The sequence below is a fragment of the Anolis sagrei genome, chromosome 1, assembly GCF_037176765.1.
Source record: "Anolis sagrei isolate rAnoSag1 chromosome 1, rAnoSag1.mat, whole genome shotgun sequence".
Taxonomy (NCBI): domain Eukaryota; kingdom Metazoa; phylum Chordata; class Lepidosauria; order Squamata; family Dactyloidae; genus Anolis; species Anolis sagrei.
In genome coordinates, this window is record NC_090021.1 from 92,787,150 (window position 1) to 93,075,507 (window position 288,358).

The following is a 288,358-nucleotide window of genomic DNA, read 5'->3' on the forward strand; positions in this document are numbered from 1 at the left end:
GGAAAAGGGGGTCTCTTGCTCTCTAGCTTACTGTTTCTTAAACTGTGGACCCTTACCCCAAATGGGGTCCCATTAACTTAATGTTGGGGTTCCAAAATGTTGGGAACTGTAAAAGGTGTCTGAATGCTGTTTCAGATTTACACAAATCCTCTAGTAACAATGTGCAATGTTTACAATTAACTCTGCAGAAAATGCTTCAGCTGTACTCCACAAAAAGGGAAACTAGCCTTGCAAATGCTAATGTATTTATTTTCAGAATATGTCTGATTTTTAATACCTATTTTATGTACCTATATACCTGGGTCATGTCAACATTTTCCAGACAGAAGGGGTTTAAGAAGTTTAAGAAGCCCTGCTCTAGATGATATTGAGCTCCATTTCCACACATGTCAGTCTGTGTTATCTATAGTACAGAGATCATGAAAAATATATTTCAGTATTTGGCAATCCAGAGCATCCCTTCTCCTATGGCTAGATGTATTCTGTGTGATGATGATAGATCATTCTGACATGGGATAATCTAAACCAGAAGTGGACAAAATGCCATGGGTTAACCTGGCAATCATCTATCCATTTTGTATAGGGTACTCCTAAGCCATCATATCTCAGCAAAGCGGACACAGAAAACCCTCTTGCAGTTTTGTTGGAAAACAAGGCATGTACAGAGCACAGGTGCTGTCTTAATTGAATACAAAGTCCACGTTAATTGTGCACCTTGTATTTAAAAGGAAATGCTAGCCTTTTAGTGCTTGCTTTACCACTGAAAGCTACTGGAAGACCAGGATGAAAGTCCGGTACTCTTTGCCTCAAGGAAGAAGTTGCAGACTCCTGTCCTCAGCAAAATGGCTAACAATATAGTCCCAACAGGTTTTCAGAGGAAGTAACAAGATAGATGGTCTGCATGTCTTGCACCAGCAGGAAATATTTATAAAACAGAAGCAAGCATGAAAAATATGCATGTGAAGGGTGACTGCTGTACCCTACAATTACTCAAGTAATTATTTAGAAAGTCCCTCAAGTGGTTTTCCAGCAAACATGTTTATAAAGCAATATGCACAGACCACATTCAGTATGGCTGAAAACTGTTTTTCTTTTTTAGATCAAGTTAAACAATGAGGAGAGATTGTTTTGTAATGATAGAGGTCTCACAGGTCCCTCAGAAATTCTTGGTTTCACAATTCTGGGTAACTGGCCAATATAGGAACGTTTTTATTGATATCACACCATACATCACTGGTTCTGAACCAGTGGGTCCCCAGGTGTTTTGGCCTACAACTCCCAGAAATCCCAGCCAGTTTACCAGCTGTTAGGATTGTTGGGAGTTGAAGGCCAAAACATCTAGGAACCCACAGCTTGAGAACCACTGCCATATATCAAGGATGGCCAACGTGTGACTCTTGAAATGAAACAACCATTATAGCTTACCATTTCTTATGCTGGCTAAGCCTGATAGAATTTGTGGTCCTTCAGTTCAGTTGCTATAAGCTGCCTGATGCCAATGGAAGTTTAAATTCACCAGTGCCATGAGATGACATGTTTCACTGGAAAAAACAATGCTTGGTAAAGTGGAAGGTAGTAGGAAAAGAGGGAGACTGTGCTCTTGATGGATTGATTGATTTAATTCGACCAATCAAGCTGAATAGGCAGTTGTTTTAGGGGGTTTGTGTGTGTGTGTGTGTGTGTCAGGAGCGACTTGAGAAACTGCAAGTTGCTTCTGGTGTGAGAGAATTGGTCGTCTGGAAGGTCGTTGCCCAGAGGACACCCAAATGTTTTACCATCCTGTGGGAGGTTTCTCTCATGTCTTCACATTAAAAGTTGGAGCTGACAGACGGGAGCTCATCCCGCTCCCCGGATTCGAACCACAACCTTTCGGTCAGCAGTTCTGCCGGCACAAGGGTTTAACCCATTGCACCACTGGGAGCTCCTAGGCAGTTGATAATCGGGGTTCTTGGAAGTCAACATAAGTCAAAGTCAACTTGACAGCAAATACTAACAAATACCTGGTGTATCAGACACTGACTACCATTAAATAGATCATTGTAATAGAAAAAGAGATTCTCTTTCCCTATAATAAAAAGAATAATGGAGTCCTCATATTGAGTATTACAACCCTATTTCCAGAGAGAAGAGTCCTGCAACTTCTTCCAGAAGTAATTACCTCTGGCGAAGTCATTTTATCCCTGAGTATTCATGTGAATACCAATGAATTGTTCTCAAGGAGGAAATTCTCAGAGGTTGGCATTGTTTATTAATACCGTAATCCTTCAGTGGTGGAAAGAAAGCTCATTTTAGAAAGCAGAGATGAAATAACTAGGAAATGCTTTTCAGCAGCCAATTCTGAAAATTCTTTGTTTGTAAAAAGCCTATAGACATGAATGGGTAGTTTGATGACCGTGCTGAAATGCAATCTTTTGAAACTGTTTGATGCTGTGTTTATATTGCTTCTACAAAGCCGTGATAGTAACACTATATTGCTAAAACCAGACTGTTCTGATTTTCACAAGAGACAATACGCTTCCATGACACTGTGCCCTAAGGACATTTGCCAAGTTAAAGCAGGTCACTGTCTAGCAGGGTGCCTTGAAATCCAATCATGTCATACAAGTGACTTAAAGGTTACCAGACCAGTTGAGCTCAGGCACATCTCTGTGCCTGAACCTTTGCCAAGGATTCGAGTTAATCAGATTTGCTACCAAGGGATCAGAGCTCCTGATCTCTCCCTGCCAGAATTCAAAAGCTTCCATTGGAGAACAATATCTGTAATCTGCTTAAACTGGACAGTGAGAATAGCAGGTGTTGAAACAAGCTACAGTGCTCTGCTCTATTCAGTACCCCCTCCAAGTGGTCATGCAGACCTATAGGACAGAAGGGAGAGACAAAAAAATCTTGGTTTTTCTAGGAGTGGAGAGCTGAAAGAAAGCACACTCAGACCTTCCAAAGAACTATATTATGGTAAGAGGAAGGCCAGCCAAGTGAAGGAGCACAATGGGACACTTGCTTCTTCCATCCTTGGGTGGATAGTATTAAGCCTCAGCTCCCCATTGGTCTGTGACTATTAATGGGCTAAAAAAAAATAAGAATTGAGGAGTTGTGTTTAAAGGAGTCCTTACAAGGAAGAAAAAATATTTATTTATTTATTTATTTATTTATTTGGAGCTTTTATAACCCGGTCTTCTCGACCTCTGAAGAGGGACTCAGGCTGGCTAACAGCAGAAAATTCAACACAAATATAGTAAACATAATAGCCTCATAATACATTAATACAAAATACATTAAAATACAGATCATACAATATCATACAATTACAAAAAGCCACAAGACCATGGAAGCCAGAGTTATTTCTCCTAGGGATGCATGATCTGAAAATAGAAAAGAATATAGATAAGTTTCTGTTCTTGATAACAACAGCAGCAAGAATAACTTATGCCAGAAGATGGAAGCATGAAGACACGCCAGATGAAAACGAGAGGTTGACAAAAATCTTGGAAGTAAGAAACATGGACCGGCTCACATACCTAATAACAAGAAGTAAAGGGATACAAATGAAAGAAACAAACTGGAGAATAGTGATGGATTACTTTAAACAAAGGAACAAAAAGATCCTGACGTAATTGAGGAAGAGTTGGAGGGAAGGAAGAAGGAAAGAAAGAATACGAGGAGAGAGGAAGAGGAAGGAGAGGGGAAGGAGTCTAGAGGAACGATAGAGAAGACCCTGTGAAAACCCCGGGAAGTCGAAAGCAAGAAACTATCTTTTTTTTTTTTACTCCGGGCTGTGGGGCTATAAATCTATCCTTTTTCTCTCTTTTTTTTTTTAATTATTATATCTCTTTACATTTTCTTTTCTCTCTATAATGTTCTATGCACTACATCACTTCATGTTTCGGAGATAAGGCATGCACACATCCTATAGCTCTTCTTGGTAGCCTCGGCTACAAAGCTATATTTTAAATGTATTTTGAAAAACTGAATAAAGATGATTAAAAAAAAAAGCCACCAGACCAGAGGATTCTACCATAATTCCAAGACTTAAGCTTCAATCAGTTTGTTTTTCCATTTCTTTCCTTCCCACCCCCCTTATATCATTGCTATTACACTGCGAACTTGTTGGCACAGGCAATATTTTATATAGTTGACTCTCCATATTTATTGTGATTAAAGCTGCAGAACTCCCATGAGAGGGGGAGAGGAACCAGCCAGGCTTTGAAGCTGCAAGGCCATTAAATGCTAATCGAGATGGCCAATTGCAACATTCACACTTGCCTCAAGCAGACAAGAGTTCTTTCTCCCACCCTGGACATTTCGCAGATATATAAACCTCACTTGCCTGGTTTCCAACGAACCCCTCAACCTCTGAGGATGCCTGCCTTAGATGTGGGTGAAACATCAGGAGAGAATGCTTCTGGAATATGGCCATACAGCCCGGAAAACTGCAGTGATTCTGGCCATGAAAGCCTTCGACAACACATTTTCTAGGAATAATCTAGGGCTTCCAGCAGAAGTTGACAATATGTATTTTACTTTTTAACTATTGTCTCAAACACCAGGGTTGGCGGATCCAGATGTTTTTGGCCTAGAACTCCCATCAGCCGCAGACAGCATGCCAGAATGAGGGATATGGGGAACTGCTATCCAAAAACATCTGGACGGCCACAGTTGTCACTCTTGCTATACAGTACATGTTTATCTGGTAAGTCTGCACCACTGACCCTAATTGGATTTTCTTCTAATTAGAGAAGTATTGGTTACTGTAAATATCAATTAAACCAAAGTATCCATAGAAAAGGTGCATTTTAATTTGCGGGGAGAAAGATGGCACAATGAAAGTATTCTGGAGGGGATTCCAGATATCGTGGCATCAGGGAAAATGTAGACGTTTCACACAGCAATGAATGATGCAGGAGTAAGCTTAAGCTAAGCATTTGTAATTTTATTCATATATTCAGGACACTCTTTGAAGATAAATGCATCTATTGTTTGTTGTTGTTCATTCATTCAGTCGTTTCCAACTCTTCATGACCTCATGGACCAGCCCACGCCAGAGCTCCCTGTCGGCTGTCACCACCTCCAGCTCCTTCAAGGTCAATCCAGTCACTTCAAGGATGCAATCCATCCATCTCACCCTTGGTTGTCCCCTCTTCCTTTTTCCTTCCATTTTCCCCAGCATCACTGCCTTCTCCGAGCTTTCTTGTCTTCTCATGATGTGGCCAAAGTATTTCATCTTGGCTTCTACTATCCTTCCCTCCAATGAGCAGTCAGGCTTTATTTCCTGAAGTATGGACTGGTTGGATCTTCTGGCGGTCCAAGGCACTCCCAGAACTGGCATATGAACTAGCTCTATGGGAGGCTTAAATATTAACCAGTAGCTTTGTACATGACCATTGGAGAAAAATTTCCTTCTGTTTTGACTAACAGCAATTATTTTAAGATTCGACATATTGAAAATGTGGTAAGATTGTTCTGTCTTCAAATGATATTTATATTCCATATGTTTTAAGTTAAGCTTCACAGTTTGCTCTTGTTGCTCCAATAATAGCTTACAGCTTTAAGTTTCCTTGTAAGAGCAAGAGCAGCAGTTGTTGTAGCTAGAGAACGCCTGTGTTTTTCCACATACCACTCCTGGGATGATAAAACATGAACATGAGGTAAGAGACAGAAAAGTAAAGATGAGATCCAGCAGCTCTTTGGGTGAAGGGTTGGACCTGCTGAGCTTCTTTTGCACAAAATCTTTTCCAGAGATAAGAGATAGAATTAGCTATGTGAAACTAAGTCAGGTATGGGCAAACTGGATGCGGCCCCTTGGGCTCTTTTCTCAGGCCCTCCTCTTTCGCACCATCCTATCCTTCCTTCCTTCTCCCTTTCCTTCCCTCCCTCCTTCCCTCCTTCTTTCTCCATTCCTCCTTCCTTCCCTTTGACCTAATTATCTTTCCTTCCCTCTTTCCTCCCTCCTTCCCACTCTTTCTCCTTCCTTCCTCCCTCCCTCCTTCCCTTCTCTCTTTCCTCCTTCCTTCCTTCCTTCCCTCCATTCCCTTCCACCAATCCTTTCTTCCATCCTTCCCTTCATTCTTCCTTCCTTCCTTCTCTTTTTCCTTCTCCCTTTCCTCCTGGGGGATGTTTGGCTGGAAGAAGAGAAGGTGGAAAGGGAACATGAGAACCTTTTTTCAAGATTTCAAAAGGCGTCCCATTGAGGGGCGGGGGACTGACTTTCTGCTGCTCTAAAGACCAGGGCACAAGGAAGCAATGAGCTCAAATGGCAGGGAAAGACTCAACTGAAATGAACTTCCTGAGAGTAAGAGCTATTGGAAAGTGGCATAGGCTGCCTAGGAGTATGGTGCAATCTCCTTCTCTGGAGGCTTTTCTGCAGAGGCTCTCTATTGGGAATGCTTTGATTGTGCCTTCTTGAATGGTAGGGGGTTGGACTGGATGGCCCTTGGGGGGTCTCCTCCAGTTCTAGGATTCTTTATCAGGTGCAGGCAATACAGAGTCTCGTGGATACACTTTTTCTCTCCTGTCCACTATCTCATCCTGACAAAGGCCAACCCGTTTGGGATCCAAGCGTTTCCTGTCTTTCCTTCACTTTCTGCCTCCAAAAGAGAAGAGGAAGGGGAGAAAAGGGTCGAGGGGGGACTTGAGAAGAACCCCTCCCTCCGGCCCACCCACCCTTCTCCAGTCCGCAATTTGGCTCCCAAATTAAAAAGTTTGCTCGTGCCTGAAGTAAGTATTCACCATATCAGTTCGTTAGTTAAGCTCTTTTCCTCCAGGAATGTCCATGCAGGACTCTTCCAACATGGCTTATTTGTATCTTCAGTCTTTACTAGTACACAAAGAAAAGTGCGGAGAGGTATTTTTATGAGGGAAATCCTTGGTGACTAATCAGATCCAGGCTGTCCTAATCATTAAGATAATCTTTCAAGTGTTTTCTCCACATACCACATTGACGTAAAGGTCTCTTGGTGTGTTCTTTATTTAGATCAGTGGTTCCCAACCTTTTTTTTTTTTAACCAGGGACCACTTTGACTAGGTACTGCTCTCCAACGTAAGTACCAAAAGGGTTACGAATCAGTTTTTGGTCAACTTTAGATTCAATTTTGTTATTTGGGGTGCTGATTCAGAAAATTGCATTGGATAGACCACATCAGCTCTAGTTTCTGATATAGAACATATGCCATCCGGTAGTCACTATCTGCTCGCCCACAAAAAACAATATTTAATAATATAGAGCTGATGTGTCCATAGTAATCTTTTGTGGGTAGTCAGCCTCTCCCCTCCCAACAACCCCATTGCCTCGGCACTATAAGAGCGTTTCGCAAGCCCAGTCACTCTCGTTACCGCGTGGTTTCAAAGCAATGGTGTAGTAATGGGGAGGCTGCGAACCATATTTTTGTTATTGTGGACCACTGGTGGTCCACGGACCGCAGGTTGGGAACCACTGATTTAGACACATTGCAGTGAGGAGTAAGTGCAAGTTAGATTGCACAGATTGTCAAGCTCAAGCTTTTGTGGAGGTGTGTTAACTAGCTATTAGGAGTTGTGGGAACTGAACTCCAAAACACCCGGAGGGCTGAAGTTTGCCCATATCTGTGCTAGTGAATGTTTGCTGTAACAGTCTAAATGACTATGCTTATAACGGGGATTTTTATTGGAAATAATGGATTCAAATTGTACCAATGGCTTATGACAGCAGACTCACTAATGTACAGACCTTTCATGCCATTGATGCAACTGCCAAAAAGGAAAGTCGCAGATTTATATTTTTTTGGTATGGAAAGTAGGCTGACACTCTACACTAGACTGCCCGCCTAATGTCATTCTATTAAGAAGGCCTTGTGCACTTTTGTTCCCTGAACATTGTAAGAGAATTAAAAGAGAAGTAGCTCTGATTGTCACTGGCATGTTGATTCTCATTAGCCTGCAAAAGAACTGGAAGCTGTCCAGGAAATAATCCTCAACACAGAGGGCAGGCTTATCAAATTTGTAGATGTCACCAAATTAGGAGGGATAGCTAACACAACAGAAGGCAGGATAAGAATCCAAAAGGACCTTATCAGATTAAAGAGCTAGGTAAAACAAAACGAATTTCAACAAGAAGAAATGTAAGGCTCTAAATTTAAACAGAAAAAAATGCACAGACATAGGATGGGTGATACCTGGCTTCACAATAGTACAAGCGAAAGAAGCCTTAGTAGACCACAAGCGGAACATGAGTCAACTGTGTTGCAAAAGCTAAAAAATCATAGAATCATAGAGTTGGAAGAGACCTTGTGGGCCATCCAGTCCAACCCCCTGCCAAGAAGCAGGAAAATTGCATTCAAAGCACCCCCAACAGATGGCCATCCAGCAGATTGAACGCAAGGAAAGCGAGTTGAGCTCCCTCTGTCAGCTCCAGCTCCCCATGCGGGGACATAAGAGAAGCTTCCCATAGGATGGTAAAACATCATACATCCAGGCATCCCCTGGGCAACATCCTTGCAGACGGCCAATACTCTCACACCAGAAGTGACTTGCAGTTTCTCAAGTCGCTCCTGACACGAAAAAAGAACTAAAAATATTTCAGCCTTTCCTATTCACCCCATATATAATTCTTGCCCTATCAGTCAACTATTTAACTGTGATGTCTCATCTTGCAATGGACGCTCCTATAGCTTTTCTTAATGTTGCCTGCAGTTCAATTATATGGGTGCTTTTTCTCGGTGATCCATTCTGGCCCTGCCTCTTGGCTGCATATTTCCATGCTCCTGAAGTATAATTTCCAAGGAAACTGTCCTATTGTTTATTCTTGTTCTGTTAATCGCCGTGTGTCTACTGGGTAATGATCAATGAGCTGCTAATTGAAAGCAAGAGGGAATAAAGAGAGATTAGTTTGTTGCTGATCTTAATTAAAGAGATATATATTGCTATGGGGAAAACTTTAATAAATAGCAAGAGAGGTTTTTATCATTAAGAGAGAGTTAATTGGAAGCTACGTGTAAATTAATGTACAGGCATTGTGTTCACCAGTCCTTTGTTTGGTTCTCAACAGGATATAACAAAGCCTTGGGTATAACACCCTAAAAATATGAATATTTGACGGTTCTAGAAACTCATACAGTTCTAAGGGAGAGGGGCTGTAATTTCTTCATTAGTAGAAGTGACATTATATTATGAGGAGGAGCAAACTATAATAAAATCTCATGTAGTAGAAAATATTTTAGATCTCTCATATATCTCTTGTTAGTCTACCATCCAGATCTTTAAAGTATTTACTTGGGCATTAGAGACTTGCTGTAATTAATGGACGTTATTTCCAAATGCATTGCTTCAGATTTATTAGCATCTCTCGCCTGATTCAGATGCAACACCAAGCTCCAGGTTAGTTCATGCAAATGAATCATTGTGACGTTCAAGACTCATGAGCTCCCTTTTCTTCCCTTCTTCATACACAAAAAAATTCAAATCAAAATCTTCTGATCATGGCTTCAAAGAAACCATATTTCATCAAAGTACTGGAATGGGTGGTTTGAAAAATAATATACTTTGCCCTTTTCTTTCTCCATGCTGACAACCATCTCTTTCTGCTTTACCCTCTCTTTACTCCAAATGTGGGCCACCCAAGAGCCAGTTTTCTATCCCATTTGCAATTCACCACAGACTGCACCTCCACAAAAAACGTACAGAAGGGAAGGCATAAAAATTGCAGTTTCCAGAAGTCCATTTCCACTTTTCTTTTGTAGTTCCTATACATTTTGTGGGCAAACCAAGATGAAGGATGTCCAGTGCCCTGCTTAATGCAAACTCTCAATCCTGGCAAGCTTCCCGGAGTAAAAAATACTGACATTTTTCCAACAGACCTCACAACCTCTGAGGATGCCTACCACAGATGCAGGTGAAACATCAGGAGAGAATGCTTCTGGAACATGGCCATACAGCCAGAAAACTCACAACAACCCAGTGATTTTGGCCATGAAAGCCTTCGACAATATATTATCTGACAGTGGGGGCACCGAGGCATTGGTGTTCTATTCTGCTTTGATACCCTTATCTTAAATTTCAGTCACTTAATACTTTGTTTTTAGTTTTCCTTGTACACGTTTTATATTCCATTTGGGATCTAGAGGGTAAGACTTGTGCAAAAGAAGAAAGATCTTGCTCTGAAGCTCTGCAGTTTGTGAAAATCCAGACGGTTCATTGTACCACTGGGATTTTAAATCAGAGCATGCTGTCAGACTTGGCTACACTGGAGCACGTTTTCTACTACATTCATCACTGTCAGGGTCTTATGAACAAGGATATGCCACCGATGCAGAGCCCTACAGTCAAGGAACAGAGGTGGAAGATCCTTCTTTGGAGGCTTTTAAACAGAGGCTGGATGGCCATCTGTTGGGAATACTTTGATTGTGCTTTTCCTGCATGGCAGGGGGTTGGACTAGAGAACTAATGTGGTCTCTTCCAACTCTATGGTTCTATCATTCTAACAGGACACTTCTCTTGCTGGGGTTAACAGCCACGATAAATAACCAGGTAGTTATTTATTTTAGAAATAACCATCTAGTTATTTTTAAAATAAAGCCAGCTAAGGGACTAGATTACTGCTCATGCTTTCCCCAGCAAGGTTCCCGGGATCCTAATGACTGTGCTGTCGCACGCTGGGCCTGTGCATTAGACTGTACACAGGACATAAATTCTCTGTGCCCAACGGGACGCCGGGGCTGCCTCAGAATAAAGGCCCTTAGATTCCCCCAAACAGAGTCCTTAGAATGCTTAAAGTAAGTCCAACAAAGTTCTTTTATTAAGGAACAAACAGGTATTGTAGAGCTTTAAAGTATCAGTTCTCTCAAACTTGTCCGCAGGGAACAGGCACTATCTTCTTAACTATAATTAACTAAAGGGGAAATCCTAGCTTCTAATCTGGGCAGTCTGTACTTGCCTCTGTTGACGTGGAGCCCCTGCACCCGGTACCAACTGCATCTGGCTTCCGTGAGTGACCCTTGCCTCAACAGAGCTTTGTAGACCTCCAGGGAAAAAGAAGGAGTTCAGGTTGCTGTGATGGCCGGCTGGAGTCCCTCAGCCAAGCTGTGGCTGTATGTCTCCTGGCCAAGCCGTAGGGCTGTATAACCCCGGCCAAGCTGTAAAAGACGAAGCTTTTCTACAGGAGCCACTTCGTTCTGTGTCCTGTGCGAAAGGCTTCTCTGTGAGAACTAACTCAAAATGGCTACCAGTATTAAAAAAACTCAAAAATTACAACAGCAAAACAACAGAGGGGAAACAATCAGGCACATCTAATCACCTCTCAACAAAAGATTGCCCCAGGCACTGCTAGGCCATCAAATGCTAATCAAGGTGGTCAGTTGACACATTCACACCTAGCTCCAGCAGACAAGAGTTCTTTGTCCCACCCTGGTCTTTCCACAGATATATAAACCCACTTTCCTAGTTCCAATAGATCTCACTACCTCTGAGAATGCTTGCCATAGATGCAGGCGAAACGTCAGGAAAAAATGCCTCTAGAACATGGCCGTATAGCCCAAAAAAACCTACAACAACCCAGTGATTCCGGCCATGAAAGTCTTTGACAATACATCAAATTAATGTAGTTTGGCACCACTTGTAGGTTTACACAGTCTTTAGCATTTCTTTCTTTCTTTCTTTCTTTCTTGCCAGAGTGCTGGCGCCCCACCTAACTACAACTCCTGACAGCAGCATGGGGGGGGGGGGGGATCGCCGGGGTTATGTCAGAGAGGTTGTCAAAGACCATCAGAAAAATAAGTATTTTCTGTTGGTCATGGGGGTTCTGTGTGGGAAGTCTGGCCCAATTCTATTGTTGGTGGGGTTCAGAAAGCTCTTTGATTGTAAGTGACCTATAAATCCCAGCAACTACAACTCCAAAATGACAAAATCAATACCCCCCCCCCAACCCCACCAGAATTCAAATTTGGGCGTATCAGGTATTTGTGCCAAATTTGGTCCAGTGAATGAAAATACATCCTGCAGATCTGATATTTACATGACGATTCATAACAGTAGCAAAATTACAGTTGTAAAGTAACAACAAAAATAATTTAATCCAGCTTTAATCCAGTTTAAAGCAGAAAACCTGGGATCAGATCCTGGGATATAGGGCCTGTCTGGAAGAACCCAAAGTCATCCATGAGTTTCAAATTCATCAACCCTACAAGGGGAGAATTGCTATTAATGATCAGAACACCATTGATTCACACACACCTTATTTCTGCAATGCAATCTTGTAAATACAAATGAAAAAAACCCAAGGCAAATGAAATAACACTGCTTCCAAAGTGGGTAGCACTTTAGTTAAGGACTGTGGTGAGTAGGGATAAACTTAAGCCTTTACTTTCATTACAGCACCATACTCTCGCTTTGTGGTTTATAGTTTGCGGAGTTGTTACTTCTGGGATTTGTAGTTCGGGGAAGTGGTGGTAAATGCTTGTTCTTCTACAAATTACTATTTCAGTGGGAGAGGCAGTCAGGGGTACTGTGTCTCTTATCTTACAAAATAAGTTGGATTTCAGAGCTATGCATGCTTTCCTCTCTTTTTTTGGAAACCTGGCACCTTTTTCTCTGGCACTTTCTCTAACAGCCAAAGTGAATATTACACCAGGCAAAGGTCTCCAAGTGAGCTGACAGCTGTCTGCTTGGTTCCCTGATCGCTCCCAGACGTTTTCCAGATCATGTTTCTAGGAATTTGGCAGCCGACAGAAGAAAACCATTTCCAGTTGTTGGCCTTGTTTTTCTTTCATGAATCCTTGGACTTGTTAATGGAGGCCCCTATGGACTGGCAGAACAGAAGGTATGCATCCTGTCCTTGTAGAACTCAGAACTCAGCTTGAAGAGCTAATCTTTTGTATTTTTTTGCAGGGAGTTCAATATTTCTAAACCCACTGAACCCAAACCCCAACTCTGCCTCTTAGGAAGGGATATAGTTAAAATAGTGGCAGTACCCAAGTTACAAACAAGACAGGTTCTGTAGGTTTGTTCTTAAGTTGAATTTGTATATAAGTTGGAACAGGTACCACAGTACTTAACAAGGGGTTTTCTCTGCTTGCCTTGAAGTCACATTCCCTGTTTTCTCTCACAGGAGGGCCTCCTGCTATTTTATCATATAATCATGGAGTTGGGCTATCCAGTCCAACCCTCTGTCAAGAAGCAAGAAAATTGCATTCAAAGCACCCCTGACAGATGGCCACTCAGCCTCTGCTTAAAAGCCTCCAAAGAAGGAGCCTCCACCACATTCTGGGGCAGAGAGTTCCACTGCTGAACGGCTCTCATAGTCAGGAAGTTCTTCCTAATGTTCAGATGGAATCCCCTTTCTTGTAGTTTGAAACCATTGTTTGGTGTCCTAGTCTCCAGGGCAGCAGAAAACAAGCTTGCTCCATCCTCCCTATGACTTCTCCTCACATATTTATACATAACCATCATGTCTCTTCTCAGCCTTCTCTTCTGAATGTTAAAAATGCCTAGTTCTTTAAGCTGCTCCACATAGGGCTTGTTCTCAAGACCTTTGTTCGTTTTAGTTGTCCTCCTCTGAACACATTCCAGCTTGTCAATATCTCTCTTCAATTGTGGTGCCCAGAATTGGACACAGTATTCCAGGTGTGGTCTGACCAAGGCAGAATAGCCTTCTTCACTTGACTCAACTCGTCTGTCCGTGTGTCCATCCCTGTGCCACCCCCTTGAGCGCAGAAGTGAAGGGAACCTCTGAGAGAATGCATAGTTCCCCCTTCAACAGTAACACTTTAAAGGGCTTTAACAACAGGTAAAGGTAAAGGTTTTCTCCTGACATTAAGTCTAGTCATGTCTGACTCTGGGAGTTGGTGTTCATCTCCATTTCTAAGCCAAAGAGCTGGCGTTGTCTATAAACACCTCCAAGGTCATATAGCAGGCATGACTGCATGGAGCGCCGTTACCTTCCCGCCAAAGTGGTACCTATAGATTTACTCACATTTACATGCTTTCGAACTGTTAGATTGGCAGAAGCTGGGGCTAGCAGCAGGAACTCATCCCACTCCCCAGATTCGAACCGCCAACCTTTCAGTCAGCAAGTTCAGCAGCTCAGCAGTTTAACCTGCTGCGCCACCAGCGGGCCCTTGAACTGCCTGTAGTTTCCTTTATTCAATGGAAAAGTTGTTATTATTATTATTATTATTATTATTATTACATAACAACACTCTTTGCTCTTTATTTCATGAGAAATAGGCCTCAGGTTTCTGACAGTTAAGCTTCCTACTTCTGTAAAAGTTGAGAATAGCATGTCAGTGATGTCAGTTAAGAATAATGTCTTCATAAATACGAACGTACATATTGTGCGTTTATATAAGGGAAGGATTCCAATCTTCAATCACTGTATTCAACTACTTACCAATATATGTATATGTAGCCTTTGGTGGACTGAGCAGGAGAGAGGAGGCACTCAGGTTCATTTATCGTGTCAGAAGTGAACCGAGGGTACAGTTGCAATGTATTTAAGAAGCACAAAGTTTAAAAACTTGGCATTATATTAAATGTCCTTTGACCAGTAGCTGGTCACTTGGAGTGTCTCTGGTGTTGCTATAAGAAGGCCCTCCATTGTGCATGTGGTAGGGCATTAACTGCATTGTAGTTGGTGGTCTGTGGTTTGCGCTTCTCCACACTTACATGTCGTGGACTCCACTTTGTGGCCCCATTTCTTAAGGTTGGCTCTGCATCTCATGATGCCAGAGCACAGTCTGTTCCAAGTTGCCCAGTCTTCGGTGTGCCCAGGAGGGAATCTCTCATTTGGTATCAGCCATGGGTTGAGGTTCCAGATTTTTGCACTGCCAATTTTGGACTCTTGCTTGCTTCCTGCAGGTATCTCTGTAGATCATAGAAAACTATTTCTTGATTTAAGGCGTTGGCGTGCTGGCTGATATCCGAACAGGGGATGGGCTGGAGATGTCACTGCCATGGTCCTTTCATTATGGGCTGCCCCTTCCCGGAGGATGTCAGGTGGTGCAGAAGCAACCAGAGGCACTCAGGTAAAAGCTGCCTTGAAGGTGAAGAGAGGTTAGGGTGCGTCTTTACTGTAGAATTAATCCAGTCTGAGACATCTTTAACTATGCTATAGTGAGGAATATAGTTAGGCTGTTAGGAATGATGGGAGTTGCAGTCCAAAACTGCTGGAGGAGGGCCGAAGTTTGCCCAGGCGCGGCCTAGGCCTTCCTTCCTTCCTGCCCCGCCGCCTGAGATTTGCATAGACGAAGCGGGCGACTTCCTGGAACGAGAGGCGCTGCCTCGGCCTCTTACCTGGCTGGAGGAGGAGGAGGAAAGAAAGAAAGGCCGGAAGTAGGCCGGGTGGCAGCCCCGCAAGGAGAGGCTGCTGTTGCCCCTTCTCCTCCTCCTTGGAGGCCCTCTTCTTCCTACCTTCCTTCCTTCCCGAGGGGTGAGTGTGTCCCAGGCCTTCCCCCCTCTGCCCCACTTCCTTCCCCTCGCCTTCCTTCTCACAGTCGTTTCTCCCCTCAGCATGGCCCTTCCCCTCTTCTCTCCCACAACACAAAACGGGCGTTGAGTGTATCTGTGGGATTCACAGAGGGTGTTTCACCACTTTCCCTGACTCAGCTCAGTGCTATGGGATCAGGGGAACTATAGTTTTTGCAGGCCCTCACTGCCCCCCAGGATCTGGGAGGCAGTGAGACATGGAGGTTCAATGGGGTGTCCCAAATGCATTCATTCTCTCTAGGCATGGCCAAACCTGGGCCTTCCAGGTGTTTTGGACTTCAACTCCCACCATTCCTAACAGCCTTAGGCCCCTTCCTTTTACCCCTCAGCAAAGCTGGGCCTTCCAGATGTTTTGGACTTCAGCTCCCACCATTCCTAACAGCTTCAGGACCCTTCCTTTTCCTCCTCAGCCATAGCAAGCCTAGGGTTTCCAGGTGTTTTAAACTTCAACTCCCACCATTCCTAATCAGGCCCCTTCTTTTCTCCCTCAGCTGCAGCAAACATGGCCTTCCTCCAGATATCTTGGACTTCAACTCCCACCATTCCTAAAAGCCTCAGGCCCCTTCCTTTCCCCCCTCAGCCGCGGCAAACCTGGGCCAGGTGTTTTGGACTTAAGCGGCTGAGGGGGAAAAGGAAAGGGCCTGAGGTAGTTAGAAACGGTGGAAGTTGAAGTCCAAATCACCTGGAAGGTTCAGGTTTGCCAGTGCCTGTTGTAGAATGATGCACCCCAGTTAGCATAGTCAGGAATTGAAGTTGCAGCCTCTGGAGTACCAAAGTTTGCAGATTGTTGTTTTTGATTTACCTTGACTAGAATTCCTGGGCTGCTTCTTATAACCCGATGTTAGGAATTGTGGGAGTTGAAGTCCAAAACACCTGGAAGGCCAAGGTTTGCCCATGCGTGAGGTAGGGCATGCATCTGCACTGAAGAATTATTGCAGTTTGTCAACATCTTAACTGCCATGGCTCAATGCTATGGAATCCTGGGAGTTGTAGCACTACAGTGTCCACTGTCCACCAAAGGGCGATGGTGCCCAAACTACCACTCCCATGATTCCATAGCCACGGCAGCTAAAGTGGTGCCAAACTGCATTCATTCTACATTGTGGAACAAGCATGAGAAAACTTTGGCCCTCCAGGTGTTTGGGACTTCAACTCTCACTGGGCTGGAGTTTGCCCATGTTTGGTGTAGAATGATGTAGCCCAGTTAGCATAGTCAGGAATTGAAGTTGCAACCTCTGGAGTACAAAAGTTTGCACATGGTTGTTTTGGATTGCTAAAGGGCCTTGTCTAGGATTCCAGGGCTGCTTCTTATAACCCTTGTGCTTGTTTTGGTGTCATAAACCCTCCATAACCAATGCTGAGGCTGCAATTCTCTGCACACTTATTAGAGGCATGCAGCAGGGCTTATTTCAGGGTAATTGCAGATAGGATGCCCTGCAGATGGGTTTAGTGAAATAAATTTTAATAAAAAATGCATATACATATATTTAGGCATTATCAGAGTGTGGACACAGATAACCCAGTTCAAAGCAGATATTACGGAATTTTCTGCCTTATATTCTGGGATATAGGGCTGTGTGGAAGGGCCCCTAGTCTCTGGCTGTTTACAGTGGATGTTTAATTTCTTGGGGTCAATGATAGGGGCAATCACAATTGTTGTTATAGATATCTCTGCATGTTACAGAGTCAATGATAGGGGGCCATCTCTGTGGAGTAGCTCATCATGGGCTTTCTTTTCATCCTTCCTTTCCCAATATTCCTGAAGACTTTTTTAATTCCGCTGGGATTTTGTTGCTTTCTGCTGCTTCAAGAAAAGTGATGTTATGTTGATTTTATTGTGGCTATGCATTCTTACTTTTATTATGATTTTACTGTTTTGTTTTTAAATTCTCAGCCACTTCCATTTTTCTCCATAAGGAATGTTTTTAATCTTACTTCTTCACTATTGCTGTTAAATTTGGGCTCTTAATTCTGACACAGGAAGACCCAAAATATGAAATGCTGTGTTCACTGGCTTTTAATTTGCAATGAGTTCACAAGTCAGAATAGTGTTTTTAGGCAGCACAAACATGTACCCTGAGCACATTTGATATGTACCATGATATCTTGCTGCTGGATGAATGGTTAAATAATCAGTAATGCCAAAAGCGATCAGCAGGTAGATTTTAAGCATTATTCTATTCTCCTTTTCAGGGAGAAACCTGAGGTTGAAGATGAAACTAGCTGTCATTGGTTGGAACACTAGCTATTAGTGCTTTGTGCTGTCATATCTATCTGTCAGATAATCCAGAATGGAATGCAGCTAAAACCAGAATAGTTGGCTGGTTAAAATATTGTTTTGCTCTGTGAGACCTCTCTTGTGCTCTGTTTAATTTAAGAAAAATATATCTGAGGAAAATATATAAAGACAACTGAAATTTATTCTCTCAAACATATGTTCACGTCACAGAATGCTGTCTTTTTTGTTTCTCCTCCCCTGCCAGTATCTTAGCAATGGACCTGTCTCATAGCAATATTAAATGGCATGAAATTGAAGGCCTTTGAAGTGGGAATTTACCTAGCGAGCCATTCTTCGCTGCATATTCTTTCTCGCTGCTGTCAGAAGAAGGTGTAATCAAAATCAAGCTGGTTATACAGGCTCCTTTGGAGATCTCATCTGCTGACACAAGCCTTTAGAAAGGGAAACTGCACAGATTTCAAACAGGCCATGAAGAATTATATTAAGAAATGTAAAGAATGGGCTTGAGCACACAGCTATAAGCTTGCTTTAACACTGAAGCTCCTGGTGTTAGGAATCCGAACTCTCTGTCAGGACAGACTTATCCAAGATAAACTGGAACATCTGCTTCTTTTTTCTATTCCCTCCTATTTCCTTGAAAGCTTGAATGAATGTCGTTATCCATTGCCACAATCCTTTATCTGTGAACATTACTGTGCTTCACTGTTTTAGCTGAGGGAGAACATTTCCCACACCACTTCCATGCTTCCTCTTCCTTCAGCCAAACTGACAAGTTAAACAGAAGACTCTTAGTCCTGCCTCAAGATTTAGAACTTTAAAAAGTAAACATTTGGAAGTGCCAGGTCACAAGGGTATTCTACTGTGCAAGTTACTGAAGGCTTCAGAGATTATTTACCCAAGCAATATCTGTGTTATTGTTTTCTATTAAAATACAAAGTGAAGGAAAAGAAATTACAAGGATTCAAGAGTTTAAATAATATGACAGTGTTTTGTTGTCTTAGGATGCATCTACATTGAATATTTAATGCAATTTGACACCACTTTAACTGCCATGGCTCAATGCTATGGGACCATTGGAGTTGCAGCTTTATAAGGTTATAGGCCTTCTCGGCCAAAGAGTGCTTGTGCTTCACCAACACCCAGGATTCCGTAATATTGGTCCATGGCAGTTAAAGCAGTGTCAGACTGTATTAAATATTCAATGTAGATGCACCCCAACTCAGACTTCATAGTTTTAACATTTGAAGTTTCTTGTAGGTCTGGTAATTGCAAAGAATATGTAAAACAATGGCGACTGTTGTGTATTATATTGCTCTTATTTAATTCAGCAAACGTTGAAGAATTCCAAGCTGCTCCAGGAAAAAGACTGAGTAGATAAATAAGATATTATTAATGTTATAATTGTATTGAGCAGTTTACTAAGCAAGTCATATTGAAAACCCTGTCTACAAGTAATATTGCTTGCACCAAACATCAGAGCATGGCATACAGAGAGAGGACATCCCTCCTGTTGTGTCAGCTCCACTGGCTACCGTTCTGCTACCGAGCCCAATTCAAGGTGCTGGTTTTTGCCTATAAATCCCTAAACAATTCTGGTCCAACTTACCTGTTCGAAGGCATCTCCTCTTATGAGTCAACAAGAGCTTTAAGATCAGCTGGGGAGGCCCTGCTCTCAGTCCCACCCCTCTTGCAAGTGCAATTGGTGGGGACGAGAGACAGGGCCTTCTCAGTGGTGGCCCCTCAGTTGTAGAATCCCTCCCCAGTGACATCAGGCAGGCCCCATCTCTTCTGGTTTTCAGGGCAGGGGGAAAGCTAAAGATCTGACTCTGTACTACACAAGCATTTGAAGAATAAGTTATACAGGTTCTGATACAGTCTGAATAAGAATGGTGGATAAATGGAATTATGCACTTTATATGTTTTAATCTGCTTATTTTTCTATGTGTTTTATCTGCTTAATTGTTTTAGTTAATGGGATATATTTTATTGTTAGAGTTTTAAGCTGCATTGCATTTTGCCGGAGTTGTAAGCTGCGGGGTGAAAAAGGTGTGGTATAAATGAAGCAAATCAATGATAATAAATAAATAAGAATGGGCCAAAATACCCACAAAGCTCTTCTAACAGCCCACCTTCAACCAAAAAACTTTCTTTTTGATCTGACCTTCCATTCTTTCACTGCAACTTCTGTGGAGTTCAAGTTCCTGAGCTTCTGTCATTCATCTTGCTGTTTCATGGATCTGGTATGTAAGCCTCAAGGGGACCACTACTAAACAAATAACTATGTTGAACACTGGCTCAATGTGGTAAAGTGGAACCCAGTCCTCCTTATTCGTTGTTTAAATAAAAACATTCAGGCAGAGTTGTGGAAAATAAAATGTGCAAAGATTTATCATGTAACTAGTAAGTTAAACATGAAGTCCCTGTAGTCTAGCGGTTCTCAACCTGGGGGTCGCGACCCCCCGGGGGGTCGTTTGGCCATTTTCTGGGGGTCGCCATGCCGCATTGGCTAGCCACGCCCCCTCCAAAATGGCGGTCGACCCACATGCCAATGGCACTCCTGATAGGGATAGTGGCAGCCCTTTCCCAGCCCAGCAATAATCGCATGCCTTCCTGGAGCGGCGGAGGCAGCGGCGTCCTACCTCTGAACACCTCCACCGTCGAGCTGCTGCTGCAGGCCTAGAGGAGCAGCTGCAACCCAGCAGCAGCAGCTCGACGGAGGCTGATGGAAGTCCTTCCCTGCCTGCCAATGGCTCCTGGAAAAGTGGGAGAGGAGGCCTTTCCTCCGCTCTCTCTCTCTCTCGGCAGAGCAACCCAGCTAGGGAGAGAGGAAGATAAAGGGTATGCAGGGAAAGGGAGAAGGAAAGAAAGGTGCCCACGGAGTGAGGGAGAAAAAAGGAAAAGCACGCACAAGATGAGAGAGAAGGAGAGAAAGGCACGCTGAGGGTAAGGGAGAAGGAAAAAAGGCAGGCGGGGGGGCAAGGGGGGTGGAAAGGCAGACATGGGGCGAGGGAGAAGGGAAAAAGGGTCCACGCAGGGTGAGGGAGAAGAAAGGTGAACGAGGGTCGAGGGAGGAGAAAAGGGCACGCACATGGCAAGGGAGAGGGAGAAAAAAGTGCACACAGGGCGAGGAAGAAGAAAATAAACGTGTCTGGGGCAAGGGAGAAGGAGGGAAAGGTGTGCAGGGAGAAAGAGCAGAGAAAGAAAGGGGCAAGGAAAGAGGAGGAAAAGACAGCTGGGTTGCTATGCAGAGAGTGGATGCCCTTCTTTCAGCCGCACACCTTCTTGGCATCATCCTCCGTGGAGCAGGTGCTGGGCTGCAGCCGCTCCTGTAGGACGGCCCAGGAGCGGAGGAGAGCCATCCCCAGGCCAACGGAGAAGCTGCAAACGGAGAAGCTCCGTGCTGCAAACGGCCCCTGAGTTCTTGCAGCAGCGTTTGCAGGCGCCTCCCAGGGGATAGCTGTGGCAGGAAGGAAAACACAGGCTCCCAGTCTCCAAGATCTGTTTTCCCCAGAGCCCCCAGTATTCTCTTTGTGTTCATGGGTGTTCTCTGTGCCAAGTTTAGTCCAATTCCATGGCTGTTGGGGTTTCAGAATGCCCTTTGATTGAAGAGTTCCCTTCCACACAGCTGAATGAAATCCCACATTATCTGCTTTGAACTGGATTATCTGAGTCCACACAGCCAGATAATCCACTTCAGTGTGTATTTTATGCAGCTGTATGGAAGGGGCCTCAGACAACCCAGTCCCTTTCCACACAGCTGAATGAAATCCCACATTGTCTGCTTTGAACTGGATTATCTGAGTCCACACAGCCAGATAATCCACTTCAGTGTGTATTTTATGCAGCTGTATGGAAGGGGCCTCAGATAACCCAGTCCCTTTCCACACAGCTGAATGAAATCCCACATTATATGCTTTGAACTGGATTATCCGAGTCCACACAGCCAGATAATCCACTTCAGTGTGTATTTTATGCAGCTGTATGGAAGGGGCCTCAGACAACCCAGTCCCTTTCCACACAGCTGAATGAAATCCCACATTATATGCTTTGAACTGGATTATCTGAGTCCACACAGCCAGATAATCCACTTCAGTGTGTATTTTATGCAGCTGTATGGAAGGGGCCTCAGACAACCCAGTCCCTTTCCACACAGCTGAATGAAATCCCACATTGTCTGCTTTGAACTGGATTATCTGAGTCCACACAGCCAGATAATCCACTTCAGTGTGTATTTTATGCAGCTGTATGGAAGGGGCCTCAGACAACCCAGTCCCTTTCCACACAGCTGAATGAAATCCCACATTATCTGCTTTGAACTGGATTATCTGAGTCCACACAGCCAGATAATCCACTTCAGTGTGTATTTTATGCAGCTGTATGGAAGGGGCCTCAGATAACCCAGTCCCTTTCCACACAGCTGAATGAAATCCCACATTATATGCTTTGAACTGGATTATCCGAGTCCACACAGCCAGATAATCCACTTCAGTGTGTATTTTATGCAGCTGTATGGAAGGGGCCTCAGATAACCCAGTCCCTTTCCACACAGCTGAATGAAATCCCACATTATATGCTTTGAACTGGATTATCCGAGTCCACACAGCCAGATAATCCACTTCAGTGTGTATTTTATGCAGCTGTATGGAAGGGGCCTCAGATAATTTATTTATTTATTTATTTCTTGCATTTGTTAGCCGCCGCTCTCAGCCCTAGGGCGACTCGCGGCGGCGTACAGTACAAAAAAGACATTTTACAAAAGAATCAAACAACAATTAACATCTCTAATACCTACATCAACTTATACTAAAAATCCGCTCCGTCATATTTATGGAATCATAGACAGTCTCGTCGTCGTAGTTCAATCCGGTTGTCATTGCCCGTAGCATAGCACTTAGTTGAAAGCCTGCTCAAAGAGCCAAGTCTTCAGGCCCTTACGAAAGGCCATGAGGGAGGGGGCCTGTTTGACATCAGCCGGGAGGGAGTTCCACAGCCGGGGGGCCACCACCGAGAAGGCCCTCTCTCTCGTCCCCGCCAGACGTGCCTGTGAGGCAGGCGGGATCGAGAGAAGGGCCTCCCCAGATGATCTCAAGGTCCTCGTGGGCTCGTAGGCCGAGATGCGGTTCGCAAGGTATTTTGGGCCGGAACCGTTTAGGGCTTTGTAGGTTAACACCAGCACCTTAAATTGGGCCCGGTAGCAAATCGGCAGCCAGTGGAGCTGGAACAGCAAGGGCGTTGTATGCTCCCTGCGTCCTGCTCCTGTTAACAACATGGCTGCCGCGCGCTGGACTAGCTGCAGCTTCCGGGCCGTCTTTAAGGGCAGCCCCACGTAGAGAGCGTTGCAGTAGTCAAGACGGGATGTGACCAGAGCATGTACCACCGTGGCCAAGTCAGACTTCCCAAGGTACGGGCGCAGCTGGCGCACGAGCCGAAGCTGTGCAAATGCTCCCCTGGTCACCGCTGAAACCTGGGGGTCCAGGCTCAATGATGAGTCCAGGGTTACACCCAAGCTGCGAACCTGCGCCTTCAAGGGGAGTGCGACCCCATCCAGCACAGGCTGTAACCCTATACCCTGCTCGGCCTTGCGACTGACCAGGAGTACCTCTGTCTTGTCTGGATTTAATTTCAGTTTGTTCGCCCTCATCCAGACCATTACAGCGGCCAGGCACCGGTTCAGGACTTCGACAGCCTCCTTAGTAGCAGGTGGGAAGGAGTGACAGAGCTGGACATCATCTGCGTACAGATGACACCGCACCCCGAAACTCCGGATGATCTCACCCAGCGGCTTCATGTAGATATTAAACAGCATGGGGGACAGGATAGAACCCTGAGGAACCCCACAGGTCAACGGCTGTGGAGTTGAACAGGAGTCCCCCAATAACACCTTCTGGGTACGGCCTTCCAGAAATGACTGGAGCCACTGCAGAGCAGTGCCCCCAAGACCCACTTCCGCAAGGCGCCCCAGAAGGATACCGTGGTCAACGGTATCGAAGGCCGCTGAGAGGTCCAGGAGCACCAACAGGGACACACTCCCCCTGTCTAGCTCCCGGCGCAGATCATCCACTAAGGCGACCAAGACCGTCTCGGTACCATGTCCCGGTCTGAAACCAGACTGTGCCGGATCCAGATAATCCGTGTCTCTCAAGAGTACCTGGAGTTGTGAAGCCACCACGCTTTCCATGACTTTGCCCAAAAAGGGAAGATTGGAAACAGGCCGAAAGTTGTCGAATTTAGTGGGGTCCAGTGATGGTTTCTTCAACAGCGGCTTTATAATAGCCTGTTTTAGGCTCGCTGGAATCTTGCCTTCCCGAAGGGAGGCATTAACCACCACCGTTACCCACTCAGCCAATCCCCCTCTGGCCTCCCTCAGAAGCCAGGATGGGCAGGGGTCTAGGATGGACGTGGTGGGCCTCATTCCTCCAAGTATCTTGTCCACATCCTCGGGCTTCACAAACTGAAAAGAATCCAACAAAATAGGACAAGCAGGCGCTCGTGTCACATCCACAGAGACTGCATTTAATGTGGTGTCCAGCCCAGAGCGGATCAAAGCGACTTTGTCTGCAAAGAACCGAGCAAATGCTTCACAGCGCGTGGCCGAATTGTCAGGGCTCCCACCTGAGGTGGTGGGAGTCAAAAGACCTCTGACAATCCGAAACAACTCCGCCGGACGGTTTTTTGCAGACGCAATAGTAGCCGCAAAGAAAGTCTTCTTTGCGGCTTTTATTGCCACGGCGTATGCCCTCAAAAAGGACACGAACCGTGCTCGGTTTGGCTCGCTTGGGTCTGAGCGCCACACGCTCTCTAGTTCCCTCTTCCTTCGCTTCATCGCTGCCAACTCCTCAGTGAACCAAGGAGATGGTTTAGCTCGGTTACTTGAGAGGGGACGTTCCGGAGCGATCGTGTCAATTGCCCTGGCCATCTCCCCATTCCAGAGAGCGACCAAGGCCTCGACATGATCACCTGCCGAGGTGGCGGGAAAATCCCCAAGAGCCGTCAGGAATCCATTCGGATCCATAAGCCTCCTGGGGCGGACCATCTTAATGGGTCCTCCACCTTTGCGGAGGTTGGGGGGCGCAGTGAGTCTAAATCTGATCAGGAAGTGGTCAGTCCACGGCAACGGAGAAATGGACAACTCCTCCACACCGCCACCTTGCTCCCATCCCTGACAGAAAACCAAGTCCAATGTGTGTCCAGCACAGTGGGTGGGGCCGGTTATTTGTTGGGACAGCCCCATGGTTGCCATGGCAGACATGAAGTCCTGAGCCGCTCCTGTGGGGGCCGCCTCGGCATGGATGTTGAAGTCCCCCAGCACAAGAAGCCGTTGGGACTCCAACGCCAGGCTCGAGACCACCCCCGCTAGCTCAGGCAGGGAGACTGTAGTGCAGCGAGGTGGACGGTACACTAACAGAATCCCTATTCTGTCCCGGTCACCCACCCTCAGGTGGACGCATTCAAAATTTGTGGTCTGCGGGATGGGGCTCCTGGTCAGATGGATGGAATCTCTATAGATCACTGCGACCCCGCCTCCCCGTCCTCCGGATCTAGGTTGGTGCTGTACGGAGAAGCCTGGAGGACAAAGCTGGGTCAGGTTTACCCCTCCAGCTTCATCCAACCAGGTCTCCGTAATGCACGCCAGATCTGCCCGCTCCTCCAGGATTAGGTCCTGGATCCAGGTCGTTTTTCCGTTGACAGATCTGGCGTTCAGCAGCACCACCTTCAATCCCGAGGGCCCGCTCACCTGGCTACACCAATTTACCTTAGGAGACCGGTTGGGAGTTATTAATTTAGATAGGCGGTCCGAATTAGGCCGAATTCGAGGTCTCCTTCTTCCGCATCTCCTCCTTCCCACCACGACCCAGTCCTTTTCCACACAGCTGAATGAAATCCCACATTATCTGCTTTGAACTGGATTATCTGAGTCCACACAGCCAGATAATCCACTTCAGTGTGTATTTTATGCAGCTGTATGGAAGGGGCCTCAGACAACCCAGTCCCTTTCCACACAGCTGAATGAAATCCCACATTATCTGCTTTGAACTGGATTATCTGAGTCCACACAGCCAGATAATCCACTTCAGTGTGTATTTTATGCAGCTGTATGGAAGGGGCCTCAGATAACCCAGTCCTTTTCCACACAGCTGAATGAAATCCCACATTATCTGCTTTGAACTGGATTATCTGAGTCCACACAGCCAGATAATCCACTTCCGTGTGTATTTTATGCAGCTGTATGGAAGGGGCCTCAGACAACCCAGTCCCTTTCCACACAGCTGAATGAAATCCCACATTATCTGCTTTGAACTGGATTATCTGAGTCCACACAGCCAGATAATCCACTTCAGTGTGTATTTTATGCAGCTGTATGGAAGGGGCCTCAGATAACCCAGGCCCCTTCCACACAGCTCAAGTTTGGTCCAATTTAATTGTGGTTGGATTTCAGAATGCTCTTTGATGGCTGGGGAACTAAACACCCCAACAAGTCCCAAATGCCAAGGTCTATTTTCCCCAAACTCCACCAGTCTTCAGATTTGGGCATACTGAGTATTTGTGCCATGTTCTGTCCAAATCCATAGTAATTTGGGTTCACTGTGTTCTCTGGATGTAGGTGGACTATCTCTCCCATAATTCACAGAGCTGCATCAGTTGAAGGTACTTCACATCCCATCATCCGTTGCCCACACTCCCCCAAACATATTGTTTTTGTGATTAATCACTATGCTTTAATTATGTTCAATTTTTAACATGGAAATACATCCTTCATATCAGACATTTACATTACATTTCATAACAGTAGCAAAATTACTGTTATGAAGTAGCAACGAAAATGTGGTTGGGGGTCAGCACAACATGAGGAACTTTATTTAGGGGTCACGGCATTAGAAAGGTTGAGAACCACTGCTGTAGTCTTTCCACACTTTCTGAGCTCTGCAGAACTCTGCTAAGATTTCCACCCCCCTCTTCCTAAATTGCATGAACACATGTAATCTTCTCAATATTTAATCCTTCCTGTCTGCCATGCCCCTCAATCGGGTTCTAACTGAACCTGTCTCTATTTTTTCTACATGGCTCCATGTAACCCATTAACAGAAAAGCATCTAATTTTATACTCTCCCTGCCCCAGGCTTCCCCTTCCATGGGCTGTGATGGATTGACTCTTCCCAGCTTGCCCAGCTTTTTGCTTCAGAGGGATAAATACTAAAGGTAGTTCAAAAAAAATATACCCTACCCCCAAATTAACTGTAGCTATCATAAGAAGTTCTCCGAGTTTCTGGGGTAAGATTGATTGTTTTAATGCAGGGGTGAAAATCACACAGGCTTCTAGGTGTTGGTAGACTGGAGTTCCCAGCATTCTTCACTGTTGCCTAGCCATGCAGGCATCTGAATTCCAGCAGCATCTATATGAGTCCCATCCTTGCTGTAGAAGCCAAAATGCAGAAGGGCTGTGATCCATTCTGTCTGTTTCCTATCATATATAATTTATTGGTTCTCCAGAGGCGAATATATGTTGAGGTGATTATCTCTGAACACAGAGAAATTGCTACAGATGAAATCTGTAGGATCCTTGATAGGTATGAACAGTACTCGGTATTTTTGTTTCCTCCGCAGAAACAGCCAAAATGAAATTGGACTTGTTTCAGTTTGATATTGAAGTGTTCCCTTTATGCAACTGCAAAATGAGTGAAGCTTGAAGGAACACATCAAACCAGCTCTCCTGGAACACATTATTATTCTTCCAAACTTGGCAGGAAAATTAACAATGAAGAACATGTGCTTTCTCAAATTAAATGCATGGATATATTTATTTATTTATTTATTTATTTATTTGGACCAGAGAGAGGCACAGGTCAGAATGGAGAAACAAACAATTGCTTGAAAAGAACTTCATCTTGTAGGTTTTCACCTCCTTGTCTAATGGCAGCTTTTGGGAATGGGAGCCATGATTTAGGCTAGGTTTGGTCTTTTTAGGGTTTTTTTTTAATTATCTCTTAGGTTTTGATGTGCTAAACTTTAAAGGAGAATGCAAGATTAAATATATTAAATATATAGGCAGGGGTCCCCAAACCAAGGCCTTCCAAGGTCATTTACCGAGCTCCGACCCTAAACTGTAGACTTAGGGTTGCCCTAAGTCTGAAACAACTTGAAAGCACACAACAATCCTAATTAACTTGACTATCTCATCAACCAAAAGCAGACCCCCACTTCCCATTGTAATACTGGTAAGTTTATGTTGGTTAAAATTGTTCTTCATTCTAAATATTGTATTGTTTCTTCATGGGTTTTTTGAACTACAAATAAGACATGTGCAGTGTCTTTCAAACACTTCCCAGCTTAATGTGGTGAAGTCCTTGGATAGAACACAAATGAGTGAAGGAACTGTTATTTCTGAGTAGTAATGGTTGTATGTCTGTTTTCGCAATCAGATGAAAGACTACAAAGCTTTCAAATGATAAAATATCCTGTGGCTGGGACAGGAAGAAGACAGATCGAAATCTGATGACAGATATCTGGTCATATGCAGTAGATCACTTAAAAAAAAAACAGTAGCAAAATGCAAACTAAGCACTGTTTGGGTGCCACTATTCAATGACCTCTATTCCCAAGTAATTCTGATGTCAGTTCAGTGGCTGAAAGGGGGGACAGAGATGGATTTCACTGCATCAGGATTATAAACTCAGTTCTAGTGCTAAAACAAATTCTTTGGAAGCTCTAATGTTCTTCCAGTTATCATCTCAGTTTTCCTTGCGAAAGCATGCCACGCCTTGTTGGGGTTCAGCCTGAGTTTGAACTTGAACCTGATTCTCTGTTTGTTCCTCCTGATGCTAATGAAAGTATATTTACTGATGCTAATGGAAATGTACCTTTTGATGCCAATGCTCCTGAAATTAGTGAGGAAGAAACTGCTGTAGGTTTGGAAAATGCCAATGTTCCTGAAATTAGTGAGGAAGGAACTTCTGTAGATTTGGAAAATGAAAGTACCAGTGTTCATGAGAATGTTTCAGAGGGAGACCTTGAACTTTCCCTCCCTTCTGCACCTGTTAACTGTAATGACAACAGAAGGGGCCAAATTTGGGAAGACAGAAGTAAATCACTCAGTTTACGTCGATCCTCCGGAATTCAAGAATTAAAAACATTGGCTTCAAAAAAGAAGGGCGGTTCACGGAACCAATTCCTGACTTTTAATTGCCTTACGCCGGGCTGACTGTCTCAGTTCAGGCATCGTTTCAGAATTGATGAAGACCTTGGCAGTTCTCCCGGTTCCCTGGCCATAGTTTGGGAAGATTTCTAGGATATCAAGTACGGTTAGTGGATTGCTAACAGGATCCAGCATTTCCCAGTGAGGCTTTTGGTTTTGCTTTGTCCATTTAAATTCATGTTTGCTGATTTTGCTGTGACTTTTGACTTGCATTTTTCCTTTATTTTGTAACCATTTTTCTTCAATAAAAAAGGATTGTTTTTCACAGCCAAGTGTGGTGGATAGTTATCTTAGGGCCTCGTTCCCTGCTCTGGATTGCAACATGCCTGATCAAACACCAAACATCCTATTCTGTATGAGTGAAAGATAATGCCCTCCGACCCCGTAATTGTATGCTCCTCATGTAACTTATCTGTCAGGTCAGGCCATCCAAATATATCCTCTACATTTGATTTAAAAAAAAAAAAACATTGGGATGCCTTCCTACCCCTCCCCAAAAAGATTTCCATGTGTGCTATTTAGCTTTTAAAAAAAAATCAACTACATGTATCCAGATGCAGTTAAAACAAACATGCATTAACAGGTATAAACCAGTTTTATTTATACAGGTAGTCCCCGTGTTACAAACATCTGACTTACAAACTACTCACGGTTAAGAACGGGGTGAGACAACAGGAAGTGAGAGAAATTTATCCCTAGGAAGGGAAAGCAAGAAATGCTAATAATACTTAGCAAAGACTTTACTTAAATTTTCATAACTCAAATTGCCAGTTCAAATTTTTAAAGACAATTATTTTGGACTAATTATTTTATTGTATATTTTGTCTTTGAGATATGATTGTAATTAAAAGGTTGGTTGTTTAATAGCTGACTTTTTCCCAGCACGAATCAAAGGTATTAAACTTGTGGAAGTAACATTTACAGAGATATTGAGTGGTTATTCTTTTGTCTTTGTTTTTATTTCCTCAGTTGACATTTTCTTTGGAATCTCAACATGACCTCCTTCACAGGTGAGTGTATTTGTACCACTATTGGGCAAGGTTGTTCATTCTTTAAGAGGTATGCATTCTAATGTGCTATGTTTTTAACTCTGTTGTTGGGCTTGGCTCCATGTAAGCCAGGGAGATGGAGGCGTGGTAGAAAAATAAAATTATTATTATTCAATTATTGCTGATAATATGCATTGTGATATATTCAAACGGGCCAAATTCTCAAACTTTTGTGAGTTTTATAAGCATTTAAAATGCCCAGTTCTTTCCACCACCCCTAAAATGACCCATTCCTGCTGTAACGTCTTAGGAGAGAGGAGGGACGATTTATTATTTATTACTCTTAATGGTGCCACCAATGTGTGATGTGAGGTATTATTGGGAGATATGGCACACTGGACACAGAATTAATGGAGGTGAGGCAGTCTTCAATACAAAAGTTAACAAGTTTATTGAGCACAAAGCGTGTGGTTGCAAGTGGTAACTTTTCTTATGGACTTCAGAATAATGCTTGGTTAGTTGAATGTTACACTTTTTCAGGTTATACAGTATCTTCCTGAGGTGAAGCACTTATTACAAAACAAAGTTCCAATACAGGGATGTCTCCCTTATCTGATCCTCCCTTGATCAGATACTTAATAAGCTTATTCTTTAGCCTTTCTTTAGACTAACGGAATACTGGTTATGTTTCCCTTATCAGCCTCTCTGGCTAAGAAACTTCCAGTAGCTTAATCTGGCTTTCCAAAGCCTCAAAACTTGGCTTCACAATTCACTCTTTTACAGCTATAACCTCCTAATCTTTCCTCTACCAATTCCTCACCCTCCAATCTTAACTCCTGACTGCTCACTCCTCTAACCCTAAACCCTAACTCTGACTGAACTTAAACTGTCGTTTTTCAAACTCTCCCCTCTAAGCTCCTCCCACTTCTCTACAGCATCGTCTCCATGGTAACGCACTCCTCTCAGCTAGGCCGCTCCAGCATTAGTGCAGCCAATCTAAACACAAATACAGTTAAAATCATACAATTTATAATCAACTTCTTTACACCTGCAAATTAAATATGACTTCAGTGACTAGTTGCAGAGCATAAGCTTGGGAACAAAAAAAATGGTTTTGAGGGGTGTTCTCAAAGTGGGCCTCTATCCACCCTAGTTCTACCTGCAAACATATATTTAAAAGAACAATGTAATTAATATTCTTCCTGCAAAAGTGAACTCTCTCCAAGGTCCTGCTCCAATTTGGTGGCTCATAAATCTTCACCAAGAGTGGTTCCATGCCTACTTCCTTTCCCTAGGCATGCCACCAACCTCCCTGTCCATGCATCTATCTATGGCCACTTGGTGGCCAGGGGGAGTAGAAGGGTGGCCAGGTAGTGTCCAGCTGTATTCTTCCAGATAGACAGAAAAATGATACACTGATCTCCCAAGGTTCCTCCAAGGACCCTTAAGAGATCAAGAAGATGTCGGCTTCTTTGGCTTCAGGAGCACAGCTGGATGCTACCTGATTTTTCCCTGATCATTAAATAGCTTTTTTGGACCATAGTGCCCAGCCATTACAGGAGTAGATGGGACAGGCAACAGATTATTATGGATGGAAATATAGGTTATCTGCCTCTGAGGGACCAAAGACACATGCAAGTATAACTTAATAGTTATCACCAACAGACTTCTGGCTATCAGATACCATTATATGTAGCAACAGTGAGCAATTTGCAGCCTTTGGACCACATGCAGGCCCTCAAAGTTGGTTTTGTAGACCTTTATGCCTCTAGAGTTCCCAGACAGTCATTTCTCTACTGACAAAGAAGGAAGAGATATATTGTTATTCCTTGAAGCATCCAGAAAGAGCAATTTAAGTTTCAACGAACTTGTAAGAGCCTTTGTACTCTTTAATATAAAAAATCATTTCTCCCTAAAACCAGAAGTGCACTTCTATCCACATCCAGGCTTGAGAGTTTCTTTGGGTTGCGAGTGTTTTTGGTTTTGTTTTGTTTTTGCAATTTGGGCAGTGTGTATGTGAGAGAAAGAGAGACACCCATAGAGGACTATAGGGAAAATGGCCTCTGATCTACTGTGGTTGACTATCCAGAGATTGATAAACAACCACGCACACACACACAAACACATTTCCTTCTGATGATGCTAATGTTGATGATATTTGTATCCTACACACTATCATAAGGTATTTGGGTGATGTACAATAGAATCAGTTTAAGCAATGTACATTTAAAAAAAAACAAGAATATGAACAATCTGAAAACATGTGACATCTTTGAATAATTTAAACATTGAGTAGTTTAAAATGTTAAAATAATTTAAGCCCTGTGTATATATGAACTAGGATGGAATAACTGGGCCTCAAATGCTTTAATAAAAAGACAAGTTTAACTTGATGCTGCTATGAAACCTATGAAAACCAGGGGAAGACCTGTTTTGGCCTACAACTCCCAGAAATCCCAGTCAGTTTACCAGCTGTAGGCCAAAACATCTGGGGACCCACAATACTATAATAAAACTTTATTTGTATTCCACCCTATCTCCCCGAGGGGACTCAGGGCGGATTCCAACATAACAATGGCAAACATTCAATGCCTATATAAAATATATGATACTAACATAAATCCCAGAGAACCCCCACATATAAAAGTAACATTAAATTAAGACCTAACATCAATAAATTAAACTACACGTAATCAGACAAAATTCTATAACAACATAAATCTAAACATCCACAGGTTGAGAACCACTGTTCTAAGGGAAGATCAATCAGACTTCCAAAGACCAGGCATTCCATGATAAGGTGATCACAGCAGATAAATTGTTATATTATAAGAACTGTAAAATGATCTCTTACTATATTTCCCCCCCCCCCCCCCCATATTTTTAGGCTCGGTGATGGGTCGAAGTATACCAGTTGAAGTTGATGAAACTGGAGATTTGTCTTCATTTCCAGAACATTCAGCAGAGGAGAGTTTGGACCCTTCAGATGAAAATAGTGAGAACTTGGTAGCTGTGGCATCATACGCATCTTCTCATGGAGTGGCTGGGCAGCCATGTTTTTGCAAGCATCCTAGTTGTCCAGATAGTAATAATATTATACTGGAAGCACATGATTACAATTTCCAGCAAAAATTCCAGGATTCTGGAAAGGAGTTATTTCCTTGCCCATCTGGTGAATCAGTGGTCTCATCAAAACTTAATCTTTTATCAAACCAACTGCTAAGGCTTCGACTTTCAGCTGTTTCTCCTGATACTGGGCAAAATTCTGACAGTTTGCACAGAAATTCATCCAATTTGTCCCATAGTTCACTTGGTGAAAGCCATGAGAGTGCAGAATCAAACCAGGCTAAGAGTAACAGGACATCATTAGACCTACAGACAGAAGATGTAGGATATGATTCTCAACCTCTGGACGTTATGGGTATCCGACAACTAGAACCTCCATTGCCGCTTACATCTGTCTATAACATTCAGGATCTTCCAAGGCCTTTGATGTCTGGAGAGTATCTACAGGTGGACCCTAGGCTATGTCATGTGCTCCCACAACTGCCTCGACCTCAGATTTCTCCACAAGTTCAGTGGCATCCGAGATACTGCATTCCTGATTATGCACACTATCAGAATCCGTGTAAGTTACTTAGACATTGGGCTATACGTTTGCCCTTCCTTATTGACTAAGGGGTGCCTTTCTGTAAAATGATACTGCAACTGTAACTCTTGTCATCCTTTGGCCAGTTCAAAGCCCAAGGTCGTCAAAGCTCCAAAAATATTCCTTTCATAATTAAATTTGATGGCCATGGGATCTTCATTTTAAAAAAACCAAACAAACAAGGAAGTGACATAAGGTTGTTTCTTTGGTGATTTCATGATATAAAAATGTTTCTTTTGGATCAAAACAGCCGAGAGGGGCCAAAAACATAGCAAAAATGTCCCAATATCTACAAGAGCAGGAGTGGGCAAAGTGTGGCCTGCAAGCCCCAGGTTGTCCATAAGATCCAAAAATTCAGTTTCCCATGTCTCTGGAGAATCTTGGTTTTTGGTTTTTTGCCTTTCCTTGGCAAAAACAGTTATTAGTTTGCAGTGGCAACCAACATACTTTCATAGTTTCTGTCCTCCCCTTCTTACCTCCTTGCAGCTGTTCCTTCTTACCTTCCTTGCTGCTCATCTTCCATCAATCCCCAAGGGTCTCTCCAAATGCCTTTTGATCTCTTCTTAATTGAATCCATACTGTAAATCAGTGGTTTTCAACCTGTGGGTTCCCAGGTGTTTTGGCCTACAACTCCCAGAAATCCCAGCCAGTGTACCAGCTGTTAGGATTTCTGGGAGTTAAAGGCCAAAATATCTGGGGACCCACAGGTTGAGAACCACTGCTGTAAATACTCTTTGTTCAACCCACTTCAACAGAAATCATGTTGGTTACCTCCAAATGCTTCAGCCCCTCTCTCAAAAACATAATAGTCAGATTTTTTAAAAAGTGTGACCTTTGAGTAGTACATTTCCTGCCACAGTTGCCCACCCCTATCTTCGAGAGTATTCAGGTGCCAAGCCTCCACGCCTCACCTTGCCTGGCTTCTCATGCCTTGTGTATCCATTTCAGGTTGGAAACTTCCATACTTTTGCTATGCAACAAACAGTGGGGGTGTTGTTGTGTGTTTGTTTATATACCAAAACTCTTGCATATTTTCTCTTAGCCTTCATAAGGGTTGCTAAATAGCTCATGGTGATAAAACTATAATCCTGAAATTATAAAAGTAGAAAATTGTGAAATAAATAAATCTGTTTTAAAAAAAACCCCAAAAATTGCTAACAGTTTGAGTGCCTCCCTAAAATCCATCAAGAAGCCAATTGCACTACAGCTCTAATGGTGCCACTAAAAATGCCCTATCTCATGTTACTGCCTACAGCATATTTCTTGGCATCTGACAAGGCAACCAAATATTAGTATATATGAAGCATAGCTTTATGTGAGAGGAAACAGTCCTCCAAGTATCCTGATCCAAATCCAGTTAGCAGTTACATAGGTAATATTCAGCTCATTGAATTAGATTGCCCATGTGTGTTCTAAATTTTCCCCAAGGGATATCACATTCTTACTGCTTCTTTTGTTCCACCTCTACTTTTTCACTTTCTGTTTCCTTTGATTCCTTGAGGTCTGTCTTCTCTGGCTAGAAACAACCCCACTATGTATGTTCTCTATTTCACAAAGCTACAGATATGCTAAATGACGCTTTATGAGCACCAGAACTTGAAGAAACGTTTTTTTTATTTTAATGACAACTCCAAAAATTCCCCAGCCAATATTGACATTGATCTAAATTCTGGAAAGCTAGCAGAAGATTTATTTGATACAATTGTAATGGGAAAACTGTGAATTCAGTTCAGGAGTGTGTGCAAAAAAGATATATACTGTACTTAGGAGTAGAATGGAAAACATGTCTATGAATTCCTGGACCAGGGAAGAGGTAGTCTTGGGTATGTGGACAGAATGGTTTTTCTCTGGGAATACTGTAAGTGTGAGCCAATATCATTCCAGATTTGAATCCTCCACAAACCCATTTCTTAGTTTTGTCTAGGAAAAAGCAAAAACAAAAGGTACTTGACACATTATATCTAAATCCGTGTACCCTGGTTCCTTGCTAATCTCCACTCCTCCTAATACATAACAGCATCCCCTCAAACAAAGCTTTCTTTAAAGCAGGAATCATTATGTAATTTTAACAATATTTCAAAAGGCTTACCCCCACCCTCGAAAATACCCAGACCCGCTGACTTACTCAGACCTGGGGATAGTATTTTGCTCGCTAACGTCCCACTTTTTATAAGGCATAAAATTGACTCCTGACAGCTTTTCGTATTTCCAGTGATTACTGGGCAATCATCACTCACAATAGGGTTTTATGCTTAAGTGTGTTTTAATGTATACCTTCCAGACAGAAACAATCTAGTTGTTCTCAGGCAGTCATCTAGCCATGGGCAGCAGCTTGCCAGTGTTTATAATAGGCTCACAGTTGCATTTCAAAGACATTATCTGAATAATCCTTCTCTAAAGATGAATGCTGAATCTTGGCTTCCTGGTAGCAAAAGCACAAATATGGGATTACCAAATAGGGGAGAAAACATCAATTACATCTTCTAAAAGTAAATGCAAAGTGTAGGAGTAGTGCCATTCTAAGCTCTTGTTTTTCTTACAAGAGTCCTGCAACATTTTAGGGCAGTAGTTCTCAACCTGTGAGTCCCCAGATGTTTTGGCCTTCAACTCCCAGAAATCCTAACAGCTGGTAAACTGCCTGAGATTTCTGGGAGTTGTAGGCCAAAACATCTGTGGACCCACAGATTGGGAACCACTGTTTTAGGGCATAATTCTGCCAAAGATGAGTGCACTGGGACTTATTCTTGTCTGTGTATTACCAGCAGAATTAAACACACCCTTTAAGGCAGGAGTGCAAACTGTGTGACTCTCTAGGTGTTGTTGAAAATGAGCTCATTAATCCATCTATATTTACTTTCCTTAATTTGACTGGGATACATCCTAAAATTTGAAAAGATAGAAACTGTAGGACACAATCTAGGTTAAAGTTTGGTCATCTTGTGGCCCCCCAGTAACTCCTACCATTACCAATGACTGTTGTCTAGGACAGTTGAACTTGTAGTTTAACAACATTTGGAAAACAACAAGATTCCCATCCCTAAGCTCAAAATGAAACATTTTGTAAAGTAAATTGAGCCCTTAAGCATGCTTAAATCTCTACCATTTAAATTAGTTGACTATATCTGGATTGTATTCATAGTCTCCTTTTTAAAAAAAAAACCCAAAAAACCGAAATGTGTTATAAAGCTATTATTCTTATGATGTCGTCTACCCTTGCCCTCATACTATCTGTCCATCTTCAAAATGTGGAAGAGGATGCGGTCCCCTTTCTTAAGTTTATGTAAAATTTGACTGTTACCTTGACCAACATTTGTATATGAAATGGGAAACGTGTTGTTTCTTTCTCTACTTGAGGAGGCTGTGGGAATGATGAAAGAAAGTGAGGCATTCTCCAATCCAAAGTTCCATGTTTAAGGCAGCTAATCCCATGTATAAAGTTTAATTGTCTTTGATAATAGCCATCACATAGCCTGCTGAAAAGTCATACAAAGTGTGACTTCACTTTTCATTTTTTTTATTCCTAGATGGGCAACCACCTCAACAACATTTTGCAAACTCACGTAAACGACAGCAACGACCAGTAGCGGGCCCCTGCGTAAGAGCAGTCCAACCTGCTCGTCAGATAATCCCAAATTTCTCCAGTCCTTATTCCCTCAAGTGCAATGAAGAAAAACTTGCACAAAGAGAGATTCCTTCTGCGGAACATCTAAGAATCCAGTAGGTTTCTGCTAGGCTTGAAATTTGTTCCAAATATGGAGATCCAGGTGTGAAGATGGAAATAAATCACTTTGTTGTTTTAAAGACTGTGAAGGCCTGCCTTGGTTTTTCACCTCTCCATTTCTGGGCTCCAGCATTTCACAGATGAAGGTAGAACATATGTAGCCACGGACCACAAGAGTTATTAATAACAAAGAATACACAGTTAGCAGAGAGTAAAGCAGTTTGTTTTTGCCTGAGCCTACTGTTAGGAATATTTTATGCTCAATCTGTGAGTTATGGAAATACCTGATTAGAACAGCAAACAGGCAAGGACAGCAGAGGTTTCTTTCCACAGGCTTTTATCTTGCAGTTTTGGCAATACGTACATGCAAAGCCCTGTGCAAAAACAGAAGTTCTCTCACTCTATCCTCCTCTCATCAATCTTCACAGCAATTCTCCCACGTAGATCTCTCTTCTTCATTGTCTATAACAATCAGCAACACCAGCATAAACACCTATCCTCAGTCATTATGATAGCTGTCCCACTTTTATCCTAGATCTGACCAATCACATATTGTATTGCATCAAACATGGTGCCCCAACATTGTACCATGGTCGCATCAGACATCAGGCATTGCACTCTAGTTCAGTAGTTTTCGAACTTGTGGGTCCCCAGATGTTTTAGCCTTCAACTCCCAGAAATCCCAACAGCTGGCAAACTGGCTGGGATTTCTGGGAGTTCTAGGCCAAAAAACATGGGGACCCACAGGTTGGGAACCACTGCTCTAGTTTAATCATCCTCTGCAACTTGCCTTATCATTCTGACTCTGCAGTTAGTACCTGAATATGATGGTATACTTTTGTCATCCTCCTTTCCTCTGCTCTCCCCGGCTGTGTTAACTGAGTTCAAACTACTTTTGCACTCAATTTGTAAAAATTAAAACAAGAGATAAAGGTGGGGATTGGAAAAATTAAAGTAAACTAGGGGTAATTACAGTAAGATAGGGATGAAGGAGGGAAATTGGAAGAGGAGAGAGAACCTGAGGCATTTTATAAACAGTTGGAAAAGGGTGATGACAAATGATTAATCGGGACTGTCCCTATCAAGTCAGGTCAGTTTAAGAATATATTATTAATTAGTATTAATTCTGCTGTTTGCTACACTTTTAGTGTAGGTTTCTTGAAATTTACCATTTGGCTTGGAGGAACTGGTTTAATTGTTTCAGTTGCAGAATAGTAGACTTTTTTTCAATCATAAGATCTGTGTTTATGGCAGAGCTCGAAAAGTTAGGTTTCAAAATTAATTATGTAACATTAAATGTCAGAAATTGGAAAGTTAATCCATTAGCATGAGCATTAATAATGCAAATTATTTAAATCATTACATTGTCACTAGTTAACTAGTTGATAGAAATATTAAGTGTTGGGCAAAGCTTTGATATTTGTAGAAAAGGGCATGGAGTCTATTCCAGTTGAATTTGGGGGAGTACATTTTGTTAATGGCTCTGCAACTTCTCCTTTCATACTTTTTTCTCGGGAAGAAACTACTCTCACCTTTATGCCCCTTTGCTTTAAAAATTACATCCTGGCTATGTACATGTTTAGAGCAAGGCTGGGTTTAAACAAATGTGTGCACACATCGAGTTTATAGTCTCCTCTGTTTTTGGTCAAGTATCAAAGCAACCTTCTGGCTTGTTTTCTACTCTCACTTTCAAGAACAAAAAGGAAAATATAATAGTTAAAAACAATACATGCCCAGTAACCATGAAATGTATATGGCTTTGGAGTCATCAGTTTTCAATATTTTACTGACCAGCACTCATCTCCTTCCTAGTGGCGAGTGTCAGGATCACCTACTTAATGGAAGACCAGCATTTCAGCCTTATGGTGCCCATGAGGATCTCTATAGGTGCCCTCCTGATTCTGCAGCTCAGCATAATATCCCACCATGCCCAGTTGCCATTCCAAAACCTCTGAGAAATTTTGAAGTCAAGGGAACACTGAAGACAAGTAATCTGCCAGAAGAACTACGTAAGTTTGTTTGAAAACTGTGGAAATTAAGTAAATATTCCCTAGATAGCCTGTTGACATCATCTGCAGAGCTTGGAAGATTATTTTTAATTTATTTATTTATTTGCTGTATTTTTATACCGCCTTTCTCAGGCGACTCAAGGCGGTTTACAGGGCAAAATTCAATGCCTACAATACCATAAATACAATTAAAAGCATAACAAATAATAAAAACTATAACAAAATGAATAAAATATAAATCCATAATTACCAGAAATGTCTCCTATGCAAATGCACCTGTGACCATCTAGGTTGCTTATGTGTCAAGTCTTGAAAATGGGTTAGAGCCTTTTTGACTTTAGCATCAAAATTATGAGAAATGTGCTTCTGAATATCTATTGTACAGAAAGGTGAAATATAAATGTGATGAATTTAATAAAATATTTGCAGTGTTAAATACCAGGGAGTAAGTACCACTGAACTCGCTGGGGCTCACTGTCAAGAAAACAAGCAAAAGATTCACAAAGAACAGGTGGTAAAGCAGGCAGCTTCCCAAAAAAGCCTTTAAACGGCAGCTTTACAAAAATGGCTTTTGGTCCAATATAAAATATGTTATTGTATGTCTACAAGTTGTTTTTGACTTATGGCAACCCTCAAGTGAATCCATCATTGGATATTTCTTGGCAAGATTGGTTAGGGGCAGGGAGGGGAGGTCGACTTTGCCTTCCTCAGAAGCTGGGAGAACGTAGCTTGAGTTTCCATGGCTGACTGGGAATCTGAATACTGGCCTGCAGAGTCCTAGTCCAGTGCTCAAACCACTTTATCCTGAACCTGCTGAAGCTGTTAGCCAAGATTTCATTTGAAGCTGCTCATTTTCCCCTCTAGAGTATTAGGTGATTGAAATGACATGAACATCAAAGCAGTGATGTAAAGACTGCAAGAGGAAGATGTTTTGTGCAAATTCCAATGTGAACTATTTGATTCTTTCCACCCAGATTTATATGTAGAATGGAATGTCATTATTTGTCAGGTTTTCCACTTCTCCAGATTTTACAATGCTAAATGTAAAAGTTGAGCCAATATATATATATTTTGATCAAATATGTTCAGAAAAGTTAATTTAATTTGAATTTAAATTTAAAGTCATTTCCAGTGTTTATTTAAATAGTACTGTGAAAATGAGGTACACTATACTTATCAATGAACACATGTGAAACCAACACAGACAACAAATAACTGACTTATCCAGTGTCATATAGCTGTTTTGGGTCCCGTTAGGGAGAAAAGTGGGATATAAATAAATAAATTATTATTATTATTATTATTATTATTATTATTATTATTATTTTAATTTAGAAATAAATAATTTGGTTTTTATGATGCAGTCTGGTTCATAGAATAACTTACCAATGTTTTTTTCCCTTCAGAGCACAATCTCTCTGATATAACCTCCCTTTCTCCAACAATAGTATCCAGGAGTAATTAATTGATCAGAAGTTTCCTTGTTTTCTCATGACTTTTGTCTGCAGCATAAAGTATTAAATTACTTCATAATCTGGAGATGTCTAGTAGAAGGTCTTTGATAATTTTGAAGCCACCAAATTAGTTCAGTTTATTTGTATAGCAGACAAAACCAGATAGAGCTACATGTCTCTTCTGCATGAAATATAGGTCTGCCTATATTTGATTACTCACATTCATCTAACATCTCTCCTAGGTAAAGTCTTTATAACCTATTCTATGGACACAGCTGTGGAGGTCATGAAATGTGTGAACTTTTTGTTTGTAAATGGATTTCACACTGCTGTAAGTACTCCATCCTCAAAGAGTGAGAGTGAATAGCAGCAAAGAAAACCAAGTGGGAATGTAGGATACTGGGCATTTGTTTGCTCAAGTTTTATTCCTTATTCTGAAACATTTGCCCAATTTTGAATATTGTATTCAGTGTTGCATATTTATTTATTTTATTCATTTATATTCTGCCTTTTCCTTGATAACTGAACTCAAGTTAGCTAACAATGTATTAAAACAATACAAGTTCAAAACAGTACAAAAGTCAATATAACTATAAATAAAAGGTTTTAAAACCCAATTAAATGTTTTAACTGAAAACATTAAATATTAAAAATATTAAAATGTAGTAAAATAAACTCTATACAAAAAGTTGAAACATTCAAAACCAGCACTGTGTGGTATCAACAGCTCAACAGATGTCAGGTGGTGCAATACCGGCTAAACAGTATAATTTCTCCAGTGGTGTAGGGTGTAGACATCCTTTGATAATGCGGCATGTCTCATTAAGAGTCACATCCACTATTTTAACGTGGTGAGATGTATTCCACTCTGGGCATGCATATTGAGCATGATGAACTTGCAGCATGATGAACGTTGTTAGTGTATTACTCATGTGTGTCTGTGTCCATACCAAAACCTCTGAACTTAAAAAAATTAAAAACTGTTGAACTGATGTAGGTTGCTGGTGCAATCAGTCAATCTATCTATATTAGTCTGTAATCAGAATGTTAAAAAATCATGTTGCAATCTTCATTTTCCTATAGATTGATATATTTGAGGACACTGTTCGAGGTATTGACATAATCCAGTGGATGGAACGTTTCCTGAGAGATGTAAGTAAAAAAAAAAAAACAAAAGTGAATCTTGCACAAGCATTTTCACACACAAAAAAATGCTTCAGATTGTCTTGTAGGCAAGAATACTTCAAGAATACTTGAATACTTAAGAAATACGTAGGATTGTCTTATAGGAAACCATGAACTAAAACAGAAACTTTTCCCAACACCCCTTGTGAATTGATTATGTTGTTCCTATCTTTACCTCCTTCATTTTGACTAATTTAAAATGAAGTAGGAAAGTTTTCTTATATTGGTAAAATACACGTATTGATTGATCACGCTCTGTTAATATGAGTAGAAGAGAACTACACATAATGGCTGGCATCCTGTTGGCTGATGTGGTGGTTGTCAACCCTTTCCTGCTTCTGCACCAACAGGAGCTCTTCCTACTGTAATCACTGCACCATTACCTCCCAAAATGTTGTGACTGGTAAGAAGAGGGGGATCAGAGAAGTATCTGGCTATGTCCCTGTGGCCAGACATGAAATAGTTATATCCTCTGATACCAGTGGCTACTAAGACGTAGTCAGGTATTTGTCCTATCCCCTAATATAGTGGTTCCCAATTTTTTTTGACCAGGGACCACTCTCCAGCATCAGTACCAAAAGGGTTACGACTCAGTTTTTGGTCAAATATATGAGAGGAAGCCACAAGGAGGAGGGAGCAAGCTTGTTTTCTGCTTCCTTGGAGACTAGGACACGGAACAATGGCTTCAAACTACAAGAGAGGAGATTTCATCTGAACACGAGAAAGAACTTCCTGACTGTAAGAGCTGTTCAGCAGTGGAACTCTCTGCCCCGGAGTGTGGTGGAGGCTCCTTCTTTGGAAGCTTTTAAACAGAGGCTGGATGGCCATCTGTCAGGGGTGATTTGAATGCAATGTTCCTGCTTCTTGGCAGGGGGTTGGACTGGATGGCCCATGAGGTCTCTTCCAACTCTTTGATTCCATGATTCTATAACTTTAGGTTCGGTTTGGTTATTTGGGGTGCTGACACAGAAAATTGCAGTGGATAGACCACATCAGCTCTATTTTCAGATACAGAACATATGCCATCTAGTAGTCACCATCTGCTTGCCCACGGAAAAACATATTTAATAAGTCTTGGCACTATAAATGGGTTTCACGAGACCACTCACTCTTGTTGCAACGGTGTAGTAATGATGAGGCCACAGATCCTATTTTAGTTCTTGCGGACCACTGGTGGAATAGAATGCAATAAGATTCTTGACTAAAATAAATATAATACAGCACAGATCGCCTCATCATTTCTACTGTCGGCCTCCCTGTTCTACAGCTGGACAACACAGCTTGATGGTGCCAGTATGAAACCCCATAACAGGGACACATCCAAGTGTCGTCCAAGTGCAGTTGGACAGCTGGGAAAAAGAAGCAACTATCCTCTTCCTAGATCACCAGCATAATGCACAAGCATAAGAGCTACCTAAATCCAGCCACACCATATCCAGACATTTCCCCACCACTTTGACCACTAATCGGCAATGAAGATGTGCCCTGTGTCAAGCTGCCATATAAGGTGGTGTTCCTGGCCTTTGTTTTTGGAAGGAAGATTTTTTTTAATCTCCTCCTATCAACTGCCTCTTGTGACTCTCCTGAACCCCTCCAACTCTCTGGGAGGCTTTTGTTTTTAGGATACAAATGGTTACAAGGCGAGGGAGTGGAGGACTACCTTCACTTCTGCAAAATTCCTGATGTTAAGCAATCTAAGCATCCAAGCCAAGAGCCTTTCAGTTAGTGCATAAAAACAAACAATGGCCATATCTTGCCACTGATAGGTGTATGCTGCGCACAATCTGTATAAATAGTTCACCTGGAATGTTCTCCTCAGTGAACACCTTAGGCTTAAAAACTACAGCATTTGGGTAATGAAGATCAGTAAAAAATAAAAACCACCAAGCAAAACAAGCTGTGTGTATTCCATATTGTAACAATAAAGAATTTAGAACTGTGGGCTGAATCCTTTGCTTGAACAAATGTAGTTGTTTAAAACTGCAGTAAGGAATGCGTGTTGATGAACTGTATTGCCAACATCCCTCATTGGCAGAAAGGCTGGCAGAGTCTACTGAGAATTTGAGTTTAACATGATCGAGAAGTGGATTCATCAGTTGTGGTTTATAACAAATCAGTGTTTCTCCAGATTCCTACATTTGAATTAATTTTAAAATGTGCATGTAAAAGGAGTCAGCTCTTAATATCACCTGCGGTTTCTTGCTAGCAAAAGTAAATTTTCAAACTGCACAATTTTACAAGTTTTGCTTTCAGAAAAAGTGTATATTTTTTAAGTTCACAGAGGCTTGGTTTACTATAGCATAGCATAGAAAACAAACTCCTTTAAAATAAAAGCATATATAATCCAAACAATAATTATTACTTTTTAGTAGAACAGCAATAGTTTTAGTTAATAGTTTCTGCACCGGTGGTGCTTTTACCCCCTCCCCCCATTTTTGAAATTGCATTGTTTTATGAAATTTGTTGAATAATCTGGTCAGCAGCAATGAAATATATTTTATCTCCCTTTGTGTTTTAAGTGTCTTAAAATGTGCTACTGGACGCGTTTCAGCAAATCTAATGTGAAGAACCCCAGTGCTGAGATTAGTATTGCATCACTGGCAAAATGAACTGGATTGTCTTACACTTTCAGGGAACATCAGATCACGTAAAATACAGAGTGGCAGGCCTCCAAGCTGCTTTGTCCAACAAGGCTGCATTTTACAGTTTCATAAAAGCTTCTCTCTCTCTCACCCCCCCCCCCCCCCCATTTTCTCCCTGACAGAAGACAGTAATGATAATCATAGCAATCAGTCCAAAATACAAACAGGATGTAGAGGGGGCTGAATCCCAGCTGGACAAGGATGAACATGGCTTACATACTAAATACATCCACAGGATGGTAAGTGAGGACACGTGCTTCCCATTTCAAAAAGAGGCCAGCAGCTTCTGCTTTCCTAAATAACTGCCCTTTGTGTGACTTCTCAGTCTGCAGTACTGCAGTTAAACACTTGCTTTGTTAATGTTCAGACTCTGCTCCCTATTAGTACTGAATGTATTTGCAATGGTTCAGAAGCTCAGCTTGCGATTGGTGTGCTTGAGCTTTCTTTATGGTTTTTACAGCCTGTTTAAATATTTTTGCACCCCCTTTCAAGCCTTGTAATGTGAGCTTATCTCATGCCTGTATTTCCTCATACTGATTCACTCCAACAACACACTCAACAGTAAATCTGACTGACAGACCTGGAAAAATAAGCACGCAGGGCAGAAAATTCATTTATGTGTATTTTCATAAATCTCCAAGCTGGAATATTCTCTTTTTTGAGAGTATTTGATCTTGTCTCCCTGTGGTTTCTCCATTGCTTCAGAAACTCAGTTTGCCAACATCATCATCAATTCTCTCTGGTGTTTCTTCTGATCACATCCAATAAGGTGGCATAACACTGGTTTCTCCTTCAGCTGGCAGATAAATAGCAAACCATACCGGTCCTAGTTGCTTCCAGCAGTTTAGGTTAATCAGGATTCTTCATGCAACACAATTGAACATTTGCAAGCAGGGAACTAGAGCCCACAGTGCTGCTGGGGAAAGGAGTGATTTCTAAGATAACTGGTCTAATTTGGAAAAAAAATATTCATACTAATAGTGACAATAACATGGCCGTGCAGCACTATAAGATGGTTTTTCATTAAGATCAAAAGGCAGAATCAAGCAAAATAAATAAAATCTTTCAGGGTGTCTGTCTCTAATTCAACCCTGTCAACATTTTAAGATAATCAGGTGGAGGTTCTTCACCTCTATATTCCCGTTACATTCCAGACACTCACCCCTTGAAAATGTGACATCTTTAACATATTTTCAGCACCACATCAAAATCTATGTGGTTGAATATTAACAATTGATGTAGTGTATTAAAGTTGTCAATCTGTCTGTCCATTTTATGTAAATTCTTCATGTGCATTAATATGTTTTATTAGGTATGTGTATTATATTTTGTAAACTGTTGCATAATTATAAGATCAAGTGTAGCAGAAATATTTTGAAACCTACCTATCTATCTATACAAAAGTCAAAGCATATATCATCATCATCATCATCATCATCATCACTTTATTTCTTAATTAGTCGCTCTCCACCAAGGTGCTCCGAGCGACTTATAATTTAAAACAGTTTATACACAATATAAAAACATTCAATATAAAAACATTCAACATAAAAACATTCAGCAGTGACTATGGCAAAATTTGATCTGGTTACTTAAATGCACAACCAAACAGCCAAGTCTTGAGCGCCTTTGCAAAAGGTTGCAACTCCGACATTGCTCTAATATATGGAGGCAATGAGTTCCACAGAATTGGAGCATAGATCGAAAAAGCTCTACGCCTTGTAGCTTCCAAATGTGCCTCCCTAGGACCGGTATGTAGAGGAGATTTTCCTGGGTGGATCGAGGTGACCACTGATGGGGAAAAGGAATGAGGCGGTCCCTAAGATATAAAGGTCCTTGGCCATTTTGAGCTCTAAATGTCAGGATCAGTATCTTGTAAGAGATCCGATGTTCTATTGGTAGCCAATGCAGTTGTTGCAGAATCGGTGTAATATGGGATCTTATAGATGATCCCGCTAGCAGCCTGGCTGCCGCATTTTGAACCATCCGAATCTTCTGGGTCGTTGACTTTGGAAGGCCAGCATATAAGGCATTGCAATAGTCCAACCTCGTGGTGACTGTTGCGTGGATTACTGTTGCCAATGCTTCTACCGAAAGGTAGGATGCCAATTTCCTTGCCTGGCGAAGATGAAAAAAGGCCTGCTTACTTATGGCAGTGATCTGGGCCTCCATCGTCAGCGATGAGTCCAACATAGCCCCAAGGCTTTTAACAGTGGCAGACAGAACCAGAGCTTCCCCATCGAAATCAGGCAGAGACTGGGTTAATTCTGGCGGCTGGCCGGGCCAGAGTATCTCAGTTTTTGCAGGATTGACTTTTAGTCTGCTTACGGGTATTGCGTGTCTGTTTGTACCACAACAGCTGTTGCTAGCTGAAGTGGCCCTCTGTGATGTCACTGGGGGGAAAACTGGGGGAATTATCATATATACTCGAGTTTAAGCCGACCCGAATATAAGCCGAGGCACCTAATTTTACCACAAAAAACTGGGAAAATGTATTGACTTGAGTATAAGCCGAGGGTGGGAAATGCAGCAGCTACTGGTAAATTTCAAAATAAAAGTAGATACCAATAAAATTATATTAATTGAGGCATCCGTAGGTTAAATGTTTTTGAATATTTACATAAAACTGTAATTCAAGATAAGACTGTCCAACTCTGATTAAACCATTATTCTAATCTTCTTCAATGTAAATATACTTACATGTACTCCAATAATAATAAATAGAGTAAAATAATAATAATAGAGTAAAATAATAAATGTAATAATAACAATAATAAATAGAGTAAAATAATGAATGTAATAATTACAACAATAAAATAATAAATGTAATAATAATAACAACAACAAAGTAAAAAAATAATATTGACTCAAGTATAAGCCGGGGGAGACTTTTTCAGTCTAAAAAAAAGGACTGAAAAACTAGGCTTATACTCGAGTATATACAGTATGTATCGGTGGCATGTTCGAAACCCTCTGATCTGGTCAAAAAAACCTAGGTTATTTTTTTCAATCAAATGCAACCCTGATTTCCCACTTGTCAACAAAACACAAGTTCCACAGTAAGCAAATGTCCTTCTGCTCTTTTAAAAAATATAGACACAAATCTTTAGAGATCCTTTTGTAGTGTACATCAGCCATACAGCAAGTGTATTAAGCCACCCAGTGTTAGGGATGTTCAGTAAGGAATCATTTAAACCGGTTCATACTAAGGGGGGGGGGGGAGTGAAAATTATGCTCAGTTCACTCAGCTCCAGGCAGGGGACTAGCCGTGATCAGGGAAGCATTTGTACCCTTTGACCCAATGCCAAGGAAGGTGAACCTCTGTGATGACTGTGATTTTGAAACCAGGAGCAGGGCAAACATGTCTGCACATGTTTGCCACTGCTGGATCAAAACAATATGGTACAGCAAACATAGAAATGTAGAAACATAGAAAAGTCTGTTGCAACGTGTGGAATTGTTTGGAACCTTAAATGTCTGCAGTATAAAATGATGGTTAAAAACTTTGTCTCGGTTTCTTAGATGCAGATTGAGTTCATACAGCAAGGAAGCATGAACTTTAGATTCATTCCTGTGCTTTTTCCCAATGCAAAAAAGGTAAAAAGTAAATGATCAAATTAATCTCACCTTATTTTAGCTGAAAACACGGGGTACAGTGTGCTTTGAGAGTCTTTTCTGCATTTTAAATAAAATTTTCTTGGTATATGAAATAATAAAATCTTAGAGGACGGCTTCACAACAATTCTTGACATACAGTTTGTGTCAAGCATATTCGTCTACTAAAAAGCATTGGTGCTCATGTGTTATGAGAATAGTTCTAAGTGTCTTGAAAAATTACAAAAATTTAGGGATTATCTATGGGACTCTTAAACTATATTGAGCAAAAATGGAGCCTTGTGAAGATTTCCCTCATTACAAATTTAGCAGAGACCAGTGAGGGCTGAATAACCTTTGAAGTATATATGAGAAAGCTGGATGGAGGCTTAGATAGTGACAGACAGTTCCATAGCAAGCATTTATTTCTAGTTAGCTATATAAATCCTCCACCAGCCTTATCCCTTGAGTATAAATAATAAAACATTATTTAATCTTCATTAATATGGTTATTTAAAAAAATAAAAGCCAGATCTGTCAGTAATGAAACATATCATGCCTAACTAAGGACTGAAGCACTTTGTAAACATGTTTGTTGTTGAAATCAGCATGATCTGGCCTCCTTAGTGCCATTATTTTCTTAGGAGTGTGTACTCAGTTTGTGTCCAATTCTTCCATTCAGCTATATGGGACTTGTAGTTGTCTATATGATGCCCATAATTTTCCCTTACACACTAGTGATTATCAACATCTGCCAATTTGAGATTTCCTTCCAAATGGGCACTTTCTTCTAGCATTCTGCCCCACATTGAGCCCAAAGTCTGTTTTCATGAGCAGCCATGCAGAGTTGCTTGCAATAAGCCATGTTCATATTGCCTGCTATCATCTGGAAGTATCTGTAGTAATAATTTCGCATCAGCATTAGAAGTGGAAAAGAGTATTTTACTCCTCACCCTTTCTTACAAACACACTGGGGGGAAATGTAAAAACAAAGCAGCAGCTCTTTCTAAATTTGCTTCTTCTCAAATTACAGTCAAGATATAGTTGTCTGGACAAATCTATGAATTAGTGAATATCCATAGCCATATAGCACCTGTCTACTCAGGGGTTGGTGACAGAGGAAAAAGAAACCACTTCTTAAAGGGTCTCCTCTTTTCTTGGAACTTTGTACCTCTTGTCCAGACACTCCATAAATATACATGAAGGTAGTGCCGCTGTGTGATATCCACTGGACATCAGTCAACTGGGAGATGCATTTTGGAAATACATCTAGTTGATGTCAATTAAGTGCATTAACACTGTAATAGTTAGTGTCACAAAGTGCTGACAAAAAGGTTTCACACAGGTGATTTCCACAATGAATTGTTTAAATTGCACATAAGCTCAGAGAAGGGAATCCAAAACATGACTAATGATCTGTCATGTTTTGGCAATGGCCCTTTAGAGAGATGGGTGGAGGGCTTTCTAGGCAAGTCTGTAACTACAAGTTTCTGTAGCACAACAGAAAAGGAATTTCTTCTCCATACATCCCTCTCAATTTTTTTCCTATTGTCCTTTATCCCCAGGAACACGTACCTACCTGGCTTCAAAACACTCACATCTACAAATGGCCCAAAAATAAAAACAACATACTGCTGCGATTGCTGAGAGAAGAGGAATATGTTGCTCCCCCAATAGGACCTTTACCCACTCTCCAAGTTGTGCCATTATGAATGTTATAAGTGCATAGGAAACAATTGTTTTATGACTGTTGGCCACTAGCCAGGATTTCCCTGGCTTTGCTTTCTAGGTGATGAAAAGCATGTGTGTATACTCACTCTCTCCTCCTGCTAATCATTGTCTTGGGATAACACATGCCCATGTGTTTTCTTTTATGCTGAATGTTTCCTTCTGCGATTGATCAGGCATACTGTTTCTCTATCATTGCTTAAACAAACTGTAAATGGAAAGAATGTCCCCCATCATTTTTTTCTTTTGTTTCTAGCAACTTGCTTTCTAAGGATGTGGCACAGCAAGTTAATAGTGTAAATGATACTGAAATAAGCCAAACATTTGCCTCCCCTGACTAGTTCAGGGTTCCTTTTGCTATTGCATTGTGAAACAGTCTCTCACAATTATTTTGTGTACATAATAAAAGAGTTGTCTTTCCTATGGACAGTCATATTTTATCACTGTAGAGGGAACGTAAATATTTAACACTTCCATTGTTGGTAAAATGTCGGCTATGGAACACCCTTCCCAGAGATATTAGATCAGCCCTTTCTCTGTTAGCATTTCATAGGAAGGTTAAGACTGGTTATTCAAGCAGGTATTCGAAAAGGCAGTGTAACAAATATTGGAACATGAAACGACTGGATGACGAGATTTGATCTTGATTTTAACTAAGAGATGCCATAAGTTATGTAGTATTGACTTTGTAATGTTTGTATATTGATGCTATGGTTTTTAATTGTTTTAATCTGTTTTATGATGTTCAAGCATTGAATTTTGCTACTGTAAACTGTTTTGAGTCACCCGAGGGCTGAGTAAAGCAGTATATAAATGGAGTAAATAAATAAATAAAAATAGACAGAAACCCCAAAGTTATTGTTTGGTTAGGCACATTGTTTGGGTTTTTTGTACTTCACATCTCACTAACAAGGCTGCTGTAAAAATAGTATCTCCCATGTATGGCTCTCCCCCAATTATATATGAGATCATTTATCCTATAAAATGATATTGACATTTTGTATATTTCTCTACTACAGTTGACCAATGATGGCATAAACCATAGGGATCTGTATTGTGCTAAACAGCAAGTGAGGTGGAGGACAGTAAAAACCTATGGCAGAGATTGGTTTGCGCTGGTGACACAACAGAGCCAAAAGATATGGCAGAAGAAAAGGGTAACTGCAGAAAGGAGATAAAGGAGAAAGTGATCAACTATATGTGCTCTGTTTCTATATCTAAGGAGGCTGCTTAAACAACTGACTGTGCTTGGGCAATGTTCAAGACATTGTTTTCCATACGAATAGATCCCACTCCCCTCAAACTCACACACCCTTGGAAACCAGACTTTCAAGAGACAAGTACAGGCAATCCTCGAATTACAGACATTCAACTTACACATGACTCTCATAGTTACAGACTGGGTGAAACAACAGGAAGTAAGAGGACATCTATCCCAGAAAGGAAATTTCACTCCTGGAAGAGTTATCACGGAGGAATAGTGTCTCCACAGTAATTTAATCTTCAATCTACTGGGGAGGGCCTTCTCTCTGTCCCACCACTCGCTTAAGCATGTTTGGTAGGAGCACTGGAGAGGACCTTTTTAGTAGCTGCTCCCCAAAAGACCAGGGTGGCCCTATCCCTGCTGGCCTGCTTCAGGCAAGTGGGGAACTTACCAGCAGGCACTTTGGGAAAGTTAAGGGGCAGGCTTCTGGGGAGGTTGCCGGGGGGGGGGGGTAGTTTTAAAGGCTATTTAAAATGTATTTATTATATTTTAAGCTGTTTCTACCACACTGTACTATTTCATTGTTTTTTAAGTTTTTGTATTGCACTTTTTAAACTTGACTAAAGCGTGGGATTGTTAGCTGCCTTGAGTCCCCACGGGGAGAAAAGGCAGGGTATAAATGAAGTTAATAATAATAATAATAATAATAATAATAATAATAATAATAATTATCACCAATCTTCATTTCCACAAGCCAAATTTTTAAAAATTCAATTATCACAGGAACAGAAGGGGAGCTGAAATCTTCTGAACACACAGCAAAGCAAACACCAGAGGGGTGTTAATCCTTGCCTATGCTACCCAAAACTTAAAAATATATTTGGCTGTTGTTACACCTAAAAACGTACCTGTTCTGACTTACATACAAGTTCAACTTAAGGATAAATCTATAGAACCTCTATTGTTTGTAACTTGGGGACTGCCTATAGTATTGAACCAGCAGCCTTCTTCTACAGCGAATACATTCTTTTTGCACAAGCACCAAGAAAGTATGAGTGATAATGTAATGGACAGTTATACCAGCAGTTTATGCTGGAAGGATCCTGGCCTCCCATTCTTGTATTAATGGGCAGCAGAGGAAAGTAGTAACATATGCAGCACAGAGCATCAATCTCTCAGGTAACTGGCCACTCATCAGTTCTTGATTCCAAGACACAAACTAATGCTGTAGAAGAACTTTTCAAGCAGGCATGTGTTCCAGACTCTTGACCACCACCTTCCAATGGTGAGGTCATCTGTCATCCAGGAAACAGGCTTCTCATATTTTGTGGCAGCCAAAAGAAAGGCGATTATTTTTTGCTTTTTGTTTTACGGTGCTTTTTTACTGTGTAAAGATAAAGCAATAGAAGAGTATGACAAAAGTGGATGATTTATTTGTCGATAAGAGAAATTTGGTTTATAACCGCAATCCAGAAGTTTTTGAATTTAGGGCATTCTATTCATATATGGAGATAGTGCCTACTTGTTTGTATTCCTTCCAAAACTCTGATGAGGTAGTTTTAGTAATTCTTGACAATTGATTGGAGAGTCAGATACCACTTTGAACTGTTTTAAGTACTCCCTCCCTCTCTTATATTTGCTGACCTAGGCTTATAGGGAAGAGAGGACAAGATAGGGAGCCAATTTGAATCAGTGATACCTAGTCTGAGATCCAACAGCCAAGTTGATCTGGGAGAAAGACCATTTCCATATGTAGTTTTTACCAGTATCTTATATGATTGCAGCTTCCCCTTTGCTTTGTAGGACATAGTTGACTCATAAGTGGGGGATAGGATCATAGAATCTCTCTGGCTTCTGCCAAAAAGTGGATGGTGTATTTAAAACCATACAGTTTTATTAATTAAGTGGAGCATGATTATTTTGTTTTACGTTGTCTATATATGAATAGGTCTTTAATGTGGTATAGACCTTGATATTGCCAGTCCAGTCTATAACATTAAATTTGCCGGCAAATAGGTTCTTATGCTTTACTTGGAGCAGAGAAGCTAAGACATAAGCAAACTGGCTGGACAAGCACTGGACCAGCACAGCTGCCCAGTGCACCAAGCTGTCTCACAGAAGCAGAAGAGTTGTTAGAGCTACTCATTGTTTCTATATGATACTTAATCAAAGATCTTCGTATACAAATGTACTTTAAATAGGGTGTGTCACCAGGGTCAGTTGTCAGTGAACTACAACCCCCAATGGTTTATAGCAGTACAGCTCGAAGTGGCAGTCAATACACTGGTGCTAGTTTGTGAGCTATTGTATTCTAGTCCATGGCAAGTTTCCAAAAAGAATCCGTTCTAGTCAATGGCTACAAATATGGTGCCAATTCCTGGCACATTGTGGGAAACATTATGTTGTTTAAGCAGCATTGATTTGCAGAATAGAATTTCAGCAATGTACAGTAGTTTATTACAGGAAGAAACCTCACAAATGTAACTGCATATCTAACTCTGTCCTTAGATGTTACATAAGGGTGCAGAGGACAGCAAAACATAGGATGGAGAGAGTAACTTCCTGTTTCAGCTTTCCCATCCTATTGAAAATTGCACTCCCAAAGCTGTTAACTTCACAGTATATTTACTGAGGCAGATTTAAAAAAATCAGTATTCAGGCTCTCACACCACTTAGACAAGAAATCCAAAACCTATGACTATCTGTGTAAGAAAAAGAACCCCCCCCCCCAAAAAAACCCCAAAATAGTTGAAAAGGACTGTTATTAAAGGACTAGCCTTCCTTATCTCAAAGTACCAGGGTGAAGGGGTAAAGCAGACATCAAGACTGCTACTAACTGCAATAAGGTTGAAAGAGGGAGATTATTGTTACGGCAACATACAAACGAGACAAGACTCTTGAAGGAGAAAGATAATTACTATAATGTATCACATGTCCACATTAATGAAGCTTGGGTGAATACCTGAGTTTCAGAAGACACAATGCTGTATATCTTTGAACTAGTTTACCATAGCAACAGGCAGAAACTAGCCTCTTGTAATCACCTGTCATTGAAAGAACAATGTAGCCTTGACTTACAATAGAAAGTAAACATTAATGAAATAAACCTAGTGGGCAGGATCACTTAAAGCAGCTGTACTCATTTTCCTTTCTCTGGCACACTATTCATGAGCCAGGGTTCGCTATTTATGAAAAGATAATTCTTTGTTGTAAACACGTATGTATATACAAGGCTGCTTTGGATTCTAATGCTATGGTATTATTAAAAGGCCTTCATTACAATAGTTGGACATCCTTATTTTGAATGTTTACCAAGTACTGCTACCTGTTGAGAAATAAGGGATTTAGACAAGGAGTGTTTAAGGCAGAAATGCAGGGTGTCCAAAATTATCCTTACAATTTCCATTTTATAGAGAGAGAATGCCTTACTGGTTCATTTGGAATATAATACCTGTCATAACAAAATCGGCACCGTCACTACCATCATATCTTCCACAAAATAACAGGTGTAATTTCGAATTAAGTTTTTCAAATACTCAAGCTTCTCTAGCCTTATCTTCAGCAGGCAAAGAGTAAGGTAGAAATGTTTGGGGTAATCCTGAGGTTGGCAGAGCTGACCTTAACTGTGAGCATACGTCCTATGAAAAAGGGCCCTGCTCATATTATGTTATGCTCATACATAACCTTGGTTCTTGGGGGAGGGGTGTAATTATTTATATTACACATTTGTACATGAAAAAATGTGTATATTGTCCCTTCTCAATGTTTGGGGCCACCATCAGGATAAAAGGACCACTGTGCCTCAGGGACAACCACCCTTTCATGCAACAGCATAAAGTAATCTACTTTATGAAGTATCATAGCTGTGGGAAAGAAAGATTGGAATAGATAACAGTAGGAATCAGATAATGAATGGTGTAGAAAATCTTTTACATTGGCTGTAGGATTGCAAGGTGGATCTGCAATGCTGCAAAATGTGTCAGGGCTTTCTGTGTCATGGAAACAAGAGGGCTAGGTAGAGATCTAGAAGGAATACATAAGATGTCCATTCCTAAAAACTGCCCAGCAGAGCATGGAGAGTATGAATAGAAGAGAAAGTCCTAATGAAATCCCCACTTGGTTTTTAGAAATGAATTATTGTTTAAGTTAATCAGTGTGGCAATCTTTAAAAGGTGAAATTGCAGAGAAGCTATTCAACCCCTCTTTTTGGGCAATAAAAGAGCACCATAGAGGAGCTTTGGGGATTGCATATGGCCAATCATTACTGAGATGGAAGTAAAACCATTTAAAATAACAAAATTATTAATTTATTTCAGATTGGAACAATGTGGAGAAAAGTGTGTAATTTAAACTACATAAGTCAGCACCCCTTTATACACATAAGGAACTATTTTGTATAATACATGGCTTCTAAGACTTCAGTTGCAAGCATACTTCTGCGTGGGAGCTACGATACTATACAGCAGTAGCAATGTTAAGACTTGGCTGACAGCTATGCATCTTTTACTTAAGCCTTAGAAAATTCTGTGAGGCTTCATTGTGATACTGTCTTTTTAATGTCCTTCCTCTCTGTGCTCTTGAATAGAAGAAAATAAACTTCCTGAATCATTCGATTTACTACAAAGGAATCCATTGTTTTCCTAACCAAGGACAAATATATATCACTAAACAGTTTGTGTGAAAGCTCTGAAGAGTCTTCTAAGAAGATAGCTTATTCTCCCAGATCCATTTGTCTAATGAAGTGGATCATGTGATAAGTGTGCATAATGAGTTACCTTGGTGCCAATGGAAATCCTGACACTAACTCTCACAGAAATCACTGGATGCATTAAAATATGCTTCCTTTTCTAACCAGAATTAACAAATGGCAACATGGTAGCATTCTCCACCACAATTCACCAAACTATCATATCCAATCTAGAACACTACCTAGAACTTGCAGAAGTTGGCAAATTGCTTTTCAGATTTTCGAAAGACAAGCAAGCGCAAGAGAAATTAACCCTTTTTTAACCCCCCCCCTCCCCAAATTCTCTCAACTTCTTTCAAAACATTGTTTTGCACTATTATGCCACAATGGAAAAACACACACTTCCAAATTAACTGCTAGGAAAATCAGATTATAGTAGGACTGCATTACAGGACTCTGTGTAATATAGCTTTTGCGTATAACCTGGCACCCTATTTTTCTTATCTGAAATAAACAATGTCTTGGCCTTCCAGCCAAAGCATACCATAGAATTGCTTTGGAAGACACAGTGATATTTAGAGAGGTGTTCTCTCTAAGCCCCACTACAATTCCATGGTCAGCTTCTGGTGGCATTGTTAACAGGGATCATAATCAAGTTGTTATTGCCAGATGTGTTTAATTTCCCCAAAGTCTTATATAACAAAATCTCATAAAATTCTCTTTTACAATTTTGTTGGCACCGATCAAAGAAGCATAGTCTTGTTTCTGAGAAGAAGAAATAGCAGGCTGTGTTTAAGGAACTTAAACTACCAAATGTTTGTTCTTTTTCATTAGGAAAGACATAAGGAAGATAGCACTGCTTCAGATTTTTAAGATAAACATTACTGTCTTTGTAACATCAGAACCTATTATATCAATCCAGACCTCTTTACAGCAAACAATATATGCTTCAGAAGATAAAAGATTGCCACAGCAGATCTGAAAACAAAGAGCCAAGAATAACCACTTGTACAGATAGTCTCTCGAAATAATGCAGACCTTTGGCAAGCTTGAACAGAGGCAAGGATATCGAACAACGAAAGAAAACTTTATTTCCTCATCATAAACAAAAGCACACTTTTTATATTATTATTATTACTATTATGTTTATTTATACCCTGCTTATAGATCAACTTGTCATGCTAAAACCCATTATGTATTCAGTTTTGTGGTAGCATATCTGGTTTATGAAATACGATCATCCCTTGGCTTTAGATTTTATGTAATGTCAGAGATGCTCAGAGAACAGAGTCATACCAAAGTTCATTTATATTGTTTATTTCACTGATATCATGAACATATATCACCAGTTTAACAAACTTATATACAAAGTGTGATATAAAGAACAGCAGGCCAAAAAGACTAGCCTGGTCTTAAAGATTAAAAAGGAAATCCTTCTGGGGATGGATATCTCTTTACTAATTACTAGCTTAAAACCCGCATCCAAGAGATGTGCCTAAATCATTGCCATTGAGAAAAGTGCTCCACAGGACATGGGTGGCTATGTACAATGAAACAAACTGATGCACCTTTACCAGTCATGACTGAAGTAAAGTGTTTTTGATGGTAAGGTAAAGGTTTTCCCCTGACATTAAGTCAAGTCGTGTCCGACTCTGGGGTTGGTGCCCATCTCCAAGAGCCAGCATTGTCCGTAGACACCTCCAAGGTCATGTGTTCTGTATGACTTCATGGAGTGCTGTTACCTTCCCGCTGGAGGTAACCTATTGATCTACTCACATTTGCATGTTTTCGAACTGCTAGATTGCCAGAAGCTGGGGCTAACAGAGGGAGCTCATGCTGCTCCCTGGATTCGAACCTGCGACCTTTCGGTCAGAGGTAATCGATTGCAAATCAGAAAGCATGATTTATGTGCAGTGGTAGCACATTGCACTTGCAGAGTTATTGCCAGTCAGAGTGAACAACACAAGAAGATAAAAGAAAAAATAGCTGAGCCTAGGGTGCATCTACACTAGAATGCAGTTTGACACCAATTTAACTGCATTAGATCAATGCAATGGAACCATGGGAGTTGTAGTTTTACAAGGCCTTTAGCTTCTCTTTTAAAGAATGCTGATGCCTCACCAAACTACAAGCCCCAGAATTGCATAGCATTTTGCTAGGGCAGTTAAAGTGGTATCAAACTGCATTAATTCTACACTATAGATACACCATAAATATTGGGCAAGAGCTCCGATGGCGCAGTGGGTTAAAGCCCTGTGCTGACAGGACTGAAGACCGACAGGTCGCAGGTTCGAATCTGGGGGGAGGCGGATGAGCTCCCTCTATCAGCTCTAGCTCCTCATGTGGGGACATGAGAGAAGCCTCCCACAAGGATGATAAAACATCAAAATCATCCGGGCGTCCCCTGGGCAACATCCTTGCAGACGGCCAATTCTCTCACAACAGGATGCTCCTGCATACAACAATATATATATATATATATATATATATATATATATATATATATGTATGTATGTATATATATATATATATATATATATATATATATATATATATATATATATATATATATATATATATGTATGTATGTATGTATATAGGGCAGTTTCTGAGGTACCTTCATGTTTTAATTGTCATCCTTAACTTGTATAACGTAACAGGAATCTTTATCAAGAATTCCAGCCACTTTTGGTTATGTTTCTGCTGTTTTGCTTTGTAAAAGTATTTAACTGGCTAAGATTTATCCTGCTCAGATTTTACAAATCATGAAATATGTGATTACAATAGCATTTCCATATTTTTTCTTCTATTGAGACTACAGCAGGTATACTTAAGGTTGTACTTTAGGCTCAGGCTGCTCTGTGCTACATTGGAGCAATGCTCTACATTTCTTCACCAACATTGGGAAAAGGAATTCTTTCTGTTGTATCAGAGCTAAATAAGGAGTCTGTTTGGTTCTAAAAATAGTAACTCATATTGCTCTAGTTATAGCAAGGCTTGCAATCCTTTATAGTTCCGTAAGGACTGCAAGTTCAAATGAGGATACACTAGCAGAGAATCAAATTTGTATTTCTTCATTTACTGACAAGCCACATTAATTCAGAAGTTTAGGCCTGCTTGTGATCAGAAGAACTGAAATTATTTGAAGGTTCTGTTTTTGTGCTAGAGTGCTAGTGTTTTTATTTTGCTGTTCCTATAGGCACTAATAGTCAATGGATAGACAACTGATATAAAACTGTTGTCAGAAGTGTGTCACATCAGAATAAACAAAAAAGTGCATTAAGGAGACACAATATCTCCAAAACTGTTTGCAACAACTTTATAAAACCTCTTCCAAAAATCAAATTTAGAGGCAGGATTTCAACTGATGGTGAACAACTTTCTCATTTTCTCTTCACAGACAATTGCGTCCTTTTTGCCAAAAATCCGGAAGATTTCCAACAACTAGTTCGATTCCCAAAATCAGTAGGACTGGAAATGAACTTGAAGAAAATGAAATGGATAAAAATGAGTGGTGCGCCCAGGGCTGCATTGTTACAAACTGAAATGAAATTGAGGAAGTGACTGAGTGAATATGTACCTCTTGGATAACAAGTATAGTTGAATAAATTGGCAAATCATGAATGGGCAAGAAGACGCAAGGCAGCCTGGGAGGCTTTTAATTGAAACCAGAAAGTGCTAACAGATACTAAACTGCCAATGAATGTGAGAGCAGATATCTTCAACACTACAGTTCTACCAGCAATGTTATACGCATCTGAAACATGGGCAACAACAAAGATGGTGGAGGAAAAACTGGTGGTAACTCAAAGATCAATGGAAAGAAGGATGTGTGGTGTGACAATCTGTATAAATAAAAATGTAATGTTCGTTTGTGGGATTAACAGAACTCAAAAACCCCTGGACGAATTGACACCAAATTTGGACACAAGACATCTAACAACCCAATGTATGTCCTTCACTCAAAAAAAAAATGATTTTGTCATTTGGGAGTTGAAGTTGCTGGGATTTATAGTTCACCTGCAATCAAAGAGCATTCTGAACCCCACCAACGATGGCATTGAACCAAATTTGGCACACAGTTCTCCCATAACCAACAGAAAATACTGAAAGGGTTTGGTGGGCAGTCTCCTTTGGTTTTGGAGTTGTAGTTCACCTAGATCCAGAGAGCACTGTGAACTCAAACAATGATGGCTCTGGACCAAACTCTACACGAATACTCCATATGCCCAAATGTGAACACTGATGGGAGTTTGGGAAAAATAGAATCTTGACATTTGGGAGTTGTAGTTACTGGGATTTATAGTTCACCTACAATCACAGAGCATTCTGAACCCCACCAACGATATAATTGGGCCACACCTCCCACACAGAACCCCCATGTGGGCCACAGCAACGCGTGGCAGGGGACAGCTAGTAAGAGATAAAATCAGCAACAAAGAGGTGCGTCAAAGAAATGGAGTATGCAACATGGTCAGTGAGATCTATGAGGCAAAAATAAGATGGGCAGGGCATATAGCATGAACAAAAGACAACCAATGGACATGGCAACTAACAAGTAGGATACCAAGAGACCACAAGTGGCCCTTGGGTAGACCTTGTACTCAGTGGGATGAACCAATAGTTAAGCTATTCGGCCAGAAATAGAAAAGAAAAGCACGGGATCATATATTTTGGAAAATGGTAGATTTGTGTGAAGCCCAAAGAAATGGATCGATGACAAATCAAACAGAATAGAATAGATGGAAACAAAGTGATTTTGATGTTGTATGGGGAAAATTTGTTGTAAATGGTTTAAAAAATAATGAAGGAAGGTTACCGCCACAAGAAGAAATGAGATTTTGGACAAATTATATGTAAAAGTTGTGGCTTGAAATGGGGGGAGGGGAGCACAGTGGTGAGAAAAAAAGGGGGGGGGAATGCTTAAGCAGAATAATAAGATTATATGTTAAAAAGGGTGATGAATAATATGTAACTGCTATAACCAATGTATAACAAATGTAATAACTATGATAAAACAATAAAAATATTTAAAAATAAAGAATAGAATAGAAACCGATGCAAAGGTAGAATTCTAGATAACAATCACACAAATCCATGAACATCAATTTTTCTTTACTACAAATAACTTCAATCTTCTTGCCATTTTGTGACCAGACACACTCCCATTACCGCATCTGTTGTGGTATATCCCTGAGGTATATTCTTAGAATTCCAGATGTTCTGAGATTAACTTCTGCTTCGATGTAGCCCACAAAAACCTTCAATTTCACTCCTGAAACTGGGAATTTCAGTAAGGCCTTCGACAAGGTCTCCCATGACCTTCTGGCAAAACTAGTCCAATGTGGGCTAGGCAAAACTACGGTGAGGTGGATCAGTAATTGGTTAAATTGACGAACCCAGAGGGTGCTCACCAATGCTTCCTCTTCATCCTGGAAAGAAGTGACAAGTGGAGTGCCGCAGGGTTCTGTCCTGTTGCCCAGTCCTGTTCAACATCTTTATTAATGACTTAGATGGAGGGCTAGAAGGCATAATCATCAAATTTGCAGACGACACCAAATTGGGAGGGATAGCCAATACTCCAGAGGACAGGAGCATAATTCAAAACGATCTTGACAAATTAGAGAGATGGGCCAAAACTAACAAAATGAAGTTCAACAGTGACAAATGCAAGATACTCCACTTTGGCAGGAAAAACAAAATACAGAATGGGGGACAATGCCTGGCTCGAGAGCAGTATGTGTGAAAAAGATCTTGGAGTCCTCGTGAACAACAAATTATACATGAGCCAACAATGTGATGTGGCGGCAAAAAAGTCAATGGGATTTTGGCCTGCATCAATAGGAGCATAGTGTCTAGATCTAGGGAAGTAATGCTACCGCTCTATTCTGCTTTGGTTAGACCACACCTGGAATATTGTGTCCAATTCTGGGCACCACAATTCAAGAGAGATATTGACAAGCTGGAATGTGTCCAGAGGAGGGCAACTAAAATGATCAAGGATCTGGAGAACAAGCCCTATGAGGAGTGGCTTAAGGAGCTGGGCATGTTTAGCCTGAAGAAGAGAAGGCTGAAAGGAGATATGATAGCCATGTATAAATATGTGAGAGGAAGCCACAGGGAGGAGGGAGCAAGCTTGTTTTCTGCTTCCCTGGAGACTAGGACGCGAAACAATGGCTTCAAATTACAAGAAAGGAGATTCCATCTGAACATGAGGAAGAACTTCCTGACTGTGAGAGCCGTTCAGCAGTGAAACTCTCTACCCCGGAGTGTGGTGGAGGCTCCTTTGGAAGCTTTTAAACAGAGGCTGGATGGCCATCTGTCAGGGGTGATTTAAATGCAATATTCCTGCTTCTTGGCAGGGGGTTGGACTGGATGAAGTCGAGCATGCCCCCCCCCTCAACAAGGGATGGTAACTTATAGTTCTGCAAAGGACAAGGGTACCAGACTGCACAATAGGGTTAAGTCTTGGTCAATTTGCCAAGACCCTAACAACAATGAGGACCCCATGAAACTTCAGGAATGGCTAGACCTTGGGGTCTCTGCTTCTCTCAAGAGATGTAGTTTTCCAAGGACCATGGGACCGGCTTCCATCCTAGCACTGCAGGGCTTTCTGCCTTGGCCCAGTGGAACTCCCTAGACTCCCTTTGGTGGTTTTTTGAATTCTGCTACATTCCTGGACTTCACTCTCTTCAAGGACTTGCTCTCTACCCATGAACTTTCTTCAAGACAACTTATGAATTCATGCTGTGTCCTGATATCATCTGCTTTTTATAATTGGTATTATTAATTTTTCTTTGGGGCCCTGGATGGGAGGATACCTGCATATGATTTCCTTGTGTATAATTTCTATATGTTTTTTATGTTTCCTTGTATTCCTGACCCTTTGCCCCTTCTCCCTCCAAAGAAATATGTATGGAACCCCCTGGCCTTCAGAAACAAAAGCCATTAGCAATTACTGAAACCTCCCGCCAAAGACACATCTGTAGGGATAAAAGAAGGAGAATCTTATCTCTAGCATTGGAAATGGCCCACTAGAGTAAAGAATTGTTTGGCAAAAGTTGTGTCACTCTTCAAGTAAGATAAGGGGAAATCTTCCCCTCTGCTTTTGTTCACTTCCCATTGATAGCATTAACCTCAGGCTGCCATCATTGTTCTGTCTCACAGCCAGGAAGGATCTGGATATTTTTACACGTTAATTCACAACACTCATGAACACAATAGATCGGCCCTGTTTGAGCTTTTTGTCTAACGCCACATGGCATTTCCTTTGTTTAAAGACTCCTTCCCAGATTCCTTTGTGCTCTCTCATCCCGCCTCCCTCTCTCCTGATTTGCTGTTGCCACCAGATGGCAGAGGTCTCCACATTGGATCCTACGGACCACTGGAGCTTCCTGATTGGCCCAGAGGCATCGGGTGTGGGAGGGCCGCCTTCCAGCTGTTCGCCCATCGCCCAATCATGGTGGGGAACAACAGGGAAGCCGGGGCGGGGAGTTTGAACTCTGCAACTTTGAATTCACTCTAAATATGACTGTATTGGTGTACTCTCCTCATGCTCTGCTGGCGAATGATTGCAGCTCGGCATCCTTTTCAGCTGAATCACAAATAAAACCTCGATGGCTTTTCTTCAACTTGGTGAGACCTTTCATTGGGAAATCAGGGAAAAATATGGGATGCTTCTCTGTCTCGCCAGGGAAAAAGAACTCTTTGATGAGTCTAATTGGTCTCTGCCTCCTGGCAAAGACCCCTAAATTTTGATTCTATGATTCTATGAAATGGCCTGTAAAAGCCTGGATCTTGCTGTGACCAACAACAGAAATGTCTTGCTTCTAAGATTCCCTGGTGGTAATAACTCTGATGTAAAATGGCTCCCTTTCCTCAGGCAGAGGGGCAGGCAAACTTACTGATACAAACCAGGAAGGGGCTTCTTAAACTCCACCCTCATAAAACTAACATAAAAATGACTACTCTAAAACTGAGGGTGAGGCAGCCTGACAAAAAGAACTGGGACTTACACAGTTCCAGCACACAATCTCTTGCACAACCAGACTACAAGCAGCTCCTAACATGTGATAGTTGCGTATTGTTTCAGAGACGAATCCATCATCCAGCAGTGAATATTTCATTCTTTATACTCTTTTTCCTCAAAACTGGATTCAAAGCTTTTCAGCAAACATGCATATTCTTCCTTTTCAGTACAATATAGAGAGGCTTGCTGGTTGCAGTGCAAAGGCTTCTCTGTTGTTTTGTGAAATGGCCTCATCACTGAGATTAGGCAAGCTTCTGGTGTCCAGTGCTTCAAACAAACGTGTTTATCTGATTACTTTCCTGAATGTTGTCACTTACTCTTGGATTTTATTGGATTGTTTAATAGATTTTGCTGTTGCATGGTTATTTTTAGCTTTTGTTCTTAACCGCACACTTTTGTCGTTAAGTGGTCTTGAGATTCTCAAAACAAGCACTATAAATGTGCAATCAGAATACAATATAGCAAAACCAGCAACTGCAGTAAGCAGGCAGTTGTTATTTTCTGGGTCTGCCAGCATTATTTTAACACATTTATGTCTACTGGTTGAAGTTGGAGCCCCCAATGGTGCAGCGGTTAAACTGTTAAGCTACTGAACTTGCTGAAAAGAACGGTCGTCTGTTTGAATCCTGGGAGTGGGGTAAGCTCCCGCTTCTGCAGTTCAAAAACCATGCAAATGTGAGTAGATCAATAGGTACCACTCCGCTGGAAAGGTAACGGTGCTCCATGCAGTTGTACCGGTCTCATGACCTTGGAGGTGTCTACAGACAATGCTGCCTCCTTGGCTTAGAAATGGAGATGAGCTATAGCCTCCAGAGTCGGACATGACTACACTTAATGTCAAGGGGAAACTTTTTTCTTTACTATGTCTACTGGTTGTCAGACAATTGTATATCTCTGAAGGCCAACCCAACACTGAGTTGGAGCAAGAGGGAAATTATATTTGGAAACCACTGCTTCAGAGTATTTAGGCTGGTTGGAGAAAAATCCAAGTCCTCAATCTGCCATAGAAACCCAGTGGGTGACACTGGAAAATCCAGGCTCTTGTAGGCTGAAAACTAATCTCTGAGGCTTGATTTACACTGCTCATACAATCCAGTTTCTGAATCCGGATTATCTGCTTGGAGCTGGATTATTTGCAGACTTAGTTGAACATGATTTTACCTTGGCGATTTGGTATATATGTATTTTATCTATTTATATTTTAATCTTGTATTGTTGTGTGATGTTTCGACTTGTATTAGTAGCATTGAATCCTTGCTGTAAGCCGGTCTGAATCCCTCTACGAAGGTGAGAAGATCAGGATATAAAAGTTTTAAATAATTAATAAATAAATATTTGAGTGTACGATGCCATATAATTCAGTTCAAAGTAGATAATCTGGTTTCAGAAACTGGATTATATGGGCAGTGTAGATGACGCCTGAAGCAGGGAACCCCTTGACAGAGCCAGATGGGAGTTGAAGGCACACATACACGGTTTTGCAAGCTCGGAAGACATTCTTCAATCAGTAGTATCTCAGCAGGCCCACTGAGGGATGATTTCAAGAGACTCGCTCGTTTCTTATGTCAAGGCAGGGATATTATTCATCCAGAGGCAAATCGGGGACTGGAAGAGCAGCCACAGGAGGAGGATGAGCCCAGGCATGTCCTTTCTGCAGCAAGTCCCTCCCACCCACAATGCGCTTCACACCCAGCTGCCCATATATAGCCTTGAGCCGGGCCTCATTCATCTTTTTCCTCTTCCTTCGCCGCTATGTGGAGGCGGGGGACAGCGCGCATGCGCAGGAACCGTCACCTCGGAAAGCCTGCTGCTGCGGCTCTTCCTCCTCCGCCTCTGCGTCTGGTGTTCTAAGACGAGACACGTCTTTCCCATCCCTCCTCCTCCCCCGCCCCTCTCCACTCACCTTTCCTTTATAGGCAGGCGGCTTTTTCCGAAATGGCGGCTAAAAATGGAGCCTAATCATCCCAGGCCGCTCCGCCCCTTCCCCCTCTCACCTGCAACTCTGCCTTCCCTCAGGCTCGGTTAGCCGAAGGTCGAACTCTCGATAGGCGGCCCTCCTTCAGCAAGAGAGCGTAACTGACCCACGCCTCCTCTTACCTTTGTAGAGCAGAGAGGAAGAGACATTCTGATATAGGAAAGGGCGGGGGGAAGGGGAGATGCCTTTTCAAAAAAACGAAGGCAACGAACACCTCGCCCTCGCGACCCTCCCCCCTTCCCCCCCTGGCGGCTTCTCTCAGGCAGAAGTGGTTGGGTCCGTGACGTCATTCTCATGGCAACAAGAGCTGCAATGAGGGAACTATAAAGTCGTACTCCAGAAAGTAAAGCAACAATTGAAATAAAAGAATGCATTCACTTTGTTTGTTTGTTTATTTATTTATTTAAATCACGAGGCGCATAAACCTTGGTGGGCCTTTCCTGGTTGCTTGTTTCTGAGAGGGAAAGAGCGTGCGGGTGCGCGCGCCGGCTAGTGAGCGCGCGCCCGCTCGACATCTTTTTTTTTCTCCCCTCCCAACGTCCGTGTGCGCGCGCGAGAGAGGGAGGGAGGGAGTTCGTGAGCGAGCGAGCGCGCGCGTGAGATAGGAGGAGGGCGGCGGAAAGAAGGCGGGGGCTTCTGCGCTCGAGCCTGGGCTTGGAGCTGCGGCGGCAAAGCAGGAGAGGAGAGAGAGAGAGGGAAGGAGGAGGAGGAGAAGGAAGGCAGCCCCGTCCTTGAGGGCGGCCCACCTGGCCTGGCTTCTACTCCGCGAACATGTTCTCCGTGCGGGTCGTGACCGCCGACTACTACCTCAGCAGCCCGCTCCCCGGCCTGGACCCGTGCCAGTCACGCTTCAGGGAGGCCCCCGCCAAGAAGGTGCCCGTGGTGAGGGTCTTCGGGGCCACCCCGTCAGGTGAGGGCCGGCCTGCACGTTGGGATGGGCCTCGGGGAGAGCGGCGCACTCATATGTGTGTGCGCGCGTATGTATATACACACACGTATATATGTATGCATTCGTGTGTTTATCTGTGTGTCTGTGGGAAAGAGGGAAGGGGGCAATTCTGTGTATACACCTGTGTGTGTATATATATATGTGTGTGTGTGTGTATATATCCCCACACGAACATATATATGTATTAGTGTATTTATATGTGTGTTGGGGGGGAGGGGGAAATTCTGTATATACACGTGTGTGTGTGTATCCACACATGTACATATATATGTATTAGTGTATTTATATGTGCGTTGGGGGGAGCAATTCTGTATATACACGTGTGTGTGTGTGTGTGTGTGTGTATCCACACATGCACATATGTATGTATTAGTGTATTTATATGTGTGTGGGGAGAGGGGGCAATTCTGTATATACACGTGTGTGTGTGTCTGTCTGTGCGTGTATATATATCCACACATGTACATATGTATGTATTAGTGTATTTATATGTGTGTTTGGGGGGGAAGAGGGGATGGGGCAATTCTGTATATACACGTATATATGTGTATGTGTATCCACAGTCGTATATATGCATTAGTGTATTTATATGTGTGTGTCTGTGAGAAAGGCGGGGGGCTCTTCATTTTTTCCTGACTGACAGGCATTGCCTCCTTCTCCCTTTCCCCATTATGCCACCTCCCATTATTATGTCTGTTTTTTGTGACTGACAGACCTTCATTGCCTCCTCCCCCCCCTCCCCCCCTCCCCAATAATACTCTACCTGCTGCCTCCACCTAGTGAGTGATTTCGCCCATGCCCTGAAGGGAACAGAGAAGGAAGGAGAAGAAGAAGAAGGCATTGCCTACCCCTTATCCCTTCAGCCTGCTGTCTTCTTATGTATTGTGTTTCTAACCAGGCAAGCTAGTATTGCCCTCCTTCCTTTCTTGCCGCTGACCTCTTGCAGATATACAAATGGGAGGGCTGTCTATGCTTGCTGCTGAAGCTGCTCGCCTCACTCACACTCCCCCCCCCCCCAATTACAAGCTATAATGCAATACAGCTGTGCAAACACTGCTTTTGTTGTAGTGGGAGCTCAGGGTCATCATTCATCCTCAGGTGATAGGAAGCTTGGGAGCTCCTGCTTGCTTTCCAAAGGATGGGTGGGCTTGACTTCTATGATAGCAAGCAGTCCTCGTTTAGTGACACAGCCTCTCAAAATTCTAAAATTACAAACTTCATAAATTCCTCAGAACTATAAGAGCTGGAAAATGTCCAGAGGAGGGTGATTAAAATGATCAAGGGTCTGGAGAACAAGCCCTAGGAGGAGTGGCTTAAAGAGCTGGGCATGTTTAGCTTTCAGAAGACAAAGGCTGAGAGGAGACATGATGAGGGCCATGTATAATAAATATGTGAGGGGAAATCATAGGGAGGAGGGAGCAGGCTTGTCTTCTGCTGCCCTGCAGAAAATGGCTTCAAACTATGGAAAAGGAGATTCCACCTGAACATTAGGAAGAACTTCCTGACTGTAAGAGCTGTTCAGCAGTGGAACTCTCTGCCCCAGACTGGTGGAGGCGCCTTCTTTGGGGGGTTTAAACAGCAGCTGGATGGCCATCTGTCAGGGGTGCTTTGAATGCAATTTTCCTGCTTCTTGGCAGGGGGTTGGGCTGGATGGCCCATGAGGTCTGTTCCAGCTCAAGGGTTCTATGATTCTGTGATACTAAGAATGACCTGCTGCATACACAGAGTGGGCCTAAGTCACAAAGGGGTCCTATATATACTGTGTATGATGATGTTAGAGTATTGATCACCATTTGCAAGAATTGATTCCTCACACATAATGTAAATATATGAACAAGATAATGATAAGAACTTTATTCTTGTGCCCTGCCTCCATCTCCTCGAAGGGACTCGGGACAGCTTACATAAGGCACAAAGTGCTTAAACCAAAGCATCAAATAAACACACAGTACAATACAATAAAGTAAAAAGGGTTTGAGCTTACATAAGGCACAAAGTGCTTAAACCAAAGCATCAAATAAACACACAGTACAATACAATAAAGTAAAAACCATAGCATACAAAAACAACAATTTAAAACTCAGAACAACACCCAGTGACCTATGGTGAACACTAGAAAGACATGGCTAAACTGTAAACAAGAGAAGGGGAACTGGATAGTTCAAATTGTAGCTAAGGAACAGGGTATGGGATGAAAGTGCAGTGCTGTGTCATTGATTGGTTCGGTATGTTTGTTCATAAGTTGAATTTGTTTCTCAGTCAGAACAGGTACATTTAAAGTGTAACACCAGCCATATCTATCTATCTTTGGATAGCAAAGGGATGGGTGAACACCCCTGTGGTGTTTGTTTTGCTGTCTGTGTCCCTGTTCAGAACATTTCACTGCACTTTCTGTCCCTGTGAGAATTGGATTTTGAAAAATTTGGCTTGTTGTGGAAACAAGGGTTTGAGATAAAGCTTACATGGAGACATCTTTTCTCCATGATAACTCTTTCAGGAGTGAATTTCCCTTCCTAGGAGTAGATTTCTCTCACTTCCTGTTGCCTCACCTCCGTTCTTAACTATTAGTTGTTTGTAAGTCAGATGTTTGTAACTCAGGGACTTCCTGTATACTCTATATGACGTTGTGCTGTTGTAAAATAAAAACAAAACCTAATGGGGTTATTAAATATTGATGTCCCCTTGTGACATTTGACCCACCCTTTACATGTTCACACAGTATTTTCAGTATTACATTCCATTCTTACTTGCCTTCTTCTGCCTCACCACATTGCTTCATTTCCATTTTTCTGAATAAGAGCGTTTTTTTATTACTGCCCACAATTGTTGCAGCAAATTGTAGCTATGGCCATACAAACCTATGATAACTATAATGTAAGATGAAAAGTACATAATCTCAGTTACAGTTGGGCATATGTACGGGTAATATTGCATACAATCATACTGATGTTGTCATGAAAGACAGAATTCTGCAGCAGTTCATAGTAAGACCAAACATAAACCAGTAAAGGGAAAGGCAGATGGACAGAAGAGGTAACCTGTTTTAAATAGTGACAGTATTTTCCACTACCTGTCACATGTGCTTGGGATTCTGGCCTTTTTTGGGAGAAAAGCCACATAACAGCAACAAATATTGTTGTGTCATATTTAGGCAGTTTTCTGACTACTACTTGTATGAAGGGAGATTATCAGAATGTTATGTAATCTTCTGTGTAATTGTTTTCATAATTCATAACCTTAAAGTCTGAAGTGTTGTGGAAAGAAGCTGGCATTTGTGTGCTCAGAAACAGCTTTTTGTCAGCCTTTATCATTGTTTCAATCAATACCAATCAATCCTTTTCAGTATTTTACATTTTCCTGCAAGTCTACCTAGCAACAATAGAAAGTGCCTCTTCCTTATCTGGTGATTGCCTATGTCCTGCACTGTCAATGCACAGAATGAAGAAAAGAGAAACGGTGTGTGTTCCGCAAAGGCTGAAAAAGAAGATGGGGGAAACTGCCTCTTTTCTTGAGTTCTTTGTAGTTCATGGATAACTCAAGGGATGGAGACAGTGTTTTCTTTCTTTTTCCCTCTGGGCTTTTACAGAAAGGGAAAAACAATGTCTCTTTGCCTTCTGGAAAAGCCTAGTGTTAAAGCAGAAAATAACATTCCTTTTCCTCTGCAGTTCTCAGCACATGCCAAAGGACATAATGTAAGGGGTAGAAATCAGTCTGACCATAACTAATGACTGACAAAGATGACAAGATAAATCCTTAGTCCTATTGAATTATTTTTTTAATGTATGTAGTGCCTTTCTGCTTCATGTGACTCCCAAAATGGTTTGCAGTAAATAAAACACTTGACATAATGATAAATAAAGGAATATACAGCAAAGAAAATAATTGAACAATGAAAATAAATTCCTCAATGCTTCATGGAATAAAATGTTCTTTATTATTCATCTGTCTGAACATTCTAATGTCCATTTACCGCAATGTATTCAGTCTGTCTTACTCTGAAAACAATGTGCTTGGATTTACTGTTAAAAATCTAAATGTCAGTATTGTGTCCGTATATTTCCTAGAGCAAGATTTGGATACTATTTTTGATAGGTCTTTAAAATGTAAGCTGTGTGAACTTGTTAATGAACCACTCTAAACTTAGTGTGGCTTATTTTCAAGTAAATATACTTAGGAATTTATAACAAGTCGTTCTTTTAAAATTGCCATATTGTGGTTATGCCTTTGCTGTAGTGCAGCATTTGTTTTGTTGTGATAGTATTCATCATGGAAGCTAGTCACTATGTCACATAAAGCTCACAAACGGCACTTTACTGCCAAAAATCCTGGATGAACGGGCAGATCTGGCGTGCATCACAGAGACCTGGCTGGATGAAGCTGGAGGTGTGAATTTAACCCAGCTTTGCCCGCCAGGTTTCTCTGTGCAGCACCAACCGAGATCCGGAGGGCGGGGAGGCGGGGTTGCAGTGGTCTATAGAGATTCCATCCCTCTGACCAGGGGCCCCATCCCGCAGTCAACAAATTTTGAATGCGTCCACCCGAGGGTGGGTGACCGGGACAGAATAGGGATTCTGTTAGTGTACCGTCCACCTCGCTGCACTACAGTCTCCCTGCCTGAGCTAGCGGGGGTGGTCTTGGACCTGGCATTGGAGTCTCAACGGCTGCTTGTGCTGGGGGACTTCAATGTCCATGCCGAGGCCGCTCTATCGGGAGCAGCTCAGGACTTCATGTCTACCATGGCAACCATGGGGCTGTCCCAACAGGTATATGGCCCCACCCACAGTGCAGGAAAACATTGGACTTGGTTTTCTGCCAGGGATGGGAGGAAGGTAGCGGTGTTGAGGAGTTGTCCATCTCTCCGTTGCCATGGACCGACCACCACCTGGTCAGTTTTAGACTCACTGCACCCCCCAACCTCTGCAGAGGTTGAGGACCCATTAAGCTGGTCCGCCCCAGGAGGCTTATGGATCCGGATGGATTCCTGATGGCTCTTGGGGAATTTCCCGCCACCTTGGTTGGTGATCCTGTTGATGCCCTGGTCGCTCTCTGGAATGGGGAGATGGCTAGGGCAATAGACACGATCGCTCCAGAACGTCCCCTCTCAAGTAGCCGAGCTAAACCAGCCCCTTGGTTCACTGAGGAGCTGGCAGCGTTGAAGCGAAGGAAGAGGGAACTAGAGAACGTGTGGCATTCAGATCCGAGCGAGCCAAATCGAACACAGTTTGTGTCCTTTCTAAGGGCATATGCCGCGGCAATAAAAGCCGCAAAGAAGACTTTCTTTGTGGCCACTATTGCGTCTGCAAAGAACCGTCCGGCTGAACTGTTCCGAGTTGTCAGAGGCCTTTTAAAACCCACCACGCAGGATGGGTGCCCTGATGACTCGGCAGCTCGCTGTGAAGCCTTTGCTCAGTTCTTCGCAGACAAAGTCGCTTTGATCCGCTCTGGTCTGGATACCATATTAACGGCAGTCTCTGAGGATGTAACACGAGCATCTGCTTGTCCAGTTTTGATGGATTCATTTCAATTGGTGAAACCCGAGGATGTGGACAAGGTGCTTGGAGGAATGAGGGCTACCACATGCATCCTAGACCCCTGCCCATCCTGGCTTCTGAAGGAAGCCAGAGGGGGATTGGCCGAGTGGGTGAAGGTGGTGGTTAATGCCTCCCTTCGGGAAGGCAAAATTCCAGCCAGCTTAAAGCAAGCTGTAATAAAACCGCTGTTGAAAAAACCATCACTGGACCCCACTCAATTCGTCAACTATCGGCCTGTTTCCAATCTCCCCTTCTTGGGCAAAGTCCTGGAACGTGTGGTAGCCTCACAACTCCAGGCATTCTTGGTAGACACTGATTATCTGGATCCGGCACAGTCTGGCTTTAGGCCGGGACATGGTACCGAGACAGCCTTGGTCGCCTTAGTGGATGATCTGCGCCGGGAGCTCGACAGGGGGAGTGTGTCCCTGTTGGTGCTGCTGGACCTCTCAGCGGCCTTCGATACCGTCGACCACGGTATCCTTCTGGGACGCCTCGCGGGGATGGGTCTTGGAGGTACTGTTTTACAGTGGCTCCGCTCATTCCTTGAGGGTCGGTCTCAGAAGGTGTTACTGGGAGACTCCTGTTCAACCCCACAACCTTTGTCTTGTGGGGTTCCTCAGGGTTCAATACTGTCTCCCATGTTATTTAACATATACATGAAGCCGCTGGGAGAGATCATCCGGAGTTTCGGAGTGCGATGTCATCTGTACGCGGATGATGTCCAACTCTGTCACTCCTTTCCACCTGCTACTAAGGAGGCTGTCGAGGTCCTGAACCGGTGCTTGGCCGCTGTGACGGTCTGGATGAGGGCGAACAAATTGAAATTGAATCCAGACAAGACAGAGGTACTCCTGGTTAGTCGTAAGGCCGAACAGGGTATAGGGTTACAGCCTGTGTTGGATGGGGTCGCACTCCCCCTGAAGACGCAGGTTCGCAGTTTGGGTGTGATCCTGGACTCATCGCTGAGCCTGAAACCTCAGGTTTTGGCGGTGACCAGGGGAACATTTGCACAGTTAAAACTTGTGCGCCAACTGCGCCCGTACCTTGGGAAGTCTGACTTGGCCACGGTAGTCCATGCTCTGGTTACATCCCGTCTAGACTACTGCAAGGCTCTCTACGTGGGGTTGCCTTTGAAGATGGCTCGGAAGCTCCAGCTAGTGCAACGCTCGGCAGCCATGATACTAACAGGAGCGGAGCGCAGGGAGCATACAACTCCTCTGCTGCACCAGCTCCACTGGCTGCCGATTTGCTACCGGGCTCAATTCAAAGTGCTGGCGTTGGCCTATAAAGCCCTAAACGGTTCTGGCCCAAGTTACCTATCCAAACGTATCTCTGCCTATCAGCCCGCCAGGACCTTAAGATCTTCTGGGGAGGCCCTGCTCTCTATCCCGCCTGCTTCACAGGTGCGGCTGGCGGGGACGAGAGACAGGGCCTTTTCTGTGGTGGCCCCCCGGCTGTGGAACGCCCTTCCAATGGAGGTAAGATCAGCCCCCTCGCTAATGGTTTTCTGAAGAAGATTAAAAACTTGGATGTTTGAACGGGCATTTGGTTAAACAGTGCAATGAATGTGATGATTACAGGAATGGAAATTTGGACGACGGATTGGATCACGACTCTAGTTATGAGATGCATTGTGTTGTCTATTGTTGTGTCAATATTGTATATTATGCTTTTATGGTTTTAAATTGTATATTGTTGATTGATTCTTATCCTTGTTGTAAACCGCGTTGAGTCGCCTGTTGGGCTGAGAAACTGCGTTATACAAGTTAAATAAATAAATCTATATATATAAATGTTAGGTTGGTTCAACGGGACAGCAAAACTCTACAACCCCCCAACGAAACTTAACCAAAATTCCCATGCCCATAACACAACCCACAAGGTACAAACATATCTACTCAAAATGAAAAACAACACAACAACACACTCACAAAACGGCAAAACAACAAAACTCAAAAAAACCCCAATGAAACTTAACCAAAATTCCCATGCCCATAACACAACCCACAAGGTACAAACATATCTACTCAAAATGAAAAACAACACAACAACACACTCACAAAACGGCAAAACAACAACACTAAAAAAAAACCCCAATGAAACTTCACCAAAATTCCCATGCCCATAACACACCCCACAAGGTACAAACATATCTACTCAAAATGAAAAACAACACAACAACACACTCACAAAACGGCAAAACAACAAAACTAAAAAAAAACCAGCGAAACTTAACCAAAATTCCCATGCCCATAACACAACCAACAAGGTACAAACATATCTACTCAAAATGAAAAACAACACAACAACACACTCACAATACGGCAAAACAACAAAACTAAAAAAAACCAGCGAAACTTAACCAAAATTCCCATGCCCATAACACAACCAACAAGGTACAAACATATCTACTCAAAATGAAAAACAACACAACAACACACTCACAATACGGCAAAACAACTGAGCATGCGCATTGGTGCCCAGCTGCAAGTTCCCTGGGCGCGCACACAGCCTTCCGGCCAACGTTCCCTCTGTGGAAGCCATGCCCACTCCAAGCTCCGCCATGCCGCTTCCCGCACACACACACACCCTGCCGCATGCACACACACAACCCCATGCTCCATCACTTCCCCCGCCGCTGCACACACATACACAACCCCACGCTCCATCACTCCCCCCACCGCCGCACACACACACGCAGCCCCACGCTCCATCACTCCCCCACCGCCACACACACACACACAACCCCACGCTCCATCACTCCCCTGCCCCAATCTTACCTCCTTTTACTTCACGTCACCTCCAAACCCCACCCCGCCCCTTCCAGCCCTGTCAAAATCCAGGAAAGACAGGAAGGAAGGAAAAAAGGAAGAAAGAGAAAAGGGAGGTAAAGAAAAAGGGGGAAGGAAGGAAAGTTGGAGAAAGAAGGAAGAAGAAAAGGAAAGAAAAGGAAAGATGAAAGGAAAGAAAAGAGAGAGAAAAAGAGAAAGAAAAAGGGGGAAGGAAGGAAAGGGGTAGGGAAGGAAGAAATGAGAGACAGAGGGAGGGAAAGAAAAAGGGGGAAGGAAAGAGAGAAGGAAAGAAAAAAGGGAATGAAGGAAGGAAAGAGGGAGTGAAGGAAGGGCAAAGATGTAGAGAAAGAGGGAGGGAAGGAAAGAGAGAAGGAAGAAAAGAGACCAGAAGAGAAAGAAAAAGGGGGAAGGAAGGAAAGAGATAGAGAAGGAAGAGGAGAAGGAAAGATGGGAGGGAAGGAAGGAGGGAAAGAAGGAGAGAAAGAGAGAAGGTTGGCCACAGCAACACATGGCGGGTAAAGGTTGTTATTTCTATTATTATTATGCTATTATTCCTATTAGACCCTTTTAGGGGGAATGGGAGAGGTGTCAGGTCCCAGAGGCAATACATTGCATTATTGTTATTGTTATGATGGTGGTGAAATAAAATGAAATAAAAAGTGAAATAAGGAAGCAAACAGGGAGGGAAGAAAGGCAAAGGAAGAAAGGGGGAGGGAATGAAGGAAAGAGAGAAGGATGAAACCAAGCAGTGAAAGAAGGAAAGAAAGAAAGAGGTAGAGAAGGAAGAAAGGAGAGAAAGGGGGAGGAAAAGGGGGAAGGAATAGGTAAGTACCTCTCTTTCATAATAGTCCAGATACCTACCTCAACTTTGATGAGTTTTACTATAGGCCACAGCAACGCGTGGCAGGGCACAGCTAGTAAATAAATAAAAAGGACTGGTACCTCACCAAACTACAATTCCCACGATTCTATAGCATTGAGCAATGGCAGTTAAAGTGTCAAACTTCATGAACTCTATAGTGTAGATGCACCTTTTGTCTCTGGAGCTCCAGAAAACAAGCCTGGTCTATCATCAGTATAAGATCTTTTCAAATATAGGGGCTTTTCAAATATAGAGTCATAATTGGAGAAAACAGATTCAGGTACATTTTTCTACCACCTAGATTTCTAGAACTGGGGCATGTCAAGGTTTTTTGTTGTGTATATTGGACATCCACAAGCAATAGTAATATCTGCAGACTTTAAAAAAGCTGTTTTTTAAAAGACATATTTATGAAGGATGAAGTTGTCAAGATTCAGATTCAGTCTCTGAATACCAGATGCTGGGAATGAGCAGGGGAAGACATCATATTTAAGGTATTTAAGTTCAATGCTCCAAAAAATAATAAAGATTAATGAATTTAGATACCCCTTCCCCGTTTAAAAAATACGTCAAGAACAATATTATATAGGAACATAGACAACGCATTTATAATATATGTTCCTTTATTGTCCATCTAATCAAATTAAATTCATATTTAATACAGTCTTGGGCCAAAATTCATTTGAGATCATCTTCTTTACAAGGAGAACCTTTTTCTTCTTGATCTGTTACTGCTTGAAACACCTACATTTTCCCCCATATACTGGTCTGCACATTTGCTAAACAAACCAATGTTGCTAGAATGTTCCTGAAGACTTTTATAATTTCCAGCTTTTTTTTTTTTTTTGCTTATCAAATTAGTACACTTTTTCCATTAAAATTTTTTTTTAAACCTGATGCAAAGGAGTGATTCTGTTATATAGCAGAGAATCTCACCATGCTGCTGGGCACCTTGATTGTCTTTAGACAAGGATTAGCATTTGGTGGCACCTTCAAATGACATTTGAGGGAAACTTTGTGAAGCAGAGGTGCACTTGGAGAGAGAATTATCCCCCCTTCAGATCCATAACAACTACATGTGTCAAACGCAAAGTCCGTGTGCCGAATCTGGCCCACCATGTTATTTTATGTGGCCTGCAAGGCTTTCATTGCCAGAGCAACATAGTTACATTTATACAGTCTGACAATTGCAAATGGCCCTTGGAAGACAACCATAAGACCGATGTGGCCCTCGGTGAAAATGAACTTGACACCACTGATCTAAATGGAGGGCTGGACAGACATCTGCTGGAATTCTGTAGTTTCACCTCACGTTGTTGATCCAGCTTTGAGCAGACTGCTTGGTGTTTATTTTTCGGTGTTGTTATTTGAGTGTATACACTTGCTTCAAATGGCATTGTGTTTATGGCATAAGGTACGACATACTGCCCTCCTTCCATGAATACTAGATTAAATGTCATAAATAGCAAGTTCCTTTCTTTCTGTATGATCTGGGCCCTGTATATTGGGAGGGAGAAGGAGCGATAATACACCAGTACACTACTACAGCAGAATGTCCAACAATGACCTGTTCTCTTTAACCCACCTACTGCAGTAACTGGAAACAGAAATGACTGTTTTCACTAAAAATGAGAAATGTGTCACTTTTCTGGTCTTCTAAACAGCATTTAGATCTGCTGTTCTAAATGAGCTTTGTACATTGGGACAGATGGTTAAAAGAACACACAATAATGAATTAAAGCAGTTTTTCATTAAAATGCCATGCAAAGTGTACAAAAATCTTTGAGTTTTTGGATATATAAATAAAAATAAGAAATTGTATAAATTGTCTGAGGTTTTGTTAGAAGTAAGCATTTTCTCAGTAAGATAAAATAGGACCTGCCCTTCAAAATGGACAGATTCATTTGTTTCAAACATTAATCAACTCTGAGAGTTATAATATAGACAACATTCAAATAAAATATGAAATGTTAATATATGTTAGTGTACTTTAATTCAGATATTTATTAATTGTACCATTATTTATAGAGATATCATGTTTATAAATTGGCCTAAAATACAGGCTGTGTAATTTTATTTTTATTTTTTGGGGTCCTCCCATAGAGAGGAATATTTTATTCTTCTCTCCTTGTTTCAAATAGTGGTTAATTTTGAACAAGAAAATCTAGGTTTGAAGAAACAAGCAGTTAAAAATTACTGCTATCTATGTTTGTAAATGCTGAAAGTTGAATACTCTGTACAGGTTAAACATCCCTTATCCAGAATTCTGAAATCCAAAATACTCAAAATTTCCAAAGTTGTCCATATGAGTGATTGAGGTACTGTTGCATTTGTTTGCCAATGGTTCAGTAGACACAAACTTTGTTTCATGCAAAAAATATTAAATGCGTATAAAATTACCTTCAGGGAAGGTTCATTTGTGATAGATTTTCAACATGGATCTCATCTCCAAGACTAGGCATTGCAAAACTTTAAAAATTCCAAAGTACTTCTACTTTCAAGCATTTCATATATATAACCAGAACATGTACTTATATCCCACTGGGAAGAGTGCTATAATTGATGTTTGTCAGGAAAAAAAAATCAGTCCCTTGATATTAAGAAACAGTAATTACAAGGCAAAGTATTAAAACATTTAAATTGGCATTATTTCCAATATACTGAACATGTCCTGATAAATTTTCATGGCATTAAAGGAATGCAAAATATTATTCATATCCTTAATTTGAAATTGGTATAAATTAGAGAGCACAACATATTGTCACAAATGCAGACAGTACCAGTTACAAAACTCACATTTAAAAAAAGGATAAGACAACAGAAAGTGAGAGAAATCTACATTAGGAAGGGAAATTCACCCCTGAAAGAGTTATGTGGAAAAATTATCTCCACTGAAGCTTTATCACCAATCCTTGTTTTCACAACAAGCCAAATTTTCCAAATCCAATTGTCACAGGGAAAAGGAGCTGAAATCTTATGAACAGGGACACAGACAGCAAAACAAACACCATAGGGGTGTTCACCCTTCCCCGTGCTATCCAAAGCAAAGAAATACATGTTTTTGGCTGGTGTTACACTTTAAAAATGTTCCTGTTCTAACTTACATACAAATTGAACTTAAGAACAAACATACAGACCCTATCTTGTTCATTACTTGGTGACAGCCTATAAATGTCTTTGCTTTTATTTTGTAAACTAAATACAGTGGCAAATTTGATCCCCCCCCCCCCCCCCGGAATATATGATCTTTTTTTTAAAAGATATTTTTATTATATTATATACACAGATCAGTAAGCCAAATTCCAAGTGTTACACATATAAAACCTAAATAATTCAACAAATATTAAAGATATTATACTAATTTACACTGGTGTATATTACCTTATCTCCACCTTCCCTCCCTCTCCCTCACTCCCTCCCTCCCTCCCTCTTCAACCACAGTGTATTTCTAGCTAATCTTGCAGATCCAGCCACTGGTAGAGTCTTTGTGTTTTTTCTTTGATGTGATCGTTGGCTCCTCCGTTTTTCACCCAATTGAAGTAGACCTTCCATCTATTTGTAATGATCTTTTCTTTGTCCATTCTGGTGTTTGCTTGGTCATAATTCCTGTAATGTCTAACAGTACTTGGTCGTACATATAATTATTCCAATTAGTTAACGTCCATTTCGATTTGTCTTTCCATCCTCTGGCAATCACTGCATGGGCTGCTCTTATTGTTACCTTAAATAACTCCTGGCAATTAATTATTATACTTGGATGATCCAACGCTCCCCAAAGTAGCAAATCATTATTAATTTGAGTTCTTATCTGGAATATCTCCTGAATTTTTACTTGTATGATTTGCCAGAATTTTTTTATTTCAGAACACTCCCACCACATGTGTGAATAAGTACCTTTTTCTTTATTACAATGCCAACACTTCGAATTCTTTCCTTTTAACATATAAGCCAATTGTTCAGGAGTTCTATACCATCTTAATATCATCTTTTTTTCTAATTCATTATATTTTTCTATTTTTATTTTATTCATGTTCCTAATTATTTCCTCTATTTCTCTTGTCTGTAATGATTTAACTCCATTCCATTTATTACTTATTGCTCTAATCATAAACTCTTTATCTTCTACCATTAAATTATATATTTTTGCCACTGTTCCTTTACTTGTCTTTTCTCTTGCATTTAGCAATTTATCTACCTTTAGTTCTTCAGTGGGTTTTGCACCCTCTTTTTTTACTTTTTCCCAAATCCCTCTTAATTTTAACCAATTTTCTTTCCCCCCCCTTTCCAAAAACTCTGGCCAATTAATTATCTCTCCATCTTGTTTCCACATATCTTGTACCCTCCTTAATCCCTTTTCTTCTAAGTTATTTGCTAACCTTTCGGGGAGTCCTATGCTCTTAATAGGGGTCTTTCCTGATATTTTATATGCCCATAGTTTTTGCCGTTTTTGCCAACAGTCATATGCTACCTTTCTCGGCCCAGTTAGATTTTCCTTTATTTTGTTAATATCTCTGGTGTATAACCCGTATTTTCCCCATCCTAGATTTATTTCATTCTCTACTTTTATCCATTTATCTTCTCCCTTTAAACTTATTTCTAGTAGTGCTCTTAATTGGAAAGCCTCATAATAACATAGTAGATTTGGAAACCCCCATCCAAGAATTCTCTTTGGGGTATATTGAATCTTTTTCATTATTCTGTTTCTCTTTTTCCCATATATCCATTTTCTCAAAGTGTTGTCCCATTCTTTTAATTGTTTATATTCTATTTTTATTGATAAAGTTTGGAAAAGATAAAGTAGTTTGGGAATTATGCACATTTTCAGAGCTTGTATTTTCCATGGGATACTTAATTGCTTATCCCTCCAGGCTTTTATTTTTTCCTGAATTTTTTTCCATATTGCCCCATAGTTGGCCACTTTTAACTTGGTTATTTCTTTTGTAATAGTAATGCCTAAATATTTTATTCTATTTCTTATTATTTTTATTTCTCCCATTTTTGCCTGCAGCGCCTTCTGCTCCTTTTTCCCCATATTGTATATAAGCATTTCTGATTTGCTCATGTTGACTTTCAATCCTGAGTATCTTTCAAAATCTTTTAGAATTATTTGTATTTCCCTTATTGCTTTTACTGGGTTTTCCATTATTAATAAAATGTCATCCACATAAAGATTTATCTTCAGTTCTTCGTTCTTAATCTGATAACCCTTTATCCTGCCATTGTTTCGTATTCTGTCTGCCAGAGGTTCCATTGCTAATGCAAATAACAGCGGAGATAGAGGGCAGCCTTGTTTTACTCCTCTTTCTATTTTCAAGAATTTTGTTAGTCCTTCATTTACTCTTATTCTTGCTCTCATATTACTATATAACTCTTTTATTATTTTAGTAAATGAAATGTCAAATCCGTAGTTACCCATTAATTGCAACAGATAATCATGGTTTAGTGAATCAAAAGCTTTGTATATGTCTAACTTTAAGAGTGCAAATTTTCTTTTTTTGTTATGATTAAGAATGTTTAATACATTTCTTATAGGATGTGCGATGTTTCTACCTTTTATAAATCCGTATTGATCGTCCTTTCCTATTTTACTTATAATCCCTTCTATTCTGTTGACTAATATTTTCGTGAATATTTTGTAATCCTGATTTAGGAGGCTAATGGGTCTATATGAATTAGGGTCTTCTGGATCTTTCCCGCTCTTTCTCACTGTTATTATCTCTGATTCTCTCCATGTGTCTGGGGGCTTTCCTCCTATCATTATACTATTAAATAAATCCTTCAATTCTGGGATTATTATTTCTTTCGTTTCTTTGTAAAACTCTGCAGTGTACCCATCGCATCCCGGGGATTTTGAATTTTTCAGTGTATCAATCACCTGCTCTATTTCTTGATATGTTATTTCTGCTCCTAGTTTCCTATTGTCCTCTCTATCTAATATCTTTGGTATATTTTCATTAAACCTTTCTCCATGTATTTGTTTTTTATATAAGCCTTGGTAGAAATCTTCAAATACTTCTCTTATTTTCTTATTTGAATTTACCTTTTTATTATATTTATTCTTTAACTGTGTGACTCTTCCTTTCTCTTTCGCATTTTTCAAATAGTTAGCCAATTTTTTCATTGTATTTGTATTTTGTCTTTGAAAATTATTTTTAAGAAATATCTCCTTTCTCCACAAATCCAAATTATCCATTTCTTCTAATTGTTTCTTTAATTTTTCCAACTTTACTTTCACCTGCACTTGGTATTCACTTTGCAATAGCTTTTGTGTTTCCTCTATTTCTTTAACCATTATTTTTCTTTCTTTATCTTGCCGTTTCTTCAGTGCCGCTTCTTTTGCTATGCAATAACCCCTAATAACTGCTTTTGCTGCATCCCAGACTACTTCTATACTTGCTGAGCCTCTATTTTCCTTGAAATAGTTTTTAAGCTCTTCTAATAGTTCTTTTTTAAGTTTTTCTGTCTTGATTATCAAATTTTTATATCTCCAAGTTTTTATTATCTCTGTTTCATCTGGCTCGTCTAGCTTTAACTCCACTATAATAGGCGCATGGTCTGAAATCCAGATTGGTTGTGTTTCTGTATTTAGAATTCTAGACCTGTTAGTGTTTTTTATTAATATGTAGTCTATCCATGTGAAACATTTATGACTATTTGAGAAGTATGTTGGCTTTTGATTTATAGAATTTCCTTCAAATACATCCTCCAACTTCCATTCTTTTAAAAGTTTTTTATTATTTCTAAGGTCCAAGTTAAAGTCTCCTCCAACTATTAGCTCCCCTTGATAGATTTCTTGTACTTTCTTGAACCACTTTCTAAAGTATTTCTTTTGTCCTTTATTTGGGCCATATACATTACCTATTGTATATTTCCTGCCATTTATTTTACATATCAACACTATATATCTCCCTTCTTTATCTATTGTTGTTTCTAATATTTCCAAATTTAATGAGTTTTTCATTGCTATTGCTACTCCTCTGGCTTTATTTGTACCCCTTGCTTCTGCTATCACCCTCCAACCTGGTATATTTATTAATTGTTTGCTATCTTTTTTATGTTTGTGGGTTTCCTGTAAACAGAGGATGTTGCAATGCAATTTCCTTACTAACTGTGCTATTCTTGACCGCTTCAAATCCGAAGCCATTCCGTTTGTATTAAAAAAACACATTTTCAGATTATCACCCATTATCTTTGTCTATTTGTGGCTTTTCATCTGCTATTATCCCTTTCCTTATAACTGTGGTTGCCCCTTCCCCCTTCTCAAATGTTTTTTTAAGGAAATCTATCTTTCCTTTCATTTGAGATTTCTTGGAGTACTGCGCCCCCTGTTCCATCTCCTGTTTATTTATTATTAGTATTATTATTCCAGTCCGTCCCATTACTTCACTGTTTTTTACCCTTTGTATGGCCCCGCCTTCAAACCCCTTCCCTCCATATATGCTAGTTTTCTTATACCAATATTACAGCCCATCAACCCTACAATCATCTTACGAAAAGGTTCCAAAAACAACTTCCGATAGAAATCCAGGAGAATAAAGAAAAAAGCAAAAGTTACTTTCACCCTTATTTCCCCCATACTTAGTCCCAAGGCAGAGTTAGTACTTATAATAATGTTGTAGTCCATGTTCATTTTGAAGTTCTTGTTAATCCAGTTACTAGTTATCCTTCTGTAACAGTTTGATCTTCATCTTCCTCTCCTTCTTCTGACTTGCTTACTTCTCCTTTTTTCTCTGTTTCTGGTATTGAGGGAATACCCAATTTTTCCAACATTCTCTGGGCTTGTTCTGGAGTTCTTGCAATATATTTTTCCTTATCTTTATAAACCAGAATGGCCATTGGTAACACCCAGGAAAACTTTATTCCATGAGCAAACAAACTGTCTGCATATGATTTTAGGAGAGCTTTTATCTTCAAAGATTCAGGAGACAAGTCATGTTTTGGAATTATTTTTTTTCCTTTGTATAATAAGTCTCTGTTTTTTCTAAGATGTTTAAACACTTCCTCCGTTTTTCGTTCTGAAGTAAAGGCAATTAGGATGTCTTTAACGCCTCCCCCACTTGCTTGGCGAAAAGCTCTGTTCACTCTTTTGATTTGAGTTTGCGTTATTTCCAAGTTTAATCCTTGAAACCATGATAGTAATTCCGCTTCTAGCTTTTCTGCAGGTATCTGTTCTGGGAAGCCTGACAATCTTAAATTCTTTCTTCTTTGCCTGTCTGAAAGCTCAGCCACTTTAAGTCATAAAGCTGCAATTTCTTCCTGGTTATGCTGTGATTTTTTCTCAAGTCTGTTTGAGCTTTTTTTTAATTATTTTGTTATCTTGTTGTATTGTCTTCATTTATTCCAATAGCAAGTCAATCTTTGAATTCAGAGAGTCAGATAGCTCTGTAATCGTTTGTTGAATGTTTTGCAGCTCCCGTTTGGACGCCATTTTTGGCTGTCTTCCCGGTTTTATGCTTACTTGATAAAGTCACTTTTCCCCCAATGTTTATACTATAAAGAGAAAGTCCATCACCTGCAGGGGCCTCTTATGCAGAGTTATCTTTTATCTGACTGTTAATTAGTACTTATCTCAGGCTCTGGACATTTATTTTCATTTGTTTCTCCGGAGCGTCAGGAACAGAGTTGCTTCCTCTTAGCCAGGCATGTGCAGTCCTCCCGGAATATATGATCTAATTGCTGTTGGTCTATTACTCTACTTCAAGAGGGGGTAAGCCTACAGGTGACATGTGGCCTCCCAGGGCCATTTGTAGTTCCAGAACCAGTAAGATTCATTAAAAAATTGTTTCAAAATGCCTTAGGGTGAGAAGAGTTTTCTCCTCACATTCCATGGCCCCTGGGATCAAAATCTTTTGTGAAAAATCCCCCCCCCCCTTGCCCTAATATTATATCCAGGGGAACCAATGCAGATCCTTAGCTGTACATAGTTGCCCATTTGGAGATCATGTGAAAACCAGTTCTCCTTTAAAAAAATTGATTAATGAAGTATTAAATGCAATAGATCTGCTAAATGAGCTGAAGATTGTTTTAGACAACAGTGTTCTGAAAACACAATTTATGCTATATATCCAAAACAAAAAGGATCTACAGTGTCCCAGATCTTTGGATTAGTTGAAAACAGACTGTTCTGCCAAATGTGCAGCACATTTTACAACTAGTGTATTTTCATTCCTTACTTGTTTTTCTAGAGAGGGAGAAGAGCAAAACCTTGTACGTGTACTGTGCTCTAATCCTGTCAGCCATTAATGGCCCAACACACAAGTACTCTTATCCTCACAACTTTCCCCCCCCCCTCTGTTCTTCATGGTAGAGTAGGCAAAGAACAGAAACTAGAAATTTCTTTACCCTTAGTAGGAGTAATAGTCTGATAACTGTTATTTACAAAATTGTAGACAATTTACTCCAACAGTAGAAAATTTAGCGCAAAAAGTTTACCTTGGCATGATATACAAACAATAAATGTTTGTATTCCCTGTATTAGCCCGTCTCATAGTCCAAAATTAATGTCTCTGTGCTGATCAACAGTGGTAGAAATTCCTTCCAGTTGCCTTTTGTTTTTGACATTAAAATAGTAATAATCTTCTTCTTTGTGCTCTGAGTGCTTCACACAAATAGTTTTTGCATCTGCTCAACCTCCCTCCCCCACTCAGAACCTTCTAAACTCTGTAGCTTGGTGGAACACCCAGCACCTTCCTGCATAGTCCAAGCGATCACCCCTTCATTTTATCTCCATTCACTGGCAGGATGACAGTGTTCAGTTTATTCTCAGAATAGATTCCCCTCTCTCTATTTTCTGTATTATTCCTATCGTGGTATCTATCTGTCTGTCTGTCTATCTGTTTATCTGTCGGATTTGTACCCAACTTCTCTTCCAGACTGCGATTTAAAAAGGGTCTTCAATGATCTCTCTATTCAAAGATTGCATTGCCTGCAACCGAAAGGTGTGTATGTCTCCCCCCCCCCCCCCCCGGTCTCTGTGATGGGCATTACCAGTGTTTGTTTTGTTTGGGAGGTCATATTGTGGAGAAGTAACCTATTTCTTGGGGCTCTACTTCACAAGTCTTGAAAAACCAGGCTTTTCACCATAAGGTTCTGTGTCTCCAAAAAGCCCTCAATGTGACTTCTTAGGTAGGTTCAGGTCAACCACTTATTGAGTCACAAAAGTCTAAGGTTGCTTCAGTTCCATCAGATTCCGTCTATTCCATTGTATTGGTCATTTACCACCATCACTGCCACATATAATTCTACTGTCCCCAGACCTCCTTCATCACCAATTGTTGCAGGTCCATCTAGTCACCCAGTCCAGGTTCCATTTGTCATTTAAGCAGTCTGGAGGAATTGATAACCACCTGCAGAGTCATAAGTGTCACAACTCAGGGTAGTTTTCATCTTACTCAAGACACCAGCACACACCAAGGCTGTAGTTTTGTAGTTTATTGAGAAAAAGCAAAATCAAAACAGAGAAATAAAGATGCAAAAGTTCAATAGGCAAAACAGAGTCTTAAATGCAAAGGCAAGGTTTCCAAGAACCACAAGCAAATAACATGAAGCATAACCCCTTAGCAATGGTCAAACAAGAGTCCATGGCAAACAGGTAAAATCAGGATTAGGATCCCAGTCTCCAAAAAGCCAGGAGTGTTTCGCAAAAGCCAAGGCTATTCCACAGAAGTTAACGGGTAAGAAGTAACATTGGACTGACAAGAAATGCCTGTCAGCTACATCATTAAATAACCCTCCCGAACATGAAAGCATTGTGTTGACCTTTGGCTTCCCTCTTGCTAGCAAGGCGTGTGCTTCTCCAAACCCTTAATTGCAAACAATCCTGTCTGCTCATTAATTCACTATTATCTTCAAACTCGGCCTAGCTGGGCCGGATCACTCTGGAAACCAAAAGGATTCTCCAGCTGCACTTGTGGGATTGCAGATAGATTGTCTCTATCTAAAGGCACATTCCTTTCCCCAGGGAACAGGCTTGCTGTTTCTTCTTCAGAAGGCACACTATCAGCCCTGTCTGGAGCATGTACAGGAATCTCATATACAGGAATCTGAAACCCATCAGTCAACTCGTCATCCTGCAGAAAATCATGCTCAGGCTCAGAAGACCCAGACCCAGGCCAATAAGGGCCAAACAGTTCAGTTTCAGACTCAGACTAAGCCACAACAATAAGTCCCTCCAGCCTTGTTTTCAACTGTTGAAACAGCTCTGGTTTTTAAGTGGTTATTCCTTCTGTTCTTTCACTTTTGGGCCATCTCAACAAATTCTTCCATCGGTACCGGCAGTTGCCACACCTGGGGTCACTACTCTTGTGGTTCTAGATTTGGAATTTTCTCTTGACCACCCAGATGCATTAGATGATGGTTATGAATCTGAATAAGTGGATACTACTCATAATAGATTTATTTATTTATACATACAATGTTTTTCTCTCAGGACTGAGATGCAAAGAAGCAAACAAATTTTAAAACTATACAATTTTAAAACCTACAAAACACGAGTTTTAAAGTAAAATTAAATATTACAATTATTAAAAGAAATAAAAATGGTTAAAAACAATTCCTACTACTATACAAACCCTCTCCCGGCCCGTTATTAAAAACGCCGTGCATTAGAAAAAATCCTGAATAAAAGTTTCAGTTGGTCACTGGAAGGACAATGGGGAAGGGACCATTCTGGCTTCCCTGGGAAGGGAGTTCCAAAGTTCAGGGGCAGCTACTAACAAAGATACAGGATAAAATCGCTGGCTACTGGTAACATAGGTGTCAGGGTACTGTTGTACTCATGTTGAATGTGGACACTCTGTAGGCAATGTGTTGGATACTACATTAACATAATTTTGGGCTAGATACACATTTTGGATGATATGTCATTCTTTTTATGTTCTTAATCTTGTTTTCTGTACTGTTAACTACTGACGTGCTAACATTAAAATTGGTTAATCATGAATTGTTCATCCTTTTAAGAGGAAAGTTGAAGTTGATGGCTTTCTGTGTCTTTGTAGTTTATGGTTTTGAAAGATTGGTTTCTTGTTCTCTAGGTCAAAAAACCTGTCTCCATTTACACGGCATTTTTCCTTACCTATATGTGCCATATGATGGTCTTGAACAGCTGCCAGAAAATTATCTGCGTCATTTTGCATTCAGCATTGACCGAGCACTCAATGTTGCTTTGGGAAATCCATCTTCTTCTGTTCAACATGTGTTCAAAGTGTCATTAGTCCATGGAATGTAAGTATTGTGGTAGCCATTTTTCCCCCTGGTGTGATTTTTTAAAACTGTTGAAAATATCCTAAAACAAAGTCATCATAAATGATAAAGAATTTTGAAAATACTTTGATGTTGTTTTATTTATGTCTTCGCAGTCAGAACAGTCTTTCTTCCCCCCTCCAAATCTTTCTTTCAGCATAGTTGCAATCTTGACTCCTTTATATCATGTTGAAAAATACCAGTAATATTTTATCATGTGCCAGTCAATAAACTATAATTATGATACACAGGGCAAGGCCCAGATTTAAAGTTTGGAATCAAGTTTGGAATAAAGTCTAATGTGTAGGACTCTCATTTATTTACATGTAGACATGGAAGAAAATAATAAAATTGTGTTGGATGTTTGTTTTCCAGGCCTTTCTATGGTTATCATGAAAAGGAAAGACAGTTTATGAAGATCTATCTTTACAATCCTGCTATGGTAAAAAGGTAATAATATCTATTATCTCTCCTCCTGTAAGAAGCAGTAAATAACATCTTCATTGACAAGAAAAGGAAAACGAATGGTTGCACATTTTTTAATGACTGCATTTATAAGCCGCAGTATGCCTTGGCACTTTTCTTTTAAGTTTCCTTGTCTGGCATAGCTTCAAGAAAATTTGAAACATTTGTTTCTGGTTTGGATTATGCATAATTTGTACATCAACCTGCACAAATGTGTTTAACATTAACTATGGTTTGCAGAAATAACCCAACTTTAAATATGAAATGGGCTTGATTCAACAAATCATAGTAAATATTAACCAAAATATAAGGTTCCTATAAAAATAAACCATACCTTTTAAAATGTTCAGATTTATTTAGTGGGAGCAAAGACCATGCTTCTAGTACATTTATTTATTTATTTATTTACATCACTTATATCCCGCCCATATCAGCCCGCAGGCGACTCAGGGCGGTCTACATATCGGCACAATTCGATGCCATCAATAGTACAGGCAGTCCCTGAGTTACAAATACCCAACTCACAGTTAACGAGGGTGAGACAACAGAAAGTGAGAAAACTCTACCCCTAGGAATGGAAAAGAGTTATCATGGGGAAAAGGTGTCTCCACTGAAGCTTTATCTTCAACTTTTTCACAGCTAGTCAAATTTTTCAAAATCCAGTTGCCACAGGGACAGAAAGGGAGCTGAAATTTTCTGAACAGGGGCACAGACATTAAAACAAACACCACAGGGGTGTTAACCCTTCCCTATGCTATCCAAAGTGAATATATATGTGTTTTTGGCTGGAGTTACACTTTAAAAATGTTCCTGTTCCGACTTACATACAAATTGAACTTATGAACATCTCTACAGGACCTATCTTGTTTGTAACATGGGGACTGCCTATATTAGTAAAGTAATATTTATTTATTTATTTATTTGCGATATTTCTACCCTGCCTTTCTCAAACCCGAAGGTGACTCAGGGTGGCTTTACAACATAGGCAGCTATTTCATGCCATTAAAACAACGTAAAAATTACAATAAACATTTAAAACAGAATTCTAAAACACATACATTAAAACCTTTAAAAACATATAAAACAATTACCTTCACTATTAGCCTTGTTGTCCCAAAACATTGTTTAAGCCATTCCAGTATTCAATTTCACATAGTTCTGTTTTTATCTATTGCACTAGGTTCCCAATGCCCTATGCCCTGTTCAGCCTCATCATTCAGTTGATGAATTCATTCCCCCACGCACCTGCTCCCTCTTCTTGGTGCTATGGGGCTTGACTCACCTGCCAGCAGTCAATCCCCGTGAACTAAGGATGCAAATATTATGCAGGGAGTAGTAAAAGTCCAATGTTGCCATCCCAAAAATGGGGTTGCAACTGTTATGCAATGCTGACTATTGTGTGATGAAATGCGTTAGTAACACCACATAATGTAGCTGACCATATAGAATTTAGCATTAGTACTGGAAAGCATTTCAGAGGGAAAATAGTAGGAAAATTACCATGGACATGGGGGAGGGGCAAATAGCATTGAAATATTTCAGATATTTGGCAAAGGTTTCGTTAATAATCAGTTCACCTGCTTGAAATCCGCTTCTTTTGAAATGAATATTGAAATTTTGTAAGTGCTTTTTATATGACTACGTTTTATGCGTACTCAGGTGCAGGTGGCTGTTAATGCAAATAAATTGCCCCAGTTCTTTCCAGAGTTGTATCAAATTCCACAAACTATTTGCTTTTGTTTTAATTGGTGCAAACAACCTCCTTAGATAACTGTGCAATCAAATACTTCAAAGAATTTTGCCACAAATTAAAGTCTTAACAGGTTTTTTAGTGTAAGTTTCTATGAACTCCAACTCACTTTATCAAATATTTAATGAAGTGGACATAACATTTATATCAAAAGTCAACAAAATCCAAAACACCCCCTTCCTTAATCTTTAGAAAGCCATACCTAATAAAGCTTTTTGCTGCAACAGAGTAACACGTCCACACCCCTTTGACATTCATGCATATATTTCAGAATTGCATTCTCCAGTATGCAGGATCATTCTACTATATAAGTATTTTATTGTTTCACTTTATTTTATAAATGTTGCAGTATTAAGTAATAAGGCATTATTTTGTTTTCCAAGTTTCTAATATTCCTAATTCTGTTTGATTGTAGAGTGTGTGATCTTCTACAAGGCGGAGCTATAATGAATAAAATTTACCAACCTCATGAAGCACATATTCCCTATTTGCTCCAGCTCTTCATTGATTACAACTTGTATGGGATGAATTTAATAAATCTGGCTGCTGTCAAATTTAGAAAAGCAAAGAAAAAAGGTGTGTTAAATCCAGTTTCTTATACAGTTTCAGACATACATCTAGATTACTTCGGTATAAAATATGGAGGATATCATATGTACTCGTGGGTAAATTGATCCTGTGTGTTAATTGAAAATGGTGATGATAATAATAATAATAAACTTCATTTGCAACCCACTCTACCTCCCCAGAGGGACTAAGTTTTAAGGTCATAATTATGGATTTTGATATGACCCGTGGATAAGGCAAAGGTTATTCCATGGAAAGAGGGGAAAGTGTGAGTATTGCCTCAAGAAGTCAGCTGCCATTTTCCCAGCCAGGCTTTCAGAAAGGACCTAGGAACTTCATCACACTAGGGAATGAATCCATTTTAAATCCTGTTGCTGCCTCCTGCAGAATTCTGGGGTTTGTAGTTTAGGAATGAGCCTTTAACAGCCTCACTAAATGACAAACTTCAGAATTCTGCAGGAGGCAGAAACTGGATTTAAAGTGGATTCATTCTCTAGTGTGATGAAGTAGTAAGTGGTGCCACGATGGAGAAAGCAGAGGGATCAGTGTGTTTTCTAGGTTTTCCAAAATGGACCCTTTTTTAAAAAAATAAGAGTGAAGGCACAGTTTTTACATTGACTCTTGGTTAAGTCAACCCAGGTTTTTGGGGTCAAACTTTTGGCTAAATTTTCTAGACTTATACAGTACATGAGTACATACGGTCATTCATTTTGCTTTTGTAGCAATTAATTTTATTATTATTATTATTATTATTATTTATATACTGCTTTTTCTCTCCATAAAGAGACTCAAAGCTATATTACATACTCTATCTTCTGCTAGTACATGCTATGCATTGTGCGACCGGTAGCATTTATTTCTTTGAAGCCTTTTTAACTACTCTTGGCTGGTAAAGACACTGATATTGATTCAGAAAGCAAACTTTGATTTTGTACATTTGTGCAGCTTCCTCCCATTTCATAGATCCTTGGGCTATTTCTGGCACTCCTTTGAGTTACTCGGTTTTTTGTTGTTTTTTTTTTGTCGTGTAAGGAACAATTTGAGAAACTGCAAGTCGCTTCTGGTGTGAGAGAATTGGCCGTCTGCAAGGACGTTGCCCAGGGGACACCCAGATGATTCAATGTTTTTATCATCCTTGTGGGAGGCTTCTCTCATGTCCACACATGAGGAGCTGGAGCTGCTATAGGGAGCTCATCTTCCTCTCCCTGGATTTGAACCTGCGACCTGTCGGTCTTTAGTCCTGCTGGCACAGGGGTTTAACCCACTGCTCCACTGTTATTTTATATAAGTGATACTATTTTACTATGTATCACTTGTATGTAATGGGACTTGACCATCAACATGTTGTTGGTATCCCCAGGGGCTCCGGAACCCCCAACTCCAATGGATACCAAGAGCACAGTGTAATATTAATTCCTTTGTTATGGATACTATATCTCTATTGGCAAAGCCTGTGTTTGAATTAGCTTTCTAAAATATTTTTTAAAATGTTGTTGTGTCATTGCCGTATGTCAAATTTGAAGTCTACCAAAATCCATTAACTCCTGGATTACTATAAAGTGACAGAAGTTAAGTAGATGGGACAGTTCAACTTTATCTTTGATATACATTAGCATTTCTTCATTTTCTCCATGCAACAGACCTTCCTTATTCTTCCTCTTATTCTGAACATAGCCCAAAACATTTTGTGTTATTTTTAACATCTGTTGCTAGATTGAAACAATGTTAAGATGCAGTCTGTATCACCCTTTCATTGTTCTTTCTCGTTGGATTTGTTTGCTATTTTCTCTCCAGTATTTCACCTTTAGCAAAATCACATCCACAATGAACCTCCTTCTCTTTGAATATTTTTGACTATGGGATACTGCCTAGTATTTCCTTAGGCTTTCTGAAATCGGCTTTATAAAGACCAGAGTGTATGTCTGAATACACTCATCTTTCCCTTTTCTCTGTACAATGAATCTCAAGTATTTTTTTATTATTTCATCATCATAAATCAGGCATTCCCCATTGGAGAAAATCATGTTCAAGATAGTGGTTCACCTTGTTCCTCTTTCTGTGTTCTGGAAAGTGAAATTGCAAGCAATTAAGGAATTTCTTCGGCTTGCCTTCTTGGCAGAGTGTGGCTACCAATAGATATCAGGGTAGTTTGAAGGTTTTCAATACTACTCTTCTTTTTCAGTGTTCAGTAATGAGTTTTAGGAAATCATTATTTGAATCTTTATGATTGAACATATTGATATTTTCATAGTTATATGGTATACATGGGTGTGCCTTAACCCACTTTTGGAGTTTTTTTTTTTTAAAAAAAAGATTACTTTCTGTTTTTTAAAATGCCTCTCCTGAGTCCAAAGTAGCCCAGAAAATGGGGTCCCGCACATCCCTTGGAGGGCATTTAAGGACAAATTGTGTCTCCCCCCCCCCCAAAGAAGGGGTTCTGTGGGGTGCATGAGATGTGCAGGCAATACTTTCTCCACACCCATGATATGCCATCAGGTATGCATGAGATGCCTAACATGTTAAGAATTCATGCCAAACCTGCAGAGATACTGTTTACATTATTTGCATAAGCTTTCTTCAAACTTCTCATGCCCCTTCTTCCAAAAATATATATTTTATCATCTTCCTTTATACTGTTAATGTAGTGGCAGGAGGAGAAATTTTGTCTAGCTATCGTGATTTAGACTTGTTCTGTGATACAAATGTTGGAAGAAACACAAATACATATGCAAGTAAACTAGATATGTTCAGTGAGAGCAGCTATGTAAAAGTGAAAGCTGACAAGCAAATCACTTTTAAATATTCCTGCAATTTTAAGTACCCCTGAAATTCAAGAACCAAGTGAGAAAAGAGCCAAGATGAAACTTCTAGTTTGTTGTACATCAATAGAAGTGTAACTGCAAAGTGTCTAAAAGTAAGAGGTTTTGGATAACCTGTTTATCCAATGATAAAGTATTTATTTATTATTTATTTTAATTACAATATTTATATCCCGCCTTTCTCTACCCCAAAGGGGACTCAAGGCAGCTTGCAAATAGGCAAAAATTCAATGCCTTAACCACAGCATACGAGTAACATACATTTAAATTAAAATTAAAAATCAAAATTAAATACATTAAAACATTATACAACATTACTATCACTATAAACCACACAATCCACAATCATGGTCCAGGTAATTCCCATAGTCGTTGCACATAATTCCAGCTAATCTATTGCAAATGGTTCTTCTCTGAAGGCTTGATCCCCGAGCCACGTTTTTACTCTCTTTCTGAAGGTCGGGGGGGGGGGGGCTGATCTAACATCGCAGGGAAGGGAGTTCCACAGCTGAGGGGCCACCACTGAGAAGGCTCTGTCTCTCATTCCCACCAGTCGTACCTGCGAAGCAGGTGGGACCGAGAGCAGGGCCTCCCTGAACGATCTTAAACTCCGAGATGGTTCATAGGGGGAGATCTGTTGGGACAGGTAGTATTCTGTATAAAATCTACAGTTTTTAGATGTGAAACAGAAAAATGTATTTTTCAGTATAGGAAAACTTATATGGTGTTATTTATTTGTAGATAATACATGTGAAGAAACTGGTTGTTCTAAAGACAATTTATCAGGACATTTTGTTACTAGAACCCTACATCGATGGGAAGATAATCAGATACCAAGGTTAGTATACCTTGAAGCTTTTAAAACATTTTTAAAAGTATGATAGAAAGTATAAAGCAGAGGCTGATATAAAATTAAGTGAGATTGGGGTTCTGGCTTTTAATTGTCCTGGTCTCTGTTGCCTGGAAATCTTTCTAGTGCCTGCCTTTTTGTGTCATGATTACTGTGTGAGATATCTATACGAGATGGCATTGTGGTGCCGGGTAATGATGATTAGTTTTCAAGTAGATAACTAACACATATCAGCTATCTAACTATGGCAACTTGCTATGAATCCAAAATTATTAAATTGAGGCTACAGTTTAGAATTATCCATCCAATGACCACTTCTTTCCTTTTGTTTGACCATCTCCCCATTCATCTCTAAAACCTGCTCAGGAGAGCTAAGAAACCCTTTGGAACTAATTTCCAAGCAGCATTGAGGGCTACAGGGGTACGGGAACGTCGGTGCTAGCCCTGTATTACATTTTGGCTAAACTGTTTAATTTTGTTTTCAATGAAAACTTGTAATTAGTGACAATCTTTCCTAATTTTTAAATTTAAAAGAATATACTTTTAATCAGAAATGTAGTTGGAATAATTGTTCTTTAATGTAACTGCAGTTCTTTGATACTGGAGGGTATTGAACGACAGAGTACCTGTGAATTAGAAGTGGATGCAGTTGCTGCCGATATTTTAAATAGATTGGATATTGAAGGTAAACCTCTTTTTTCTGTGTGAAATCATTCAGGACAGTGAAAGACTTTGTTTTACAGGGCTTAGACCCACAAATAATTGCATCTCTGTAAAACTGTCAGTCCTATAAGCAATATAGTTCTATAATAGGAGAGAGAAAATAATAAACAAGAAGAAGTGCGAGGGAAAAGGCCCTAATGTTATAGAACTGATAAGTTATTGTTAATGTTATTTGAATATTATCTTCTATTCAGGTAATTGAAGGTTTGGTTTTATGTGCTAGAGGTAACTATTGTATGTATTATATACCTTTAAACAAAGAAGGAATAAAATTCTTAACATGCCATTACTTAATATGAAATAAATTAAGTCTTGTGGAAAGCAGGGGATTATCCACAAGGGTTTTTGTGGTATTTGTTTTTTAGGAAGCCTGATACCCAATCAAATCTGCTGTCTCTCTTATTTTTCCAGCCCAGATTGGTCGAAACCCGGGTTTACAAGCAATATGGGAAGATGAGAAACAACGGCGTAGAGACAACAAAGAATCTTCACAGATTAGTCCTCCTAATTCACAAGGTTATTTATTTATTTCTCTGGACAAATACATGTGTAAGGTTATTATTTAATGGACTGCTTATTACTTGTGTGATCTCTAGATATATTTCAGCAACCAAGAATTGAAGACATTTTCTTATTATAATTGTAAGGCAACAATAAGCTTGAAATACATTAAGGAGTTAACTTGGTCAATTAGTTCATTTAATCTAATTAAAATAGTGACATAATAAGTCTCCTAAAATCTCCATGGCTTATATTTAAATAACAATATTTCTCATTAATTGATTGTAACTATATACGTTTATACATAACATACCATTTAAAGATATTTATCATTAATATTTGTATACATTGTGATCCATCTCTTTTCTTATACTATTTGTGTCTCTTAGTCTCCACATCTCAGTTGAAATGTTGGCATTTTCATGAAACCAAGACACTGATAAAATACATTAACTGGAGACTCATTAAGTATAATACAACAAATACATCAACAAAGGAATAGGTAGAAACAGCAACTAATAGTATTTAGTAACAGGACAAAATCTAGTCAAAATTAAGCATTTTCAAATTCTGCTAGTATCAGTGGAAATGGTTAAGGTATTTCCCACTGACAGGGATGTGTCTTAACACATTCCTGTCAGTTTTGACTCCAGATACCACAGGGATAAAGACTACTAGTTGCTGATATATTTCTTATATTAGACTTACTTTAATATTAATTTGATGTACTTTATCAATGTAATTTTAGATCCTGAGAATAGTAGGTGTTAGAAGAAGATAGATGAACCCCTGTTAAGTGAAGTCTTGATCAAAGCTAGTGAAAAACTTCCTTATCAGCTGTTGCATTTCTGACTAAGAAATGATAAGAAAAAATTAATATCTGTAATATACTGTCTATCGAAAGATTTTAAAATGTTGCAGATGATAGGTTTGTGAAAAATCTCAAACAATATTTTATGTAAAAATAAACTTATCTGGATTTGGGGTTATTTTTTCATAATGCTTTTCTGCTAAGAGGAAATAATATAATAATAATAACTTTATTCTTGTATCCCACCTCCATCTCCCCGAAGGGACGGGGTGGTTTACAAATGGCACAAGGTGCCAAAAAACAGAATATAAAATAAAACACAATATAAAATACAATTGAATAAAACAAATAGGCATAAAATCAACAACTTAAGACTTAAATTAAAACAGTGCTCATCAACAAATGGCAGTAAGCTACTGTAAATGTGGCCAGGTTGTAAACAATAGGACAAGGGAATAGGATAAATGCAGAGCTGTAAACATGGAAAGAGGGCATAGGATAAAGTACAAGACTGCATGACTATTGTGAAGAACAACTAGGGACTAGGGGCTCTCAAAAACTTGTTTGAACAGCCAAGTCTTCAGGTCCCTATGGAAGGAGGACAGTGTGGGGCCTGCCTAATCTCCCTGGAGAGGGCGTTCCAAAGCCGAAGGGGCCACCACCGAGAAGGCCCTCTTCCTCGTCCCCACCAACCGTGCTTGTGACGGTGGTGGGACCAAGAGAAGGACCTCTCCGATAGATCTTAGAGCCTGTGCTAGTTCATTGGGGAGGGGAATGTGGTCACAAAGATAGACAGGACCCAAACCATTTAGGGTTTTGTAAGTAATAACCTGCACTTTGAATTGGGACCAGAAACTTATCAGCAGCCAATGGAGCTGCTTTAGTAGGCGCATCATGTGCTCCATATAGTTAGCTCCAGTGAGTAGCCTGGCTACCAATCTTTGCACCAATTGTAGTTTCTGAGCCATCTTCAAAGGCAACCCCACATAGAGTGCATTGCAGTAATCCAGTCTAGCTGTAACTAAGGCATGGACCACAGTGGCCAAGTCAGGCTTTTCGAGGTACGGTTGCAGCTGGCGCAAAAGCTGTGCAAAGGCCCTCCTGGCCACCAACAACAACTGAGCTTCAAGCGTCAGTGCTGTGTCCAGAACAACCCCCAGACAGAAGACCTGTGTCCTCGGGGAGTGTAACCCCATCAAGCACAGGTAACCACCCTATGCCCCGACTGGCCTCACAACTGACCAGGAGGACCACTTTTTTGTCTAGATTAAGCTTCAACTTGTTAGCCCTCATTCAGTCCATCACAGCTGCCAGCCACTGGTCCATAATCTGGGGGGGATTAATTGGATTTTGGTGGAAAGGAGTAGTAGGGTCGTGTGTCATCTGCATACAGATGGCACTGAATTCCAAAACTCTGCATGACCTCACCCAGTGGGTGAGGTCATGCAGATATTGAAAAGCATGAGGGATAGAATGGAACCTTGCGAGACCCCACAGGCCAAGGGCCAGGGATCTGAGCAGGTGTGATCCTCAAGGATCTGCAGTGCAATACCTCCAGCACCCATTCTGAAGACCTGCCTCAGAAGGATACCATGGTCGAGGGTATCGAAAGCCGCTGAGATATCCAAGAGAACCAAACATCTGAGCAGAACAGATGTTCTGTTAGAGAAGCCTGTTTTGTATCCCATTAGAATGTTATTCTTTGTAATAGTATTGTTAAATATTTGTAAAAAAAATATTGCTATGTAACTTTTATATTTGTCCTTTTTTGGTAAATAAAGATCGTGGATGTGTGACCACAACAGACAGTGAAAAAATCTTTCAGAAGAGGCTGAAAGAAATTCTCAAGCAAAGTGATCTCTCAGTGTAAGCAGTTATTTAGCTATTGTTGTTGTTTCATTTGTGAGCATTATGGCGGTTTTAAAGGCATTTGTTTTATTAATTAGGACATTGTCTGGATCCGTGGACTACAGTGGTGGATTACAGGAGTTCTCTGCTGAGTTGACACTACATTCTGAGCTACATTCTCCTGTAGTTATTTCTTGTTCTCCAGCAAATATGGTTGAAGTACACAGAGATACAAGGATTAACAAAGGTTAGTATTAGTCCAATTGTTACTATGCTATCCTGTTCATATATTATGATCTCATAATATATGAACAGGATGCCAGGCAATGTATCTAGAAGGTTTGATCTGTTTATATGAAAGAAAATCATGCTAAAAACGTATTTGTAGATGTTTTAATTTTCTTTTTCTTAGTGAAATGCATGATAAAAATGAAAAGAGGGGGAAAGTTTCTTGGAGATCATTGTTTGGAAAGTGGGATGTGAATCTTATAACTAAATAAATATTTAAATCTCATCTCTTTGAATACTGCAATGGATATAAGGTCTTAAAATTCTCAAAGATCCAGTGTATCTGATTATGTATTCTGAAAAAATTGTTTGACCATTTGAATGTGCTCCTATATCTAGAAGGTTTGATCTGTTTATATGAAAGAAAATCATGCTAAAAACGTATTTGCAGATGTTTTAATTTTCTTTTTTAGAGGAGTCATGTAGCAAATATGAAGAGGAAAATGCACTTATTAATGAAGAAGCCATTTTGAATATCATGGAAAACAGTCAGCATTTTCAGCCACCATCTCAGAAATTTAACAGTACCCCAGGGCTCAGTAAGTATATTCCTGTAGTACCTTATTTTTTTTTCCTCTACTGAGAAGAGTTATGCTTCTCAGTGGTGGCTCCTTGGCTATGGAACTCCCTCCCCAACGAAATTAGATCAGCACCCTCCCTCCTGGCCTCCAGAAGAAAAGTAAAAACTTGACTACGGGATCAAGTCTTTGGGGAGTAAGCAGAACAAGGAATGATCAGGGATTATGTGCAATAGATATGATATTTGGAATTGCCTGAACTATGATTGTTGGATTGTGTGATTGTAATGTTTATATTGATATATTTTTAATTCCATGTTTTAATATCAAATTACTGGATGGCTGCGTGCAAGCAGGTTGAGGGTGAATCCAGCAAAGATGGAGATCCTATGGCTGGGTCAACCAGGCAGTGGGGATATCCAGGTGCCTACCCTGGATGGCGAGGCGCTATGCCCGTCATCATTGGTAAAGAGTCTGGGAGTCCTTTTGGACCCTCTGCTGACGATGGAGGCCCAGGTCTCCGCCGTTAGCAGAACCGCTTTTTTTCATCTGCGGCAAGCTAGACGGCTGGCCCCCTACCTGTCCAGGGACGACCTAGCTACGGTGATCCAGGCTACGGTCATCTCAAGACTGGACTACTGTAACGCCTTCCTCTGTCGGTGATCCGGAAGCTCAAGTTGGTACAAAATGCAGCTGCTTGGCTTCTTGCGGGAATTCCGATGAGATGCCACATAACTCCAATCTTACTACAGCTGCATTGGTTACCAATTGAGCACCGGATCACTTTCAAAGTGATGGTACTCACCTTTAAGGCCTTGCATAGTCTGGGGCTGATGTACCTGAGGGACCGCCTCACCCCCTACCAACCCCAGAGATCCCTCCGTTCTGAGGACCAAGATCTATTGGAAATTCCCAGTGTCAAGACCTTGCATCTAACAGCAACCAAACACAGAGCCTTCACAGCAGTGGCATCATCACTCTGGAATACTCTGCCACCTGAAGTCTGTGCCTTGCGGGACTTATTTATTTATCAGCTTTCCGCAGGGCATGCAAGACATACCTGTTTCGACAGGACTTTGATTTTTAATATTGCTGTTTTTAAATTGTTTTTAAATTGTGTTCGATTTTAGCCATTCTTGTAAGCCGCTCCGAGCCCCAGGGGAATGGCGGCATATAAGTTCGAATAATAAATAAATAGATGTTGTGTTTTATGATTTTATTGGTAATTGTATGCCATTATCAATATATTAGGTTTCTGTATGTGAGGCATTACATTTTGCCATAATTGTGTTGGAAACCACTTCGTGTCCACACCCCCCACCCCCACCCTGGGGTGAGAAAAGCAGTATATAAGCAAAGTAAATAAATAAATAAATTTAAATTTTTATCAGTAAGAAAATAAATTATAATTAATTTTTAAATTCTTAATAATCAGAAATATTGAGTTTAGTAATGTTTACTAAAATAAAAAAAATAGTGTGACTAGCAGGGCTCTCAGGGACACTTCTAAGAATTGCAATAAAATTATCAAAATTAATAGTATTTTCTGCTATTAGACTTATCCTGGAAAAGTCTCCTTGCAAACAATAAAAAATATATATTAAAAGGAAGAAAAAACTGTGGCCCTCAAGTACTTGGTTAACCTGAAAAGTGTCCCCCCTCAGCCCTGTTCACTCGTAGTACATTTTGTCTAAAAATAGATCTTTATAAAACACATTGATAAAAGTTATATATAAGTAGTATTCTAGCACTATCCCCAGATTAAGGAAACTTAATCTTAGTACTTTTAGAATTCATTTTCTAATGAAAAATTGAGAGGGAAATATACACAGTTTATATTAAAATATTTTTAACAGAATTTTTGATTAGGCATTAGGTATTCTAGGAGCAGAGAAATTTGAAAGAAAGAAAATGTTGTTCATCTGTTTTTAAAATATATTAAATCTTAAGATATGGGCCATTTAAAAACATAATTGTACCTGAGATTACAAAAATAGTCATGAGTTTCCTTTAAATACCAATAACCTACAAATTAAAAAGATATTCTGAATTGTTTGTTTTTTTTAATTTTTCCTGCAGTGGATAATAGCGTTGATCAAGCTATGGTACATCTCCTGGCCGGGTTGGAGGACGACGGGTATGAAAATGGAAGACCAAATACATTATCACATTTTTCTTCTGGAAGCTGTCAAAACCCTCAGAACAGTGATGATGAAGAAAATGAACCACAAATTGAAAAAGAGGAATTGGAGCTCAGTTTGTTAATGTCTCAACGATGGGACAATAGTCCTAATGATGTCAGTGGAAAGAGAAGGTATTGTCTGTTTTTGGAATTGTTGCTCCAAAAGAAATGTTACTAATCAGCCTGTATCAAAATACCCTAACTATACAGGGTTAGTCAAAATGCATAGGCCAATAAGCCATTCAATTGAATGGCTTATTGGCCTATGCATTTTGACTAACCCTGTATTTCCCCACCAGTGTCGAAGGATATAATAAAACAGACATGAGCCCTTTTTCAAATTGGAAATACAGACATGGTGGCTAGTTGTAGGGTTGATTTGCAGTGAGTGATGTGAAGCACCCTTTATGTTTTAGCTGATATCCCTTGTTAATCATTTGAGTTTTGATTTCTCAGCCTCTAACCCTGCCTTGGCTGCCCATCCTGCAGCCGCTCAACAAAATCCCTCCTGAAGCCACTTATCTGTAATGAATAGTTGTAGAGTTTGTAAAGTGGGATTTAGGAAAATGCAATGCACTTCACTAATCATCACTTTTATACTCAAGAAAACAAAACTCTATATATTTCAGTGTATTGTAAAATCAGTGTATTGTAAAATCAAATTTTACAACCTGGCCACTTGGTTGTCGGCCATCAAGGAGGCTCACCTGAAACATGTTTCCTATCCTATCTCCAAACAAGTGTTTGACCATTTTGATATTTTGATCACTGCTTTGTTGCGGAGATGGTATCCTCCCTGAGAAGGGATACAGCAGACAGCCTCATTTGCATGGCTTTTCTAATACACACGGAAGCATCTCAGTGAAGCTTGTGCTGCAGCTATTTTCAAGCGTACACTGCTCATTTTCCTTATTTCAGAACTCTTTAACCTTAAAATAAAGATACATCACCCATCCAACATATTCAAAGTACCTAAAGTTATCATAAAACAAGTTACCAATTTTAACCCATTCTGTCCTAACAAAATCTTCCTGTAGTAAGATGGTTAGTGTTACCTTAAGAAAAAGCCCCTGCTCATGTTTATACCAAACCTATATACAAATGTTCCCATTGCAGTGATTTTTAAATTTTGAAAGTGCCTTAGCTTTATAGTACAAGAAATAACCATGCCACACAATTTTTGGTAGGTCTTTCTTCTCTAATGTATCACACTAGTGCTTCATCACTGTCGAATTTGAATTGTGCTACAATTTGCAGTGAGTAGCACCAACTCTTAGGAGGAAGACACTATTTTATGATACATTGCATTCTTTCAGTTTTAAAAACCATGACTTCAAAGCAAATCTACAGTTTCTGTTGTCAGCCATTAGGGACATGATTCATGTCTCTCTTAAACTATGCTGTTGTATTTGATTACATTATGTGTTGTAATATGCTGGCATCCCTTTTCAAATGTTTTGTATTTCTTCCTTTCCAAGTAAACTGTCATGCACCATAATTGTATCAGGTTGCTAGCAGAAAAAGTTTTTAGATTCCTAAAATAAGTTGCACTTCCAGGTCAGTGAACAGAAGTAAGAATCAGAGCTCAAGCGAATATGACAGCTCTTCAGAAGATGATATGGACTGGAATGATAACAACTTGCTTCTGGGAAACTTATCTATACCTCAGTTAGATGGAACCGCAGATGAAAATAGTGGTAAGTAGATTTAAAACAGTATGGGATTTTAGGATTCCTCTGGAAAATCGTTTGTTTTCCTTATAACGTCTCAGTTGTTTTCTTCATAGAAAATGTATTTTTATTGAATTGCCTGTTTGGTCTGTCTGGTTAAATTTCCTGAATAGTGGAATATCTGACCATTGTCTGAAGTATTAAAAATTAACTAGGTATTTTTAATTACAAAAATGTGAGTCAAGCACTGAAAGGGTTAAATGGATGCAGTGACCCAGCAAAAGCTGCAGCTCAATGTAAGCAGGTGTGCCTGTAGCTTAGTATGCCTCAGTGTTAGTTGCCCTCAGTATGAAGAGGCTTCAGTCTGAGAGAGGCCTCAGTGTGAGATAGGCCTCAGTGTGTGAGAGACCTGGTGTGAGAAGGCTTTAATGAGCGAAGCCCCAGGTTGAAATCCTCGTGTGTAATGTTCCAGCTGCTGTGTGTAAAAGGTTATTATGTGAAGCTCCTGTGTAAGTTTCATGTGAGAAAAGGCTCTGTGAGAATGAAGCTTTTTATCTGCATGAAAAAGAAGCCCAGTGTGGAAGCAAAGACGGGAGTATAAAGAACTTTGTGTTGTGGAAACCTTGTTCTTGTAAATAGTGCAGCCATATTATTTTGCTATAAAGAAAAGCCTCCTAAGAAAGGTATAACATTGGCCTGTGTGTTTTTGTTCTTTTATCACTTTCGGCTACTGGTGCTGGGTCACGGTGCTGCTAATAAATTACTCTGATATACGTTTATGAGGAGGGTCTTTTGTTAATAAGCCCACTCGTCCAACAGTTGTCACGTAGTTTACATTGTTTAATCCATCTGATAGACAACAAGAAAATTTTGTTTCTGGATCATGTTTTCTAAGTTTCTTAACTGTTAAGTCATTTGGCATGGTGAAATTCTCAGTTTGGAGGGGGAAATTCTTTAAAATAGAGAGTGCTGATAGAGGATAGTTTTCCTTCTATTGTACAACTCCCCCTGTACTATCCTTCAACAAACTCTGTTACTTCTCCTATTTCACTTATCTCTGATTTGATACAGCACATCTTTAATACTGATAATTCACTTGCCATTTTTATTTCTTTTTCTGTGGTGTGTCTTATTTTAGACTATCAAATTAACTATTTGTCAACAGTTCTGGAAGCCTTTTGGTTAAAGATTGAAGTATATGTATAATACATAAATGAATAATGGCCAATGCTTTAAGAAATATCCTCTGAGACAGAAAAGTTGTTAACTACTGTTTCTGTTTGATTCTAGACAATCGTTTGAGCAATGAAGGTTCTCGAACACACACCTCTGTAATTGCAACAAGTAAAACATCTGTACAGACTTCAATTTTTCACAAAGATGCTGCTACTCTTGAACCTCCATCTTCTGCAAAGATTACCTTTCAGTGTAAACACACAAGTGCCCTTTCTTCTCATATTTTGAACAGTGAGGCTTTAGAAGAGCTTTCTCAGCCAATTATGGTGGACATAAGACCTGAAATGGCAGTTCACTCTATTGCAAAAGAAGGCACTTACAATGTGAAATACCCAACACCCTTCAACAATATCCTTCATTCTGAAAATTCAGTCAAGGAAAATAATAAAAGTGAAATACTCCCAGTTTTGTGTGAAGATATCTCCTCAGTAAGCAGACATTTGTCTAACCGAAAATACACTGGAATCAGGAAGATAACAAATGACGTCCCTCTACATATGAACCACCAAATTGGTGAAAGTGTTGTGGTTAAAAATGCAAACTTTGCAGATTCAGGCCACTCCAAAATATCACCCTCTGGAACAAATCAAAATACCAGTGCCACTCACATAAATAGCCTTTTCCCGGAGCCAGAAAACTGTGAATCTTTGTCTTGCTTTGAAGATCATTCAGCTGTAATTCATTCGTCTGAAAATACTACTGATGGAGATAGCCTTAAGAATCTTAAAATTAGATATGAAGAATTTCATGAACATAAAACTCAGAAAACAAATATGAATCAACAAGCACCACATTACATGTTCTTTCCTAGTGTTGTTCTTTCCAATTGTCTCAACCAACCACAGAAATTGGGTCCTGTTACATATAAACTACAACAAGGGAGAAAACAGTCTAGGTTAAAACTAAGTAAAAAGAAAGAGCTTCTTAGTAATCGACAGCCTACAAATGTGTGTGATAATCCATTCACAGAAGAGAGTTGCTACATACAAGGTAATGCTAGTAATAACATTCCTGACAAAGACAGTTCATTACCGAATGATGAGGTTCAAGTTCCTCATGGTGCTTTTGAAAACAAAATGTCTATGGGTACTAGTAATTGTGTTGATTGCCATTTTGAAGACAGCACTCAAGAATCTTATCAAGCTTTTGGGCTATGTGGAAATAAGTACACGCTTAGAGCTAAACGTAAGATAAATTATGAGACTGAAGATAGTGAATCCAACTTTGGTACACACCATTCCAAAATTAATCTACCTCATTCTGTAGAAAATGATGAATGTTTAGACGGATCAAAAAAATGTCAAAAAAGAAGAAAACTTTCTAAAAAATTGCCACCTGTTATCATAAAATACATTATTATTAATAGGTTCAGAGGGAGAAAAAATATGCTTGTTAAACTAGGAAAAATAGATTCCAGTGAAGAACAAGTTATACTTACAGAAGAAAAAATAAATATGTATAAGAAACTTGCACCTTTAAAAGAGTTTTGGCCCAAAGTTCCTGATTCACCTGCAACCAAATATCCTGTTTATCCATTAACACCAAAGAAAGGTCAAAAAAGGAAAGCAAAATGCAAGTCTACAAAGAAAAAGATTGGGAAATTGCACAATATCAACAGCAAAAACATTAAAAGAAGCCTGTATTTCAGGAGACGACCACATGCCTTTCTTTCCCTGCCTCTGCCATCTTATAATACTGAAGCTGAAGACTGTGATTTGAACTATAGCGATGTTATGTCTAAATTAGGATTTTTGTCAGAGAGAAGTGCAAGTCCAGTTAGTGTATCTCCACCTCGCTGCTGGTCTCCCACTGACCCAAATGCAGAAGAAATTATGGCTAATCTGAAGAAAGAAACTTTGGTATTTCAAAATGCTAATATGTACAGCCATAAGATTATTAGTCCCTACATGGGAAAAAATTGTCAGTCAAAAATTCAGATAAAGAGATGTAGGAAGCAACTTGTTACCTCTACTGTAAGGACTAATAAAAAGAGCAAAGGTAACCTGACTAATAAACCAGGAAGTGAGGTGAAGAAGAAGCCTAGAGCAAAACAGAAACAAAAAGAAAAAAAGTCAAAAATGGAAACAATTACAGATGAAAAAAATGCTGTTCCTTCTGCAGAAGACAAACACCTTGATGTACCTGAGGGTGTTCACAGTTTAGGAAACTCACAGCCTCTTTCTACCCAAAGAGAAATCCCTTCAGCTGGCTATTCATCAGGTCATGTACCATCAGTACAACTTGGATTGACAGCTAATTCACAAATAAATCCGCTGATTTATTTCCATTCACTGCTGGAAAATGAAAGGCCTGTAGGACAGCTGGGTTCCACCCTGACAAAAGAGGGCCTTTATTCATCTATAGCTTCTGGAAAGGAAAAAGCCAAAATTAATTTCCAAAGATCTAACAATCAAAGTGGAATGTTTAGGACAAAAGAGTCCCCCTTAATTCAAAATAGTGCATTTGAGCAGTCTCGCCATATATCTCAAATAACGCTGAATACATACGGATCTAAGGATATGCCCAAAAAGGCAGAAGAAGTTCCAAATTTACAAAGCAGATTTTTGTCCTCTTTTGGAAAAATGAATGAAAACTATGTATCTTCTGATACAGTGAAGACGGAGCAGGTCCATCCGGGTAACTATTTGCATTGTAAAGATAACCAGCAGTCAGTTGTTTATCTATCAGAAGCAACAAAACATACTGATCATATTTCTTTTTTTAAAACTTCCGAGGAAGGCAGTGATTCTTTTCAATTACCAAAAACATGTTTTGTAGCTTCTCTGAGAAGTCCAGTTAAAAAAATGGGATGGGAACAGAAGCAGAGGGGATTTATTTTGGATATGGCACATTTCAGCTCTGAAAAAATCATGAAACAAAAGGGGCTGTCAGAAACCATCTCTCAAGCCAAATCCGATTCTCATTGCAAAGGCAAGACGCTGGTAACTCCTTCCGCATTCAGTGAAGGCCATTCTGGCTTGGCTGTTCTAAAAGAATTGTTACAAAAAAGGCAACAGAGGGTGCAGGCAAACAGCATGCAAACAGTTAAAACAGTTAAAACTCAGCTGAGCAGAAGTGTTTCTTATCCTCCTGATAAAATCAAACCAATTAAAAAATCACGTTCCATTGCATCCTCCAGAAAACCTCGTTCTCCTAGGGATAAAAAATCTAAAAAAACATTCAAGTTCTTGAAAGATTCTACAAACCAGCTGAATAATAAGAGTGGTCAGGTTGCACCTGTCAGTAGTCCTGTTTTTCATTCAGATCCTGGTTTTGAAAGTTGTTACTCACTTGAAGACAGCTTGTCACCTGATCATAATTACAATTTTGATATTAATGCTATAGGGCAGGCTGGATTTTGTAGTTTATACTCTGTCAATCAGTTTGTCCCAGCAGATCAAAATCTGCCACAGAAATTTCTGAGTGATGCAGCTCAAGATCTTTTTCCAGGCCAGGCTGCAGAAAGTGAACTTTTAGGTCATAACAATAAACTGGCTAAGGAAGAAAATCATTACTCTTCAGACCCCTCAACATGGTTACGATCTGGCCCATTGAGCCCTCAGCTTTTTGATAAAAGGTACCTGGATAACAGTGACATTAATCTCCACAGTCAATGGAAAAACAAGATATTTCCATCACCATTTCAACCTAGTTCGCCACTAGATGTACAACAGGCAGAAATGTGCCAGAAGGACAGAAATGTAGTAAAGAAAGGGATTTTTCTTAATCTTTCATCGCCAACTGATGAGTGGGATCAAAGCCACTTTAAAAAAGAAACCACTTCTGACCCTAGTCACTCACTTGACTCAGCAAGTGTATCTTTCTCCTCCATTCTATCTTCACCAGATGGTGAACTTATGGATGCAGCTTCTGAAGATTTAGAGTTGTATATTTCAAGAAACAATGAAGGATTGACACCAACCCCAGATAGTTCACCAAGATCTACTAATTCCCCTTCACAGTCAAAAAATACGCCTCGTGCTGCTCGCATACTTAAACCTCTGATGTCACCTCCAAGCCGTGAAGAAATCATGTCGACTTTATTAGATCATAATCTTGCAGAAGCTATTTACCAGGAACCATTTTGCAGCAACCCTTCAGATGCACCAGAAAAACCAAGGTAATGTAATAATACAAGAAAACCATGGGACATTTTATAGCCAGATTTCTGTATTTTGTGTAGATATGTATTCTGTAGCTCTTAAAATGTCATATATGAACAAAAAAAATCTGTCTACCTTTATTTGTGGCATTTTCTTTTGATTACATAAGCAAAGATCATACCTCCATATTGTTAAAACAATTGTAATGCCTAAAAAGAAAATGTTCTACTTCATTTATCAGGTACATGGTACAGTGAACTCAACATAGCATTTTTAAACAACAAATATATTAAAGTTTTCCATGTTTCCTGTCCACTAGAAATCTTGGTATCCTAATTTTAGCATTGATGGAGATAAACATCTCAATATTTTATTAACTAAAGAAAGTATTTGGAGTTGTTCTTTTTTCTTAAGCTGCATTTCAGGTGTGCATTAGGATTCTACTAGAACAGGCATGGGTAAACTTTGGCCCTCCAGGTGTTTTGGACTTCAACTCCCACAATTCCTAATAGCTAGTAGGAAGTTGAAAGTCCAAAACGCCTGGAGGGCTGAAGTTTGCCCATGCCTGTACTAGAACCATGTATTGTAATATATTTTAAAAATGTAAACAAATTTTAAACAAAAACATTAACACCCAATGAAAGTAATAGAGTTTCTTTCACTCTCCCCTAAAGAATAACTGAAAGCTTTATATTCACAGAGAGATTGGAGGAAGACTACTTACCGTAGAAACTAGACTTCCAAATGATCTGCTTGAGTTTGAGGGAGAGTTCTCATTGGAAGGGTTGCGGCTATGGAAGACAGCATTTTTGGCCATGGCACAGAGCCCGAGACCAGGATCTCCACTGCGAAACAGCCAGTGCACTACGGACAAAAAACCAAAAAATATCAATGGGACTAGTGAAGATAAAAAGATAGTAATCATGCCATGCAAATGTGCACCAAGTTACCAAAAAGTTAAATCATGGTTTCAGGCCAAAGAAGATTATGAGCATTTAAGGAGAAGAACTTTCATGAAAACAACAGAGATAGAAAAGGCTGATGAATGTTTGAACTCTGCATCTTTGCCCAAAAATATTTATCAAATAGCCACGGCAGGTGGGGATTCCACCAAACCTGTTGTACAGTTAGAAGATCTTTGTTCATCACCGACAACTCCTACACCGCCACAGACTATAGATAAGTTTGATACAGATATCACCGAACAGGATAAGAATGTAGTCCAAAAAGGGGAAATGCCACTTGTTACTATAGCAGTAAAGATGGACAGAGATGAAGAGGACTCTGTTAACTGTAGTCCCGCTGATTCACCACTCATTCCTCCTTGGCAACAAGTTGCATCACCAGATTCAAAACATTTTAACTCAGAAGACTCGGAGAGCATAATATCTTTGGAAGAAACTGAACTTCTACCTGAGAAAGAAAAGAAATATATAAAAAATGAAAGTAAAAAACCCTTCAGTGTCTCTCCAATGGTGAACAAAGAATACAGTGAGAATTCTGAAAATATTTACCTGCATAGTACACCTATTCGGAAGATTCAGTCACAAGGAAGAATACCTGAAAGATTAGGAGGTTCTTCATTGTTACCAGGTAAGGTTAAGAAAAAGTGGTATTGTAAAGACTGGAATCAAAAATAAGGCAAAGAAAGACTGGAATGAGATGTGAAGATAGTATTAGATAATATAGGTTAGTATTTCTTAATATAAGGTAATCATGTATTGTCTATGTGCTTTTAAGTCGCTGTTGACTTATGACAACCCCATACATTTCATAGAATTTTCTTAGGTAAGGAATACTTGGAGATTGTTTTGCCAGTTCCTTCTTTTGAAATATACCCTATAGCACCTGATCACCTGTCCAATTACTAACCAGGGGCTTTGCTTCCAAAATAAGATATAGTCCAGTGCATTTAGCACATTTAGTGCCTTTCAAATTATATTTAAATACTCTAAAATATATGTTCTAAAATATATGTAATTTGCAATTAGCATAGTGACAAACTCCACATGTAAATCAGATTTAAGATCAGTAACGTAACAGCCTGTTCCATCTGTTGAGACTGACTTTGGCAATCATTAGGCATATAAGCCTTTTATCACATCAGATCCATTAATCCATGAATAATTGCACTGTTCTCTTGCACTGACCTGTAGCCATTTTTTGTGGAGTTCAGTCTTTTTCCATCCCCACCTGAAGATGCCAGGAACTCAACTGGGAACTTTTCTCCTGCAACACATGTTCACTTCCAATTAAATATAATATTCTTCTAATGCAAAAGCATTTTGGAATTTTTTGTGCATTTTCATTTTATGTGCACGCTCATTACAGTCACCTCTCCCTTCTCAACCACAGGACCAAGCATCCAGAAACTGAATTGCAGAAGAGGAAATAATGCTAATGCTCTTCGAAAAGTGCTTTTAACAACTCAAGTTAAGGTACAGTAGAGGGATAATCATTGTATTTTTCAAATTTGAGTCTGTTTTAGTTACTTTCCCCAGGTTTATTTTATTAAGATAACAAAATGTTTGAGAGAGAGAAGAGGAGAGGGAGAAAGCTAGCAGGGTGTAGTGATTTGAGTGTTGGACTAGGACTGCGGGAGGCAAATCTCTGCTTGGTCACAGAAACCCACAGGGTAACTTTGGGCAAGTCACACCTTCAGCCTTCAAGGAGATCAATGACCTTTGAATACCTCTTGACTAGAAAATCCTATATCAGGCCTCTTCAACCCGTGCCCCTCCAGCTGTTTGTGCCTCCAACTCCGCTTGTCCCGTGTTGACGGATACTTTTCAATTTGTGCAGCTTGAGAATGTGGACAAGATTCTTGGAGAAGTGATTGTCACTACAAACAGTACTAGACCCTTGCTAATTTAACAGGCCATAGAGGGGCTAGCAGAGTAGGTAAAGGGAAGTGATTCATGTCTCTTTGCAACAAGGCAGGATCCCAGTAAGAAAGCTGTAGTAAGGCCATTTCGGAATAAACTTTCCAGGATCTTGCTCTATACTATTAACTACTGTATAAGCCAGTCTCCCAACCTTAAATCTTTGGACAAGGTACTAGCTCATTTGGCAGCTTCTGAACTCCAGAGCTTCCTGGATGAGACAAATTGTCTAGCTCCATTTCACTCTGGTTTCAGACCAGATTATGGGACACAGACAGCATTTTGGTCATTTGGGGGCAAAAAAATTACCCTAAAAACAGCTGGGAAAATTGAAAAACGAGTGGGCTTTGAGGAGGATTGTAGTGAGGATTGTAGACTGTAATTTCTTTACCTTGGCATCAGGAGTTGTTTTTTTTCTTGTTGACAAAGAATTATAGATATCTGAACAATGTAGCATATTTTCCCTGTTGTTAGACATAAGACTTGAGGTTACAAAAATGTTTTTATATATTTTTACAGAATCAATTCACTGCTCAAACTACCCCAAAGAAAGAGACCTCTCAGATTGAAGGGCCATCTTTAAACAACTCATATGGTTTTAAAATAAGTATGCAAAATCTCCAGGAAGCAAAGAGTTTACATGAGGTAAAAGCATTCTTTGAAAATATTTTAACTACTTCTATGCTTTATCTTTCTCAGATCAGATTTGAATTAAAAGCTTTAGCAGGAAGAAACTGCTAATTTATTTGATGCACTTATTAACCGCCATTCTCAGCCCATAAGGGCGACTAATAAGCCCAAGGGGTTGTTCATGGCCACAATGGCAACCTACCAAAGTAATCCTTCTTATGACCTGCAGTGTCTCACTAATTCTGTATCTCCAAACTATTACAATATATTATATAATGGACCTTTATTGTCTGTTGGTTCCAAGATACCAAAACCCATGGATAAGCCACTCATATTTTATATGGTGTGTCTTATATAAGAAGACAAGATCAAGGTTCACCTTTTGGATGTTTAAAAATATTTTCAAGCCATTGATGGTAGAATCTGTGGATATGCAGAGCCAACTGTTTATACATTTTTCATTCATCTAGCAGTGTTTTTGTTTATTTAAATTAGTGACTAATATCCAGTGGGTAGTAGTCACTGCAGGCACAGCTTGTGCAAATGCAAGCTGAAGAAAGACAGTCCGCCCCACTTCTTTCAGTCTCCTACATGCCCTAAATATCCTAACCTGAAATCCATGTTAAAAGCTCATTGTATGTGTGTGTGTGCGTGCATGTGTGCATGTGTCAGGAAAGGGGCATAAGATCATTATTAAATAAACTGTAAAAGAAATGAATGGTTTTCCAGCTCTCCTTCCACTAGCTGGTTAAGACAGTCTTTTGGTTCTTGTTGCTGTGTGCTGGCGTGTGTATTAATTGAGTGCTACATTATCCTCATTTGTTGTGCTTCAAAGACTTCTTAAATTGTGGTAGTTTAGTGCTGTTTTTTAAATATGAGAACAGGTTTTAATGGTGTTAATATTGAGGAGAGGGCAGAATATTAAATGGATGTTATTGTATTCTACATTGCTTTCACTTTACTAGTTCAAATGCTTACTAGTTCAAAGGAGATAACACTGTATATTTTCCTGTGTAGGTTCAACACCTTACTCTTCTCAGTCTAGAGTTGCATGCTCGAACAAGAAGGGACTTGGAGGCAGATCCTGAATTTGATCCTATCTGTGCTTTATTCTACTACATCTCATCTGATACATCATTGCCAGATACTAACAAAACGGAAATCACTGGTGCTATAGTGATTGATAAAGACAGAACAAGAACAATCTCAGCCCAAGGTTCTTATTTTATTTTTGTTTTCTTAAGCAATTCTTTAGCATTTTGATTTTAATGTATTCAAGTAAATAATAAACAATACAATGAAATGTTATTTTTAAGGTGTTTTAATAAGAGTTTAAGTTCATATCATCTCATTGTAGACTTATGGGAAGTATAATAGTGGTTTCCAACTTATATCTTCATGTGAATATTTGCAAGGACTATAATACATAAGCATGAACTCAATATAGATTGAGTTAATATTTAATACTTTTTGACATGCTACTGCAGATATCCTGAAGATATAATGAGGAAAGAAAAATTCTGATGGCAGTCCTCAAAACTCTTGTTGTGTTTTTCTCCTGTGGCTCTATTCAATAGCTACAACTTTGTAATCTGTCAAAACTGGTTTATGTAGACATAGAAAGTTATTTGTGTTGAATGTTGCATAAGGGTTGTTATGTGGTTTTTCTCTGATCTTTGTAGGGTCTAAACAGGGCCCTTATTGTATTGTACCTTTTTGGCTTTGTTTAGACCAGTGATACTCAACCTGTGGCTCTAGAGCCGGATGCTCTTGAGGCCCTACAGGCGGCTCTCGCAGTGTAGGCATCTGATCGGCGCTCCACTCTATCAGGCAGCGCGGGGAGCACTGACCCAAGGACCAGCAGTCTGGGAGTCACTGAAGTACCTCCTCCTCCCATAGGAGGAAAGCGAAGGAGCTGCTGGGATCCCCCCCACAGGTAAGAATAGAAACCGCCTCAAACCCAGCAGCCATGGGGGAAAGGATGGGGAAACTTCCCTCTTTTTCCCAGCAGCCAATAGGAAATGATGGTCTTGGTGGAGAAAGAATGGGGTGTCATATAGTGTTTAAATATGTGATGTTTTGTTGTGGCACAGCATCATCACAAATTACTGTAACACCTTGATATGAATGTTGAGATGCTGGTACTTGATGTTCTGCTCTGCAACAACATGGTGAAGTGGCTCTCCAGCTGTTAAAGGTTGAGTACCACTGGTTTAGGCTAGTAGAAAATACCTACAACTTAAGATTTGATCTTGACAGTAAAATGTTAACGTCTAATTAAACAACTTGGTTACTTGTCATTAACAGCCTGAAAATATTTAAGAAATTTAATAGTACAGCAAAACTTACACCTTTTGTCCACTGTTATTTCTAGCTACAAAGAGATATTATTTCTTCCCTTCTTTCATTACTGTATATATTGATAGCAGTTTTCTTTTTAAAAATTCACGTAGTAGGTTGGACTTTATGGAGGCTGCCTTGATAAATCCTGAAAGAGGATGTCTGATTAGACTGTAAATTAACTTCATGGTTTAAACATTTTCTTTTTAAAAAATTAAAGGTGTGCTAACATTTAATGTTGCAGAGTTCTTTTATTAGTGTTCATTATTGGATCTATTGCTTTATTTGATGTAGTACTGAATAACAGTCTAGTTCCTATCATGTATATTGATAAGCTCTAGAAACACCTTGGCTGCTTATTATCAAAGTCATGATCAAATGAAGAGAAATTGTTGTAGATGGGAAAGATTTCATGCATTGTGTTGACTAAACTTTGATATTTAAGGATTTTGTTCTATTTCATTTGTGTGCAGCTTAAAATAATTTATTTGCAACTGATAAATTGGGTAATGTTTGTGCCAACAGTTGTTTGGATGATCAGTAGATTGCTTTTTATATATTAGCTTAGGCCACAACAGTATACTGATTACAATGAATAACTAGTCTGAGGGAGAATTTAGATGGAGAGCAATCATGTCCTTTTTTTCGTATCAGGAGTGACTTGAGAAACTGCAAGTCATTTCTGGTGTGAGAAGTGTCTGGTAATAATAATATAAAAATAAAACTTTATTTATATTCTGCCCTATTTCCCCTGGGGGACTTGGTGGATTCCCACAAACAAAAAGGCAGACATTCAATGCCACAGTAACAGTAAATACAAATATAATAACCCAAAATAACTCCACATAAAGAGCAACTTAACCAAGATCTCATGGTCAGGGAAACCTATATGAACTTAATGCTCTTTACATGGAGCCAGTAGGATTTGTACTCTTTATTTCTGACGATGCACTTTATGTAGCACTACTCTGGTAAGCTTCTTTAAAGATACCTAGTCTTGTTGTGCCTTTAAAAGGACTTCTATTATTCCTTTGATGAAATAGAGGACTGCAGGAAAAACGTTTTGACTGCAAATTGCAAAAGGTATAAATGGCTTAAGAACCACATTTTAAAATCAGGTTATATTATTGATATATAGTGAAGCCAATTGTTTCTTCCAAGATAGAGAAATAATGCTTGTAAAATTTTCTAAACTATTTGAAGGCAACATAAGTAGAATGGACTAACATTCTCTGTCATGTATTAAGCTATATCTATTTTTCAAATATGAAACTGCCATAAATTATTTTATTTTCTATGAGCAGAAGAAATGAAGAGAGGCACTTGTTTTCTTTTTGTTTTTGTGAAATGAAATAAATTGTAGGAAAATATTTTTTAAAATTTGCTTTTTCAGGTAACAGAGAACATGCCCCTTTACTTACAAGATCTGGTATCTCAGGATTGGAAGTTACATATACTACTGATGAAAGAGCACTTTTCCAGGAGATAGTGAATATTGTTAAACGGTAGGACATGTATATTTTGTTTTCCCCCTATATTTTTTGTATATGTTTTTATTGTGGTATATAAGAAAACAACAACATACAATCTTCAAAATTCAACACTCAAGAAACAAGTATTATTTCCCCTGTCCCGCCACCTCCCCATTCCCACCTATGAACCACCACCACCCATGACTTCAGACACTACACCAAATAGAACTAGTATCTAACAAAAATCTGTCCTTATCCCGACACTAATTAATCCCTTATTTGACTATTTCAAAATCTATTTTTGTCTTCTTTTTTAAATACCCAAAGGCCAGTCTCCATTTTCTAGCAGATTCGTCTTTCTTTCCTGCCTTATGCCATTAGGGGCTGCAGATGCGCAGCGGGTTAAACCCTAAGCTGCAGAACCTGCTGATTGGAAGGTCCGTGGTTCAAATCTGCGGGACAGGGTGAACTCTCATTGTTAGCTCCAGCTTCTGCCAGCCTAGCAGTTCAGAAACATGCAAATGTGAATAGATCAATAGATACCGCTCCGACAGGAAGATAATGGCGCTCCATGCAGTCATGCCGGCCACATAATCTTGGAGGCATCTATGGACAACGCTGGCTCTTCAGCTTAGAAATGGAGATAAGCACAGCACCCCAGAGTCGGACACAATTAGACTTAATGTCAAGGGGAAACCTTTACTTTTACCCATTAGAGTATACCTCTGTTCTCTATACCTTTTTTCCCCAAGCAGATTGTGTTTTTTTAATCAATGTGTTTCTATATTTATAGGAATGAAGTTCACATTTATCAGAGCTTGCTAGATTTAAGTTCAGTATTTATATTGACATCTAAAGCATTTAGTTCTATGAAAACTATATGTATTCTTTTTTAGGTATGATCCAGATATTTTATTAGGCTATGAAGTCCAAATGCATTCTTGGGGTTACCTCTTACAAAGAGCTGCTGCCCTAGATGTTGATTTGTGCCAGATGATCTCTCGCATTCCAGGTATGTTTGTGATTCTAAGATCCTTACTTACTGTGGAAACTGTTGAGTAAAAGTCATCTATCTTCTTATCCGTGCACTATTCTTGAAATCATTGTCTCTTTGTGTGTGTCCTGTCTTCTGTTTCTAGCACTAGCAAACTGATGAAAACTACATTCTTGTTTTGACATTTCCTGCCTTATGTTAATGATTATTTATCCTGTATGTGTTGGACTAAATAAAGTAGGTACATTAAAAAGAAATACAGTCGGCTCTCAATATTCACGGGGTTAAGGATGCAGGACCCTGCAAAAGTAAAAAATAAATAAATACTGCAAATACTGCTAGCACACACACCCCTCAGTATACATTACAGACTCATGCCCCAGCAGGGTGCTCCAAGATGAATTTATGAATTTAAAGCCTTCCTTCTCATTCCCCACATCCCCACTTATTGCTTCACCTTTTTCCCACTCACAGTTTCTCTCACCATTTTCTGTCCTGCCCACCCCATACTCCTGTTTTCTGTTTACCACAACAAGCCTCAGACTGAATTTAAGGTGGTGATGGTGAGCTGAAGGAATGAGTGGAAAAGACACAAATCAGCAAAGGAAGGACTTTAAATTCAGGCAAAAGCTTGTGGCATCCCGCGATTAAATGTGGGGAAGGGAAATACTGAGGAAGGGGGTTAAAATCTGGCCGTTGGTTTGATGGGAAGTTAGGGAGGGGAGCAATGGCAGAAGGAGTTTAAAAATGGAGGAGATAGGGAAGGAAGCGAGGAACTGGTGCTTTTGGTAGCAAGGTGCAGCAGCAGAAAGATTTAGGAAAGGATATTGAGCAAATTAAGTAATAATAATAATAATTTTATTTTATACCCCGCCACCATCTCCCCGCAGGGAGTCCGGGCAGTTTACATGGGGATGAAGTCTAACATAAAATAACATTTACCAGCTAAATCACTGTTAAAAACATAGTAACATATAATATAACATAAACAATCTAATTAAAACAATTTAAACATCACAGTATTAAAACATTGTAAAAGTGTTTCAAACCAACCTCAACAATCAGTAACCAGGAATATGGTGGGCAAGAAACCCATGAATGTTCGAATCCATGGATGGGCATATTTGAGCATATTAAAAACTGCTTGTACTGTATAAATATTAAAGAGACATGCTTGATATATTATCCACAGAACAAAAATCTGAAGAGGTATTAATGAAAATGGGCCAGTTTATTTAGATCAGGCCTGCACAACTTACTGCCTATTGGCCGGATGCAGAGTGGGTCTCAAGGGAACGGTGCAAGCCTGGCAAAGGAATGAAGGGGCTGAGATTCCCCTTCTCTAATTGGCCCTTTCACTGCCTGCCTACCTGGACAGGCAGGCAGGGAAGAAGGGAAAAGGAGTGGCGGCGCAGAAGTTTTTTTAAAAAAATGTTGTCCCTTTAAAATTGCCAAGTTGTGCAGGCCTGGTTTAGATGAAGCCAAATAGACTCCCATTGTTAACCTAGAACAGAGGCGTGGGAGTTAGAAAACCACTAACAAAATTGAGAAACAGTTCATTGGAGATGAATATATGTATTTGTTATACACCCACTTTGAGATAGACAAAAACGTATGTTTAGCTCCCTTAGTCTGCTTTCATCCTTTCACATTTTAACCTACTCCCCTTTTTAAGTGATTCCCTATGCACAGTTTGGGTAGCTCGCATTACTATTACCATCATTACACTCATTTTGTTTTCAGTAGTCATTCTGGGATATGTTCAATTCTTTCATTATTTTGGAATGTTCTCTTGAAACAGATTGTTTTAATTTAATTTTTATATTAATGTTTGTAATAAAGTGGAATGTGGATGTGGCTCCAGAAAATTCGCAGTTCCATAAGATACTTGGAACATTACACATTTTTAAAATGTTGCATTATTATTTTTTATTGAAAAAAAAAACACTTTTAAAACACCAATAGAAGTAATGGATGTTTCTGGTTCTTTTAACACATAATAATAATAATAATAATAATAATAATAATAATAATATATTTCTAACCCGCACTCTCCACATTAATTGTCAAATACAATCACAAAAACACAACACTCCAAAAATAAGAACAACTGAATAATAGATTAAAATGTGTATAAAAATAGACCCCATGAGGAAGATGGGAGATCAGACCTCATAAAGTGCATAAACAGTAAATACTGTTATATTTTAAATGTTATGTTTATATGTTAAGTTTTATATGAGATATAAAATATAAGATTTAAATATGAAAGTAGGTCTCAGGATGTGCATACGCTTAATAAGGACATCGGTTGGGTCGGAGAGGGATAACATTGCTCATCAACCTCTTCATAAGCTATGGAGCATAAATACATTTTTAATTATTTTTTTAAAGGAGGGGAGGGAAGGAGCTGTTCTAAGTTCAAAAGGGAGGGAGTTCCAAAGAGAAGGAGCGGCCATGGAGGAGGCACTCTCTTGTGCCCACCAAACGCACTTGGGATGGGGGTGGGACCTAGAGGAGAGCCCCTTCCAATGATTGCAGCAGCCAGGTTGGTTTTTATAGACAGGGATACAGGCTCTTAGGTAGTCTGTCCCCGAACAGTTTAGGGCTTTGTTAGATAATAACCAGCACTTTGTATTTAGCCTGGAAGCAGACCAGCAACCAATGGAGCTTCTGTAATAAGGGAGTAGTCTGCTTATGGATTATGGCTTATGGTTGCCACAAATAGAATAAGCAATGGGCTTGGGGGAATATACGTGAAAAAGAGTGAAAACACCAGGCTAAATTATTATTATTATTATGTGTTAAAAGTGGTTTTCTAACTCACTTAAGATCACCAGGAGCCCGTGGCGCAGTGGGTTAAACCGCTGTGGGTTAAACTGCTGAACTTGCTGATCAAAAGGTCGCAAGTTCAAATTTGGGGAACGGCATGAGCTCCCGCTGTTAGCCTCAACTTCTGCCAACCTAGCAGTTTGAAAACATGCAAATGTGAGTAGATCAATAGGTACCACTCCAATGGGAAGATAACAGCCCTCCATGCAGACATGCCGGCCACATGACCTTGGAGATGTCTATAGACAACACCGGCTCTTCGGCTTAGAAATGGAGATGAGCACCAACCCCCAGAGTCAGACACGACTGGACTTAATGTCAGGGGAAAATCTTTACCTTTTATGTAAGATCATATTGCTTGGGATTTTATAGTAATTTAAACACTATCTTCTAATGTTTTAGATGATAAGAAAGAGAACAGATTTGCTTCAGAACAAGATGAATATGGGTCTGATGCAATGAGCGAAATAAATATTGTTGGGCGAGTCGTACTAAATATATGGAGAATTATGAGGCATGAGGTAAAGTCTGGCTAAACTATATATTGAAGATTGGACGTGACTTGTTTTTAATAAAATTCAAATGTAGTATTGACTGCACCATTTCTTTTTTTCAACTTCAACATCAATAACATATTTAAAAATAGACTACTTCCCAATATTGTTCCGAATAAAATAACGATTGTTTTTGTACAGTTTTCCAGATTTGTGTTTCCGTTTCCCCTTGTAAAATTCAGATGTTTTTATTGGTATAAGAAATATGTCATGAATCTACTGTTTTTCTGATCATAAATTTATGGAGGTTCGTGGAAGCAAATTTCTCCCCTTTCTTCTAGTTGCAAGGTGACTCTGAAGATTGGGCAGTGGTTTCTTCTTTGAGTGGGAACCAAAATGCATTCCATTTAACCATTTTATTTATTTATTTATTTATTTATTTGCATTTTATTCGCGAAAAATCTAACCCACATTTTGCATACTAGCAAAATTGTTATTTCAGTTCTAGAAATACATTATTAGACAATTCTACGTCCTGCCGGTTTGAATATTTACTCTTTCCTTTTAGAATTTAGCTGCATTTATGTAATGCCAAATTTAAAATCCCCTTGTTCATTGTGATGTAAACAGCCATGGTCCAGATTCATTGGCATCAGAGGTGGTGTAGTGACTCTGTCAAACGGCATTCTGGCCTGTGAAGGCTACAGAACTAATATCAATTTGTTTAGTGTTTCAGGCTATGACTAAATGGGAGAGCCCCCCTCTTTCATACCAGTGTTTGATATGCCTGTCACCTTCCTAATAGGGCAAGGATAGGCCATCATAGCGATCTACATTGTGGTGCGCATGATGTTGATTTATACTGCAGAGTGAGGTGTGTGCTCAGTTGTTATTTTAGTCAGCAGCCTTGCTGTCGTAGATTTGAATCCTTGCACCATGATTTATGATAAGATGTAATCAATAAACATTGTACCTATTTTAACTATGTGTATTTTTTGGTATGATTTTTGACCTCTCTCTCTATACTGTTACAGATTTTGTAGTCAGGTTATATAAAGGTGTGGTAACACAAGTCTTCTGTTGTTTTAGGTGGCTCTAACTAACTATACCTTTGAAAATGTGGGCTTCCACATACTCCATCAACGGTTTCCACTGTTTACCCCTCGTGTTCTGTCTGATTGGTTTGATAACAAAGCAGACATTTATAGGTAACAGCTTTTTCTTATGCATATTTAAAATGTTGCTTGGTACAAAATATAGTGTTTTGTATATATTTATTTTTTTATTTTTTTATTTATTTATTTCTTGCATTTATTGACCGCCACTCTCAGCCCTAGGGCGACTCGTGGCGGTGAACAACAACAAAGAAAGGCAGTGTACAATAAATCACAACAATACAAACCAGACAAGTACAACATAACATATACTTATGCTAAAAATCCGCTTCGTCAAGTCCTGGGGTCATAGCCGAATTCGTAGTCCTAGTCCATTCCAGTGTCGTTCCAAGAAACACTCAGTTGAAGGCCTGCTCGAAGAGCCATGTTTTCAGGCCCCTACGAAAGGCCATCAAGGAAGGCGCCTAATCTGTACTCAGGACAAGGAACTACTGTTAGGACACAATACTGAGAAACTAAATTATTTCTAATTTGCAAAGGAGTCAGGCAAGGCTCGTTTGATCATTTTATCTGTTTAACTTTGTATTGCTAGCATATGATATGTAAAACAGGATTCGACTCCGAGAAGGAGGTGTGAAAAGGGGTAGGAAGGAACATCAACAATTTAAAATATGGAGATCACACCATTCTACAGACAGAAAATAGCAAAGACTTGCAAGAATGACTAAAGAAAGTCAAGGAAGGATAAAGTGCAAAGGCAGGTTTACAGTTGGATAGCTAGATCGGTTTATTAATTAGTCCACTGCCCATATCAACAACAAAAGACAAAAAGAAAAATATACAGATAAATAGACACTAATCACTATGCTAAAACTCCTGTAATAGTTAACTAAAATAAATTAAAACACGATAAAACTTGATTATTAAATAATAAATTTGGTAAAATGGGATTAAATGACAAGATGAAAGCAGGTGGAATAGAGTGACGAGTGTAAAAGAGTTCACAGTGGAACAGGTTTACAGTTGAACGTTAAGAAAACAAAAACAATGATCACAGACGACTTACATAATTTTAAAATAGATGTTGAAGACATGGAAATATATTTCCATGTCTAGGGCTGAACCTTTCATCAGAATGAACACTGCCATCGAAGTGAAATGAGTGAAAGCTTCTCAACTCCTCACAGCAGAATATTCCACAGCAGGCTGGAAGAGCAGGAACAAATTGACTACAAGGCACTCTGCACTGCATTTATTCTCATAATACTCGGCTATAATATTGTGCATGGTTTAGTATTATTGTTGTCACAGTGAGTTCAGTAGAAAGTAGTCCTGCTATTTTGGCAATAAACTGTTTACTTCTAAATTTTTTTCTTTTTTTTTCTTTTTTTTCTTTTTTTTTTTTTTTTTGCATTCATAGCTCATTGTGCATTCAGTATGTGGAGTAGTAAGTTACTCTGTTTAGAAACTTAGAAAACAATTTGCAAAACGATGTATGAATTGTCAAAGATTTTCATGGCCAGAATCACTGGGGCATTGTGTGGTTTCCAGGTTGTATGGCCATGTTCTAGCAGCATTTTCTCCTGCCATTTCACCTGCATCTGTGGCTGGCATCTTCAGAGGATCTCTACCTTTTAAACATTTCGTGAAATTGGGAATGATCCCTGAAGATGTCAGCCACAGGTATAGGCGAAACCACACAATACCCTATGTATGAATTACATGCCTCTGTATATATCATGAAGCAAATTTAGTACCTTATTTACTTGAATCTAATGCTCACCTTTTTGGATTAAACGACCATGCCAAAATTAGGGTGCACATGAGATTTACATAATACATTAATCTTAGTGCTGAGCCAAAGAAAAAGAGGAAGATGCTTCAGGAGCTGCACCTGGAGCTTCTCTTAGAGAGATGTCATCTTTTAAATTAACTGCTACATTTCAGTGCTATAGGAGCCTAGTATTTGTAATATGGTGAAGCATGAGCATTCTTTGGCAAGGAAGACTCAAGACCTTACAGCCCCATGAGTCCATAGCAAGGCAGTTAAAGTGGAGTCATTCTTCAGCATAGATGCACCCCAAGGTTTTCTTTTCCATTGCTTGAAAGCTTTGGTGTTCTCACACTTTTGTTTTTACAGAAGAAATGTCCACAGATTTGGGGCAAATTTCAAAATGAGCATTTTTTTGCTGCTGAACATTACATTTGGCAGCAAACACTTTTTTTGGTTTCAGGGTTTTGAAAATTGAGGCACGCATTAGATTTGAGTAAATACAGTATATGCATCTACAGATTATTTCTCTTTGACTTAACCAATTGCAACAATATATACAGAAAAGATCTATCTGTAAAGATTATCTCAGGGGCACTTTGAAAGGATGAACCTTCAGTACTTAACTTGGCTTTCAGCAGGAGCATGGCACTATATAATGTCCCTGTAGCTAGCCGTCTTTTCTCTTTCATGTGTTTGATGCTGAGACTGATTCTGTATCTCCGCTTGGCAGAGAATTTATGACCACTGTTTCTGCACCGATTGTGACCCTTATATGCCGTTACCAGGCACGTTTTAAATTACTCTGGAAGCTCCTCAGGGACAAAAAAAAAAGATGGATTATACGTATATAAAATAGAGATTTGTAGATATGGTGTTTCCAATCAATATTTTAATTTCCATGCATATTAACATGCTCAATATTAGCTTTAAAAGTCTGATCACAGAAGTTTCCCATGATTTCTAGCAACTTCATTATGCCTAAAGAAAATTCATGTAAAGAAAAGAATCTCCAAAGTAATTCATATTAGAACCAGATGATGTAAATCAGTGGTTCTCAACCTGGGGTCCCCAGATGTTTTTAGCCTTCAACACCCAGAAATCCTAACAGCTGGTGAATTGGCTGGGATTTCTGGAAGTTGTAGGCCAAAAACATCTGGGGACCCCAGGTTGAGAACCACTGATGTAAATAGACCTGAAACATTCTTACATCTATTTAACTAAAGAGCCATATATTTTTGTTTCAGAAAGTGACATTATATAAATCCTAACCATTTTTGTTCTTTATCTTGTTGAAAACATCACGTTGATATGTTTTTGTTTTGTTTTTAAAGGTGGAAAATGGTTGATTATTACACTAGTCGTGTTCACGGGAATATCCAGTTGTTAGAACAGTTGGATTTGATTGGAAGGACAAGTGAAATGGCAAGGCTATTTGGAATTCAGTTCTTGCATGTTTTAACAAGGGGATCACAGGTAAGCTTTCTGTAACATTTTTTATAAAACCATGTACAGGAAGTCATGTTTTATATTGTTTTGGCAGTGAATGCAGTAATTATGTCTCAAATGACCTCAAATTATCAGTGCTATAGGAGCCTAGTATTTGTAATATGGACACAGATTCGAAGTGGCAACCCTTGTGAAATGTCATCAAATCTCACTCTAGGTTTGTCCTGTTTCTCTAAGAAGGATTGAAAATTTACAGGCAGATCAAAACAGAAAATACTGTCTCCCTCCAAATCAATTTTGGTATACTTGGTATTTCTCTCTCTCTCTCTCTCTCTCTCTCTCTCTCTCTCTCTTATTCGTATTTGTTCCTTGGCAGCTACTAACCTAGATGCACTCTACTTTTCAGCCGAGAACTACTCATCTGGAATCTAACTTTCGTAATAGGAAAGTTCTCTCCATTCATTTCTGCCTTTTGAAGCCAAGGCTCATTCCATAATGCTCTTGGTCAGTGGGTACACTCTAGTTGCCACATGTTTTTGAAGATGAAGATTTCTTCATTAAAGAAGTGTAGTACTAGGGATGATTTTAGCTGTTTGTCGATATTCATGAGCAGTTGACAAGTGAGGAAAGGCCCCCATGAACTAAGAAGACAGACAGGGAGTGACTCTAGGCTTCATGCTATTTCTTCCAGATTTTGAGTCTGAAAACTCAGTGCAAACAAGGTATCAATTGTCACAACTCTTGCTGCTCATTAGGGTGGTAGTAGCCAGTGCACAATTATTCCAGAACAGTTTTAACAAGTTTTGTTTTTCATAGAATCAAAGAGTTGGAGGAGACCTCATGGGCCATCCAGTCCAACCCCCTGCCAAGAAGCAGGAATATTGCATTCAAATCACCCCTGACAAATGGCCATCCAGCCTCTGCTTAAAAGCTTCCAAAGAAGGAGCCTCCACCACACTCCGGGGCAGAGAGTTCCACTGCTGAACGGCTCTCACAGTCAGGAAGTTCTTCCTCATGTTCAGATGGAATCTCCTCTCTTGTAGTTTGAAGCCATTGTTCCGCGTCCTAGTCTCCAAGGAAGCAGAAAACAAGCTTGCTCCCTCCTCCCTGTGGCTTCCTCTCACATATTTATACATGGCTATCATATCTCCTCTCAGCCTTCTCTTCTTCAGGCTAAACATGCCCAGTTCCCTAAGCCGCTCCTCATAGGGCTTGTTCTCCAGACCCTTGATCATTTTAGTCGCCCTCCTCTGGACACATTCCAGCTTGTCAATATCTCTCTTAAATTGTGGTGTCCAGAATTGGACACAATATTCCAGATGTGGTCTAACCAAAGCAGAATAGAGGGGTAGCATTACTTCCTTAGTTCTAGACACTATGCTCCTATTGATACAGGCCAAAATCCCATTGGCTTTTTTTGCCCCCACATCACATTGTTGGCTCATGTTTAACTTGTTGTCCATGAGGACTCCAAGATCTTTTTCACACGTACTGCTCTCGAGCCAGGCGTCCCCCATTCTGTATCTTTGCATTTCATTTTTTCTGCCAAAGTGGAGTATCTTGCATTTGTCCCTGTTGAACTTCATTTTGTTAGTTTTGGCCCATCTCTCTAATCTGTCAAGATCGTTTTGAATTCTGCTCCTGTCCTCTGGACTATTGGCTATCCCTCCCAATTTGGTGTCGTCTGCAAACTTGATGATCCTGCCTTCTAGCCCTTCATCTAAGTCATTAATAAAGATGTTGAACAGGACCGGGCCCAGGACGGAACCCTGCGGCACTCCGCTCGTCACTTCTTTCCAAGATGAAGAGGAAGCATTAGTGAGCACTCTCTGTGTTCGTCCACTTAACCAATTACAGATCCACCTCACCGTAGTTTTGCCTAGCCCACATTGGACTAGTTTCCTTGCCAGAAGGTCATGGGGGACCTTGTCGAAGGCCTTACTGAAATCCAGGTACGCTATATCCACGGCATTCCCCGCATCTACCCAGCTTGTAGCTCTATCGAAGAAAGAGATCAGATTAGTCTGGCATGACTTGTTTTTGATAAATCCATGTTGACTATTAGCGATGACTGCATTTGTTTCTAAGTGTTTGCAGACCGCTTCCTTAACAATCTTTTCCAGAATCTTGCCCGGTATCGACGTGAGGCTGACCGGACGGTAGTTGTTTGGGTCATCCTTTTTTCCCTTCTTGAAGATTGGGACCACATTGGCCCTCCTCCAATCTGCTGGAACTTCTCCCGTTCTCCAAGAACTCTCAAAGATGGTTGCCAATGGTTCCGAAATGACTTCCGCTAGTTCCTTCAATACTCTGGGGTGTAGTTGATCTGGCCCTGGGGACTTGAACTCATTAAGAGCGGCCAGGTATTCCTGGACGACTTCTTTCCCAATTAGGGGTTGGATGTCCTCCAATCCCTCATCCACTCCATCTTGCTGAGGTTGAAGACTCTCTTTCTGTGAGAAGACCGAGGCAAAGAAGGCATTAAGTAGTTCTGCCTTTTCCCTATCCCCTGTCAGCATTGCCCCATCTTCTCCTCGAAGAGGTCCTATCGCCTCCTTGTTTTTCCTTTTTCTACTGACATAAGAATAGACGCCCTTTTTATTGTTTTTAATGTCCCTGGCAAGTCTAAGCTCGTTTTTTGCTTTAGATATGATGTGATCAGTGACTTCTTTTTCTTTTGTAGTACCGTGTGGAGTCAATGATGTTACGTATTGCTAAACCCATGAATTATATTGCGGTGACACCCAGCGTCCAGCAGCGAGCGCAGCAGAAGGCCCCTCAGTGCATCCCTCTAATAATGGAGCCAGAATCCCGTTTTTACAGTAATGCTGTCCTTGTACTAGATTTCCAGTCTCTATATCCATCTATAGTGATAGCATACAACTACTGCTTTTCCACATGTTTGGGACACGTTGAGAACCTGGGGAAGTAAGTATAAACTATTTAAATTGCCAGAAATGTTCCTGTTTATAAATAGCTTGAAAGGAATAAATCTGCCCACTATTTGCTAATTTACAAGATTACCATAGCTGATTATTGCAATCCCTTCAGGATTTTTGACTGCAGACAGAGAATTTAAAAACAGCATGTCTCAATTGAATACAAGTATAGAAATGCATCTGAAGGAACTTATATCACACGTTGAGTCAGTGTATGTATGGGAAGATGTGCAAATGCACAGTGAAATAGCCAAGGTTGAAGATCTGGGCTAAAAGCTGAGCTTGTAATTTCTTCAGAGTGATCAGAGGTAACTACATAATGAGATGGATTTCTCTCGTGGAGGCATTTCATTATGTTTCTCAGTAAGCAGAAGCTTTTCATATATTGAATCGTGAAGTGTTACATTTTTTGTATCGCTAAATACTCAGATAACCTGAGTCTACGTAGTTGTACAAAAACTGCAAAGAATATTGTAAACATGAAAATATTAGTTTGTCTGCATTGTTGCTGGTAGTTCATTTCCCTTTCCCTTATTTTCTAGATACGATGAATTTAAATTTGGCTGCACATCACTGAGAGTGCCTCCTGATTTACTGTACCAGCTTCGCCATGATATCACAGTATCACCCAGTGGAATTGCTTTTGTTAAGGCATGTTTTATTCATTATAAGAGGGGACATGCTGGATTAGACCACAGGTCTTTTTAGTCCAGACTTCTGTTCTCATAGTGCCAGCTGAATGCCTATGGAAACTAACAAATAGAACATGAACACAATATCAATCTCCTGTTTATGAGCAATAGAGCGAGCATGCTGCCTCTGATACTGTTGGCAATGCTGAGGCATACTCTACACATTTGTTTTGTAAGCCACACAAGTTGGTCCCCCTCCTTTTTATGACAATGAATTAAGTAGTTAAGTTTATGAAGATGTACATCATTTTTGTCTCTCTTGAATCTCTCACCCTTCAATTTCCTTAAGGGGGTGAGACGGAGTTCTTCCTTTTTCTGCAGGATGTGTAATGTCATAAAGGTAAAGGTAAAGGTTTCCCCTTGTCATTAAGTCTAGTCGTGTCCAACTCAAGCAATGTGATCTTAGGTGAAAGATTTTCCCCTGACATTAAGTCCAGTTGTGTCTGACTCTGGGGGTTGGTGCTCATCTCTATTTTTAAGGCAAAGAGCCAGCGTTTTCCGTAGACGCCTCCAAGGTCATGTGACTGGCATGACTGCATGGAGCACCATTACCTTCCCGCCAGAGCATTATTACCTATTGATCTAATCACATTTGCATGTTTTCTAACTGCTAAACTGCTAGGTTGGCAGAAGCTGGGGCTAACAGCAGGAGCTAATCCCGCTCCCCGTATTCGAACCGCCAACTCACTGCACCACCGGGGGCTCCAATATCCAATATCATATAATTTTATCATATCTTTCCAAGCTCAAAATCTTCATATGTTTTAACTATTTGCTGTGGAACCACCCCAGTCACTTCATCAGATTTTCTCCCTTTTCTGCATTTTTCTATAATCCCTTTTAAGATAGATTGACTGGAGTTTTATTGCAGTATTCCCAAATGAAGTTGAATCTGAATTTTTTTCTGAAAGTTGGACTGCTGTATTGACACGTGTTTTAAAATATTAAGCATATATAATAAAGCAGATGAGAACGTTTCAATTTAACCTAAAAACTTTCTTGAGAAAGTTTTACAGTGATAACTTGAGGGGGGGGATTACAATTGATTTTCAGTAAGGACTCTGATTCCAATCCATACATATAGTACAGATATTTTAATAATTATGTGACATGTCATAATAAATTCAAACTAGGTCTGAGCCAAAATTGAGAATAAGAAAAATTAAAAGTTAAAGCTTAACATGTAAGTTAATATTTTAAATTAACTTAAAATACCTTGAACACTAATTCTTGATATTAAAAACATCTCATTGATATCAAGCCCTAGCTTTAATGTTACGAACCCTTTTTGTTTTATGTAGCCCACAGTAAGAAAGGGCGTTTTGCCAAAAATGCTGGAAGAAATTCTGAAGACTAGAATAATGGTGAAGCAGTCAATGAAATCCTATAAGCATGACAAAGGCATCAGCCGAATGCTTGATGCTCGCCAGCTTGGCCTCAAACTTATAGCAAACGTCACATTTGGCTATACATCTGCTAATTTTTCTGGAAGGATGCCATGCATAGAGGTGAGTGGTGCAAATTACATTTTAAGATTGTAGAAGGATATGGGAATAGGAAAAGTATTTAAAGGACACTATTATTTGCCATAAGCAAATGTTGATTATTTGAGGTGAGGTATTATTCAGAACAGTGTATGATATGAAGCAAGAAAATGGAGAACTGGTGGAGATCAGTCAAGACACCCTTTTAGAATAAAATGCCAACCCTCTATTCCACCTTAGTCAGACCACACCTGGAATAATGTGTGCAATTCTGGGCAGATGCTGAAGGGAGATGTTGGCAAGCTGGAATGTGTCCAGAGGAGGATGACTAAAATGATCAAAGGTCTGGAGAACAAGCCCTATGAAGAGCGGCTTAAAGAGCTGGGCATGTTTAGCCAGCAGAAGAGAAAGCTGGGAGGAGACATGATGGTCATGTATAAATATGTGAGGGAAGTCATAGGGAGGAGGGAGCAAGCTTGTTTTCTGCTGCGCTGGAGACTAGGACACGGAACAATGGCTTCAAACTACAGGAAAGGAGATTCCACCTGAACATTAGAAAGAACTTCCTGACTATGAGAGCTGTTCAGTAGTGGAACCCTCTGCCCCGGACTGTGTCGGAGGCTTTTTCTTTGGAGGCCTTTAAGCAGAAACTGGATGGCCATCTGTCAGGGGTGCTTTGAATATGATTTTCCTGCTTCTTGCCAGAAAACGACCACCGCTGCACAGCCCCCAGTGCTATGTGTGCAGTTCAATCCATTGTATACTGTGTTGTGGCCTTTATTTAGATACTTCCGAACAATTAAAAATATTATTTTCATGAGTTTGAATTGTTGAATGCAATTAACCTAAAACATTACTTTGGATATGACCAGAGAATTAAATGCAGACAGCAGATTTTTATTTTATTTTTTAAGAATTGCCCTTTTGTATATTTTCAGAAATTGCTTTTTAAAATCCTCTTGAATTTCTAATGGAAATTGGTGGGAGGTGTGACAGGGAACAAAAATCTTTCCGCAGTTCCATAGTGGCGTGAACATTATAAAAAGTGATACATGCATGATCAATTGAAAAAAATAAAATACAGAACGAAGGGCTCTGGTTAAGAATTACATTTAGTATCTTTTTATCTTTAGGTTGGTGATAGCATTGTGCACAAAGCCAGAGAGACTTTGGAACGAGCAATAAAACTGGTGAATGATACAAAAAAATGGGGAGCACAGGTTGTATATGGGGACACAGACAGGTAATGAAAACTATTCTTTTGCTTGAGAGATTTGCAAATCAATTATGTATTTATTTTGTATTCTTTTACTGCTAATGAACATTCTCTTAATTCATTGTGTGAATATTTGAATGATTATGAAGCAGGGAAGAAGTGGGTCAGGTGCTTTAGCAACAAAGATTTCATTGCAGGAAGAGTTGTCAGGAGGTGAGAGAGTAAGGACACACAATCCCCTTTCTCTCTCCCTCTCTTTCTCTTGACTGTGTGGTGTCAGTGAAGTACAGGCCTTGAGGGTGGATTTATTCACTGGAAGAAACATTTTGTTAGCAATGAAATACTGCATGTAAATCAAGTGGTAACATCAAGATACAGAATTGTTTGACAGGAGACTGGAAAGCAGGTGTCTTCCTTCACCAGCTGCAAAAGATCAAACCGAAAAGGGATATTGTAAAGATGGAGATGCAACGTTTATTAGAGATAGGAGGAGTAAAGGAGGTCCCGATGCATCAAAGGTTCACTTGGATTTTTTGGGGGTTTTTTTTCTGTTTCAAAAAGCATTATCCTTTTTGAATCCCAGGTATCTCAGTGTCTTTGTAAGATACATGAAGTTCAAAATGAAACTAATTGATGAAACTGTTAATTTATTTATTTATTTACTCATTTGTTTTATTTTTATCCCACTTTTCTCCCCATGGGGACTCAAGGTGACTAACAATCCCACACTTTGGTCACAATTTAAAACAAAGTGAATACAAAAAAAAAGAAAGAAATAACACAGTGTGGGTTTAGATTAAGATACAATTAAAATATAATGAATACACTTAAAATAGCATTTAAATCTCAAAATTGCTGTTGACATAGAGGGGTAGAGGAAGTGGCAAGCTGGTGAGAGGCCCTCTTTCCATTTTGACTTATTAGACTGGGGCCTCAAGTAAGAAAGAGCAGGCTGTATCTGATGGGCTTTCTCCCCTCCACCACTTTTTGTGTGTGTCAGGAGCTACTTGAGAAACCACAAGTTGCTTCTGGTGTGAGAGAACTGGCCGTCTGAAAGGACGATGTCCAGGGGACACCCGGATGTTTTGCCATCCTGTGGGAGGCTTCTCTCATGTGCCCGCATGAGAAGCTGGAGCTGACAGATGGGAACTCACCCCACTCCCCGGATTCAAACCACTGACCTTTCAGTCAGTAGTCCTGCCGCACAAGGGTTTATCCCATTGTGCCACCAGGGGCTTCTCCCTCCAACAATGCAATTGCCTTATCCTTACCTGCCATATGTTATTTAAGCCTGAGGGCAGAGAACTATCAAATTAATCATTTGTTAGCCCCTTTGGGTATAAATACTCTAAAATTTAAAATAAATCTATCAGTGGATCAGGCATGGTTGATATAAGCTGAAACATTAAAACTCTCCTGCCTGCTACATTCACCTTCGTGCCCATGAGCACCACAAAATTAAAATTATGGGTTTTTTTTTTAAAAAAATGGGTAGTACAGCACCTCCAAAATAAGCTTTATAATTACTATTGGATCAACAGTCTATTTTGAATCAGACGTTTGTGACTATAACTCTGTGTGTGTATATAAAATCAGTATGTCATGGATTTTGTTTTAAATAACATCTTTTTTCATTTCCTTATCTCAGCATGTTTGTACTACTGAAAGGAGCTACCAAGGAACAATCTTTTAAGATTGGTCAAGAAATTGCAGAAGCTGTAACAGCAACAAACCCTAAACCAGTGAAACTGAAGTTTGAAAAGGTAAGAGAAAAATTGATACTTTTATACATTTATTTATTTTTCATTGACTTCTAGCAAAAAAAGGAACTCAAAACTGTTAAGAGCAGAATTACAATTTAAATATAAGAAAAAGTTTGAAGGACAACTAATAGGCAGTAATAATAGGAATAAAGGAAAAGCAGAGGTCAACCACATAAAACTTGATTACTACTCAGATTTAATGCCAAGTGCCATCTAATTCAAGAAGCAGTTGTATTTTTGCAAGGAACTAAAAACTGTTAAGAACAGAATTACAATTTAAGCACAAAAAGGATTACTTCCTGTCTTGGGAGAATCAAATTATAAGCATTGCCTAAAGATACCTTTGGATATATTAGAACTAGAACAACTTATGAAAAGAGTAGAAAAGAAAAAAACATTCAAAACACAGTTTTCCAATGCTTTTTTACATAACAGGTCTATTTACCTTGTATTCTACAAACCAAGAAGAGGTATGTTGGTTACATGTATGAAACTCTGGACCAGAAAGACCCGGTGTTTGATGCAAAAGGCATAGAAACTGTTAGACGAGATTCATGCCCTGCTGTTTCAAAGGTAAAACTGCACCAAAATTTGTTTTATTAAAAATTATATAGTAGGCAAATCAGTTGTAAGGTTGTGAATTGCTTTTTGGAAGCTGAAGGGCAAAGAATAGCAGGATTAAAAATGAAGTATTATTAGTATTTCAAATTATTTTACCTTTTGGAGGGTGATGAACAATAAGGAGCTCTTAAAAATGTTTATATCCAGAAAGCAATTTTTATGACAATGAGAACATCAGTGTTATCTCCATAAATGCCAGCAATGAGGAATTCTTGAAAATATGTTATACTTTCCAGATACTTGAACGTTCTATCAAGCTGCTGTTTGAAACACGTGACATAAGTCATATCAAGCAGTATGTGCAAAATCAGTGCATGAAGTTATTGGAAGGCAAAGCCAGCATGCAGGACTTCATATTTGCAAAAGAGTACAGAGGACTTTCTGCGTACAGACCTGGAGCCTGTGTACCAGCTCTAGAAATCACAAGGTAATGAAGATACATCATCAGAATGAAGGATTTAATTTGATACTATCACAATTTTGCAAATGCAGCAATTAAGACTCCTTCCGCATAAGTAGGCACAAGGGGCATTGTCAGAGCATTGATTCTGTCAGAAGCAAATTGGGACAGAAATGTTTGCTTTTTGATTCACTGTGGCTGCAAAGAGATCCATACCTTTTTTTCTAAAGCAGTCCACAAGTAACTGGAGCATTTCCTTTCAAATCTCACTCTGCTTGGTCAGTATTGTTGAAACTCAGCCACATCCTGCACAAGCTTACAGTCTTCATCAAGGACTTCGATAGGCAGATGAGTTAGTTGGCAAGAAAAAGCCCTTCCCCCATTGCCATCTCTGCCTTCCTGTCACTCTGTGCTCGCCTCCTATCACTTTTCTTTTTAGACTGATAGATTTCAAGGACACACCTCTTTTTCTGAGCACATGGCAAGCTCCCGAGTCCTCCATTTTGTTCTTTTGTTCTTCTCCCGTGAACATGGAGAAAGACATCTGCTATTAGACAGACAGACAGACAGACCCTGCTAAGTTTTCTATCTGATTATATATTTTTTTTGAATAAAGTGTTTTATAACTTTTAAGCTTAATTCTGCTCCTGAATTACTTAAGCTCAATCGCTCTACTGCTGCCAATAGAAGTTTCTGATCTGCTGGAACTGCTGCTGCTACCACTGTTGTTGCTGCTTTATCATTTTAAATGCCCCCTCCCCCTTTTTTTAATTACCTCTAACAAAAATCACTTTGACAATGAATCTGCACTAAGGTTTAGCTCTCTTCTTAAGTATGTTCAGTCTCTATGAAGGCAGGTGAGACGGTCCAAATTGTAAAGTTAGTGAGTTCCACCATTGCGAAAGAAGTGTGTCTCCCTTCTGGAGGGTTTCAGGGTATTGTCAGTGTAAATTAGCATTTCTTGTCCCTCTAGTAGCAGGTGAGGAAAACAGAGGGGCCAGACTGCTGGCTTTTAGCTCTAGCCAGATGATACTGTTGGATAAGGCTGGCCTTGGCCTGTCCCAAACAAAACATGGGCCACATTGGGCTCCTGAACCTCCAACGGCTGTCATTCATCATCACTTAAACCCTGTGCAAACTCAAAATGGGCATCCTTTCTTAGTAGCTGAAATGCCATCACAGAAGAGCTCTAATCATCACTGACATGGAATACTGTAACCTTCAAGTGTAACATGTTGCTATTTGGGATTACAATAGAAGGAGAAAGACCGAAGCCAAAATTTAAATGGTAAAAGATGTTCTGATAATGAGGGAGGAAGTGTAAGGAACTTTTCAGAGAATGGATCAGAAGAGTGTTATACACATCTTTACTGTACTGTAGAGAGACAGATAATGGCAGAAGGTGCAAAGACCAGTTTTTGCCCCCATGAGAGGCAGCCTTCAAAGCCAGCCAAAAATGAATTTGGAACTGGTGGTTTTCATTTATGGGTTTTGGAGGTGGGGTGGCAGTGGTTATATGTATTGTAGTTATGTATATTAAGTATACACCTCTCTTGGAGGCCTCAGGTGTGACATGTGGCACACGAATAAGAAGACTATGAGCAAAGGGCTGGTATGTGATGGATGGATCAGGACAGCATCGACCTCCAGACGGCCCGTCTCACTTCCATGCCAGTGTACTGGATGGTCCCCTCAAAATGGGGTACAAATAGATGAGTAGCATAAAAAGAAATAAAAACCGTAATTTCTATCTTGCATAAAACTATTAGTAGAAAATATAGATATGTTCTCCTTTGGGTGTTTCTTACACTCTCAAGATCACGGTTTTCATATGCAGGAAATGTTTTTCCCTACAAACAGGAAGATGCTTGCATATGACCGCCGGTCCGAACCACGAGTTGGTGAAAGAGTGCCGTATGTCATTGTGTATGGCATGCCAGGATTGCCTCTCATACAGTTGGTCAGGAGGCCGATTGAAGTTCTACAGGATCCTAACTTGCGACTGAATGCGACTTACTACATCACCAAGCAGATTCTTCCTCCGTTGGCTAGGATCTTGTCACTTATTGGCATAGATGTTTTCTGTTGGTATCATGAATTGCCAAGGGTAAGTAAGTAATAACTTTGTCCAAAATCCAGGTTAGTGGCATGTATGTATCTAAGGAATCAATGTGGCTTAGTGGTCTGCATGTTGGGCTATGTTTCTTGAGACCAGTGTTTGATTTCCTGTTCGACTATCAAACCCACTGGGTGGCCTTGGGTAAGTCATTCAGTAGCAAACCTTGCAAGAAAAACCTTGTGGAAGTTGTGATAGATGGTTGTCATGGGTTGGAAACAACAGAAGGGCACACAGCAACAGCAAAGTCTCTTTTTGAATGTTTTTTCCCCAATATTTTTGCTTTACATTTTTGACAATTAAAAAAAACAAAAAGAGTACACAGATATACAATTGCTTAACAAACATACATATAACCTATACATATACATACATACATATACATACATATAACCTATACATATAACCTATATTATATTATTAGCGTTATAGTACCTATAACGCTAAAACTATCAACCTATACAGAAATCAGCTTTAAAAGTGGGTTTTCAGCTTCTTTTGTTTTTTCCTCTATAAATTTAACATTTTTTCCACTTTATATCCAGCACATTGTGTACTCCTGCTCCTTTTAACATATACATGCCAAAATCACAACATTTTATGCCTCCAGACATGTACGTAATGCAACGTCTTCCCCTCCAATGCATATTGATAAAATGTGTCCCAATGACTTATCATTCAACAAAATTGTTAATGTGTCAATTTCTATTATTTCCCACATCTTTACTGTCCAATCACCTTCTGTCATTTTCCACTTTTGAGGATATAAAATTTGTGTCGCTATTAACATGTACTGCGCTATTCTCTCACAAAATTGTGCATGAACATACACTTGGTAAAATTACCTTTGACAAAAAGAAATGTATTGATTGTTGTCCCAATCTTGTCCTTTCCACACAGATTCAGAAAGCTGGCAGAACATCCCACGCTGAACAGGAAAGCCGAAAAGGGACAATTTCCCAGTATTTCACCACCCTACATTGCCCTGTGTGTGATGAATTGACACAACACGGGATTTGCAGTAAATGTCGGAGCCAACCACAGCGTGCGGTGGTCATTCTTAACCAAGAAATTCGAGAATTGGAGCATAAACATGATTGCTTGGTGAAGGTAAAAAGAAAACCAACAAAGAGAATAAGCTTTATAAGATGGGCTTTATATAGAAAATAGCAAGTTTTGAAATGTGGCAATTGAAAATAGTAATGGCTTATTTATTTCCTATATTTATACCCCGCCCTTCTCCCCAGAAAGAGGACTCAGGGTGGCAGTGGTTCCCAAACTTTGGTCCTTCAGGTGTTTTGTACTTCAACTCCCAGAATTCCCAGCCATCTTACCGGCTGTTAGGAATTGAGAGAGCTGAGGTCCAAAACACCTGGAGGACCCCAGGTTGGGAACCCCTGGTTTGCAGAGATGTAGTCAATGCTGTCTTTGTGCCTAATGATGCTTCCACCTGCTGAGTGTCATTTAATATACTTCTAGATATGCAAGAACTGCACAAGCTGCCTGGACCGACAGATCCCATGCGTTTCCCTGAACTGCCCGGTTCTCTTCAAGGTCTCCAGGGTGAGCAGAGAATTATCCAAGGCCCCGTATCTTCGGCAGCTACTTGACCAGTTTTAAGGGACCTGCATTGCAGGAGTCTAGGTGCTATTTTGTTTCCAGTGTTTACCACTCTGAAACCACCATGCATGGTCCTTCGATTTCATCTTGTCCAGGATTTACATTGTCGACTGACTCTGAAAAAATAATGAATGTTTGAAGTAAATTTCTTCAACTGTTAATAACTCTTTTTAAGATGTCTGTTTATTCATCCTTCTGCCTTTTTAATGCAGATATTGGAATAAAGTATATGTTAACATCCTATAAATCCATTTCAGAATAAATGTTTACTTGAGGCGCTGAAGTCCCTTGGGAAAAATGTTGTGTTTTCTTAAGCTGTCGGTATCAGGATGTTTTACTTGCAGGTATCTCATCCATTTTATAATTTTGACTGCAGAATATTTTGTAAATACACTTTTTTACTTTTCAAACAACTGAGTAAAAATAACGTGCAATGAATTTTATACTGACACTTTTAAAGTTTGTTGGGATATTTCCTCTTCAGTTTTGCTTGACTCCAAGTAGATTTGTTGTTTTTTGAACAGACTGTGCAAACAATAGTTATGTGTAGCATTTTTGAAGCATTTTCTAAAAACCACTGTCTTGCTTTAGCTATGAATTGGGGCATTGTGAGGAACTGTGCAAAGACATTTGTTATAAAACTGTGGGACTGTTGCAATACTTTAAATAAGAAATTTTATTCCATTTTTGCTTTTGTATAGACATTTCTATTGCTTCTAAATATGCTTAATATTTCATGTATTGTACAGTTAAATTTATTTGCCATCATCTTGAGAAAATGTGTATTTAGGATATTTGTATAACTGTATAAAATGAAAAGGAATTATGTGGTCATGATTCATTTTTTAGAAATTGGAAACCATTTTGATTTAAAAATTAATGGAAATCATAGACAATTGAATAAAATCAAATAAATGTGCATTTCTAAAGTTCACTGGTTCTAGTCTTTGTTTTTAACAGTACTACCTTTTTAGTGACTGTTACATCATTGTTGGGCAATCAAAAAATAACTATAGAGCTTCAGATATAGAAACAAAATACTTTTAGGGTGTTTCAGAATGATGGACCCAATTTCAAAGCAGTATATTTCATGATAACAACATATAATTAGACAAAAAGTTACAAATGGTTTATTGGGACATCAAGTTTGATCAATTGTTATAAGCCAGAAACAAATCTAAACAAAATAACCCTACAAATGGAGAATATCTAATTAGACCTTACGTTGTGGGGTCACCCACCATCTTGTGAACGACTGAGGCCAGGAGCTGTTTGTGTGCTGGGAGAGGTATTGAGCGGTAATCCCCTGAATTTCTATGTCCCGCTCTTTCAAGCGCCAAGCGTTTCATTCATGGGTGGTTTGTGGTTTATGAGAGAAAGCAATTTCAAATTGGGCCCATCTTTTTGGAAAACCCTGTATTTCTGTTTGATTACCAAAAATAAACTGAGACCTCCAGCTAAGACCTTACATCAGAAGACTATCGTGAAAGTTCTGCTGGGTATAAACATAACAGATCACAGCCTTAATAGGACTATCCTTCCTGTTGTACTCACTCCCTGAAGAGCAGGGCCAGAGCAGGATTAGGATACATGTTTAAATTACACAAAATGGTCATCATCTGAAGTTCTCCAGGTCACTACTTTTAGTTAAAGACATATCCAGATAATTCTCTGGTATTTCCCTCTCTCTTCACTAGCCACAAAACAACTGTGGAGGAAGTCCTACAGGGGAGTCTTGTGGAATCTTCTGGATATTGTGTGAGGGAGGTGCTGGATTTCTCCCTCTGCAGCAACCAGAAGAGTTCAGTACACCGCTAGATAGTTCAGTCAGTCACACTTGCTTATATCACCAACAGGGTACCAGCCAGTATTACATCTAACAACTAACCCCAACTAGAAGAGACCCCTGAAATCAACTGCTGAATAGGAGGAAAACAGTGATAATTATTGTACCCTTCTAGAATGAACAACTGGATGTAGGTTAATGTACACTGGACTCACTTCTTGCAGGACAAATTATTAGTGCAATTCATGACTTACATTTACAGACCTGATTTCCTGACAGCTTAAAAATGAAGCTCGTGGCTCTTTCGTAAAGAAATAATTTATTCAAGAAAAGAAATCACACTCCCCCCACCCCTGTAAACACTCGTTTATCTCCGTAGATGCAGTACAGAAAGACAAAGTAAACTAATGATACTAAAATCACAGAGTTAACATTTAAGGCAAACAATCACATTTGAGAGTTAAAACAAAGTGCCAAAATGTGCAAGTCAAGGTCCAGGGATGATCTGTTTCATAATGCTAGTTAAATACAAACAAACAAACACCAGAAATACCCGCACACCACCAGGAGGGACACGAGTCTTCAAGAAAATATTACATTTATAACTACAGCATTTTTTCTTTAAAATGACTTTTAAAATCCCCAAAGTTCTCTTTATATAACAAACACCAACAATCTCCAGTACAGAATTCTTGACATCTTTACCATGCTTTTAACTGCTGAAAACTCTACTAACAAATTTTGGCCATACCCAAAAAGCAAAAATGCTGGCCAAAAGAATGCTGGATTTAGAATTCTGAAAAAGCAGCTCCACCTGTCATGTGTTATACAGAGAATGTATAATGATCATAGACAAAACAGCTTTTTTTAAAAAAAAGTGCCACTGTTTTATTTTGGTTTTTTTTAAAAAAGCTGCTGAAATGTCTGTTTTGAAATATGTATTTTGAAATACCATATGAAAGGCTGTCAAAGGAGATAACTTGTCTTTGTAAGCAAATTCATGCTCTCTCTTTGGATCCTCCTGTTCTTTGCATGAACCAAACAATAGATACATCCCTGCAAGAAATATTAAAATTGAAAAAAACGATTTAACTGCATGCAGCTGATGTGGACATCAGGAACCAAATGTACATTTGGCAGATATAAATCAATGAATAATAGCCTACACATCCAGTTCTAAGTTATATGATGTAATTCTTTCTCTTAAAAATTACATTCCTGTTTTGTCAACTTTCAAAGCAGCATGCTTTATCACAGAACACAACTGTGAGGTAGTCTCAATTTCACTTCAAATTTACTAGTCTACAAATTTAATTACCTTTTAACTTAATCAAGTTTGAATGTATGTTAGTTCACTATTATGGGAGTCTTAGGATAGTGATTATTGTTTATTTGTGTACGTTTCTGTTTTTGTCTTTAATGTTGATATGGTCAGTGGACTAATCAATAAACTTCGCACTTACTAGTCTACAGGCATAGGTAATGATAGCCTTTTACTTCCAAGTTTTATTTGTTTTATTTATTCTGTTTTATATCCTGCCCTCTCTCCCTCATTGAGGGACTTAGAGCGGTTAATGTTAGTCTCTAGTGTTTCGCAATGAATAAACAAAAAATAAACAAAAAACCCCCCACATTATATTGTCGTTAAAATCTAAGGCCACTTAATAAATTCCACTGCATTAACAGCAAAATGTTAATTTTGTGCAGAGATAGTCCATACATCCCCTTTTACATTCCAATACCGTACCTGATATTTTTAGAGGGAATAGTCTAAAGTTTATGAACAAGGTAGGCCCACATTCATCTTTCTCCACATTCTACAGATCACACCTGCAGCCTTCTTTCTTCTCTTTTCCTATAGAAATCTAAACGCCTCACCTTTTGCCAGCTTGAATAAAGGTCTCTCCCAAGTTCAAACATGTTCAACTCTGTAGGAATCATTACACGCTCTTGAGCACCACAGTGGTCTTAAGTTACAAACTATATGCAAAATATGTATTTGGTAAATCCTCCATTTTGCAAAATATGCAAATAATTTTTTTGTTGAACCCCAGATTACAGCATTTCTTATCAAAAGGCAGCATGCCACCGTAACGTTTGCATTATCATTTGAATATTGCCACGTAGCAGTCTTGCTCTTCTAACAAAAGGAGAGGTTAAAGCAAACAAGTAACATTGTAAATTCATCACATGGCACAATAAAAAAAATTGCAAAGGGAATCTTATATTACTATATAACTACCCTTAGCGGAAGACTAATAATCTTTATTTTCTTACTAAGGAAAGTTCCAATTAAATAAGTACAGATAGCCTTCCACACCTGTCGGTTTGACTTTGGCAGATTTGATTGTTCACAAACTTAACTTTAAGAATTCTGTCTCGGCACCTCTAGGTCCTCTGGTATAATCCTTTAGTCAGATTCCAACAGTTGACCATAAAGCTATGCTGGACAACAAAGAAATTCCCAGAGAGGTATTCTTTCAGGTACAAAAAATAGCAATTTCATGCGTCTTCTATACCTTTACCCCTAGAGAATGTGGATTGCTACCTATTCAGTACTATCTTGATCAAGAAGAAAATTTGCAAATCACATTGGAAACAGATGTTGATTATAAAATGCAGAAAATATGGGAAAATTTAAACAAATACACAAACAGTAATGCTCCTGTTTTTCAAAGAATATACAAATGACACTTTGAAATGTGGTTTTTAAAAGATGCAACAGCATCCAAACACAAATGTTATCCAGATAGATATAGATAGATAACTGGCACTCAAGAGCAGTGGAAATTGCAGGAAAAGGGATTCCACCTGAACATTAGAAGGACTTTCGGACATTAACAGCTTCCCAAATGCCTACAGAACAATGATAACATGAACGTTAGGAAATATTCTGCCCTGCGGCATTTTTCTACCACCGTGATGTTCATGCAAGGGAGCTCTGCCACATTATTCCTCTATGGTACATTCCTCAGACATGCTTTTAAACAAAGCAACCTCAACTGGGCTTTACCAAGCTTCCCACCTCTGCATTGCCACATATGCATACACTCCTTCCTGTAGAAGAGAGCTCTAGTCATTTTTACTTGAATTCTTTCGTCTTGGGGATCCTATAGAAAGCACAGGAGAAGGATTACATATCTTTCCTGAAGGGGGATGAGCAGATGAGGCAAGTGCAGACGCCCCTTGGATGTTCGTAGTCGTTTCGATGACCGAATTCTGTCGCGTATCATTCATCTCAATTACTTCAAAGTCTGCCTCATTCCATTCCTTGCCCTCCTTGTCCTCCTCATCCTCTTCCTCAAGGTGAGAGTTGGACAACAATGCTTCTCGGAGGTTCCCATCTCCAGCACCTTTCCGATTAGGATCACTTGGGGATGTTGCTAATTTATACAGCACAGGGAACAGCACAGCTGTCATGGCTGCGGATGCCAACGCAGTATACATAAGCACCGGGATCGCAGGGTAGTGTCCTTGCAGGAAGCCAACCACAGCAGGAATACACATTTCCCCCATTGCAGCACCCATGACAAACAGTGCAGCAGACTTCCCTTGGATGGTGGTATACTGCTCAACCCAGGATATACCACTGGGGAAGATGGCAGCCATTGATGCTCCATACACCGCAGAGCCAAGCCACAGAGAGACCGGGTGCGTGTTGAACAGGGCCAAGAACAAGGATGACACAGTGGAGAATATGATACTCAAGAGGATGATCGACCCAGGATGAGAGCAGGCAGCCAGGCAGATCGCCAGTCCCCTGCACGCCGCAAAGGACCCCCAAAAGACTGAGTTCAACCCTGCCGCTTCGCTCTCCTTCATGCCCACATGGGTCTTGGCATAAGTAAAAATGTAAGACCCATAGGTGACCTCTGCTCCAACGTACCAGAAAAAGAATACAGAGAGGAGAATTATGAGGGCGTAGTGGTATTTGGCAATCTTGTATTTCTGTGCAGAAAACTTCCTTCTGTCACGAGCAGAACTCCTCCAATATAAAAGACAGAAAAACAACGCCACGAGCAAGACGTAAGTGCCTATCACAGTATAAGATGACATCACGTTCATGGTGAAATGTAGCTTCTCCAATGACACGGGAGAGTCCACAGCAGGTTGATGGTCACCTGTGCCACCCAGATGGTCCTGTGAGTCCAGAGCAGAGCCGCCCAGCGCCATCTTGGCCAAGATGGGGGCCACAAAAGCACCCAGGGCAAAACTGAAATGTAAGGCTTGCATATGCGGACCAGCCTCTGCCCCCCATGTGTCCAAAGCCACAACATTGCCACCTACAATGCAAACAAACAAAAAATATTAAAACAATCAGGTTTGGAAGGCATGGCCTCTCAGCTTTGGAAAGCATCAACAATTAAAGTACAATGAATACAACAGGTCTGGGCGTTCAGGTGTATATATATATATATATATATATATATATATATATATATATATATAAAGAGTATATATAATCTTTCCTCAAATGAAAAGCAGAATAACAGAAGAATAAAACAAGCACAGAACAGCAGCACACAACTAACTCAATGGAAGTGGTATCAAACTGTTATTTGCTCTTCTGCACAAACAAGCAGGATGCAGGTCCAAGAGTTCTGCACACATGGTAAAACGCCCTTCTCATCAAGCAATTTTCCATTTAAGGGACGCAAGATATTCCAAATTCATTAATACGACAGACATGGAGCAGTATGACAAACAGTTGCTGCTGTTGGTTTTTTACCTGTATCCAGGACTCCCATTGAAAAACCAATGACAGACATCATGGCTGTAAGCAAAATTGCTGTCTTACACCACGGGATGGCATACAAGCCCATGGCTGTAGCCAGCATAGAAAAGCCTACAAGGAAGAGATATGACAGAATTAGTGGTTTGTATAATCATTGCCTATATTTTCATATTTAATTTCAAAGCCAAGATTACATTGCGTTTTTTTTTACTGAATTACAAAAAGATCCCTACGTTTTTGTTGTTAACTGTACATGTGAATTCCCAGCAGTTGCAAGATAATAAATCCAGGTTCATAATTGCTGAACACAATGCCAGCCACTGCATCCAGAAATGAAGGAGCACAACAACTGCTCAAAGTGAAAGACTATTTTTCTGATCAGGCTTGGAAAGATTTAAGGGATCTTGTTCTAGGATACTGGAGAACTTGGTGTGGTGCACTTATTAAAACTAGTCAGCTTAATTCAGCCTGGACTAATGTGGATGACCACAACATTATCTTTCCGTGTTAGTTATCCTTCCAGCTTTCTCATGCTGTTCTTTGTACAAATATGTATAACAGGGCCATATCTGTAAATTAAATGGCATATTTTTGAGGAAAAATGCAGGCAGCTGTGTTTTGTTTGAAGCCACAGAAAATGGGATGAAAGACACTCAGCACTGAACACATGTGAAACCAGTAACAGACAGATGCATCAATCCGTAAAAAGTAATGGGAAGGAGATTGAATCTCACATCTTGATTATTTCCTCTTCTGATCTACCAACTGGGGAGTTCAACTTTGTGCATTGGGCATATCCTGGCTGCTACACCATTACATTGTAGATTGATACATGCAATAACTCATCCACACAAGGAAATACATACAAACACAGCATTGCCCAAACACAAATTGAGGAACATGAAAGGCACTGCAGACTAACTCAACCAGAGAAGTCAGCCATAGCAGAGCACCTTATGAACCAACCTGGACACAGCATATTATTTGAGAACACAGAAATGCTGGCCACTCTAACAACCACCATGTCAGACTACACAGCGATGCCACTGAAATCCACAAGCAGAAAGGAGGAAACCATGAAAATGAACAAAATCTGGCTACCAGTTTAAAAAACTCTAAAATCAGGAGAGTAAGGAAAGGACAACACGCAAAAACAGGGGAATTCCAGACAAGAAGCAATCAGGGCCAGCTAATCACCTCCCAACAAAGGATTCCCCATGCAAGAAGCAGCCAAGCCTTGAAGCTGCAAGGCTATTCAATGCTAATCAACAGCCTTCACACCTGCCTCAAACAGACAAGAGTTCTTTCTCCCACCCTGAACATTCCACAGATACTCGTATAAACCCCACTTGCCTTGTTTCCAACAAACGTCACAACCTCTGAGGATGCCTGCCATAGATGTGGGCAAAACGTCAGGAGAGGATGCTTCTGGAACACGGCCATACAGCCCAGAAAAGCCACAGCAACCCAGTGATTTTGGCCATGAAAGCCTTCGACAACACAAACACATACAACCCCAACTACAATGATATACAACAGAACTGTTCATTTCTGCATACTCACCCAAGAGAATTTGGGCATTCATGCAGTCGACGAGCAAACCGCCAATTAAAGAGCCACCAAAATACCCCGAGGAACGGCCCACAAAGATGAAAGAGATCTGACTGACATTTCTGTTCACATTTGCTGCCAAGTCTGGAAATGTGGGCCCCAGGATAGCAATGGCCATGCCCTGCAAGGCAAAAACAGCTTGTGGTTAACCGCATCTCGGTTGGCCAAGAAGACATCTGGCTGAGGTTGAGAAGGTTGGCTCCCTTCTCCACTGCAACTCAGGGAACATATATATCATCCCAACCAAAGTTGTGGAGGAAAAATAGAGAAATCAAGAAACCCTACAAGCATTTCTTCCCCTCCACGGCATGACAAAGTCATCAGCTTCTTTCGAAACTTTTAAACAGAGGCTGGATGGCCATCTGTCAGGGATGCTTTGAATGCAATATTCCTGCTTCTTGGCAGGGGGTTGGACTGGATGGCCCATGAGGTCTCTTCCAACTCTATGATTCTATGATTCTAGGACTAGTTAGACCAGCATTTCTCAAATTGGGGGTCGGGACCCTTTGGGGGTCACAAGGGGATTTCACAGGGGTCACCAAAGCCCATCAGAAAACATATATTTCTAATCGTCTTAGGAACTCCTTTGACAGAGAAGGCTGAAGATCTCTCTGCCTATCCTTTTCTTCCTTTTTGGAAACAGACAGGGAATCCTCCCACCAAAAGCCCTCTTCTGCTCTGATTGGCTGGCCTCTCTGCCACGGAGAACGCTGTTTCTGAGACTCCAAGTGGGGAGGCAAGAGCAGGTGTGCTTGGCAAAAGGCAGCATGGTCTGCATGTGCGTGCAAGGCTGGAGGGAGGCTCGTGCCAGCAAGTCCCTTCAAGGCATGGGAGCTCTGTGTGGGAAGTTTGGCCCAATTCTATTGTTGGTGTTGTTCAGTATTCTCTTTGATTGTGGATGAACTATAAATCCCAGCAACTACTATTTATTTATTTACTCCACCCCAATGGGAACTCAGGAGGGTTCACAGTGTTGGCAACAATTCAATGCAACTACAACTCGAAAATATCAAGAGTTTTCCCCAAACTCCACCAGTGTTCACATTTGGGCACATTGAGGATCTGTACCAAGTTTGGTCCAGATGCATCATTGTTTGAGTTCACAGTGTTCTCTGGATGTAAGTGAACTACAACTCCAAAACTCAAGGTCAATGCCCACCAAACCCTTCTAGTGTTTTCTCTTGGTCATGGGAGTTCTCTGTGCCAAGTTTGGTTCAGTTCCATCATTGGTGGAGTTTAGAAGACTCTTTGATTGTAGGTTAACTATAAATCCCAGCAACTACAAATCCCAAATGATAAAAACAATCCCCTCTCCCAATCCCAACAGTATTCAAATTTGGGCGTATCAGGTATTTGTGCCAAATTTGGTCCAGTGAATGAAAATACATCCTGCATATCAGATATTTGTATGACGATTCATAACAGGGCAAAAGTATGATAGCTGGGCCCCTACACTGGTTGCGCAGCGCAGGTCTGAATTAATGAGGGGAACATGTGCGCGAGTCAGAGCAGCGAGAGACGCAGCTATATCAGAGTCATGGCAAGATAGTTCACCAGAAAGGGGGAGAGGAAATATTTCTATCCCGTTTACCGTCTTGGTAAACCCTTGTCTTCTCTTAATTCTGACCCGTGTTGCGCAAGTAGTGTAGCGTAGGGTCCCGGCTATCATACTTTTGTCCATAACAGTAGCAAAATGACAATTATGAAGTAATAACGAAAATAATTTTATGGTTGGGGGTTACCAGATGAGGAACAGTAAATAACTCTAACATAACTTCACTCGCCTTAAGCACTATGCTTGTCTGTTTGTTGTGTCCCCCCCCTTTCCTATCCTGGCTGCTTGTTGTCCCCACCCCCCTTTCTGTCCCTTCCCCTTTCTGGCGAACTATCTTGCCACAACTCTGTCACACCTGTGCCCCTCCCTCGCTCCGCTGTCTCGTGCATGTCTTCTCTTAATTCTGACCCGTGTTGGGCAAGTACCATAGCGTAGAGTCCTGGCTATCATACTTTTGCCCATAACAGTAGCAAAATGAGTTATGAAGTAGCAACTGAAATAATTTAACGGTTGGGGGGGGGGGTCACCACAACATGAAGAACTGTATTAAGGGGTCACATTAGGAAGATTGAGAAACACTGAGTTAAGATAAACCTTTCCATTAACACTATGTAATGCGGTTTTTGTCCCTAGGTTACAAATGTCATTTCCTAATTGGGTCTATAGAAAAACAAGTTAATGAAACTGCAAAAAAATTTTCAATGAATAGCTGATAGAGCGGGCCTGGGCAAACTTGGGCCCTGATTCTAGGTGTTTTGGACTTCAACTCCCAGCATTCCTAACAGCCTCAGGCCCTTTCCTTTTCCCCCTCAGCCGCTTAAGCGGGCCTGGGCAAATTTGGGCCTTCCCTCCAGTGTTTTGGACTTCAACTCCCAGCATTCCTAACAGCCTCAGGCCCTTTCCTTTTCCCCCTCAGCCGCTTAAGCTGTTAGGAATGCTGGGAGTTGAAGTCCAAAACACTGGAGGGAAGGCCCAAATTTGCCCAGGCCTGCTCTGTCAGTCAAGAGGCCCAGGCCTGTGAAAGAACCATGGGGTTTTGTGCTCTCACCAGGCCCAGAAAGGCGGCGCAGAGCACCCCCGAGGTGCACCACTTCAGCGCCCTCAGAGGGGCCCGCGCCGCCGCCGCTTCCGCTTCCGCCCGGCTCCTCCGCGCGGCGCTGCCCCCGGTCACCCTCACTTCCGGTTGGAGGGGCTCCGGCGCCTCCGCCCCCTCCCCGCGGCCTTCCTCCCCTTCCTCCTCGCCGCCATCCCTCTGCGCGAAGCGGACTTGCTTCCTCGCCCCCTCCGCCATCACTGCCAGGGAGGAGGAGGGGGGGGAACTGTCACGCTCCCTGATTGGACGCTCGCCGCCCCTTGCGTCATAATGGCCCTCGGACCGCCATTGGTCGAACACGAGCGGGTTTTTTTTCTTTCTTTCTGGCGCTCTCCAGTCATTGGCCCGCTTCTGCGGAAGAGGCTCTGTCCAATCCTGGCAAGGGCTCGGGATGAGTCAGTAAACAGAGCCAGCGTGGCGAGCATCTGACTGGGAATCCTGGGGAACGTTTCATGCCTCACCAAAGAGAAGCAGTTCCAGCCATCATGGCCGGAATCACTGGGTTGCTGTGCATTTTTCGGGCTGTATGGCCATGTTCCAGAAGCATGCTCTCCTGACGTTTCGCCTGCACCTCACAACCTCTGAGAATGCCTGCCATAGATGCAGGCGAAACGTCAGGAGAGAATGCTTCTGGAACATGGCCATACAACCCGAAAAATGCACAGCAACCCTGTGCCTTCGACAACACATTTAATGAATGCACCCCTAATGCAACCTCTTGAGAAACCAGAACCACCCACATGATTGTTTTTACACAAGGTAGTGCCCCAACAGTAGTTCAGCCATTGTATTTACACGTGACGACCTAGTGTTAAAAAATCAAAGTCCACTGAAATTCAGAAACAATTAGCATAATTGTATTTATTTATTTGCTTCGCTTATACCCCGCCTTTCTCACCCCCGTAGCTGGACTCAAAGCGGCTTACAACTCTGGCAAGATTCAATGCTGTTTAAAACGTAATCGTAAAACATCCTGTCAACTAAAAACAAACAGTCAAGCAAATAAGCACACAGAATAACAGATTAAAAAGAGCTGTCAGGAATCCATCCATATTCATCAGCCTCCTGGGGCAGACCATCTTAATTGGTCCTCCACCCCTACAGAGGTTAGGAGGCAAAGACAGTCTAAACCTGAGCAGGTGATGGTTGGTCCATGGCAATGGAGCAATGTTCAGCTCCTCCACACTAGCACCATTCTCCTATCCCTGGCAGAAAACCAAGTCTAGTGTGTGCCCAGTTCTGACGGTAGGGCAGATACCATTTGGGACAACTCCATGATTGCCATGGAAGGCATGAAGTCCTGAGCCTATCCCAACAGGGTGTTCTCCGCATGGACATTGAAGTCCCCCAGCACTATGAGCCGTTGGGACTCCAACACCAGGCTCGAGATCACTCTGGCTAGCTCAGGCAGGGAGACTGTAGTGCAGTGGGGTGGTCGGGACACTAACAGAATCCCTATTCTGTCCTGGCCACCTACTCTCAAGTGGACACACTCAAATGTGGTAGGCTGTGGGATGAGGCACCTGCTCAGAAAGATGGGATCCCTATAGACTACTGCAACCCCTCCTCTCCACCCTCCAGATCTTGACTGGTGCTACACGGGGTAGCCTGGTGAGCAGAGCTGGAAAATATTGACCCCCCCCCTCCCCAAAGCCTCATCCAACCAAGTCTCCTTTATGCATGCCAGATCTGCACACTTTATTATTTATCGTGTCATCAGCAACCATTGTATTACAATTCTAACAGAGCAAAACAAACACAGAGATTAAAAAGAAAAAGAAAAAAGAAAAAAAACACACAGATTTTGTAAATTTGGTATTTGGTTAAATGTCCTTTGACCAGTATCTGGCCACTTGGAGTGCCTCTGGGGTTGCCGCAAGAAGGTCCTCCATCGTGCATGTGGCAGGGCTCAGGGTGCATTGCAGTACTCATCCAGAATAAGATCCTGGATTATTGCTGTTTTCCCATTTACAGACCTGGGCATTCAACAGCACAACCCCTAACCTTGGAGGGACCACCATCCTGGATACTCAAGTTTACCATGTCAGAAAACTGCATTAGAGCTACAAGTACTCTTTCTCTTTCCCTAGGCCTAATTAATTTAGGTCTACCTTTCCTGTATCTCCCCCTCCCCTGAATTACTCCTATAGGGGCCCCTCAGCTAGGGGAACTCCCCCTCCCTCCATATGGCCCACTTCTCCCTCCTTCAGCCTTAAGAGCTCTTTACTCTAGAATTTTGTGATTGAGCAGTCAATAGCTGAAAGCCCTGAAGTTCTGAGATAAATCAACCCCAAAACATATTCAGAATATTAAAAAAAAAAAAGAACAGGGGAATCATTTGTAGCTGCTACTCATTCTAAGGAGGACTTAGTCAGTATGCTGCAGTACACTTATTTTTCAATAGCTTTTTCTCTAGTAAATAAAGTGAAAACAGCTGTTTCAAGTTTCTCTGCCCCATTTCTTTTACTCATATAGGTTAGCTTTAGGATTGCTATAAATCAGAAAGAACATGAAGGCACATAAAAACGACAGCCCTCCGTTGCCTCAATAAAACAACTCTAAAAGAGTGATTGCTGTTTGTTTGTGCTGTTTAAGACAGGATATTCTACCTCCTGGATTCTCCAGTCAGGCCAGCATTACAGCTATCGGAGTGCTTTGTTGTTGTTCATTCATTCAGTCATCTCCGACTCTTCGTGACCTCATGGACCAGCCCACGCCAGAGCTCCCTGTCGGCCGTCACCACCCCCAGCTCCTTCAAGGTCAGTCCAGTCACTTCAAAGATGCCATCCATCCATCTTGCCCTTGGTCGGCCCCTCTTCCTTTTGCCTTCCATTTCCCCCAGCATCATTGTCTTCTCTAGGCTTTGCTGTCTCCTCATGATGTGGCCAAAGTACTTCAACTTTGTCTCTAGTATCCTTCCCTCCAATGAGCAGTCGGACTTTATTTCCTGGAGGATGGACTGGTTGGATCTTCTCGCAGTCCAAGGCACTCTCAGAACTTTCCTCCAACACCACAGTTCGAAAGCATCTATCTTCCTTTGCTCAGCCTTCCCTAAGGTCCAGCTCTCACATCCGTAGGTTACTACAGGGAATACCATGGCTTTGACTATGCGGATCTTCGTTGCCAGTGTGATGTCTCTACTCTTCACTATTTTATCGAGACTGGACATTGCTCTCCTCCCAAGAAGTAACAGTCTTCTGATTTCCTGGCCACAGTGCTAGAAATCGGAGTGCTAGAAAGTCACAATCAGAGGGAAGCAAATTCTCCTATCAATCATCCTTCAATATCAAGACTCTTACCAGCACAGCATGTATTTAGGAGTCCTTGTATTCAAGTGATAGAAAGTATTCAAGTAGTAGAAAGAGAAAGATGTTAGTTTGGCAAAACTAGAGCTCAAATGTTTTTTCCAGAATCAACAATTGCCATTTCTTCTCTACAAGGACTAGGGTGTGCAGACATAAGAAAGAGTAGACTATATAGAAGACAATAGCAAGGAATGGAAGGACAGCACCATATGAGGAGTTTGAAATATAATATGAGAGGCTGTCAAAGGAGATAACTCAACTGTGTAAGCAAAGTTATGCTCTCTCTTTGGATCCTGTTCTTTGCATGAATCAAACACTAGATACATCCCTGCAAGAAGTATTAACATTGAAAAAAACTATTTAAATGCATTTATGTTGAGCTGATGTGAACATCAGGAACCAAATGAACATCTGATAGATTTAAATTTATGAATCCTAACATATAAATCCAGTCCTAAGTTACTATGATGTAATTCTTCTCTTAAAAATTACATTCTTGTTTTGTCAGCTTTCAATGCAGCATGCTTTATCAGAGAATATAATTGTGAGGTAGTCCCAATTTCACTTTAAATTTACTAGTCTACAGGCACAGGTAATGATAGTCTTTCATTTCAAAGTTTGAGTCCCTAATCTTTCACAGTGAATAAACAAAAACCCACATTATATTGTCTTGCAACTACCTTTGAGGCATTTTAAATGCAGGTCTCTTCAGCTTTCTTTTTGAACCCCAGCACTAATGGAGCCTGCTTGAAAAAAGGGTTTGATTCATCAGCCAAAAAATTAAAAAGTCCTTAATGTGAAGGATTTTCAAGGAGGCATTGGTGAAAACTTGCAGCATGGAAAAGAATCACAAAGTGATCTTTTGGACTCTCTGACAACTCCATTAAATGCCATCAGATGCATTCAGTTGTCACAAAGCTTTTTGCCCAGCCTCAACTCAGCTGGCAGGATGGAGAAGAGGCTTCCATTGTGCCTTCTCAGCATGCTTCACTAGTGCAGTTTTTAACTGGAGAGGTTGTGCTGCCTTCTCCTCAGAGATCTCTTACTCCTGAGAATAGTTCCAGAAGGCATCTGAACACTGAAATGGACCCTGTGGGATCATCCATACCAGTTCATTACAAAGTCCAAGATGCACAATCAGGCTGTATGTCCATTTTGTTCCATTGCAAGTCTGTCAGGCATTCAGTAAACAAAATGGTGGCACACCTAATTGAGCAGCTGGATAAAGCTGTGATTCTAATTACAATGGTCAGAGTATACCAGAAGCCAACAAAGAAGAGGATGAGGAAAAGGACGAGCTTTTCCCCAATGGAGTGGCTAATCAGAAATCCCAAAAACCAGAATTGAAACTCCAGGCAGAAGGAATACCAAGCAGCTGAAGAATCCACCCACAAAGCAAATGGTAGAAGGAATAACTCAAGAAATAGGTAAAGAAAGTGAGCTCCAAGAAATGTTGGACATGGAAACTGCGATACCAGAAGCTGAAACGGATCCTGATACCAATGCGATACCAGAAGCTGAAATGGATCCTGAGTCTGAGGAGATGACAGATACTGAAGTAGAATTTGAGAATCTTGATCCAACTGGGAAGACACCAGCATTTGCACATGCTTGACTGTATCCCATTGTTGGCCACCCCACACACTTCAAAAGTGGACGCCTCCAGGCCTTCTCCCAAGCAGCACAATGTTAAACGGGCTCCAATGCCATCTCAAAAAGCACGCAGAACAAAAGATGGCCCTGAACTCCCCAGCACTGTGCTAAAAGGACTGGTAACAAAGAAGAAACCTTTACATGTGCTGATAGAGAATCATATGCCTCTAGAGCAGGCATGGGCAAACTTCGGACCAACTGTTAGGAATTTTGGGTGTTGAAGTCCAAAACACCTGGCAGACCCAAGTTTGCCCATGCCTGCTCTACAGTATAGAAAGCTGTTGCTTCCTGTTGCTACTAGTGGAAATGAAATTGTATCTAGTACCTCCAAAACTATAGTGAAATATTAGTGAAATGCTCTACTGCATCTTACCTCCAAACATGGGTTAAGGTTGTTTTAAATTTTATCCTATTTAAAAATTATATTATGTGATATGCTTGTTAGGGTTGTAAGGTTTTATTTTTGAGTTAATTTCTATTTGGTATTGAGTTTACAATAATGTTTATTTTATTTTCTTTGACGTGCATTGTTTTGATGCAATTTGTTATTATGTCTTTTTCCTGGGATTGAATATTTGCCATATGTGTTGGAAACTGCCCCATGTCCCTTTGGGGAGATAGGACAGTCTATAAATAAAGGAATATTATTATTATTATTAATAATAATAATAATAATAATAATAATAATATAAGGCCACTTAATGACTTCCCCTGCATTAACTATTTGTGCGGAGATAGTCCATACATTCTATTTTACATTCCAATCCTGTACCTGATATTTTTAGAAGGAATATTCTAAATGTTATGGTCAAAGTAAGCCCAAATTCATCTTTCTCCACATTCTACAGTAGACCATACCTGTAGCCTTCTTCCTTCTTTTTTTCCTACATAAAGTTCACCAGAATGACTCACCTTTTGCCAGATTGAGTGAAACAGAGTTGAAACATGTTCAACTCTGAGAGAACCATTACATGCTCTTGAGCACCACAGCGGTGTTATGCTACAAACTATATGCAAAAAAGGTATTTGGTAAATCCTCCATTTTGCAAAATATGGAAATAAAAAATCTGCTGAACACCAGATTACAACATTTCTTATCAAAAGGCAGCATACCACGGTAACTTTTGCATTATCATTTGAATATTATCACGTAGCGGATTTACTCTTCTAACAAAAGGAGAGGTTAAAGCAAACAAATAGCATTGTGCATGTCCTAGCAAGAGTAAATTCATCACATCGCACAATCAAGAAATTTGCAAAGGGACTCTTATACTACTATATAACTACCCTTAGTGGAAGACTAATAATCCGTTTTTTTCTTACTAAGGAAGGTTCCAATTAAATAAGTGGACAATTCCCATAAGTGGACAAGTCCCAGAAGATTGGAGGATGGCAAATGTGGTCCCTATCTTCAAGAAGGGAAAAAGGGACAACCCAAACAATTACAGTCTGGTCAGCCTAACTTTGATACCAGGAAAGATTCTGGAAAAGATCATTAAGGAAGTAGTCTGCAAACACTTAGAAAGGATATCTAATCCAGATAAATATAGTAATGCACTGCTGGGATTCAAGAGCAGTGGATATTGCAGAAAAAAGGATTCCACCTGAACATTAGGAAGGATTTCCTCACATAAGAGCTTCCCAAATGATAGTATGATTGTTAGGAAATATTCTGCCTTGTCGTATTTTTCTACCACCATCATGTGGAGCCCCCGGTGGCGCTATGGGTCAAACCCTTGTGCCAGCAGGACTAATGACTGACAGGTTGGAGGTTTGAATCTGAGGAGAGCAAGGATGAGCTCCCTCTGTCAGCTCCAGCTCCCCATGCGGGGACATGGGACAAGTCTCTAACAAGGATGGTAAAACATCAAAAACACCTGGGCACCATCATGTTCATGCAAGTGAGCTCTGCCACATCATTCCTCTATGGTACATTACTCAGAAGCCTAGCAAAGCAACATCAACTAGGCTTTACCAAACTTCCCACCTCTACTGCATCACCACATACCTATAGAGTAGGCACTACATCCCTTGATCTAGAAGAGAGCTCTAGTGCAGACGCCCCTTGGATGTTCGTAGATGTTTCAATGACCGAATTCTGCCACATATCATTCATCTCAATTACTTCAAAGTCTACCTCATTCCATTCCTTGACCTCCTCATCCTCTTCCTCAAGGTGAGAGTTGAACAACAATGCTTCACTGAGGTTCCTATCTCCAGCACCTTTCCGGTTAGGATCACTTGGGGATGTTGCTAATTTATACAGCACAGGGAACAGCACGTCTGTCATGATTGCGGATACCAGTGCAGTGTACATAAGCACTGGGACTGCAGGGTAGTGTCCTTGCAAGAAGCCAACTGCAGCAGGAATACACATTTGCCCCATGGCAGCACCCATGACAAACAAAGTGGCAGACTTCCCTTGGATGGTGGTGTACTGCTCAAGCCAGGATATGCCACTGGGGAAGAGGGCGGCCAGTGATGCTCCATATACAGCAGAGCCAAGCCACAGAGAGACCGGGTGTGTGTTGAACAGGGTCAGAGTCAAGGAGGACACGGTGGAGAATATGATACTCAGGACGATGATTGACACCGGCCGGGAGCAGATGGCCAGGCAGATGGCCAGTCCCCTGCAGGCTGCAAAGGACCCCCAAAAGACTGAGTTCAATCCTGCTGCTTCACTCTCCTTCATGCCCACATAGGTCTTGGCATAAGTGAAAATGTAAGCCCCATAGGCAACTTCTGCTCCAACGTACCAGAAAAAGAATATAGAGAGCAGAATTAGGAGGGCATAGTGGTATTTGGCAATCTTGTATTGCTGTGCAGAAGACTTCCTCCTGTCGCGAGTAGAACCGCTCCTCCAATATAAAAGACAGAAAAACAATGCCACGAGCAAGATGTAAGTGCCTATCACAGTATAAGATAACATCACGGTGAAATGTAGCTTCTCTGATGACACAGGAGAGTCCACAGTGGGTTGATGGTCACTTGTGCTGCCCAGATGGTCCTGCAGATCCACAGCAGAGCCACCCAATACCATTTTGTCAAGGATTGGGGCCATAAAAGCACCAAGGGCAAAACTGAAATGTAAGGCTTGTATATGCGGATCAGCCTCCACCCCCCATGTGTCCAAAGCCGTAACATTGCCACCTGGAATGCAAACAAACAAAACAAATAAACATTCAAACAATCACAATCAGATTTGGAAGGCATGGTCTCTCAGCTTTGGAAGGCATCAATAGCTAAAATACAATGAATACAAGAGGTTTGGATGCTCGGGTGTACAGCCAGAACTCCCAAGAATATGTATAATCTTTCCTCAAATGAAAAGCACCACGAAAGAATAAAACCTGCACAGAACACCAGCACACAACAAACTGAACGGCAGTGATATCGAACTGCACTTTGTCCTTCTGCACAAACAAGCAGGATGCAGGCCCAATAGCTCTGTGAGGATGGTAAAAGGCCCTTCTCATCAAGACAGTAGAGCATGCGGGGATGTGACAGAAGCCTCCCACAAGGAGGTAAAACATAAAAACATCCAGGCATCCCCTGGGCAACATCCTTGCAGACAGCCAATTCTCCCACACCAGAAGCAACTTGCAGTTTCTCAAGTTGCTCCTGATATGGGAGTGACTTGAATGAGCGATTTAAGGGATGCAAGATATTCCAAATTCATTAATATAACAGACATGGAGCAGCATGACAAACAGTTACTGTTGTTGGTTTTGTTACCTGTATCCAGGACTCCCATTGAAAAACCAATGACAGACATCATGGCTGTGAGCAAGGTTGCTGTCTTACACCACGGGATGGCATACAGGCCCATGGCTGTAGCCAGCATAGAAAAGCCTACAAGGAAGAGATATGTCAGAATTGGTGGTTTGTATAATAGCTGCCTATATTTTCATATTTAATTTCAAACACAGGTTACATTGAGTTTTTTACTGAATTACAAAAAGATCCCTACATTTTTGTTGTTAACTGTACATGTGAATTTCCAGCAGTTGCAGGATAATAAATCCAGCTTATAGGTTCATAATTGCTGAATACAATGCCAGCCACTGCATCCAGAAATGAAGGAGTACAACAATCGCTCAAAGTGGAAGACTATTTTTCTAATCAGGCTTGGAAAGATTTAAGAGATTGTTGTAGTCCAGGCTTTGATTGTGCCAGTACGTGATCTAACTGGGGATTTTGGGCCTGTTAGGCAGCCTGATGCTGACAGTGGGGATTCTGGGCCTGCAGATGAGCAAGAGAATCAGGAGATTTTAAGCCCTGAGAATGAGAGCTCTCTGTCCCACATTCCAGAAAGGCAGTTTGCTAGAGATGCAAGGTCAGAGGCTGAAATTAGCTCAGGGGAGGAAGATGCAGGGGAGAAAGAAACAACTCTAGGTGGCTGAGCTAACGAGTAAAGGTTATATAGAAGATTAATGTTCCATCAACATAGGGTATCTCGTGAAGTACAGTGAAGGTCAACTTGCCTATTAACCAAGAACCTCTTATCAGTCTTGGAAGGGCAATGACATGGCTTTCTGTCTATATCAGAAAGGTCAGCCGAGTATTCCCTCAGTCCAGACAATGTTGATTTTGGAGCCACGTCAAGTCTTCCAAGGGATTTTTAGTTCCAGGTTTCCTTGTACTCATGCATTCTGATTCCATGTTTCTTATTCCAGCAGACTGTTCTTGTGTTGAATGTTTGGACTTTATCCGCTTTTATATTCCTGGTTTTTGAGGCATTTCATGTACTTTAAACTCTTGAGGATTATTTCTGTTTTTTGGACATTGATTTAACACTATTTTTCTGGATTGCTTTATATATATATATATATATATATTAAATGAACTGCTTTGCTATTTTGAACTGGATTGGGTGTTGATTACAGAGATGATTCCCAGCCTTGGAGTGCAACAGGGATCATGTTCTAGGTTAGGAGTTCTCAAACTAAGGCCCAAGAGCCGGATGCGGCCCTCCAAGGTCATTTGCTCAACCCCTGGTCTAAACTTTAGACTTAGGGTCACCTAAGTCTGAAACAACTTCAAGTCACACAACAACAACAACCTGAATTAACTTGACTACCTAATCAGCCAAAAGCAGGCCCACCATTCCCATTGAAATACTGGTAAGTTTATGTTGGTTAAAATTGTTCATCATTTTAAATACTGTATTGTTATTTCATGGTTTTTTGCAGTACAAATAATATATCTGCAGTGTGCATAGGAATTTGTCTATGTTTTTCTCAAAATATAGGCCGGCCCTCCAACAGTCGGAGGAACAGTGAACCGGCCGTCTGCTTTAAAAGTTTGAGGGCCCCTGTTCTAGGTAATGCTGGAGAATTCGTCTTGGTACACTTATTAAAACAAATCAGCCTAATTCACATGCCCTAGACCAGTGGTTCTCAATCTGTGGGTCCCCAAATGTTTTGGCCTTCATCTCCCAGAAATCCTAACAGCTGGTAAACAGGCTCGGATTTTAGAGAGTTGTAGGCTCAAACACCTGAGGACCAACAAGTTGAAAACCACTGGCATAGATTGTAATGTGCCTAGACTACACCATTGTCTAGCATTCGCCTTCCTTCCATACTGTTCTTTGCACAAATACGTATTACAGAAATATATCTGCATATATATATATATATATATATATATATATATATATATATATATATATATATATATGGAGAGACGGAGAGACGGAGAGAGAGAGAGAGAGAGCGAGAGAGAGCTGTGTTTTGTTTGAAGCCACAGACATGGAATGAAAGACACTTAGCACTGAACACATGAGAAACCGGTAACAGATGGGCGCATCCATCCATAAAAAGTAATGGCAAGGGGATTGTATCTCACCTCTTGATCATTTCCTCTCCTGATCTACCAATTGAGTTCACCTTCACGCACTGGGCATATCCTTGCTGCCACTCCATTACATCGTACATTGATACATGCAATAAGCCATCCACACAAGGAAACACATACAGCCCCGAAAACCATGACATACAACACAACTGTTCATTTCTGCATACTCACCCAAGAGAATTTTGGCATTCATGCAGTCGACGAGTAATCCGCCAATTAAAGTGCCACCAAAATACCCAGAGGAACGGCCTATAAAAATGAAAGAGATCTGACTGACATTTCTGTTCACATTTGCCGCCAAGTCTGGAAATGTGGGCCCCAGGTTAGCAATGGCCATGCCCTGCAAAGCAAAAACAGCCAGTGGTTAACCATGTCAATGTTGGCAGAAGATATCTGGTTGAGGCTGAGAAGAAGGTTGCCTCCTGTTTTCACCACAGCTCAGGATACATATATATCATCCCAAACAAAGTTGTGTAGGAAAAATACAGAATCCGTGCTGGCTTTAGCCCAGGGGTCTTCAAACGTTTTAAACAGAGGGCCAGGTCACAGTCCCTCAAACTCAGTTCTTGTGGGTTTTTTCGGGCTATATGGCCATGTTCTAGAGGCATTTCTCCTGACGTTTCGCCTGCATCTATGGCAGGCATCCTCAGAGGTCTGCTGGAGCTGGGAAAAGGGGGTTTATATATCTGTGAAATGACCAGGGTGAGACAAAAGGCTTTTGTAAGTTGGGCTAGGTGTGAATCTTTTCAACTGACCACCTTGATTAGCATACAATGGGCTGACAGTGCCTGGAGCAAACTCTTCTTGAAAGGTGATTAGATGTCCCTGCCTGTTTTTATCTCTGCTGTTTTAATTTTAGAATTTTTTAATACTGGTAGCCAGATTTTGTTCATTTTCATGGTTTCTTCCTTTCTGTTGAAATTGTCCACATGTTTGTGGATTTCAATGGCTTCTCTGTGTAGTCTGACATGGTGGTTGTGAGAGTGGTCCAGCATTTTTGTGTTCTCAAATAAAATGCTGTGTCCAGGTTGGTTCATCAGGTGCTCTGCTATGGCTGACTTCTCTGGTTGAAGTAGTCTGCAGTGCCTTTCATGTTCCTGGATTCTTGTTTGGGCGCTGCGTTTGGTGGTCCCTATGTAGACTTGTCCACAGCTGCATGGTATACGGTAGACTCCTGCAGAGGTGAGAGGATCCCTCTTGTCCTTTGCTGAACGTAGCATTTGTTGGATTTTCTTGGTGGGTTTGTAGATTGTTTGTATGTTGTGTTTCCTCATCAGCTTCCCTATGCGATCAGTGGTTCCCTTGATGTATGGCAGGAACACTTTTCCTCTGGGTGGATCTTCATCTTTACTCTTGTGGCTTGTTCTTGGTCTTGCAGCTCTTCTGATGTCTGAGGTGGAGTATCCATTGGCCTGTAGAGCCCAGTTGAGGTGGTTCAGTTCATCTTGGAGGAGGTGGGGTTCACAGATTCTTTTTGCACGGTCTGCCAAGGCTTTAATGGTGCTTCTTTTTTGACTTGGGTGATGGTTGGAGTTTTTATGTAGATATCTATCTGTGTGTGTGGGTTTTCTGTAAACGGTGTGACCCAATTGTTGATCTGGTTTGCGGATGACTAGGACATCTAGAAAAGGCAGTCTTCCTTCCTTTTCTTTTTCCATAGTGAACTGGATGTTAGGGTGGATGCTGTTAAGATGTTCCAGGAACCTGTTGAGTTCTTCATCTCCATGGCTCCAAATGGTGTCATCCACATATCTGAACCATATAGTGGGCTTTTTGGTTTTCTGTAAACGGTGTGACCCAATTGTTGATCTGGTCTCACCCTGGTCATTTGTCTCACCCTGGTCATTCCACAGATATATAAACCCCTTTTTCCCAGCTCCAGCAGACCTCTGAGGATGCCTGCCATAGATGCAGGCGAAACGTCAGGAGAAATGCCTCTAGAACATGGCCATATAGCCCGAAAAAACCCACAAGAACTGAGTGATTCCGGCCATGAAAGCCTTCGACAATACAGTCCCTCAAACTGTTGGAGGGCCAGATAATAATTTGAAAAAAACGAATGAATTCCTATGCACACTGGACATATCTTATTTGAAGTGCAAAAAAAACCCACTTAAAAACAATACAATAATTAAAAAATAATTAAAATTGAACAATTTTAACAAATAATTTAAACAAATATAGTATTTCAATGGGAAGCGTGGGCCTGCTTTTGACTGATGAGATAGGATTGTTGTTGTTGTGTGCTTTCAAGTTGTTTCAGACTTAGGTTGACCCTGAGCGAGGGCTAGGTAAATTACCTGGGAGAGCCGTATTCGGCCCCTGGGCCTTAGTTTGAGGACCCCTGCTTTAGCCTAAAGCCCTAAAGGGTTCCAGCCTAGCTTACCTGTCCGAATGTATCTTCTCCTATGAACCACTTTGGAAATTAAGATAGTCTGGGGAGGCCCTGCTCTCGGTCCCACCACCCTCGCAAGTGCGACTGGTGGGGACAAGAGAACAGGCCTTCTCAGTGGTGGTCCCTCGTCTGTGGAACTCCCTCCCCAATGAAATCAGAACAGCCCCTTCCTTCCTGTCTTTAAGACATGGTTATGTGACCAAGCTTTCAAGCAGTAAGTATTTATTTATTATTTCTTTGAAACATTTATATTCCGCCCTTCTCACCCTGCAGGGGACTCAGGGTGGAGAAATACATATATATGGCAAACATTCAATGCTGGGACATAAAACCATACATTTAAATCACTTTAAAATCAGTTTCTTAAAAAGCATCTCAGGACAGCATTCTATTATTGCCTCATTGATCCAAAGGCATGGTCCCACAGCCAGGTCTTCACCATCCTTCTGAAGAACCGGAGGGAGGGGGCTGATCTAATATTGCTAGGAAGGGAGTTCCATAGCCAGGGGGCCATCACTGAGAAGGCCCTGTCTCTCGTACCTGCCAAACACACCTGTGACCATGGCGGGATCGAGAGCAGGGCTTCCCCAGAAGATCTTAGTCTTCGTTGTGGTTCAATAAGGGAGATGTGTTCAGACAGATAAACTGGGCGAGGGCCATTTAGGGCTTTCTAGGCCAAAGTCAGCACTTTGAATTGTGCCCGGTAGCAAATAGGCAGTCAGCAGAGCTGACGTAACATGGGAGTTGTGTGCTCCCTGTATGCTACCCTAGTTATTAACCTGGCAGTCTCTCGTTGGACTATTTGAAGCTTCCAAACAGTCTTCAAAAAGCAACCCACACAGAGTGCGTTGCAGTAGTCTATCCTGGATGAGTGTGGCCCACCGTGGCCAAGTCTGACTTCCCAAGGTACAGGTGCAGCTGGCGCACAAGTTTTAATTGAGTGAAAAATCCCCTAGCCACTACCGCAAACTGAGGTTCCAGGCTCAGCTATGAGTCCAGGAGGACTCCCAAGTTGCGAACCTGCGCCTTCAAGAGGAGTGTAAGCCCATCCAGCACAGGCTGTAACCATATGCCCTGCTTTGCCTTGCGACTGATCAGGAGGGTCAGTCTCTGTCTTGTCATGATTCAATTTGTTTGCCCTCCTCCAGACTGTCACAGTGGCCAGGCACCGGTTCACAACTTGGACAGCCTCCTTAGCATCTGGTGGAAAGGAGTAATAGACGTCATTATTTGTTTATTTATTTATTTTACAGTATTTATATTCCGCCCTTCTCACCCCACAGGGGACTCAGGGTGGATTACAATGTACACATATATGGCAAACATTCAATGCCAAGACACACAACATAGACAAGACAGTCAGAGGCTATTTAACTTTTTCTGGCCACCAGGGGAGCTGTTGCTTTCATCATCCATCTGCGACACTGATGAAGTACTTCCGCATTCCCCGCATGCTTTTGCTAGAGTGCATTGCTGGAGTCTTTGTATGGCCTCGTAAATTTTGTTAAATTAGCCTCCCCACACATAGGTGGTACCTACATTTCCTACTTGACAGATGCAACTATCTTTCCGGTTGCAAAGGTCGACAACAAGTTACACAATTGGTCGGACGCTCACTCTGACCTGGGCTGGCTTCAAACTCATGACCTTTTGGTCAGAAGTAATCTGAATGCAGCTGACACTCAGCCAGCTGTGCCACAATCCCGGTGCATCTGCATACAGATGGCATCAAACTCCCAAACTCCGGATGATCTCACCCAACAGCTTCATGCAGATGTTAAACAACATGGGGGACAATACTGAGCCCTGTGGGACAGAACAATGGCTGCGTGGCCAAGCAGGTGCCCCCCCTCCAAAAAACACCTTCTGGATACGATCCTCCAGGAAGGACCGGAGCCACTGCGGAACAGTTCCTGCATGGCCCATCCTCGCGAGGTGATTCAGAACTATAGCAATGCCATACTCGAGAACTCGCAAAGTGACAGAGTAATGAACTGATAATGGACTATAATTTTGAATGTGCGCGATTTTATTTATTTACATTTATATGCCGCCCTTCTCACCCTGAAGGAGACTCAGAGCGGCTTACAAGATATATACACATACAATATATTATATGATTAGCATAGTACAATATCAGTATTATATATTACTATATTGTATTATACCATCATATTGTAATATTATTACTAATTTTACATGTAATATAAAATATTAGTAGTATTATATTGTATTACATTATATTATAAATATTATATGTATATACAATATATCATATTATGTTATTAGCATAGCACAGGAGACAAGGTGGAACTATTTTAATGAATGTTTTAACCATTTATGTTTTATATTTCTGGTTTTGTTTGTTTTGGAATCAGTTTTGTTTGCTGGGCATCGAGTTGTGGCCAGTTGTGAGCCCGCCCTGAGTCCCCTTCAATGAATATCTGATAGAGCAGGCCTGGGCAAACTGGGGCCCTGCTTCCAGGTGTTTTGAACTTCAACTTCCACCATTCCTAACAGCCTCAGGCCCCTTCCTTTTCCCCCTCAGCCGCTTAAGCGGCTGAGGGGGAAAAGGAAAGGGCCTGAGGCTGTTAGGAATGGTGGGAGTCGAAGTCCAAAACACTGGAGGGAAGGCCCAAGTTTGCCCAGGCCTGCTCTATCAGTCAAGAGGCCCAGGCCTGTGAAAGAACCATGGGGTTTGTGCTCTCACCAGGCCTAAGAAGGCGGCGCAGAGAACCCCCTAGGTGCACCACTTCAGTGCCCTCCGAGGGGCCCGTGCCACCGCCGCTTCCGCTTCCGCCCGGCTCGTCCGCGCGGCGCTGCCCCTGGCAACCCTCACTTCCGGTTGGAGGGGCTCCGGCGCCGCCCCCTCCCCGCGGCCTTCCTCCTCCTCATCCTCGCCGCCTTCTCCCTGCGCGAGGAACACCTCTTTCCTCGCCCCCTCCTCCATCTCTGCCGGGGAGAAGGGGGGAACCGTCACGCTCCGGCCTCAGCGGCGCTCGCGATTGGACGCTCGCCCCTACTTACGTCATAATGGTCCTCGGACCCCCATTGGCCGAAGCCAGCCAATAAAGAACTGAATCGCTTAGACTTGCTCCAAGTAGTTTAATTCTATGCCACTGCGTTATGCACCAAGAAAGTCATTGTAATTCAACAATGTGATGCCAACAGTAGTATCCTTCATGAATTCTGTCACAAGCAGGAGGTTTAATAGCCGCCTTTTAAAGGAGTTACTGAATGTGTTGTTGAAGGCTTTCATGGCCGAAAGTACTGGGTTGCTGTGAGTTTTCTGGGCTGTATGGCCATGTTCCAGAAGCATTCTCTCCTGACGTTTCGCTTGCATCTATGACAGGCATCCTCATGGCGCCCCCGGTGGCGCAGTGGGTTAAAGCCCTGTGCCGGCAGGACTGAAGACCGTCAGGTCGCAGGTTCCAATCCGGGGAGAGGCGGATGAGCTCCCTCTATCAGCTCCAGCTCCTCATGCGGGGACATGAGAGAAGCCTCCCACAAGGATGATAAAAACATCAAATCATCCAGGCGTCCCCTGGGCAACGTCCTTGCAGGCGGCCAATTCTCTCACACCAGGAGCGACTTGCAGTCACTCCTGACACGACAAAAAAAAGGCATCCTCAGAGGACAACCTCTGAGGATGCCTGCCATAGATGCAGGTGAAACATCAGGAGAGAATGCTTCTGGAACCTCTGAGGATGCCTGCCATAGATGCAGGCGAAACGTCAGGAGAGAATGCTTCTGGAACATGGCCATACAGCCCGGAAAACTCACAGCAACCCAGTTAATGAATTATCTTGCCTCAACGTACTTACTTAACTTAGGCGATCCCTCGTAGTCCAAGGATGATGGTCCTCCAAGTCTGTTGTCTTGGCGGTGGGTTCATAGATGGCTACGGAGTCCTATTCTTGACAGTGAGGACATTGGTTTCCAGGTGGAAGGCAGTCCTGGTCAGGGTTAGCTTGACGTGCCTTCTTCTTGGGACGTTTCTCCCTTCCGCCCTCCATTCGTGCCTCTTCAAATTCTGCAGCACAGCTGGTCACAGCTGACCTCCAGTTAGAACACTCAAGGGCCAGGGCTTCCCAGTTCTCAATTTTTAAGGTTGGCTTTAAGCCCATCATTAAATCTCTTTTCCTGTCCACCATTATTCCCATTCTTGAGATGGGAATATAGTACCTGCTTTGGGAGACGTTGATCGGGCATTCGGACAACGTGGCCAGTCCAGCAGAGTGGATGCCGTAGGAGCATCACTTTGATGCTAGTGGTCTTTGCTTTTTCTAGCACGCTGACAATTGTCCACTTGTCTTCCCAAGAGATTTGCAGGATTTTTCGGAGGTAACGCTGATGGAATCATTCCAGAGGTTGAGTGTAGCATCTTTAGATAGTCCACATTTTGCAGGTGTATAGCAGGGTTGGGAGGACAATAGCTTTATAAACAAGCTCCTTGGTCTCCCTACGGATGTCCCAGTCCTTAAACACTCTCTGCTTCATTCAGAAAAATGCTGCACTCACAGAGCTCAGGCGGTGTTGTATTTCGCTGTCAATGTTGACTTTTGTGGAGATGTGGTTTCCAAGGTAGTGGAAACGGTCAACATTTTCTAATGTTACACCATTAAGCTGTATTTCTGGCATCGGAGAGGGATTGGCTTGTGACTGCTGCAAGAGCACTTTGGTACAGTGATCTTGTTTATCACTGTGAAGTGCAGTGGCTGTGTCACAGGAACATGTTCATGAGGTTTTATGAACTGAGGGATGAAGTCAAGCGGTTCATGGAGATGAAGGGAAAGCCTGTCAAGGAACTCAATGACAGCAAGTAGTTGTGCAAGCTAGTGTCCATAGTCAATACCAAGTAACTCTCAGATCTGAATGTCAAGCTGCACGGTCCCAACTAATTTCTCAGCTCCCCACTTCATTTGAATCTAAATTAAAGCCATTAAAACTACTACTTAAAATGAGTAGCATGATGCATTTCCTCACTCAGGAAAGACAAAAGCCTTCTACAGCCCTTGAATATGCTTATAAATATGTGGAACTACTTGAGGCATTTAACAAAAAATTCAAGGAACTAATTCAGGTGCAAGTGATGATGAGTTGAAAGCTAAGTACAACAACCTGCCACTGCTTAAACATTAAACATTTCACGAGTAGCGATCTATTTCCCACTTTGAGGACATTTTTATTGAAACATGTATCTGTGTTTGGAATAACTTACTGCTAGAAGTGATTTTTTCAAAACTTACCACCACCAAGAGCCAACAATGCTCCAGACTGAGCGATAAAAACATGAGAAAACAGTTGTGAGTAGCAACATCATCAATGCCGGCGAACATCACATGCCTCACCAAAGAGAATCAGTTCCAGCCATCACATTAGAAGTGTGTTAATTAAATGTTTGACCAAATTTAGCAGACCAATTTTGAATTGATAGTTTTGCATTGCCCATGAATTATATTAAAAGGTAAAGGTTTCCCCTGACATTAAGTCTAGTCGTGTCTGACTTCGGAGGGTGGTGCTCATCTCCATTTGTAAGCCCAAAAGCCGGCATTGTCCATAAGCACCTCCAAGGTCATGTGGCCAGCATGACTGCATGGAGAAACGTTACCTTTCCGCCAAAGCAGTACCTACAAAAAGTTTGGGCTCAAACTGGGGAGGGGATGAGGGAGCACACACACAGTAGTATATATTTTCTGTCAGGCCAGCATTATACAAGATGAACATTTCGTTAAAAGATGTTTTTGGTAAGATAAAGAAAGGAGTGTTGCCTTTCCATGGCATGTTAGTTCTGATTCTAGTGAAACGGGTGTTCCAGAGTTTTGAAGTAATCAAATGAGTGGGCCTTCAAGTCATTTTCAGCTTATGGTGATCCTATAATGGGGTTTTCTTGGCAAGATCTGTTAAGCAGGGGTTTGCATTTGCCTTCCTCTGAGGCTGAGACAATGTGACTTGCCAAAGGTCATTCAATGGGTTTCTACCAAAATCCAAATCTTGCTCACCAGAGCTATAGTCCTTTGTTCCAAATACTACAACATGCTGTCACCTAAGTAAGTTATTCTCCTCCAAATAATGAAAGTATTAACTACACCATGCTATGTAACAAGGCATAACTTTTCAGCTTTGGTGTGACTGGGTTACTTTTTTTAGGGGATGCTGTCTTGGTAAAAGGTGGAGGAAGAATATGAATTGGTTCTAGTGCAGCCTTGGAGTGCAACTCACTGTGTCAAATGCCTTTGCAAGGTCAATGAATGTCATGTACAGAGGTTGATTGTATTCCCTGCATTTTTCTTGGAGTTGCTGTGCAGTGAAGACCATGTCTCTGGAGGGGCGGAAGCCGTTCTGGGATTCAACTCCTAGAACCGTTCCATCAGCGTTGCTCCAAAAAATCCTGCAAATCTCTTGGGAAGTCAGGCAGACAAATGTTAGATGTCGGAAGAAGCAAAGACTACCAGCATTGACTCTACATCAACTCTGCTGGACTGGCCACGTGGTTCGAATGCCCAATCACCATATCCCAAAGCAGTTATTTATGTATTTATTTACGACATTTATGTGCCGCCCTTCTCACCCCGAAGGGGACTCAGAGTTACTGTACTCCGAACTCAAGAATAGGAAAAATAATGTTGGTGGACAGGAAATGAGATTTAAAGATAGGATTAAAGCCAACCTTAAAAATGTAGCAGAGACATGGAGAACTGGGAAGCCTTGGCTCTTGCACACTCTAACTGGAGGTCAATTGTGACCAGTAGTGCTGCAGAATTCAAAAAGACACTAATGGAAGACAAAAGGGAGAAACATGCCAAGAGGAAGGCACATCAAGCCAACTCTGACCGGGACCACCTTCCACCTGGAAATCAATGTTCTCACTGTGGGAGAACATGCGGATCAAGAATAGGGCTCCACAGCTACATACAAATCCACCACCAAGACACCAGACTTGGAGGACTATCATCCTTGCGCTACAAGGAATCATCTAAGTAAGCAAGCAAGGAAGTCTTGGACTGTACCTTATACTCAGTTGTAGGTGTTGAGGTGGTTGCAAGGGGATGGAAGCAGTGTGTTTTACCATTTTAAAAGTAATTTGAAATAATTAGTTGCTTTTGAGAAAGAAGAAAATAACACTATTTTTCAAAAATTGGAAGTATGAATCCCCAACAGTTAGAAGTGGTGAAAATTACATTATTTCTTTAGAGTCATTTTCCAATCCCTGGAAAAGGATTCTTAAATTGCACACCCGTTGCAGTGTATTTTGTTCCATCTGAATGATTGGTATGTAATTTTGATCTATTATTAATTATAAAAATCAAAAACGACATCAGACTGGCAACAAAGATCCGCCAAGTCAAAGCCATGGTATTCCCTGTAGTCACCTACGGATGTGAGAGCTGGACCTTAGGGAAGGCTGAGTGAAGGATGATCGATGCTTTTGAGCTGTGGTGTTGGAGGAAAGTGCTGAGAGTGCCTTGGACTGTGAGAAGATCCAACCAGTCCATCCTCCAGGAAATAAAGCCCGACTGCTCACTGGAGGGAAAGATACTAGAGACAAAGTTGAAGTACTTTGGCCACATCATGAGGAGACAGGAAAGCCTAGAGAAGACAATTATGCTGGGGAAAGTGGAAGGCAAAAGGAAGAGGGGCCGACCAAGGGCAAGATGGATGGATGGCATCCTTGAAGTGACTGGACTGACCTTGAGGGAGCTGAGGGTGGTAACGGCCAACAGGGAGCTCTGGCGTGGGCTGGTCCATGAGGTCACGAAGAGTCGGAGACGACTGAACGAATGAACAACAACAACATCAACTGACCCAAAAACCAGTAACATTCCCTGAGCAGGTAGAATATATCTTTTATATTTTTTACAGTTTGATGAAATGGCATACGTGAACATTTTTCACTTTTGAAAAAGGTGAATGATTACATTTAAATTATTACATTTCAGACAGGTATACAAATAGAAATAAAGTTACAATGAAAACAGTTTACAACATCACTAGGGAAGATGGGTCCAGGAACATATGAGGAGTGAAGGTTATTCATCTAAGAATTATTACTTCGCCCTTTGCAGATCATTATGTGCAACAGATTACATTCCAGTGATAAGGCAAAATGTGAAATGACGTACTTACTAATCTCACTTTGAGATTAGTCATATTCCAGCTCATAAACAAGCAACAAACTCCCTTGCATCTAACTATGCAGAAAGTACATTTTTGCTTCTACATTGTATCGCTTCGATTTCTGAAAGAGTTATTAATTATTAAGGTGGACCAAGTGTAATATATTTACATTCTTTTTATGTCACAGTATACATTTGTATTCAAAGTTGATACATGAAAGTGAACTTTAGAACCAGCACTTAAAATGAATATAAGCATAAGACAATGAGAAACAAAACTGACACTTCTAAGTCAACAGGACATACACCCCTGTGATGAATTGCACAGAGAATTGATTAAAATATTGGCTGGAATTCACTAAGGCAATTATTTATTATAAGCAGTCACTCCTAAATGGGGATTGGGAGTCTTTCACAACAACTACATATTCTTTCAAGCAGAGGATATGTAGAGATTGTGAATACAAGTTAGTTATGATCTTCATGGTCCCTACATATAATTAATAATAATAGTAAATTTATTTGTACCCCGCTATATCATCCCAAAGGGATTTGGAGCGGTTTACATCAAAGGTTAAAGAACAATACAATTCACTGCTGTAAAGCATATGTAGAGACTGTGAAAGCCCCCCAATCCTTGTTTATGGCCAATTGACAGGGGTCTGTTTTGCTTGTCAATCAGGAAGCAGCTTTGGTGCAAGAGCAGGATTGTGACAGGAACCCTGTTTTGCCTGTTGCAATGGAGATTCCTCGTAGGAGGGGAATGGAGGGGATTGTCATTCAGCCGAATCCTGAGACCAGAACACTGTGGATCGCAGCGCCTGCTGCCCAATATGTCAGGATTGGGGAGGTTGGGCTGGGAGACATTACACAACTATAGTGATTATGTAGCACACCAAAAATCCCCACCATGAGTTCCTAATGCTAGAAAATAGTGGTGGTATGTTCATTCCAAAACATGACATTTTTCCCTATTGGATGAACTTCGAATATACCAAAACCTATTATACAGAAAACTTGGGTGTTCCAAGAGGTAAAACATCAACACCTTTGAGAATGTTACCTTTGAGGCAATCAGTAATTCTTAAAATTACTTGCCCTTTTCAGCAAGTAGAGTTTCCAAAAGTTGAGGGCAAGATTCCAGGAGAATTTCTTCCACACAATTCTGCATTTGTAGTTATGCTTGCAAATTTTGAAATTTACATAAGTCAAATTTGTATCTTTTTTTAGCACAGCATGAATATATGCCACCTTTGTGGTGACATACCAGTTGTGGAGTAGGTGCCAAGGATTTGAGTTGCCCCATTGGCAATGCTAAAATAGCTACCTACCCACCAAGTCAAACAGGAGGGAGAAGACACTCTGCATGCCTGTGGAGTGATTGGCTCTCCGAGAGACCACACTAATGCAACCTCTGAGAAACCAGAACCACTCTCATGATTGTTTTTACTCAAGGTAGTGCTCCAACAGTAGTTCAGCCATTGTGTTTTCACATGAACCTGGTGTATCACCTGATGTTAATAAATTCAAAGTCCACTGAAGTTCAGAAATAACAATTAGCACGATTTTAAAAGTTACAGTCTTTTGCCTATATAATGTATAACGCAATCACTCAAAAAGGACTTCCTTGGAGCATGCCTCATGTTCCAAGGAAGTGCACAGGCCAAATAGTTTCTTCAAAGAAATGCTGTAATTTAGACTTCTGCCCTGACAGCTGCCTTGGGAGCTCTTCGAACTTTAAGATTTTGTGCCTGAGCAGTCAACAGCTGAAAGCTGAAAGTTCTAAAATAAATCAACCCCAAAACATATTCAGAATATTAAAAAGAACAAGAGGAAAAAGGAGGAAGTCATTTGTGGCTGCTACTCACTCCAAAGACTATGCTGCAGTAGGCTTCTTTTCCAATAGTTTTTTTCTCTAGTAAATAAAGTGAAAACAGCTGTTACAAGTTTCTCTGTCCCATTTCTTTTACTCCTATAGGTTAACCTTAAGGTTGCAATAAGTCAGAAAGAACTTGAAGGCACGTAAAAATGACAATATGGTTAACCCTCCGTTGCCTCAATAAAACACCTCCGAAAGAGAGATTGGTGTTTCTTGTGCCATTAGGACAAGATATTCTACCTCCTGAATTCTCCAGTCAGACCAGCACTACAGCTATCAGAGTGCTAGGAAGTCATGGTCAAAGGGAAGCAAATTCTCCCATCTACCATCCTTCAAAATTGAGACTTTTATCAGCATGGCATGTACTTAGGAGTTCTTGCCAAGCACTCAGGATAGCCTTTTCCCAAGCAAATGTATATAGAATAAACTGAGTATTCAAGTGGTAGAAAGAGAAAGATTTTAGTTTGGCAAATAGTTTTAGACAATTCAAACTAAACTAGAGCTCAAATGTTTTTCCAGAATCAACAACTGCCATTTCCTCTCTACAAGCACTAGGGTGTGTAGATATAGAAAGAGTAGCCTAAATAGAAGACAATAGCAAGGAATGGAAGGACACAGCACCACGAGAGAAGGAGTCCAGAAAAATCAGCATGGTGCCACTTGTAGTTTGAATCATAAGTGAAATATTATATTGCCATGTTGTCTCAGCTTCTATCCTGATTCCATTTCTCTTCCTCAGATCTCATGTTATGCACTTAAGAAGAGAGTCTTGTCTCTTCATATAGAATAGCAGTGGTGGTCAATTATTTGTTAGTAAAAAGCCACAGTAGCCACTAGGACAGTGGTTATCTGTGGGTCCCCAGGTGTTTTGACCTACAACTCCCAGCAATCCCAGCCAGTTTACCAGCTGTTAGGATTTCTGGGAGTTTCTCAGTGCCCTAATGTAATATTGCAACCATGACACGTCATTGGCTCTCTTTGCAGCGCCTGCTTGAGGAAGTTGTGGAGTTACTGTTTAAGGCAAGTGTCTCATTTCTTCCTTCAAAATGATTTTTTAAAAGACACATGCCAAGATTATGCTGGCACATACCATTAATACAGTGGTTCTCAACCTGTGGGTCCCCAGGTGTTTTGGCCTACAACTCCCAGCAATCCCAGTCAGTTTATCAGCTGTTAGGATTTCTGGGAGTTGAAAGCCAAAACATCTGGGGACCCACAGCTGAGAACCACTGTACTAGGACATCATGGATGACTGCGACCCAATCTTCTGTTACTCTTTAAAAAAAATTAGGGGGGTGAATACCCACGGGTTTTGTGGATAATTTCCTATTGAAAAATGGACTAGCCTAGATCTGAACCAGTAGACAAAATGTGGCAGAACTGTCCTATACTAGCTAGAGATCATTGTGAGGTACATGGATTGATTTTTTCCCCCAAAATAATTTGCGTGGTCCTGGGATCCACAAAAATAACCTTGAGGGTTCACTGAGCCTGGTATCTGTGTTAATGCAAGAAGAGGATCAGGCATGACAGGTCTGAAACAAGAATAGTTTTAGTCCTACTCTATGTATGCCTTCTGATTTGAAAATTTTAAAAGATGAAAGAAATCACCATAAAATTTACTGCACTTTGGGCCAAATCTGTCACTGGAAAAAAATTTCATTACTGTACTTGGATTATAATCCCTAGGCACTAATGACATAAGAAAATGGGGGTTTCTTTCGTTTATGCCTCTCCACACTTTCAGAACTTACTTGGTGTTATGATAACACTTCATTTAATTATATAAATTATGAATCAACACAAAACTACCTCAATGCAAGACAATAAAAACCCTATTGCAGAATGCAATAAAGGACTCACTGCAAAATTAAGCATTCAAAGATTGACAAACATGCAAAATGGGAAGTACTGATTAAAATTATATTTCATAGATTCATCCTCCAGCAACAATTTGTTGCAGACATTGAAGCTGTAACTCTGTACAGCAATACACATTCTTGATCCCACTGAAATCAATAGACTTTAGTATGTCTAACTCTGCATAGGATTTGGTTTTAGAGAATCTAAAATGCAATGAATCCAGTGAGACTTCACAAAACCTTTAAAGTATCAACTTTAAAATGTTCTAATGCAATAAAATTTCCAGAAGGATAATTCCATTGGACGGATTTTAAAATTACTGAAGGCATTCTGAAAAGATCAGTTAGTAAGAGGCACAATTCTTCAGTTCCAGAAGTGCATTAACATATGTCTGTGGTGTTTTGTTTTGTTTTTTTTTGAAGTTTTTGAGTTCTGCTTAACATACACACTCACCAATACATATGCTGTAAAAAGCCATGTTTTATGTGTAAATGCAACTGGAAACTGTATCCAAACAAAAATTAAAAGCGTTCTTTGATGCAAGCAATTTTGTTTTAATCTGCATCACAACTCTGATAGTTCTTGTGGTGGCTTTGCTTTTGAAGAACAATCATGTGGTACATTCAGTTCAAAAACAGAACCCTAACCTAGTTTTTATAAAAATAAATTCAATCTGGTAGAAAAAAAATCAATCATTAAATAATGGACTCTGATTCTTTGCCAGGTTTCACAGATGAGTCCAATCCTGAGGTACTTTTGATTTCAAGCATTTTCTCTGTAGTTTCCCCATCCACAGGACTTGCTTGTTCTTTGGATTTTTCCTTTCCATGCACCCATGGGATGAAACACAACACAATTCCTCCAACAATAGGGGGAACTCCTGCTAGGTAAAAGGCCACATCATAAGTACCTAGATGATCACGTAGTTTTCCTGAGAAAGAAAGAAAAAAACAGAACATTACTACCACAACATGGCAGAGCTTAGTGACACATAGAGATGCTGTGATTTAATTAAGAGATAGTTCAGCAGCCTGAATTACAATACCACACAAACCATACAATTTAATACAGCAATCCAAAGCTTCACTCCATCCAAATGGAAAATATTATTGAGATTAGGAAATCATACTGGGTTGGATCCAGAGTTGTACTAAACACACTTCAGGAAGGAAATAAGGCAATATTTTTCTCAATTTTCCTCAACACGTACAACTACTCTGTAGTTAAAGCAGAGAGACATCAAAGGAAGGAATAAGTGAAAATGGGCATCCTCCACTGAATCCTGCTTCCCCTATGAATTGAAAAAGTCATTCTGACCAGAGAAGTGGAAAACTGGATATTGTTGATTTGACATCTTTTTGGAGAAGGAACATCTTGTATTCTCTTGCCCTGGCTCTTAGTTTATGCCTTGAAGCAAAAGGATGTTGCTCATGTTATTCTGCAGTTCTTAATCCATAATTCCTGTAACTATCCAGAGCTCACTGAGAATGTCAAGGAAGGTAAATTGAGGATTATGCTGGTCCTCAAAGCTGGATTCTGTATGTCATTTGAACCTTCCTATTACTATACACAAAATATACTGAATGTTAGTTGCAACCACTGCTGAGAATATAGTACATCACATCACCATCTCTTACTTTTTTGTTCTCTTCTGGGGAAGGTTCAAAGTACTGCCACTGATTTACAAATTATTAAGTGACTTCTATATCCATAAATAATTGTATTAATTTCCCCCCCCCCCCCAGCATTTTCTGTATAAAATGCTGTTGCTTCTATACAGAATATTTTTGCTTTTATATTTCTAATTGGTTTAATTATACAGTGATGCCTTGAGTTAAGAGTTTAACTTGTTCTGTGATTGAGCTCCTAACTCAAATCGTTCTGCTCTCAGTGAATTTTCCCATTGAAATGCACTGAAATGCTATTAATCTGTTCCAGCTCCCCCAAACCACTCCCCATTTTCTGTTATGTGTTTTTAAATAAGAAAATGTACTTTATAAATAACAAATAATGGATAAATGTGCATTTACATGGAACAATAAAAAAGATCAACTATAAAATGGTAGAAGCGCAAAGTTGTGGCAAGGAAGCACCAAGTACAAAATGAAGAAGCTGAAGCATCTTTTTCTTCATACTGTACTCATTCCAGCCTCCCTCCCTCCCTTGCTCTCTCCCTCTCTCTCTTCATGAAGCCAAACATACTAGGAATAAAAATAACACAAAATCAGCTACTCCAAAATTCCTCAAGCTACACAAGAGAAAAGCAGATAGCAAATTTCCAAAGTGGGCATAAATAAATAAATAAATAAATGTTAGTATCCTTTCTCTAGCACCCTCTAGTGGCCTCCGCCTGGATGATGGAACAGTACCGGAAAATCTAGCAACATAATTCCAGGAGAAGTCATTCAATAACTAGGGATGAGAGGGAAATAGGAGGTCTAAGACCTCGTTCCTTAAAAATCCACATTCTTCAGGTCTCATGCATGCCTCTCACAACACAGGCAGACAGCTCTGATGCCTCTGCAGCTCAAACAATAGCAGCATTGGATTCCCCAGTAAGAGCAGGTTGGTTCATTCTTTGAGTACACCCCAAAGGTGTATGCCCAGTTGTACAGTCAGCCTCTGGCTCCTCATCTGAGAAGTTGGGACTGCATTCATGATCCATCATAATAACCCATTGAGGCTAACCATCCTCATTAAGGTGGAAAGACTTAGTTAAGAAAGAAGTATTATGAAATAAAGAAATCTTCTCACGACAGGAAAAACAGGCCAGAATCTTCTGAATAAATGTCCCCAAAAGGTGAACAGATGGAGTGCAGAAAGGACATTCCTGTCAGGGCGAAGGCAAGGGGGAACTGGGAAGGAGGAACTAGTTGTCCCACTTAGAGAGGAATGAATGACTGACAAACGAAGGCCTATCTATGAGGAGCAAGGGAGGAGCAAGGCCCAACATGAGGACTGCCTTCTAATAATGCAGGAAAAATGACACAGAATGTACAACAAAGTTAACATTTAACTTCAAAAGGAAAAACCTGTCAAAATGAAGGGATGGTTTTAAAAAACCTTGGAAAAGAGGATTAGTCAATCCAATCTCTTCAGGATACTTGTGGATTATTTAAGAACTATGACAGCAAGCTTCTGATGCAGAACGATACGGACAAGTTTTAAAAGATAATATCCTTTTAAACTGACAGAGTCAAAGAAGCCATAAAAATGCAAAGTGGATTATTTTTAAAGGGGGGAAACTCTTGGCTAACTAATCAAGAACAGAAAACAAAATTATTAGCAAAACAAATATCAATGGACAATAAGCAAAAATCTCACCCATGTAAAATAGGTGGGATTATTGATAAATCTATCAGTCCTTTTTTGTTTAATACCAGAATTTCAAACATTAATCTATTTAGCAGCTGATGCACCATTGTCCATACAAGTCCATTTTTATAGGGCATTGATCTCCTGCTTATTAACAAAGCAGGTATCTTCAATGTTACTTTTGTACATGGCTTTTGGCCAGTTTCTTCAATTCTATGCTCCTACCAGAAAAATTCCCACATCTCAACCTCAGCATTTTAGGGTTGAAGTTTGGAGCTGCCACTGACTCGTGGATAATCAGCATACCCAAAACTAGGCACTAGAGGGAAGACTACATGAGATCATTCCTGCAGCTGCCAATATTTTTCCCTTTAAAATATGGCTGCTTTCAGATTGGACACTACTTTCAAAGACATTATAGGGTAATAAAGGCCAAGATAAGTCCTTGAGAATCTGAAGCAACAAATTACCAGTAGTGGAAATCAACAGTGATCAAATGTATTTTAAAGTTCTTGGTATTAGAGAAAGGCCTCACCTAGCCACAGCTAAAAAGGAACCGAACATGCAAGATACTTCTCTGATATGTTGACTGGAGTGGTGCCAAAAACAAGGATATTAATTTCGCATGGCTGAAGTTTTGCAGTTCAGAGGTGTATACGCAGATCCTATTTGTGTGGCTATATGGAGGTCATGAAATACAGTTTCCTGTAACACTTTAGGAGGAACTTGGCTTTGTTTCAAAAAGGTATAGAATGGCAAACTAAAAACAGACACTAAATTCATAAACTGAAGTGTGCTTTCTATACAAGCAAAATATTCTAATCCTGCAATGCTTTTTCCATCATCCTATAAGGCAGCAAAAATCAATGCTTATAAGGCTAGAACTTTCCTTTTTGGTTGTATTTTTTTCTTTTCAATTATATAATCCAAGTCATAACTGGGTCAAATATCAATATGTCCAAAATGCCCACATATCTTTTGGAAACAGATAATGCAGGTCTAGCCTCTTCATCAGGTGGGCAGAAATACTCTACATGGCCACTGCAACTAACTTAAAGCTTCTCAGTGGACTAGAATAAAGGAGCAACTTAAGGAAAACAAAAAGCTTCTATTTTATCAAAGTACAGATGGCTGGTATCAGTCTAAAACAACCTCCAACAACTGTTCATTGTCAGCATTCAGACTACCCATTCAGGCTAATTAGCTCTTAATAAGTTAAGCAGTGCCATACTATTGTATACTTTATAAATTTCAGATGTGATGACTATACTTTATTCACTTAAAAATATTCTGCTTACCTGCAATAGGTGGGCCAACTGTCATTGGTATAGACATAAAGCCCAAGAGGAATCCAATTGCCTGAGAAACATACTGTGCGCCAACGAGCTCAAAGGCAATGGGTGCCATGATGCTAATGAAGCAACCATCAAAAAGACCCATGAAGAGGCAGACAGCAATGAGGCCTCCAAAGGTATAGCATAAGGGAATCATCATAGACATCAGGCCAATGAGGAAAAATGAAATAACCTGTACATTGGAAAGGAGGAAGAAAGCGTCAAATTGTATTACAGAGATATAGAACAAAGGGACTGGATTCAGGCTAATGTGATTGTACAGCTATTCCAGAGGATTTGAGGGCTATCTCCTTCCTCTCATGGAAGGCTCTTTAACCCAGGAGATAATTTTATGAAAGAATTTTTTTGGTGATAAATTCTTTTCCTCTTCAACTTCCACTCACTAACACATATGGAGGCTGCAAGAAGAAGGGGAAGTTCACAAAAAGCTGCTTCTTCCCCATCATGTGCAGAATGATGGGACACAACCACCAGCTACTACGATATTTATTCCAAAGGACCAACATTTTTTGAAAAGATCGAAGTTTCATTGCAAGATAATGACATTTCTCCATCATTCAGACAGCAATATTTGCATGACATGGCTATCACTGAACACTATTTGTTATATGCTATGATGACTGATACAGGCCCTCTCAATATTTATAACAATGATCTAAATCAGGCACCCTCAAACTGTGGCCCTCTAGATGTTTCAGCCTCCAACTCTCAGGAATCCTAGCCAACTTGTTCAATGCTCAGGAATTCTGAGAGTTGGATGTCAAAACAGCTGGAGGGCCACAGTTTGGGGGTGCCTGATGTAAACTGTTGTGCTAAAGACCAGCTACGAGATGTTGTACAGTTGCAACTTCCATAAGTCTTAGTCAGTGTAGCCAATAGTAAGGGATTATGATAGCTACGGTCCAATAACATTTGGAAGATCACGTTCTCTATGTGAATAGATAGGAAATTATCTGCCTTTAGATAGAGAACAATCTCAGTTTTTCATGCTAGCTTTTAACAATAAGACAGGTAAGTTGAATTTAGCAATATGGCAATGTCTTCCCTTTGTCATAGTTTTGCTTGAATCCTATTTGTCAATTTCAATCAAATTAATCATTCAAATAAATTGTTAAGTGCTAAGTCAACATGAAGGTAAATTTCACTGCTTTAATGGGCATATTCTAAATGCAGACAAACAACAGGATTTATGTCAGTGTTATGTCACTTCATACATTACTAGAATAAAGGGGGAGGCATTATTTGAAGGCTATGTACTGCTTGACTATTTAAGTAATTTTCCTCCGGGGGGCAGGGGGAACTGAGCCCAACACACAGGAAGACAATCTTCTCATAGCCCAGTTCAATCTCATGGGGTGCAAGTTTACTGCAACAGAATTCAAGCTTATAGGATGAATGTCTGCTAAAATCACACCAGCCAATACAAGACTAATATAACCTAACTGCTATACTATATTGTCTCTCACAAATGTGGTTTCAGTCAAATAAAGCAATCAAAATTCATGTATGATTTTGAAACAAAACAAATCAGTACATTGGCCTATAGTATTTAAACAGTCGTAAAATACTAGATATAAATCCTGTATTAAGATTAGGATCTTGGGGTTCAAATTTTTTGTAAGGGAAAGAGTCAATCACTGCTGACTCACTCTTCCTCTGCTCAGGAATGCTGTTTTCTAAACTGAAGCTTCAAAGAAGAATCCATTTAGCTTCTCTTCCTGCTATCTACAGACTCCAGTGAATCAACCATATGTATCCCTTCCTAATCACTGCAGGTGAGGAAATATTTATTCAGGCTACAGTAGACTGAACAAAAGGATTTACTTCGATGCCATATCTTGCAAAGTGGCCCTGCTGAGCCTTGAATCTAAAGATATCCTTCTTTGCATTCTGATTAAAGATCTCTGTGGGACTCAAACTTCAAGAGGAACTATTGTTTCATCTTTGTCTTCCTTAAATCCAACAGGCTTCCTGCCTGATAAGGATTTTCACAAAGCAAACTTCAGAATGCCCACAACTGCACTGGATCACAGCTAGCAGTTTGGACTATGTGGGTCCAAACTGCTTGTTTAGCTATTCTACTGAAGTGGTACCTATGCTTGGGCCAACTGTAAATTAAAATGGCTCACATTCAAACCAATTAAGAGAACAAAACAGTAGGAGTAAAAGAGCACAGAAAATAGTATAGGCAGGGCACCCAAAGTAGTAACTGTCAAACATCTGTGCCCCATATTCAGTCTGGAAATTTGATAAAAAAATAGATGAATGTGGAAAGCGTTCATTGATCACTCAAAGCTGACATCTTCTTTTAACTACTCAGTTCTTCTTTAAACAAATCAGCCCCTTCACACTCCCAATGATGTAAATAGGAAAAATATGAGTATATAGGCCTCTATGAAGTCCAAAGGTTTCAAGAGTCATTCTCACTTCTCTTCCTTCATAATTGCAAGATGCCCTTAGTGAAAGCCTAGTCAGTACTGCTCAGGCTTTCATCATCATTCAGAAATTCCAGAAAACCAGAATAGGGTAGAAACACCATCACTGTTTGCTCCTACTCTTCTAGTTTTATAAAGTACATTCAGTTAAGTGTTATATCACAAGTAAAATGTATGTATGACTTTATGTCATGGTATTACATGAGCAAACCATTCTGTTTCATAAAGTGCAGGGTGGTTAAAAAAAAGACAAAAAGAACAAGTGGTCTTACAGATCTTGTAAAATATTGCTTCTAATCTTATTATCAGTTGCACAAAGCTGTACCTGTAGATAAACCTTCTTTGCACCAGGAATATAATCTGCTATTCTGCCAAAGATCAATCGTCCAACTCCTGAAGTAATACCAAGGCAAAGCAAAAGTGTTACATCTGGAACATCTTTACCGATGCGCTCTTCCACGTGATTCAACTGTTCAAAAACAGAAAAAAGAGTTGAATTTAGCAAGAGATTCTACCTATATATATCACACAGAATTTGATATATTGTCAGTCTTTTTGTCAGTCTGTTGTCAGTTTTTTTAAAGTCCTACTTTTATCAATCCAGTTTATGCTGAGGTATCAATAAGCCTTATGCCCATGCATACAGCATCTCATTCCCTTCCTTCATGAGCTGTCTAAGTGCAATGCTAAACTAGCAACAATCCAAAGTTAACTTCAAACTGTCTTTTAAAATATTTTCTTATTCAACACAGATACCAATGTTTTCCAGTTTTTATGAGTTATGAAACAATGGATGATCAGAAACATTCCAGCTTACATATATACTTGTGTCAAAGCCAACCTCATATATAAGTAAGAGAAGATTTTGGAGCCAAAATGATGGGGTTTGATATGATTGACAGATAAGTTGAGGGTCATTCTTTAGAAAAGGGAAAGTACCAGCACTGCCTTTGGGGGGGGGGGGGGGGCTGCTGCCATTGTTCTGCCCAGGCATACAAAAAGGCCTTTCAACACTCTAATCAGAGAAGAAGATTGCCCCTTGAGTGATACAAGTTATGGTAAAGTATTAACTGTTATCAAAAAAGGAACCATCCCACTCTCTGAGTAGAGTAACAAAAGGTGCGAACTAATCCATCCTGGGATAACTTCACCAGTCTACTCTCTCAGCAATCCTTTTGAAGGGAAGTGCTATTTTCCCATCCAGACATTCAAAAAGGCTAGAAGTAGCACAACAGCAGAGAGAGTAGTGAGGGTCAGTGTTGGGGTTTTTTATGTTCTCCCAGAATTAACTCACCTTTCACCACTTTACCCAGAGAAGGGATTGATTCCTTTTTAGATATGAATTAAGATATAGTACCTATACTGATCGGTAAGTTGTCCCAGGATTTTGGGGGTTAATCTTGATTAAAAATTTAGACTTATACATGGTATTTGCAGTACTTACATCTTACACAAAGGAAGAAATGAAGGACTATTCATAATTGAGCTTACAGCTGAGATACATATAAAGAAGCAAAATTAAAAATAGAAAATATATATAATAAAGTATGGAAATGGTCTTACATCCTAGTGGATAAAATGAATTTCTAGTTCAAATTAGTTACAACACATTGAAAACCACCAGAACAAAACTTAACTAGAATCCCAGTTAACACCCACACCAACTTAATTGAAACTGTTAATAGGTAAAAGATCCTAATAAAATTATTAAAGAAAATGAAAGAACGCAAATCTTTTGATGATTTTACAAGTCCATTGGACAGCGTATCTTCCCCTTGCCTGTTGGCCATACAGCTGCCTGCCTGCATCCCTGTTGTGGCCTTGCCTGCCACTGGACTTGTCGTCCTCTTATTGAGCTACTGATTCTTACTTGCTTCACCACTGATGTTCCACATTGTCTCCTCCAGGTTTGGGACCAATGTTACTTGCTAGTTTCTAACAATAATAATAATACTAATATTTTCTGGTGCAATTTTTTTTTTTTTGGTTTTGGGGTTTTGAAAATCAGGGTGCACACACATTCAAAGGTAGTATATGAGAGAATGATTGAGCTGAGGTTACATTGTGAGCTTCATGGTTTCATGGAGCAGCCTGATCCAAACATGCGACAGTGAACTAAGGAATTGGACTGAGAACAATCTTTTCCTTTTGTCACCCCTTGGGAGTATGCTTAAAGGTAAAGGCAAGGGCCTCCAAATCAAGAGGCTGACCTAATGTCAAAGGAACATAAGGTCATATCTCCATCTTGACTGCTGAGACCAACACAGGAAAAGGCTTGAATTGAATAGCAGTCAGAAGCAGGACATTTAGAGCTATTTGTGGACTTCTTCAAATGACCTCCAGAGGCAGTAGGGGTAATAAAGATCAGGGTAGTAAGTCTCTGTGACTTCTGTTGATTGGCTTGTGCAAAACTGATACGGTCTGCTTTCAGAGAAGAGTCTTAAGCCTAAAAAGCAGTTTTTATTTATTTGTGGAATAAATGCCTTACAGTGTACACAAGACCTCACGTTATAGCCTTTTCTCAGGCACAACAGATAATGTGAATGATGATCCATTTGAATATTTTTGTCACACAAGGTACATTTCTTAAAGGAGTCAGATGAAGTCAGAGTAGGTCACCAAAACCAAACCACAAAGTAAATCAAACAATCTTAATAAAGTTGAAAGACAGAGTCTAGAACAAAGCCAAGTTGATATCCAAAGGAAGCAAGCCAAAATAAAGCCCCATCCCACCCCCGAAAAAAGAAAAGAAATGTAGCAGAAAAGAAGTTCTGTCAATGGTGATGCTGCAAAGGACAAAAAAGAACTGAAGATTTGAATGGAAATAGGTTGGTCAAATAAACATGGAAAGGAGGAGTTACTGACAAAATGCTTGCATAACAGCTCTAGAAGGTTCCAAATGATGCACTATATAGGTTCAATAAACCCATTTGTGTGAGTCACAGAGACTATGAAGAACTAAGCAGTACTTGCTTCTGAATGAAAACGAATGCCTTGTCCTTTATAATGGATTTAAGTAATTCAGTCATATAATATGCCTCTTGGCTCTTCTAAATCAAAGCTAAACAACCTTGCAAAGATGTGCTGTCATTTAAAATAACCAATGTGAAATTTTAAAAAAATTAAAAGGGAGGAATGCATCCAGCTTCTGCTTGATAATTTCCTCATGCTCTGACTTCCACAATGCTAATCTGTCCCAAATAATAATGAAGCTTTGCATTCCCTCCTCAATACAACACTTGTAATAAAGCCAGCGACACACCAATAGTGTTAACTATCACCAGGGATTAACATGAAGAAAAATACCATTGAATACAGTAACATAAATGTTTATACTGTTTAATTCCCAGGACTTTATATTACTTTTCCTGTTAACTTCCACAAGGGGAGAATGTCTCTGCAGCTACTATCTCACCTCCCATGGTAACTTTTAACAGTAATAGTTTTAATAGTTACGATTCAATTTATTTCCTATTCTGTGTATGTACATCAGCTCCATTGTTCCATATTATTGCAATTGTGAATGATGAACACAGATTATTGACCTCTATTCCAAAATAATATTCCTTCCTTGTGGAAAATTATTTCTCAAATTTCAATAATGCAAACTGAATACATGCTAAAATAATTATCATTAATGTTAGGTTTTGGGTACACATACTGGGTGCATTTTTTCTTCCCAAAACACATTTGCTTTTACTCCATGATATTTGGCTTTAGATCTTTACGTTCTCTCTATCCTGGAAGTAGTTTGGTGGATAGCATGCAATCCTTCTTAGTTTGGGTGAGAAAAGGCTTCCGAAATTCTGTTACATGTGTGAAACTCACCATGGTGTCCTCAAAATTATGCACTTTGTGCAGATTCCTACTCAAGTTCATAGCAACAAGATTCTAACTTCTCTGAATAGATTATGAATAATTAAATTACAAATGTGGAAATGTGTATGTTGTTGTAGTAAGCCTTCATGTTGTTTCTGACTTATATCAACCCTAACATGAATCCATTACCGAGTCTTCTTGGCAATATTTCTTTGGAGGGTTGCCTTGCCTATGAACTCAGAGAAAGTGATGTGTCCCAGATCATTCAGAAAGTTTCCATGTATGAGCAGGAAATTTGAATGACAAATAGAAAGTAGATATTGGAGATTGAGACTGTAGTCCTGTGTCAACTTACTTGGAGGCAAGTCACAGTCAATTCCAAAGGAATCACTTCTAAATAAACTTATAGAGGAAAAGGTGTTAAGGATTAAATTCCTTCTTAGTTCTGAGATACGAATGCATTCTACCCTACTTTAAAACTCTGGAATTAATCCAAGTGAATCATAAAGAAAACCATTTGATATACAATGTCAGCCAGCATTAACCATAACTGACTGTTTTCTAGACACACTATCAAATTTCATCTGTCATGCCTCACCCTGCTTTTACCCTTTTGACTTTGTGCTCTGTGATACCAATTCTGAGAAATGATTACCTCCTAAGAAAAATAAGTACTGAGAAGTAGTCACTGAAAAATTATAATCCCTGTTAAATTTTCCATGGTACTAATAAAGAATGTACTATACAGTAGAAAAATAGTTTCCCGGCACTTTTCATATGTACGATAATCTACTACTTTCAGATGAAAGTAAATGGTGTGACTAATCAAACATAAGCACTGCCACACCAATATTGACAAGTGCAAGGAAAGATAAAAAGTACGGAGCAGTTACAGAAGTGAATAAAGGGGGGGAATTTCACTAACCTGGACAGTCAAATTGCAGCAGAAGTTGAGATCTGAAGGAAGATAAATGTAAAGATTAGAAAAGCAAGTAAAGCACACAGAAGCCGCTGAAGATCTGGTGCCTTGAAAAATATCGAACTGAAAAATCAAATTGGCAGTGGAATAAACAAGCACCATATTAATTTTTAGATATGAGAGGTGTGGAAGGTATCATGGATGAAGAAGCAAAAAGAGAGGAAAAGACAGAAAAAGTGGAAGAGAGTATTAGTATGATTGACAGTCACACTTTTGACAGAACATATTCAAAATCATCAAAACGGTAATACTTGAATTATAGTATTACTTTAAAAAGGGAGAAGGCAAAAAGAATTGTTTGAAAGCAATTGTATTAAAAAAACTGGCAGAAAATTGTTTGGAGAACTAAGTAAAGTATATTACTGCTGAATTCATACATCTATAATTACATAAAATGGTTAAATGTGCTTTAGACCCAATGAAATGGGTGGACTAATATCAAGTGATGACTGGATTGTGCCCTAGATATTTGTTTTAGCCCTAAACGGTTCCAGCCCAGTTTACCTGTCTGAACATATCTCCCTCTACGAACCATCAAGAACCCTAAGATAATCCAGGAAGGCCCTGCTCTTGGTCCCACCACCATCGCAGTCGCATTTGGTGGGGATGAGAGACAAGGCCTTCTCCGTGGTGGCCCCTCGGCTATGGAACTCCCTTCCTAATGAAGTTACATCTGCCCCCTCACCTCCTGACCTTCCAGAAGAAACTTAAATCCGGTTTATGGGATCAAGTATTTGCAGAATAGACTGTTTTTACTGGTGAAGATTTTATTTGACTACAATTGGACTGATTTAAATGATTTTAACCCGGCAAACTGTTTTTTAAATGTATATTTATAACTATTTAAATGTATATGGCTGTATTTTGTGTTTTACATTATGTTGGAAGCCATCCTGAGTCCCTCCTTGGAGGTTGAGAAGGACGGAGTACAAATGTTCTAAATAAATAAATAAATTTTAAAGGAAGGGGTAGGAGAGGTACATATAGTATGGAGAGGGGTGCTTGAACTTTAATGCATTTTTCATCAATTTATTTACTGAAATTACCAAAAAAATAACAGAGAGAGAATATGAACATTGTAGTTGAGAATTATTTGTGGCTAGATCCAAAGGGCTCATCCCACAGTGGGAGGCTACTTCTTCATATCCAAGAGTGGGGGCTGCATTTTCTTCTCGTTCTTCTCTTCAGCTGCACGCCCCTACAGAATTTCCCTACCTTTGATATTTTCCGAACTTCAAGGCTGCCACAGGCAATAGTAAAGCCTCATTATCATCTCCTTAACTTGTTGCCCCTAATTTAGAGCATTTGGAAAAACATAGGATGTATCTCTATGTAGAAAATGAACAGAATTATTCTGTTTTCTTAGGAAAGAACCCATTTTGTACATTCTACATCTAGCTGATGCCATATATAACATTTCCCAGATAAAATTCCTAAAAAAGTACACACTTAGACTTCACTAAGTAGTTAACCACTGTTTTAAATATCTTAAGGGGGAGAGTAAACTGAACATGAGCAGTGTAGTCTGATATTGGTGGTGGGGAATCAATGTAATGCAGTGGCTCTCAACCTGTGGGTCCCCAGGTGTTTTGGCCTACAGCTCCCAGAAATCCCAGCCAGTTTACCAGCTGTTAGGATTTCTGGGAGTTGAAGGCCAAACATCTGGGGACCCACAGGTTGAGAACCATTGATCTAGCGTCATGTAATGAGAAGTTACTTTAGCATATCCACACAACACAGTTATTTTAAAAAGGGTTCAATTTTTGCTGTCATGATTTCAGCCTACCGATTTCTCCAGCAAGTAATTCCATCTATTTCAAACATTATTTTTCTGTTGTGGTGTGCCTTCAAGTTGTTTCAGATTTATGGTGACCCTATCATAGGCGTTCTGTGCAAGATTTGTTTAGAGGGATCTTTTTCTGAGGGTTTCCCTCCCTCAGACTGAGAGAATATGACTTATTGTTAATTTTTTCATGTTATGTTTATTTTTGCTCTTTTAGCCTTGTACAACACTTTGAATCTCATCCACGGGAGAAAAGCAGGATATAAATAAATAATAATAATAATAATAATAATAATAATAATTATTATTATTATTATTATTATTGAAGGTCGCCCAGTGGTTCCATGGCTGTGTAGGAATTTAAACCCTAGTCTCCAGAGTCACAGTCCAGTACTCAAACCACTACACTATATTGCTTCTACTTTAAACCACGAACTCAAAGATTCTGTAGGATTGAAGCATGACATTTATAGCAGTTTCAAACTGCTATAAATATGTAGTACATATACACAATATATATGAAACACCATAATGTCCAGCCCAGATAAGGATCCAGGGATCCTTTAAATCAGTGTTCAGATGTTTGGAAGCCTGGATCTAAACAGTTCTAGTCAGAATAGTGAATTGACAGATGTGGAGAAGCCTCTCAAAATTAGAACAAAATCATTTTTTCTAATCAAAGTTAGCCTTAGCATTATCATAACCAACTGAACGTCCCATTCTAGTCTACATAAGTCGATCATATGTGGGTATCAGAAATACATTGTGTGTGTGCTTCAAAAAGCTGTGGCTCTTCGGATTCAGCATCTTGTCCAATAGGGTACTTTCTTCACACCATCGTTTGACATTTGCTTTTAAATACTTCCCCTTCTTTTGCCATCAGTTTTTTTGAAGCTGAGTCCAATATAATGCATGCAATCCCCGACTTACAAATATCTGACTTAAAAACGATTCACAGTTAAGAAAGGAAGTGAAACAACAGAAAGTAAGATAAATTTATCCCTCAGAAGAGAAATTCTTTCTCTTATCATAGGGAGTTATCATAGGAAAAAGGCATCTCAACTGAAGCTTTATCACTAATTCTTGTGTACGGAGAAGAGCTAACCACAGACCACCTATTACAATGCAGCCTGAGCCCTGCCACCTGCACAATGAAGGACCTTCTTGTAGCAACACCAGAGGCACTCCAAGTAGCCAACTACTGATCAAAGGACATTTAGTATAATGCCAAGTTTTTAACTTTGTTTATGTTTTTAAATATATTACAACTGTACCCTCAATTCGCTTTTGACATGATAAATAAATAAACTGTTTCCACAACAAGTGCTTTTTTAAAAATCCAATTATTACAGGACAGAAAGTAAAGTGAAATCTTTTGAACAGTGACACAGACAGCAAGCAAACCACAAGGGTGTTAACCCTTCCCTAGGCTATCCAAAGCTCATGTATATGTATATGTATATATGGATGAAGTTATACTTTAAAAATGCACCTGTTCTGAATGACAAATTAAATTTAAGAACAAACCTACAGAAACCCAAAACAACACAGATCAAGATCTGCAAGTGGAAGGTCAGATTTTAGAATCAAGAAGTCATCTTCCAACCACCCCTCCCAAGACTAAAACTAAATGCTGTTCACACAATTGTTACTGCAGGTATTCAGCAAAATTCTTTTCTCTATCATGGTTAAAATTTTTTTAAATAGTATGGAAAATTTCTGAGGAAGCAATATTGCTAAGAATAGGCTTATCAGTCAGTTTGCAGGACTGATATATAATAAAAAATATCTAATAAAATCTAGAGACAAAGTCTGCAAAATATTCTCTGAATGAATTGGAAATTCTATGTGCTACAATTCTGGCACACATTACAAATTTCAAATTATACACAGCAGCAAAATCTCAAGTAAAACCTTTGATTGTTGTATTTCGTTCAATTTTTCAAGTTTATAGGAATACATTTGATATAAAGTTCCTGTATTAATATACTGCAAAACGCGCTATCTATGGATTTGTGCTAGTTGAAGCAAAATATAATCAAAAACAAAAGAGATTGCTCAATGCACATATTTTTTCTTCCCTATCGTAGTCTGTCCAAGAAAGAAGGAAGAAGGGGAAAGGAAATACATTTCTAGAACAAGCATCCAGATATATAGTAAGAGATAAGACAGAAATAAAGTTTGAATTCAGAAGAAGAAATGTCAGGATGGAGGAGAAATGAGTTCAAGAGAGCAGAGGAACTAACATGTGGAATTGCAACTGTATCTGTATACTGCCAATTATATTGTGAAACAAAAATATCATACATTGAAAGATACGGCTATCAGTATATCTTTTATCTTTTTCACCTTTATGCACCCATCTCACTCAAATCTGTACACTTCTCTAAGAGGTGAATCACTCCAGCATTGGAAATTCTAATACTGAACAATACAAGAAAGTGCAGTCTTTCAATATTTTCTAGAAACAGAGGATTAGACAGAAAATTATAATATAGTTACATTTTAAATCTGTAACCTCTTTAAAACTAAATAGATTTTAATAAAAATATTTATACTACTTGAGGCATTTTCAAATAAAATGTGCATTCATTATGATTTTAGTATTGGATGAGATATTATATTGTGATTTTAAAGCTTGTATGTTCCATTACTAGTGCCAAAATAGGAAGGACATGGACAACAATTTTTCTATGCTTGAAACCACTTTTCTGTGCCCCTCATAGCACACTTAAATGCAATGCACAAATCTCTTAAATTTAGTTTTAGATTTTTGTCCTAATCAGTAACCCATGGTAATCAACTTTGGAACAATGCAGAATCCTAAATCAAACCATAATATTTCCTCGTAAAGAACAGGAAACTACAATTAATAGGAGACTTCCTGAATTACAATATAAACTCATGTACAAGTCTAGAAATTTGAGTTAAGAAATCTGTCCCCAAAATCTGGGTCAACTTATCCATGATCAATGTAAGTACTGTATCTTAATTTGTATTTAAAAAGGAATCATCCCCTTACAGAGTAGGGTAGCAAAACTTAGACTATCCTAGCAGAACCTAAAAGAAGCATTGAATCCCATCTACACTCTGCACCATGGTGCCACTCCTGGTCTTTGTCTGGGCAAAAAAATGGTAGCAGTGGTGGCCTGGCATGGCTGGTCCCCTGAGACAGCCATGGCACCTTCTCCTCTCTGCGGAATGACTCTTAGCTTTTGGTTCCCAAAATTCCCCTTGGCTCATACATGAGACAGAGTTATACACGAGAATATACAGTAATTACGTTCCACAAGAATGGCTGTGTAAGCACCATTTAGTAATTTAAAATATGACAATCTACCTCATATACAAAGAACTTACCATCCTCCTTTCATTCGTATCTCTGCCAAATATAGTTTTTAACAATCAACATTTGTTCTTAATTACTGCAAGATGCCGTTAAACTAACAAAAACATAAATATATTTAAATAATATCTGATAAAGAAATAAATCCAATTGTTTCTTCCTTATGTATTCTTCAGTTAAAATATAAAATAGAATCTGTATTTGTTTTTAAATCCATCAGCTCATTAAATTACATGATCAATATACTATACATCTAAAGAAATACATATACTTACTAAATGAACATAAGGTATGAAATATCCAAATAAGGCAGTTGGAATTCCAAAAGCCCAGATTCGATAACTTGTTATTTTGAAAATGGAAAAATGGAAAATTGTTTTTACAGGTGGAAAACTGAACTTGTTTTTTTCTCCACTTTTTTTGGCAGTAGGAATGAGGGGCTTATAAGTAAAGCCAGCCAGGAAAAGAACAAATACAAAAATGCACAGGACCCGGAAAGTGTTGTAAAGGCCAACTTTGTCAGTCAGCACATTTAAAAGGAAAGGCAATGTTACTGTAAACAAGCTACTGCCAGCAGTGACAATTCCATTCACCAGGCCCAGGCGCTTCTTGAAATAATGTCCCAAGATCACCAAGGATGGCTGATACGTAAATGAGCAGCCACAGCCAAATAAAATTCCATGTGTGAAATAAAGAGGCCCAAGTGACCTGCAATAGACCAAAGACACATTATTCACAATATTCTACATATATATTTATGTCATTGTTTAAATTAAAAATTGCAGTCTTCTGAATCAAAATAAAGTTCCAAAATGGTTTTCAGCTAATAAACAGAAAACTATTTATGTCTTAAATCTTTGTAATTCCTAAAAATATAACATCTCAAATCTGATCCAATACAATTTAGTGTGGTCATACTTCAACCCAAAGTTTATCATGAGTATATGTTCTCTATGGATACATGGTCTACATAGTTGGCATGACTGCTCAAGTCAAATTCTGCCATCTATAAAGCCCTAAATGACCCAAAGCCGTATCAGAATCTTATTTTAGGCTTAATATAATTAATCAGAAACCAATGCACTTAAAATGGAACCAGAGCATCCTGCACATTGTAGTTTCTGATCATTTCTAAATATCTTGACACAAAAAAATTGAACCAGATAGAGCACAGCAGACTCTCAGTTAATTGGCACCCTGGGGATTGGTAGATGTTAGATAAATCTATTCTCCGGTTGCTTGAGAGTTACTATTAAAAATAAGCCTAGCTAATACTACACTCCATACTATAGCATAACATGAACTCTACATTGACTTGATATTAACACTGAAATACAGTAACTAAAAGCAAACAAAGACAAACTCGCCACGAAATTGAAAAAGGTAAAAAAAGTACCATCTTTAGAAGATATACCAGCTACCACATTATTTCAAAATTTAAGGTCCATTGCAATTTGACTTTAAAGTGTCCTCCTTGTTAACTGAGGTATGCTTGTACTTTCCTGGTGCAATGGAGGGGACAGTCACTTGTTTCCAGCCATTGTCCTTCCCCACATAGTACACCGTTTCCTCCATTAACTTTGAAGTTAGAGGGGGCAGAATAGTAAATAGTCTAATAAACTCAAAACATGGCTAATAAGTGGACATGGCCAAGGAAATAGTGTATGGCTTGAGGAAAATCTAGAGATTCATATATCCGGAGTATGCATTTGATCAATAGATTTAAGAGTTACTTTAAGAACCACTCAAATAGTGTACATGGAGTGCTTTCCTTACGCTATGATGTGTTACAATTATAATTACAGTCATATGATATTGTTGTTCATTCGTTCAGTCGTCTCCGACTCTTCGTGACCTCATGGACCAGCCCACGCCAGAGCTCCCTGTCGGCCGTTACCACCCCCAGCTCCCTCAAGGTCAGTCCAGTCACTTCAAGGATGCCATCCATCCATCTTGCCCTTGGTCGGCCCCTCTTCCTTTTGCCCTCCACTTTCCCCAGCATAATTGTCTTCTCTAGGCTTTCCTGTCTCCTCATGATGTGGCCAAAGTACTTCAACTTTGTCTCTAGTATCTTTCCCTCCAGTGAGCAGTCGGGCTTTATTTCCTGGAGGATGGACTGGTTGGATCTTCTCGCAGTCCAAGGCACTCTCAGAACTTTCCTCCAACACCAGAGCTCAAAAGCATCTATCTTCCTTCGCTCAGCCTTCCCGAAGGTCCAGCTCTCACATCCGTAGGTTACTACAGGGAATACCATGGCTTTGACTAGGCGGATCTTTGTTGCCAGTCTGATGTCTCTACTCTTTACTATTTTATCGAGATTGGACATTGCTCTCCTCCCAAGAAGTAAGCGTCTTCTGATTTCCTGGCTACAGTCTATGTATATGATAATCATATGATAATCTATGTAAAATATTTCTGCTTTATCAAAACCACTGAGAAAATAATGAGATAACTATAATAGTAAAAGTATTTTAAAAGACCTGCATACACCCTTAAATCCAAATTGAGATTAAGAATGGTAACCTCCTCCCCTTCCTTTCCAACAGCAGCCCATCAAAGTTCTTGGAAATGTAACACAGAACAGGAGAAGCTGCTGAATGGATGATGGCTGAAAATTAGGTGAGTGAAACCAAACTCAACAAAAAATATACCACAGAAGAATATAATTATATTTGAGGATTAGTGTTCAAACACATTATGATTTTAAAAACCAACCAATTACACAAACATCCTACTCATATCAGGAGACACAACCATAAGGATTGCAAATTACTAAAACACTTTAAGCTCTACAGTAATTAGAAGCAACTCTAATAATTTGAGATTATATGATATTGGTTGCTGAAAGCTTTTGAAGTTTTTAATCCAACGTGGCTCAGATTTCAGTACATTGTGAAATATCACTTGCATTCAGAGAATTCAATGAAAAATGAATAATCTTACCTTGCAAACGAGCTTGAAAGGAGCCCAATTAAAGCCACTGTTGCTCCACCAACAGCTACCTTTCGGCAGCCAAATATGTTGGTAAAGATACTGACTATGGGGGAACAGAAGAAGATCATTCCCATTGAAAGGGAATTCACCAGTGCTGTAAAAAGATTAAGATTATCAAAGTTAAGTATGTTTAGAATGGCAGATCTAATTACATGACAGCAGACCATGACTTACAATTGTGACACTATTTTCAGGAGAATACAGAACGAAATCTTGTAAGACAACTAAACTAATAGCCAACATTATATTTACAAAATCAGTCTGGAAAACATCAACAGGTTTTTTCAAAAGGCTGCAAAGGACAGCTATGGAAAACTTTTTTCTTTTGATGTGAACCGAACTTGTTTGGAAATCAGGTGAACACACTTCAAAGTCCACAGTTAGTTTAGGGGATCTGGGCATTGACACAAGAGACATAAAACTTGTAATGAAGCATAAAATGGTGTACATAAACTGCCAGTTTAAGAGAAGTTGGATAACAGCACTACTTACCAATCGCTAATTAAGTAATTTATTACTTAATCTTGCCAACTTAATCTTTTACAAATTGAAGGATTATGATATTAAACCAAAGAATGTGATATAATCTTAAAAACAAAGGAGTTGAAGGGATTGTGGGCAAACCACATTAACCGTAGCAGTAATTAGCCAAGAAAAAATTCTCATCTGGCAGCCACTAGGTGCCAGAAGATGTGGAGATTTCTAGATCAAAGAAAGGGAGAAATAGAAGTTAATTAATGCTAGGTGACATGATGATGCTTAAGAAAAAAGCATATACAGGCTGGATTTGCTCAACAGTGCAATAAAAATAGGTTTGGTGGAGAGGCTGTCTTTTTAGTATCACAGACCACATTGCTCCCAGGGCAATTTGTAAGAGTTATATGTCCACAGCAGATGTGATCAGAGCAATAAGTAGGCAAATCCATTTCTGTTTTCTCTCTACACCTCTTCTCTTTCTCCCTTTTTTCCACCTCTTCCTCTATAGCTAGTGGGCTGCCTGGGGAAGTGACATATCACTCTTTCAGGATACTGAATTCATACAAGAGGATTTAAAACTGGGCTGAGAGCAAGTATGTAAAGCCTAAAGTTATCTTTGTATTAAAAAATGTCAATTTTTTTATAGTCAATATGCTAAAGTTAATGAAAGCCAAAGTTCCTCCAAAATGTAAAACACGTTGTCAATGCTAACACAGGAAAACAGGAAAACTACAAGAACGTATAGTATCTAGTACAGGGTCCATCTTCAGCACTTCTGATAATATTGGCTATGCTGAATTTATGAAATGTATTTGAAATGCTATCAAATAGTAAAACATATGTGAATGTACCACAATGGCAGACTAAGAATTTGTGATATTATGAAATATTATGAGGCCTCAGATATTACAAATATAGTAAATGTCAATGTCCCTTGCTACCTTGCTCTACTACAAGCACAATGTTCCCTGCAGGAATGGGAAATGCCCATTATAAATAGAAGATACTGTATGTACTAAAAACTAAAAATGAGAAATGTTCCTATTAGACATAATACAGACCTCAAATGTCTATGAAGGATAATGTGTCCAGACTGAAAATCTGTGTGAGATATGAACCATCACAAGGGATGGACTGTTGTATATAACAAAAAAGTCAAATCACATGTTCATTCTCTTGACATATACATTCTCTGAAAGTGCAAAACTGAATGCATACTTATGAGGAATGTTGATGTTGACCTGCCTACAAGACCATATTGTTGTTTACAACCTTGATAGCTCAAGTGAACAAAACAACAAAACATAAGCAATTCTAAGCAGCAAATGGCAAACATAAGGAACTTCAGTACATCAATAAAAAGATGTGATGCTGGAACCATGCTTGTTTCAACTTGTAAATTCCATTAGCATAAAGTTTATTCAATATACTGCTATTTTATTAAAGCTACATAGCAGCCAGTTTAAGGATTAAGTGTTCTACCAGTTTCAGTGAGAATGAATGTTGTGGGTAAGCAGGCTGAATATGGGTTAGCAGTGTTATTGTATTAAATTACAAATAATAATGGAGCATCATCCAGAACAAGAGCAAGACCACAAAATAAGTCATTAATTCTGTTCCCATACAATCTGCCTCAGGCATTTAGGTGATTTGGGGAGCAGCTACTACAACTAGCCAGAAGCCTACTAGCAACAGTCACCCAGTAGACCTTTCCATTAGCCACCCCAACACTCTGGAATGACCTGCTGGAAGAGACCCAACAGTTACATTGGCTGTCAGAGCTTAAAACAGCTTCCAGCAGACCTATCCAGTCAATTTTAATGTGTGAATTTTACTGGAAAGGTGAATTTTAATCTATATTTTATCTGTGGATATTTATTATATGCATCTTAATAGTGTTTTGTTTTATCTTGCTGTTTTAATCATGCTGTATCCCACCTCGAGCCACAAGGAAAGCAGGTACATACCAAAAAGCAATATGTGAACCAGGAATAGAGTCAGACTCAAAAGTTCTGCAATTGACCTATCCATAACATTTAGTACATACTGAAGGCAACATTGAAAAGCTACCAAATTATATGGGAAGCACATCTGTTTACTCAAGAGAGCACAATGGGGGAAATGAGAAGAAATAAATATGTGAACTATAGAATTCATTTATTTATATGAATTTTTGTAATGAAATAGATTAAAAATGTAATAAAATTATTAATAAAAAAGTAATTAAAAACAGCTACCAAATTATATCATTTGTAATTGCAGAAAGAGCTGTAATTACTCCAGACTTCCTTTTTAACAATGTATGAACATGTAACTAACAAAACGAATGTGATTTTTATGGAATGGCAGCGATATCATTAAAAAGAGTACTCTTCCTAATAACATTCCGAATGTAATCCAGAACAATTTATAAAAGCATGGCATTTCTTCTTAACAAGTGCCTTCCAGCGTTTTACATACTGATCTTCAGCTGATGGGCTTTGGCATTGAAAGAGAGGAGTTACACTAAAAGTGGCAACAATTTTCTTTTGGTTGTTTAAATTTAAGGAGAGTAACAAAAGGTTGCCAGGGAGAACACAGGAAATGGAAAGGAAAAAGAGATAGAAAACACATTTTGAAAAGCTTCTTTACTTGGAAACATTCTTGAGTCCTACAGGTATGTGGGCCAGTGGTCATGAAATATTTACAATGCTGCATGTTTTGCCTGTGAGATTTTGTACTCAGGCATTTATTAAAGTAGGGATGAGAAACATATATCTCGTCAGGTATTAAACTGCAGCTCTCATCATCCTTCAGCACTAGCAAGGCCTGATGGGAATAGCAGGCCCTCCAACATTTGGAGAGCTACGGGTTCCTCTCCTCTATAGGAAAGTAAATAAAACATGTAGTTGGACACAACAGAAGTTTCATTTATTTGTAGCCAATGCAGTTTCAAATAAGATTTTAAAACTTTAAATCACTAAATCTGGATAAAACTTCAACAGATCATAACTGTGAACTTCAGATTTAGTCCCCAACTGTAATATGGAAATGGAAGTAACAAAGCACAGTGCAACAGATTAACATGAACAGTTCTTTACCATAATCAAGACAAAGACACAGAATGCATTACTACATAGTGAATTTTAAAGACACTGACTCTGTTGTTAGGGATGACAAACTTTTTAAAAACATTCTAAAACCTCTTTTTGCTTTGTTCAGTGTGGCATTGATGTGAAGGTGCTAGTGCGAATGAAGAGGCTGCGATATACCAAGAAAAACTCTAGGCAGGGTCCTAGTCTATTGTTCTGGCCAGTACATATTTGACAAACCACAAAAGCAGAAAACCTATGGTAGAATAAATCTGTTTGTCATAAAAATACCACATCTCTTGCCTGGCTACAGCTTCTTTTTTGAATACACTTTCCAATACACTTTCCAATCATATCCACAAGAGGGGGCAATGAACAAACTACTTTCAGATTTTTTTATGCGAAGAATTTCAAATAATTGAATATTAGCCCACAGATCCACTACAATTGCCCACTTCAATCATTACAACACAATTTTAGTCTACTTCTAAAGATCGATATATACTCCTGTATAAGTTGACCTTATCAATAAGTCAAAAGAGGTCTGGGTCTGGGGTCAAAATAATGGATTTTGATAGGACCCATGGATAAGTCGAGAGTCATTTTGAAGAGAAGAGAAAATGCCCACATTGCCTCAGGGGACCAGGTGCCCCTGGCTGTCACCATCAAGGGCAGCAGCCATGCCATGTTAGAAAGAATACTGGGAGGTCAGTGCATCTTTTAGGTTGTCCCAAGAAGGACTATGCTTTGGCCTTTCTATGCAGAGAAGAGTATGGTTCATTTTTAAAAGGGTTAAGGTACATTGCTGTTAAGTTACCCAGGGGGCTAGGGGGCAATTGTTTGTTTAAAAATATCTAGATTTTGGGGGTAAGTTATTTCTGGCAAAAGTTTATTGGGCTAGTTACAGGTATATCTCAGCTAACAAATTCAGTGTCATTACTTCACCAAAAACAAAAACAAAAAACAAAACCAGAGGCAGAAATAACATGGAAAGAATAGGGATAAGTGCCTACATCACACACACACACAACAGGAAACTAGTCAGTCAACTTGTTTATACAGAATTTGCCTATGGTTGTCTCACTGTTATAATCTCACAATCAAAACTTCAATTCTACATTTTAATTTTAAATATTTGAATGTGGAAGAACGCATATGATCAGCTTAACATATGATAAGCCTTTCTAACATAAGAATATTTGATCATCGTATAAAAGCAAACAAAGCCTGAGCATTAGTAGCAAGAAGGAAAAAGCCAAGGGTACAACAGACATGAAAAGTATAAAGTTTTCGCAAAATGAATAGGATTTCAGCCTTAGGGCGCTACTATGATTGAACACAACATTAGCAGTTGCCCTTTTCCTAGTCACACAGCAATGATAAAGAAAGGCGGGGGGGGGGGGGGGAATGGCTAGTTTTTAACAATGCATTTCCCATAGGAAAGAAATACCCTTTATTTTTCTGCAGTAATCTTTTACGATTACCTGGCACATACCTATCACAAGTGACCAGCAATATTTAGACCCATGTATTTCCCTAAGGGAGCATGGCTTGGGAAAATCTTATTTAGACACAGTGAGGCGCTGGGATTCTCATAGAATCAGAAAATACCCCAGAAAGCTCTCAGTGTAAGGTTAATTGGTTGTTTTTCTCCGTCTGGATGAATATTAAATTATTTTCTTAAAGGATCTTCTTTATCTTAGTTTGATTAAAAGGTTAAACATAAATAACATATTTATCTAGCATTTAATAAATAACTCATAGTCATCATTTGACATTTATCAGAACAAATAATCTAGAAAATAGAGATAATTTAATTATTTTTGCTAGTGTCAGTTGTTTTACTGACAAACATCTGTTCAACATCTCAAACTATTATGCTTAGCCACAATTGAGTAAACAGATATAATGAGTATAGAGGAAGTGAAATCCATAACAGATACCAGAGTTTCCGCCCTCTTTCCTGTATAATAAGCAATACTGCAATAGCATTATATTGAATTTCAACATACTATTTCTGGATCTTTATTAAAGTCCATGCTCTTACCACCAGTAGACATTCAGTGACCTTGGTTCTGTTTGGTATCTGTAGCTATTTTAATAATCTGGATTTTGCAATTAGGTCTTGAACCTATTAAGGCTTGTAAATAAACTGCATGTGTGATACAAGTTGTCCCCAAGTGCCAAACATGCCTTTGTTTGAAATATATCTGAGAAAAGCAACTCAATGAACAATCCAGAAACTAAGAGTATTTGAATTTCTCTCAAAAAAGGGTGCAATGGGTTCCTAGGTGTTTTAACTGCAAATGCATCAAACTGTCAGACTGGGACACATTTCATTCTCTCACTTTAAAAAAAGAGTCATTGCCATATTTCAGACCTCTCTTGGAACCAATCAACTGTTTTGAGATCAGGTTCCTACTTGAAATACATTATGTGGCCTTGCATTTGGATACTGACTTCATTCTCACATCTCAAGCATTCACGAAAATAATGTGTTACTGTACATTTTCATTTGTGATCTCTTTCATAAAAATGGGCGTGGAAGCTATGTCTGTTCAACTCACGTGTCACAGCAAATGCAAGCAAGTTTGCTGACTTCTTAACTGGAGACTGAAGTCCAACAATATAGAGGACTTTAAACTATTCTGTGGTTGCTGTTGACCTCCTGGTTGAAGCAGCAGTGTTGCTATGGAGATTTTAAATATATTTATTTCTCCATGTATTTCTGTAGTGTATAATCACTCATTACTGATGGTTTGTTTATAGAAATGTCCTAATTATCTTTTTTTTTTACAAAAATGTATTGCTTTTAAAATTGCAAAGCCTTCTGTTAAATCTATAAAAATAAAAACTACTGTAGAATTGTGCAGGTTAATGGCCAAGATGCTGAAGAACTGTTCCTCAAGCCCACATTTCTGACTCTTCAGCCAAAAAAATACTTTTATTGGTTTCGTTTTGATCTGGTTGAGACTGTTCCCAGTGATGATAGAAGGAAATCTGAAGCTATTATATTTTACGTTATACAGTATAATAACTGAAGTGTGTGTATGAGCTGGTTACTCTTATTCTACATCTTTACAAGTACATCATTGCAGTTTTCATTTTAAGATTTTTTTTATTATTGCTGCAGTTGTAATATGGTCATCTTAAAAAGATTTAGGGTTAATAAATTAACATAGCATTCACTGTATGCCAGGAATCATCAAACTAAGGCCTGTGGGCCAAATGCGCCTTCTAAAGTAATTTATCTGCCCCCTGCCCAAACTTTATACTTAGGATCACCCCCAAGTTTGAAACAACTTGAAGGCACATGATATCAATAATCCTAATTAACTTGACTATCTCATTAGCAAAAAGCAGGCCCATACTTCCCATTGAAATACTGTTAAGTTTATGTTTGTTAAAATTGTTCTTCATTTTAAACATTGTATTGTACTTTTTCGTGTTTTTTGCACTACACAACAAATAAGATATGTGCTGTGTGCATAGGAATTAATTTTTTTTCCAAACTATGATCTGGCCCCCAACAGTCTGAGGGATCAGGAACCTGCTGTCTGTTATTACACTGAAATCTGATTATAACCATCAGATAGCACATGGGAGATCTTTTGTTTCTTAGTTTGTTTCGGTGTAATTGTGTATGTGTATGTTTTTATTTTTTCTGTTATTTTTAATAGTTGCTTAGTTGTAGTTTTGCAGTAGATAGCATGCACCTGTGTAGTTTTTATTTTTATAGATTTAACAGAAGGCTATGCAATTTTAAAAGCAATACGTTTTTGTAAAAAAAATAGAAAATTAGGACATTTCTTCAAACAAACCTTCAGTAATGAGTGATTATACACTACAGAATTACATGGAGAAATAAATATATTTAAAATCTCCATAGTAACAGCGCTGCTGCAACCAGGAGGTCAACAGCAACCACAGAATAGTTTAAAGTCCTCTATATTGTTGGACTTCAGTTGGGCTTTTATTTTTATAGATTTAACAATTCATTTGTGCGTTTTATTTTACTGATTTCTTCTTGAACAAAATTACATAAAGACAAAGAAAATTGAAGCCAACTAAACAGTAAATATTACCCAAATATTCTTGCAATAACAATTCAAGGAAAGATGATGAAGTGTGAGATAACAGGGTTTCCAAATAACTACACAAACTTGCTAGTTAAATGATTTGAACATGCATTTACTGCTCCTTGAAAGATCAGTGCAAATGGAAAATACTCTAGTTGTCTCATAAGGCTGGAAAGGTAATTGACATTTTCCTCTCATATTCTCTCTATTTTTGGAACAATTATGAAGAAGTCATACCACTGTCATACTTATTCTTACACAATTCCAAGTTTTTGCTAGATGCCACACATTTACCCAAACACCTCGAAAGTCTCTGGCTCCATTTAATAAACACATCTACAATCACATCCTAACCAGCTAACAAAAAATCCTTCTACCCATGGGATTAAAATTAGAATGACTCAAACATGGGGGGTGTTGACAAAATACTTGTGTATGTTTAAAAAATGGACCTGGGGGAATGCTACCATTGACCCAATTACCCTAATGCATTGTTCCAGTTAATTTGCCCACAGATGTACATTTATAAAACTCCCACAATTATGAAGTCACTATAAAGTTGCATGTTCATCATATGTTAAAATAACTCCATCATAAAATATTTACAGCGATATGTATTTAAAACATCTAAAATGTAATCAACTATAAAATTACAGTGTTGCTTCTTTTGCATAGTGCTAAGACAATCATTTTATTAAGGCTATTATCTAAAGCCAATACTTTTAATAGTTTGACAGACTTCACTGTGCTTGCTGTAAAGATCCCTTACCTTACCAGCCTGGGTGGCAGGGCCTAGGAGAGACAGGCCAGTTAGTTACAGCTTTGGAGGGCCTGGCAGAGGGCAGCAGGAGCCATTTTAGTTTAGGGAAAGCTCCATTTCAGAGAGGGGGAGTGGCCTAGGTCTGAGCCAGCCTTAGAGCAGCCAGGATTGGTTTATTAAAGGGGGGCGGAGTTAGACTGTTTGGAGGGAAAGAAAGAAGCTTTTTCAGGGAGTCAGTCTGTTGATGTTAGAGTTAGAGCAGGATTACAGAAGTTTTTAGGAGTTCGTGTTAAGAATAGGCAGTTTGCCTGAAGTTTGCCAGCGAAGTAAGCTGTGGCAAACTGGGTACAGCTATTTAGGGAAGAAATAGCTGGGTTTTATATTTGTAACAAAGAAAGAACCATTCTCATGCAACCGTTACGCTTTCAAGAACCAGAACATTTTATCTGTAACAGCCAAGCCTATTAATCAGCATTTACACTTTCTTCTGTACTATATTAAATAAACTTTCCTTGTTTTGTTTTTTGAAACTTAAAAGCCTGAGTCAAGTGTACATTTGTGGATTTAGTCCCTTTTCCTTTTCAACCTCAACTTGTTTTCCTTTAAAGAAGCACATAAGAAGATAAAGTGCTTAGTGATCTTAAACCCCCTTTAAAATATTTTTGAATAGCTAGAGTGTTCCTGTTCATTTAGTTTATGGTGGCAGCGAAAGTTTAAAAAGAGAGACATCCCCTCAAACGTTATATAGGTGCCAGTGAAGTCTTTATAAAGTGGTGTAAATTCTTTATTAAAGGAGGGACAGTTGGTGGGATCTGTTTGCCCCATGCCCAAACAGCCATAAAGCAAGTCTTTATAATTTGGTGGCAGTGGTGGGATTGTTTGACCCTCTGCCCAGACGGCCATAAGCAAGTCTTTATACTTGCCATCAGACGGGTGGCAAGTCAGAAGGTCACTGGCAAAACTAATAGACTTTAAAATAGGAGCTACCGCAAGGTTTGGATTACAAAAACTGCATTTCCCAATTCTAGGGCAAAATATAATTTGCATCTACTTTCCTACAGAACACTGATTACATATGACATTTTATTATCCTGACATATAGATATAAATAAAAATATTTAAGATTACACAATTTAATCATCTTCTGGCATCCGTTAAAAACTCAATAGCAAATTCTTAAAACATTTAAAACAAACATACCATACTTCATATATTAACAAATATGTTTTGTGCTTCACAAAATATATGAGATACAGGATACAACCTCCTTCATCTCAGTAAAAAAAAAAATAAACAAATAAGATCAGAAACATCTAGGGTTTTGCTTTCAAAGAACTTTCCAATAATAATGACCTAAGAGAGAGAGTATGTATACATCAATACTCAATGTAAAATCATTATAAATATAAAATTTAGCCAGCATGTCAATTTATGTAATGGGAGATACTGAAGATATTCTCACATTGTGTTTTATTCAAGACAGGTGTTAATCTTGGTGTTTTAAGGTGTAATCACTGAACAGTCTTAAAGCAGTCTCTTACAAAAATGCACACCTAACACTTTGCAAATTATTTAACCCAAGAAACCTGCTATAAGCACTAAAGGTTTATAGTTCTATATACATTTTTTTTAAAACGTCAACACTCCTGCTACAATTTGCATTCCTCTCATCATAACACTAGGTCTAAAACTTGCATTGTAAAACTGTACAGCTTCACACTATAATCAATCACTCAATAAGGCTTAATCAAAAGTCACAGATTTGAATGATCACAAATCAGAATAAGAGCATTAGAATCAGTATATCAGCAAAATTAAAAAGTATTGGATGTTGTCATAATTACAAATTACAGCTCAATAGCTTAATTAAGAACCTTCTGAAATTTTAAAAATCAAAATGTAATGTGCCACTGAATTCCAGCTCCATTTTATTTTTTAAAAGAATCAATAAGAAGAAACATATACAGTGGTCCCTTGGTATCCACTGGGGTTTGGGCCTATGACCACTAAGACCAACACAATTCCAGGAATATTATAACTACAGGTGCTCAAGTCCCATTATATACCCATGGTAGCACTGTGAGCTAAACCGCTTGCTGCAGGAAAACTGCTGACCAGAAGGTTGGCAGTTCAAAGCCGCAAGTCAGGGCGAGATCTTGACTATCAGTCCTAGCTCCTGCCAAACTAGCAGTTCGAAAGCATGCAGTGCACCACCTTGGCGGGAAGGTAAATGGGTGCCCCATGCAGATATGCCGGCAGCACAATCAGAGATATCCATGGGCAACAGGCTCCTCAGCATGGAAAATAAAACACGATAATATAATATATAATAAGGGGATTACTTTTATTTATTTTACCTGCAGTGGCAATTTATTTCCCTTTCCTTAAAGCAAATTGGGAAGAAATTACTGTTAAAAGTTTGTGAAGGTTCCAATCTTCATACTTCATAGTGAAAGGTATATTGTCAATTATAAAATATTAAATATCTCATTTAATGTAAGATGTAGTTTGAACTTTGGATTTTAAACCCAAGAAACTGCTTTTTCAATGGTATGCAGCTAATGTTGAGAACAATGATCATATGTCAAATAGATTTATTGTAGCATAAAGTCTCTGGATTCAGCTTCAGATGCATGGAATTCTCAGAGACTTGTGCAAAAATCTTTTAAATCCTTCATTTACTGTACTATCTTTGCTGGAACAAACCATAACAAAGTAACTAGAAACAGCATGTATTAAAACCATGATAAAACTAGCAGAAAACTTAAGACAGTTACTGTGAGCACTCTATACATACTTTTCCAAGTCCAATATTAAACCATGTTTAAGACAACTTTATTTATTTATTTATTTATTTATTTATTTATTTATTTTATATTCTACTTTTGTCCAAGCATGGAATCCGAGGTGGCATACAACAATTTAAAAATGTAACAGAAATAAATAAACTCTTAATACAAAAATTAAAATACAACTAAATTCCTATTTTTAAAAGGACACTTAATTCATAATAAAACTAAAACTGCACACGTCCATTAAAAGCTCTATCTGTTGCAACACATTAAAAACCAAACACTTCCTTAAATAAAAACCAGGGGAGGGGGCCAACAGGACCACACAGGGAAAAGAGTTCTGTAACTTGGGAGCAGCCACCAAGAAGGCTCCCTCTCTTGTCCTCACCAGATGTGACTCAGATGGTGGTAGAACCACCAGAAAGCCTTCCTCTACATATCTCGAAGCATGAGCAGGCTCATTAAGGGAGATGCAAATCGTAACCTTTTCCTTTCAAATAGTCTGGACCAAATGTCTAACTACTGTTACAGCTCCTTTCTACCTTTGCTGCTAATCTGGTAATAAGAGCATAATATAGCACCTTAAGGCGCCTGCCTCTGCTGCCAACTGTTTTGCACTTTACCCCTTCCCCGATCCCTCCTGCCGCACTTTAGTAGTATTGAGGGCCAGTTTCTGGGTTTCTGTTGCACTTTAAGATCCTGCACCTTACGAATCGCCCTAGTGGCGCGTAGCCATGGAGTTTACTATTGTTGCACTTTAAGACTCTAGCACTTTAGACATCATCTTACTTTCGCGGCTACACGTTTACCACTTGTATTACTACCATCCACTGAAGTGTACTGTTTCCACCCATGTGGTCCCCCACCCTCCTATGTATACTGTCCCTGATAGTATTGACTGGTGAAAGGGGCAGGGGAGGAAGTGGGCTGGAGCCTGTGAAGAACAATGAGGAGGGGAGGGGGGATAAAGAAAACCAAGGCAACTGGCAAGATAAAACGCCAATATTCCAAACAACTGGTGAAACTGAGACTAAGACCTTAGTCATGAACTGCGGCACGGAGGAGGGGAGGTGTTCCACTAGCCGAGGGGCCCCCATAGAGGTTGTGGTGGGAAGGAGGAGATGCGGGAAAAGGAGACCTCAAATTCGGCTAAATTCGGACCATTTATCCACATTAACAATTCCAAATCGGTCTCCTAAGGTAAATTGGTGTAACCAGGTGAGCGGACCCTCCGGACTGAAGGTGGTGCTGTTGAACGCCAGATCTGTCAACGGAAAAACGACCTGGATCCAGGACCTAATCCTGGACGAGCGGGCAGATCTGGCGTGCATCACGGAGACCTGGCTGGATGAAGCTGGAGGAGTAAATCTGACCCAGCTCTGTCCTCCAGGTTTCTCCGTGCAGCACCAACCGAGATCCGGAGGTCGGGGAGGCGGGGTCGCAGTGGTCTATAGAGATTCCATCCATCTGACCAGGTGCCCCATCCCGCAGACCACAAATTTTGAATGCGTCTACATGAGGGTGGGTGACCGGGACAGAATAGGGATTCTGCTAGTGTACCGTCCACCTCGCTGCACTACAGTCTCCCTACCTGAGCTAGCGGGGGTGGTCTCGAGCCTGGCGTTGGAGTCTCAACAGCTCCTTGTGCTGGGAGACTTCAATATCCATGCCGAGGCGACCCTCACAGGTGCGGCTCAGGACTTCATGTCTGCCATGGCAACCATGGGGCTGTCCCAACAAATATCTGGCTCCACCCACTGTGCTGGACACACATTGGACTTGGTTTTCTGCCAGGGATGGGAACAGGGTGGTGGTGTGGAGGAGTTGTCCATCTCTCCGTTGCCATGGACCGACCACTTCCTGATCAGATTTAGGCTCACTGCGCCCCCTAACCTCTGCAAAGGTGGAGGACCCATTAAGATGGTCCGCCCCAGGAGGCTGATGGATCCGAATGGATTCCTGACGGCTCTTGGGGATTTTCCCGCCACCTCGGTAGGTGACCATGTCGAAGCCTTGGTCGCTCTCTGGAATGGGGAGATGGCCAGGGCTATTGACATGATCGCTCCGGAACGTCCCCTCTCAAGTAGCCGAGCTAAACCAGCCCCTTGGTTTACTGAGGAGCTGGCAGTGATGAAGCGAAGGAAGAGGGAACTAGAGAGCGTGTGGCGTTCGGATCCGAGCGAGTCAAATCGAGCACGGTTTGTGTCCTTTCTTAGGGCATATGCCGCGGCAATAAAGGCCGCAAAGAAAACCTTCTTTGCGGCCACTATTGCGTCTGCAAAGAACCGTCCGGCGGAGTTGTTTCGGATTGTCAGAGGTCTTTTAACTCCCGCCACCTCAGGCGGGAGCCCTGACAATTCGGTCACGCGCTGTGAAGCATTTGCTCGGTTCTTTGTAGACAAAGTCGCCTTGATCCGTTCTGGGCTGGACGCCGCGTTAAATGCAATCTCTGAGGATGTAACAAGAGCACCTGCTTGTCCTATTTTGATGGATTCTTTTCAGTTTGTGAAACCCGAGGATGTGGACAAGATACTTGGAGGAATGAAGCCCACCACGTCCATCCTAGACCCCTGCCCATCCTGGCTTCTGAGGGAGGCCAGAGGGGGATTGGCTGAGTGGGTAACAGTGGTGGTGAATGCCTCCCTTCAGGAAGGCAAGATTCCAGCGAGCCTAAAACAGGCTATTATAAAGCCGCTGTTGAAGAAACCATCACTGGACCCCACTAAATTGGGCAACTTTCGGCCTGTTTCCAATCTCCCCTTTCTGGGCAAAGTCATGGAAAGCGTGGTGGCCTCACAACTCCAGGTATTCTTGAGAGACACGGATTATCTGGATCCGGCACAGTCTGGTTTCAGACCGGGACATGGTACCGAGACGGTCTTGGTCGCCTTAGTGGATGATCTGCGCCGGGAGCTAGACAGGGGGAGTGTGTCCCTGTTGGTGCTCCTGGACCTCTCAGTGGCCTTCGATACCGTCGACCACGGTATCCTTCTGGGGCGCCTTGCGGAAATGGGCCTTGGGGGCACTGCTTTGCAGTGGCTCCAGTCATTCCTGGAGGGCCGCACCCAGAAGGTGTTATTGGGGGACTCCTGTTCTACACCACAACCTTTGACTTGTGGGGTTCCACAGGGTTTCATACTGTCCCCCATGCTGTTTAATATCTACATGAAGCCGCTGGGTGAGATCATCCGGAGTTTCGGGGTGCAGTGTCATCTGTACGCAGATGATGTCCAACTCTGTCACTCCTTTCCACCTGCTACTAAGGAGGCTGTCGAGGTCCTGAACCGGTGCCTGGCCGCTGTAACGGTCTGGATGAAGGCGAACAAACTGAAATTAAATCCAGACAAGACAGAGGTACTCCTGGTCAGTCGCAAGGCCGAACGGGATATAGGGTTACAGCCTGTGCTGGATGGGGTCGCACTCCCCTTGAAGGCGCAGGTTCGCAGCTTGGGTGTGACCCTGGACTCATCGTTGAGCCTGGATCCCCAGGTTTCAGCGGTGACCAGGGGAGCATTTGCACAGCTCAGGCTCGTGCGCCAGCTGCGCCCGTATCTCGGGAAGTCTGACTTGGCCACGGTGGTACACGCTCTGGTCACATCCCGCCTTGACTACTGCAACGCTCTCTACGTGGGGCTGCCCTTGAAGACGGCCCGGAAGCTTCAGCTGGTTCAGCGCGCGGCAGCCATGTTACTAACTGGAGCGGGAGGCAGGGTGCACACAACGCCCTTGTTGTCCCAGCTCCACTGGCTGCCGATTTGCTACCGGACCCAATTTGAGGTGCTGGTTTTGGCCTACAAAGCCCTAAACGGTTCCGGCCCAAACTACCTTTCGGACCGCATCTTGGCCTACGAGCCCACGAGGACCTTGAGATCGTCTGGGGAGGCCCTTCTCTCGATCCTGCCTGCCTCACAGGCACGTCTGGCGGGGACAAGGGAGAGGGCCTTCTCGGTGGTGGCCCCCCGGCTGTGGAACACTCTCCCTGCAGACATCAGACAGGCTGTTCGAGAAGGCATTTAATTAAGTGCTATAACAATGTGGTAAAGACGACTGGAAAGGAACAAGGAATATGAGATTGGTTATGATTCCACTATGAGACGAAGCGGATTTTTAGTGTAATTTTGTAACTGTTGTATTGTTAATATGTTGTTGTAATTGCCTCTTTGTAATTGCCTTTTTATATGTGTTGTACACCGCCATGAGTCGCCCTAAAGGGCTGAGAATGGCGGTTAATAAATGCATCAAATAAATAAATAAAATAAATACTGCCCTGCAATTTAGAACAATTTGCATATTTTTTTAAGGAACTAAAATTAAAAAGTATATGTAATTTCTTTCAAAAATGTGAGAATATGGAAAAAAACTATTAAGATTTGCAGGCCATTTCTTGCCCCTCATGCCTCACTATATGCTGCTCTGGAATACTCAAACCTTTGGGAGGCAAAGGGATTGCCACTCCAAGTTACTGTACGTGCACAGACCACCACATGTGGGGCTTCAACCTTAGCATTGCTTAACAGCTGTAAGAACAAAAATAGAAGACTTCAAGCACTCTAATTAGACTTCAGAATACAGAGCAATTCAACAGTTCTGGAAACCTTTCGCACTTTCATAAGAATGAAGTACATTTGCAGCCCAAGTTAGAGCAATTATCCAAAGATTACTGCTTATTAATTCATTTATACTCTTCAGTGAGCAAAAATAATGGGGATTAAGTTGCCTTCACCTTTTGTGAAGTTCATGCTCAGTTTCAACCAGACGCTTGCAGTCATCATAATTAATTATAACAGGAAGACATACTAATTGGATTAAGTGATACATGAACCTATTTTGTTTCCAGTTGAAAGCAGATGTTTTCCTCAATGCACTTTTTCAAAGTAATCAAATTGCCATAAGTTGAAATAAATGTATTGTCGAAGGCTTTCATGGCTGGAATCACTAGGTTCTTGTAGGTTTTTTCGGGCTATAGGGCCATGTTCCAGAGGCATTTCTCAGGAGAAATGCCTCTGGAACATGGCCCTATAAGCCCGAAAAAACCTACAAGAACCCTTGAAATAAATGTGTTTATTAACTGTTATTTCGGAACAATGTAGTCAATTACCAAAGCAAAGGACAGGTAGTATTGTCAAGCACAGGAGGAAAGTGGTAAAGTCACATCATGTTTATATTTTCAACCACAAACTGAGGGGCCAAATTCAAAAGGATATTATACAGCAATGTGTTAACAATGCAATCCTATACATTTCTAGTCCAGTTCCACTGAGTTTGATGCTTCCCATATGGTCAGAAAGGCATTGCAGTCAGAACCAAGACTGGCTAATGGTGAAGACAATTTTAGGTATTTAGTTAAAAACTATTCACCACCATTTACTAATATCCTTAAACGTGTTAAAAATTTAACTGAAAAAATTTAACAGCACATATCAATCCAGTTCTTATTGGGTAGTGGCATATTATTGTTAGCCACCTTTCCCTGTGGGGAAAAAAGCCTAATAGAAAAAAGTTAATAAATAAATATAAAAAGTTCAAGAGCAATTGGAGCACTGCAGTAACAAACTGGTTTTTTTTCTTTACTACATTTACCAAACTAACATCACATGGCATCTCTTTTTTCTTCTTATAATACTAATTAATATTCTTCTGGTAATACACAAATTACCAGGATTGTGTCACTTTAATAAACATGTACTGCTTCAAATTTGTCGTTCATTTTTTTTCTTTTTACAGAAAGATATTTAGTTTCTGACACATTTATTAGAAAGAAGCTCCTTTGCTTCAGACTACATCCAATGCACAGAAGCACAACATCTGTCTACTAAATTAAATTCCTTTCTACATACTGTGGGTTTCCTGGAAGTCCCAGTGCTCAGCAGGATACTTTTTTACAGTTGTTAAATTTTGTTTTGATACAACAGAGAACCACCCAGCAAGATTTGTTAGAAGCTGATTATTCATTTTTCTGTTATCATCCAAAAGAAACACACTGTTTATTCTAATGGGGGGGGGGGCAAATTTGAAGAGCTGCATATGTTCAGACCAGGATGTTACAGTACCACAACTTTATGAAAATGCCAACACTGATTGAAAACAGCTGTTCGCAATCACAACAACTTTCTATTAAATAATTTTGGAAAAGTAATGATATGTGGCATTCTGATTCACGTTTAATTTAATCTATTTAAAATTAAAATACATCAATAATTTTGTGCTTGTATGCTGCATGTAATCAGCAAAATAAATACTAACAGTTTTGAAACTAGCAGATGTACAGATAATGAAATGTATATAGCATCTTTTCAGTTGTGTCTTCTCTTTGGAACTGACCCTAATGTCCTTTTAATTAACTGCCTAACAAAAACCTGACAAAATAGTACTCACCTAATTTCTTTAGTCATATGAAAATCCATGTCACCCTTCCTTAATACTCAACCATTTGAAGTCAGATTAGGGATGCATCTACACTTTAGGATTAATGCAGTTTGACATCACTCAAAGCTATGGAATCATGGAAATTGTGGTTTGGTGACACACAAGCACTTGTGAGTAGAAAAGGCCAAACACAGATTTTAGCTACCAAGTCAATGGCTCTGTGTGTGTAGAGGCCTTGAAGTCACCAGCTGAAAGCTATTGAATTCATAGAATTTTCTGGGATAAGGAATACTCAGAGGTAGTTATGCCAGTTCCTTCCTCTGAAATGTAGTCTATAGCACCAGGCATTCACTGTCAGTCTCCCATCTAAGTACTAACCAGGGTTGTCCCTACTTAGCTTCCAAGAACAGGCATGATCTCATGTCTTTAGGTTATTTAGGCAGAGTCAAAAGTTGGTTTTGTCTAAATTGTTACTTGTTACAGTAGGTGTACTTGTGAAAGTAAATAACACTTTCATCAAGTCATAAAAACATAAGAAAATACACCTTTATAATCCAGAATTCTACTCCCACAGTGGACAATCACATGTCTGTAGAAAGCGCACAAAAAGGACAGGAATGTAATATAAGCCTTCTGTTCCTTATCCCAAAAACACTGAAAAATAGATACCATATCCATTATGTGATGCATATATTCATGATGATTAGTAATCATCAATAGCTTTATTCTTCATAAGTTTGTCTAGTTCTTTTTAAAGATATCACTAATTAAATATTGAGATGGTGAATTCCAAAGGTGAACTAACTGCTGTGTATAGCACTTACTATTGTATATCATCTGCACAACTTCACTTGCTATTGTTATTAACCTTCAAGTCAACCAACTTATAGCAACCTTATCAGAAGGTTTTCTTAGCAAGATTTGTTCAGCAGAGATTTTCCACTGCATACCTCTTGGAATGACAGAGTGTGACTTGTCCAACATCACCTAGTGCTTTCCATGGCTGAGTAGTAACTTGAATCCTGATTTCCTCATGACTTAGTTCAGCATTCAAACTACTACACTATGTTAGTCCATACTCAGTTTTAAACAATGAGTCCTCAGTTCAAAATATCTTCCTGTATACTTTCTCTGAATGAAGCATTTTTCTATATATTGTTATATATACTTCATTTGCTTGTTTTGACTTATTTTAAACATTAAATTAAAATCCTATATGAATTATAAACATCTTACAACAACTAGAGATGCTGCAGCTTATATACCATGTTTCATATTCAACAAATTAGTGTTCCATTGGTGCAGATCAGTGTTCCAAAAGAATCAGTCTATTACAGTTGACTTTTCTTTCTTCCAGGAAAAAATACAGTGGCTAAATTTGTAATCAATCAGAAAGCAGGGAACAGAAGACATGCATTATTACATATACACTTAAGTACTGTAGTTTTCTAAATGTGACACATTCTGATTCCCATTCCAATCCACATCTTGTCAACACTTTCTGTGCATCAGTCTGTATAACCTTTTTTCCCGGGCCGGGGGGGGGGGGGGGTAATGTGTTGGCCTTGTACAGAATATGAAATAACATGATTTCTGCAGGTGAAAGCAAAGGGACAAGTTTAGAATACTGAAAACAGTAACTGAAAAACAGGTAATTTCAGCTACTCACTAACCTCTACCATTTCTGAGGCTCAGGAGTTACTCTTTGCTCATTAAAATGCACACTGAAAATGTTCAATTTTGCTGCTGTCTCCAGTCAATTAGTAGAGGTCACAGTACAGATTTTCCACATAGAAAAAGATATGGAGCTAATAAAGCCACCCTGACCACAGTGCAGGCTACAGGAGTAATACTGCAGGGATTTTTCTCTTAGGGAAAGTCCAGTCTTGGTATCATTGCTGTCCTTTCCATAGTACAAAGTGTGTGTGTACATGGACCAAAAGATAATATAATAGGTGCAATATGTAGGGGTTGATGTGACATGCAGTAGCTGCTACTTCTCTAATCTAATCATGGACGACGCCACAAAATTCATAGATCTCTGGCACTAAGCAAAAACATATCTCTCAGGCAAGAATTTGATTCAAAGCTGATACTTCGTATAGGGCAAAAATGTATCTAGAGCATGGATTACTCTAATGTTTACATGATACAAAGAAACTCTGTGATAGATCCGCCTTAGGGTCAACACAGTTCAGAAATTACTTCAGGATACAGGACAAGAAGAAACCTCCCTTAAAGAAAGGAAGCACTTCCATCAAATGAGCAGCATCAAACACATCACATACCTAGAATCATAGAATCATAGAGTTGGAAGAGACCTCATGGGCCATCCAGTCCAACCCCCTGCCAAGAAGCAGGAATATTGCATTCAAATCACCCCTGACAAATGGCCATCCAGCCTCTGCTTAAAAGCTTCCAAGGAAGGAGCCTCCACCACACTCCGGGGCAGAGAGTTCCACTGCTGAACGGCTCTCACAGTCAGGGAATCTCCTCTCTTGTAGTTTGAAGCCATTGTTCCACGTCCTAGTCTCCAAGGAAGCAGAAAACAAGCTTGCTCCCTCCTCCCTGTGGCTTCCTCTCACATATTTATACATGGCTATCATATCTCCTCTCAGCCTTCTCTTCTTCAGGCTAAACATGCCCAGTTCCCTAAGCCGCTCCTCACAGGGCTTGTTCTCCAGACCCTTGATCATTTTAGTCGCCCTCCTCTGGACACATTCCAGCTTGTCAATATCTCTCTTGAATTGTGGTGCCCAGAATTGGACACAATATTCCAGATGTGGTCTAACCAAAGCAGAATAGAGGGGTAGCATTACTTCCTTAGATCTAGACACTATGCTCCTATTGATGCAGGCCAAAATCCCATTGGCTTTTTTTGCCGCCACATCACATTGTTGGCTCATGTTTAACTTGTTGTCCACGAGGACTCCAAGATCTTTTTCACACGTACTGCTCTCGAGCCAGGCGTCACCCATTCTGTATCTTTGCATTTCATTTTTTCTGCCAAAGTGGAGTATCTTGCATTTGTCACTGTTGAACTTCATTTTGTTAGTTTTGGCCCATCTCTCTAATCTGTCAAGATCGTTTTGTATTCTGCTCCTGTCCTCTGGACTATTGGCTATCCCTCCCAATTTGGTGTCGTCTGCAAACTTGATGATCATGCCTTCTAGCCCTTCATCTAAGTTGTTAATAAAGATGTTGAACAGGACCGGGGCCAGGACGGAACCCTGCGGCACTCCACTTGTCACTTCTTTCCAAGATGAAGAGGAAGCATTAGTGAGCACTCTCTGTGTTCGTCTACTTAACCAATTACAGATCCACCTCACCGTAGTTTTGTCTATCCCACATAGGACTAGTTTCCTTGCCAGAAGGTCATGGGGGACCTTGTCGAAGGCCTTACTGAAATCCAGGTACGCTATATCCACGGCATTCCCCGCATCTACCCAGCTTGTAGCTCTATCGAAGAAAGAGATCAGATTAGTCTGGCATGACTTGTTTTTGATAAATCCATGTTGACTATTAGCGATGACTGCATTTGTTTCTAAGTGTTTGCAGACCGCTTCCTTAACAATCTTTTCCAGAATCTTGCCCGGTATCGACGTGAGGCTGACCGGACGGTAATTGTTTGGGTCATCCTTTTTTCCCTTCTTGAAGATTGGGACCACATTGGCCCTCCTCCAATCTGCTGGAACTTCTCCCGTTCTCCAAGAACTCTCAAAGATGGTTGCCAATGGTTCCAAAATGACTTCCGCTAGTTCCTTCAATACTCTGGGGTGTAGTTGATCTGGCCCTGGGGACTTGAACTCATTAAGAGCGGCCAGGTATTCCTGGACAACTTCTTTCCCAATTTGGGGTTGGATGTCCTCCAATCCCTCATCCACTCCATCTTGTTGAGGTTGAAGACTCTCTTTTTGTGAGAAGACCGAGGCAAAGAAGGCATTAAGTAGTTCTGCCTTTTCCCTATCCCCTGTCAGCATTGCCCCATCTTCTCCTTGAAGAGGTCCTATCGCCTCCTTGTTTTTCCTTTTTCTACTGACATAAGAATAGAAGCCCTTTTTATTGTTTTTAATGTCCCTGGCAAGTCTGAGCTCGTTTTTTGCTTTAGCCTTGCGGACCTTTTCCCTACAGGTGTTGGCTATTTGTTTGAATTCTTCTTTGGTGATTTCTCCCTTTTTCCACTTCTTGTGCATGTCTCTTTTGTGTCTTAGCACAGTTAGAAGTTCTTTGGACATCCATTTTGGCTTCTTTGCACTTGTCCTATTTTTTCTCTTTGTTGGCACAGTTTGCAATTGCGCCTTGAGTATTTCACTCTTGAGAAATTCCCATCCATCCGTAACTCCCTTGTCTTTTAGTATCTGTGTCCACGGAATGCTGCTCAGCGTTTCCTTCATTTTTTGGAAATCAGCTCTCCTAAAGTCCAAAATGCGGATTTGACTTGTCTTAGTTTCGGCCTTCCTTTGTACCTCAAATTGCAGGAGCACATGGTCACTTGTCCCTAAGGATCCTACCACTTCGACCGCATCGATCAGGTCCTCCGCATTTGTTAGGATGAGATCAAGAGTAGCCAATCCCCTTGTTGCCTCTTCTACCTTCTGGACCATGAAATTGTCTGCAAGGCAAGCGAGGAATTTGTTGGACCTTGTACTCTTGGCCGAGTTTGTTTTCCAGCAAATATCGGGATAGTTGAAATCGCCCATGACTACTACATCTCTTCTCTGTGCCTGTTTGGTCAACTGTTGGCAGAAGACTTCATCAAGTTCTTCCTCCTGGCTTGGGGGTCTGTAGTAGATGCCTACAACGACATCATTTTGAGTCCCAGTTCCCTTGATTCTTATCCAGATGATTTCAAGCTGGTTTCCCAGATTGCTGTCTTGAATCTCTTCTGCAGCATAAGAGTTTTTGACATATAAGGCTATTCCGCCTCCTCTCCCCTTTGTTTGGTTTCTGTGAAAGAGGTTATACCCCTCAATATCTACATTCCAGCGATAGGAGTCATCCCACCAGGTTTCAGTGATCCCTATGATATCATATTTGTGGTGTTGTGCTAAAAGTTGGAGTTCGTCTTTTTATTTCCCATGCTCTGTGCATTAGTGTAAAGACATGTGAGCCCCTGAGATCTTCCCTTGAGCTGTTTAATTGGGATTATTGTGCTTTTGATACTTGGTCCTTGTTGTGTTTGTGCAGCCCTCCGTTTAGCCTTCTGGCGATTCCCAGACATTATGGGTAAAGTAGTGTTCGCAAGGCTGTTGTCCCCCTCCCCCGGTGGACCTAGTTTAAAGTGCGTCTAATGAGGTTTGCGAGTCTGTGAGCAAAAAGGTGTTTTCCTACTTGTGTGAGATGCACCCCATCCCTTGCAAATAGGCGATCCTCCTGGAAAGGCAGGCCATGGTCGAGGAAGCCAAAGTGTTCCTCCTGACACCATTTTCTAAGCCAGTCATTGACCTGTACTATTTTTCTGGCTCTTGTGGGTCCGTGTCTTACAACAGTAATTTATGACATATTACTGCTATGTCATAAAAACATGGATCCTAAACTTTCTTACATCGGATGTCAACAAACCACCATCAGAGCATGTCTGCACCTATGAAGAACAAAGACTGAAGGCTTCACATGGTGGCATCATACTGCAAAAGCATATGAGAGGTACAGCTCCTCATAAGCCATCTGGTGTTCTACATGGAAAGCTCCCATTCAAACTACAATCTAATTAAAGATCTAATCTTTGACCACAGACCGCATCACAACAACCATGGTCCCTGTATTCAGCAGTGCTGTCATGATACAACAATGGGAATCAGAGGTATGCACTCTCTATATTTTACAAGGGATGCAACTCAAATCACCTATCCACAGCTTCAAACCTTCATGGTTGTGCAGGGACACGTAGTTAGTTGTTTTTGGCTTCATATTGTTTCCTATTTCTAGCAAACCTCAGGCTAATCAATCACAGGGCCTTCTTGGCAAGTTCTGTTCAGAACAATAGTTCCCAACCAGTGGTCCATAATAACAAAAAATATGGTCCATGGCTTCACCATTACTACAGCGTTGTCTTGAAACCACACAGCAATGAGAGCGACTGGTCTTGCGAAACCCTCTTATAGTACCGAGGCAGGAGTGATGACGGGAGGGGAGAGGCTGACTACCCACAAAAGATTACTACTACCATATCAGTTCTAGATTATTAAATATGGTTTTCTGTGGGTGAGCAGATAGTGACTACTAGGTGGCATATGTTCTGTATCAAAAACTAGAGCTGATGTGGTCTATCCAGTGCAATTTTCTGAATCAGCACCCCAAATTACCAAACTGAATCTAAAGTTGACCAAAAACTGACTCATAACTCTTTTGGTGCTAATGTTGGAGAGTGGTCCCTGGTCAAAAAAGGTTGGGAATCACTGGTTCAGAAGGAAGGATGGATTGCCTTTCCTTTCCTCTGTAACCCCACCCCCAAACACACACACACTCTTTAAAAAATCCAACTACAAGGATTGCACCATGTAAAAAAATAGAAAAATAATTTTCCTGTTTAATGGTGCACTACTTACTTTGAAAATACTTGTTATACTCCAGAAACTTTTTTTTGTGGCTGCCACAAACTATGTCAAATTGGTTGAGATTCTATGAGCTATTCATTGAAAAACTATAACAGAACCAATTAGGAAACATTTACAACCCAGGAACAAAAGCCATGTTACATAGTGCGATCCGCTGCAATTTCCCCCACAGTGGTGCTTTCCAGATGTTCTGAGCTACAACTAACTCTGCAGGAGATTGAGGAAAGATGTTCTGCACATTAGGAAGAACCTCCTGACTGTGAGAGCTGTTCAACAGTGGAACTCTCTGCACCAGAGTGTGGTGGAGGCCCCTTCTTTGGAGGCTTTGAAACAGAGGATAGATGGCCATCTGTTGAATGTGATTTTCCTGCTTCTTGGTAGGGGGTTGGACTGGATGGCCAACAAAGTCTCTTCCAACTCTATAATTGTATTGTCGAAGGCTTCTATGGCTGGAATCACTGGGTTGTTGTAGGTTTTTCAGGCCATATGACCATGTTCTAGAAGCATTATCTCCTGACATTTCACCTGCATCTATGGCAGGTATCCTTAGAGGTGCAGGCGAAACATCAGGAGATAATGCTTCTAGAACATGGCTATATAGCCCAAAAAACTTACAACAACCCAACTCTATGATTCTATGTTATCTCCTTCTGCCTGTGAGATACACTGAAAGGGATGGCACAAATGTCCACAGGCAGCTCTCCAAAAGGGAGGACCTGCAGAGAGCGGGGTGTTCTCATCCTTTGCTTTTGAGGACATTTCTATTGCGTCCCTTCTTTGGAGGCTTTGAAACAGAGGCTGGATGGCCATCTGTTGAATGCAATTTTCCTGGTTCTTGGCAGGGAGTTAGACTGGATGGCCAACAAGGTCTCTTCCAACTCTATGATATCCCATTCTGTCTGTGAGATGCATGGAAAGGGATGACACAAATGTCCATGGGCAGTTCTCCAAAAGGGAGGACCTGCAGAGAGTGGGGTGTTCCCATCCTTTGCTTTTGAGGACATCTCTATTTCGTCCTCCTGAGAATTACAGCACCTTTGACACCACTTTAGCTGCCTATGGAGTATTGGGGTGTGCAGTTCACTGCAGTAGAGCTCTCTTGATGGAGGAGCCTAAATGTCTCACAAACTTATGAATGAATGTGGTTTGTTGCCACTTTAAAGACCATGGCTCAATGTTTATGGAATGGTGGAAGTTATAGTTTTAAGAGATCTATATAGCAGGTATGGGTAAACTTTGGCCAGTGTGGTCCATGCCTTGGTTACATCCAGATTGGACTATTGCAATGCGCTCTACATGGGGCTGCCCTTGAAGACGGCCTGGAAGCTCCAACTGGTACAATGGGCGGCATCCAGGCTCCTTACTGGAGCAAACTATAGGGAGCATACAATGCCCCTTTTAAAACAGCTTCACTGGCTGTCGATAAGTTGCCGAGCCAAATTCAAGGTGCAGGTTATGACCTATAAAGCCCTAAATGGTTTGGGTCCCACCTATCTTCGCGATCGCATCTCCCTCTATGAACCGGCGGGAACTTTAAGATCTTCCGGGCAGGCCCTCCTTTCACTGGAACGCCCTTCCTGGAGAAATAAGACAGGCCCCATCCTTCCCCTCCTTTCACAAGAGCCTGAAGACCTGGTGGTTTAAGCAAACCTTTGAGAACGACTAGTTGTAGCTCTGCCCCAGATACTGTAGAAACTGGCCATATCTTTTCCTACCAATTACCCAGGTCACTTTCTTCTATTAGGCCCATGGAAATGTACAGCCATAGACTCTACCTAATTTCTTGGGACCTCTAAAATCGCACTAGCCTGGCCCGGCCTTTTAAACTGCCTTGAACAGGCAGGATTATTTTAAATATATGTGCTATTGTGGTTTTAATGCTTATTTTGTCTTGTTAATTTTATGTTTATGCTGTTCTCTTTGTATGTATTGATTATGTCACTTGGAAACCGCTCTGAGTCCCCTTGGGGAGATAGAGTGGTATATACATAAAGTTTTGTTGTTGTTGCTCCAGGCAGGCCCGGAGCCAGGATTTTGATTCGGGGGGGGGGGGGCTGAGTGAAAGAGGGTCTACTCTAGCAAACCTTTTGTATCGTTACCCCAATACCCCTATGCATATGGGACATATTGAGTAGGGTGATCAGATCATGATATGAATAAACATAACAGTTTAAATAATGCACCAAGTAAGGCCTTTTCACGAACCACCATGAGAATTGCCCGCCTCCCCCCCCCCCCCCGGCTACATGCCTGGCTCCAGGTGTTCTGGACTCCAACTCCCACCATTCCTGACAGCCTCAGGACTCTTCCTTTTCCCCCTCAGCCGCTTAAGCCTGAGACTGTCAGGAATTGTGGGAGTTGGAGTCCAGACCACATGGAGGGGCCAAGTTTGTCCTTGTCTGATAGCTATCTACGTATCGATCTTATGCTTAAGCGGCTGAAGGGGGAAAAGAGGGGGCCTGAGGCTGTCAGGAATGGTGGGAGTTGAAGTCCAAAACACCTGGAGGAAGGCCAGAGTTTGCCATGCTTGGCCCGAAGGCTTTCTTTGGAGCGTGCTGAGGAGTTGCCTTCCCTCCAGCCAGAGCCCACTCTGTCCCCGTCCGAGCCCTCCCGACAGATGGCCATCATCGGAGGAGGCCGCCTTCTTTCCTTCTCACCTGCCCTGAAGAGGAGCTCCTTGTCGTTGGGGTCCCCGAATTCCTTGAGCATGGAGTTGAAGAGGATCCCGCAGGAGTTCTGGATGCCGAAGACGGTCCCGTTGCACCACATGGAGGCCAGCATGACCACCCAGCCCCAGCCTCCCTCGGGGGGCTCGAAAGCCTCGGGGTCCTCTTGGGCTGGAGCCGGGGGAGAAAGAATAGGAGGAGGAAGAGGCGGCGGCAAGAGCTCCCCCTTCTTCTCCTCCTTCTCCTCCTCTTCCTCCAGTTTCTTCTCCTCGGGAGCAGCACCCTCCAAGGCAGCTCCTATTCCGTTGGCGGGCGGGTGCCATTCCCCATTCTCCGGCTTGCCTTCTTCTTCGAGAAGAGCCGGTAAAGGCGCAATTGTGGCGGCGGCTGAGGGGGAGGAGGCGTCCCCGGCTCCCAGCTCTTCACTGACGGGAGACATGCCCGTCGAGGAAGCCTCTCCTCCTTCTTCTTCTCTCCTTTCGAGCTCCACTCTTTACAATTTCATATCTCTATATCTGGACGTATGGAAACCCTGCCCCTGCGGTCTAGGCTCACGCGTGCGCACAGCCCGGCCCCTCAGGCTGACTCATTCGCCCCCGGCTTCTCCAGGTCATTTTTAAAGGATCCCTTTCTGTCTCTCTCCTTCTTCGCGCACGGGGGCGTGGCCTAGGCTCCCCCCCTCACGTCCATCCCCCCCAGGCAATTTCTTATCCTGAGGTTCCTATTGGCCAGGAGGCGGTAAGGCCCCGCCCCTTCTGAAGGGAGAAAGGGAGAGAAAGAAGAGAATGGGGGCGGGGCTTAGAAGCCAAGCCTCCGCGTGCCACAGGGAGTTGGATGAAGAAACTCGGACTCAGGGCAGGCAACGGCACTCCTGGTCTCGAGGCAAGCAATCGCGCACGGAGGGAGGGAGGGAGGGAGGAGCGCGCGCTCGTTCTCTCTCTCTCTCTCTCTCTCTCTCTCTCTCTCTCTCCCGCGCACGTGGCAGACGGAAGCGGCCGAAGTTTGAAAGGTTAACGACCACCTGAAGAAGGCGATTGGTGGAAGAGAGGAGGCGGGAAAATCTAGCTGTGCTCTCTGCCCCCCCCCCTCCACTTTTGAAATAAAGGGTGAGCAGGAGTGTCTCCCCTATTGTGACTCGGGCATTTTAGTCTGATTTGTGCAGTAATACACACTACACCTTCTCCGGAGGGTGGCAGCAGGACAGAACTCTGCAAGGTGTGTATGTATCTGTGTAAGTATATATGTATAAATATGTTAGTATTTATCTACACACACACATATCTATATAAATAAAAACGTTATGTTTGTTTGTGGGATTAGCATAACTCAAAAACCACTGGACGAATTGACACCAAATTTGGGCACAAGACACCCATCAGTCCAATGAGTTTTTATTTTATTTGTCGTGTCAGATCAACCAGTCAAATTATATTACATTTCTAACAGAACAAAGCAAACAAACAGACAAAATACAACATTGGTGAGCTTGGTAGTTGATTAAATGTCCTTTGACCAGTATCTGGCCACTTGGAGTGCTTCTGGTGTTGCTGCAAGAAGGTCCTCAATTGTGCATGTGGCTGGGCTCAGGTTGCATTGCAGCAGGTGGTCAGTGGTTTGTTCCTCTCCACACTCGCATGTCGAGGATTCCACCCTGTAGCCCCATTTCTGAAGGTTGGCTCTGCATCTTGTGGTGCCAACACAGTCTGTTCAGCGCCTTGCAAGTCGCCCAGTCCTCTGTGTGCCCAGGGGGGAGTCCCTCATTTGGTATCAGCCATTGGTTGAGGTTCTGGGCTTGAGTCTGCCACTTTTGGACTCTCACTTGCTGAGGTGTTCCAGCGAGTGTCTCTGTAGATCACCAGTAAGTGACTATCATTCATAAAAACACTGAAAAACATAGCAGAAGAGACTTAAAAAGCAAAAAACCCAAAACATTACAACGCATGCACAAAACCACGCATACATGCAAACACACACATATACACATAAACACAAATATATACATATATATATACACACAAAACACATATACACAGACTGGGCCACAGCAACACGTGGCAGGGTATGGCTAGTATATATATATATTCATACATATACATTACACACAAACATACAAGAGAATGAATTATTATTACTCGTAAATTGTTTGGAGTGCTAGTTGAGGCCATGTCCCATTATTATTTTTATTATTGAGTTATCTATAGATACAACCCCCCCCCCCCCCCAATTGCGCAGCAGGTTAAACCACAGAGCTGCTGAACTTGCCGGACTGAAAGACAAAGCAAAGACAGAGGGGAGCAGAAGACATTTCCATCTTGTCTTTACTAATAATATAATATAGGATATTATATATACATATAATATTATAATGTAATACAATATAATACTAGTAATAATAATTCAATATTATAATTATATATTTACATTACATGTAATATTACTAATAATATTACAATATAACGGTATAGTGCAATATAGTAATATATACTGATATTGTACTATGCTAATAATATAATATATTGTATGAAAATATATATTGTAAGCCGCTCTGAGTCCCCTTCGGGGTGAGAAGGGCGGCATATAAATGCCTTAAATAAATAAATAAATAAAGTTCAAATCCATGGAGCAGGGTGAGCTCCCACTGTTAGCTCCAGCTCCTGCCAACCTAGCAGTTCAAAAACATGCAAGCGTGAGTAGATCAATAGGTACCACTATGGTGGAAAGGTAACACCACTCTATGCAGTCATGCCAGCCACATGACCTTGTCTACAGACAATGCCAGTGCTTCGGCTTAGAAATGGAGATGAGCACCACCCCCCAGAGTTGGACACAACTAGATCTAATGTCGGGAAACCTTTACTAAAAGTGTTTCTCCCCCCCCCCCCCCATCTCCATTGTGACTAAGGCATTTTAGTTTTATTTTTGCAGCAATACACACTATACTTTCCCTAGAAGCTGGGGGCAGGATAAAACTGCAGGGGGGTTATGTGTGTGTGTGCACGTGCACACACACACACACACACATATATATATATATATATATATATATATATATATATACACACACACACACACACACACACACACACACATACATAGATACACACACACAAACATACAGTACACATATAAATTACACAATTACACAATCATACCAAAACTGTGCAGGGTGTTTATATGTGTATGTATGTGTGTATATATATAGAGAGAGAGAGAGAGTACACATATAAATTACACAAATATACCAGAGAATAAATTATTATTATTAGCTTATCTATGAATATAAAAGTATCTATGTTAGTTGGTTAGTTTATACCACAAGGGCTCCTATATGACTTTTTGGATCTGGACCAGACTTGTTACACATACCCTTCATTATCCAATTTGGAATAATTGAGGGGTTTGAACTATACCCAAAAAAACCACCTCTTCTGAGCCCAGAGATGAGGGAAAGAAAATGAAGGAAGCAGATTGTTAGGTAAAATAGCCCTGTGACTTGGCTAGGAAAGACAAGGAGTGAGTGAAGCATGTTGCCTGCTGCTAAGTGACTCATATGCGAGGAAGGAGAGGTGGGGGGGGGGGGGGGAGAGAGAGAAAGGAAAAGGAGGGAAGGAAGGGAATGGAAAGGTGAAAAGGTATGAGCAGAGGGATGGAAAGGAAGAGAAAAGAAAGAAAGTATGTGTAAGAGAAAAAGTGAGGGAAGAAGAAAATAAAGGGAGAAGGTGTATGGTGAAAATGGAGGAAGGAAATAGCCACACAGAGAGCTTGCCCATCGTCCCATGGAGACTTTGTGGGGTACGCCTTCTCTGAGTTGGAGAAGGGAGGAAGCAAGAAGTTAGCAGCCCCTCTGACACCTGAGCAGTATTAGTACATAATATGAATTACTAAGTAACCACTGGGCAGATGTTCATAAATGCTTTTGAAATGCAGGTGGAGCATCCCTTGTCCAGAAATCTGGAATGCTTCAAAATTGTCCACAGGGGTGGCTGAGGCAGGGATACTTATGCCTTCTCATGGTTCAGTGTACACAAATTTTGCTTCATATATAAAATTATTGAAAACTATAAAATTACCTTCAGGCTACATGCATAAGGTGTATATCGAACATAAAGGAATTTGTTTAGATTTGGGTGCCGTACCCAAGATTATGGACATATATGCAAAAACAGGTATTCAAAAACCAAAGAGATTTCTGGTCCCAAGCATTTTGGATAAGGGAGCCTCAGTATTTATATGTCCATGTCTGACATATGTCCATGTCTGACTGTGTGGTGTCATCCATCTCCCCAAAGTCAGTGACATCCATTCCTGTCAGGGCTGTGGAGAAGGGGGCAAATAAGGGGATGTCAACCCTTTTGGAAGCTAAGTAGGATCAGCCCTAGTTAGTACTTGGGTGGGAAAATATTAATGAATGCCAAGTGCTGTCGGCTGTATTTCAGAAGAAGGAGCTGGCAAACCCACTTTTGACAACTTGAAGGCACACACCAAGAGGGCAGAGCTTTTGCCAGAGTTTCCTCGTTGCACATAAAGGGCAACAGGTGTTAATGATCCCACAAAGGGAGAGCCAAGGTTACTCACAAATCTTTAGAATGGGGAATTTCTCATGACCTGAGCTCAAAATACACGAAGTTGATGAAAAACAGAATAAAAAGAGAGTAGGGGTGCATCTATACTGCAGAATGAATGGAGTTTGACTCCACTTTAACTGCCATGGCTCGATGCTATAGAATTCTGGGAGTTGTAGTTTGACAAGGACTTTACTCCTATCTGACAAAGTTGGCTGGTGCTACACTAATCTACAAACCCCAGGACCTGAGAGACATGAGCCATGGTAGTTAAAGTGGTGTCAAAGTGCATTCATTCTACAGGGCAGAGCCAGTCTTAGATACATTCTCTCCCTAAAGCAACTTTGTATTGACAATATCCAGCGGTAAAGCCTAAGTTTGTTGCAGGAACAGTGCAAGAGACCAGGTGGCCCTTTTAAAGTACAGCAATTTCCTCCAGTATAAATGTGCCTGGACTGAAGCCCACAAAAAGGTTATCATTCTCACCTCCTCTGTTTCCAGTGTTTGCAGAGGCAAGTGGCCTTGCTTATGTAACAAAAAAAGAGCACCGATGGTGCACAAAAACATCAGGGAAATACGTGGCTTGCAGAAACACACAAACTTAGGGTAAAAATAGTATTAGGCACAAAACCACCTACAAATGACTGAACATGCTCAATGGGTACAATACTAGCTACATTTTTAAAGGAGGCTCAAGAATGATAGAATGGCTGGAAATCTGAATGGTAAAACATATTGATATAATACATATTGATAGAATACATATTGGTGATATGAACACTTTAAAGTGGAGACCTAAATACTGAATATATACAGTGCTCCTGAATTGGGAAATCGGTCCATTGCAAGGTGCAAAACAGTCATTGCAACAGGCACACCTTGCCTGATGAAATACAATGCATAGCTTTAATCAGCTATTCTTCATTAGATTTAGCAATAAATGAATCATGTATATGTGTGTGTGTGTGTGTGTGTGTGTATGTATATGAATGATATAGTGCATGGTGTAGCTTATATTATTCTACTGTTTACAGCTTCCTTCCTTAGTATTATTTAATAAGACAAATTTATAATTTACTCAATGGCTTTTATCATTTGGGAGTTGTAGTTGCTGGAATTTATAGTTAACGTACAATCAAAGAGCATTCTGAACCCCAACAACAATCAAATTGAACCAAACTTGGTACACAGAACTCCCATGACCAAGAGAAAAGGGTTTGGTGGCCATGACCTTGAGTTTTGGAGTTGTAGTTCACCTGCATCCAGAGAGCACTGTGGACTCAAACAATGATGGATCTGGACCTAACTTGGCACGAATACTCAGTGTGCCCAAATGTGAATACTGGTGGAGTTTGGGGGAAATTGACCTTGACATTTGGGAGTTGCTGGGATTTATAGTTCACCTACAATCAAAGAGCACTCTGAACCTAGTCCACAATGGATCTGCACCAAACTTGGCACACTACCTACATAGCCGACATTGAATACTAGTGGGGTGGGGTGGCTGTTTTTGAATTCTGGGAGTTGTAGTTCACCAGCACCAAAAAGGAAGATAAGGACAGACAGAGCTCTTAATCCTTCTCTGCCAAAAGGGTTCCTAAGACAATTAGAAATATGTGTTTTCTGATTATCTTTTGTGACCCCTCTTTAATCCCCCTTGTGACCCCCCCCCCCCCCAGAGATCCTAACCCCCAGGTTGAGAAACATTGATTTAGTTACTACTTCTCAGTCAAACTGGTGTTTGGTCAACAGTGGTTCATTTTTACCCAAGTTGTTGAAACATTTGTTCCCCGTATTGGCCATGGAAAGGGAGGCAGAAAGATTATATAAATATATATGCATATAAATGAGGATTACACTGCACACTTCCCCATTTTTTTCCTTTTTAATCCCACCTCAGATGTCATCATAGTCCTAACATATGAAAGACAACGCCCATTAATGTCAATACACACCCTATCTTTTTGTATTTTTCTATATTTGAACACAGAGCAAGAGCTACACATTGTTCTCTTTCCTAAAGTGTTTCCATTCTTTTGTAAATGTTTCTTGACATCTTTAACTGCCAGCTACACATAGTCATTTAATTTCCCTTTCATTAGAACATGGCCATTTGCCATCTCCCTCTGAATGTTTTCTTTTCCCTAAGCATATATTTATTAAAGCCTATAACTGGTTGAATTTTTGTTGTCCCCAAGTATATGGTAGTTAATATTTTCTAGTTGTATATATAATAAGAGCCAGTAGCTATGATTATACTGTTCTCCCATTGATAAATATAAGATTAGCGTGTTTTCATTATGATTCGTTGTCAAGATTTTCTAAGAGCAAGAACATAATAGGACTGCTGAGCTGGCAAATTGTGCAATCAGATTTAATAGTTGTGTAATTTTATAACCACATATTTCCCACTTATATATCTTGTACTTCATACTTCTGGAAGCAATGCAATAGCAATACTCCAAATACAAAGTAATAAAGATCAGGCATTGCATTGTGTTAACTATTGAAATAATGTTTGAACTTTGAAATCCTCTCAGATGAAGTAATGCCAGTCTTCTTATAACTTTCTCTGTTGAACCTTTTATATTTTGAAAAATGGGAGAAATTAAAATATAAACATCACAGATGGACAGTATTTTCTACAGCAATTAGCCTGAGTCATAAAGGTGTTTTTAAATGCTGAAGTCCAATCTACCCATACTGTACCTTTGTTCCTGCCATAAAACACACAGTCAAAGGATTACAACCATTTCATGTCCAATATACACAAGGCTGAAACAGAAGGAAATGGAGATGGTAAAGGCAGGACAAAAAATCCAGTATAGTTTGGTTTCTTGACTTTAAATAGAAAGACTTCCTATCAAAATATGAGTTTGTAGATTTAAACTGTTATTATAATAACTAGATTTGCTAATAATTAAGGCTGAGAGCTGCACTGATGCAATGGTTTAAAGCCCCTGTGCTAGCTGAACTGCTGACCGGAAGGTCGGCGGTTCAAATCTGTGAGACAGAGTGAGCTCCCATCTGTCAGCTCCAGCTTCTCATGTGGGGACATGAGAGAAGCCTTCCACAGGATGTAAAGGCATACCCTGGGCAACGTCTCTGCAGAAGTGACTTGCAGTTTCTCAAGTCACTTCTGACATGATAAATAATAATAATAATTAAGGCAACATGGAATGAAAGATAAAATATAACATTAAAAACCCATATACAGGGTTAGTCAAAATGAATAGGCCAATAAGAAAATTAATTGTACCAGAATTGGCCTATTCATTTTGACTAACCCTGTACAAAATGATATCAAGCAATACAGAAGTCAAATGTGTTTAGGTGTTTTGTTTTTTTGTTTGTTTGTTTCGGAACAAGCACTCAGTTTATGCCTCTCGGTGGAAGCAAACGTTGGCTGCTATTTAGCCATTGGGCTCCTCCTGCTGTTAATTAGTTTGAAGCAAAAAAAAATGCATTTCACTGAAAATCAATAAAAGGTCTGGACAATTATTTTGTAAGAAAGAATGTAGTTTGGCAAAATCTTTATTTGGAGGTTAAACTTCAGTTTAGAGATTAGATCATATATAAAGAAAGTGTGGTAAGTTTGGCACCTTAAAAACCATATAAAGTTTTTGTACGTGTATCATATTCATTTAGGATGTCAGAGATCATGATATATGATGTGATTCTGATGTCATGCATAACATGAAAGCACTTTGTCAGATTGCAACCATCATAATTCTTCCCCATTAGATAATTTGCCTAAAGCTAATGGGAGTTGTAGTCTAACATCTGGAAGGCTACACTGGGTCCACTCCTGCTATAAAAAGAAAAAAAAAGAATAGGCACATACTATTTATTCAATTTGCTTTCATTTCTATCAGGACATAATACATTTATGGGGTTCCTAGGCAGACTGTCATCCGGACACTGACCAAACCTAGGTCTGCTTAGCTTCAGCAAAATTGTCATGTCACAAAGACCATGAACACTTAACAATATTATTGCAAAGTTTAATATTCCCAATTACAGACTGAATTGAGTAATCAATTGCATCTGTGACTTCTCTTTTGTCATTCTCCTGCAGTCTTTAGAGCTGTTTGAAAACCATCTAAGGGGTTTATTTTAGACCCCCCAGAGCATCACTATCTGAAATGGAAGGACAGATCACCTTTTTCTGGAATGTATTGATTTATTTATATGAATGGTTATTGTGATGTTGGATTTTTTTTCAATGTTATTTTCAAATATAAACATTTTTTCATCCACTGCCCTACCATGCATATACTGTAAGGATAAACAGCTGACCTCTATTCAATGTATTCAAAATATTAAAAGAAAAATCTATTAAATGGGTTCAAAATAAAGCATGAGCAGTCTGGGGGGAGTAGGAGAGACCATGAGATCCAGAAACGTACACTTCTATGAACAAACAAACTTCTTCCAAATGCATAGAAGTGGGTTTTGGTGTTTTGGAAAGAAGAACATCCTTACAGTAGGAAAGAAATCCAGAAGTATCCTCCTGTTTTCACAGTGTGTTGCACAGTTTTTGACTTGGTCTTGGACAGCGTCATACTCAACTTCCCCAGCTCTTCCCCAAACAACAGTTTGAGGAAAAGTGCCAGAAATTTTGTTGTATAGCTAGTGGAAAAACAGACACACGAGGAGAGACTGCCACAGTTTGTTTTGGCCTGAGCCTACTGGAAAGGGCAAGATAGTGCCCATCCTCTCCTGACCCCAAGAGTAAACTGTGTGCCAGCCACTTGTGCACTTTGAATCCAGTTTGCAGCTAAGGACATAAACTGAGGATGAAAAGAAACATCAGGACATTTAAGAAACAGAATTAATTGGGATAGTCCTTATCAGTTGGATTTGAGAAGTGGAGGAAGGAAGATAAGATTCATATGCTAAAGACTGAGTAAATGTAAACAAATCCTTTAAAATTTCATTTTAAATACTAATCCAGAAGAGGTATAAATGTACATAGCTAGGAATTGAGTTATACTTTCATTTTGCCCAGTGCTCCTCATCCTGCTAGTCCACCATTAGAAAATTTCTTGGATGTTTCCTGCCTTCATTGACTCAACTCATACTTAAATATTTGCATAAGGGATTTTAAAGTTCTGAAGTAGTGGGGATGATATCGAGCAATTTAGAGCAGTTCGCAGATAGTGAGATCTGGACTGTGGATAGTGAAACCAAGTACGCGGATACTGAGACCCGACTAGTGGATAACGAGATCTGGCACCGAGCTTGCAGAGTCCATGCCTGGTGAGACAAAAAGCTAGAGCCCAAAGTTCCCAATTGCAGAAATCTCACCAGTTGAAGCAGAAGCCACAGAGGCACTTTATTCAATCTGGCCAGAAAGGATGACAGCCAGTGGTAAGCTGCTCAAAGAAGCTGATATAACTTGTACTAATAAAACAGAGAGAGACCGGCTTTGTGTAGATTGGCAGAACCTGTGCTGATGTCACAGCCAACTGGGAGGATTCCCTCTGTGGGGTGGAACTACAGCACCCGTCAGGCAATTAGAGGGCTTTCCCCACTACCAATGCAGATTTGTACCCTCCAATGGCTGGCAGGGGCAGGATGGTCATGAGAAACAAAGACAATAATGTCTCAATCTCGAGACTATCAAAGTGGAGCCATCAGGTCTCTGGGATTTATTGTCCTTCAAAGTGTCCAGTGAATTACCCATCAAGTGGGTCTGACACCCATGGTGTCTGTGTCCGTTATGGATCTAGTCAGCATATTGACCAGAATAATGGGATTAAGTGATCCATCCCTGTGAAAGGGGAAATGGCATTCAGGGAACACAGTGGCAGAGCCTACTGAGTCCTTTTTGTCCAGGTAGCCACAAAAAAAAAGGTTGGCCCAATTCAGGGTCCGATTATTATTTTGTGCAGCCGGTTCAATCTGACCGAGGATGATGGGTGCTTGAGTCCTTTGTTTAAGTGAAAACCAGGAAGACACAAGGGGAATTCAGGTCATGTATTGCCAGTAAAAGGCTCCATGACTCCAAAGTATTTTATATAATTACAAAATATTCTCACACACACACACACACACAAGGGTCCCAGTTCCGTTTGACCCGCAAATACGGCGGCCATCAGTGGTGATTACCAGAGCCTTCAAGGATATTGGGAATGGGGAAAGAGGAGCGGGAAGTATTTAATTCAGTGCTAGCAGGCAGTTGGAGACTAGAAGAGAGGAAAAAGAGGCAAAGAAAGCTACATTGACACAAGCATGGGGGCAAAAGTGCACCGAAGTGTCCGTTTATTAAAGGGACTATTTTGTATTTTATTAAGGGGGTCTGGAGACAATGTATCCTTGGATGCTGGTAGCTGCTGTAGATCTTCCCTGGTTCCTCAGTTCTTCAGTCTTCGGGGCTTGGGATTCCCTGTTAATTGAATTTCCTGCCAAGGTCCGAATGTGCTATCGGGATAATTTATAATTATCCGGCATCATTTAATTGGAATGTTAAGAGTACTGCATGTACCATGTTCTCCCAATTCTTATCAATGTTTTCAGACAACCCTCTAGATAATGTTTGAGGGCATGCCGGATGGAGGAGTCAGTTTCAGCCATAGTGTCTATTTTACACCTCAGGTTCCCTCTTGACCCAAAGACAAAACATGCCATTAAACAAACCTTCTGAATTTGATATCCTGTCTGCAATTCTTCCAGCAAGTAGAGTAGGGATGTTGGGGGGTGGGTGTCATATTACCGTGATGTTATGTCCCATTGCATAAGAAAGCAAATTCTATAATTTCTCAGATCCCATCACATGTTGTTCTTTCTTGTATTTTCTCCCAAAATCATTTTTCAGATTTATCACAAGAGTGACTGCAGTTCCCACCCACTTCAAAAAAAAAAAAAAACCTAGGAAAAAAGTTTTGGGCATCCTTGGCTTTTCCCTCCAATCCCACATCTCTGGAGTCAATCCAAGGCACTTATCTTAATCCAGACACCACTTTGGGGATGCTGGGCTTTCCTCCCAATCTCAGTACTCTCCATCACAGAAGTCCGAAACTTAAAAAGCTAACAGTACCACAATTTTAAAGGAGCCCCCAATGGCGCAGTGAGCTAAACCCTTGTGCTGGCAGGACTGAAGACTCAGGTTGCAGGTTCAAATCCAGGGAGAGCATGGATGCGCTCCCTCTATCAGCTCCAGCTTACCATGCGGGGACATGAGAGAAGCTTCCCACAAGGATGGTAAAACATCCCTTGGGCAACGTCCTTGCAGACGGCCAATTCTGTCACACCAGAAGCGACTTGCAGTTTCTCAAGTAACTCCCGACACACAAAAAAAGCCCACAACTTTAAAAGCCAATAATACTAATGATTAAATTATTATTTTTAAATTACCATACCAGAATTTGGGAGAGAAATGTCAATGCTTGGTAGAAGGCCACCCACAGGAACACCCTTTATGCCATTGAAGCAATTCAACATGAATTTTGACAGCTCCCGTCCCACATGTTTCCTCCCCTTTTCTCAGTTTCACAGGGATTCCTGAGCTAAGAAGATAATCTCTGTCTTCTCCCCTCCCCCCATTTGCTGACATTTAAGAAACACTTTTCTAATGAGGCATGATGGACGCAAGCAAGAAGTCCTCCTGCGTCATGGGATGGGGTCCATCCCATATTGTTTCCTTTCTGTTTTAAAAGTGAATAGATTCAGAAAGTGGGGGTGGGGATGGAGGGTAGAATAAATCCTAGTTCAGTTCAGTCTGTCAATGCAGTGATAATATTAAGTTGTATTCACCCATGAATTCATTTATTAACTCATTGTGCTTTCCTATCAGACTATGTTGTCCCTTTATGTAGTGAAGCAATGCATATATTACAATACCTGTTCCTGACTATCTGACATCTCCACCCCCTGCTTTCAGTATTGCACAATATTTTTAAAAGATCCTTTTTTGGTCACGTTTTCAATTCATTTGGATTTGTTTATGATTAACAGAACTGTTAGCTGAGCAGAGATTGCAAAATCTTTATTGATGCATGAATCAGAAAAAATACATCTTAGCTTTCAGTTTCCAAGCTGAGTCTGCAAAAGCAACTGGTTGAAAGCACTTCCATTACTGCACTTTGGCGAGTTGCTATGAAGTCAAGAGATAAGCCTAAACCCCTGACTTAATTTCACCAATGACTTTTCAGCTGTTACTAAAGTGCAGAGCCTGGACCTCCACATGATGTCAGCTGCTTTTTTACTGTTTTGGCCATGGTTGGGATGTTTTAAGCCCAACCACAGTGACATAACATTGTGGAAATCAATGTTATTTTTCATTTGGTCTTTCCATCTTATAGTCTGATAGGAAAGTTAAGGAATAAGAAGTTATTTTAACTTTTTTCAAGGATTATGCAGTTTTTAATACTATTAGCAATTTTTTTACTCCAAAGTCCAGACACCACAAAGACCTAGGAGCAAAGTGTCATGACAGTCTGTTACTTTAGTATATGTTCTTAAAAAATAAGAGAAAATAGTTTAGCCCATATGGGAAGTACAATCTTATTCTATGTTGCATTTTTAATCATCAAAATAGACTGCGTGATTCAGCCAACTAATTTGAACATTTTAGATCTTGATAATTTAATAGAAGATTTTGAAAGCTAGCAGTCTCCTCTCTGAAACTGGGGCCCTGGGTGGTGCAGTGAGCTAAACTGCTGAGCTGCTAAATTTGCTGACCCTAAGGTTGGCGGTTTAATCCGGGGAGTGGGGTGAGTTCCTGCTGTTAGCCCCAACTTCTGCCAACCTAGCAGTTCAAATACATGCAAATGTGAGTAGATCAATAGGTACCACTCCAATGGGAAGGTAAGAGCACTCCATGCTGTCAGGCTAGCCACGTGGCTTTGGGGGCATCTAAAGACGCGAGCTCTTTGCCTTTCAAATGGAGATGAGCACCACCCCCCAGAGTCAGACACAACTAGACTTTATGCCAGAGGAAACTCCTAATTTGAAACCAAAATTTGGTTCTAGGTTTTATAATTTGCATGGCAATAATCAAGATTTCTTGCATTCCCACATTATACACTCTTGTCTCCTTGTTAATTTAAGAATATATGCACTGGATTTGGGGGAATTGTTTTTAGTTTTACCAGTAGTCTTTTAAAGCTAACCAGGAGCAGTTGAGTTTATTTTTCTGTGCATTAACCTATTCCCTATTTTCTCTTTTGCCACATCCTCAAGCCGTTCTGTTTAGCTGCTGCTGACATCAGCAATTTGTACCATAAACCTACTGACCATTGCATAATATGAACTTATTTGTGTGACCTGTTTATTTTTAGGCACAAGCTGTGTGGTTAAACAGCATGTCCTAACAGTCTAAATGGGAAGCAGTCATACAAACTTTGGAGAGAAGAAGGGCATGTTTGTAATTTTAAAAGTACTTTGTATATTTAAAAAGAGATTTTATTTTAAGCTTTAGCAGGGTGCTTTAAGGGAAAATGATGGAAGTTCACAGTACCTACTTTGACACAGCCATTGCTAGCAAACAAACAGAGAGGTTACAACATCGTTCAGGCAGGATCAAGATTATACGTACTGCATAGCACCAAGAACCGCAGCATAACAGGGTGAACTTGGGACAGAGAAGAAACATGATCAGAGTGCTGACAACTTTAAAACAATTTAAAATTGCCAGGAGATGTAGAATTGTTAACTGATTCAATTTGCTTTGTTGATTTCCCACTTCTTAAAACAAAATAAGTAAAACCACAATTTTTGTTTGACTGGAAACTGGGGAACAGTCGGTGTGTGTTTTAATAATACAGTAAACTATAGAAACAACATAAATGCCAGGTTTTCCTCACATTATGCTTGTTGGATCTTGAATGTGACTTCCATTACTTTTAGCCACCATCTGCTGGGATTATATGATGAGAATTATAAATATCTGGAGTGTGCCCAGTTGTGGGGAAACATACTGAAACAAGCACATGGGTGGCATGTTTTACTCTACTTGATCTTCAGAACTTAACAATGTCTGAAAATAATTTAACATGTCTCCTGCAAATGGGTTTTGTACATCACTTGAAAAGGTATATGTACATCTGAGATTGCTTATAACAGTTGTTGATCTGGGATAGTAACGATAACCGTGTATGATGTCTAACTAATTTAGAATAGCTGGTGTGGCTTAGTGGATAACAATATTGTAGCAGGGCATGAGAAATAAAACCTGTACTGAACCATAGATGTACTCTCGGGGCGGAAGGTGGTGGTGGGGGGAATACATCTATGATGTTAAATTACTGCAGACACTACTTGACTGCCATGGCTCAGTGCTATGGAATCATGGCTGCCAGTCTGCTACTGAGCACAATTCAAAGTGCTGGCTTTAGACTATAAAGCCCTAAACGTATCTCCTTCTATGATCCACCTTCCTTGCAAGCACAACTGGTGAAGACGAGAGACAGGGCCTTCTCAGTGGAGGCCTCTTGGCTATGGAACTCCCTCCCTAGTGAAATTAGAGCAGTCTCCTCCCTCCTGACATTTAGGAAGAAAGTAGAAATGAGGTTATGTGAAAAAGCTTTTGGACAGCAAAGCTCGTAGTGCAATAGATAATAAGGAATAGTAAACGGACCAGTGGAATGATTACGGACTCGATTTTGGATGGCATGATTTTAATAACTGTTTTTAAATTGTGTTGTTTATTGGTGGGTTTTAATATAAATGTTATATTATCGATGTTTAATTTTTTATGCTTTATGTCTAAATATTATTTTATGTTTATGTTTTAATTTGGTTAGATTAATTTATAGTTATATGTTGTTGTCTTGCTATTCTCTTTTGCTTTTCACACGTATGTGCAGTATTGAATTTTGCCTTTACAATGTTGGTAATTGCTTTGAGTTCCCTTAGGGGGGAGAAAAGCTGTATATAAATGTAGTAAATAAATAAATAATGAATAATGGAAACTGTAGTTTTACAAGGTCTTTAGGCTTCTCAGCCAAAGAGCACTGCTGTCTTACCAATCAACAGCTCCTGGGGTTCCATAGCATTGAGCCATGGCAATTAGAGTGGTGTCAAACTGCATTATCTCTACAATGTTGATGCACTCTAAGTTTAAAGATAAATGAGAAGGAATCAAAATCTAAGAAGCAAACCTATAAGAAATAGAAAAAAAAGTACTTTCATGGATGTATGCTAGAAGATCTCAACAGTGACACCATTGTCAGTAATGCAGAATTGTAAGACCAAGTTACATGGGAATACGCCAACCTCATGACACAAGGGATTCAGGTTGGGCCATCGTCAAATATTGTAGCTAAAGCTTGCTGAGTCAGGCTATCAATCTGCGTCAACAAATGCTTCTTATGAAGTAAACAAGCCTTTAACTGCTTGGTGGTGACTTCTAGACAAGATTATTTTTGCCTAGTTGGGGTGGGGAGGAGTGATTAACTATGTCCACTCTGAGATACTTTCTGGCTGTGTGTTGCAATTCAAATAACACTGCTGACAAAGCTAAGCAATGGAATTTCCCTATTACTGTTTTGCTGTTGTTATGTGTCTTCAGGTTATTTTAGCCTTACATCAACTCTTTGGTCTTGGCAAGATTTGTTCACAGCGGGTCTGTCTTTGCCTTCCTCTGAGGCTGGGAATATGTAGCTTGCCTGAAGACATCCAGTGGGTTTCCATGGCCAAGCAGAGATTTCAATTCTAGTCTCCAAATGTACTAGTCCAACACCTAGTCCCCACCTCTTCCAAGGTGAACTGAACCACCTAAACTGGGCTCTACAGGCCAATGGATACTCCACCACGGACATCAGAAGAGCAGCAAGAACAAGAACAAGCCATGAGAGTAAAGACAAAGATCCACCCAGAGAAAAAGTGTTCTTGCCATACATCAAGGGAACCACTGACCGCATAGGAAAGCTGATGAAGAAACTCAACCTACAAACTACAGACCCACTAAGAAAATCAAAAAAATTATATGCTCAGCAAAGGACAAGAGGGATCCTTTCACCTCTACAGGAGTCTACCATATACCATGCAGCTGTGTGTAAGTCTACATAGGGACCACCAAACACAGCATTGCCCAAACACAAATCAAGGAACATGAAAGGCACCGCAGACTAGTTCAACCAGAGAAGTCAGCCATAACAGAGCACCTGATGAACCAGCCTGGACATAGCATGTTATTTGAGAACACAGAAATGCTGGACCACTCTCACAACCACCATGTCAGACTACACAGAGAAGCCATTGAAATCCACAAGCATGTGGACAATTTCAACAGAAAGGAGGAAACTATGAAAATAAACAAAATCTGGATACCAGTATTTTTTAAAAAAACCCTCTGAAATCAGAAAATACAGAGGAACACTAAAAGAACAGGGGAATTCCATACAAGATTCAATCAGGGCCAGCTAACACCACCCAACAAAGGATTCCCTCAGGCAGGAAGCAGACAGGATTTGAAGCTGCAAGGCGATTCAATGGTAATCAAAGTAACCAGCTGCAACATTCAAGCAGACAAGCGTTCTTCCTCCCACCCTGGACATTCTACAGATATATAAACTTCACTTGCCTAGTTTCCAACAGACCTCACAACCTCTGAGGATGCCTGTCACAGATGTGGCTGAAACATCAGGAGAGAATGCTTCTGGAACATGGCCAGAAAACTCACAGCAACCCGCTCTATTATTGTTTTGTAAAGCATATGTCTACAAGTCACCTGTTGACATATGTTGTCCCATGCATTTCATCAAGATTTTTAGTCAACAATATTCAGAAATTGTTTGCCATTGTCTTCTCCCAAGTACAGCTTTCTGCAGCTAGTATTTTCTGGCAGTCTCCCTTTAAAGTATTAACCAAGCCTTACCCTGCTTAGCTTCCAAGATCAGATGGGATTTGGGCTCTAGCTCTAGTTAAACACTGGTTTTATTGTATTTGCTCAACTGGGATAAGCGAGTTAATAGCTCTGAAAGGCACGTGTTTTTTTTTTTTTTTTTTTTGGTAATAGTTATAGAAAAGGACTGGAAAAAAATCTGTCTTAAAATGTAAACTTTTAAAATGTTAGCATATCAGAATACTGTTGCCAAAAACATGCTCAGAACCTAACAGAATAAAATTAATGTAACTTGCTTTTTTAAAAACAACTACTCCAGACTTTAGATTAAACCCAGAGCTATGTTTGAACTGAGCAAGGCCAAATGATAAAGGCAGCCATCAGTTCTTGGCCAAAGGCATTATTTTCATCTCAGAGCAACCAGATGACAAATTCCCAAACATGAAGGAGTGGTTCTAGATTATTCTGTTTTCTTTTCCTTCTTTCTATTTTAAGTCCTACTCACCTTTTTCAGAAAGCTTTAAAAGAATCAACATTTGTTTAATCGGTATTTGCTGCCGAGTCATTTCAGCTAGGCCCAGTCTCAATTGGGTCTCCCAAAGGCAATATCAATGTCTTATTCTAGGACAGGACCCTAAATCTAAGAGGCGGACCCTCCTTCATTGTGGGTCAAGATAGCTTTAGAGAGCTGCCCTGCCGCCATTCAGACAGACTATTTAAGGGGTATTGAGTTTTTGCTTGAAATAGTAAAGTGGCTCCATGGGCTGTCCACATTCCAAAGTAATAGCAGGGTAAAGTTTCATCTTACGAAATTCGAGTGTCTGAGGCTTTGTTGAAGTACCCAGCATTCTCTGGTGCTACTTTTGCTAGTGCTCTTTGGTGAATAATTCTACATAATTCAAAAACTATTTACGCTGTTTTAGGCAGCTACTGAAACTCATCAGCACAAAATGTTTTGGATGAACAAGATAAGCCAGCTCTCCACATTTGAAAGGTTGGGGTGGAGAACCTTTGTGAATGTGGAAAAACCATGAATATATCCTTTAATGAAGCAAGCTTTCATTGTATAGCTGCCAGATGGAGGGTGCCTTCCATGAAGCTGTGGATAATGGAGTAGAAATTAATTCAATTGCCAGTCACCCTTCACCAAAGTCTGTGAACTAGCAAACTTTAGTGAGGGGTTAGTTGCCAACTAAAATCATCACCAGTTCACCAAACCCACCAACGTGGAAGGCCAACTGTACTTAATTTAACTGGTTCCATTAGGATAGGGGTTCCCAAACTGTGCTCCACTGAGCCTTTGAGGATTCTGTGAGCAATAGTGAGGGGCTCTGCTGCTGTATGCCTCCCCCTCATTCCTCTTTCTCCTCCTGATAACTGCAGGAAAATTACAGTTTGGAGCTGACGAGCCAGTCTCTGCCTTCTCCGGCCCCCATTTCTTCAGTTTTGTTGGATACCAATTCAACTTAAGAACCAACCTACAAAACCTATCTTGTTCCTAACTTGGGGACTGATTGTATGTGTTTTTTTGGGCACATCTTGCCTCTCCATCTGAGCACAGGGGTACTGAGAAGGAGGCATGGCTGGCTGCAGGCTCGCCAAAGATGTCACCTTCTCCACCAGCATCCTCCTGCTCCTCCTCCTGCAACCTTGCTGCCTCCTGGGAAGGCAGAACCTCCCTCCAGTCTTTTGCCTCTCCCTCTCTTTCTCTGTCCCTGTTTTCTTCCATGCTTCTCTTTGTGGAGAGGGATGGGATTTCACATAGGCGAATGCCTCATTGATTAGGAGCCCCTCGGCCCCTTCCCTTGAAGGAGAACCGGGCCCTCCTGTCCATTTCCCATCCTTACAGTTTCGCCCTTGCAGTTTTTATCTCTGGTGAAAATCCTCCCAAATGAGGGACCCAGCCTTGAATTCCTATGATCACCCAAGGTTTCCTAAGAGCTCCTTAGCTTTGATGACTGTGCAGAGCTATTCCTCTTAGAAGGAGAATAAGACGCCATTTCATTTGTTCCCCTTTTCCCTTTTGGCTTGTTGAAATAATGAAAAATATTGTCTCCAGTTCCTTTTTTATTATTGTTTCTTTTGTTAATATGTATACTTGTTAACCCCAGCTTTTGCCAACCTAGCATTTTGAAAAGATACCAATGTGTGTAGCTCAATAGGTACCGCTTCGGCGGGAAGGTAACGGCACTCCATGCGGTCATGCTGGCACATGGCCTTGGAGGCGTCTATGGACAATGCTGGCTCTTTGGCTTAGACATTGAGATGAGCACCACCCCCCATAGTCGGACACAACTAGACTTAATATTAAGGGGGAACCTTTACTTTTACCTATACCTTTCATATATGTATGGTGTAATATGCCTCATAGAACAGACAGACAGACAGACAGACAGAACTAAACACTAAACATTTATAGGGGCTCCGCAAGAAACTTTTGCTTCAAAAAGAGTTCCGTGTTTGAAAAAATTTGGGAACTCTTGCATTAGGGCATCATATCCCTAAGGCCAATCAATCTGTTATTAGCTATAGATTTCTGATTATCCAGGTTTGGAGATTTAATTATTTCTGTGGGATTCATGGATATAATGTGCAAATCTATTTTGCAAAAGCGAGGCACAGCAGTTCAGCAGTAGCTTGCTTTGCCTGCCTTGTTGTATTTGGTGATGTTTTATTACAATGTTTTCTTTTAATTTGTTCTATCTAGAATCACATTTAGCTTGGGACACGTGAAGAAATAATATGGTTAGCACTCCCTATTTTGCAAAGAGAGTGCCAACCATATTATTCCTTCACGTGTCCCAGGCCAATTGTGATTCAAGAAAGCATTAATTAAAAGAAAATATTAAAACATCACAGGAAAACAAGGTAGGTAAGGAAGTTACTACTGACCTGCTTTGCCTCGAGTGGCTTACATTCCCACAGTTAAATTCTTGGATTAATCCAAGAATGCAATGACTGCTTCTTTAATTTTTTTAATCACATGGTATTTTTGAGGAGTCAATAATCTAATGGGAGACCTCACACCCAATAACCTAATGAGACCTCACAACCTCTGAGGATCCCTGCCATAGATGCAGGCGAAACATCAGGAGATAATACTTCTGGAACATGGCCATACAGCCTGAAAAACTTACAGCAACCCAGTGATTCCGGCCATGAAACTCTTCAACAATACAATAAATAACCTAATGATTTTATTGTACTAGTCTTTGTCTAGTCTTTCTGCCATATGACTTAAGACCAGGATTTGAAGCCCACTTGGCCACAGAAATTTACTGGGTGACGGTAAACTTTATCTCAGCCCCACTCTGAACAAATTTTGCTGATAAAACCCCATGATAGAAATGACTTGAAAGCACACAACTAGAGCTCTAATAATTCGTCACCCAATTATGAAACTGCAATAAAAAAAAAGTAATGCCTCCAAGCAATACTTTAGTTACAATGATGTCAGTAAAGCTTTCCATCCATGGTTCATTCAGGGCCCTTCCAGGCAGGCCCTATATCCCAGCATCTGATCCCAGGTTTTCTGCTTTAAACTGGATTATATGAGTCCCCACTGCCAGATAATCTGGGATAAACAGAAAACCAGGAATGAGATCCTAGAATATAGGGCCTGTCTGGAAGGGCCCTCGCTTGCAATATGTTATAAGGAATTCACAGGTGTGCAAAAGGAGGAAGAAAAATCCTTCCTTCCTTGATGTTCCCTCAACGTCTTCAGATTCCCTCTTGAACATAAACAACTCTGAAACCAGCACTATCACAAACCTTCAGCTATTTTAACACACATTTTGAGAGACAAATTGTTATCTATGTATTCCTTCTGTCTTGACTCACAGATCTGGATGATTTCCACAGCTGTGCAGTTGCTGTGAAAAAAATGTTCTTGGACTTAAACACTTTTTAAATCAAATAGCAGAAGTCAAGCCTACAGACTGGAATGCTGTATCGCAGAATCGCCCAAATCATGGAGTTTGCACACAAACTCTGCTTCCTCGCCTGTCCTTAACTGACACCAAGACATCTGAAAATATGTAAATAATCAAAGTCTCGTGCACTTGGTGGTCATATTGTTATTTATGTCTGAATATAACAAAGAAATAAGTAATTTTTTATAACCAATAGAAAGAGAATGACCCTTCAGATGTTATCGGAGGGCAACTGCTGTTCATGTTAGCCAGCAGGTCAAACCATGAAGTATTGTGGGAGCTAAAGTCTGATCCCTGCCTCTCGATTTAGATCATTGATCTGCTTTCCATGGAGCACCAAGCAGGTCACTTAAGCAAGGATCACACGAAAGGATTTCAGCGTAAGATTCTGGATCTTTTGAAGGAAAGCAATAATGTTGATTTCCACTCGCACATTATTTGAGTCCGAGCTGCTACTATTTATATTATTCATATAAATGACTAATCCTTCTTAAAAATCCCACTAAGCTCTCTGCCTTAGTAAGCTTATCTTAGATCTGAATCCGGAATTGCTCACACATAAACCATAGACCTACAGGAACAATCTGCTTTACCAGCTGAAACCTTCATGCTTTTAAGCTGCAGGAGCAGGCAGAGGGAAGACCTTAGGAACAAAAGGGGCTGAAAGCAGCTCTCCTTAAGGGCACCATGGTGTGGCTTGGGATAAAGATCCTTGAAACAAAGTAATGAAAAGGAACATAATGTTTTTGTCAAAGGAGATTTATCCATAACACTGTTTTGACACAATGGCAGTTCTTTCTAGTAGTCCCATCTTGATGTCTAAAAATATAATATGAAAAATGTAAATATTTGAGGGATATTTAGTCCAAGCCAAGAGATGTGGTTACGAAATACGTTTTGGGAATCTTTGTCTCTGTAAATTCATGCCCATTCTCTACATACAGTGACTAAATCTTAACAGGTTGCTGTGAGTTTTCTGGGCTGTAAGACCATGTTCCAGAAGCATTCTCTCCTAACGTTTTGCCCACATCTTTGGGAGGCATCCTCAGAGGTTGTGAGGTCTGAGCATTGTTGAAGTCTTTAATGGCTGGAATCACTGGATTGTTGTGAGTTTTCTGGGCTGTGTAGCCATGCTCCGGAAGCATTTTCTCCTGACTTTTCACCTACATCTATGGCAGGCATCCTCAGAGGTTGTGAGGTCTGTTGGAAGCTAGGCAAATGATGTTTATATATCTTTGGAATGTCCGAGGTGGGAGAAAGAACTCTTGTATGCTTGAGGCAAGTGTGAATGTTGCAATTGGCCACCTAGATTAACATTGTATGGCCTTGCAGCTTTCTGCCTGGGGGAATCTTTTGTTGAGAGGCGTTAACTGGCCCTGATTGTTCCTGTCTGAATTTCCCCTGTTGTTTGAATGTTTACTTACTGTCCTAATTTTAAAGTTTTTAAAATACTGGTAGCTATATTTTGTTCATTTTCATGTTTTCCTCCTTTCTGTTGAAATGGTCCACATACTTGTGGATTTCAATGGCTTCTCTGTGTCTTTTGACATGTGGTTGTTAAGAGTAGTCCAGCATTTCCATGTTCTCAAGTAATATGCTGTGTCCAGTTTGGTTCATGAGGTGCTCTGCTTTGGCTGACTTTTCTGGTTGAGTTAGTCTGCAGTGCCTTCCATCTTCCTTGATTCGTGTTTGGGCAATGCTGCATTTGGTGGTCCCTATGTGGTCTTGCCCACAGCTGTATTTTATACCTTAGACTCCTGCAGAGATGAGATGATCCCTCTTGTCCTTTACTGAATCTAGCATTTGTTGGATTTTCTTAGTGGGTCTGTAGATAGTTTGTAGATTGTGTTTCTTCATCAGGTTCCCTATGCGGTCAGTTGTTCCCTTGACTTTAACAGTGATAAAAAAAACCCCAATACTAATGCAAACCAAAAGTCAATACATAGCAAAAATCATATATATGAATGACACTCCAACTTGCTCATTTTTGGAAGGGCAGACACATTCACACCATGAAAAATGACCATTTTGTTTGTAAGTCTAGATTTTGTACACGTTAACTGAGGTCACAAGAAGGCAAATCAGCACAGTTAGTTTCACAGAGTCAGCATCATCAGAGTTTTCCTGCACTCTTGGTAGAACTATAACTTATTAAGAGCAGCCTGACCTTGGAAGGCCACCTTATGGCCAGTACCATGCCATTATCCCCAGCCAATGTCCTAGCTCCGGTAGCACAGCAGGTTAAAACCAGCTTCTGCCAACCTAGCAGTTTGAAAACATGCAAAGGTGAGTAGATCAATAGGTACTGCTCTGGTGGGAAGTTAACAGAGCTCCATGCAGTCATACCGGCCAATGACGCTGGAGGCGGTTATGGACAACACCGGCTCTTTTTCTTCTTCTTCTTCTTCTTCTTCTTCTCTCTCTCTCTCTCTATATATATATATATCACTTCCTGTTTCATTCTCATTCTTAACTAGTTGTTTGTAAGTTGGATACCTGTAACTCGGGGAATGCCTGTATGTTATATTTTAACTCAAAAAACAGTTCATCCATGTTTAGAATACCATGTGCAATTATGGTAATCCCATATGAAACATATTATTTTAGAGCTAGGGAAAAGGGCAGGAAATAATACATTATCAACCCTTTGCTTGTGAGGTGAAAGTGGCTGAGGCTTCTAATTTTAGGGGTGGGGGGAATCTAAGAGTTGTAATAATACAGCTTGATAAAATTATGCACAATGGGAAGAAAGTGAGCAAATACATTTCAAATCATAATATTACAATTTTGGGCCAGTAGATAACAACAAAAGGAAAAATTCCACATAATTATATATGGAATATGCAACAATCATTTGCTTGGAGCCAAGCATGTGATTGCACTTAAATTGGTAGCAACAACAGTTCCCATTCAACACAAAACAGCAACATACTGTTGGGACTGATTTCAGCACCGCAGAGCAGGGGAAAGGTTTAAGTTCACCCTTCATGGTCCCAGTATGAGCATTCAGTAAGTCATCCAAAAATAGCCTGATACAGAATGGTTGCTTCTTATATCCCATGACTCACATAATAGAGTACAACATAGATATATGGATGGCATGTGGGAACTAGCAGCAAAAAACATTTAAAAATAAGTTTTGTAACACTAGTCTCTTTCTCTTGTCTCTTTCTCTTTAATACCATGCTTTTTGAAACTACCTCAAACTATTTAAAAACCTTGGACATTATTTTTTAAAGGAATGCATACAAAAGAATAAAACTTTGTTCCCAATCAGTTAGTTCCAGATTTTTTAATCCCCTTTAAAACTGACAGCTAATTTCCTGGCCAGAATCCAATAAAAAGACTTTAAGTGTAGTTCTGCACTAATTTGTGGCTCATTCCATGTCATTATCCATTGGTGTTTCTTTTTCCAGACATACCACATTCTGACATATTAGCATTACAATTTGTTTTGGTGCTTAAGGTTAAAAGTTCACCCTCTTAATACATACATACATACATACATATAATTCCTCCTTCTCTTGAAACAAAACCAAAGCGGCCAAAAGATTTTGGTGCCACTGCCTGCAAAGCTAGTTTGGAATCAATTATGTTAAGAGCTTCGCTCAGCAGGAAACTAGCAAATGAAACCGCTCTTTTCAAGCACGAACAGTTTCCCAATTGCTCCATCACATCTTGGTGTGTACAGATCCACACTCAATGTCCAAATGGTGGTTAATGCACACCGTACTCACGAAAAAGCACACAGGACAGCTGCTTCACTTTCCTAAAAAAGCAGCAACTGTAAACGACTTCCTTTAAAATGATGCATTTATGTCAAATATCTTAGCTGTTTAAAAAATAGACGTGATATTGTGGACAAAGCACATCTTTCATCAGAAATATTTTCCTTTCTCCGCCTGAAGTGCCCATTATCCAAGCTAAACATATAACTGTATCCAGGAAAATCTGAGTGCAATCAGTTTGTTTGAACTCATTCAGTTCATCGCAAGCACATCTAGGTATTTCCTTCCATCTCATTAAACAAGTACATTCACTGCTGCTCACAAAACTGTTCTCATAATTTCTGCATGTGGCCCCTTTGTAATTTTATCTGAGCCGTAAAAGCATCCTATTCATCATGCTTAATAATGGAGAGAAATAATTCCTGTGACAATACACACCAGAAGGGTCGGCTTGTTCAAGAGCATGCTGCCAAAACAGAAGCATTTCAGACTATTGTACCACTATTCACTATATTCCAGCGCAACACACCATAAATGAATTGCTTTCACAATAACATGCCTTAAATATTAACAGAAAATTATAACCATATCAGGATCTCCTCCCTGAACCATATCTTGCAAGGAAGGGGGGCAGCCAGATATTGCACTACAAGTCCTTATAAGCAATAATACACTTTATTTATATTCCACATTATCTCCCTGGAGGGACTCAGAATGGATAACAGGATACACATACAAGGCCTGAAAAAACGAGTCAGCAACCTGGTGTTTATTACTCTGTAACAAGAATTCCAAATATGTTTAGAACCATAAAATAAAAACATCTGAAAATAAAACACACTTTTCATTTAGATAAAGGTCTTGATATGAATTTTGTTAACCAAAGTTTACTTTTCTGCCAATCTATTTAATATTCTGCCTCATAATCCTCCGTTGTCTCGAATTATGATCTATACAAAAGGGATTGTAGAGATTTCAGGTTCAAGTAATCAAAGAAAGGAGAAATGACATTATGGGCTTCAAAACCTGGCTGGTTGCTGCTTGGTGGTATCCTTTGTTGGGAGGTGTTAACTGGCCCTGATTGATTCTTGTCTGGAGTTCCCGTTTTTTTTTAGCGTTGCTTGTTATTTACTGTTGTGATTTTAGTTTTTTTAACACTGGTAGCCAATCAAGGCCAGCTAACACCTCCCAACAAAGGATCTCCCAGGCAGCAACTAGCCAGGCTTTGAAACTGCAAGACCATTAAATGCCAATTAAGGTGGCTAACTGTAACATTCACACTTGCCTCAGACAAAAGTTCTTTCTCCCACCGTAGACATTATTCCTCAGATATAAACCTCACTTGCCTAGTTTCCAACAGACCTTACAAGCTCTGAGGATGCCTGCCATAGATGTGGGCGAAAGGTCAGAAGAGAATGCTTCTGGAGTATGGCCGTACAGCCCAGAAACCTCACAGCAACCCAGTGATTCTGGCCATGAAAGCCTTCGACAACACAAAGTTATTATGGTTTCTCTAAATTCTTTGAGTTGTATTAATAGGCCTGTTGAAGAAATCTTTATTAAATAGGTGAAAATTAGGCACTTGCTGTTCAAGTAAGACTACTACTCAAAAAAGTGATGTGGCAGAGATCACTTTATTGAGAGACAGACTGTTCTCTCTTGAAGTGAGATAGTCTCCTCCAAATTTTGATTGGATCCACGTTTTAAACTATCACTTCTGCCAATAAGTTTAAACTCTGCCTCTTTTCTCTGGAAACTCCCTTCAAAACAGCTTTGCTGAACTCTGGTTACTTTGTGTTTTGTCACAGAATGTTCTGGACAATCAATTACTTCCTTCTAAAAAGTTCTAAAAACTTTTTTAAAAAACTCTGAACAAGTTTCAAAGGACTGACTCATGAAGATATCAAATTATATTCCATTTGATATAATTAAACTCTTTAAAATGGAAGTGCTGCTTCCCTACAGAACACAATTACTCTGACATTTCAAACTATTGATTCACTATGTCTGTTCTGCCCCTGTTCAGTTACACACACCTGATCTAATCTAATATTAACTGTGTTCTGTAAAATAAAGGCAACATAGTTATTTGCTTGGCATGTATAAGCATGTCATTAGCATCGACAGTGAACATTTCTTGGCAATTCAAATGACCAACATAGACATGACAAAATGGACCTGAGAATCCATAAAAACATATGTTGTCGTTCTGGTTGAGCATTTTTGTCTGGAATTCTGAAATTCCCCCAAATTTGACACAGTTCACATAGGGTGGCTGAGATAGTGACACTCTTGCTTTTGTGATGGTTCAACATGTACAGATATTATTTTGTGCAAATAATTATTATAACCATTTTATGAAATTACCTTCAGACTATGTATATAAGGTGTATAAAGGTAAAAGTTTCCCCTTGACATTAAGTCTAGTCGAGTCTGACTTTGGAGAGTCGTGCTCATTTCTATTTCTAAGCTGAAGAGCAGGAGTTGTCCGTAGACACCTCCAAGGTCATGTGGCCAGCATGACTGCGTGGAGCACCATTACCTTCCTGAATAAATGGTACCTGTTGATCTACTCACATTTGCATGTTTTCTAACTGCCGAGTTGGCAGAAGGTGGGGCTAACAGCGGGAGCTCACCTTGCTCCCCGGATATGAACCACTAACTTTTTGGTCAGCAAGTTCACTGCACCACCAGGGGCCCCTAAAGTGTATATGAGACATAAATTAATGTTCGTGTTTAGACCCATCTCCAAGATATCTCAGTATGTACATAGACGCAAATCCAATGAAATCCAAAATTTGAAACAAGTATTTTGGATAAAGGATATGCAATCTGTATATTAATGTTAACAAAAGACAAGAAACACAAAAAATCGACTGGTGCCTCAGTCTGGAAAAAATGACATTTAGAAGTAGTTGCTTTTCTCTGTAATGCCTGAAGTTAAACTGGTGATTTGTTTTTAAGTAAAATGAGCAGACTGAATCCAGTTAAGAAACAATGCAACACACCACTGGAACGTAGAAAAAGTAGGGAACAGAGAAAGAGTTGATCACTTAGAACCACTGCCACCAAATCTGACTGAAAGAGGCCAAAGAAATATGAAACAGCTTGTTCATAGTGAGTTTTTTTAATCTATGTAACCATTGTGAGTTAAATGTGAGCCAATTTCCTGATTCTTTTATTAAGCGGTTTGAATAAATTTAATTGTTTTCCTCAAGAAAACAGGTCACTATTCTCCCACAGGCAAAGTTAAGTATGTGATAATTTAAAATAATAATAATTCCAAAACACTTATGTCAATAGCCATACATCAGTTTTTAAAACAGACACCACATTTTGAAAAGTTGACAATAAGGACTGAGAAAAGAATGAAGAAGAGATGAGGTAATTTACTGGAAACCATTACAGAAGTGATTTGTACGTATTCAAAAATAAAATAAAATCCCAGAATATTAACCAATTCATAGACATTTCCTTCTTTGAAAAAACATCCTAACTTTTTGTAATTAAAAAGTATTACAAGCTCGTGAGTTAAAATCTAGTATGAAGCAACTCAATTGTCCAGTCCAGTCAGTTTTGGTTTCTTTGGATTCTCTTCGCTTTCAGTCTTCTTTTCATTTGGTCTTTTCCTCAAACCTTTCATTTTTCGTGTCTGCAGTTTATTTAGATCTTGTTTCTGCATGTGGATCCGCCCGTATTTTGTACCGAAAACATCATGGGAGATATTTTTCTTCTTCTTTGGCTAGAAATATAAGAAGGCACCATTCAGTTCTCTAGAACAGGGGTGGACAAAGAGTAGCTGCATCAAAAATCCAAAAATGAAGCACAAAACCTTGATCAGCGGGGAAAATGAAGGGAGCACTGGAGAAATGCACCAAGTCTCCAATCAGCCAACCTTAAGAAATGGGCCCACAAAGTGGAGTGCATGACATGTGAGTAGAAGAGAACCTATTACAATGCAGTCTGAGCCCTGCCACATGCACAATGGAGGACCTTCTTATAGCAACACCAGAGGCACTCCAAGAGGACAACTACTGGTCAAAGGACATTTAATACAATGAAATGTTTCTAAACTTTGTGTTTTTTAAAATACATTACAACTGTACCCTTGGTTCGCTACTGATACGATAAATAAAAATAAATCTCCCCGAAGGGACTCGGGCAGCTCACAGAAATACTACCAGTGTTAAACATAAAATAAACAATGCATAATCATAAACGCTATCACAATATAAATATGCAACTGCAACCATACATGAAATGACACATAATAACATTTTTAAAATTCACAAAACGCAGCGATGCCTGTGGATAAAACTGGGAGTCTTAAATTAGCAATCCAAGTGCCAGAGTGAAACAATCACTGAAATACTGAGTGGACTGTTAATATGACAAGGAGAGATAGCCAGTCTGGCCTATACCTTTACTATACCATTGCAACAAGAGTGACTGGTCTCACAAAACCCTCTTATAGTGCCGAGGCAATGGGGATGTTGGGAGGGGAGAGGCTGACTACCCACAAAAGGTGCAACAACAAGCCTCCTGACTACAGTTTCTCCCCCTCCCCCTCCCTCCCCCTGAGTGGAGCCATTCTATGTAGGGCAAATCTGCAAGATAATATCTGTCTACATACCTTAAGAGCTTTTGGCTGCTTTAAAGCTAATTTATAAAGGTCATCTGATGCCAAGTGTGTCCTCCTCATCACCAAGTCTATTGAGGGCCCCATATCTTCAAGTTCAATCCTTGGTATTTTGCAGCCTGATTTTTTCAACAATACTCTTAAAATGACAAAAAAGTTCACATTTTTTAACATGACAAGTTCCTCTTACTGATTATATTCCCCGACCACTCACCCATCCACCCACACATATATAACCTAACCACTGAGCCAACACTCCACTTATCTGCTGAAGTCCATGTAACACAACTCAAAATAAAGCTTATTCCTTGGTAAGGTGCCAAAATATACTTCGTTGATATTAATCAAAGTTTATACATCATAATGTACCAACTCTGATCTTACGCCTTTTCCATCCCCTATTTTATTTATATTGCTCAAAGGAAAAACAAACGTAATTAAAATATTAATCATTCTCTGTTTAAACAAAGGTATGAGATTTTGGTAGATTGCCTAACCACAAATGTGTGGAGTTTTTCTTTCAGGGTGGTCCCTCCCATAACACACTGTAATCTAATCTGAGAAGAACACGTCACACAATTCAATCCTTAGTAAACAAATTACTGCTCCATACAGAGACATAAAACCAACCATCACACAGACTTACTTGTAACTCCTCAGGAAGATTTTTTGGTCCACGGCAGTGAAATGAAGAACATGCTCTAAGCCTGCTAGGCGCACACTGGGCACCACTGGGCCTCTGAAGAAATCTGAAAGCCAGAAAAAGCCATGGCATTATTGTGGCAAGCAGAAATGTAATACAGAAATGTAATACAGTTGGCCTTCCAAATTTGCAGGTTTAACTTTTGCAGATTTGATTAATATGTTTACTCTATATCCTCTAGACCAGTGGTTTCCAACCTGTGGTGCACGGACCACCAGTGGTACCCCAAAACTAAAATATGGTCCGTGACCTCACCTTTACTATACCTTAGCAACAAGAGTGACTGGTCTCACAAAACCCTCTTATAGTGCCGAGGCAACGGGGATGTTGGGAGGGGAGAGGCTGACTACCCACAAAAGGTGCAACAACAAGCCTCCTGACTACAGTTTCTCCCCCTCCCCCTCCCTCCCCCTGAGTGGAGCCATTCTATGTAGGGCCTGGAAGTGGGGACACCTTGGTGTTTTTATTTTTAGGCCTGTTCCTGGGGTTATTTGGGTTGCTGATTCAGAAAATTGCATTGGATAGACCACATCAGGTCTAGATTATTAAATATGGTTTTCTGTGAGTGAGAAGATGGCAACTACTGGATGGTATATGTTCTGTATCAGAAACTAGAGGTGATGTGATCTATCCAATGCAATTTTCTGAATCAGCACCCCCAAATAACCAAACTGATGACGATGCTTTTGTTATTGCCGGATTGATTTTAGATTGTGTCTTGTAATTTGCACCCTGTCCTCTCTATGTTGTACACCGCTGTGAGTCGCCCCCGGGCTGAGAACAGCGGTATATAAGCGCAGTAAATAAATAAATAAATAAATCCAAAGTTGGCCAAAAACTGATTTGTAACCCTTTTGGTACGAATGTTGGAGAGTGGTCCCTGGTCAAAGTGGTCCCTGCTCAAGAAAAGGTTGGGAACCATAGAATGACACTGGAGAACTTAGTGATCCCCAGGAATCCCAAGGCCCTCTAATGCAATTCTATAATGAAGATATAATCTGCTAAAACAGTTGGCTGATATGATTAAACTCTGCATTTTTGAACTTTCCTTGGGGGTGTCATTTCTGAACTTTCCTTGGGGGTGCTAAAGGCTGTCGCAACAATGGCCTACACATCAAAATTTACCATGGGCAGTAACCCTGAACCCAGAGCTCATGAAGAATGATCCTGAAATACAGCTAGGGAATATTTTTATTGGAACCAGTCAAAATGTCACAGAACAGCGAGAAGAGCTCTGGATTTCTCCAGAATGCTTTATTAAGCAAATGAGAGAGGTAGAGGAGGCTGATCTGATGCTGAAGGCACAAAGTCTGCATTCAGTAGCGAGTGACTTAGACTTAAGATGGAGTACAAAAGGAGAGGGTAGAGCTTGGTCCCATTAATTCTTAAGCAGCTTACAATTTACGCCTAGGATTGCTAGGACAAGAAACATACAGTGGGCTGTTCCCCATGTTTTAAAACTATAAAATCCAAATATGACCTGGATCTGTCTCCAATCTTGAGCAAAGCAGAGAAGTTTCTTGCTCAGTAGAAAAAGAAGCAGATGATTTTGATATTAGTAAAGCCGAAAGTTTAAGAAAGTGAACCAGGTATATATATTCAGCAGAAGCAAAACTGCATAGCAATGCTTCGTGCAGGGGTCCTCAAACTTTTTAAACAGAGAGCCAGGTCACAGTCCCTCAAACTGTTGGAGGGCCGGATTATAATTTGGAAAAAAAAGAATGAATTTCTATGAACACTGCACATACCTTATTTGTAGTGCAAGAACACTTAAAAACAATACAATAATTAAAATGCACAATTTTAACAAATATAAACTTATTAGTATTTCAATGGGAAGTGTGGGCCTGCTTTTAGCTGATGAGATAAGATTGTTTTTGTTGTGTGCTTTCAAGTCATTTCAGACTTAGGTTGACCCTGAGTGAGGGCCAGGTAAATGACCTTGGAGGGCCATATCCGGCCTTAGTTTGAGGACCCCTGGCTTAGTGGTTTGATAAATTAAATCTCTAAAATAGTCCTTCTAAAAAGTTGATGGAAAAATATTCTCTTTGACTTTGCTTAACATGTCCTTGGTTTTATGATCCTACAGAAATGAAATGCAGGTGTGCGGAGTGGCCTTCAAACTCAGGTGCCATAAAATATAAGATAGGGAGCATGAGTCAAGCAAAAGTGCTCTCCTGTCAACATGTTTGCACAGTTCAGGATAAAAAACAGTGGTTTAACAGAGCCAGGGTTTACAGGGTAAATTCAATATTCTTCAAGGGATAGAAAAAAACAATGCAGCTATAGAATTACCACTAGGCTGGTCTGACTTCTTTTGTGTATGTATTTCTTCTCACCAAAGAAACCAGAAAATCTGACTTATTATTACGAAGAGTAGACCATGTCACATCCATGCCACCTACATAGGAGTAGAGGCAAAAAAAAGAATGAGCCAATGAGCTGGGATGTGTTCTGACAACGTCTGGCCAGATTTGTAATACACGGTTGCATGGAAAATACGCACACAAGGCTCTGAACAATACTGTCGGCCAAGAACACAGGAGGAATGTGGCCTTGAATCAAAGTACAAGGCATGTTAATAAAAAAAAGAATCAATACTAAAACTAGAGAAGCACTTTGAATCGCTCGGCGCTCCTTGTATTTTGTGTTAAAATGCATGCTTAGGAGACAAGTATGTAGCTTTCTAAAATGTAGAACAGCATACATACAGGTTGTTAAAATATAGATGTAAAGGAGCCAGATTAATTCTTGCGTAGGCAGCACAAACCTATGAACTCATTTCCCAGCCCCATACCTTGTCAACAATAAAGTCACATGGTTCCGGCAAATGGGCAAACTTCAAACAGGGATTGAAGCTTCCAAGTCAACAAATCCCAGCTGTTTACTAAGAGACCTGAGGCTGTCACATAACTTGGGAAATAGGCTGCATGTGACCATTGATGTTCTCCTTGGCTAATGCAGAATAGCGTATTTAAAGAGCTGCCTTGATTTTTTAAGCAAAAGCACACAATAATAATAATAATAATAATAATAATAATAATCTTTTTCCAACCAAGTATAACTTAACAGTATTCAAACCATAACAAATCAAGATGAAATTAGCTCACTATTTCAAATGCTTGCTCCAACATTTGCTCTGTGTTTACAATTCACTCAAAGCAGTGGATGGTCCACAAGAATTAAAATATGGTCCGTGAAACATTTAAAATTTTAAACCTTTATTCATTTTAATTAATCCGTTGCTACACGGGTGATGTCAGTGAATAGAACATCAGGCAAGATCAGGAGGCCGGGGGAGGGTAAGCGATTGACGTCACGTACTCACACCACCCAGTCAGTCGCACACATTTTTTATTTTTTATACTAAATTTTGAGGAACCGCCTTGTGCTATCTTATGCTCTTCTCCACAACTTATTTATGCGAACAAGGGTTTTCTGCTTTGCTGGTAATTAAAAACAAATCCAGGAATTGATTGAAAGTATGTATGCAGCTTTGGCCAATAATATTAGCCCCAGGATTACCCCAACTTGTAAAGAAGATGCAAACTCAAAAATCACATTCATGCAAAATGAATATAATTTTCTATTAAAAATGTTATTTTTTATATTATAACAGTACTCTTAATTCATGTTACTATTGAGTTTAACTTATATGTTAAAAGTTTTGATTCAAGTTTACTTTCAGATTAATACAGCTTATTATTCTTGAACCTTGTGGTCCCTGCTAACAACAACAAACAAAATCAAAGTGATCCCTGGTCAATAAAAAGTTGGGAATCACTTACTCAAAAGGGACACTCAATAACCAATTATGGGAGCCCCCAGTGGCACAATGGGTTAAACCTTTGTGCCGGCAGGACTGTTGACCGACAGGTCAGCAGTTCAAATCTGGGGAGAGCAGGTTGAGCTCCCTCTGTCAGCTCCAGCTCCCCATGCAGGGACATGACAGAAGGTAAAAACATCAACCATCCAGATGTCCCCTGAGCAACATCTTTGCAGATGACCAATTTCCTCACACCAGAAGCGACTTGCAGTTTCTCAAGTCACTCCTGACATGAAAAAAAAACCAAGTCGATGACACATTTGATTAAGCATCTGAGGGGGAAAAGGAAGGGGCCTAAGGCTATTAGGAATGGTGGGAGTTAGAGTCCAAAACACCCAGAGGGTTGAAGTTTGCCCATGCCTGGTCTAGACACAGAAATACTGGATGCACTCCTCAGAAGAAACTCTTCTTCTGAGGAGTGTGAATGTCCAGGGCTCCTTCTACACTGCCATATAATCCAGTTCAAAGCAGACAATCTGGAATTTATATGGCAGTGTAGATGGGGCCTAGGGTTGTACAAATACACTCAACTGCCACACCACTTAATCTTTTCTTTAAAAAAGCTTCTGACATTCATCCAAATTTCAAATCCCTTTCCAGCCCATTGACCTCGTTGCCCTAATTCCCTTCCTTCTCATCTATGTCTCATCTATGTCCTTCCAATAGGACCGTCCAGATCTTAAATTCCTTTCCAACCCTTCAATCTCCAGCTCCTGTCCTTCTAATAGTGCCAGCCAGCTTTTAAACCTATTTACAGTCCATCTATCTCAATTTTCTAGCTGGCATTATTGGAAGAACAAGAGATTTAGACATAGTCTGGAAAGAGTATAAAATCTGGATGCTGGTGTTAGAAAGACAGGAATCTATGGGAAGAAAATGGGGGAAAAAGAAGTGGGGTGAAGAGGTCAATAAGTTTAAAAGGGGTTTAAAATTTGGCCAACACGATTGGAAGGACAGACAATTGAGATTGATGGGCTGGAAGGCATTCAAATCTGGCTGGCTGTTGGAAGGACATGATATTGAGGGGAGGTGAATTGGGGTGAGAAGCTTGATATGATAGAGAGAATTAAAATTATAAATAATCAGAAATTATAACTGCACCAAACCTTCAAACTAGGCACCCGAATGATAGTATTTTACACATGTTAGCAAAACTGAATTATTACAAATTTAGTCTACATTTTCCCAACAGTGCAGTGAATTGCAGAATAAGACTCGTCCTGGCTGCACTTCAAAGCAACATGAACCACACTCAAAACAGTGGCCTCCTGTTCAAATCACTGACCAAATCTGCACCATACTGTAACAGCGAGCTATTCTCAGACAATGTACCAAGCCTTGATCTTTATCTTGAGCCACTTCTATTTTTGCCTGAACATCTACTCCTTTATCTTGGGGCAGCTTGCCCTCATCAACCCACTCCTTCCACCCACAACAGCAGGCTCAGGAACAAAAGTAAAAACCTGGCTGTGGGATTAGGCTTTTGGAGAATAGTGCCGTGCAATAACCAATTTGGAATATGTGCAATGACTATGGAACAGGTTGCGTTACAATTATGGACAATGTGATTTTAATATTGAATGAAATGTATTTGAATGCCCTGGTGGTGCAGTGGATTAAACCACTGAGTTGCTGAATGTGCTGACTGAAAGGTTGGTGATTCAAATCCAGGGAGCGGGGTGAACTCCCGCTGTTAGCCCCAGCTTCTGTCAGCCTAGCAGTTTGAAAACATACAAATTTGAGTAGATCAACAGGTATCGCTCTGGTGGGAAGGTAATGACGCTCCATGCAGTCATACCAGCCACATGGCCTTGGATGCGTCTATGGACAACGCTGGTTCTTTGGCTTAGATATGGAGATGAGCCCCACCCCCCAGAGTCAGACACGACTAAATGTGAGGGGAAACCTTTACCTTTTATATATTAATTTTCATTTAATTTAATATTATCTTAATGTTATTGGAATTATATGTGTTTTAATGCATTGAATAATTGCCTATATATAAGCCACCTTGAATCCCCTTCAGGGTAGAGAAAGACGGTGTATAAATAGGGTAAATAAATAAATAAAAGACAGCATGTAAGAAAATAAGCATTTCAACAAGGCAAGGCTCTTGACTTAACTTTTCTTGAGTGACATTTTCACCTTTTTTACTCCCAGGAGAGGGGTAAATGTCAACCAATAGCACAAAATGTAAAGGTTCTGTACATGCAACTGCTCCTATCACGTTCTGCTACCGAGAAACGGAAACTTTAGAAGACTTACCAATGAGAAGGCTTCTTAATCGCCTGTGTTCTTCACTGATGTCAAAAGCGTCACCCGCAAAGATCAACATGGGTTTTGTTCCTTCAGGGCACTTGCTGTTCTGTTATATATTTTACAGCATTAAATCAAAGAAATTGATGAAGGTGAAAGGTAAAAGGTGAAAGAAGCATGGATTAACTTGGGAAAAAAGCAACTTTTTCGTATCAGGAGTAACTTGAGAAACTGCAAGTCGCTTCTGGCGTGAGAAAATTGACTGTCTACAAGGACATTGACCAGGTGATGCCCAGCTGTTTTACCATCCTGTGGGAGGCTTCTCTCATGTCCCCACAAGAGAAGCTGGAGCTGACAAACAGGAGCTCACCCCTACTTCCCAGATTCGAACTGCTGACCTTTCAGTCGGCAGTTCAGCCAGCACAAGGGTTTAACCCATTTTGCTTCCCGGGGCTACAAGCAGCAACTTTAAAGGAATTATGATAAGTTTCAAAATCCTTAATAGAGCCCATTTACTGCATTTCCCATATTATTTACAAAGTACAATACACATAAACACTAGAGGATAGAGGTGAAGTTTGCTCATTTAAGCGCCATGCAAATATCTTTCCATTTTCCCTGGCTTTTGACTTCCAACTCCTTCTGCCCTCAAATGTGGTCATTGTTAGTACTACCTTCACTGTTTGTAACTGAGTGTTTTCAGTTTCTACAAACCACCCTGAATTTTGGTCCGAATGATTCTATAGAACATTCTAAATAAACAATGTCCAATGAGATTTCTTTTTGAGAATGTACTCCTTTTTCCCCTAATCTCAATTCTGAATACAGCATCTAGCCAATCTATTGTTCTGATAGAAATGCTAGGTAAATGTAAATGTTTCCCCTTGACATTAAGTCTATTCGACTCCTACTCTGAGGAGTGGTGCTCATCTCCAGTTCTAAGCCGAAGAGTCAGCGTTGCCCATAGACTCCTCCTAGGTCATGTGGCCGGCATGACTGCATGGAGCACTATTGCCTTCCCACCAAAGCGGTACCTATCCACTCACATTTGGATGTTTTCAAACTGTTAGGTTGGCAGAAGATGGGGCAACGTAAGGAGTCACCCCATCCCACAGATCTGAACCACCGATCTTCCTGTCAACAAATCCATAGCTTAGCAGTTTAATCCGCTGCACCACCACTGTCTAATAGATTGGACTATTGCAATGCATTCTACATGGGGCTATCCTTGAAGACAGCCTGGAAACTTCAACTGGTCCAATGTTCGGCAGCCAGACTGTTAACCGGAGTGAATTGCAGGGAGTGGTCTACCCCCCTGTTTAAGGAGCTCCATTAGCTACCGTTCCTTTTCCGGTCCCAATTCAAGGTACAGGTTATCACCTATAAAGCCCTAAATGGTTCGGGACCCGCATACCTCTGTGACCGTATCTCTCTATAAACATGCTCGATCTCTTCAGTCTTCTGGGGAAGCCCTCCTCTCACTCCCCCCTCCATCACAAGTTCGTCTTGTGGGGACGAGGGAGAGAGCCTTCTCTGTTGTGGCCCCGCGACTCTGGAATTCACTCCCAAATGAGATTAGGCAAGCCCCTACCCTGGCAGCCTTCAAGAAAGACTTAAAAACTTGGCTCTTCCGATGTGCTTTTGGTGAGTGAAGATATATCTCATACATTGTGTGTCCCAATTTCAGTTTCTGCCTTCAAGATGCACTCTTCCCCCTTAATGAAGGCCTACCTCTTTCTTTGTCCCTCTGAGCTCCTCCCTCAGTAAGACATTATTCCCCAGACACACATTCCTCTTATCTCACCCAGGGTTTTACCAATTTTCTAAATTTTATTCTTAGCACATTTAGCCCGCCCCGTGTTTCATCTCTCTATCATGTTATTTTGAGACTGATTATTTTAATTTGTCATTTCGTGTGTTTATTTTGATGCTATTTTGTTTCTTTGAATTTTGTTTTGTTGTATTGTTATTTTTGGGCTTGGCCTCATGTTAGCCGCTCCGAGTCCCCTTTGGGGAAATGGTAGTATTATTATTATTATTATTATTATTTGAAACATAACAAGATGAGACCACAGCATACAAGATCACTCTGCTGGCTGTTGTATTGGATCACACATTGGACATTTCCCAAGTGTCTAGGACTGTGTGATGCATCAGTGAATAATGCGTGCAGATCCCAGTAGGGTGGCCTTTTGCAGCTGGCAGATGGTAATCTTGTCAGCGCCGATTGTGTTTAAGTGCAGGCCAAGGTCTTTAGGCACTGCACCCAGTGTGCCGATCACCACTGGGACCACCTTTACTGGTTTGTGCCAGTGTCTTTATCATCATCATAATCATCAGAAATGCTAGTGCAATTGAAAAGCATCTTACCTTGATATCCTTCAGCGCTACAAACTTTTCAATGCCCAGTTCAATCATATCAAGCACATGATAATCGTACATGCGACCTAAAGAAGAAAAGGAAAGAAAATAATGAGTAAAAGTCAGATTTTGCTATTGAGCAGGTGTGATTAGCACAGTATGACATTTTAGAAACAGATGGGCTGCGAGGTCATAAGGGATTTACAGCATGCTTAAAAGGTACAATTTGAACAGATGCAGGTGCTGCCACCTAACCAGTCACCTTTTGTAGATAAAAGCTCATTCATCTACATTAACCATGCATGAATTACCTTGACCTTCACATTTATTTTCATGAGAAAGAAATCCTGGCATGCCAGGTATATTAAATACAAGCAGACCTTTATCCACCTGGCAGACTCTCTCTGTATGTAATCTAGATTTCCTCCAAGGTTGTGGCTCAGTTCCAAACAAACTTACAATTTGAACACAACCAAATGGAAAAACATCGTAAAAATGAGAAAGGTTAAAGAAACAAGAAAGTGCAATAGGTCACCAAAACTCCACAAAACAAACCTTTTTTTATCCTGTCATTGTTCTTTTTTGTTTGCTGGATTTTCTGGAGTTTTACAAGTCATCAATTTACAGCTAACCTACAACTTCGTACATCGCCTTCCTTTGTGTGGAGGGAAGGACAATACAAAGCTTGCCTCTGCCCTCTGGTGGGCATTCCTCCACTCAATTCTTCTGTCTCAAAATAATTTCCTTTTCGATTGACATGTAAAAGTAAAGCAATGATCCTCTGTCTTTGGTTCTCCAGATATTTTGGGCATTGTTTCCCAGAAGCCCCAGCTTTTGGGAGACATTTTAGGAAATGACATTCAAAACGACTAAAGGCCGAGGACCAGAATGTTATGGATATATATGGATACATATGTATATCCACAGCTTTGTGGATATAGAGCCCCATGTGGCACAGTGGGTTAAACTGCTGAGCTGTTGAACTTGCTGACCAAAAGGTCAGCAGTTCGAATCCCGGGAGCAGGGGTAAGCTCCTGTTGTTAGCCCCAGCTTCCGTCAACCAAGCAGTTTGAAAACTTGCAAATGTGAGTAGATTAATAGGTACCGCTCCGGCAGGAAGGTAACAGCACTCTATATAGTCATGCTGGCCACATGACCTTGGAGGTGTCCATGGACAATGTCGGCTCTGCGGCTTGGAAATGGAGATGACCACCACGCCCAGAATCGGACACGACTAGACTTAATGTTAAGGAGAAACCTTGACCTTTACTATGGATACACATTTTCTGAGTACACATTCTACACAAATAGTTACACAAATAGTATGTTCTTTTTCTCAATGTCAAAAATGCTAGCAAGTACAACCTTCTGAATTACATTATCCGCTTTCGCGGGGCAGGGTGGGTAGGAACAAGTTAGAATAAGACAAAAATCCTACTTATGATACAGGAATGAGAGCCAAGAGCTGGTGCAATATAGCGCTTTGAGCACAGAATCAGAGTTGGAAAAGATCACAAGAACCATCTAGTCCAACCCCCTGCTATAAAGGAACACAGAATCAAAGCACCTCCGATTGAGGGACACCCAGCCTCTGCTTAAAAATCTCACCACCCTTTGTGGCAGTATATTCTACTGCTGAACAGCTCTTGCTGTTAAAAAAGGTTATTCCTAATGTTTAGGTGGAATCTTTTTTTCCCTGCAGTTTGAATCCATGGCTCCATTGTGTCCTAGTTTCCAGAGCAGCAGAAAACAATACTGTCCCCGGGTTGTTGTAGGTTTTTTCGGGCTATATGGTCATGTTCTAGAGGCATTCTGACGTTTCGCCTGCATCTATGGCAAGCAACCTCAGAGGTAGTGAGGTTTCTACAACAACCCAGTGATTCTGGCTGTGAAAGCCTTCGACAATACAATATTGTCCCTTTCTCACTATGACATCCTTTCAAATATTTAAACATGGTCTCTTCCAACTCTGATTCTCTGATTTCATTTCAGATAGATTTCTTCCAACACATTATTTATCACTTTACCTATTATCAGGTTATTAGGCCTCTTCTTGTTATGTGATCCAAACATGAACAAAGAGCAATCAGACTTCTTGGAAAAAAATTCCTTAAAAAAAGAATTCAATTTTAAATTATTGTGGATGCCTTGCAAAGAATAAATAACACAGAAAGCTTGGGTTGTTGTGAGTTTTCTGGGCTGTATGGCTATGTTCTAGAAGCATTGTCTCCTGGCGTTTCGCCCACATCTATGGCAGGCATCCTTGGAGGTTGTGAGGTCTGTAAGAAACTAGGTAAGTGGGGTTTATATATCTGAGAAATGTCCAGAGTGGGAGAAAGAAAGGCCATTAAATGCTAATCAAGGAGACCAATTGCAACATTCAACCTTGCCTTAAGCAGACAAGAGTTCTTTCTCCAACCCTGGACATTCCACAGATATATAAACTTCACGTGCCCAGTTTCCAACAGACCCCACAACCTCTAAGGATGCCTGTCACAGATGTGGGTGAAACATCAGGAGATAATGCTTCTGGAACATGGCCACACAGCCTAGAAAACTTACAGCAACCCAGTGATTCCGGCCATGAAAGCCTTTGACAAAACAGAAAGCTTATTTCAGTGTTCAGTGCCCTCCTATTGAACCGCTTTAAACTTAGCAAAAAGAGGGTTCCCCATCAACTTCTCATAATTATTCTGATCTTTTGTTTTAGTTTATAGTTTAACTTTCCCTTTTGAGACACAATATCCTTATTTCCTTTTCAAATGTACCTTTCAAATTTCCATCTTCCCTTAATTTAAGAAGCATTAATCTAGAATATTGCTTCTTAAACTGTGGGTCCTGAATGCAAATGCAAATGAAGTCCCTTTAGCTCAATGTTGGGGTACCAAAATTTCTGGAAACAGTAGGTTACTGAATACCGCTAATTTACACAAATTTGTTAGCAACAACCTTTAATAATAATAATAATAATAATAATAATAATAATCCCGCAAAGGTAATGGAAAATGATCATGCAAAAATACTGTGGGACTTTCGAATCCAGACTGACAAAGTTTGGGAACACAACACGCCAGACATCACAATTGTGGAAAAGAAAAATGTCTGGATTATTGATGTTGCCATACCAGGTGACAGTCACATTGAAGAAAAACAACAGGAAAAAACTCAGCCACTATCAAGACCTCAAAGTCGAACTGCAAAGGCTCTGGCATAAACCAGTACAGGTGGTCTCACTGGTACATTGGTGCACTGGGTGCCGTGCCAAAAGATCTCAGCCAGCATTTGGAAACAATAAACATCAACAAAATCACGATCTGTCAACTGCAAAAGGCCACCTTACTTGGATCTGCGCGCATCATTCGAAAATACATCACACAGTCCTAGACGCTTGAGAAGTGTTCGACTTGTGATTTTGTGATACGAAATCCAGCATATAGATCTTGTTTGCTGTAACATACTGTGCCTTTGTGTCAATAATAATAATAATAGCTTTATGACCTGCTAGGTCAGGTAGGTTTGTTTGTTTGGTTGAATACACTCACTTACAGCCTTACTTAGATCAAAAATATCAGATCAAAAATATCTAATGTAGGCAACAAAGCAATGTTCCATAGTTTGCTTTGCTGCCTAATATAGGTTATTTTGGTTTATCAACACTCTTCAATTCTGGACATGAGTCAAGCTAGAAATCAAAAGAAAAGAGGACATAGTTCCTTTGTAACTCTAAATGCAAAATGACCACAATATAGACCTCAACCAGAACAGCCTTATGAAAACCATTGTTTCATTTAGCAAGGTTTTCATCAAAATACTCCATTTAACATTAATAATATGTTACCATTCATCACAGAAGCTGATCTTAAATTTTGTCACTTGCAATAACATGTAACCAGCCTCCAGTATTAAGGAAATGAATCTGAAATATCCTGTCTCAACAGTTCTGCCTAAAAGCAAAGGAAATAAAGAAAAGCCACAATACCCATTTTACCAAAATCTTATGGCCAAGTTTGGACATCATACTAAACCTGAGTTTGGCAAGGTGAGAAGGAGCTATAGCAGACATGGGAAAACTTCAGCCCTCCAGGTGTTTTGGACTTCAACTCCCACAATTCCTAACAGCTGATCATCACAGGGACAAAGTATGAGGTGATTTTTTCAGAATAGGGGCACAGACAGCCAAAAAAACACCCAAAACTCCACAGGGGTATTCACCCTTCCCTATGCTACCCAAAGCTCTCTCTCTCTATATATGTTTTGCTGGAGTTACACTTAACATGTACCTGTTTTGACTTACAAACAAATCCAACTTTAAGAACAAACCTGCAGGCCCTATCTTTGTCACTTGGGGATTGTCTGTATTTCAGCTTTCTCTTCTTTATATTTTTTAACTGCTGTTTTAGTTTTACAGATATAAGACAGTTCATTTTTCCAAGTTTTTTTTTACTCACCATTGAAGTTTGATCTTCAAAGGGTCTTGTAATATTTTTTCTAAAGAGAAGAGAAAGTTTTGATTTTATTGAAACTTACATATCTTATATGAGAAATATATGAGCTCCACATTTAAATCTTAATCCCGTTATACAGTAACCCTGACAATCAGGTGTTGTTGGACTCCAGTTCTCAGCAATCCCCACTGCTGGCTATGGCTGCGCAGACTGAAAGTTCAACAAGACTTAGAGGATCCTAGAGATCTCAGCCTGCACATAAATGTGTCAATTATGTAATATAACCCTTGTGCTGAATAGTGACGTAGTACAACTGAATGCAAATGTAGAAATTCAAACAAGTGCACATGTGCATTTGAAAACACAACTTACACAATGTTCAATTGAATGTGAATATTCTACACTGGACAGAAATGTTGTTTTTTTAAATCATGTCCGAAGTAACTTGAGAAACTGCAAGTCGCTTCTGATGTGAGAGAATTGGCAGTCCGCAGAGATGTTGCCCAGGGGACGCCTGTGGTAGGCTTCTCTCATGTCCCCGCATGGGACGCTGAAGCTGACAAACAGAGCTCACCCCATCTCGCGAATTCGAACCACCAACCTTCAGGTCAGCAGTTCAGTGGTGGTGCAACTCCATAACTGAATTTATATATGTGAAAAATATCCATAGTTGAACTCCATAGTTGAATTTGCATATGTTAAAATATCAATAGGATTCCTGCTGATATCATCATTGCAAGAATGTAACACTATTTATTTTACTTCAGTGCAGGCTTACTATCTCCAACAACATCATATTATACTCTTTATATTAACAGAAAACTGTTACATCCATGGAAAGCAAGATCTTATTTTATCTGAAGAAAAGAACACTTACCTCTTATATAGCACAGCAAATGGCTTTTTCAAAGAATACTGTGAAAAAGGTTAAAGACAGAAATTCAGTGAAGCACTGTACATCTACTTCACTAGCTGCCAATTTGCTACTGGGCACAATTCAAAGTGCTGGCTTTAGCCTACAAAACCCTAAACGGTTCTGGCCCAGCTTACGTGTCTGAATGTATCTCTCTCTATGAACCATCTAGGAACTTAAAATAGTCTGGGGAGGCCCTGCTCTTGATCCTGCCTTCCTCGCAGGCACGTCTGGCAGGGACGAGAGACAAGGCCTTCTCAGTGGTGGCCACTCGGAACTTCCGAAAAAAGTAAAAACCTGACTCTTTGAATAAGCCTTTGGAAATGCAGTGCAATAAACAAACACAGAATTATGTAAGTTTGAAACATGGAACGGCTTAGACAATGATACTGGAATGTGAGATTAACAGGAAGACATTGGTTATTATATGTTTTTAATGGTTTTTGTATTGTATTGATTTTATATTGATTTTATAATGCTGTTTAAAATGTTTAATTGTACATGTTGCCAATTTGTAAGCCGCCTTGAATAGCCTTCTGACTTGAGAAAGGTGGGATAGAAATATTGTAAATATATAAATAAATCTATTCTCTTTAAATACATGGTAATAGATTTGCATGCCAGCAAAAAGTGCTAGTCCTGTTTTGCTCCCTCAAAACAGACAGCAATTGAAATTTCTGCTGCAAATAGGCAAGGTATAAAACATCCAATGCCTCAGAAGTGCATCTTGAATTTTCCTAGTTAAACCAGTTAACATTCACCACAGGGGCCAATGACTATAAACTTTACAACTTCTCCCAGATTTGCTGAATTATTCCCATCAATCAGAATTCCTCCTCTTTGATCCAGAACAATTCCCACCAATATAGAATGCATGTTCGCTCAATATTTTAAAAGGGCCCAATTATATAAGTGTATAAGTTTAAAAGACCCCAGATATATAAGTATATTAAATAGGTATAAAAATCAAACATATATTGAAAAGAGACCACCATTTGCAAGGCTTGCTAAACAGGCTGATTTTTCTTTTTTTTGTGGAATACAGCCAAAGCATTTTCTGCAGAGTCCATTGTAAAACAGTGCATGTAGTTGCTAACAGATTTGTGTAAATGACTGGAGAAACCTTTCACTGTTTCAAAATTTTTCGTGACCCCAGCAATTAGCTAAGGGGACGCTATTTAAGGTTGGGACCCACAGTCCCAACCTTAAGAAACAGTGCTCTAGGGGGCTAAAGTTTGAGAATCAGTACTTTAAATCACCTTTCTATGTAACACAACAGAACATAGCCCCAGCTCCACAAATATTCCCAAACATACTTACAATGTCTTTTAGTACTTCGGTGATGGTTGTATTTGCATTTCCACCTTTTATGAGCATAGCATTCTTGGTATTTTCTGTCAGCTTTGGCTCCCTTTTTTCAAGAAACCTTTTTGCCCTCTTGGTTTTGGGTTTTCTGCCATGAGAATATTATTGTCACAATGTTAACTTTCACCAAGTATTTGAATGTACTTACAGTCAGTCCTTGAGTTACAAACATTGAGAACAGAGGTGAGACAACAGGAAGTGGAAGAAATCTACCCCTCGGAAGGAAATCCACTCCTGGAAGAGTTGTCATGGGGAAAAGGTGTCTCCACTGAAGCTTTCTCACCAATCCTTGTTTCCAAAACAAACCACATTTTTCAAAATCCAATTATCACAGGGACAAAAAGTGAGATGAAAACTTTCCAACAGTAGCAAGACAGCAAAGCAAACACCACAGGGGTATTAACCCTTCCCTATCCTTTCCAAAACTTAAAAAAATGGCTGGAATTACACTTTTTAAAAATTGCTTGTTCTGATTTAGACACAGATTCAACTTAAGAACAAACCTACAGAACCTGTCTTGTTTGTAACCTGGGGACTGCCTGTTTTCATTTACTTCTGTATTGACTGCTCCCACGGGAAGGTAACAGTGCTCCATGCAGTCATGCTGACCACATGACCTTGGAGGTGTCTACAGACAATGCCGGCTCTTCGGCTTAGAAATGGAGATGAGCATCAACCCCCAGAGTCGGACACGACTGCCCTTAATGTCAAGGGAAAACCTTTATCTTTACCTATTGACCAGTTTTTCTCCTAATCGACACCAAAGGCAGTTTGCAACCTGACTGACATTTTGGCTAATGTTCCTTGTAGATGTGTTTGTCCCTTCCAGTTACCTTCATCATGGTTATTTTCACAAAAATATAACTATTTTTCATATAACTATTCCAAAAACGCTGGTTTTGGGGTGGCTCACAAAACAAATTCATCCCTCGGTCAACAGCTGGCATACTAAAGGCGATAGATTTTGGAAGTTAAGCAGGGCTCAGCCTTGGATGGGAGACCACCGAAGACTGCTGTAGGGCTGTGTTTCAGAGGAAGGGATATTCTTCTGAATATTCTGCCTAAGAAAACCCCATGAAATGAATGGGGCTTCCACAAGTGGATAAGCAACTTGAAAGCAAGCACATATCTGGATGTATGTATATGTTGTGGTTGTTCATTTGTTCAGTCACTTCCAACTCTTCGTGACCTCATGGACCTCATGGTTAAACAGAGGCTGGATGGCCATCTGTCAGGGGTGATTTGAATACAATATTCCTGCTTCTTGGCAGGGGGTTGGACTGGATGGCCCATGAGGTCTCTTCCAACTCTTTGATTCTATGACCAGCCCACGCCAGAGCTCCCTGTCAGCTGTCACCACCCCCAGCTCCTTCAAGGTCAAGCTAGTCACTTCAAGGACCCCATTCATCCATCTTGCCCTTGGTTGGCCCCTCTTCCTTTTTCCTTCCATTTTCCCCAGTATCAATGTCTTCTCTAAGCTTTCCTGACTTCTCATGATGTGGCCAAAGTACTTCATCTTTGTCTCTAATATCCTTCCCTCCAATGAGCAGTAGGGGTTTATTTCCTGAAGTATGGACTGGTTGGATCTTCTTGCGGTCCAAGGCACTCTCAGAACTTTCCTCCAGCACCACAGTTCAAAAGCATCTGTCTTCCTTCGCTCAGCCTTCCCTAAGGTCCAGCTCTCACATCCATAGGTGACTACGGTGAATATCATTGCTTTACCTATGCGGATCTTTGTTGCCAGTGTGATGTCTCTACTCTTTACTATTTTATCGAGATTAGTCATTGCTCTCCTCCCAAGAAATAAGTGTCTTCTGATTTCCTGGCTGCAGTCTGCGTCTGCAGTAATCTTTCCAACTAGAAATACAATGTCTGTCACTGCCTCCACGTTTTCTCCTTCCATTTGCCAGTTATCAATCAATCTGGTTGCCACAATCTTGTTTTTTTTTATGTTTAACTGCAACCCAGCTTTTGCGCTTTCTTCTTTCACCTTGATTAGAAGGCTCCTCAGCTCCTCCTCGCTTTCGGCTATCAAAGTGGTATCATCTGCATATCTAAGGTTGTTAATGTTTCTTCCAGCAATTTTCACCCCAGCCTTGTATTTATCAACCCCTGCATATTGTATGATGTATTCTGCATACAAGTTGAATAGGTTGTGTGAGAGTATACAACTCTGCCGTACGCCTTTCCCAATCTTGAACCAGTCTGTTGTTCCAGGGTCAGTTCTTACTCTTGCTACTTGCTCCTTATACAGATTCCTCAGGAGAAAGACAAGGTGATTTGGGATGCCCATACCACCAAGAACTTGCCACAATTTATTATGACATACATATATCTCTGGAAGCAGACTCGAGTCCTATTTTAAAGACAGCATATAAATACATGAAATAACTAAATTTAAAGTAAACAAACAACCCAAAGTTCAATGTGACACAAGCACAGGCCTGGTCAAACTTGGGCCCTCTCTCCAGGTGTTTTGGACTCCAACTCCCATCATTCCTAACAGCCTCAGGCCCCTTCCTTTTCCCCCTCAGCCGCTTAAGCGGCTTAAGCCGCTTTTCCCCCTCAGCTTAAGCGGCTGAGGGGGAAAAGGAAGGGGCCTGAGGCTGTTAGGAATGATGGGAGTTGGAGTCCAAAACACCTGGAGAGAGGGCCCAAGTTTGACCAGGCCTACACAAGCAACGGTGAGACTCACTCTACTCGATCCAACGCCTCCATGCCTGAAACTTCTGCTGCCTCCACGTGGGACCATTAAACAAGTACTCCGGAAATGTAGCTTTTTGTGTCGTCACATCCGGAACGTGAACGTAGAGATAGGAAAATCTCAGCTCCTCGCAACTTGGATTCTAACCCCCTCCCCCCCTTTGCAACACATTTACACTCCTGCCTCTATATCGTAAACTGTATCCACATCCGAGAGTCCAATCTGGACTCCAAGAAAGGGTCTCTGTTAAGATAGCACCGCACTTCTGTTCAGCACAGTTCAGACTCTCCTTTTCCAAACAAGGCGGCATCCGAAAGGAAACCTGAACTATCGGTTGAAAATGGTCACTTTTTACCTCTAGAAAAAATGCGGGGCTATGGAGACGAACACGTCATAGAGTAGAGTTCGAAGTAGACTTATCAACACTTCCGGTATTGAATTGACATTCGAAGGATGCTTACAGTAAGCCTTCCATCAGGTATTAAGAGCATAATTACCTGGAAGCAAGTCCTGTTAAACTCCGTGGGACTTATCTCTTAAGTAGACATCTATGAAATTGGCTGGTAAACAATGTGACAGAAAACAAGAGAAAAGCACACAGCCCTATATCACAGAATATCAAGGCACAACATTGCACAATATCTGCTTTGAACTGGAATGTATGGCACTGTGGACTCTAATAATAATAATAATAATAATAATAATAATAATAATAATAATGGGGTTGTTGTAGGTTTTTCAGGCTATATGGCCATGGTCAAGCCATTATATGCTAATCAAGGTGTCAGTTAAAACAGTCACACCTAGCTCCAGCAGACAAGAGTCCTTTGTCCCACCCTGGTTATTCCACAGATATATAAACTCCCTTTTCCTAGTTCCAACAGACCTCACTACCTCTGAGGATGCTTGCCATAGATGCAGGCGAAACGTCAGGAGAGAATGTCTCTAGACCATGGCCATATAGCCCAAAAAGACCTACAACAACCCAATAATAATAATACTTTATTTATTCCCCGCTACCATCTCCCCAAGGGTCTCGGTGCGGCTTACATGAGGCCGAGCCCACAATACATCAATAATAAAAATAATAACAAGAAGTAATACAAAACAATAAAAATAATAACATTAGATAACATAGGGACATTCCACACAGCCATATATCCCAGAATATCAAAGTAGAAAATCCCACAATATCTGCTTTGAACTGGAATGTGTGGCAGTGTGGACTTAGATAACATAGGGCCCTTCCACACAGCCCTATATCCCAGAATATCAAAGCAGAAAATCCCACAATATCTCCTTTGAACTGGGTTATCTGAGTCCACACTCAGATCTTGTGGGATTTCCTGCCTTGATATTCTGCAGTGTAGGGCTGTGTGGAAGGACCCCAAATGAGGCCCCTTCTACAGTGCCATATACATTCAGATCATGTGCTTTGAACTGGATTATATGGGAATGTAGACTCAGGCTGGACCTTATATGCCAGAATCTGATCCCAGGGCCCTTTCACTCGACCATATAACCCGGAATATCAGGAAATCCCACAATATCTGTTTTGAACTGGGTTATCTAAGTCCACACTGCCATATTGATGCAGAGCACGATTTTAGGGGGCCCTGCCAAGGCAGAGGCTGGCAGGGCCGTAGCCAGAAAAAAAATTCGGGGGGGGGGGGGGAGGGGTTGAAACCTGCCTCCTAGCTCACACTGAAGCAAAGAGCACAGCAGAGGGCAGAGCAGCCTTCAATAGCCTACAGCCCCTGTCAACCACCTCCACCAAGTCTGGCCTCCTTAATGAGAGCATTCAACACCACCCCTCCCAAACTTGGTTGAAGACCCAGGAAATTTCCAGGTATATAAGTATCGTAAATAATAATAACAACAACAACAACAACAACAACAACAACAATTCTGCAATACCTGAGTCCTGAGATACTGGTCATAGTTCATGAAGAGGTCACCTTGCTTGATATTTTATACAGACATACATATAATAATTGGGGATGTAGGGCATATATAGAGTTCATAAAGGAAAAGGGGAGCATGCAGGATTGGGAAAAATTGGCTTTTTGTGACAGGGTTTCCAGTAAATATAGCAGTTACCTTTTGTTTTAAATATGTGAAATATAGGGCATAAATCTTGATTAAATGTACACACCATCTAACATGTTGTGGTTATTAGTCCTTTTGCAAATTTGCCAAAACTTAACTTTTATCATTCCAGCCTGATGTCCTTGGCAAAACTATGAATTCCCAAATTATAAACTATCTTTTATTGGGGGTGGGGGGCATATTCGACAACAATATAACCCAGTTCAGAGCAGGTACTGTGGGATTTTGTTCAACTGTGTGGAAGGGGCCTCAGAGCCTTTCCACACAGCCATATAACTCAGAATATCAAGGCAGAAAATTGCAAAATATCATCTTTGAACCGGAATGTGTGGCAGTGTGAACTTACATAACTCAGAGGCCTTAGATCATTTTCTTGTCCCAGACTATCTGGCAGCGACTCATATAATCCAGTTCAAATCAGATAACCTGGGACCAGATCCTGCAATATAGGGCAGTGTAGATCCAGCCCCACATAGTTCAGATCAAATAATCTTGATTATATGGCAGAGTAAATCCAGCCTCAGAGGGGCAGGGAGTTTGGGTGCTCTTAAATTAGGGGTGGTATCCATTCACAAGTGTTTTAGGGCACTTGGGACCCCCCAAAATAACAAAAACAGGTAGCAGGTAGTGTCACTGGCTTAAAGGCTAGAGAGTGCTCCATGTCTAAAAATGGTGTGTCACCAATGTGAATTTTTTAGAAAGTTCTGATGTAATGCCTGCTGAAATTACCTCCTCTTTACAATTCTTGGAGGTGTAGGGGCCATCTCAGTTTTCAGTGTGGCACCTTCAAGATCTTTCATACGGCATAACCTTTGATGTACCATGGCCCAATTAATTAGAGGCATGGATGGTAGTTTCAGTGGGCTTATTATGATATACTTGTGTGGTTGGGTACGGCATTTAGCCAAAACAGAAAAGGAAGAAGGACAAACAAACAGGTTTATCAAACTAACTGAGAGGTAATGTAAATCACTTTATTCATTTTTGTTCAGCTGCTTCATATTGGAGCCTGTCTTTGAAGAATTTGTTCAAGGACAGAGGGAAAAGGGAGAGAGATACTAGAAACAAAATATAGGATAAAAAACAAAATTGGTGGAGTGACTGTATTTATTAATTAACTCATCCAGCATGTTTTAGAAAATTCTGAAACTATTTTGTCTTGGGCATACTATAAAGACAAAACAGCAGTTAAAAATAGGTAAGTATGGGAACATTGTTAAGAATCATGGTAGTTCCAGTCTATAACTTCTCAAGTTGCACTCCTGCACTAAAGTAACTTCAGCCTTGTTGGACTAGTCAATGTTAGAAGCCTGTTGGTAACGTCAAAGAATGTACATAACTGTGGGATAAGTCAAAACCCTTCAGTCCTATGAGATGTTGTTTTTAATATATATACTTTTTGTGTTAGCTATTTTGCTAACCTGAAGGGTAGAAAAACAAGGACCAAATGCATGTAAATTAACGGACAGCTGGGAAGCCAGCAGAGTCCTGACTGCTTGAACTCAACAGCTTAGATCTTAAGAACAATTGTGGTATATCCTTTCCTGTTGTGTTGAAAAGGGGCAAAACACAGAAGAAAAGGGCAATGTTTCCTATTGCATAACCCTGCACCTTAGTTTCATCTCATTTCAGGATAGTCTAAATGACAACTGGACAGAGTAAAAGTCCAAAGGCCAATTTTCAGCCCCCATGGTCTGTTGTGGTTCACATAACTTCCAAACAGTGTGTATGTGAGAAAAAGATGGAAGTCATCCACTCTGAATTCCAATCTTTGGGCACCTATCGCTCGCCTTTTCCTCTTATCCTTAGGATCTCCCCATAGATGTGGTGGCTGGCCTTCAGGATGACCACTATATTGGGGTTCAATGTAGTAATGCTTGACTGAATCCTCCTTATCAATATTAAGTGAAAACATATAGAGTAGAAAATATAAAGTTCTATAACAGATAATTATGCTGATCCCACACAGTGTATTAATATATCACTTAAAAATGTGTCTCTGGACTTCATCCACGTTTTAAGCTCCCAAGAGCTGTATTCAGAATGTTTGATTTCCCTTTTCCCAACAGACACCACATAACTCTTTAATAAACACGCCTCTGAGTTCTATATTTTCTCCTATCCCAGCATTTTCATAAAGTGTGATTGTCTAGCTCTACCTGTCTTCTTGCTTTGCACATTTTCCTGTTTTATGTTGAAAGATACTGTGCTGATCTGGAAGTGCTTTTCCTCTATGTATTATTGTCTCCAAAGTGATCAGAGGCTTTAAAGAGCAGATTTCATTCTGGAAATGGGTAGGGGGGATTCAAAGGGGAGGTGTCAACGGATATACTCTCAGGATCTGATAAACTTTTATGGACTCAAATCCAACCAGTATCTCAGTAACTGCCTCCTTGCCTTTAATTTCCCAGATTCCCTTCAATACATATCTTCTGAGGGGCAGAGCATAAACAGCCCTTGCTGAACCAGTTGCTTCTTTTCTAGCTTTCTTTACATAAATAAACTCTAACACATATGGATGGAAGACTTTCTACAAGTGTTACTAAGTGGGGATTTCTCTGTTGACTCCACGTTTTGATTGGAGCAGCTCATGGGTTTTTTTTCCTCATTTGTTGTATTATTCATCCAATAAGAGGGCTGACTTTCAATAGATCGCAGCGAGGGAGCTGCTCTGCTACGTACGAAACCCCGACCCAGAATCAGGTCGTCTACGAAAGTTTAGGAGATTTTTTATGCATGCCATAGAAATCTCCTAAACTTGCTGAAAGTTCTACCCCCTTTTATGGTTGGCTTCATTTTGCTGCCCTGTTAACAGACTTGTGACAATGATGTTCACAATTGGGCATATTAGTTATGAACTTAATGATGATGTGAACACATTTATTCACCCTGTGCTCTGTAATTACAACAGTATGTTACAATTCCTTCTGTTACATACGGCAACAATTCCTGTGTTTCTTCTTCTTCTTCTTCTTCTTCTTCTTCTTATTATTATTATTATTATTATTATTATTATTTAAAAAACAAATTCCAAGATGTACAACATCTTCCCCCAAAGAATGGACAGTAGGGGAGGAGAGAACAGTGCCATTTCAGCCTATTAAAATACTGTACTTGCACAAAAGGTCAAGAACACAGTGTGAAAACATGAACAAGACTAAGTAATAATAATTTATCAGAGATGGAAGAATGGCAATATGTTGGGATAGAGAATGCTCCTTATTAATCTTATTGTAAAGCCATAACAAAGTTTAACCACAAGGACAAATCACAGAATTCTCAAATTTGTTCTTCAGCAAAATGTGATGTAGCTTTGGTAGACTAAACAGCAAGTAAAGCAAAGTAATTTTGCTATTGTTGTCTCATCTTCAGGGGAATAGGAAGAAGGAATGCAATAATTATATAGAGTCAGAATAAATTGCTTGAACACAAGCACTCAGAATAGGAAGAGCACATCACAGTGACCAAAACCTCAGAGTTCACTTGATAACACAAGCAGCTTTCACTGCATCTAATGATGCAAAAACAGATTCACATTAGGTGAACAATTAAAACACATGGTAATGAGAAGCCAAATCAAAAATAAAATGTAGTGCTCTATACAATCCTTTTTACTGGTGGGAAGGATCATTTATGTTTGAAAACTGCAACAATTAGCTGATCAGTTTCTAAGAGGGCCATTTTAAAAACAGCATGCAGGCAGAGTTCCACCATGCCTTGGCCCAGAAACGGATGAAAAGTAGGAAACTTTCACAAATCATTTGGACAAAGCAGCATTTCTTTAACAATGACTAAGGTGGCAACCACTAAGAAACTGTGTGGCTAGAGAAAAACATAAAAGCATAGTGACTTTTGTGGTCGCAACACTTCTTGAGTGAAATTCCATTCAACATTATCCAAGAGGTGGAGGCAAATTCTCACTCACTTGCTTCTTCCTATGCAGCTCCAAGTGCTGCCAAAATCACCTCCTGTTCATGGAAGCCTCCACTAGATGAAGAGCTAAGGAAACAACTGGGTGCAACCCAGTAGCTATGCATGGAGGGGGAATGGATGATTTCTTGCATGAAAGCAATCAATAATAGAAAATAGTTCAAGGGGTGTTCAATATCTTTATCCATGCAGGTAAAGACAAAACTATTTTATTTTGTAAGACAGATTGTACAGGTAAAAAACTATATGTAAAAGCAAACACAACTGTATGGTATAAAAAAATCAGGAATGGTTTGTTGACGTTTCTTCACTCAGGCACCAACTTCAGGACTTCACTATTCTGCAATAATGAGATGACATCAGGAGACAAAACACTAAATAAAAGCTGCACTCTACAAAGGGTTGGTAGGCAAGCTCAAGGTTGTTGCTTTGTTCCTAAGATTTCTCTACTCCATAGGACAGTAATCATCTCCACAAAATGATTCGCTGGAACTTGCTAATCGTGCAGCGTAATTACGATGGAGGAACAGCTTAAAAGCTTTATAGGAAATGTAGATTCAGCTGCATAGTTCTTGGACTGACTCTGCATTACCACTAACTTGGTAATAATTGGGGTCCAGTTTTCCAATTAATGATATACATGATATATACCAACTAGATGTCATATAGAACTTTTTATATTCATTATCTTTCAACTGTTGCCTTGACCTCAAGATGGAGGATCATCTACAGCCATATCCTCCAGGCTCTTCACAGGAGAGTTTGTTGCCTTGGAGCCAGTGGCATCCAGAAGGGAGACAGAGTCAGCCAGTTCAATACAAGGTGGCGTCGCAGGTTCAAGGTTTTGAACTCTATTTTCTGGGTCACCAGATTCCCAAACAGAGTCCTCTGCCTGTTTGTCCTGGGATTCAGCTGTTTCCTCTTCTTTTTCATGTAAAAAATTGCAAATCAGGTTTGGCCGGCTGTATGTGAAATCTTTGTCCTTAAGCTCCAGCCATTCCACATTACCACCTGTCAAAAGTAGACAGCAGTGATCAGTACAGAAGTGAGAGTAAAGAGAATATTTAAATGGATATTATTCTATATTTGCATTTGTCTATCACAGATGGAAAGCACTTGGTGTGTTTTTTAATTGAGATGGGAAATAGGTTTGCAATTATGGTTGTCAGGGCAATGTATGTGTACCTGTGTATTGCAAGGATTTTTGTGGTTGTGTATTTTCACAACATGTATCCTTTGTTAGCCTGCCCTCTCCCTTCCCATACATTCTATACTTTTTGTCAACTTCCTTAGTGTCAAATATTGGATGGCGAATTGTTGAGGCAGTGACGTTTACTCTGTAAAGCCCTCTGTATATCAAAATGCATTCCAAATAGTAACCAACACCAAAGTGTATGGCCAACCACATAGGAATGATTAAATAATAAATTAATTTACAATTAAACAACACTGCTGACTAGACAACAGTTATACTTGATCACTAACTATTTTTCTCTATAATGGAGAGAAAATCCACTGCCAGGTTTAGATTACTTGTTCATGGTATCTCCTTACCATGAATACATGAAATAACTATTTTATATTAATCCAATATACAAAGGCAAATATCTCAGACAATTGATACATTTGTTCTTAAATGTATTACAAATCAGTCAGCTAATCTGCAAAAAAGGCCAATGAGTGGTCTTCATATTGTTTCTCATACCTTGAGAACGAGATTAGCAATCCATTATTCTTATATCTTGAATGAAATAACTAAAATATTATTCTGTTTTAAAACAAGAGAATAGAACAGGGTGTCTCAACCTGATGGTTAGGGTTGGTGGCTGCCCTATTGATATCAGTTAAGAGGCACATCTTTTGGGACTATAAAGAATTAAGGTGAAGGGGATCAGAAAGCATGAGTCAAGAGCCCAATGGAACCATTGGAAAACTTAGTTTCTTCAGGCTGGAAACAGTAAGTGCAAAGAGAATAACTTCATAAGCCAGAAAATATGAAGAGAAGAGGAGCAGTCTGTGGACACAGCCTGTGGAACACAGGAAGAGAAGCAAGCAATGCAATCCTGTAGGAATTAGGTGAACATATCCAATGAGGTTTTTAGAGTAGGACAGCAAAATCGATTATATTAAGGAGGGCGCTTTTCTATAATCGGAGTACCTGTGTTTTCTTCTCCTTCCTTTTTCTCTGTGAGGAGTGTCCGTGTCATATTAAGCTTCTTCATTGTGTGGCACTTATATTTTAGCTCTACCTTTTGGTTCCCATCTGCATCTACTATGAAGAAAAGATATTACGGATTCATATTCAAAATCCAATTTTACTCTTTCAAATGTGCAATCTTTTTAGGCTTTTAAAGGTTTTTAAAGAACTCTAATCTAAAATCCTACTTACCATGATCATTGTCTTCTTCAAACACCATGCAGGTACCAAGGGTATCTGGAGATAACAACGAATTTTCTGTTAAGTAGTAACCTGGTTGGAGTCTATTGAAGAAAAAGACTCCAACCAGCCATATCTATTGATAATTAGGCACAGGTGTTAAAATATAGATTTAAATACATATGCAGCTTTTCCATTATACTATGTCTGTAAATAGCTGTTTTTATTAGGATGTTATATACTTTCCCAAAAGCCAATGATTATTTATTTTGCCACTGCATGAAGGATTCATGGGACTGGGATTCTTTTTCTAAACAGAAAACACCTAAGAAATACCAAGATCAAAAATAATTTTAAAAGCTTCTTGATCTCTCAGAACTAGTCAGAGATCCTTCTGTTTACAAAAACATATAGCACAGTCTTATCCAACTCCTTACCTTCATATTCTCCAGTAAACACATATCTGTCTACTTGCAAAATGGGCCTCTCTGTGTCTATGCCCTAAGAAAAAGACAGAATATTTATCAGAAAGAAAAGTGAAACATAGATTATATCCCAGGAATACTCAGAAAACCGCTTCAACGTGGCAAAATTTGTAAGGCTGGACTCCTTTGGGTGCTTTACAGAGGTGTGATTTACTCTTAGTGACATATGAGGAGTGTGCCGTCGCGCCTGGGGCTATAGAGAAAGAGGCATGGACGTGACTGCTTTCCCCAGGGGATTGCTTTCTTGCCCTCCTTTAGGGAAACTGGAACTCCCAAGGACCAGAACACAACAGTTAACTCGAAATGATGTTTATTGTTAACAGTTCTCTTTCTTTGACACAAACTTTATGTTTCAACTGGGAAAAGATACTTTATAAACTCTAAGTCCAGGGTCCCAGGAGTAACAAGCTGAGAAGCTTTTCCTGTTCCCTCTCTCTCAATGGTTATGGATGCCTGAGCAAACCACAACCCCAGTTCAGTGGCCTAAATTGAAGGACAAGACCTTCCTATGGTGCAAAAGAACTGGTGTGAGGGCACCTGAGGTCTTCACATGTTTGTTCAGGGGGTTTGAACATAAAGAATAAGACTCAGGGGTAAAACTTAAGAACTGGTAGTAAAAAATGCCTTGACCAGGGGCTTTTGGGCCAAGCTTTTGGACACGTCCATCCAATGAGTCTTTTTTTTACTGAGGTAAAAAGGGTGAGGGAGAAACCTTCCCTTTCTCCCTTGGAAGGGGCGGAGCCTAAACAACTGAACTGGGGAAACAAACCAATTGGTGAACAACAACAATAAATTGACAGCTATAGTAACCAATGAAATTTAACTATACATGTACAAGGTAGACAGAAATAAAATGGCAGTTTAAAATCCTGCAACTAACAGTTCAAAATATATGAGGCGCCACACGCGCCGTCACAAGGAGGATTGGGATAATGTAAGTGTTTTCTTGGGTGGCAGAAAAGAATAATCAGCACCTCCTTGGCAGCTAGATGGCACCCAAATGCAGCTTTGTCTGCAGAAACAACCTGGCTCCTGTTGTATGACCAGAGAAAAAACGAGCAGCCTTTGCCTTCCCATTCTCCACTGTAAAAGTCTACAGCAAAAGTGTCAAAACCCGTGGCCCTACAGGAGCAAGTAAAATCTCAGCCAAAATTTGAAATACGTCATGGCTGGGAATCATGTAGTCTTCCAGATGTTGTTATCTGACAACTCCCAACATTCCCTACTATTTGCTGTGCTAAATAGGGCTGCTGTGAGTTGCAGCCCAGAAATACCTGGAGGCCACAAAATCCCCATCCCTGTATGTGCTCTTGTTGTAAAATTCAGAGAGACACTTCATGCTTCTTTTCTTTTTTCTTTATTTTTTTTCTTTACAAAATACATCGCTATTGTTTGTAAAGTGCGTGCCTATTTTGATAATGCGTGTACATAACAGGAACCCACAGTTCATCATAGCTTTCTGCCGGCCACACATGGCCAAAGAAAAATATGTATAATCTTGATATAGGGCAATACAATCTCCAACAATGCTGAAACAGTCCATAATCAGCAGAAATGATTCTGCTTGTTTCTGCAAGTTTTGAATAAGGGTCATTGTTCTCTTTTTAAAAAAATGAAGGTGTAGGTTAGTTTTAATGGAACTTACCAAGATCTTGCACTTGTTGTCACATTTTTCCAGAAAGTCTGAATCAATTATTCCCGACAGTTCAACCATGACTAATTGTTCCTGGGGGGGAAAAAGTTTACAGTATACTTTTAAATAATATATGTAGAAGCTCAGTGTTCCTTTTAATCCCAGCAGATGGTGCTCACTGGCAAGTACATTGTTGTCAAAATCACCTTGTTCATGGAGACACGCTTTCTACACCCTTCTGCTTTTATGTTGCAATTACACAATGTTTGTATTTTCTGCATTTGTAACACAATAGGATAAAAATGTATACTCTTCTGACCACTTTGTCCCTTCCAAGTCCTTGAAAGTAGTTAGTTAGCTAACACTAGGAAAATTTTGCTCTAATGCAATGGAAGCTGATATGCATCTTCCTCCACCTCTCATTTGACACACAGTTTTAAGTCCGAAATGGCATCTCTGTACTAACACGACTTTATCCAAATACTGACCGGTAGGATTCCTTTAAATAAATAAAATACACACTAACATATGGATTTTATACTTAGTACACATATGCATTTGGTGGATAAAGGATTGTAATGTGATGAGGCGGCTACAAAAGCCAATGGGATTTTGGCCTTTATAAATAGGAGTCTAGTGTCTAGATCCAGGGAAGTTATGCTACCCCTCTATTCTGCCTTGGTCAGACCACACCTGGAATACTGTGTCCAATTCTGGGCACCGTAATTTAAGGGAGATGTTGACAATCTGTAATATGTCCAGAGGAGGGTGACTACAATGATCAAGGGTCTGGAGAACAAACCCTATGAGAAGCGGCTTAAAGAGCTGGACACGTTTAGCCTGCAGAAGAGAAGGCTGAGAGGAGAGATGATGACCATATATATATATGTGAGGGGAAGTCATAGAGAGGGTGGGAGCAAGTTTGTTTTCTGCTGCCCTAACTTCCTAACTGTGTCCAGGAGTGTGGCAAAGTCTTCTTTGGAGGCTTTTAAGCAGAGGCTGGGTGGCCATCTGTTGGGGGTGCTTTGAAAGCAATTTTCCTGCTTCTTGGCAGGGGGTTGGACTGGATGCCCCATAAGGTCTCTTCCAATTCTATGATTCTAAGATGCAGTCACGTCTAATTTAAACTTATCCTTGTACTGTGCCTTTAAATAAATTCTGACTTAATTAACCATGGATTTTCGTCATAGGGTTTATTCAAGGAAAGTTGCCATTGCCTTCCTCTAAGACTGAGAGACTGTGATGTACCCAAGGTCACCCAAAGGTTTTCCATGGATTCAAATCCAGATTTCCCTGAACATGGGTCGAACACTACACCACATTTGCCTCAGTTCTGGACTACTCCAACTTAAATATGGCAACCATATTTTGTATACTCTGTACTGCCATTTCAATGCAGAATTAACTGCCACCTTTTATTCAACAATCCCATATCCTAAATAATGGCAATGGGTTAAAGCACTGAGCTGCTGAGCTTATTGATCGAAAGGTCGCAGGTTCGATTCCGGGGAGCAGCGTGAGCTTCTGCTGTCAGCCCTAGCTTCTGCCAACCTAGCAGTTCAAAAACATGCAAATGTGAATAGATCAATAGGTACCGCTCCGGCGGGAAGGTAACGGCGCTCCATGCAGTCATGCCGGCCACATGACCTCGGAGGTGTCTACGGACAACGCTGGCTCTTCGGCTTAGAAATGGAGATGAGCACCACACCCCAGAGTCAGACATGACTGGACTTAATGTCAGGGGACTACCTTTACCTTACATTTTGCTTTTCCCACTTTTCTGTAGATTTAAATACTCTCATGCAACAGCATTAGAACAGATCCCTGTTCTGAGATCCCGGTGAATGCCAGCAGTTGTGTCAGAGAGGATTAGAGTAGATAACGTGAACCAAAACCTTTGCAACCCGAAAGACAGTTGCATCTGTCAAGTAGGAAAATAAGGGACCACCTTGTGTGGGAGGCTAAATTTAACTAATTTATGAGGCCATAAAGAAAGAAGACTCCGGGGAATGTGGAATGCGGAAGAACTTCATCGGTGTGGTTGATGGACGATGAAAAGCAGCAGCTCCCCTGGCGGCCAGAAAAAAAAAAAAGTTAAATAGCCTTTGTCTGTTAAATGTTGTTTGTCAAACTGTTTGCCATATATGTGTTTACTGTAATCCGCCCTGAGTCCCCTGCGGGGTGAGAAGGGCGGAATATAAGAACTGTAAATAAATAAATAAATAAATAAAACTAAAAAAAACCTAAACAAAAACCCACAAAAAAACCCCAATGATAACAGAGAGCAGCTTCATTATGTTTAGCGCCTGCTAACAGATGACATTAGGGCAGTAATCTATTTCCATGATCTGGAAAGTGTCTCACAGCACTGAGTCATCTGTCTCACGACTGTCAATCTGCCTGGCAGCAGTTCACCAGCATTTCAGGAAGGATTCTTTCCTAGACCTCCCCAGAGCTCCCTGTTGGTCCCCCCATTCGAGGATTATGGATTTATTATTCATTTGCTAAAACACACCCATCCCTTCTTTATCACTGTATCTCAAGGAGCCTAGAATCTAAACAACTGAATGTGTTTTAATCAGTTTTTAAGTATTTGAACTGTTTATTTTTATTATCATTTATATTTAATTCTATTTTAAGGTTTGTATATTTTAAAGGTATAAATTGTATTGCATTGGTTTTACTGTAAGCCACTTTGACCCTCTTTCATAGGGAGAGAAATCAGAGTATAAATAACAATAATAATTCAAACTTCTTTCTTTAAACAAGATAAAATATGTATCAGACAAAGCAACCAATTTAAACTCCTTTAAAAGCTACAACAATTTAAAGCAATGTACATGCACACTTTGAAATAAACTGTTCCTCAAAAGCTTTAATAGAAAGCAATGTTTTGATTTGGCGCTATCTACACTGACCCTTTGCACATCAGTGCTCTGTAGTCATCACCATCTGGGCCTCAAACTAGTTCCAGGATTTCCTATGTAATCAATCTTTACAGAGAAACCACTTTCTTCAATACTGCATTGATGTTTGGTGTAGATGACACCTTGGTATGGAAAGATGCCAGCACTGGCATCAGTTGGGTCTTCAAAGCCGTCTCCTCACATTTCATACTGCCCCAGCAGTGGGACACAAGCAAGGGTACCCCTGGCCCACCTCAGTTCTCACACTAAACAGGCCCTGTGTGGTTTCTGAAAGCAGATTGATATATTCAGGGCAGCATAGTCCATTTGTCCATCTATATCCACAAACTCACATGGATTCACATTTGTCCATCTATATCAATGGTTTGAAAATATCTTTCTCCTGAAAAAAAAAAATCTAAAAAGCACACCTTGATTTTGCTATGTTATATATGTTGGGCAAACTACAAAAATAATAAAGCAGTGCATCCAAAAACAAACAGGACACCTAAAGTTGAGCATCAGCTCACAGCACGTGAAGCGTGAAGTGCTGTGTGATGTGGCTATAAAGAATTTAGAGCTTAGGCAAAGAGGCAGAGTCCAATCTTAAAAATCACAAAAGGTTTATTTACAATAATAAGACATAACTGCATTTCTTAATAATCAAGAACTGAGTCTGAGCTACTCTAACACCAATCTCTTCTAAGGTTTCCAAAAGAGTGAAAGACTCAATTACTACATCTCTCCTGACAAGAGAGAAGAAAAAGATACATTCCTAACTGTCATTCAGGAGACATGGAGGAAGGAAAACCCTTAGTCTAGGTAAAGATTTTCCCCTGACATTAAGTCCAGTCGCATCCAACTCTGGGGGTTGGTGCTCATCTCCATTTCTAAGTCAAAGAACCAGCATTGTCCATATACACCTCCAAGGTTGTCTGGCCAGCATGACTGCATGGAACAGTTACCTTCCTGCTGGAGTGGTACTTATTGATCTACTCACATTTGAATCTTTTCGAACTGCTGAGTTACAGAATCTGGGGCTAACAGCGGGAGCTCACGCCGCTCCCTGGATCCGTACCTGCAACACCTTTCAGTCAGTAAGCTCAGTGATGTAACCCACTGCACCATCTGGGGTGTTGCAGTAAGTCATAGCAGGACCAAGTGTGTGTTGGAGAAAAACCTTATGGTGTTAATTATTATGTACAGCTGGTAATGTAGATCAACCAGCAAGCTTGGACCACACCCGGTGGGGTATATCTGTATGGGTTTTTTAGAATACAGTGTGGGTGGTGGAGAGATTTTTTTTCCAGAGATCTATGCTCAAAGCAGCATGGAGAAAGCAGCAGGGAGAAGCTACTCTGAAGGAGGCTATGGTGGAATATCTATTTACTCAAGGTTTATGTTTTGCTCTCTCATTTGATTTAAGATGAAGATGCCTTATTTTGTGTTACTTACGAGGACTATGTAAGTTTCTTACACTGTTTGATTTTTGTATTCAACATTGAGAGTTTATGTTTCATCTCTGCTGAGTAAAGATTTTTCCGTTCATTTTTCCTCTTGTCTGTGAGTCTATTGCATTTGGACTTTGGGCACTGGGTAAAATCCGCTGCTGTGCAACACAGGGTTCCTTTTTAACCCTTAGTCTATATTAAGCTAACTAAACTGTTCCTCATTGAGGACTTGAGACTTGGGCAGTGTGAGGTTGAATCCCAACAATATAAGAGACACCCTTTTACTAAGCCAACATATATACAATGGGACTTGGGAATCCACGGATGTTGGCATCCATAACATCCTCCACTAAAACCCAGCAGGTATCAAGGTCCCACTGTAAGAGTAGTGATAGGGAAGCTCATTGTGAAGGGCAAAGTCCTCCCCTCTCCCCATTACATGTACACACAACGCCCCTATTAAAACAGCTTCATTGGCTGCCGATAAGTTGCGGAGCCAAATTCAAAGTGCAGGTCATGACCTATAAAGCCCTAAACGATTTGGGCCCCGCCTATCTCCATGATTGCATTTCCTTCTATGAACCACAAATGCTAAGATCTTCCGGGGGGCGGGGCTCCTTTCGCTCCCACCATCGTCACAAGTACGGTTGGTGGGGATGAGAGAGAGGGTGCCCCTCACCTCTGGAACGGAAGACAGGCCCCACCCCTCCCCCCCTTTCGTAAGAGCTTGAAGACCTGGTGGTTTCAACAAGCCTTTGAGAATGACCAGTTCTAGTCCAGCCCCAAACATTATTGAATATGGCCTTGCACTTCTTACCTATTACCTTGGTCATCCCTCTAATACAGTGGTTCTCAACCTGTGGGTCCCCAGGTGTTTTGACCTACAACTCCCAGAAATCTCAGCCAGTTTATCAGCTATTAGGATTTCTGGGAGTTGAAGGCCAAAAAATCTGGGGACCCACAGGTCGAGAACCACTGGAAATGAGCAGCCACAACTCCCCGTACCTGCTATTGCTGTTATAGCACTGTACTTAATTCCCAGCCCCCTCATATTTTGAGTTTGCATTAGACTTAGCCCGGCTTTTTAATTGCTCTGAATAGGCAGGATTCTTTTTAGTATACATGTGTTATTGTGATAATTTTATGTTAATGTTGTTTTGTTAATTTTATGTTATGCTGTTTACTTTGTATGTTTCGGTGATGTTACTTGGAAACCTCTCTGAGCCCCCCTCAGCGAGATAGAGAGGTATATAAATAAAGTTTTATTATTTATTATTATTACAGGCAGCCCCGGAGTTACAGACATCCAACTTACAAACGAATCATAGTTAAGAACGGGAGTGAGACAACAGAAAGTGAGAGAAACCTAGGAAGTGAGAGAAATCTTTCCTCTAGGAAGGGAAATTCACTCCTGGAAGGGTTATCATGGGGGAAATTGTCTCCATTGAAGCTTTAGCACCAATCCTTGCTTGCACTAGAAGCTATATGTTTTGGACTTCAACTCCCATCATGCCTAACAGCCTCAGGCCCCTTTCTTTTCCCCCTCAGCCGCTTAAGCGGCTGAGGGGGAAAAGAAAGGGGCCTGAGGCTGTTAGGCATGATGGGAGTTGAAGTCCAAAACACCTGGAAGGCCCAAGTTTGCCCAGGCTTGACCCAGACTGTCGCCTCCTTGATCTTGGCCCTCCAAAGAGGCAAGGGAGGAATGGGGAGGGACCCTCCGCTTTGCTCCTCTTCCTTTCCCGCATGCAGGGCCTCCCTCGCACCCACCTCCTCCTCCTCCTCCTCCTCCTCCTCCACTTCCTCCTCCTGGCCATCCCGGAGTCCCTCCGACGACTCCATGGCAGCAGCGCCTCAGCGCAAGTCATGTGTGTCCCCGGCAACCGCCACCATCTTGCGCGCGCATGCGTATCCCCGCCCCCCTAGTCCCCTCCCCCAACGACAGCGCCTTTGCAACATCCTTCCTGGGCCGGGAGGGCTGCAGTCGCGCGCTGACTTTGAGGCTGTTGAGGGCCTTTGCTGGCGCGAGGCAGGGGAAATCTCGCGAGAAACCGCACGAGGATGCCTCTGGCCCGCTAGAAAGGAAAGACTTTGGAAGAACGGGATGTCTCTTATGAGGGGAAAGGAGGATTCCTAAATGGGGAAGGAGAGCCAGGCCCTATCTACAATCACCCTATGATCCAGTTTATTTGCTTTAACCGGGATTATATGAGTCTCAACTGCCAGATAATTCAGTTTAAAGCAGGTAATATGTTTTCTGAAACTTGGTGAGTGTAGATGAGGCCCCAAGGTGCGTCAACACTAGAATGCAGGGGTCCTCAAACTTTGTAAACAGAGGGCCAGGTCACAGTCCCTCAAACTGTTGGAGGGCCAGATTATAATTTGAAGAAAAAAAAGGAATTCCTATGCACACAGCACATATCTTATTTGTAGTGCAAAAAACACTTTAAAGCAATACAGTAATTAAAATGAACATTTTTAACAAATATAAACTTATTAGTATTTCAATGGGAAGTGTGGGCCTGCTTTTGGCTGATGAGATAGGGTTGTTGTGTGCTTTCAAGTAGTTTCAGACTGGTTGACCCTAAGTGAGGGCCAGGTAAATGACCTTGGAGAGCAGTATCCGGCCCCCAGGCCTTAGTTTGAGGACACTTGCTAGAATTGATGCCGTTTGACACCCCTTTAACTGCCAATAGTTCAGTGCTGTGGAATCAAGAGAGTTGTGTTTGTCAAGGTCTTTCCATTATCCCTCTCTGGCAGAGTGCCAATGCTTCACCAGACTATGGCTCCCACCATTCCATAGCATTGAGCCATGGTTTTAAGCATTTGGGGCTACGTGGAAGGACATCCAGGTCATTTTCCCACGAAATGCACTTTAATTTTCCCTGAATCGGATTGGCCTGGCCCATTCAACCATTACAAAGTGCCTGCTCCAAACAAAAAGTTTGTTTCCCCTGCTCTTCCCTTAAAGCCTTTATTATCAGGGAGGTCAGTGTGTCCTGGCTTTCTCCTGCCCCATCCTCCATTCCCATCCCCACTTACATATTTGTGTGTTTTTAAAGAAGAGGATGCTAATGAATTCGCTTTTTTGTACAGTGACCAACTGGACCTCAGGGCCCTTCCACACAGCCATATAACCCAGAATATCAAGGCAGAAAAATCACACAAAACCTGCTTTGAACTGGGTTATCTGAGTCCACACTGCCATATATCCCAGTTCAAAGTAGAAAATGTGGGATTTTATTCAGCTGTGTGGAAGGGGCCTCAGACAGTACAGTCAGTCCCCGAGATACAAACATTCAAGTTACAAAGGACTTCATGAAGAGCAGGGGTGAGATAACAGGAAGTGAGAGAAATCTGCCCTTTGGAAGGGTAATTCACCCCCTGAAAGAGTTATTATCATGGGGGAAAAGTATATCCACTGAAGTTTTATCACCAATCTTTGTTTCCACAACAAGCCATTTTAAAAAAATCCAATTATCACGGAGACAGAGAGTGAGGTGAATTCTTCTGAAAGGGTACAGACAGTAAACCAAATCCTTCCCTATGCTGTCCGGCTGTTCAAAGCTAAATATATAATGTGTGTGTGTGTGTGGCTGGCTTGATTTACACTTTAAAAATGTACGTGTTCTGACTTACATACAAATTCAACTTAAGAACAGTTGTAAAGAACTTAGCTTGTTTGTAACTTGGGGACTGCCTGTACTTATTTTTGTCTTTGACATGGAACAATATATTGCTAGGAAAATAAATTCCAAAAGTGGCTCTATGTGGGACTGTTTGCATTAACTTTGATAATGTAGTATTTTTGAAAACAATATTGTGGAGTTTGGGAACTCACCTCTGTATGCAAGTCAATGGCATATGTGTAAGTCTCTATTATTTCCCTTCTTTGATGTCTCGATGAAGATGGAAAGATAATACCTTTTACTATGCTGGCAAACCAAAGTAGCCATGAATGGATAGTAAATTTTTACTGAATTTGTTTATACAGTATTTTATCACTTTCAAGGTTTACTGCCTTCTGGGCCAAGAGAATTTGACTGACTTGGGTGGGCCAGAGATTTAATTTGATACTGTGCCTCAAGCTGCAAAATATTTTTGCCTTTTCTTTTTACTGAACAAGTGTGCTCAAGATCTAAGAATACTTTCATTAATCATAGCTCAGGTGTATATAATGCACCTCTCTTGTTTACTAAAGTGGTATGATCACAGTTCCTCAACTGCTGAAACAGAACAGATGTAGCTTTGCAGTAGCTACAGCAGCAATATCAACCTTAGATGGAGAGCCAAATCATCCAGGAAATGGTCAAAAATTGGTCTCATTTGACCAATAAATATCTGAATTATTGGTCAGAGAAAATTATGAGTTTTGCACATTTTAGAATCAAATACGGTTTGATACCACTTTACCCACCATGGCTCAATGCTATGGAGTTGTATTTTTACAAGATCTTTAATCTTCTCTGGCAAGTAGTGCAGTGCTATGCCTCACCAAACTACATCTCCCATGACTCCATAACATTGAGCCATGGTAGTTAGAGCGGTGTCAAACTGCATTAATTCTAGAATGTAAATGCACTCTAAGCATGTTTTCTCCTAGTCATGAGCATAGGATACCGGTATCCCCTGCTTATTCATCAGGAACCAGAGCAGAAGCCAGACTTTATTTAGCTTTGTTTATCATTATATAGTGTGTAATCACAGAAATGTATGGAAATGTAACAAAATAGACCTAAAGAAAGGTCCATGCATCAAATGTGTGGGTTCTGGTTATAATTGAAAAGGTCAAAAGAGCAGATCATTAAAAAAACTGATCATCTAAAAAAACCAGGGGGCACTTACAAGGATTATAAGAGCTGTAGTCCAAAATAGTGAGCTGGAGAAAGCTGCCCTAAATATAGGCTGTTCTTAGTGTAGCAAAGGTGTGTTCCTGAGAAGATTTTTTTATGAGATACCCAGAACAGATAAAATAGCAGGAGGCCCTCCTGTGAGGAAAAACAGGGAAAGTGACTTCAAGGCAAGCAGAGAGAACACCTTGTCCTTTGGAGACAATTCCGAATTTGTGCAGGTTCTCAGGCTAGGATTTAATGGAGGACAGAAATATGCCCCTTCACACATAGGTGTCCTTTATTTAAAGTTGGAAATGTTTTCCTTTTATATTAGACTGAGCAAACTGCCAGGAAATCCCTTCATAAAGGCAGAACTCTGTGTATCAGTAATGTATGAATGTGAACAATATTTTTATTTTACAAGCATGTGACTAAGTTAACTGAAATAAATACTTTTAGCTGGTATTTAGGTAGATCATAAACTTACTAACATCTAT

General features: G+C 40.3%; 7 protein-coding genes and 1 long non-coding RNA gene across 12 annotated transcripts; 2 read left to right on the plus strand and 6 right to left on the minus strand.

Moving 5' to 3' along the window:
- Positions 1-14,993: 14,993 nt before the first annotated feature.
- TRAF3IP2 (TRAF3 interacting protein 2) lies at positions 14,994-50,265 on the plus strand. 2 transcript variants are annotated; one of them, XM_067467066.1, is made up of 10 exons: positions 14,994-15,018; positions 29,844-29,884; positions 32,751-33,491; positions 37,037-37,229; positions 39,046-39,242; positions 40,939-41,027; positions 41,780-41,848; positions 44,646-44,762; positions 48,046-48,120; positions 49,683-50,265. In XM_067467066.1, the coding sequence occupies exons 2-10, from the start codon at positions 29,869-29,871 to the stop codon at positions 49,827-49,829; spliced, it is 1,644 nt and encodes a 547-aa protein (XP_067323167.1). In that variant the 5' UTR covers positions 14,994-15,018; positions 29,844-29,868; the 3' UTR covers positions 49,830-50,265. The 2 variants fall into 2 exon arrangements, with proteins under 2 accessions (XP_067323167.1, XP_060609164.2); XM_060753181.2 differs by lacking the exon at positions 14,994-15,018 and adding an exon at positions 15,095-15,388.
- Positions 34,924-65,750, minus strand: LOC132760876 (uncharacterized). The gene is made up of 3 exons (XR_009629897.2): positions 65,669-65,750; positions 37,518-37,695; positions 34,924-35,432 (listed from the first exon to the last, which is right to left on the minus strand). It is a non-coding gene; the product is annotated as an uncharacterized lncRNA (long non-coding RNA).
- Positions 65,751-66,338: 588 nt separating this feature from the next.
- REV3L (REV3 like, DNA directed polymerase zeta catalytic subunit) lies at positions 66,339-138,204 on the plus strand. Its single transcript, XM_060753177.2, has 32 exons — positions 66,339-66,650; positions 87,907-88,096; positions 88,490-88,564; positions 90,745-90,905; positions 94,457-94,553; positions 95,156-95,250; positions 95,700-95,804; positions 98,382-98,466; positions 98,547-98,695; positions 99,150-99,275; positions 101,334-101,568; positions 102,994-103,133; positions 104,397-108,462; positions 109,146-110,038; positions 110,801-110,883; positions 111,847-111,972; positions 112,975-113,173; positions 115,691-115,802; positions 116,666-116,781; positions 119,998-120,116; positions 121,179-121,297; positions 124,310-124,451; positions 127,108-127,352; positions 127,906-128,014; positions 129,357-129,563; positions 130,673-130,782; positions 132,404-132,518; positions 132,954-133,091; positions 133,376-133,566; positions 135,400-135,646; positions 136,556-136,765; positions 137,135-138,204. The coding sequence occupies exons 1-32, from the start codon at positions 66,512-66,514 to the stop codon at positions 137,273-137,275; spliced, it is 9,285 nt and encodes a 3,094-aa protein (XP_060609160.2). The 5' UTR covers positions 66,339-66,511; the 3' UTR covers positions 137,276-138,204.
- Positions 138,205-139,363: 1,159 nt separating this feature from the next.
- On the minus strand, positions 139,364-148,276 carry MFSD4B (major facilitator superfamily domain containing 4B). The gene is made up of 4 exons (XM_067467076.1): positions 148,011-148,276; positions 145,360-145,528; positions 143,791-143,907; positions 139,364-143,344 (listed from the first exon to the last, which is right to left on the minus strand). The coding sequence occupies exons 1-4, from the start codon at positions 148,251-148,253 to the stop codon at positions 142,134-142,136; spliced, it is 1,740 nt and encodes a 579-aa protein (XP_067323177.1). The 5' UTR covers positions 148,254-148,276; the 3' UTR covers positions 139,364-142,133.
- Positions 148,277-150,492: 2,216 nt separating this feature from the next.
- LOC132760872 (sodium-dependent glucose transporter 1) lies at positions 150,493-159,209 on the minus strand. The gene is made up of 3 exons (XM_060753179.2): positions 159,041-159,209; positions 156,749-156,865; positions 150,493-156,163 (listed from the first exon to the last, which is right to left on the minus strand). The coding sequence occupies exons 1-3, from the start codon at positions 159,204-159,206 to the stop codon at positions 155,022-155,024; spliced, it is 1,425 nt and encodes a 474-aa protein (XP_060609162.2). The 5' UTR covers positions 159,207-159,209; the 3' UTR covers positions 150,493-155,021.
- Positions 159,210-169,095: 9,886 nt separating this feature from the next.
- SLC16A10 (solute carrier family 16 member 10) lies at positions 169,096-220,579 on the minus strand. The gene is made up of 6 exons (XM_060753176.2): positions 219,909-220,579; positions 193,099-193,243; positions 190,431-190,863; positions 180,554-180,697; positions 177,737-177,965; positions 169,096-174,054 (listed from the first exon to the last, which is right to left on the minus strand). The coding sequence occupies exons 1-6, from the start codon at positions 220,354-220,356 to the stop codon at positions 173,819-173,821; spliced, it is 1,635 nt and encodes a 544-aa protein (XP_060609159.2). The 5' UTR covers positions 220,357-220,579; the 3' UTR covers positions 169,096-173,818.
- A 25,003-nt stretch (positions 220,580-245,582) lies between these two features.
- On the minus strand, positions 245,583-268,234 carry RPF2 (ribosome production factor 2 homolog). 2 transcript variants are annotated; one of them, XM_060753174.2, is made up of 10 exons: positions 268,133-268,234; positions 265,393-265,525; positions 264,037-264,074; positions 263,163-263,202; positions 260,742-260,823; positions 258,724-258,800; positions 256,363-256,462; positions 250,215-250,317; positions 249,563-249,707; positions 245,583-248,671 (listed from the first exon to the last, which is right to left on the minus strand). In XM_060753174.2, the coding sequence occupies exons 1-10, from the start codon at positions 268,153-268,155 to the stop codon at positions 248,483-248,485; spliced, it is 930 nt and encodes a 309-aa protein (XP_060609157.2). In that variant the 5' UTR covers positions 268,156-268,234; the 3' UTR covers positions 245,583-248,482. The 2 variants fall into 2 exon arrangements, with proteins under 2 accessions (XP_060609157.2, XP_060609158.2); XM_060753175.2 differs by lacking the exon at positions 265,393-265,525 and having other exon boundaries at positions 268,133-268,227.
- Positions 268,235-274,373: 6,139 nt separating this feature from the next.
- Positions 274,374-284,935, minus strand: GTF3C6 (general transcription factor IIIC subunit 6). 3 transcript variants are annotated; one of them, XM_067467096.1, is made up of 6 exons: positions 284,810-284,935; positions 278,688-278,766; positions 276,995-277,058; positions 276,570-276,614; positions 276,339-276,452; positions 274,374-275,191 (listed from the first exon to the last, which is right to left on the minus strand). In XM_067467096.1, exons 1-6 carry the CDS (start codon positions 284,869-284,871, stop codon positions 274,890-274,892), a joined length of 666 nt encoding a protein of 221 aa, XP_067323197.1. In that variant the 5' UTR covers positions 284,872-284,935; the 3' UTR covers positions 274,374-274,889. The 3 variants fall into 3 exon arrangements, with proteins under 3 accessions (XP_067323197.1, XP_067323192.1, XP_067323189.1); XM_067467091.1 differs by having other exon boundaries at positions 284,807-284,935; XM_067467088.1 differs by having other exon boundaries at positions 284,804-284,935.
- Positions 284,936-288,358: the final 3,423 nt, after the last annotated feature.

Bases quoted from the DNA above. Each gene is read 5' to 3' on its own strand.
- SLC16A10 (XM_060753176.2), bottom strand. From the start codon at position 220,356: ATGTCTCCCGTCAGTGAAGAGCTGGGAGCCGGGGACGCCTCCTCCCCC. The intron at 193,244-219,908 runs GTGAGAAGGAAA...ATCTTTTTACAG, and splicing joins GGAGCTCCTCTTCAGGGCAG to CACTGGTGAATTCCCTTTCA. The intron at 177,966-180,553 runs GTACAGCTTTGT...TCCAATGTACAG, and splicing joins CAAAGAAGGTTTATCTACAG to GTTATTTCATTTTTCCTCAT.
- REV3L (XM_060753177.2), top strand. From the start codon at position 66,512: ATGTTCTCCGTGCGGGTCGTGACCGCCGACTACTACCTCAGCAGCCCG. The intron at 90,906-94,456 runs GTGTGTTAAATC...ATTTATTTGTAG, and splicing joins TAGAAAAGCAAAGAAAAAAG to ATAATACATGTGAAGAAACT. The intron at 124,452-127,107 runs GTAAGCTTTCTG...TTTCTTTTGTAG, and splicing joins TTTTAACAAGGGGATCACAG to TACCGTGTGGAGTCAATGAT.
- TRAF3IP2 (XM_067467066.1), top strand. The intron at 37,230-39,045 runs GTAGGTTTCTGC...TCTCCTTCCTAG, and splicing joins GCGGAACATCTAAGAATCCA to TGGCGAGTGTCAGGATCACC. The intron at 41,028-41,779 runs GTAAGTACTCCA...ATTTTCCTATAG, and splicing joins TAAATGGATTTCACACTGCT to ATTGATATATTTGAGGACAC.
- LOC132760872 (XM_060753179.2), bottom strand. From the start codon at position 159,206: ATGGCCATTGCTAACCTGGGGCCCACATTTCCAGACTTGGCGGCAAAT. The intron at 156,866-159,040 runs GTGAGTATGCAG...TCTTCCTTGTAG, and splicing joins GAATGCCAAAATTCTCTTGG to GCTTTTCTATGCTGGCTACA. The intron at 156,164-156,748 runs GTAACAAAACCA...TTTGCATTCCAG, and splicing joins AATGGGAGTCCTGGATACAG to GTGGCAATGTTACGGCTTTG.
- GTF3C6 (XM_067467088.1), bottom strand. From the start codon at position 284,871: ATGGAGTCGTCGGAGGGACTCCGGGATGGCCAGGAGGAGGAAGTGGAG. The intron at 276,453-276,569 runs GTAAGTAGGATT...TTTTCTTCATAG, and splicing joins TGAAGAAGACAATGATCATG to TAGATGCAGATGGGAACCAA. The intron at 275,192-276,338 runs GTACTCCGATTA...TACTTTTGACAG, and splicing joins GGAAGGAGAAGAAAACACAG to GTGGTAATGTGGAATGGCTG.
- RPF2 (XM_060753174.2), bottom strand. From the start codon at position 268,155: ATGGAGGCGTTGGATCGAGTAGA. The intron at 265,526-268,132 runs GTGAGTCTCACC...TTCTCATGGCAG, and splicing joins GAGGCGTTGGATCGAGTAGA to AAAACCCAAAACCAAGAGGG. The intron at 260,824-263,162 runs GTGAGTAAAAAA...TCTTTTTTTAAG, and splicing joins TTGAAGATCAAACTTCAATG to GAATTTTTTTCCAAGAAGTC.
- MFSD4B (XM_067467076.1), bottom strand. From the start codon at position 148,253: ATGGCGGAGGGGGCGAGGAAGCAAGTCCGCTTCGCGCAGAGGGATGGC. The intron at 145,529-148,010 runs GTGAGAGCACAA...TTTGCCTTGCAG, and splicing joins GCGCCGCCTTTCTGGGCCTG to GGCATGGCCATTGCTATCCT. The intron at 143,908-145,359 runs GTGAGTATGCAG...TCTTCCTTGTAG, and splicing joins GAATGCCCAAATTCTCTTGG to GCTTTTCTATGCTGGCTACA.